This window comes from Diceros bicornis, chromosome 5, assembly GCF_020826845.1.
Source record: "Diceros bicornis minor isolate mBicDic1 chromosome 5, mDicBic1.mat.cur, whole genome shotgun sequence".
Lineage (NCBI taxonomy): Eukaryota > Metazoa > Chordata > Mammalia > Perissodactyla > Rhinocerotidae > Diceros > Diceros bicornis.
This window is the reverse complement of record NC_080744.1, coordinates 51,114,534-51,402,891: the sequence shown is the minus strand read 5'-3', so window position 1 is coordinate 51,402,891 and position 288,358 is coordinate 51,114,534. Positions and strand designations below refer to the sequence as shown.

Below are 288,358 nucleotides of genomic sequence, written 5' to 3'. Positions count from 1 at the left end.
ATACCATGTTCATGGATTAGAAGATTCAGTATTGTTAGAGTGGTATTTCTCTCTAACTTGATTCTATTTGGCACAGTCCTTATCAAAATCCCAGCATGCTTTTTTGGAGAAATTGATAAGCTGAGTCCAACATTTTTATGAAAAATCAAAGGACTTAGAATAGCCAAAACAATTTAGAAAAAGAACAAAATTGGAGAACTTATGCTACCTAATTTCAAGACTTACTACATAGCTACAGTAATCCAGACAGAGTTGCATTGGCATAAGGATAGATACATTGTTCAATGAAATAGAATAAAGAGTGTAGAAATACACACACACACACACACACACACACACTCACACACATATACACATATATGTGATCAGTTGCTTTTTGACAAAAAGTGTTAAGGTAATGTAACAAGCAAGGGCTCATTCTGCTTGCTGCAACCTGATGCCAAGCAATTGCAAGACGAGTTGGTGGTTGAGAAAGGGATTTATTCAGATAGCTAGCAAAACCAGAACATGGTGGACTCATGTCCCAAAGACCATGTTAAGCAAACACAAAATCTTGAGGCAGTTATATGAGGAGGAGGGAAGAATAGGGAGGGGGTCAGGCTATTTCTGGCATTCATTCTCCAGACTTCTCGTCTGCTGTTGTGCCCACAGGGTCTGACGTTATTTCCTTCCTTAACAATGGGTTTCAGTCTTGGGTGGCCTCCTCATCCTTTTTTGTTCCTGAAAAATAACTCATTCCAACATCAGTGAAGTTTCATGTCAGATTTGAGAACCTGCTCAAACCTGTTAAAACATGTCCCTGTGGCCTTTGTACAAATAGCCCGGTTACGTTATAGGTTAAGGATCAACAATATGTGATTAGCTGCTACAGTAATTCAAGAGAAAGGATGGTCTTTTCAGTACATTTGTAGAGAACAAAATGAATCTCATTCCTTATCACACATCATATAAAAAATTAATAAGAGCTAAAATTATAAAAATTTCTAGAAGAACACATAGGAGAAAGTCCTTGCTCTACTGGGTTACACAAAGATTTCTTGACTGAGACTCAAAAGTAGAACCATGAAAGAAAGAGAAATGTTGAAGTGAACATCAGAATTAAAAACATTTGTTGTTTGAAAAACACAGTTAAGAAAAGGAAAAGGCAAATCATGGATTGGGAGAAAATATTTTCAAAACATATCTGACCAAGGCCTTTAATCCACAATATATAAAGACCTCTTACAACTCAATAATAATATAATAAAAAGACCAATTAAAAATGGACAAAACTCTTGAACAGATGTTGTCTGTGGACTATCCAGGTGGAAATGTCTAGCTGGGTGGTAAGACCAGGGATATATATTTACATTTACATTTACATTTTATATTTCTATTCTAGAGTATATAGTTGTTGATAAGCCGTAGATGAGATTGTGAAAGGAAAAGGTAGAGAGAACAAAAGACCAGGGGCAATATTTTAGGAAATATCAGTATTTAACTGGCAGATAGAAGAAGAGGAGCCTAAGAGAGAGACTGAGAGGGAACAGTTAGAATAGTATGAGGAGAACCAAAAGGGAGTTGTGTCATAAAAGCTAAATGAGATGTGTTTCAAAGAGAAAATGGTCAGTAGTATCAAATACAGAGAGAACCAAAAAAATAAGTGCCTGGAAAGTGTTGAGCCTGGTGACTTTTCGAGAGCATTTTCAGAAGAACAGGTCTGAAGGGAGGAGGTGGAAACCAGATGTAAGGTTTTGAAGAGCAGTGGGAGTTGAGGAAATGAAGCAGGAGGTGGTGTGCTGTGGTGGTGAAGAGCATGGCCTCTGGAGCCAGGTGCTAGAGTTTCAGTCCTGGCTATGCCACTTACTAGCTGTGTGAGTTGACATCTCGCTGTACAAAATAGAGATAACAGTACCTACCTCTTTTTTATACCTCGGGATTCAGAGAGTTAATGTATGTAAACTGCTTAGAACAGTGCCTGGCACAGAATCATTGGTATATGAGCATTAATCGTTGTTGTTGTTGTTATCATTGTCATTATGGATTATTCTCCTGAAAACTTTGAGACAGGAAGAAAAAGTCTAGTTTGCTTTGATGGAGGCAGGAGGGAGAATCAAGGAGGGAGGAGTTCAAAAAAATATATCTATATGACTAGAAAAACCTAGGTCAAACGCGAAGCTGAAGGTATAAAAGAGAGAAGTGAAAACAGATGATCGTAAGGTTCCAGAGGAGACGCGAGGAAACTGGGGAGGAGCATTGGCCTCAAACAAGGGGTGCAACACCTGACTCACTGAGGTTAGGGGGAAGGATGGGTTCTGATAAATACCAGTATGTTGGGAATGGTCTGATGGCTTTGATTTTTGTCACAGTAAGCAGTAAGGTTGTATGAGGAAATGGGAGGGAGGGAGTTGGTGGTGGAGAATGGTGAGAACTTGGGATACCCACGGGAAATGGGAGAAATGTGACCATGGACTAGGAAATTGTCAGAAGTCTTTTGCTTTGCAAACCTAAATATCACAAGATTTTCCTTCTCCATGTCTCTTTGTAGAAGAGGTTACATGATACATAATAATTTTGAACTGGAAGCACTTTGCCTTTATTTTGTAAAAAGAGTTTACACCCATGAGATAGCTTGGAACAACCTGAGGTCTTGCGAAGCTAGTGTGGAGAGTCATTGAATTAACCATCTTAACTCAGAAAAAGAAAGACTGTAATGAAAATCAAACAAAATTTCAAAAATCTAAAAAGATTGGAAATCATTAAATTGTGAAAAAAGGTTTTTTTCCTAATTCTTTGCCTATTTCACTAACATGGTACTTTAGCTTTTTAATAAAATGCAAAAATTACTATAATTAGTTTCCCTACCTAAGGAACCCTTACTTTTCTTCTATTTTTTTGTGAGGAAGATCGGCCCTGAGCTAATATCCATGTTAATCCTCCTCTTTTTGCTGAGGAAGACTGGCTCTGGGCTGACATCTGTGCCTATCTTCCTCCACTTTATATGGCACGCCACCACAGCATGGCCTGACAAGCGGTGCCCAGGTGCGTGCCCGAGATCTGAACCCAGGCTGCCAACAGTGGAGCACACGCACTTAACCACAACGGCCTCGGGCCGGCCCCAAGGAACCCTTACTTTTAAGTGTAGGAAATAATTGTAGAAATTGTTAACAAGGAAAATTCTGTGATTTTTATAGTTTGAGTAAGCGAAGTTTGGTTTTAATAAGCAACAATTAAAAAATTTTTTTTTAATTTTAACAGTGATCCTTATGTGAGAGTGACGTTATATGACCCAATGAATGGAATTTTTACAAGTGTGCAGACGAAAACCATGAAAAAGGTTAGACTTAGCATTATTAAAAAATTTTTTAAATACACTTTGTTTTATTTTTATATGACAAAATGTTACAAAATTAGTTATACTATGTTTATTGTCTTTTAGAGTTTGAATCCAAAATGGAATGAAGAAATATTATTCAGAGTAAGTATGCATTTTGTTTCATTAAACAGCAAAAATAAATTTTTTCTCAATAGGTTAGAATTAAAAGTTCTCACTTATAATATTCTAAAATGTATCTTATAAGAATTTGCCTAGATTTTTAAAACTTTCGAAAGAGTTAAGTCTAGGTATCCCGATGGTGACGTGGTCCTGGGACCATTTATCTTGTTATGAAAAACATAAATGTAGAGTAATGAAGAGGTAAAAGATGATTGTAAACCTGGAATTATCCTATTCTAATAAGCAAAACTGGTTTAGAGACTATATGATAGTCTTATTCTAATTTATCAGATTTTGGTGTTTTCCCTGAAAGATAATGCAATATTTGTGTCTCCCCAATCATTTATTAAATAGACGGATCCAGGCAAGAGATGATGAGGTCCTATGATAAGTGGATATATTTCTTCTCGTACACCCTTCATTCACATTCCTGCCTTTCCCCTCAGCCCACCTCACTCTGCCATAAGAGCACTCCAATCAGCAGTTATTTCAGGCTTCTCGGGAGGGCCATCAGACTGACAACATGTCCTTGTACCTGTCTGTCAGAGTCCTAACTGATGTCAGAATCAACACCTTACCAACAGTGGTAGAGATACATATCAATAATCTCCCCTTCTCTGCTGGATTGTTCCCATTTGTACGTTCCGTCTTGAAAACATTCTTCCTTGACATCATATTCCACTTTAGCTGTTGACTCATTTCTCTGTTTACCTGAATAACCAGCATCCTGCCCCTGTCATTTCTCCTCCTCTAATACCTTCCTTAACCCACTCTAATCAAAGTCACAATAGCATCACTCAAATGAAACTGCTCTTATTAAGGTCACCAGTGACCTGCATGTTGCTACGTTCATCTAATCTCATCTTATTCTTGCTCTTAGCAGCATTTGACGTAGCTGACCATTCCTGAAACACCAGCCTCTCTGGAGGCTTCTGTGGTGCCACACTTGATTTCAGTCAGGAAAACAGAAGCCACTCCTCTGTATTTCACATTTGAAGGTTTTTTGTTTGTTTTGTTTTATTTTAATAAGGTAAATTGGAAGGAAAGAAATTGTTGAAGCAAATGTCTAAGAATCTGTTACTGAAGATCCAGCCCACAGCCCAACTAGAGTGCTTCTGGTTTTTCTTGTTTAGAGAAGGATCTCCACCACTGTATTTAATATGGCATAGAAACAGCATTTTAAATCAGTTTGGAAATTTTGGATTCTTGAGGAAATGGTATTGAGTCGACTGGCTAGTCATATGGAGAAAAGTGAAGCTAAATTTCTGGTTTAATTTCTCTAGAATAAATTCCAGATTTGGTAACCTCTGGTTTTGATTGCTTCTTTGGCACAAGTATTGCTTAGAGTTTTAAAATTCCCAAGTGGTTGATTTTTTTATTTATTTATACTTTTATTATTATTTTACTAATTTTATTGCATTTTTCTTAGAAATATGTGTCCAATATATTGAAGTTTTCTTTGTACCTCTTTTTTCTCTTTTCTAATATCATTGGCTTGCACATGTCAAATAATGTTTAGTCATAAGAAGAATGAATGTTTATTTGTCATGTTCCCAATTGTAATGTGAATGCATCTAGTCTTTCTCCATTAAACGTAACTTTTTATTATTTATCATATTAAAGAGGTATTTAGCTGTTTATATTATTGTTATTTTTTTCAAGAGTTAAGAAAAAAAATCAACGCTTCTAACTTTAGACACGATGCAGTAATATGGCATTGAAGTTAACCTGATGCTATAAACAACTGTAAAGCTGAAACAAATATATTCAGGATTTTAGCAGGACCCAGACCCAGATCCAGATTTTGGCAGACCACCACATAATATTCAAAATGTATGCAAAATTATTTTACATACAACAAACCATGAAAAGATGACCAATTCTCAGAAGAAAAGACAGTCAACAGATGCCAATCCCAGGATGATCGAGACATTGAAATTATTACTAAAACCTTTTAAAGCAGCTATTATAACCATGCTGTGTGACATAAAGGTAAACACTCTTGAAACAAATGGGAAGGTAAACATTCTCAGCAGAGAAACAGAACATATAAAAAGGAATGAAATAGAAATAGAACTTAAGAATACAATATCTGAAATTTTAAAAATCACTGGATGAGCTCAATAACAGGATAGAGATAATAGTGAAAAGAATCAGTGAACTTAAAGATAAGTCAGTAGAAACTGTCTAATCTGAAGAACAGAAAATAAAGATTGAAAAATAATTAGTAGAGCCTGAGGGACCTGGACAATGTTAAAAGAGTCTAATATTTGGGTCATTGAAGTCTCAGAGAGGAAAAAGACATTAGTGGAGAAAAATATTTGAAGAAATAATGGCCAAAAATTTTGCAAATTTGGTGAAAAATATTTGTTTACAGATTAAAGAAATTCAGTGAAACCCAAACAGAGTGCATGCAAAGAAAACTGTGCCCAGACACATCATAATCAAATTGCTGAAACCAAAGATAAAAAAGAAACCTTCAAAGCAGCCAGGGAAAACAACACATTATGTATAGGGGAACAATGTTTCAAATAACTATGGATTTCTCATCAGAAACTCTAATGAAACAGCATAATTAAGGTACCAAAAAGAAAGAACTTTCAACTTAGAATTCTATATCTAACAAAAATATCTTTCAGGAATGACAGTGTGATAAAGGTGTTCTAAGCTGAGAAAAAATAAGAAAATTTTTTGCATGCCAACCTGTATGGGGACCCACTTCACAGAGAAGGAGGTGGAGGAATGAGCCCATGACTGTGGGATCCATTGGTCACATCACCTGCCACACCTTCCCGAAGGAGGCAACTTCATAGAAGACTGGGATGGCCTACTGAAGGCACGACTGAAGCACCAATATGGAGGCATTACTCTGCAAAGATGGGGTGCCAGTTTATTCATTAAGTCAGAGACCTCAGTTATGAGGCTGTGTTCGCAACAGGTCCAAGAACAAAGGAGTAGATGTAGGAGTGGCCCCACTTCCCATCATTGTCAAAGACCCACTGGAGGACTGTGTGCTGCCCATTCCAGCACCTCTGGGCTCTGCTGAGTTAGAGGTCCAAGTCCCCAAAGGGAGCACACTCTTTCCAGGGGACATAGCAAGGGTCCTATCGAACCACAGTCTACTGAGAGAGAGCCAGGGCACTCTGGACTCCTTGTATCCAGGAGCCAACAGGCGACTGTGGCTATTACTTGGGCGAGCTTGCATGTATAGTCGTTCTCCGGGGTCTGTCTGGTTTCTGCAGGGACAGACTGGAGAATTAAATGAACATATTATAGGAACCACCCTTGTATCCTTTAGGTCTTTAGTGGTGGTACTAATCTCAGACATTCCTGTGGGTTGCAATATTTTTGTTTGTTTTTTAAACAGCTTTATTGGGATAATTCACCTAACATAGAATTCGCCCACTCAAAGTGTACAATTCAGTGGTTTTTAGTATGTTTACAGAGTTGTGCAACCATCACCAAAATCAATTTTAGAACATTTTCATCACTCCAAAAAGAAACGTTATACCCACTAGCTGTCACTCCCCATTTTCCCCCACAACACCTGCCCCCCTCCCCAGGCAACCACCAATCTACTTTCTGTCTCTTAGATTTGCCTGTTTTGGACATTTTGTATAAATGGTATCATACAATATGTGGTCCTTTGTGTCTGGCTTCTTTCACTTAGCATAATGTTTCCAAAGTTCAATCGTGTTGTAGTAGGTATCAGTACTTCGTTTCTTTTTATTGCCAAATAATATTCCATTGTATGGATGACCACATTTTATTTATCCATGCATCAGTTGATGGACATCTGGGTTGTTTCCACTTTTTAACTATTATGAATAATTGTGCTATGAACATTTGTGTACAAGTTTTTGTGTGAACATATATTTTCATTTTTCTTGGTTATATGCCTAGGAGTGGAATTGCTGGATCATATGAAGAACTGCCAGACTGTTTTCCAAAGTGGCTGTACTGTTTTACATTCCCTCCAACAGTGTATGAGGGTCCTGATTTCTCTACATCCTCGCCAGTGCTAGTTATTTTCTCTCTTTTTTATTATAGCCCTACTAGTGGATGTGAAGTGGTATCTCATTGGGGTTTTTATTTGCATTTCCCTGATGGCTAACAATGTTGAGCATCTTTTCGTGTGCTCATTGGCCCGTTGTATATTTTTTTTGGAGAATGTCTATTCAGATCCTTAGCCCATTTTATAACTGTCTTTTTATTATTGAGTTGTCATAGTTCTTTATATTTGTAGATACAAGTCCCTTGTCAGATATGTCATTTGCAAAATTTTTCTTCCATTCTGTGGGTTGACTTTTGGCTTTATTGATGGTGTCCTTTGAAGCACAAAAATTTTTAATTTGGATGGTATTCAGTTTATTTTTTCTTTTGTTCCTTGCGCTTTTGTTGTCATATCTAATCAATATTGTTTTTGATGTACTATCTTGACCAGAGGGAGGATAGTGTCAGAAGCTTCCACTTGGCTTTCTCACTGTGATAGCTCTTGTCCCGAAGGTCATGGATTCAGTGTGGTGGGGGGAGACTCAACTTCTGGTATGTCAATCCCAATTTTACCCTTGAGAACCAGGGAAATGACTACTGGGTGGATCTGCAGAACCAGTGGACTCAGTACAAGCTGAACTTCAGCCAGGACATCTTTTATTATCTGGTCTGTGTAAGTCCTTGCCCTAATAGGGAAGCTCGATGATGCTTTGGGTTTCTGGGGACCAACACAGATCCTGTTTCCAACAGTCCTCAATATGTCTGAGTATTCATTTTCTCTAATATACAATCACCCAAATAATTGGCCATAGTCCCTTTGGAGGATGAAGGGGAGGATTCATTACGATATACACTTCCTGCAGTGATGCAGAGTCCTTCCTCCTGGGGCCTAAGTCACTTCTTTAGTCAATGGGCTTTGGATCCAAAAATTGGCACATGTTGGGGAGCTGGACAAGGGATTGTGATTTTTTTTTAATTGTGGCAACTGTCCTTAGTCTCCTGCTTCTCCATTCTTGCCTTCTTATGATTGTAGATGTTAAGCAGCACCTTCATTGGCCAGCTACCTGTTTTTCCCTAGGGACGGCATGCTCTGTTCCCTGCAGGTAAAGTCTGCTTCATGGCCCCTCCAACCTGGCCAGTCATTACAATAATTGTAGGCCCCTTTATTCTGGCAATTAAATACTACCAGCTGGCCTCTATTACTGGAGAAGGAAAGGATCATCCCCTTGCATGGCTATTAAGGAGCCCTGCTCTGTGACCACTTCTCCTGCCGTCAGTTCTGCCATGCAGAAGAGAGCCACCGCTGCACTTCTTGGTGATGCTTCTGCCCCTCTCACCAACACACACCTGATGACTGTGGTTAATGATGGGTCCTCTAGGCCCTCCCATGGAACATTAGCATCTGGTAGGTCTTTGGGCTTAATATAATATATACACACTAGGACATTTCCCCAGACACCACTGGAGAAATCTTTAGGAATTGGGCCACCACCTTGTGCCAGGAACTATATGTGCCCCACATCTGCTCAGGAAGGGCAGCTCCTTGCCAGCCAGATGAGTGTGGGCTGGTCCCCAAACCCCACTACCCCACTATTCAGGCCATCTAAGAAACAGACACCAAGATGGGATTAGATATGCAAGAGGTTTATTGGGGAGCACCTGTGAAGGTCAAATGGGGAGGGTGCACAGATGGGGAGAACCTCCTCATCATGATGCATGCCTAACTCCTGTGCAAGGATTGGGGAGAAAGGTTCGGGTAGGAAGAGCCTCACACTGCAGCACAGTTCCAAGAAAGTCCCATCCAGGCTGATGGGGAGTCTCCCAGCAAAGGTCGTCTGGGAGGTTGTTAGGAAAGTCCAGTGTTGAGCTTCCAGGTTGGTGAATGCATCCACTTGCCGCTTCCATGGGGACAGAAGCTCCTGCACTCAGGACCCTTCTGGGCTCTGCCCTATATAACTCTCCATCTGGCTCTTCATTTGTATCCTTTATAATATTCTTATTAATAAATTGGTAAGCATAAAGAAAAGAAGGAAAGTCCAGTGTTGGACAAGAATGGCCGAGCTCTGGAATCCTTGTTGTGCCCAGTCTTTACTGGGAGCAAGCAAGGAGAACACAATGGGTAGGTTCATAGGTGCATGGTCAGCTGGGGTCTATCAGTCAGCTATGCTCCTACAGCAGGTTCTCTTGAAAGAGATCCAAGTACCTCATGTTGTAATCCTTGGAGCAGCCACTAAGAATTAAAACAGAAAATTACAGGTAAACATCCGATAAAGGAAATAAAATAGAATACCAAGAAATTAATAACTTCTGGAAGACAAAAGGGAAGAAAAGAGGAATAAAAACAAATCAAAAAGAAATAGAAAGATGTTAAGTTATAAAGCCAACCATCTCGATAATTACCAAGAAAAAAGCAAAATTCAACTACTATGTGCTATTTACAAGAGACACTCTTTGAGTGTAATGACATAGACAGGTTAGAAGTAAAAGTGCAGAAAAAGATATACCATGAAAGCAACGAACCAAGCCAAGCCACACAAAACAAAACCCAGACAGGCTGTATTAACATTAGGTGAAGTAGACTTCAGGACAAAGAGTATTACTAGAAATAAGGAGGGACATTTCATGATCATAGAAGGGCTTATTCATCAAGAAGACATACAATCTTGAATGTGTATACACTTAATAATAGAGCTTCAAAATTACAAAGCAAAAATTGACAGAACTAAATAGAGAAATAAATCCAGAATAGTTGAAGATTTTATCACTATCTCAAAATTGATAAAACAACTAGATGAAAAAAGTCAGTTAAGTACATAAAAGATTTAAACAACACTCTTGATCAACTTAACCTATTTGGCATGTGTAGAACACTATGTCTAATACCTGAAGAATATACATTCTTTTTGTATGCCCATGGAACATTCACCAAGGTAGACCATATACTGGGCCATAAAACAAGTCTGAATACGTTTAAAAGGCTTGAGATTCAACAGAATATGTTCTCTGACTACAACAAACTTAAAAGAGAATTCAGTAATAACAAATAAGTTTGGAAAAATCCACAAATATTTGGAAATTAAGCAGCATACTTGAAAATAAGCCATGGATCAAAAAAGAAATCATGAGGAAAATTAGAAGACATTTTAACTGATCATAACATATTAAAATATAGGGTGAGCTAATTCAGTGCTTAGAGAGAAATTTACACCTTTAAATTCTTGTATATAAAAGAAAAAAGATTTAAAAATCAGTGATCTAAGTTTCTAAAGCAAAAGAAAAAAGTAGAGGGAAGGAAGTAAGAGTAGAAATCAATGAAATAGAATATAGATAAAAAGTAGAGAAAATAAATGAAACCAAAGGTGGTTCTTTGAAAAGATTAATAAAATTGATATACCATAGCTAGCCCAAATAAGAGAGAGAGGAAGATAACTCAAATGCCCAATATCAGGAATGAAAGGAACATCATACAGACATTAAAAAATAATAAGATATTATTATGGACAAATCCCTTAAAAGCCTAAAATATATCAAAAGCAGTCTGAGTAGGAATAGAAAATGTGGACATCTGTTAGAGGAATTAAAATTGTAATTAAAATTTAAAATTGTAATTAAAAATCTTCCCATTATTTTTTATAATCTTGATTTCCTATTAGAAAGTATGCTTGAAATTTGGGACTAATTTTGGATTAAAGATGTTACCACAAAAATAAGAAAGACAGCCATTTGTAAACGATAAACCAGGTTCAGGACTTTACTGCCTTTCCCTCATTATCTCTTTTACCATAATTTCACGATTACCAAATATTCTAGCCAGCATTACTTTATTCTGGGATCATAGGCTACACATTTATTTCAGTCAGAAATTTTGCAAATATATTGCAAGGATAACTAGATAAATTTGTGTGGATCAATGCTAATTCATCACAGCTAGAAAAAGAATGGAAAACGTGGTGATTTAGTACTTTCTGTACAAAGGACATGATTATGTGTGGTCCCCTGTTTTCCTCTTTGTCGCGTTGTGTTATTAAACATAGCATAAAATGTTTTCAACTGAGTATATTCACATAAAAATGTCTATTGAACAATATACTACAGTAAAAATGGGGTTATTGGGCATACAGTCAAATGGAAATTGTGGTCAGAAGTTGAAGGGAGCCTTTATATCTTTGAGAAAACATGAAGTTCAAAGAAAGTTTTTGCAGAGAACTGTTATTGGTAGATTAACAAACAGAGGAAACTCCAAATTGAAGTTAGGGCTCAATAGCAAATTATAGTAAAATCTACACTTATAGTTGCTCAGATGAGACCAAGGAAGGCAAGTTACAGGAGGGAAGAAAGTCTGACACATTAGGTGCAATGTACACATTATGTATTCTGTACATAAGCATAGTGCATGAGCATCTGAAGAAAACAGCCCCCTCTCTATATTCCTGTCATGCTCAGTTTGTATCTTTAATATTCATATTCATCATATTATATTTACATAGCATGTATATGTTCATGTATATATTTGTATTGTGTTACAGAAGTAATGTAACTTGTACATGATATATTTATAAAGAGAAATAATCAGCCAGAATTTAATTTCCGTAAAACTGTTACTGATTGCATGATCTTCTAGTATTTTTTCCTATGTATTTTTATCCATATGTTTATGCTTCTCCACCTCCACATGCACACAAAAGATTGTTGTGGTATTTTTCTATACTTGTTTCCCAGACACTTTGCTAATGCTTGTTAATGAGATGGCCACAGTCCCTACCCTCATCGAAGCTTATGACTACTGTGGACCCCTCTGAACAAATTTCTCAAAATAATTACCGCTCTGCTGAGCGTTATGAAAGGGAAAACACCGGGTGCTGGGGAGTGAATATCGGGGGGGTATTAGGGAATTTAGGGGATTCCCTGAATCTGGGGGATTTAGGGAAGGCCCCTCCTAGGAAGTGTATCATTTAGGATGCTTTCAGCTTCAAGTAACAGACTTGAAGTAACAACTAATCTTGGCTTAAACAGTGAGCACACTTGTTCTCTCTAACCACAAGCAGCATACGTAGAGGAAGGGTGGTGACTGCAGCAGCTGAACAGGGTCATGTCTGACCCAGCCTCTCTGGGATTCTCTTGGCTTTCTGTCCATGGTCACAAGATGCTTGCAGCAGTTCCAAACATCACAGCCTCACAGGGTGATGTCCAGAGCGGAAAAGGGAGAGTGTTCCCGCACCTGTCTCTTTTAAAAAGTGAAGGACTCTTTTCCAAAAGTTCCCCCGGGAGACTTTGATTCATATCTCTTGGGCCAGAATTGTGTCGTGTGCATATTTATCATCTAGTCATTGGTAAAGCAAATGGAATTACCGTGAGGCTTAGAGGAATCAGGTTGCAGCCCCTGGGGGTGCGGAGTGGCCATCTATCCCTGACACACATTGTCATCCAATATTTGAATAGATCTGGATTTCTGTTAGCTAGGAAGAAAGGGGGGCACCCCGTTAATAAAGCACTAAGTGAATTATGTACATCCATACGATGAAATCCTCATCAGCTGTTTAGAAAGAGACAGATGTATATGTATTGATAGAGCACTAGCTTCAAAATATATTAAATGAAGGAACAAAGGTGCAGAACACTGTGTATATGATGCACCTATTTGAGTAAAAACAGAAACAAAAATATGCTCTCTCATATGCTGATAGTTGCAGAAAATACTTCTGGAAGGACTTAAGAAACTGTTTACAGTACTTTCTCGGAGGGTGGGATAAAGATGAGAGAGATTTATAGTTCACTATATATCTTTTTTACTGTTTGGGGTTTTCCCCCATGGCAGTGTATCTGTAATTTATTTTTATATTTGTTGATTAGAAATTACTAACTGTATAGAGAAACAAAGTAGAAAGACATAAAACATGTAAATAAAAATGCCAAGGTACTTTATATAATGCTTAATGCTTGTAAAAATACTTATCTAATTCATTTAACTTTTTATAGTTTTCATTTTAAAATGTACTTACAACATATGTCCACACAAAAACTTGCACATGAATGTTCACGGCATCATTATTCATTATAGTCAGAAAGTAGAAACAACCTAAATGTCCATCCATCAACAGAAGAATGGATAAACAAAATTAGGTATATACATACAATGGGATATTATTGATCTATAAAAGAAATGAAGTACTAGTACACACTACAACATGGGTGAACCTCAAAAACATTATGCTAAGTTAAAGAAGCCAATTACAAAAGACCCACATATTGCGTGATTCCACTTACATTAAATGTGTAGAATAGGCAAAATGTATAGAGACAGAAAGTATAGTAGAGGTTGCCTGAGACTGGGAAAGTTGAGGGGAAATTAGGAGTGACTGCTAAAGGCCGTGGGGTTTCTTTTTGAGGTGATGAAAATGTTCTAAAATTGTGATGGTGGTTGCAGCCTCTATGAATATACTAAAAACCATCGAATTGTACACTTTCAGTGAGTCTATTGTATGGTATGTATTATATCTCAATAAAGCTATTTTTTTTTAATGTGCCTACATTCTTTTTTCCTGCATCCACCAGCAAAATTTTCGGGAACGTTACTTCAGGTTCTTTATGAACGCTGTAGAATAAATTGACACTTATCAATACCTTTGTTCTTTGAAAATTTGGTTACTCCTCTGGCAAGTTTTTTTTCCTCTACTCTTTTATGCATTTATAAACTTACATACTTATCCTTTTTTCGAAAAACCTGTCACCAGTATTTTTATTTTTGTTTCTTCTGCTTTCACCTTTCCTATAAATATGACCCTGTAAGCTTTATTTTTTTGTGACCATAGCTTTACCCCTATTTTTAATAAATTAAAAAAAAAAATCATCTCATCAAAATATTCACACATAGCTTAAAAATGAGATAGTATATGGGGCCGGCCTGGTGGCATAGTGGTTAAGTTTGCATGCTCCGCTTCAGCGGCCCTGGGTTTGGAGGTTCGGATCCCGGCGTGGACCGCTCATCAAGCCATGCTGTGGGGGCATCCCACATACAAAATAGAGGAAGATGGGCACAGACGTTAGCTCATGGACGGTCTTCCTCAAGCAAAAAGAGGAAGATTGGCAAGAGATGTTAGCTCAGGGCCAATCTTCCTCACCAAAAATTAAAAAGATAAAACAATAAATGAGAGAGTGTAAAGGGGCTTATAATGAAAAGCAACAGACGCTGGTGCTGCACCCTCTCTCCTATTCCTGCTTCTCAGAAGGAACCACTTTTTAACTTTTTCTCTTTGTTATTCTGGTCATTATTCCCATATTGCTGAATAGCTCATATATCTATGTCCCAAACTGACTTCCAGCTATGATAGATCAGTAAATAGCCAACTTATGTTTGGCCTCTCATAATTCTAGGTTGAAGATAATTTTTCCTCAGAAGCTTAAAGGCATTGCTTTATCATTGTTGAGCATTGCATTGCTGTTGAAAAGTCTGAGTCTTGTTTCTTTAGGGATAATCTTTCTCTCTGTGTCTGAAAAATTTGATAATTATCTTTATTCCAGTGTTTTAAAACTTCACAGTGATATGCTTTGTGTGTACAGTTTTAAAAATTCATTGTATTGGGCCTTTGGTAAGCATTTCAATTTAAAGACTACTGTTTCCCTTCAGCTCTGAAAATTTTTGTGTGAATAATTTCTTTAATAAGTTTCTTCCCTCTGTTTGTGTTGTCATTTGGGATTCCAACTAGTTGGATGTAGGGTCGCCTAGACAGATTCTTCTCAACCGAATTCCTCATGTGAACCACAGAACACAGAAAATGGTTTGAGTGACTGTTTTCTCACATCTTCCAAGGATAGTCTTATCCAGTACCATTCTAGATACATAGGAGAGAGATTAATAGATATCATACAGTGAATGTCTTAGGATGGAGGACAGCAAATTTTTTCTTAAAGGGCCAGATAGAAAATATTTTAGGTGGCACAGGCCAGGAGGCAAAAAATCGAAGCTATTATGTAGGTACTTATATATCCATTTAAACATGTAACCATTTAAAAATATAAAAATATTTTTATCTCATGGACTGTTAAAAAAAAAAAAAAAAAAAGCAGTGGCTGGCTGGATTTGGCCCACGAGCCATAGTTTGCTTAACTTCTGTTTTAGGGCATTAGGGCTTAATTCTTTCACTAAATCTATTCAGAAAATCATCTCTTTTTATAGCTTTTTGTTCAGACATTTTGGGAGATTTCTGCCAATTTACTTTAAATTGTTTATATTTGAATTCAACAGTCATTTTTAGTTCCAGCATTCCTCCTTTGTTCTCCAATTGTTCCCTTTTTATAGTATCCTATTTTTGCTTTATGGATGCAAGACTTTCCCACATATTTCCAAGGATACTACTTACAGTTTTTTAAAGTATTTTCTTTTGTTTCCTAAATTGTTTCTTTTTCCTTTGGGGACAGTTTTTCTGTTTATACGTCTGTGATCTCTGGTAATCTAGCCATACTTAACAGTAGTACAATACAAAAATCGTCTGTTGCTTCTATACATAAAAAGGCATAAACATTCAACAATTACATGTTTATATTTTATATGTTAAAACTGGTAGTTGCAGGCCAGCCCGGTGCCGTAGCGGTTAAGTGCTAGTGCTCCGCCTCTGTGGCCCGGGGTTCCCAGGTTCGGATCCCAGGTGCGCACCGATGCACCGCTTGTAGAGCCATGCTGTGGCGGCGTCCCGTATAAAATAGAGGAAGATGGGCACGGATGTCAGCCCAGGGCCAATCTTCCTCAGCAAAAAGAGGAAGATTGGCATCGGATGTTAGCTCAGGGCTGATCTTCCTCACACACACACACACACACACACACACACAAAACACAAAACGGGTAGTTGCATTTTTGTTAAATCTCTACCTGAACTCAAATGCAAAGAGAAACTCTCTAATAATGTGTATGTGTCTGTGTGTGTGTACCATCCAGAGGTTTGGGTGCTGTATGAACATTCTCTCATTGAGGACAGTTGCCCCCTTTGCTTTGCACTCTATGTTTTTTTAGTAGTTTTCAGCGTCCTCTGCCCTGCTTCATTGCTTTTTTCCTTCCTTTAGCTATCTACTAGAGAGTTGTTGAAATTGCTCACCTGCTGGTGGCCCTCACATATGATCTTTGCTGGGATGGTTTTATACCTTTTACAAACTCCTTTACTATTACTTAAATAAGATCTCAGGAGGGAGAGAGTAAATGTTTGTGTTCAGGCTGCCCTTTTGAATAGCATTCTTATCACACAATTTTATTGTATTTTTGCATTTATTGTGTGCCTCTGATGTAAAAAAACAAAAAGTAAACAAATCTTTTATGGTGTTTATAATTGAGTAGGGAGATATCACATATAGACAATTAAGTTTAATAAAAGGAAGAATGTAGTCAGTGTTGTAATAAACTGAAAACAGAGGAGGAGGAGTGACTGGGGAGATAAGGCTTTAGGGAGGAGTTGACATTTGAGCTGAGGCTTGAAGAGTGGGTGGTTTTTAGAAAGGTAAAGAGGAGAAGGTATTTCAAGTGGAGAGACCTTAGCATGTACAGAAGTCAGGTCAGAAAGCGCAGTAAGCAATGTGTGGTCTGTTTCTAGTATGATTGGAGTATAGGGGATATGTGTATTTGGGTGGGCAGGGGGACAACTGTAGAAGACAAGGCTGGAAAGGCAAACTGGACTCAGATCGTGAAGTGTCATTCCATGCTCAGGCATTTGAATTCTATTCTTTAGGTCATTGGGAACAACTTTTGAGTGGGACCATAAAGATGGCCTAAACTGTCTTTAGGAGAAGTCACTCCAGTTATGGTAAGAAAGATAGATTAAAAAGATAAGATAGCTGAGGTAGAGACTCTTGTTAGGAAGCTATTAATAGTAGCCTGAAACAGGACAGCAGAGGCCTGATTAGATCAGATATCTTATACCTATTTTCTTTGCAGTATTCATTGAATGTCTACAGTGTCTGCCAGGTACTTTGATAGACTCTGAGACTTTTGATTTTTTCTCTCAAATATTTTTCATGGCCTTGTCTGCCTCCCTATTCTCCCAGGCAGAGCTCTCAGCACTGCATGCCTGAGTTGCTAGGGCCACAGTCCCTATGGACTCCAGGGTCTCTCTCTAGTCCAATCCATTCCAATTCATGAAAGCTTCATTTTCTTCCCTACCAATCAAGTCTTAATTGCTTTTCTGGATTTCCATGCCCTCCACCTGGCTCTACCCTAACTAACCAGATTTTTCTTGCCTCTTTCCAATGCAAAAATGTTCTTATCAGCTTGATCTCCATAGAGCATGCTCATTCTGCCCCATTCCTCATGTGGTCTCCTTGCTGTAAATGTTCTCTATACTTTCTTATTCAAATCTTCCCATCTTTTGAGTCTCAGCTCAACTTTATCTCCTCCCCAAAACTTCCTCTACATCTTAGAAAAGACTATTGTCTTGCACTATTTTTCTATCCCCATGGTGTCTATCCCTTGGCTGGGGCTGCCATTCTCCTAGTTGCTCCATGGCTACAATATGACTGTAGGAGTGCCAGCTGTCCTAACCAAGTTTCAGGCAGGAAAGAGAAATGCAAAGGGCAAAAAGGACATCTCTTCCAGCTGAGTCAGCCCCATCTAAAGAGCTCTCCCAGAAGTCCCACCCAATGACTGCAGCTAGGTTGGCCTCATTGGTCACCTCTAGTTGCAAGGGAACCATTTTGAGATAGATATATTCAGTCTCAAAGTCCAGGGGGCACTATTCACACATGAAACAATATATAAAAGAGAATGGAGTGTTCGGTATTTTGATTTGGATAGTGATGACACAGTGTACATATATAAGAAAGTCATCAAGCTGTATATTTAAGATGAGTAAAATTTGTACTTTACTGAATGTATGTTATACTTCAATTTAAAAAAATTAATGCCCCCTCCCCCAGAATTATGCAGTGTGGTGACCATGGACGCATTGCTGGAGGTAAAATTAGGATTATGTTCTCAGAAGGACATAAAGGAGAGTGAACATTGGGTTAAGTATCTAAATATCTTTGTCCCACTCATAGGACTTTTTTCTGAAGGCTCTCAATATTTTTAACATATACACCAACATTTTAAAATATTGCTGTTTAATGTAATATATTTATCATAGGGGAAAAATCAATCTAAATGTGAGAATGTTTTATACATCGTCTTCTTTTTTATTTTATTTATTTATTTATTTATTTATTTATTTGTGAGGAAGATCAGCCCTGAGCTAACATCCATGCCAATCCTCCTCTTTTTGCTGAGGAAGACCAGCTCTGAGCTAACGTCTGTTGCCAATCCTCCTCCTTTTTTTCCCCAAAGCCCCAGTAGATAGTTGTGTGTCATAGTTGCACATCCTTCTAGTTGCTGTATGTGGGACGCGGCCTCAGCATGGCCAGAGAAGCAGTGAGTCAGTGCACGCCCAGGATCCGAACCCGGGCCGCCAGTAGCGGAGCGCGCCCACTTAACTGCTAAGCCACGGGGCCGGCCCCCATCTTAACTTCTGATATAAAAAATTATTAAAGATTTTCTGTGGTATTTAGTAGATATTAACTTGATGTTGAAACATTAAAGCAAAAATAAGAGCATCAGCTTGAAAAATAAAATACTGCATATTAGTTTTTACTCATGCTGTAAAATATAAACAGTAAGTGAAAACTTAGTGTGTACTTTTTGACTGCTTGTGTACTTTATGTAGTAGAAGCAGCAAATGGTTTTATCAAGTCAGTATTAAAAGGATTCAGAACACTGGTTTCCATAAAATCAACTTTTACTTTGGGTAGTTCTAACCAGATAAATAAAAACTAAGTAAATAAAATTGATAATAAGCTAAAATCTAGTCTATATTTTTAAGTGCTTGCAAACGTTTACATAATTTTTTGAAATTTTATTTTACTTCCTTTCATTTGATTTTACAAAAATTGGAAAAATAAGCAACCAAATCCATTTTGTTGTTATGATAAAACTCTTAGAAAGTGGATGACATGTGACTGATGTGCTTTTGTATCATCTCATGTAATTTAAAATATATTGTAAACAACAAGAATTAGGAAATGGCAACATTTTCAAGCATTTATTTCTCAGTATCTGTGGGTTGATGTACAGTTGTTTTTAAAGAAATGTTGTGTTTTTCTCACTTAGGTCCATCCTCAGCAGCACAGGCTTCTTTTTGAAGTATTTGATGAAAATCGATTGGTAAGTTGTATTGTACCAGTGTGAAATATGAAGCAAGGGTGTATTGCAGTACAGCAGCAAGGAAAAGTGGGTTGGGAATCTGTGATGTAAGAGATGATCTGGGGTGGTTATGGAGACTCTAGGCAAAATGGTGAGGAAGATGAGATTTTTTTTTTCTCCTTCCTAGTGCTGCTCTCTACCCTTCCACTCTCCTCCCGCACACCTCTCCTGGTTGTCAGTTCTCAACAGATTCTGAGGTCTTACTCAAGCTGGTTGTGACAGGAGATGGCAGGAAAGCCAGCCTCTTGGTCTTGCCTCACCTCACACTCTCCAGGTACTCTGGTCAGTGTCCCAGGCTCAGGGAGCCTTCTCCATGGTGTCTTCAGTTGTGCCTCCTCACTCCAGTGGATTTCTTGGGGTTACCTGTATCCACTTACGACATCCCATCCCCTATTGTCCTTACTCTTCTATCAAGGAAAACTGTCCTCCTTACACCAATAAAATCAAGTCCTCTAAAGGATTGCCAGCTCTTACAGACGCAAAAAGCAAAGTTAAACCTGATTTTATTTTTATAAAATGATAGTTCTAATTCCTGGTTTTCTAAAGACTATCTTGAAGTCCTGTCTTTTTCCTAATTTTGTCTCCTTGGAATCCTATTTCAAACCTTCTTTTTAGCATCTTATATTTATATTTTAAACCTGTAAGATTTGAACATGAAGCTATAAGAACAGTGTGATGTATTCAGAGCTTATGGGTGATTAAACAGAAGCACCAAAAAAGAAATTAAAGTCTTATTCATTTTTTAGCTAATAAATTGGATTTTTTTAAGAATCTGTTTTTAGTGTGGGACTACATTAACATGTTTTTTTCTCTCAAGAAATGATAACTGTGGGGCCAGCCCTGTGGCATGGCGGTTAGGTGCTCACACTCTGCTGCTGGCGGCCTGGGTTCAGATCCCGGACGTGCACCGACACACCGCTTGTCAGGCCATGCTGTGGCAGCATCCCGTATAAAGAGGAGGAAGTTGGGCACAGATGTTAGCTCAGGGCTGGTCTTCCTCAGCAAAAAGAAGAGGATTGGCATGGATGTTAGCTCAGGGCTGATCTTCCTCAGACACACACAAACACAATAAATAAATAAATAAATAAATAAATAAATAAATAAATAAATAAATAAATAAATAAATAAATTTTCAAAAAAAAAAAGAAATGATAACTGTACTAGTAACTGAAAATAATGCAAACGAAGTCTATTAATTAGCATCATAATAAGCAAAGGTGCTTTCTTGCTGCCAAAGGAGACTTCATTGCTACATGGCAATCTGATTTTTTAAGGCTGAGTAGCAGGTGTTGCTGATTTGGTTATCAGATATGGTCATTTGCAGAGCTTTTTGTTTTCAGTTTGTATTTTTGCTTTTTATATAAAATAGGGAATATTTTCTTTTTTTTCCCCTCTGTCTCTACAGATCTGTTTTCCTTCTAGATGGGAGCAGATGAAATTTAGTTTTTTAATATCATGAAATATACATACAAAAAAAAGTGTATATAATGTAAATCTTTATTTTAAATAATAAGACAAATATCTGTACACTTATTACTCAACTGCAGAACATTACTAGAATCTTCAAAACCTCCCGTACCCCTCCTCAATAGCATCTCCCTTCCTTCCCCCACAAGTAGTAGCCACTGTCTTGAATATTGTGTTGATCATTTCTTTGCTTTTTAAAATATTTTTATCATGTGTATATGTATCTCTAAAAAAACGTAGTTTCCTTTTGCATGTTTTTGAATTTATTAAAATAGTATCACCCTGAATACATTCTTCTGTGACATGCTTTTCACTGTTATATTTGTGAGATTGATCCATGATAACACATTTTCACTGATGCACAATTTTCCTTCATGTTCAAATGCCATAATATCATAATTTATGTGTTTATCATCCTCAATAGATAATAGTGTTGTTTCCCGCTTTTTGCTATTACCAGTTGATAAACATTCTTGCTGTGTTTCCTGACGTACGTGTTATGAGTGTATCTCTAAGATTCATATTTTAAGGTTGAATTGCTGGGTCATGGTATTACCAGTATTACTGGCATTACATGGTATTTTTCCTATTGTTACTGACACTGATGTGAATTTCTCCCTGATTCTTGGGTGCATCGTTGGTAAACTATTTTGTTTGAGTTATTCGCATGTTGTTCAAAAAGAAAGATAGCTCTTGTTTGTGCTTTCTACCCTGCTTAGTTGTCTAGTCTTTTTTGCCAGTAACTTTAGTATGGTGTGACTATTTCTTCAGTGCCAAAATTGATATTTGTCGTACACTGATTGGTCCGTTAACACTCCTTGAGGATTTACTATGTATAGCATACCAAACAGGGTGTCATATGTCAAAAGAAAAAAACATTGCCTGTGATATTGACAATGGGCTATTTCTAGAGTTATAACCGTGGTATAGAAAAATTTTTAAAACTTTTAAAGCTAAAAGCAAAAAGAAAATAATGCGTTGATCAGGATATTATAGATCCCTACCCCAAGGAGTCAGAAGTCTTATTGTAGTCCTGCCTATGATTTGATACATTGGCTTATAACCCTGGACAAATTATTCAATCCTTCTGAAAATATTTTCTTATGTTTAAAAAATAGGAGGCCCAGCCCAGTGGCATAGTGGTTAAGTTTGCATGCTCTGCTTCAGCAGCCTAGGGTTCACAGGTTCGGATCCCAGGCACGGACCTATGCACTGCTCGCCAAGCCATGCTGTGGCAGGCGTCCCACCTGTAAAATAGAGGAAGATGGGCACAGATGTTAGCTCAGGGCCAATCTTCCTCAGCAAAAAGAGGAGGATTGGCAACAGATGTTAGCTCTGGGTTAATCTTCCTCACCAAAAAAAAAAAAGGGATAATAATATTTGCTGATAAATGTATTGTGAGGATATAGCAAGATAACGGCTATCAAAGCACTCCAAAAATATTTCATCGTGATACAAATATAAAGCGTTATTTAACATTCATGGACTCATGCGTTTATGGCTTTCTGATACTGTATTTTTTGTGTTAACTGAGGTATGCTATTTAGGGTATCTGCTATGTTAGATACTTTCCTGTGCATTAGCACTATAGCTTTTCTCAAGAAGCTCACTTTACTAGCAAAAGGGAGCAAGAAATGATTAGAACAGGGCAGTGTGTGTCACTCTAATCCTCTGATTTGTTGCTAGTTCTAGCAGGTGATTGAAGTGTACAGATCACCTGAGATGTGATAGAAACTATAGCCATTGGTGGAGTAACAGGCTTGATTGTATAGCAATAAATGGCCTATGCCACTGTAAATGTCATTTTATCTTTATTCTCCTGTAGCATTCACAACTGAATTAAGAATGTCTCCTTTTCCTAGAAAATTCTCTTTGGAAATGTACAGTGAAGAGCACAGATATAATTTTAAGCAGAAGCAATTTCTAGTCATCTGGAAAACATTTGCAATGTAAGTGGTATTTGTTTCGAGAAAGAGTAGGCTTAAATTCCTTTTTTTCAGCCAATTTTAAGAACCTGAGAGTTAGAAACTATAGTAGTTTGGTTATGGTGATAGTGGTGGTAGTGGTGTTGATAGTGATGCTGTGCCTTTAAATGAGTTCTGCTCATTAATGCAAAAGTTAGTGCTTCTGTGTCACTACCTAAGAGCTGCACCTGCACACATCTAGCCTCTGAAGTTTGGGAGATGCCTGTATTCTTTATCCCGAGTGGAGATGCTATGCTTCTCAGGTTTAGTGGTTGTATTTGGGTTCTGGAGAGAAACAGAACCAATGGGATATACATATACACAGAGAGAGAGAGAGAGAGATTTATTTTAAGGCATTGCTTCACATGATTCTGGAAGCTAGTGAGTCTGAAATCTGTGAGGCAGAGCTGGCAGGTTGAAGATTCAGGTGAGAGTTGATGTTACAGTCTTGCGTCTGAAATCTGCAGGGCAGGCCAGCAAGCTGGAAACTCAGGCGGGGTTTCATTATTGTACTCTTGAGGCAGAGTTGCTTCTTTGGAAAACCTGTCTTTGCTCTTAAGGCCTTTATGTGAGTGGATGAGGCCTACCACATTATGGAGAGCAGTCTGCTTTACTCATAATTTACTGAATTAAGTGTTAATCACATCTAAAAAATAGCTTCATAGCAACATTTAGACTGGTGTTTGACCAAATAACTGGCAAAATAGCCTAGGCAAGTTGACACATAGAATTAATCATCACAGTGGACTTTGGCCTTCAAAGATCTAGTCAATGATTAGGGTTATCCAGAGCCTATCCATAGCATGTAGATAATCACATTATTTTCTGTGTAGATAATCAGTAACCAAACGTCTCAGAATGTGGGGTCCTGAGCTTCAATCTAATCCTAAGACATTATGCATTCATTCCTCCCACATAAGGGCTGCCAGCAGTCTCCAGCTCTTCTCCTCTTGAAGTTAGGGTTGATGTTCCTCTTTTGGCATCTTTTTGGCCAAGGGGCTACATTTTACCCCAGGTTCTACACATAACTGCTGTAATGGTGGTACAGATCCTGTGCAATCCCAGACCAGAGCCAGCAAAGCAAACTGCTCAGCCTCTAGAATTTAAACTCAGCCTGGAGTGCTAGGAAGTGCATATGATTCTTACCTCACTTTTCCTTGGCTGAAGCCCTCTTTGCAAATTTTTCAAGCATCATTCCTTCTGGTCCAGCTGCAATGTTTTTTGATTTTTCTTTAGAAGTGGTAGCTGGATCAACTTTAAAAAAATTCTGAAAGCGTTAGGAGGTCAGAGTAACTGCAGTGACCATCCATCCGTTTATCCAACTTCTGCTCTGCTGTTACCTAGTGCTCACTGTGTTGCCAGCATGAGCTCAGCAGGATCAGAAGAAATGTTTAGTTATGGTCCTCCTACTCTGGAAGCTTAAAATCTAGTTAGGGGACATGAAACTGACGCTTATAGAGGAGCTTCCCAAAGAGAAAACTTTTATCTGGCCAAATACCTGGGGTTCATTATTTTATGTTAACAACCTGAGGAGCTTTGCTTATTAACTGAAAGTTTTAGGCCACAGGCGTGAGCAGTTAGACTAGCTCATTGATTAGCCTCTTAGAAATGATCCATTCTTTGAGTTATCAGACCCCTAACTTAATTCAAGAAGGAAAGTTGAAGTCATTTGAAGGTAAAATGAAAAGATTAGGACTCTTCCTTCTATAAGGAAAAAGGATGATAAGGGAATATTTACTGAAGTGTGTAAAATCATAAAAGAGAGAAATTATACAAAACCAAAATAACTAATAATTTTATTACTCAGTTTACAATTATACATTCAAAAACATACTACTATCATTCTAGTCGGAAATATAATTTAATAAATCCCATGTTTCTATTTGGCCATGTCTTAACTGATTAAAAATACTGTTTAGAAAATTGTGATTGAAAACAGATTTATCTTAAGGAGTTTTTTTTTTTTTAAACAAAGTGCAAGTATATGTTTTACATATTTGCTTTTACTTAGGAAAAAAAAACTTACCTAGAAAAATACAACTTGGGTGTAGTACCATGTGGTGTAAACAACTGAACTATTTTACTTTACTTTCCTATGAATGAGCCAGTATATATTTATTACTGGAGTTCCAGCTATAAAATTCAGGTAAGGGGTTTAAATATACCCTAGAGTATTATTTAAAAATAAATTTGTTTCTTTCAAATAGAATGCCAACCTTGGTCCATGACATGTGGGGGAGAAATTAAAATATTAAACTTTTATTACCTAGTAAACTGAAAATAAAGTAAAGGTTAAATAAATACAAAGCAGAAAATATATATATACAAAATCACAACCTCTAAAAAGACAAACAGTCTACTGTTCTCTGCTGTGGGAGCTTTATCAACAGTAGTAGTAAGGAATTCCACCTCTAGGGCAGTGCTAGTACTCAAAAATGTAAACAAGTGTGTACTTTGTTTATATAAAGAAATACGCAGCATGGTTTTTATTTCTTTGTAGATATCAAACAGCTAAATGGATTGTTTCAAAGCACCAGTAGGGGCCAGCAAAGAGCTCCTAGAGTTTTTCAGAACAGAATTGGCATTGAGATATGTTTATTTGATGTGTTAAATCCTTTTTAGACTTCTTTACTTACCACAACACTCTTAAGTGAATGAATTGCAGAGACAGTGGAATAAAATATCTTGTGTGCTCAAACTACATTGGGGTATAGTTTTTCTGTCTAATCTGCATATATTTTTAATGGAATGTTTGCTTAGGCTGTTTTTTGGCAGAGTTGTGATAGTCAAAATATAAATGGCATCATTTAAAGACTGTACTACTTGGCTGGAAAAGGCCTTAAAATTACAGGAGAAAATGCCTGGTGACAGCTTCTCTTTAACTTTTTTTTCTCAGACGTGTGCTCGATTTTTGCAATTGTATTACTAGGCTAATTTTGTATTTCTATCCTTAAGCGTTCACTTTTTATAAGTAGTGTTTTGGAAGCTAAAATATTTATCTTTATCTATTTGATTTAATGCTAAAGTTTTAATTCACTCCAAAGTTTTGGTATTTCCAAATTTATACAACTATTTGAACTTACTCATTTAAAAAAAATTTAAGTCTATATTCCTTTCTACATTAACTAACTTGACTAGATTCCTAGTGTGGCTACTATTTGGAAATTCAATCCTTTATTTGATACTCAATTACATGGGGTTTCGTTCCTACCAACTTCCTGTAATTCTATCCCTATGGGTAAAAATATTAGTGGTCAAACTCAGCTGGAGAAAGTATAGGCACCGTGATTCACATGGTTAAATGTTCATTTAGTAGAGCTGGAGTGAAAAAATACTGTTTCAACTTGAAATGCTAGAAGATTGTTGTTCTTGTGTTACTCATTCATGCAAATTGGAGAAGGTATAATTGAAACAAGGTTGGCAGTGTTTGAGGCAGTGTGCTGCAGCTGAGCTCAGCTTAAAGGTCGCTGGAAATCAAGTGCTTTGTAAGTGAAGGCATTTTGACTACAAGCGATTCAAGACATTTTGGAAACGTCAGTCTCAGGAATGGGTCGTCTTTTTCTTTCTGTGATATCTGGTATCTAATGTTTTACTTAGGATAAAGACTACTACTTAAGAGCTCTTTTAGGCACCACAAATGATTTTTTCTTTCAGTGCAGTGCAGCTGCTTCTAGCCTGTCTACAGACAGAGATCTTTGTTATGACTTTTAGCCCTTAACATGTTTGGAAATGAGAACAAATGGCACAAAGCTTACGATTGCACTTTGCAGCCAGAAGAAGCAATACTTATCCTTTGTCAGAAACCTCCGGAGATGATTTGGATAGCAGTGTTCACATGTGCTTCAAAAGACCAACACGGATTTCAACGTCTAACGTTGTTCAAATGAAGCTGACTCCCAGACAGACTGCGCTAGCTCCGTTCTTAAAGGAGAACGTTAAGTCTCGGGAAAGATCATCTGTTCCTTCACCTGAAAATGTTAATAAAAAGAGCAGCTGTCTACAGATTTCACTACAGCCAACAAGGTACAGTGGATGTCTTCAGTCTAGCAATGTCTTAGCTGATGGCGATGATGCTTCATTTGCTTGTGTCTTGAAGGAAGGCATTTACAGCATTGCTGAGGTTGATAATGAACTGAATGCTGTGAATGATGGTAACCTTTTAGGCAGTTCTGCCATTTGCAGTGGTAGCCTTAGTAACTTTTCAGCCAGTGAGAATGGGTCTTACAGCAGCAACGGTAGTGATTATGGGTCATGCACGAGTATCACAAGTGGAGGTTCATACACCAACAGTATCCTCAGTGACAGCAGTGGTTATACTTTTACACCAACTGATGATACTTTTTTTGGTGGAAATTTATCTGCGGACAGCACCTCCAATAGAAGTGTGCCAAACAGGAATATTACTCCATGTGAAATTTTTTCAAGAAGTACAAGTACAGTTCCGTTTGTCCAAGATGACTTGGAGCATGGACTAGAGATTATGAAATTGCCAGTGAGCAGGAACTCGAAAATTCCACTAAAACGTTGTTCATCCTTAGTCATTTTTCCTAGGAGTCCTTCAAATACTCCACCAACTTCTCCAACAAATACAGGTACTCTTCCAAGCAAAGGATCCTATCAAACCTCACACCAGTTTATTATTTCTCCTAGTGAAGTTGCCCACAATGAAGATGGTACTAGTGCAAAGGGATTTCTTTCAACAGCTGTCAACGGACTTCGGTTATCTAAAACAATCTGTGCTCCTGGAGAAGGAAGAGACATACGACCACTTCACGGGAAGGGCTCATTACAAAAGAAAATGGTTGTTGCAAATAATAGTCCAAATCAGACTGTCTGTGAAAAGTCATCTGAAGGATATTCTTGTGTTTCAGTGCATTTCACCCAACAAAAAGAAACTACATTAGATTGTGAAACAGCAAATGGTGATTATAAACCAGAGATGTCAGAAATTAAGCTTAATTCTGGTTCAGAGTATATTAAGCTTATGCATAGAACATCTGCATGTTTACCATCCTCCCAAAATGTAGATTATCAAATAAATATCAATGGACAGTTGGAAAGACCAAATTCACAGATAAACAAAAACCATGCTATCTTACAAAGAAGTATTTCATTGGGAGGAACTTATCCAAATGTTTCCTGTTTATCCAGCCTTAAGCACAATTGTTGTAAGGGGGGACCATCTCAATTACTTATAAAGTTTGCATCTGGAAGTGAAGGTAAAGTTAATAATTTATCGAGAGACAGCAACAGAGATTTCGCAAATGAACTGTCTAATTCTTTGAAGCATTCTTGTGAGGTAAGTTTCCTCTGGTCTCAGTAAATATTAATTTATACTAGAATAGCTTTATGAAATATTTGTTTAAAATTTATTATAACTTAGTAGTTTTATATACTTTTCTGGTCCTTAGCTAGCAAATATTCTGTAGTCATGAATTTTATATTTGTAAATCTGAAGAATCCCCAATAGTTTTTCACTCTGTTATTTTACCAATATAGAAAATATGCATTAAAAAAAATAACTTTCCAAAGTGATTTAAGCCATAAAACATTTCTGTAGCATAAAAATAAGCTTTAAATAATAATTTATTTTGTAACATTTTACCTTGGTATATTTTTTAAGTGGCATAGTATTTTAATGTCTAACTCCATATTTATTCCTACTTTCAAAAATGCTCATTTGGTGTTCTCCCCTCCTTAATCATTGTGAAATAAAGTGAAATATAGGATGCTAATTTAAAATATTAAACAATAAAAAGCCCATATAAAAATGGGAAAAACTTGTTATAAATGAACATAGAGAAAGTGTTTCTCTAAAATACACGTATTTATTAGATTATTGATAAAAGCTATTATGCTGTATGTTTAAAGCAGAGGAAAAATAAATGGTATTTGCATTTGTATATACCTTAACCACAGGAATTTTGTTTCCACCCTATTTTTCTTTAGCTACCCGTTAGGACTGCTATCTAAAATGTAACTCACTCTTTGAAGGATATTGAATTCTAAATTTTATATTTTTCAATTTGGTTTCAATTGCTACGCATTTCCCCTAATTTTCTAGCTACCTTATAAATTTATTTTGATAATTTTGCTTTATTATATTAGTAACTTGACTCTAATGACTCTTAACTAGAACAGCTCTTTATGTAATTTGGCCTTTCCAGAGTATTTTAAGCGTTTTGAATTTAAATAGATTTTTTAAATTTCTGTATTTGGAAAGTCTTGCCAGATTTCAGGAAATTAAGAAATTTTTCTGACTAAACCAGTACTAAATGACAGTACCTAATAGTTTGGGGGAAAAAAACTTATCTGTGTTTATGTAACACTTAATATCTATATTAAAGATTTTTTTAAAACTTCTGGACAAGTAGCTTTAAGTAAATAAAATATTAAGTAATTGCCAGTTTGTTTTCTCTCTTTTGAAATCTGATAAATATAATCATTGTTACCCAAGGCCCAGATGTTCATATAAACAGTTACTTTACTGAGGATGAACAAAGATCAGATTTCAAATTCTGCTCTGTGTTTTGGAATTATTAATTTCCATTTACAAAACTTTTTAAAAAGCAGCTTTTAAGAGATTATAATCCCTTCAGATGTTTTGCCCCCTAAAAGAAAGCAAGGTGATGCTATGAAGAAATGTATTAATAGTTTGCTAGTTGAATTACATTTACCTTGTAAATTTATTTTACATTTAGTGAGATAATCAATCTGAAAGGAATACTTAACCTAGAAATTTTTATATAAATATCCTTAAAATAGTTGATTTTGTTGTAATGTTATAGTTTCTTGTTGGTGCTTTTGAAAAATGGTATTTTTAATAAAGTGTGACTAAATGCCTTTTGCATGGCTAAAAATATACACTTTTGTTGATTTTATTGAAACTTAGGTAAGCTAACTTAAATATTTTTCTGTGGCAGCCAAATGCCTAGCTTTGTGCAGATTCTATTTTTTTGATAGATTATTGAATTATGAAATAGTTCAGAAGTGTGTAGTTTGCTGAAGAACTTTAAATTGTTTCTCCTTTTAATGTTTATTAAACAACTCTTTATTAAAATATTGTAAACAATATACTGACCATTAAATTCAACATATACTAGATCTAAATTGATCTAATTGATTAGTTGTAAATCAAGGGCTTGTTCTAAAAGGAAAATACTAATGTTGTTTTTTCTAAACATAGCAGTGGCAACAATAATGGGGTTTTAGAAATAATCCTGTGTTTATCAATAATTATATATTAATCTAATTATAGTGGTATATTGTAACTCATTTATAAATAAACAGCTCCCAAAATATTTCCCATGACTCCAGTTAGTCTGGGGTAGTATTCTGATATGCTGAGTCTGGATTCACATTTAACAAGTTGATATTAGAGTAGCATTTAGTAATGTCAGCTATCTGTACCGAGCAGCCGTGAAATGAAATCACTACCTTGGTCAGGGACCCTGGTTTCTAAAGCACGCAGAGGCCTACAGATTCTTTTCTTATGGGTTTAGCTACCAGTCTCTGGCAGCATAGTATCCAGTTTCTAGCTCTCTGTAATCAACAGCTCATTAATGGCTAATTTTTTAAATCTAGTGAGAACTTTTACCTGTATCTGCAACAGGCCTCTGTCCTGTGTTTACAACTTAGAATGAAGATGGGACTTTGTAGTCTGCATGATAGTGTTTCTTTTATTTGCTATCAAAGAACATAATAATAACTGGCATGTGTTTTTTATATATACTTTTTGAAATACAATATTACTTTTGTAAAGGCTGTATAAAGTCTTTTTATCAGAAAGTAAATATTTGATGTTTTAACATTGTGTGTACTATTTTATCAGCTCGAGCAAGAAATAGGTTTAGGGAAATAAGGTAGTTTTTATCCAGTTACAAAAATTACTATTTAGATTTCTAAAATCTGTATAATAGTTAGTTTTTTCTATTATTTTCCCTTATTTGTTGTCTTCTAAACCTCCTATCTTATGTTGTTAGGATGCTCAGAGATTTCATTACCCTATTATTTAAAATACCTTAGTATTTTGCCCAAGCGTGTACATGTCTTCCATTCTTTACATATATGCATGTTTTTATCAGAAAGTTTGGCTTTACATTTTTTCTTTTTATTATAAAAGTTTTTGTTTATTTCCTGTTACCTAATGCTGGGTGGGTAAATTACTTAAGCTTAGTATAGTAGAACTTGAGAAAACTGTGTCTCAATTATTTCAAAAGCCTTTAACACTAATCTGAAGATTATGCATTTCAATAATTTTGTTATTTAGTTGTTCTTCCTAAAATAAATGTTTTAAATATATACTTATTTTAGTGTTCCGTTATTTTCTCAGTCCTTATTTCATTAACTTTAGCAGCATATTTAGAGACATTTGGTTAAATTTATTTTGAACAACACTTAATATTTCCTATAAAAACCAATATAGTGGGGCTGGCCCAGTGGAGTAGTGGTTAAGTTCACGCACTCCGCTTTGGCAGCCCAGGATTGGCAGGTTCGGATCCTGGCCACGGATCTACGCACTGCTTATCAAGCCATGCTGTAGCAGGCGTCCCACGTATAAGTTAGAGGAAGATGGGCATGGATATTAGCCCAGGGCCAATCTTCCTCAGCAAAAAGATGAGGATTGGCAACAGATGTTAGCTCAGGGCTAATCTTCCTTACACACACACGAAAAACCAATATAGTTTATAAATATTGACTCTCAAACTGTGATATAACAATGTTAATGACCAGTTTTACAAATTTAGTGTGACATGTATGTTTGTGTATATATATTTCTTAGACCTAAGGAACTATAATGTTAATTTGAGAGTGGTTTGGGGAGCTGAATTGTTTGCTTCAGAAATACTTAGTATTTCTCTGTAGGTGTGTCTTCTTTAATTCATTCATCTAGCTCACATTTGAGTGCCTGCTATTTGCAAGCAGGCACTGACCCAAACACTGGAAACAAAAGATAATAAAGTACAGTCTCTAGTTGGGGAAGATCCCATTCTAGTAATAGAGACACACTGGTAAGCAAAAATCATTTCAGTCTAATATGTGATGTGCTAAAATAGAAGTGTGTATAAAAAATGGAAAAAGATGCAATAATTGTCTGAAGGAGAGGACCTTGTCAGTAGAGGAGGGCTTCACAGAGGAGGTGACATTTGAGCTAAGTCTTGGTAGTGAGTTGGAGTTCACCAGGCAGATAAATCAAGGAGGATATTCTAGGGTGGTGATTCTCAGTCTCGGCACTATTGACGTCTTGGGCTGGATACTTTTTGTTATGTGAGGCTGTCCTCTGTCTTGTAGGATGTTTAGCAGCATCTCTGGCCTCTACCCACTGGACACTAGTAGCACTCTTCTCCCCCAATTGTGACAATCAAAAACTGTCTCTAGACATTGCCAAATGTCCCCTAGGGGCAAAATTGACCCCTGTTGAGAATCATTTCTCTAGGCAGAAGCACATGCAAGGCTAGAGGTGTGAAAGAATCACACTGTAAATAGTTCAGAGTGACTCAAGCATAGGGACTTCGGGGACGTGGGAGGAGATGAGGCACTAGAAGTGGCTTGGAGTCCCTTTAGGCGTAGTACCTCATGCTGAAGAGAAAGCATTGTGTCTCTTGCTAACAGACGATAATTAGGCAATGGAAGTCTTTAATTTGCAAGTGTAATGTGCTCATTTTTATGTTTTTAGATGATAAATTTTTATGACACCATCGATTATAAATGAATCAAAGTTTTCTTGACTTGAATGACTGGGTGAATGATGATGTCATGAACTAAGATAGGGAATTCAGGAGAAGGGCCAGATTGGAGGGTGAAGAAGAAATCATGAGTTATTAAGTTTATGTACTGAGAAGCTGCCCTGGTGGTACTGCTGTCAAGTAGGGCAGTTGGAGATACAGGACCAGGGCTCAGGAGAGAAGTGAGAGCTGGAAACAGAGCTTGGGAGTTATGAGTGTAGTCGTAGGCTTATGTAAGGGTGAACTGAAATGCATGGAAGTGAGATGAGAGGTGAGGATAAATCAGAATTCTGGGACCGCCAGCTTTGGGGAGACGATGGAAGAAGAGATAAAGAAGAGAGCCACCGGGGAGGCCAGGAAAGCATGGAGGCACAGAAGTCAGGGGAAGGGAGAATTCAGGGGGGCAGCAAATAACGCCACAGAGTGTATGTATCCATTGAACATGGCAGTTAGGAGGTCCTTGGTGACTTTAGCAAGAGAAGTTTCAGGAGAGTAGTGTAAAAGTCTGGTTGAATTAAAAATGAAACAGGTAAGGAAGCAGAAACAGCAAGCAAAGGTTGCTTGCTAAATGTTATAAAATAGGCATGAGATAGTGTAAGCAAGGTCTGTATTTAATGGTTGCTATGTAGATGACAGTATTAGGGGGATATAAGATGCATAAGAAAAATTCTGTATGTATAAGAATATTGCAGTCTATTTTCTAGGGGAAATAAAAAGGCTGTACCTCTCTCTGTTCTTTCACCTTAGAACTATAGAATAAGTGAGTATAGGCAGTGAAAACTGAAATGGAGATTCAGCAGTATGAAATGAAGGAAACAGAAAATTACAAGTGAAAACTTGATATTGCCTATGAATAGTCACAACTCATTTTGAACAGCATTACTCTAACTCTCTCAGCCCCCTCCCTACCACCAAAAATAAAACAAAACAAAAACAGAGCTTCCATGTAGAAAACAAGTCAGGGTTTAAGGCCTATTCCTAGAAACCACTAGGAGAACAGGCATCTCTCTCTTTCTGTCACTAGCTTCTTCCAGGATATGGAGCCCACCATGTGCTAGCTGTTGTGAGGCCTCACCCTTCTAAATCCACTCTCCCTATACATTAGGGGTGAAAGTAGAACAAGATAGACCAGGAGAAGCCAGGACTAGGAGCCTATTTAGGCAGAAGAGGCTTGGCAGAGTCCCTGGGTGTGGCCAGCCAATGTGTTGAGGTCAGGCTGGTGGCTAGCAGAAGGGGCAAATGAGTATTAAGAAAGGGAACCAATGATGTTGTGTCAGCATATCCAGGAAATACCTGAAGTATTGGTCAAGTGTGTGGCTCAGTATTCTTTGTTTGCCCATGTGTGAGATTGGAAGACTATTATGGTTAGGTGAAGACAGACACTTAGAGATATAAGGAAGCATTTCAAAACAAGAAGTGAACAGATCTGTCCCAATTCAATGAGATATTTTGGGGGAAGCTCTTAACATAGGATAACTGTTGAAAAGCAATTTTACCTTCGCTGAGATTTAACTAAACTGCTTAGATATAACTAGAGCAGATCTGACAACTTGGAAGGGCAAGCAGCTAACGTGACTAGGTACCTTGTAGCTCAATTCGTGGGCTAGTCAAAACAAACAACACCTTGACCAAGCAAATCCATGACGTTTCTCTTTAGGCTCTAGGATATCTGGGGGGGGGGGGGGGGGAAGATCAGGTCTTCTCTTGATTTAGATGTATTATAAAGCCATAACATATGAAACATTTTGTGGTTTACCTTAATAGAAAAAAATACCAAGTAAAAAGAAATTTACATCAAGGATATTGGTAGTACAATGGACAATGTCTTTAAATTCAGTTTTTCAATAAGTATAAGAAACATTCTTAACAGAATTTTTGTCTTTTGTCTCCCTTACAAAAGCTGAGAGCATAACATTTTATGATAGCTAAAATAGTGTTATCTAGGACTACTTCCATTTTTATTTTTGCTTTTCTCTGAAATTTTTGTTGGTAGGTAGTGCCTTCTCATGCTTTAAGGATTACAATTGCAGAACAATTTAAGTTGTCAGTTGGGCCAGTGATTTGCAAATTTTCATGTGCATGTACATCACCTGGAGATCTTGTTAAAGGCAGAATCTGATTCAGTAGGTCTGGGGTGGGGCCCGAGAGTTCTGTATTTCTAGCAAGCTCCTGGGTCACACCAATGCTGTTAATTCCCCAAACACACTTTGAGAAGCAAGGCTGAAGACCATTCTTTTATGAGAATGGTAATACAGTTCATAGTTGAAGTATCCAATGAATCCATCTCCCTCTTTTACATAAGAAAGAGCATGGGTATACTGTGGCCAGAGCCAAGCTAATTTGCTAAGAGTTTTAAATCCACTTAGGCATTTAGACTAGTTATTGATTGAGACCATGTAATTCATTGTCTGGACCAATTGTTTGGACCAAGAAACACTCAGCAGCAAGGTTGCCTACGTGCCTCAAAAAAGAACTTTAGTGTGACTCTTGCAGAATTCTAACTGGTATTAAATTTTCTAGGATTACATTTTAGTTTCATTTAAGAACTTAAAAATATTGGTCTATAAGGCATGTAGTTCTACTTAAAGAAATCTCTTGAATTCATTATGGCTGTAATTCTGATTTAGAGGGTGAGATTTGAAAACTACACAATTGAAATGTTATATTTTTCATAATTATTTTGGCTTATTCTGGCTTATTCTTCCTCTTTGTGAACAATTTTCAGTCTTTTCCATATACTTTCCAGAAGCAGTGCCAATTAGGGTACTACTAAGAATGTGTAAATCTTTCATTGGCTCATGTAATGAATTGAAATACCATATGTAATCAATGCTTAGTTATGAGCTGTCCTTTTGATGGCCCTACAAGGAGAAAGTTTAAAAATCCTTTATATATAACTTTGTAAGGCTACTTAAAATTTTATATTACTTCTAAAGTATAAATCAGTATTTGAAAATCTTAGCAACTGTTCTTCCATTGGACCAGTTTAAGAAATCGTATTGGTGCCTTGGTTTTTTTAGCCTTTGTGGCTGCTCATGGCTTAGCCTAATTTCCTGGAACCTCATAAGATACTAAACATTTCAGGTAAGAAATGAGAAAAAGGAAGGATAGCAAGAAAATCAGTTCAGGATGGGGAGACAGAAATAGATGGGCAGGTAAGCAGGTAGGCAAATGTAAATCTTTTAGAATTTATCAAAGAAGAATTCTAGAGAAAGGATTAAGGAAATGGATAATCTTTTCTGGGTTCTAATTTACTAGAATGTAATTCCCTACATTCAGGAACTTTTGGGACTTTTTGACTTATTCACTGCTGTATCCCCAGTACCTAGAACAGTGCCTAGCTCAAAACAGACACTCAATAAATATTTATTAAATTAATGAATGGAGCCAAGGGAACTTTTGGAATGGGGTAGAGATGACTGTAGCATCCTGAGAGATGAGGGTGACCAGACTGCCTTGCACAAACAGATAACCAAACTAGGATATTTAACTGATGACTGTAATGATGAGAGGGAGCTACTTGATGCTTCATCCTTTGCATGAAAGAGTGGCACTCTTAAATGAATACCTTGTCCCTGGGGTGGATGCCAATGGAATATTGTGATCGTGACTCAAGGGTTAGTTTCCACAGTGGAGTCTGATTCATAGCCTACATATTCCACTAACTGGTACCGTAGAATGATGTGTCTGGATAGAGGCTCAGATCAAATTTTCTAAAAAGATTGAATGGGCAAAAGCTTTTAAGGGTATTTAAACAAAGGCCATTTGATTAGCTTTAAATTTATCATTGTTTAGTAAAATGCCTTCACTCCAGCTTTATGTAAGAACTGCATTCTCAGAGTTGTTCCTGGAGTTGCAAGTAACTGTTTTAGCTAAGAATGACCTTTTGTACCTGAGGCTGAAAGACTGAACCCTCTTAAAGAGTCGCCGAGCTTAATGGAAACTCAAGTCATCTTCAAAGCAAATGAGTTGAACAAGTATTTATCAGAAATAGAATATGTGCCTGCTGTAAGTGGCAAACATTATTCCTGGCATTTGAAGAATTTATAATTTAGATGTGAAAGCAGCATAATCCATTAAAACAATTAACTAGAGTACAATACAGTATAATACATAATAATATCCATATACCTACTTCAGGTAGGTAAACACCTAAACTCTGAGAAATCGAATTGCCTATATAATTTTTAACTAATCTTAATTTTTATCAAGATAACACATGTGCCTGTTTTAAGAGTCAGATGTTATTTCTTTGGAGATTTCCTTTTTGCCTTTTTCTCAGAGTTCTCTCTTCCTAGAATTCCTGTTAGCCAAAGTTTGCACCTTTTGGATTGATCTCATAATTTGCTTTTCTCTCGTCTTTTCTGTTTCTCTGCCTCCTTTTTCTACTTTCTGGAAGATCTCCTCCAAGTTTCCCCTTCTCTTTAACTTTAAAATTTTGGTTATTTTAATTTCTAAAGTTCCGTCTTGTTTTCTGATGATTCCTTACTTTTATTCTTGTTTTATCAATACAGTCTCTTATCTCAGAATATTTTACGTCAGATTTTCTTTTTTTTTAAGTTGTGTTGTGTGTCCTACATTGTCTCTGGTTCCTGTGGGTCACATTGTTGTTATTGTTGTTTGTTTCTCTTTGTTATTGGACATTTTCCTCCAGATGTCTGGTGAACCTTGGCTGTCTGTTCATATTTGAGGGTGAGTCACCGTGAAGTTATCTGGAGGCTCTGAAATTGTGTGGGGCTTTTCATCTGGGCAGCTTCATTGTTGGGAGACCTTTAACTGTCAGTATCTGGACGTCTTTTCTCAGAGGTCGGTTTGTTTCTCCAGAGAAGAAACTTCCAATGATTGCCATTATGTTTTATAGCGTGGTTAGTGATAAACTAGGAATGAAGGTGATTTCTTTTTATAGGTTCTGAAACTGAGTTAATTCAGGGTAAACCACACCTTAAAAGTGATACTTACTTACCAAATTCTTAAGGTGCTGATGATAATTTAATTAATTTACAGTAAGTGAAGTGCCCGATTTTCATACCTGTTGTCTAAAATACATTGTGTATATTCTAGAAGTGACGATACTCCTACAAAGACTAAATTAGCATTCTTTATAATAGAATATGTGGTTTCCTTAACATATTTCCCAACTTTTTACATTCTTGGCAATACATTTTAATGTAAATGTGCATGCCTGTCTCTCTGAGAAAGAGAATAGGCCTATTAAAAATGTGTTTGGGTATAGGACAAGAAGGAAGAGGAGACCATAGTGGCCTCCTAATGGAGTGTAAGGTTGGATGCTCCCTGTCACTAGATCTTGAAACCTCAACTGTGATTTTTTTAACTTGGGGAAAATCCTGGTAAATTCTTTTTTGAACTCTTAACCCTATATCTGTAAAAGTTAGAATCAGTTAACATATCGTATTAGATACTACATTTTAGAAAACTCGCTGTGGTAGTGGTTATCTCCATATTAGAAATAAGGGAACAAGCTTAGAAAAGTTAAAATGACTTACTCAAGATCATAAACCTAATAAATGTCAGATTTGGAACAGAACTCAGCTCTATTATGTATTCTAAGCACTTTTCTTCTGTATCAGTAGGTGAGAGGACTTTCATCCTACCCTGCAGTAGGAGGAATCCAAAGGATAAAGCTGCTTGGGGAAAGTTATTCTAGTAAAAATAGCATCCAAAAGAAAAAAAAAAGAATTGTCCAAAGGAAAATTTCCACTTGGGCTGACTACAATCTGATGAATAACTTTTACACTCTGCAGAACACATAGACCAGATAAGTCCTTTCTTATTGCCATTGTTGAGTGAAAGCTGAGTTCAGGGATTATTATTTAAACACAGTAGTAGAGAACCAGTTTATCTTTCAGATATTTTTTTTCCTATTCCTCTGACTTGTGACCTGACATTTATAATTACTTTGTTCTTTCTAATTTATTTTATTGATCAAGTAACACAAACTATGTGTTTCTACCTCTTATAACACTATGAATTTGATTCTTACATTCTTTTCCTTCAAGCACTATGATACAAAAGTAGAAAGAATAATATAATAAGCCCCCATGTGTGCCTGCAGTGAACACTCAGTTTCAACAATTATCAACATTTTGTCAATCAGGTCATCCATCTCCTCCTCTCCTTTTTGTTCTGGAATTTTTTTTTTTTAAGTAAATCCCATACATCATATAATTTTACCCATAAATACTTCAGAGTACATCTGTAATGGATAAGGACTTTTTAAATATATAAAACTACCATGCAATTAACACACTTAACAAAATTAACAATAGTTCTAAGTGGTTTTAACTGGATCTCTGTCAAGTCATCTAGGTCGTTTTAGCGTTGACAAAGCTCAGGATGGATACCTCTCCTTTGACTTGTGTCTGTCTAATTCTTCCTCTATTTTATAATGTTCATCTTACTTTGGGGCTGAGCATGTTAATTTTTACCATAGGATTTTCTGTTTCTTTAATCAGATAATTTTTGGTAGTATATTTGTTACCAATTAATTGAGGTTTTCCTTTTGAACCTAAAACTAAGAGATTAGAAGTAGGACTTGGAATTTATCACCTAACTACACCTTACCTAAGCCTTAATCACCACAAATCTGCGTTTAGGGTTCAAACATCTGGGATACCTACCTTCCTCATTTCGGGGTAGAGTGAAAATGTACTCTGTGGTGAATTAACTATATTAATTCCTCTTATAGCTTCTCTGAATCTTAATTTCATGTTTATGAAATATGACATTTGTGAAACTTGGCAGAGTTGTTTTGAGGATTTGAAATTTTATATCTGTTTGGCAGGTAGTTGGTGCTCAATAAAAGGTAGCTATTATTATCTTCCTTATAATATTGTGTGAGAGTATATGAAAGCACATTGTAGACTGTAAAGTGCCATAATATGTAAAATAAGGATAATAATAATAACAGTTACTGTTTTATATGTGTACAAACTGAATCATATATAACTTTAAGAATCCACATTAATAGTTAAATATTAGGAAATACATGAAAAGAACACATTATTAAAAAGTAGTAAAAAAAATACACAGACTAGAAATCTGGGGAAGCACTTCTTCATAAGACTCTAAATCAAAGATCAAGATATATTTTCAAGGGAGGACAGTTTTCCCAAAGCCCTATTAAAAATTAAAGCACAGTTATTTTTATTTATGCTCAATTTTTATTATGTATATTCTTGGGGACAAAATTATGTCAAGATTATTATGTCCTACAAAAGAAGGACAAAAATAAATAAGAATTATACATCAAATTAACAGGAGGAGGAGAAAATTAGCAGCTAGAAAGTCCTGTATGCAGGCCACAAGCCATTCCTTATGCAATAATTGGTAGTCCTAAAGAAGGTGACCCTATCATTTTTTTTTTTTATCCCTCATTGAAAATATTGACTCATAGAGACACGGTATCTTATTGATCTTATGCCATTGATAGAGTCAGCTTCTAGCCATAAGATGGTAGGTTCTTTCTCTTCAGTTTGTAAACTAAAGAATTCCAGATCTCTCAATTGATGTGTTTTTTTTTTTTAATATACTATTTTTTAGAGCAGTTGTAGGTCCCCAGCAGTATTGAGCAGAAGGCAGAGATTTCCTTCGTACTTCCTACCCTAACACGTGCAGCCTTCTCCATTATCAACATCCCCCACCAGAGTGGTACATTTGTTACAATTAATGAACTTACGTTGATATATCATTATTACCCAGAGTCCAAATAGGGTTCACTCTTGGTGGTGTATATTCTGTGGGTTTGGACAAATTTATAATGACATATCTACCACTATACTACCATGCAGAGTAGTTTCACTGCCCTAAACATCCTTTGTGCTCCACCTATTCATCCTTCCCCTCCACTTACTCCTGGCAACTACCGATTTTTCTACTGTCTCCATAGTTTTGCATTTTCCAGAATGTCATATAATTGAAATCATATAGTATGTAGCCTTTTCAGATTGGCTTCTTTCACGTAGTAATATGCAGTTAAATTTCCTCCATATCTTTTCATGGCTTGATAACTCTTTTTTTTAAAGTGCTGAATAATATTTCATTATCTGGATGTACTACAGTTTATTTATCCATTCACCCACTGAAGGACATCTTGGTTGCTTCCAAGTTTTGACAGTTGTGAATAGAGCTGCCATAAATGTATGTTTGCCAGGTTTTGTGCAGACAGAAGTTTTCAACTCCTTTGCATAGATACCAAGGAATGCATTGCTGGATCATATGGTAAAAGTTTTGTAAGAAACCACCCAACTGTCTTCCAAAGCAGCTATACTATGTTGCAATTCCACGAGCAATGAAGGAGAGTTCCTGTTGCTCCACATCCTTGCCAGCATTTGGTGTTGTCAGTGTTCTGGATTTTGGTCATTCAAATGTGTGTAGTGGTATCTCATTTTAATTTGCATTTCTCTGATGACGTAAGATGTGGAACATCTTTTCATATGCTTATATGTCATCTGTATATCTTCTTAGGTTAAGTGTCCGAGGTCTTTGGCCCATTTTTTAGTTGGGTTATTTGTTTTCTTACTGTTGAGTTTAAAGAGTTCTTTGTATATTTTGGATAACTGTTCTTTCTCAGATATATCTTTTGTAAATATTTTCTCCCAATCTGTGGCCTGTGTTTGCATTCTCTTGACAGTGTCTTTTGCATTTATGTTCATTACAAAATGATCACGACAATAAGTGTAGTTACTAGCTGTTAGGAATTTTTTTAATCTTCTAAATTAAATTTTGATATTACCCTTGAGTATCATTTGTAAATTTTATCAGACAGGTGCTAAAACTGCTGAAATATATTATACTGATAGAAGCCAGTCAAATCTGTTTATTTAATACATGTAACCTAAGTTTTCCCAAGCATCACCAGACTGCAGGTACCACTGGAGACAAAATAAGTAAAAATTGTTAGAGAAAACATTTCATTCTACCCCTACATAAGTAGTCTTGTACCAAAGTTTACTAAAAAAAAAGAAAGAAAAAAAGAAGAAGAAAAACCACTTTGGGAATCTTTTGGTAGTTAATTATTTTGTTTGTTGTTTAGAGGTATTCTTTGGCTGGTCCCTTCAGGTCTTCTCCCAGTGTGTTCGTTGTACTGACAATAATGCTTTGAATGCATTCGTGAGTCGCCGTGCTCCACTTGTGCTTAATACTGTTTGTTGATGATTAGGGAAAATAGTACCAAAACTCCAACAGGCAGATTTTGCTTTTTAAATGTCATTTGTTGTGAAATACAAAAGAGTGGAAGACATCATCCCAACTTTTGATGGGGCAGACTAAGCAAGGAAGACAACGAACATATATAAAATGGTTTGAAATTGGTTAAAGAAGGATCAGCGAGTTGAAATGATTGGGCTTCAAGGCTGCTTGCCCATGAATGAAGGGAGTCTGCAGGAGGAACACCTCGTTAAAGTAGTCTGCACACTGAAAACTGAAAACTCCTGAATTCTCAACAGCGTTCTCCTGGCCCACTAACGCTAGCTGCTATTTCATACTCTGAAGAAACGTATTCAGTTTGAAGTCCAGTGGTTGATAAATTTCAGATTCAGTTACCTTTAAAGATGGTTAAACTGGAATCTGGAGCCATTAATCCACCAATTAACCTAAGAATGAGCTAAATAATGACTTCCTACTACGTGCAAGGCATTGCTAGGCCCTGCACAATGTGGTAAAACTTAGGAATTATTTTTAACCTTACCTTTAAACGTTGTGTAAACATTCTTAGATTATATTTAAACTAATAAATGGGGTGGTTTTATCTGAATCTAAGTTTACATGAGCTGTGGATTTCACCTCTCACAGATGTATTTTTTTAATTTGGGGGTAGTATCAGTAGCAAATCAGGGTTGTAATCTCATGTGATTTGAATAATAGAGATTCATGCAAAATATTCTGTCAGACTTTACCAAGTATGTGCAGATTCCAAGTGGTGGATTCCCTCTGCCAAGGATGGGAGGGTGGTTCGTGGTCACCAGAGGGCAGAAAAGGTCAGGAACAGATGGGGAAGGCTGGGGAGAAGTGTAGGGAAAGTGTTGTGCCCCCTTTTCATAAGGAAGACAACCTCTCACAGCTCAGGAAAATACAGTACAGTCTCCGGAGCAGGAAAGCCAGTAAATGATCTGGGAACATAGCCATAGTCAAAGCAGTGAGAAACATGGGAGGGAATCAATAAACCAGTCAGGAGCCCAAACATTACCAGGTTGTTACACTCGTGGCAGAAAACTCAATTCAAGTCCAGGTTGAAGAAGGCAGTCAGATTGCAGGGAGTCATTTAACCCTTTTGATTATTTAGCCGTTTTGATTATTGCTCCAGCTCTGTTCAACATACTGACCACCTTGAAATGGGCAAGCAGGACTTGTGTCTCCTGCCTGAATAGGCGAGGGAAGTCTGATACCCTCTTCTTTTGATTTTGTAGCATTTCCTGTCACATTGCTGATTTGGTTTCATAATGCTAGAACTGTTACTATTTTCTTCCTGGTCGATTCTCTCCACATCATAGATTACTTCTTCAGGTCTAAATAGCTAGTTTTTACAAAGGAGGAATTAATTGATAAAAAGATGATATAGTACAATTTTCTAGTGAGTCAGGCCATTTCAGTTTTAACACTACTTAATAAAGTAGAATTTATCTCTAGGTATTAAATACCTAAAAAGGCAAGGTACATTAGGATATAACAAAGAGTAAAAGTTTTCCTTAACCACTATCCTATATACATCCATAGAATTCTGTACTTTACAGTTTTTGCACACACTTTAATTATATGTACATGTTTGTCAACTGCGCAAGACTGTATGCTCCATGATATCAGGAACATTCTCCCACACTTAGCATGGAGCTCGGCTATAGAAGCCAATCGCTAACATTTGTTACCCTCATGGAATTTATAGTCTAGTTGGAGTAGAAGACAACTATAATACAGATGTTAAAACAGACACAAGGTGAAGTAGAATTACAGAGGAGGAAATTAGCAATTTAGTCTAATCAAGAAAATTTTCATTAAAATGGCGTTGAGTTGGACCTCGTAAGTAGACAGGCAGAGATGAAAAAGAAGCTTTCTAGGAAGCAGAAGTGAGTTTGAGAGGGCAAAATACAGGATTTGTTCAGTAGAAGCATAGTACTCTATTGGGGAGGCTTATATTAATAGATAAGGCTGCAAACTAGACTGGAAAAACAAATGTAGAGGGCTTAGAATCCCATGCTAAGGAATGTATAGTTGTTCCTCTGGATCAATATTTTTTTAAATTTGTTCCTCGATAGTCTGTAAGATGCATCATATAAAACCCATCCCACTGACAAGTTTGTATAATGCCACATGCTGTATTTTTTGGAACGTCACAATGCACACTAGTAAAGTTAAGTTCCTAAACTTTTCCTACTAGAAATAAACTTTTGAACTTCATTTAACCAAATGTTTCCCAATTATGGTGGCCACCTTTGAACTCTTAGTATCCAGTGGATCTATTATTCCTCAGAACACACTTGGGAAATGATGTTTATGCAATAGCAAGTCTTCAGAGGTTTTGAAAAGAAGATTGCCATAATTAGAAAATGTTTTTATTTTTACAATTTAAGCTAGAAAGAAATGCAAATACATAGATACCTGACTCCTTTTGCATCTTTTAGAGGGATTCTTTGTGGTGTTATGTTTAACTGTCTTAATTTACATTAAAAACTACCAAGTCCATTTGGAAGTAGGATAAAAATAGATAAATATAGATGTTATGCTCATTCATCTTCAGCTGGTTATCAATCATTGTCTACTATTCCTGGTTTTCTCCAAGAATTGAATAGAGATGTGGTTCTCCAGGTGTGACTACTGAATCAGCTGTGTATCAGTTGAGAACTGGTAAGAACTGCAGATTCTCAGGCCCCACCCTAGACCTAACTGAATCAGAAATTCTGGGAGTGGGGCCCAGTGATGTGTCTTAAAGAAGCCCTCCAGGCAATTCTGACGCGCACTGAAGTTTGAAAACCACTTGAATGGACTAATGACGTGAATCTTTCGAAACTCTAGATTAGATCAGGAGCAGAAGCCTATAGACTACTTCCTCAGCTGCCACAGCTTCCATTTGCCCATTTTAAAGTGATGATTTTAGTTCATCTTCTCACAGTTGTTTTTAAATTAAATATCTGAGATTTTACCCAGTTCTTTGGTTTCTTAGAATTAAGGTCACTATATCTTTCTCAACAGTGGCAGCCATTCCTAAATTAGTTTCTCATTTAGACTACAGATATAATTCTCCCAGAGAATATTAGCTTCATCTCTTCAAAAGTTTACCTTTTTCTTTCCCTGGTAGCTTGGCAGACATTCTTAGACAAAAAAAGTAGTATCATAATTTAGTGGTGCTCAGAAGAGTGAGTCTCTGTGTTGATTTATTTTTAATCAAGAATGAATACTTTCTCTCTGAAAGGAAGAGCCTTATATCCCTTTTATCAGTTATCTAGCTGTGGGTATTTCATGGGTAAGTTAGAACTTTATACATTTAGTCCTCTTGTTATTTCCCTTTGTTTAGAAATATAAATTTGAAACAGTCGGAAAAATTGATGAGGGTGGAGGAAAGTTGTAATAAATGCAAAACTTTCTTCTCACCTTTTCTAGTGCTCTGGTTTAGGGGCATACAATATAAATGGCTTCTAAAAGTGTATTGGATATATTAAATTTTAATTTTGGAAACAGTTATAAAATCCTATTCATGTTTGATACAACACAACCTATTCCTATTACGATTCCTATTATTCCTTGTTTACTTCAGATTCCTTCTCTTCTGTGGCATATTTAAAAAATGGTTTATATTTGAAAATCTTCACAGTACATTATAAAGTAAACTTTAAAGCATAGAAGAACTTGTCAAAGTAAATCTTCAGTTTTCACAAGTCTGTGATGATTATAAAGTGGAGACCTCCAAAGAAACTGAAATTCAGAGGAGGATAGCTCAAACTGAAACTGGCTTCAACAGGGATTTTTCCTGACTCCCTCCCCATCCTCGTCTATTAGGTAAAAATCCCTTTAAAAATGTGAGGCTGGCTAAGGGCTGTAGAACACATGTACCCGCATTTTCAAGCAGTACGAAAGAACAAGTACAGTTTGTGTCTCACAGTTAAATCTCCCAGACAGGCTGGCTGGCCGAGCAAGTCACAAGCTCAGGGCGTTGAATGTCTGCTTTAAGAGAGGACATCCAGTTTCCATAGCACTGTGATTTTACAGCATAGATCAGATTATACTGTTTGTTTAGCTAACACCATTTTTGCCTTTACATAGGAAAAAGATTGAATCAATAAATCTTGAACTTCTAGAAAAATGTTTAAAATCAGCAGGTCATGGTATAAAGTGAGTCAGTATGTAAGTAGGAAGGTAGAAGCTATGCAAATACAATTTTACTTAAGATTTGCATACGTTAGAAAATAGTTAAGCTAAATTTAGAGTAATTTTCATAATCCTTTTTTCTTATAATATCTAGGATGTAATATGGATTTTTGAGAGGAAGATGTTGATTAAAAATAAAAGTTTCTATGAAATTTTGGAAACAGAAAATATATGGTTCCTTAGTTTAAAAAATACTATAAATGGATCCATTCATGTAAGTTCTGCTTATTTTTCTCAGAGATCCACATGTGCTAATATCCTCTGTGTCAAAATATTGACTTTTCATGTGTTCCATTCAAGAAAACATTTAACTTCTTAACGTATAAATAGTAGAATGAGTTTAAATTCTACTTGATACAAACAGGTTTTTAGATAATTTCACTTTTAGTGCTCCAGCTTTGGAGCTTTTAACTCATTTTTTATGATCTCTGAAATATCTCTTAATCCCTTGACTTCATTTAAATAATACGATTAACAATGCCTTGAACATTTTTTATAGCTATGAATTTATTGTTTCTTTTTTTTACTGCTTGCCTCAATTCATTTTTTCAGAATTAGTGATCTATACAGAAGAATCATGACGTTTGCACATATGGTGCTGAGTAAGATATTAATTCAGCTGTAGACTTCTTGATCTTGAATTTTCGATCCTGATCTTATCTTTGAAAACTTTTTTGTGCTTTTTGGCACTATTTGTGCTTTTTAGGACACTATTTCCTTCTGTAACATTCAATCAGTCATTAAGACCTGTTTCCATTTCAGATTAGTTTAAATTATTTACAGTGGCCTTTATTATTACACAAAATAAAAATTATCTTGGATATATATGCAAAATGATAAATACAAGATTATTTATTGAGGCATTGTTTGTAATATCAGAAGACTGGGAACAATCTAAATGTCTGTCAATAGGGAACTAGTTGAATAAATTTCGGTATTCCATACACTGGCATACTATTCAGCTGTTAAAGAGGGAAGTCACCTCTTTGTGGACTGATACTAGACAACGTCCCAGAGATATTGTTGAAGGGGAAAAAGTGAGATGCATAACAGTATGTCAAAGAAAACTCTGAAGGAATACCCAAACGAAAAAATGACAGCTGTTGCCTCTGGGAAGGACAGGTGTGGAGTTACAGAGCTGGAGGCTAGGGACCTTTTTTTCCTTTTAATTTTGTGCCCTATGTATGAGTTACCTTTTTTTAAAATTACTTTAAAAAATCACCTTAATTAGAAAAGTGGTAATAGCTAAGTCTGAAAACTGAAACTATACTATAATCAATGTTCATGTATAAAATTCATTTTTACTAATTAAAAAGCTTGATTAAAATTAAAAATTGGATGTTACAGCAGAAAACTTTGCTATGTTGTTTGGCTCTGGTTATGAGGAAGTGATTCTTTCTTTAATAGTTTGCTTTATACAGTAGATTTACCCTGGGAAATTATTTGTAATTCAGATTTAATGGAAAATCTTTTTAAACCCAAGTATTCTTCAAAGCTATGACACTTGAACTTATCTGTTTTTGAAATTCTTATTTTTTGTAACATCGGATTCTCTTAAAGAAGAACATTCAGCCCCTGTTCACCCTAATCAAAGTTACTATTTGTCCTCCTAAACTTAGAGCCATCTATAGTTCTAATTGAAGTATTACAAACACAGCAATTTGGATTTTTCTCTTTTCATATTCTAAAAATTGTTTTAAGAAACTGAAATTCATATCTGTAAAATATTAGAGAAATTATTATTTACTGACTAAACTGTACCTGCTACTGATGATCCTGCTTAAAATCTCCTGCTGTTCTAAATTCTTTCTCAGATTTTCAGGCATTCTTAAATTACTTATATTCTACCAAATGCAAATTTGCTCTATGAACTAAGCTGCATGCAGTTCAAATATAGGAAATAACTCTTGCAAAGAAATGCTTGATATTCAGAATTTGGAACAATTGGTTGGCTAGGGAAACATTAATGAACATCACAGACTGACTTGCCTTCATAGGAATGAATTTAGACTATTACTTTTTCTTTGTAAGTGGAAAAAGAACCTCTAATTGTCCTATATTTATAGCAACCATATGTCCCAGACTTTCCAGGGTAGTTCCCAGTTTCATATTCTCCATCTCCTCAGACCATACATATTGATTTTTAGTTTGGAAAATTTGTTCGTTCTTATAATGTTAGAAGTATAGTTCTTTGAGATTGTTTCATTTTAAGTAGAAAATTTCAGATCACTTGTTTTAAAGAAGGAAGATGTAAGGAAGACGTATTACAAGAAAATTTTTAAATGCATTTTCCCTGGAGACAGGAAATTTTTATTATGTAGGAATTTTTGCTCTATGCTTTTGTTGACAAATTGCAATCAATGAAGAAGGAATATGGAGCAGTATATGAGATGCGATGTTTTCTTTCTGTGCCATAGTGACCAAGCACTGCCTCTGCGGTGGAGACTGAATCCCTAGGGAAGATTTATAAGTTAAGAGGTTTCAAAAAATAAGGAGCACAATCAGCAATTGAAAAGATGTTCAACATCATTGGCCATCAGGGAAAAGCAAACAAAATCACAATGAGATACCACTTCACACCCCCTAAGAGGGCTATATCAAAAAGATAGGTAATAATAAGTGTTGGCAAGGATATGGAGAAATTGAAACCCTCATACAGTGCTGGTGGGAATGTAAAATGGTACAGCCACTTTGCAAAGTCTGACAGTTCCTCTGAAGGTTAAACAGAGTTACCATGACCCAGCAATTCTACTCCTAAGTATATACCCTAGAGAAATGAAAACATATGTCAGCAGAAAAACTTGTACTTGAATGCTCATAGCAGCGTTATATATAACAGCCCAAAAATGAAAACAACCCCAATGTCAATCAGCTGATAAATGGACAAATAAAATGTGGTATATCCATACAATGTAATATTCAGTAATAAAAAAGGACTGAAGGGGCCAGCCCTGTGGCATAGTGGTTAAGTTCGGCGTGCTCCGCTTCAGCGGCCCGGGTTCTCGGGTTCAGATCCTGGGCAGGGACCTATACCACTTGTCAGCCATGCTGTGGTGGTGACCCACATACAAAATAGAGTAAGACTGGCACAGATGTTAGCTCAGGGCTAATCTTCTTCAAGCAAAAAAAGAGGAAGATTGGCAACAGGTGTTAGCTCAGGGCTAATCTTCCTCAGCAAAACAAAAAAAGGACTAAAGTACTGGTATTTACTACAACCTTGAATGAACCTTGAAAACATTATGGTAAGTGAAAGAAGCCACTCATAAAGAACCACATATTATATGATTGCATTTATATGAAATGTCCAGAATAGTTAAATCCATACAGATAGAAAATAGATTAGTGGTTGCCTAGGGCTGAGGAGAGGGGGAAAATGGGAAGTGACTGCTAATGAGTATGGGTTTTCTTTTTGGGGTGATGAAATGTTCTAAAATGGATTGTATACTTTAAGTGGGTGAATTGTATACTTTGTGAATTATATCTCAGTAAAGCTGTTATTTAAAAAAAGAGGATAGTCTTGCTCACTGTTTGAGACATTCTGTTGTATACCTTCTTTAGCAGTGGTTCTCAGCGAGGGTCAGTTTTGCCACCCAAGAGACATTTGGCAGTGCCAGGAGACATTTTGGGTTGTCACAACTGGAAGAGAAGTGCTACTGGCATCTAGTGGGTAGAGGCCAGGGATGTTGCCAAACATCCTTCAATGCTCTAGACAGCTCCCATAATAACAAAAAATTATCTGGCTCAGATTGTCAGTAGTGCCCAAGTTGAGAAACCCTGTTGTATACCTGTATTACTCTAGAGATAATTGACCACAGCCATGTTTTTGAAGCACTGCAAGGTCATGAATCATCAAACAGATATTCAGTGTATTCACTTGCCCTTTACTAAGGGCAAGGCTATTCAATAAGACTGAGCCAAAAGAAAATATTTTATTTCTCTATCTGGTTAAGCCCAAACCTAAATTAGATAATCCAGTTAACCAAAATATTTTATTCCTCTGTTGTTCTGGTTGAGATTTTACTATACTTTCTTGTATTTTACTTCCTTATAGCTTCTTAAAGATCATATTTATGGAGTATAAAATATACTTGTGATAAAAACCAGAATAAGGAAACATACCAAAGCACAGGCCTTGAAGGTATAATTAAAAACTAACTTGTCCATTTCAAAAATTATCACCAACTTATGTTCTAGAATAGGAGTATGGCCCTAAACTAAGGTGACTTGCTAGGTTTCAGTCTCCAGCCATACTCCCTTTATTGTATGTAACTGTTTGAAATGTCCACAGACTGGTCCAGAGGAAAGGGAGCAAGGGTTCTGTTATAGAATCTGGCATTTCAAATGTAGCAGTAGCTAACGTTTATTGAATGCTCACTGTATGCTGGGTATTATGCAAAGCACTTTATGTATATTATCTCATTTAATTCTCACAAAACCTTGTTATTCTTATTCTTCTGGACATATCCTCTTCTAGCTATCCATCTTCCTGCTCCAGTATGCACTATTTGTTCTGTAGGTCTTACATTACTGTTATTCTGAGTGTTCCCTTCCCCATCATTCTGGGAATCCTCTTGGCTTCTCTCCTGTCTTGAATCCTCTGCATCTTTTCTTACCATGGTGTTCTCCCTCATTTGGTGAAGTATGTCCTCCATTACCTTCCTAAGAACACCAATGTCTGAAAATGTCTTTATTCTACCTTCATTATTGAAAAAGATAGTTTGGCTGGGTATAGAATTCTATGTAGGAAGTATTTTTTGTCTCACGATTTTGGAGGCCATATTCTCTTGTCTTTCAGTTTTGTGTATGATCTGTTTTGTGTTTCTCACAGCTTTCAGAATTTATCTCTGCTGCTCTGAAATGCCACAGTGATGTACCTTGCTGTGACTCTTTTCTTCATGCCTGCTACTCAGTGGGGCCTTTCACTTTCAAAATTCATTTCTTTAAATTCAAGGAAAGTTTCTTAAAATGCTTCTTTGATAATTTCCTTTCTTTTCGTTTTTCTTTCTGGAATGCCTATTATTTAGATGTTGATTTTTAAAATTTATCCTGTAATTTCCTTATTTTGGGAATCCTATAGTCTTTTCTTTTGTCTTTTAGTTCTGCTTCCTGAGAAATTTCTTTAACTCTGTCTTCCAACTCTATCTTAAACTTTTTATTTCAGTTATATTTTTAATTTCCAAAAGCTCTTTCTTATTCTCTAATTGCTTCTTTTTTTATAGCCTCCTATTTTGTTTGACAGATGTTTCATCTCTTATCTCTAAGAATATTAATTATAGTTTTTCTGAAATATTTTTTCTGCAGTCTGACTTGATTCTTATTTATCCAACTCCCTTCTTGCTGTTTCTTGGGCTAGGTCTCTGTTTTTCATGTTATAGACTTTCCTCAAATATTTAGTGGTCCTTAACTGTCCATAATGTATAAGATTCTGGTGTTTATTGCCTCCTGATATCATGCACTGAGAAGAGCACCAACATTGCTTCTATAGTATTCTTGCAAAAAAAAGTGCATAACCTAAATTCAACCATGAAGAAACATTAGACAAACTCAAATTGAGGGATATTCCATACCTAGCCAGTATTCTTCAAAAATGTCAAGATTATGAAAGACAAAGACTGAGATACTTTCCAGATTAAAAGAAACGAGGGAGACATGACAACTAAATGCAACATGTGATGCTGAATTGGACCCTGAACCAAAATTAGTGGGACAGTTAGCAAAAGTTGAGTAAGGTCTGTTACTATTAGGTTAGCTAATAGTATTCCTGATTTTGATCATTGTGCTGTGTTTATGTAAGACGTTAATGTTTGGGGAAGATGGCTGCTTTTTCTGCAAATGTTTTTCTTCCCTATATTCATTCATTCCCTTTCTCTCTCTCTGTCCCTCCCTTCTCTCTTTCTGGGACTCCAGGTACACATGTATTAGACTGCTTGCTATTTTTCCACAAGTTCTCTTTATTTTTCATATTAGATAAATTCTATTGATATATCTTCAGGTTCACAGAGTATTTCTCCAGTCATCTTCAATCATATGTTAAGCCCCCCCACTGATCTTTAACTCAGATATTATATTTTTCAGTTCTAAAATACACATTTGATTCATTTTCAAAGTTTCCATTTCACTGCTGAGATTTGCCGTACATCATTCATTATGACCTTATTTTCCTTTTAAGACCTTAAACATCTTTATAATAGCTGCTTTAATTTCCCTGTTTGCTAATTCCAAGATCTAGCTCATCTTGGGGTCGGTTGCTATTAATTACATATATTTTGATACTGGGTCATATTTCTTCGCATGTTTAATAATTGTTTAGTGTATACTGGACAAATATGTGTTGTACATGATGGAGACAATGAATTTTATCTTTCACTCAAGAATATTGGTTTTTCTTTTTTGTTTTGGTGAAGGAGATTGGCCCTGAGCTAACATCATTGCCAGTCCTTCTCTTTTTGTTTGAGGAAGATTGGCCCTGAGCTAACATCTGTGCCAGTCTTCCTCTACTTTGTATGTGGGTCGCCATCACAGCATGGCTTGGTGAGTGGTATAGGTCTGTGCCCGGGATCTGAACCCGTGAACCCGGGCCACCGAAGCGGAGTGTGCCGAACTTAACCACTACGCCACTGGGCCAGCCCCTGAAGAGTACTGATTTTTGTTCTAGCAAGTTGTTAATTTAGCTGAACTCCAAATGCTATTTTCCCTTAGGTGGACATCAACTGAAATCTATGCTCAGTCTTTTCAGTCTTCCAACTGTTGCCTTTCACATATGCAGTTCAGGGATAAGCTAGGAATTTGGTTAGAGTTTATTTATAGATTTGGAGGGACTCTTGTGGCTTCTTCCTTTCAGGCATTGTCCCTCTCACTTTCTATTTATGCTGCTAACCTCAGACTAGGTCTTTTGACTCCTCAAACGAGTAAGATTTCAGATTTCTGCTTAAGTTCTATTCCTTCCACCATATAAATTGTGGAGTACTACCAGGTGAGAAGCCATATAAATATGAATCCTACCCAGTACACTTCCTTCTTTCAAGGATTGACTCCCCTCCAGTTTCTGCTTGCTTTTGGTCACTTTATGGTGCTTTCAAATAGTTGTTTTTACATATTTTTCAGAATTTATAATTATTTTCTGCAAAAGAATCAATCTAATATACTCTATTCTGCCATTACTAGAAGTTGTACCATGTTACCTTTTATTTTCCATTGATATCGCATAGGGTTAAACAAAAAAAAAACTTCTGCATTTTTTGTGAATGATGGCAATAGCTCATCAAAAACTTCTAAAAGGATGGAGCATATTACTAATCTTAATTTTTCTTCTTTCCCTTGTAGACAAGAGATGATTTCCTAGGTCAAGTGGATGTTCCTCTTTATCCGTTACCGGTTGGTATAGATGTCCATGATTTTACTTTTTGTGTTTATTCTTTTTAATTTAATAAATACCTTCAAATACACAGCATAGATAATGTAAATATCTGACTTATAAAATATATTCTGCTGTTATTTCTTGAGCATTTTTTTTTCTGACAACACATCTCAGTTTTCCATTTTAATTTTTTCTTCACAATTCCCTTCACGTGAACTCCAGTGAGAAACAGAGCCACTGAAGTTTATTGACATCATGAAAGCATTGTTTGAGGAAAATCAGTTGGGAAATATTCTACTGAATAACTAGAATGGGGAGAGCCTAGGTTTACCAAAGGAAACTAATATAGTTTATAACAATATAGGCATGAAACTGAAGCTGGACCAAGCATATAGCGGTGGAGGAAAACGGGCTCGGGAAGCATTTCATAATAAAACAGTATTGGACCACATTTCTGACATGGAGGTTGAAAAAAAAACTAAGCAGAAAGTAAGGATAATACAGGTTGAACTTGGGAGATAAGGGTGGACTCTCAAGTAGAAAAGTTGGAAGGAAAAGCGATTTTGTTTTGAAATATGATAAATTTATTTTTTGCCATGTTGAGTTTCAATAGAAAACAGGAAAAATGAAAGCCTCAGGTGGGCAGGTGACAGGGATATGAAAATATATTGTGGAGGAAAAGGGAATGAAAGGACTGAGAGTTATCTCTGTGAGGTAACAGCAGAATCTCTGAGAATGAAGGGCTGTCAAAATAAGGAAGATGAGAGCACTGAAGCCCAACATTGAGCTTAGTCAACATGGTCTGTCAGAGGAGAAAGAAGACAAACGAGGAGAGACAGGAAAAGAACCAAGTAAAATAACGTCATGAGAATTTAAGAAATGAGTTTTAAGACTGAATGGATAGTTAATGCAAAATGCAATACGGAGAAGTAAAAGATAATAAAAACAAAGGTCTGTTGAACTCGATAAGAAAGAGAAGTAATACGTCTTTACTATATCAGTCTTTTAAGATATTTATTGGTTCTCTACAGTCTTTAGAGATCTCAAGCTTTTAATAATTTATTTAATCTAGTCTTACTTTCTAGGCTGCTTACTTGATTGTTCTCCTAGAATTGTCTCTATGCTCTAACCAAGCCAACTTGCTGACATTGTACGTATTCCGTATACCTTTGGGGTGCCAACATACGACCGCTCTACTGTGTTCCCACTTCCTACCCTCCTTTTGGCTCCATGACGCACCTGCTCAGCTCGTTGTAGACTAAGTTGTGATGCCAGTTGCAATTCTCCTGGTGCAGGAAAGTGAAAGCACTGTCAAGTTACCAATTATAATCGTCTAATAAGCTAAAGCTACTTTTTTCTCACTTCTAACTTTAATTATGCCTTAGGTTGTAGTTCCTGAATATTCTTGAAAAGTACATATTTTTGGTGTTACAGATATTTCTTGAAAACCCCCTGTTTTATTCTAGACAGAAAATCCAAGAATGGAGAGACCATATACATTTAAGGATTTTGTTCTTCACCCAAGAAGGTCAGTACATACTAAGTTTTTTTTGTTTCTTCATTATACCTTATAGTAGCCTCTTTGGAAATTCAAGGTTTAAACCTTTGTAAATAAGCTACTTCTAAATATTATTTATATTATTTAGATAATATTATATATAAATATTATATACATATTATTACATTATTTTTTAAAAAGCTTTATTGTTACATCTGATTAAAAAAATAATATATACACAGTACAAAAAATTCTAGAAATACAGAATAGTGATCATACCCTTTTGGGAAAGATTTGTCCCTGTAATATTTATCAGACTAGAAGGCTGAAGTTTGTCATTATTTTATATTTATTTTATATCTTAAAGTATATGTAATATCGTCATACTATGCTTTAAAAAATCATGAACATCAATTCATCTAAAACCAGTAGCCAGCTTGACATGCACAAAGCTACTTTCAGAAAAACCTAACTACGTTTTGCATACTTTAATTTAAAAAGGTATTTCAGAAAACGCAAATACTTAGAGAAAATAATATGAGCAAAGACTGGAATTTAAACCCAAATAGCATGTTCATAATTCCATTTTCCTAAATTGAATTACTTGATTTTTGTCAAAATTTTTGTTTAAGCTGCAAATAAAGGTCTTTTTGATCTTCTGTACCACATAGTCAAGTAAAATCTAATCAAGACAGTAGATTTACTGTCAAAAAGGTCAGAATTAAGCAGAAGAAGGACATCTGTGAAAACAACAGTGTTTGTCTTGTTTTTAAAACTAGAAAATGTAGGGGCAGTCCCGGTGGTGTAGTGGTTGGGTTCGTGTGCTCCACTTCAGCGGCCCAGGGTTTGCAGGTTCGGATCCCGGGTGCGGACCTGCACACTGCTCATCAAGCCATGCTGTGGCAGCATCCCACATACAAAAAATACAGGAAGAAGGGAACAGATGTTAGTTCAGGGCTAATCTTCCTCAGCAAAAAGAGGACGATGGGCAACAGATGTTAGCTCAGGGAGCAATTTCCTCACCAAAAAAAAAAAAAAACTAGAAAATATATTTGAAAAATATACATGGGAACTTAGTAAAATTTTTCATCAAAAATTTTTTAATTACTCTGTAATATAAATATTAAAGCAAAATAAAAGGAACACTGCGTTCTGATTATGTTAATATTTACTTTCTGTAAGAGAAGTCACATATTTAATTTTGGTAGAAGTCTTGGGATATGAATCTCTTTTCTTCCTTTAGTTTTAGACTGATTGTAACGTCTACATACCAAGAATAACTAAATAAATACTTCTTCTCTTATTTGATGCCCTAATAGCCTGCCTTTCAATTTATCAAATGCTTTCTAATATCTTTATCTTTAGGAAATATAACAATTTACATATTCTCTCTGCACTGGATGTTACTACAAGTGCAGAAAGAACTTTATTCAAAGAGAAAAGGTACTACATTCCCAGATTTTTTTGAGCCCCTTAAGTCCAAACTCACAGATTTATTTTCTAGTTGGAAAGACATAAAACATATCATTGTAGAGAAACTCTTCTATATTTATCTGAGCAAGTTTTCTGTATCTATCTTTTATAGCAACAAGTCAGAGTGTTCACACCCCCTTAAACATGGAGACACAAGCCACATTAGTGACCTTAGAAATAAGCATCAGGGATTTTATTGACCACTCGGGAAGGGTACACTTTCCAAACCCATGAGCACGGTACAAAGAAGAACAACTAAAAAGATTAAGTGAGGCATGGGTGGGTAGAGTATCTCTTGAAGACAGAATGAAAGGATTAGGACTCTCTTGTCTAGAAAGACAAAGGGTAATTGGTTACATAACTGATATCTATAAAATCCTCAAAAAAATCTGCTAGAAAGCTAGGGCAAGCAAGGATTTCTTAAGTAAATAGGATACTAGAATTGGTGGCGGCAATAGACAGTATTAAGTCTTTAATTAAAAGCTTAAGAAAGACAGGTTTTAAAAACGTTTAAATATTAATACAGTGGGCAGCAACCGTTAGCTTCGATAACTCGTTATTCAAAGAGGTGATACAATATGAAAATAGATTAGGTAAATTAATATATGACAGATTCAAACAGCTAACAATGAAAGTAAGTTTCAGACAGTTATCAGGTCTTGCTCCCTTTTCTATTATCCTAGACAACATGGCTAGATTAGAATCCCTAAAGCATGTCTCTGAGGATGCCTTTCCCTATCCCCAAAACTCCCTGGCTTCACAGCATATGCAAAATAAAATCTAAAGTTCTCTTGTTTCACATGGACCCCATCATCTGGACCACCCCACATCCTTCATGTGTCCTGTCAACCAGCCAGACTACTGCCATTTCCTTAACTGCACCCAGGTTTCCCCTCTTTTTCCTTGTTCTTGCTCTTCTGTCCGCTTGTATGCCTTTCCCTCCGCTGCCACAGATCAAAATCCTCTCCGGTCTTCTAGCCCCAAATCAAATGCCAACTTCTCTTTCAAGTTCTCTCCAGTCATTCACTTAAACTTCCTTAGTATCTTATTTATCTCATAACAATTATTAACTGATATATGGTCCTTTTTCTCCACCGTCTATTCCTTTTCCTACATACTTCTACATTGGAACTTATCTTTGAGTCTCCTCTAGTAGCTAGTAGGTGTTCAATAAACTCTTATTAAATGAATGCTTTTCTTCCTAGTGTTAAAGTCGTGAATAATTATTTTCTTTTCTACAGTCACAAATCAAGAGTTAAAGGTTATCTGAGATTAAAAATGACTTATTTACCTAAAACCAATGGGTCAGAAGAAGATACCGCAGAACAGGCTGAGGAATTAGAGGTGAGATTTTATAAATATTTGGTTAAACTAAAAACACAATATCTAATTTCTTATTTTACTATACTCTGAAGAAAAAATAACTTTATTCAATGAAATTACTGTATATAATAAAGATTGTTTACCTGGACATTTGTTTATTTCACCCAAGCATTCATTAACCATTTCTTTCCTCTAAGGATATTTCTTTAGAATGAATGGCCATTATTGATGACTTGCTTAAAGGTTAGGGAATAGTGAATACAACGTTTAGAAATGAAAGCATTTGCTGTGATTAAGTCATTAACTGTTCCTAGTGTTTTAAAGTTTTCTAAGACCATGTCATGTTCCCCTCCATTAAATTTAGTATTTGTAAGCTAAATATGTGGAAATTTGAGGAGACTCTATTAATTAGGAACTCTTTTATGAAATGTAATTCCTGTTACTTTCCCTATCATGGCTGCGGGGACTGCTCATAAGAAAAGAGGGGAATGGGAGAGAGAGAGAATTCATGTGATCTAATAAAAAGCCACATTTATTTGGAGCCAATAGAATTTAACAATTTTCATGGATGACAGGCTAAGAGGAAGTCCAAGTCAAGTGTCTGGGTAGAGCTACACGCATCTGGGGTGAGTGAAGAAGAGGCAGAGAGGGGCCGGCCCAGTGGTATAGCGGTTAAGGTTGTGCGCTCCGCTTCGGCAGCCCGGGGTTCGCGGGTTCGGATCCCGGGTGTGGACCTACGCACTGCTTATCAAGCCATGCTGTGGCAGGTGTCCCACATATAAAGAAGAGGAAGATGGTCACGGATGTTAGCCCAGGGCCAATCTTCCTCAGCAAAAAGAGGAAGATTGGAAACAGATGTTAACTCAAGGCTAATCTTCCTCACCAAAAAAAAAAAAAAAAGAGCATGTATCTGGAGTAGAATTGGATGGAGATTTAGAGACTGGAATCCTAGTTGCAAGCTCTGCTACTAGCTAGCCAAGTGACTCTGACTCTGAACTTCTCTGGACCTCAGGTTCTTCATTTGCAAAGTAACAGGGTTGTACCAGATGGGCTCTAAGATTTCTGCCAGCAGAAAAATTCATGATTTGAAAAGGAGACAAAAACACCTGCTCCTTGAGGTACCCATTGAAGGAACATTATCATCAAAAGATAAAGTCTTGTTCTATAATATTTATTGAGAGCACACAGTGAATTGGCACCAAGGTGCTTTGGAGAGTTTTTGTGTGTATCCCTTCCTCAACAGTCATGCCTCTTTGACTGGTCTGCCTATGTCTCCAGAAGAACTGTAAAGCTGAGGCACCTCCCCAAGGGCTGGGCTCTACCTCACATACCCACATGGCCTTGACAAAGAAAGCTGGAGAACAAGCAGTGCATTTGCAACAAAGCTTGCTGGGAATTTTTTATATGCACTAATGAGATTTTACTTTGTGGGGGAATCTATAACAATAGAAAGAAAGAAGTTTTTTTCTTTAACTCAGAATATAGTTAGCCTGTAGTTTGGCAATCAAAAAACTTGGTATCCTCTCTTAAGTCTGTATTCCCTTATTTGACTACTTTTTTTTCTTTTTAGGTTTTCTCTGATTTATCATAAAATAATCATTTTTTTTTTAATTTTGAATATTTATTGGGTAGAAGTTTCTCTACCTGGCATTTTGGTGCACAGGGTATCCTGCATAATGGAATTCTGTTTGAAATGAAGGATGTCTGCTGTGAAGAAAGAAAATTCTTTATTTAGTAACTCAAAATTTAACAGCGTTTCATTATTTAGTAACCTCCAAGTTTTGCCCACATGCACGTATCACAGGTACCTTATTCACAGTTCAGTTTCTGTGGGTAGAGCTGCTTCGCTTCATTTTGTGGTCTCATGTCTCAGTGTTTGAATTCCCTCAGAATACACCTTATAATTTCAGTAGATGTAAGCATGTAGGAGTTTATTTATGAAAGGCCCTAAGAATTCAAACACATGAATCTGTGCTTATTTATCTTCTGTGTAGCTAATGACCAGAGAAGTCTTGCCTTTGACATCTAGTTTGTGACTGAATACATAAAATTCTGCTATTTAAAGAAAACAATTATAATTTTCAAAGGAGGCTCACTCTCAGGCAGTTTATATTCGTTAGTATGATAAAGTGTGGCTATGCTACATAATTACATAACATTTGATTTTTGTACCCTTTGCAACTTTAGATGTAGTTGTTTGTATTTTACAAGATGAACATATAACATTTGTTGTAGCTCTGAGTGCTTTTTTTCTGACCCACTTTGACTCTGTTAAATTTTGGGCAATTGCATATTAGCTTTGAGGTTAGTAATTAAGTAATATTCATTGACAGTGAAAAAATTATTTTGTTAAGAATATTAGCTGATACTTGTTTAATAGAGCAACATTCAATGCAAAAAATGAAAACTCATTCTTTCTAAACAATGTTCAAATGTACAAGTATACTTCCTTGAGCTTGAAACAGGTTTGTTTTTAAAGGCCCTTAATTAAATTAGTTTTTTCCCTCCCTTCTCGAATTTACTTGAATAACATAAATTCAGTAAGTAGACATTTAAGAGAGAAATCTTTAAGATTTTAAAGAAATATTCTTTTGGTACCATTTTCCTAGCTCCGAATATTTTTGCAATCCTTTACAGCAGTAATGAGGACCCTTTTATTAATAAATTCCATTAATCTGCAGAAAAATAATGACTATATTTTTTCAAAGCTTAATCATTTTTTTTCAACTCACATGCTTTTGAAATTGAGACCAGAGAAATGAAATCTGATTTAATATATACAAGACTAATTTTTAGGTATGTGATCCTATGTTAAAATCATTTAAAGGAATGGAAAAGAGAGAGAAGAAAGGTAAACATAGATGGAGAGAAAAAGTAAGAGGATAGGGGAAAGGAAGAGAATAGAGTTTGGGCAATAAAAAGAAAGAAACAAAATTAAAGAGATGTCCGTTCCCATAGAAGAGGTAAAAAGGAAAAAATAAGAGTAAGAAAGAAAGGGAGTCAGTTTTACTTCCCATCCACATCTCTTTTCCTGCAATAATTCTTTGTCTTCCTCTCTCCCTACCCTTCACCTTCTGTTATGCCTCAGTCCATAACCCTCCCACCAGAGCCAGCCAGAAGAGATCCGTCTGGCTGCAGAAACCCCTATCCTTTTCTCCCTGTTGCCAGAAGACATTCCTTTCCTTCCCAGCGCTTCTCCCTGACCCTTCATTTTCAGATCCAGCCTTCTAACATAGAAGAATTCCCTTTCATCTTCTAAGCCATCAACTAGCTGGCACACAACAGTCCTTCAGTGCCAGATCCCCAGTGCCCAGAAAAAAAAAGACTGTATATGTTAAAGAAATTATTGTTTGCCCATCATTATAGTACCAAATATGTTTCCCAGTTTGTCATTTGTCATTTGTTTTTTATTTTATTTTTTTTCACTTTGATTTAGTAGTTTTGGCCATGTACAGATTGGGGGGTTTGTAATCACATTTATCAATCTTCTCTTTTATGCCTTCTGGGTTGGCATCATATTAAACGGATTCCCAACTCTTAGAATATACTTTTAAAATCTCCCAAGGTTTGTTCTAATACATTTTGGTTTTACTTTTTAACATTTAAATATTCCTCAGTCTTCAACATCCTGGTATAAAGTATGAGGTAGCAATCCAGATTAAATTTTTTCCTTTTTTAAGTAATTTGCCTATTCTCCCAGAAATTTGAAATGTCTTTATCATATACTAAATTCCTGTAAAGGTGAGTCTCTTTCTGGGCTTTCTAATCCAGTTGATTGAGCTATCTGTCTATGCATGCACCAGTGTTATACAACTTTAATTATTGTGGTTTATAATATTTTATCTGGTAGAGTTAATCTTCACCCATTCTTTTTTAGAGTTGTGCTGGTTATTCTTGCTTGTTTGTGTTTCTGTTTGAACTTCAGAATTGCCTTGTCTCATTATTTTAAGAAATCCACAATGTAGTTTTATCGGAATCTTGGCAACTTTATAGATTAACTTGGGGAGAACTGACACCTTTGTGAGATGAGTCTTCCCAGCTGAGATCATATTGTGTCTTTCCATTCATTCAGGTCTTTTGTGTCCCTTTGGGAGAATTTTCAAGTTTTCTTCACTAGTTTGTTGATGCCTTTCTAACCATATCAGTATTTGGTAGAACCCTTTACCTATTGCCTTTTCTGTTATGAGGTTTCTTGTATAAAAGCATGTCATTAACTCTTGCTACCCTTTTCAATTAATTCCTTACTCTAACTACCCCAGCTAAGGCTTGATGGATATTTGCCCCTCACTAGTCTCAGAGGAAATTTCCAGTGCCTTCCTGGCATTTAAACAAAACAAAACAAAACTTTCTTTCTTTGGCTGTTTTATGACTTGACCAAAATGCCTTTCCATAATCCAGAGGAGAAAGAGACAAGTCAGACCAGGGGATCATAATGACTTTTCAATCACTAGAGAGTTCACTGTAGCAATTATTTCTAAATCTTTTGCCCTTCCCTATCATGCCTCTACATACTTGACCTTCATCTGATGACTTTTTTTCAGGGCTCAGATATTTATTGATTTCCCCCATAAACAAGGTGCTTTCTCTGTGGGAGAGATAATGCCCAGTAAGACACGATCCCTGCCCTTCTTTCATTTGCTTATAATTTAGAGAGTAGCCTAAGGTTACACTAATTTAAGCTATTTTCAGTTTCTCAGTGCTTTCCATCGTTTGTTTATTTAAAAGTTTTTTCTGTCCTTTTTTCTCTATTAGATATGTTTTAAAACTTGAAAAAATTTTAAAACTGTTTCAAGCAAAACATAAATATCATTTTGCAAAAAAAAGTCTTCATTATCATAAAATATTCATATTATGATCTTAAAAGTTCGTGATGTGCTAATTCTGTCTTTGCTTAATTTCTGGAACTGGATATGCTAAATCTCTTTTTAAAATTCTCTAGCATAATTTATAAGGTTAAAAACTCAAGCATAGGGGCCGGCCCGGTGGCGCAAGCGGTTAAGTGCGCGCGCTCCGCTGCGGCGGCCCGGGGTTCGCTGGTTTGGATCCCGGGCGCGCACCGACGCACTGCTTGGTAAGCCATGCTGTGGCGGCGTCCCATATAAAGTGGAGGAAGATAGGCACAGATGTTAGCCCAGGGCCGTCTTCCTCAGCAAAAAAAGAGGAGGATTGGCGGATGTTAGCTCAGGGCTGATCTCCTCACAAATAAAAAAAAAAAAAAAAAAAAAACTCAAGCATAAACTTAATTGTTAACGTTCTGTTTTTCAGCCTGGCTGGGTTGTTTTGGACCAACCAGATGCTGCTTGCCATTTGCAGCAGCAACAAGAACCTTCTCCTCTACCTCCAGGATGGGAAGAGAGGCAGGATATTCTTGGAAGGACCTACTATGTAAACCATGAATCTAGAAGAACACAGTGGAAAAGACCAACCCCTCAGTATGTGGTGATGGCTTTCACGTTTGTAATCTGAATGCATTTTGACCACTAATTTTCATTTTGAAGTCATGTCTCAGATGGATTCATAATAATATAGGGATCTATAAACTGTAAGAATACAAGAATTTTTATGGCCCAGGGCTTAAAATGTGCTATCTTCACTGTTTCTTTTTAAAAATGATTTGATAATATTCAAAATTATTTGTTACAAATATCACCCTTCTAGTTGCTTCATTTTAATACTTATATTAAATTAAATTATTTATTACTTATAAAAATAATTATATTTTTAATTATTATGTAGCCACAAAGGGTACATTTTTCTCTTTAGACTGATTTAGAACATCTTGGAGATTTTTTGTAGTTTGTTACTAAAGTATAATAAAATGTTAATTTCTACAGTACACTATTTTTTATTTTATTGTGTGTGTGAGGAAGATTAGCCCTGAGCTAGCATCCATTGCCAGTCCTCCTCTTTTTGCTGAGGAAGACTGGCCCTGGGCTAACATCCATGCCCATCTTCCTCTACTTTATGTGGGACGCTGCCACAGCATGGCTCGATAAACGGTGCATCCGTCTGTGCCCGGGATCTGAACCTGCAAACCCTGGGCCACCGAGGTGGAGCACACAAACTTAACTGCTGTGCCACTGGCCAGACCCCACTACAGCACACTATTTTTTAAATATAAATTATGTTTAAATATAAAGGACTCAATAACAAGAGTCTTTTTTTAGACACCCATTTGCCAATCTGGTCAATGTGTACATAATTTCCAATGTACACAGATCAAGGACAGAATGACCTTGGAGGTATTCTAATTTACGTCTCCTCGGTGACATTTTTCTTTTATTATTGTCTGTATATTTGTAAATATATACATTTACAAATTCTCCCATTATTCATATTTATTTTCAAATATTCTTCCACTTCTCCTTCCTTGTAGCCTCATGAAGTCTTTCTTTAGTCTTCTGCTTTTTGACACAGACTTAAAATTTTTCGTATTTGTCCATTAACCTTTTGATTTTTGGCTTTGGTATTTTGTGTCTGATATAGTTAAGTACTTTCATAGATATTTTCTGTTTTCAAATCCTTCCAAAGCAAATCAGTGATCCAAGTTCTTCATGGCACAGAAGCATTGATCTCTGTAGGATGACATACAGATTACAAAACTGAAGACACTATAAAATTCTGCAGAATTGTCCTGTTGCATACCTCAGTACTATGGCAAGCCAGACTTGAGCAGAATCATATTTCTTTCACTATCGTTGGTATTGTTTTCAGCTAGCCAAAATCAAGTTTTTAAGGGGAAAAAAAAATCTGAAGCATTCCTTTAGGACCATCTGTCAAGATTATGTTTTCTCCAGCAACAGTACAGTAAGAACTGGTCTTCTCACTATCCTGGGCTTATATGGCATTAAATAAGTTAACAATAATTTTGTTATTAAATATTTGCACAAAATTCTTGACCTGATGGTCTGGTTATATTAAATGCAAATAGCTAGAATAATATAACTAATAAATGACTGGGGTAGGGGTGTTCAGTCTGATTTACCATACCTTTCCTAAACTCAGATGTGCCTTTACTATTATCCTTTTTCAGATCAGGCTCATTACTGTATATGATCAAAAACAGACACCATTTAAGTTTTTAATTATAGTGTCCTTACCCTGTTTTTCATTCTGCTCTCTGCATTCATGCATGGAGAACTCTACTCTTGGCTTAAGATCAATTCTGGAAAATGTTACTGTCTGATTCATGAAGATGTATATATAACACTTAAAGCTTCCCTTTTATGAACTTTCTAGAGCTCCTTTAGATTTTGCTCTTGTAATAACGTGGCAATATAATGATATAACGAAATTATTTATGAAACTCAGATATTCATTCACTCAACAGATATTTTCGAGTGCTCATCCATGTCAGGCCTTTTCCTAGGCCCAGTGATGAACTAAAATATCAGAGTCAGACATGTCACACATTTTCACAAAAACTTTAACTTCATAAGGTACTCTGAAGGTGCCAACATGCCCGATTTACTATATGCATGTCGAACTGGCCTTTGGCCAAAAACAATAAATTCTAATCTATTATGGGTATTTTTTTAATATACAATCACAGAATCCTTGAGTATCATTTTAACTATCTATAGGTGTGGATGATGGCTTTTATGCTTCCAATACAGGGACAACCTAACAGATGCTGAGAACGGTAACATTCAACTGCAAGCACAACGTGCGTTTACCACCAGGCGTCAGATATCTGAGGAAACAGAAAGTGTTGACAACCGCGAGTCTTCCGAGGTAGAAATAATCTTCTAGTTATCATTGATAGGCACATGTTATAGCAATAGATTAAAGTGTGTGTGGCTGAAGCTTGTTCTGTTCATTTTAGAGCTGGGAAATTATAAGAGAAGAGGAAGCCACCATGTGTAGCAATCAGGCCTTCCCATCACTTCCACCATCAAATAACTTGGATGCTCAGACTCATCTTGCAGAAGATTTGAATGCCAGACTCACTCTTTGTGGAAATTCAGCCACCAGCCAGCCAGTGTCCAGCTCAGTAAGATGCTCTTAGATTTTGTTGTAGCTTCAGAATTTTATATTATGTATGTTATTCCATTCAATAACTAACTTTTTCATAAAATTTTGTCTTAAATGGCCTGTAATAAGGTGTTAGGGACTTTAGGACTTTACAGCATGTTCATTTATCAAATATTCCCACTGATAGTATGGAACAGGGTTATGGATAATCCAAATGGTCATTGGAATCTAATGTCCATTCTGTGAATGCTCTCCAGCCAAAGACTGCCAGGAACATACCTGTATTTGAACAAGTTGGGTTTATTATTTGTTTCAGCAAGGGAGAACGCACACCATGAGTGTCTTGGTAAGAGTATGTTAGGAAAGACTTAAAGGATTTGGGCTCATGTTAGATGATTTTGAGGAGAGTTTAAGGAAGCAGCACTTTGCTCTGCATTGGATGCTGTCAGGAAGCAGGAGTAATTCTGTGATTGGGTATCTCAAATCTTATCTGTAGTGAGGCTAAAGCTATAATTAGTAAAAAAGGAGCAGTCACTCACATTGGCCAGGATTGGGAGATATTTGGTATTTTGTGGCTTGGACAATGTTCACATTTTGTCTGTGTTCGGGCATGATTCCAGAGTGGTCTTGATTTGACTTGATCCCACCTATGGGTGCCAGGCCAGGTCCTGGATGACAGGGGTTGCCTTTCTCCTTCTCACTTATACCACACGTGTCACCAACACACATGTCTGAAAAAGAGCTGATGTACCTGGACGAAACAAGGAGATAGATGACATTCTCACCCCAGCAGCCACTATAAAATTGCTGTCCATGAGGTCCAGAAGCAAGTATTCCAACATACACTGCCATAATGAGATCTTTGTGGCTAGCTCTCTAATCTGTATCAAAGGAGATATTTTGATGGAAGGCAAAGATTATTCTCTGAGGTTGCTATGGTCATTTCCAGTTGGAGTTCCCCAGCTTTTCATTTAGTTAGTAAATATTTATGGAGGGCTGACTATAAGCCAGGCACTGTATCCTAGTTAAAGTATCGTTGGAATACAGCCACACCCATTTGTTGAAGTATTGTCTGTGGCCGTTTTCACACGACATTGACAGAGCTGAGTAGTTATAACAGAGGCTGTATAGCCCACAAAAAATATTTACTATCTAGACTTTAACAGAAAAACTTTGCTGACTTCTGTTCCAGCACCTTCTTCGAGAAGCTTCAATGTAGACAGTTCTATGTCAATACCTGTGTGGGTATCCAAGAGCAGATCTGCCTGCCGGCTCCCTTTCCCTCTTTCTTCCATCTGGCTATTCTGTCTTCCATTCATTTCATTTTATTTTTTGGTCGGAGGAGTAGGAAAGGTCAGTCAAAGACTTAAAGGATAAGCTATGTTGATTTGCTGGTGATAAATCACATAAGATCCTATTCCTTTTCCTCTTGTTATTTTTTTTTTAATTATAAAAGTAATACCTGACATCCATGCAATAAAATACTGTGCAGCCATTGAAAAGAATGAAGTGGCCTTGAATGTATATGTTGTATGGAACAATCCCTACAAGATATTGGTCAGTGAAAAACAGCACGGTACAGAACAGTGTGTTTGATATGCTACCATTTATGTAAATTATTTAAATGACAGAGAATAAATATGTGTATGATATTTTTTGAAGACTAAACAGGAAACTGGTAACATTGCTCAGCTCTGAAGAGAGAAACAGAGTGAGCATGACATATGTCTTTTGTACCTTTTGAATTTTATACCATGTGCGCGTTACCTATTCAAAAAAATTTATTATTTTTAAAGTATGGTGTGGTCCTGGTTAAAAACTGAAACAGTATTGAGGTGTATAAAATGAAAATTAAATCTTCCATCTTACCTCCAATATCTACCTCAAACATATGCTCCCTTAATCACTATTAATGGTTTGGCATATATTGTCCTAAACATTTTCTATATATTCATAAACGTGTATGCACACATATATATTTGTATATAATTTTGTGTGTGTGTGAGGAAGATCAGCCCTGAGCTCACATCCATGCCAATCCTCCTCTTTTTTTTTCCGCTGAGGAAGACTGGCCGTGGGCTAACATCCGTGCCCATCTTCCTCCACTTTATATGGGATGCCGCCACAACATGGCTTGACAAGCAGTGCATTGGTGTGCACCTGGGATCCGAACCCGGGCCGCCAGCAGCGGAGCGCGCGCACTTAACCGCTGCACCACAGGGCCAGCCTCCTGTATATAATTTTTTAACCTGAGATTATCTTATACACACTTTTTGGTAACTTAGTTTTTTCACTTGCTATGTCCTATAAATTGGACCATTTCAGTAAATATAGATGTACTCCTTTTAAAACCAACAAAAAAAATCATCAAACTCTGACATATTCCTTTGTGCAAGTAACCCTTAAGATATTTCAACAGTCTCCTATTGGACTTTAGATCGTTTACAGTTCTTTGTTATTATAACCAATACTACAATGATATTCTGACAATTTATATGTGCATTATAAATTTTGATGTCATTAAATAACAAAACTAAGATATTTCAGATATATGACAACAGCATGTATATAAAAGCACCAAGAAAAGAGAGAATGTGGGATTTCTGGAAAACAAGTAACCTGGAATGTCCGGAGGATGGGTTGTGAGGTGGGAAGTGGCTGGAGCCGTCAGGAAAAGCCAGGTCTTGAAGCTCCCTAAGTGTTGTGTTCTGTACTTTAGATTTTGTCTTAGTGACTGTAAGGAGTCACTGAAGGGCTCTGAGCTCGAGAATGACGTGACTAGATCTGCGCTGTAGAATGCTCTCTCGGCTGCTGCATGTAGTATGAAGAGTGCATTTAAGGAATAAGACTTGAAGCAGGGAAATCTATTAGGATGTTGCTGCAGGAATAATCAAGGTGACAAAAGATGAAAATTTGAAAAAAACAAACTTGAACTACAGTGCAGGGGGAATGTATTTGAGAGCTGGTAAAGAAATAGAATGAATAGGATCTGGTGACTGACCTGGCTGTAAGGGACAGGAGGGGGAGAAGTCGGGTGACTGACTGTTATCTGACTTGGGCAGCTGCTGGACTCAAGTCTTGCCCGCTGAAATGAGGAATACACAAGAAGGAACAGGTTTGAGCGGGTGTGGACAGGGGAAAACCAAATCCCTTTTTGGTCACATTGAAGGGGTATCTGTTAGATGTTCAAGGGAAGGTGTCGCGGACGCAGTCTAGGACTGGGGTAGGGGGAAGTGTGAGCTGGAAGTTGGAAGCACGTGGTGGTGTTGAGAGCAGCTGAGTGCCTTCCCATGCAGAGTCTTCACGGTCACTTCCTAGCGAGTGTTCTCTCTCCTGCTCCGTCATATCCACCCCCACTACGTTATCTCCCTTTCAAAGACCTAAAGTTTTATTGTTCTTTTTTTTTTTTCCCATAAGAGTCATTCCAGCAGAAGAGGCAGCTTACAAGCCTATACTTTTGAGGAACAGCCTACACTTCCTGTGGTGAGTTTTATCCTCTCCCCTCAATCATCAATAAAAATATAAATCTCAGCAATGTTGGGTTTTTTTGGAACACCAGGTATGAACGTTTGCCCAGCAGGGAACTGATCCAGCACAGAATCTAGGCTGGGGGATGAGGTTTGGGGGAGGGGAAATGGGGATGGTAGGCCCTTTAAAGACCAAAATGGGCTGTCCCAGTGGCGTAGTGGTTGAGTTTGTGCGCTCTGCTTCAGCGGCCCAGGGTTCACAGGTTCAGATCCCAGGTGCGGACCTACACACCGCTCATCAAGCCATGCTGTGGTGGCATCCCATATACAAAATAGAGGAAGATTGGCACAGATGTTAGCTCAGGGCCAATCTTCTTCACACACAAAAAAAAAGGACAAAAAACAGGAGAACTGTCTCTCCCATAGTAAGAAAGCCAAGTCTAGGAGTACTGGTGATCTCCTGGCTTGTCAGTTGATGCACTATGCTGGCTAGAGATGGTCTGCTGCCGGCAGCATAGAATTCGGGGTTGTGGTGTCCAGCTGCCTCTGCCCTGTACATGGCCCATGGCGTCTAGCAGCCGTTTCTGCCCCGTACATGAAGGGTCACGTCAGGGTTCAGTCACTCAGTCAGGTGTGCACTGGTGTTGGCAGGCTCAGTGGCCAAGTCAGAGTTTGTCAGTCCCCTTTCTCTCTCCAGTCTCGCGTCCACCAGTCTGCCGAGGCCTTCTGCTTCCTCCTCAGTAGTGTTCCCAGCCACAGCCTTGACTGGAGCTTAGACCCTAACCACTTCATGCCTGCACTGCTGACTCCTTTTTCGTCTCCCAGCCTCCATCTTCCCCTTGACTCAACTCTCATTACTCTGAGTTCGTCCCTCCCCCTGTGGCCCCCCCACTTGTTTTGTAACCAAATGAAAACTCCCAGGCTCCCAGCGCCTTCACCCTACCCTCTCCTATCCACCCATAGAAACCTCCTGCTGCCTTCATTCCTGTCTGTGCTCTTTCTTCCGAATAGGCTGTTCCCAAGTCCTAATTCTCTCCCTCTTCTGGGTCTGTGCACGTTCCATTTCCCCACTTAGGATGGCCTTCTCACTTTTTTTTCGCCAACCATTTGTAATTTGAATGGCAGTCTATATATTAGTTTTGAAAAGTGGGGGTTGTTTTTTCTTTTATGGAAGTTCCAGCATAGGAATGCAAAGGCTCAAAATTCCATGACCCAAAAGTGGCTCATCCATCTAAAAAGGTGGCCCTGCTCTAAAAGAAGGGCACAGATCCTGTGCAGAGGAAGGAAGAGGCACCCACCTGTGCACTTGGCCCAGCAGTATTGACCATCAACAAGAGGGTAGATGCCACCAAAAGACTGGCCTTACTCTGGCTTATTGTCGTTTGTCTGGCCTCCTCCATTCAAGTGGAGCCTGCTTCTCGTGATCCGTGGTACTTCTCCCACTGCACCTTATCGTGTCCTCCATAGAGTGAAACTTGAATTTCTGATTGACTGACAGGCATTTCTCCAAGAAACAAGCTTAAGTGCACCAGATGAGAAGCAGAATCTAGAGATGATTTATATTTTATGTCCTGGAAAAGCTATCTCCATGTCTTTTCTTCTTTTTTTTTTTTTTTTTTTATAATTTTATTTATTTATTTTTCCCCCAAAGCGCCAGTAGATAGTTGTATGTCATAGTTGCACATCCTTCCAGTTGCTGTATGTGGGACACGGCCTCAGCACGGCCAGAGAAGCGGTGCGTCAGTGTGCGCCCGGGATCCGAACCTGGGCCGCCAGCAGCGGAGTGTGCGCACTTAACCGCTAAGCCACGGGGCCAGCCCTTTTCTTCTCAATATATTGATTAGGGTTGGTTTTTTTTACAGCTTCTTAAGGTATAATTTACATACCATAAAATCCACCATTTTTAAGTGTACATAAAAATGAGTTTTAGTAAATTTATACAGTTATGTAAACTTCCCCACAATCAAGTTTAAGAACCCTTCCATCACCCCAAAAAGTTCTTTCAATCCCAACACCTATTCTCAGCCCCAGGTAACCACTCGCCTGCTTTCTGTTGCTACACTTTTGTCTTTTCTAGAAATTTCATTGTAAGTGGAATCATACAGTCTGTAGTCTTATGAGTCTGACCTCTTTCACTTAATATGGTGTTTTTGAGATTTATCCATGTTGTTGCGTGTCTCAGGAGTTCATGATATTCCATTCTGTAGATTAATCTACTACATTTCATTTATCTACTCACCAGCTCTTGGACATTTGTAAAGCTGAGCAACTTTGAATTCCATTATTTTGTAGACTAAACAGTTCATTATAACTATCGGCAATGAACATCTACCTCCTATGTATCGGGAACTGTGTGTCTAGTAAACAGACTAGTGGTGATAGTTTTTATGTGTAAGGCACGTTAGGGAACCAAACCAAGCCTTGAAGAGTCTAATCTAGTTCAAAAGACAAAAGGAAGGCCAGATCTGGACTATTTTAAGTAAACCTGGAAATAACCAGACCTCTTTGTTCGTTAGTAATAAACTATAATAAACAGCACCTCCCTGGCCCTTACAGAAAGAAAGCAGGGGTAACTTTTGACTCGGTACCTGTGGGTGATGATTTTTGTAGTTAGACTGCCTGGGTTCAAATCTTAGCTCCATACTAGCAATGTATCCGTTAGGAAATTACTTCAATTTTCTAAGCTTCAGTTTCCTCGTAAGTAAAATGGGCCAATAATCACAATGATCTCATTAAGATTTGTATGGGGTTAAATGACATGATCTATGTTAAAGCACTTAGGGTGGGGTTGTTATCACTCTCTTCATTATTGTCTGTTCTACTGGTTTTTTTTTTTTTTAAGTGAAATGCTGTACACTATTTTGTACACTTTAAAATATGATTTAAAATATGGTTCATTTTAAAGACAGCTAGCAGTAAAGAAGGGATGTAGTCCTTTTAAAAGGATTCTTTCTTATTAATATTTAATTCTCCTCTTATTCCTCTCTTTAGCTTTTGCCTACTTCATCTAGATTACCACCAGGTTGGGAAGAAAAACAGGATGAAAGAGGCAGATCGTATTATGTAGATCACAACTCCAGAACTACAACCTGGACAAAGCCCACTACACAGGTACCCTGCAGTCTATCCATCAACTTGCTGTCTTACAGAGTTTAAACCATCATATTCCTATGGAAGCTATTACATCACTTTGTAGTATATACTGGATGCTTCTAGCATCCTCTAATTATCTTCTGACATTGCTGCTAAGTGTCTACCATTTCCTGCAGATCTCTAATATGCATGAATTTACCACTTGTTATCGTGTAAAACAAATCCAGTTGGGAATAAGAGGACAAAGTAAATGATCTGATCCATTGGGTAATTTTGTAATTTGAATGGTTAAGATCATTATTTTGGGGCCAGCCCCATCGCTTAGCAGTTAAGTGCGCGCGCTCTGCTACTGGCGGCTCGGGTTCGGATACCAGGCGCGCACTGAGGCACCGCTTGTCCGGCCATGCTGAGAGGGCGTCCCACATACAGCAACTAGAAGGATGTGCAACTATGACATACAACTATCTACTGGGGCTTTGGGGAGAAAAAGGGAAAAAAAAAAAAAAGGAAGAGGATTGGCAATAGGTGTTAGCTCAGGGCCAGTCTTCCTCAGCAAAAAAAAAAAAAAAAAAAGCAGGATGTTAGCTCAGGGCTGATCTTCCTCACAAAAAAAAAGATCATTATTTTGCTAAAAGATAGTCTTAGTGATTACTATCAGTTAAAGAAATTTGTGACAATGACACTTTATTCTTAACAACAGTGAGTGCCTTTTGTAATATTTCCTCATAAGCGTTTAGGAAAATATTTATTTTATCTTGTCACCATTTCTCTTATTGAAAAAATTTTTAACACTGAAAGTACAGAGAATAATATAGCAAATACCCATTTTCTTAACACCCAGAATTTACTACTATTAACAAATTACCATATTCATTTCTAGACATTTTATTTAAAAAAAAAAATCTTTAGGATAAAACTAAATTCCTTTTAGCCAAGCGCTTGGTCCCACTACCCAGAGGAAACCACCATTTTGAGTTCGTTCGGTATTCTTCCAGCCTATTTTATATATTTACATAGATAGCTAAACAGTGAAAAATATTGTTTATGTCTGTGTGTTTCAAATTTTGCATAGATGTTTTGTTGTATAAGTCTAAATCTTTGCTTGCTCAACATTTTAAAACCCTATCTTTGTTGTTTTATGTATAGATCCACTGTATTTCTTTTAACTACCGTGTAATATTTCAGCATTATAGTGGATATTTGCCATTAATTTTGTCTACCCAGCATCTGAACCCACTTCTACATATGGGGAATTCCCCACTCTATGAGTCTTTTGGACGAGCAAAGACAACATCCTCCAGTAGGCCCTATGGCTTCCCTTGCAGCTAGGGCACAGGGCCACCAATCTAGCTTTTTCAATCATGTGCACCCACAACAACTTTGTTAACCAGCATCTCATCGCTCGAGAATTAGCTGAGAAATTATAAATTGTTGTAAAAACAAAGTTTGACAAAACGCTTTATTAGAAAAATGAGCCTCCGATGTTTAGGCATTTTTATAAGTATGTATTCTGTTTGCAGGTAAAGTTACCTTTTTAACGACAGCTATTTGTGTGTTCTCCATAAAACATTACAGCATGATTTATTTAATGTCCTAGGCCACAGTGGAGACCAGTCAGCTGTCATCAAGCCAGAGCTCCTCTGCAAGCACTCAGCCACAGGTCCCCACAGGTGATTCAGCACAGCAGGCGACCCAGCCATCTGAAATAGAGCAAGGATTCCTTCCTAAAGGCTGGGAAGTCCGGCATGCGCCAAATGGGAGGCCTTTCTTTATTGACCACAACACCAAAACCACCACCTGGGTAACTCTAATACTCTTCAGTTTAAATTTATAGCAGCAACAGTAATAATCTCTTATGTATAGTTCTCTATAATCTTTAAGTGTACATTAATATAACATACTTTTCCTAGTTTCATTTAAAGATATATTGAATTCTTAATAGCATTATTTCTATTTAAGATATGTTTGTGCCTATTTTTAATATTTTTGGAGATTGTTGTAGAGATACATTTACTTCCTGTTTAGAGTTTTTAGCTCACTAGCCATAAATGCTTAGGAAGATATTTAGTAATAATCCTTTACTTTTATCTGAGGCTTTATAGTTCTAAAGCACTTTTGAATCTATTTCTCATTTAATACCCAAAAAACCTTGTGAGGCTAGGAGAATAAGTATTTTTATTTTAAGATAAGGGTTTAAGTTGTTTAGCAGTTGGTTCCCCACTAATAGAAAAATTACTGCAAATCAGCAGCAGATGAATAGATTTTGATTAATTTATTTAAAAGACCAGTGTACCTAAGTAATACTAAAATAGTTTAATGTTATTTATTAAAATAATATATAAATAATCCAAATAAATTGAATTTTGTTCTCTTCAACAATTTGAATTGACTTTAATAACCTTTTTGAGCTTACCTTTCTATCTTTCAAAAATATTAATAAGTCAACACCTTGACAGATAGGTGGCAAAAAGCATGTTCAGGGGCTAAGATATAACACATGGTCCAGTTTAATGACCCACTCTTCTGCCAGTTTTTATTTAGAGAAGAGTCCTCTATGGTGACACAATCCTTAAAGAGTGGGGCAAAATACTCTGAATGGGTTCTGTGAAAGAGACCATGAGTTCATACTGATCCCACTCTGAGAACTGAATAGTGTAGCCTGAAAATAGGAGATTTTAGATGGAAAAACTATTGTTTCACAGATTAAGCAAATGAAATAAAAGTGTACTTTTTAAAGAGAATATTTTAAATATCCATTGATATTAGAAAACAGGAACAGATTGACTTTCGTGATTTTAAAATGTGTGTGTGTATTGTTTTCTTTATTTTCTCCACCAAAAAAGGAAGATCCAAGACTGAAAATTCCAGCTCATCTGAGAGGAAAGACATCACTTGATTCTTCCAGTGATCTGGGGCCTTTACCTGTAAGATTATAGAATTGCTACCAATCTAACTTGGCTATCTCAAACGTTTTGTATTTTGGAATACAGTAGCTTTTTGTTGTTGTTGTTTTTTTTTTTGGTGAGGAAGATCAGCCCTGAGCTAACATCCATGCCAATCCTTCCCTTTTTGCTGAGGAAGACTGGCCCTGGGCTAACATCCATGCCCATCTTCCTCTACTTTATATGGGACGCCGCCACAGCATGGCCTCACAAGCGGTGCGTCAGTGTGTGCCCGGGATCCAAACCCAGGCCGCCAGCAGCAGAGTGCGAGCACTTACCTGCTACACCACGGGGCTGGCCCTGGAATACAGTAGTTTTTTAACAAGTATAGTTAATGTTGTTATTAAAGTGTTGATCCTTCTACAAAGACTGGAATATGCAAATTAAATTAACCACATAACCAATGCCGTTTTTCTACCTGTACATCTAAAACCCTTTCCTAAAATAATTGAAATACATTATTCATTATAGCCAGGATGGGAAGAAAGAACTCACACAGATGGAAGAATCTTCTACATAAATCACAGTATGTACAATGTGATTTTTCATTACTTTATTTTTTATAATATTGAATTTTGAGAATGAGAATAAAGAACATCTTTTTTCTCTTTCTCTCTTCAGATATAAAAAGAACACAATGGGAAGATCCTCGGTTGCAGAATGTAGCAATAACTGGACCAGTAAGTCTCTTTGTATTAGTATGCTCTGATAGGAGTGTCCTCTCACCTCTCTCTTCAAGGGTGAAAGGTCAAGGGCATAATCCTACAGGCACTGAGAAGAAAGCACATTTGCAATTCTCTCCTCCCCCACCACCCCAACTCCAGGTCTCAGTTGTTTGCAAGGGGCATATAAGGTCGTTATCCTTTCTGCATACAATAGCCTTGGGAGACTAGAGAGCCAGACAGTCAAAATGCTAAGGCAGTGGACTGCTGTGCTCAGGGTGGTGCTTGCCATTGCCTGAAAAAGAATGTTGGCAGTCCTCCCCAGATCAGAGAGGAGCCAAGAGAGTATCAGGTGAGGAAGAGGACAGCACCCTATCAACTCCAGGGGTCGTGTCTTGAACTTTTTGGTAGAAATCATTGTATACATAAAATATGAGATATATGTATATATAGGACATGGTCATATTTATACTTAAATATGACCATGTAATATGTTTATACTACGCTTGAGTCAGGTTAATGATAGGAAATAGCTACTTTTTCCATTTTTAGTTTTTCAGATTTTAATTGTTTTATAATCCACAAAAATAATTAAATTGAAGATATAGTTCTTTTAGATTACTCTTTAGTCTCCATGGTTAGTCTTTTAAAATAATGGATAAAAAAGGCAACTCCTCAGAGTTCAAGGAAAAAGTACATTTTTCAAATTGTTCTCTTAATGGAGAAATCACTTTGAAAGTCTCTTTAGAAATGGAAATTTTCATTTCTAATATTTCTCTACTTGGAAGAAATTTCCTGTTTCTGGCATGTTACATTTCAAGAATATTGCATGATGAAAATTACAGCCATAGAAATTGCTGAGTACAATTTTATCTTACACAGAGAAATTAAAATTTTTAAAGTTTTGTATTTGCTTTTCTTTGAATTAAACTTTTCTTTTAACACCTTAAACTTATGTTCATAAAATACCCAGAGGAGAACTTGTAGAATTGTTTTGGAATAAAAACAACCTAAACTTTCTTTATTTTTCTAAAATTTTCCACTAAAGGCAGTGCCCTACTCCAGGGATTACAAAAGAAAGTATGAGTTCTTCCGAAGAAAGTTGAAGAAGCAGGTTAGTGATACTTACAGTGAGTTCTTAGGAATGATTGTTATATAAATTGAAAGTATGGGAAATGCATTTTAAAAAGTAATAGAGAATATATTCTATATTTGTAATTCTACATTTGTAATTTTTTAATGTTTTTTTATGGGAAAAGGATGCTTATTTTTTGAGTACCTGTTATATATCATCAGAGGCCACAATTATTTTATGTCTGTCTTTATTTTTGACCATTTTTAATGCCTTTCTATAGTTTGCTCATACTTTCCCCCTTTCCCTGCAGTTTAGGAATACTACCACTAGGTGGCTATATTGGGTTACAGTTCTTTGCCTTCGAAGCCAGAAGCCTGCTTTTCCAAAGATTCAAGATGGTGGGCCTGCTACCACTGATTTTTTTCCATCCAAAATTTAACAAAACTGAAATATAATAGTTTTTTAGCGCAAAAATTTTATGCCTTAATAAAATCCTAAAATATCAGCAACTTTTTAAACTCAAATAATAACTGTGTCAAAATCACTCTGGAAATTTGTTTTCTACTTCTAGGATTTGGGATTTTAAGTCTTCACTGATTTATTTTTCTAATAAATGTTTTCATTCTTAATGAAAATATGCTGGTGGAGTAGAAGCACCAGCTTCTCCAATTGCCACTCTGAACACTTATAAACTTGTTACAATACCCAGTTGTTGATGTCTCCCAGGCAGCAGGAGATATGGAACAAGGCCTTTATAAACAGGTCACAGAACACAAAAACCATAACTAAAGCAGTAATATTTATTGAGCTCTCACTACATACCAGGCATTCTTCTTAGCAAGTTACATGTATTATTTTTTTTTTTTAAACTTTTATTTTTTTTTTCCCCCAAAGCCCCAGTAGATAGTTGTATGTCATAGTTGCACATCCTTCTCCTTGCTGTATGTGGGACTCGGCCTCAGCATGGCCGGAGAAGCGGCACGTCAGTGTGCACCCGGGATCCGAACCCCGGGCCGCCAATAGTGGAGCGCGCGCACTTAACCGCTACGCCACGGGGCCGGCCCTACATGTATTATTAATGCAGTCCCTACAACAACTCTATAAGAAAGAGACTGTTATTATTACATTTTACAGGTGAGGAAACTAAGGCACAGAGAGATTAGGCAATGTGATCAGGTTCCATAATTGTTAGTGGCAAGGCCAGATACAAACCAAATGGTCTAGCTCCAGAGTCCATCCTCTTAACCAACATGACATATCATATTGGTGGTTAAGAGAGGAAATGCCCTAGAATGCAACAAAGGCACGTAAAGAGGTAAAAACACGACAGGAAGATTAATAGACATCGAGTCGTTCCAAAAGGAGAGACTCAAGAGCATGGGGAAGAGGCTGAGACTCTGAATTCACAGTTTAACAAAAAGTTCTAAGCAGGATTTAAAAAAATAAAATCTGTATCTGGACATATCACAGTAAAAGAGCAGAATACCAAGATAAAGACAAAAATATTAAAAAACAATGCTACAAAGTCTTGAACTGTCTTTAACCTTTTCTTTTGCCTTATCCTTAACATCTTATTAGTTAAGAATAAGGATGACTAATCATTATTGAGCTCATCCTGTGCCAGATACCATGTAAGCTCATGAAATGCATTATCCCATTAATTCTGAAACAGCTCTATTAGGGTAGATATTATTATTGTCCCTTTTTTATAGATGAGGAAATTAAGCCTTAGAAAAGACATGGAAAGGGGCCGGCCCCGTGGCTTAGTGGTTAAGTGCGCGCGCTCCGCTGCTGGCGGCCAGGTTCAGATCCCGGGCGTGCACCGACGCACCGCTTCTCCGGCCATGCTGACGCCGCGTCCCACATACAGCAACTGGAAGGATGTGCAACTGTGACATACAACTATCTACTGGGGCTTTGGGGGGAAAATAAATAAATAAATAAAATTATTAAAAAAAAAAAAAAGTGAAGTGAAGCCGGGATTTGAACTCAGGGTCACCTGACACCACTGCTCAGCTCAACCGTGGAAGTTTTTCCTCCATCCCTCTCTTCCTTCCATTGCTGTTGCTCACTCACACGGTCCATTTGTCTTCTCTCACACAGTCTATTTCAGGGTCTCTAACTGACCAGCATGCCTCTTGTCTCTCTTCCTTAAAACCACCCCCTACGCTCTACCCTGTCAGCTTCTGAGAACACAGCAGTCTGATCATGCACCCCTGCTCAGCAACTCTCTTCCTGGTCGGCATTCCCCCTTTCCACTGTCTGGCCCCAGACTCCAGACTTCTCCACTTTTTTCTTCCATTGTAATCCGTCCTTTCCCTTCCCCTCCTCCTCTATACCCTCTAAAGTATATTGAGGGTATACTACTACTACCTATGAAGCAGATTAGACCTCTCCTGCGAGCTCTTCTCTTAGCCTGCTGTTCCTCAGTCCCTCTCTCCCTTCCCCTCCTGTCAAGACTTCCTCTTAAAGTCTCCTTTGTTGCCTCACTTGCAATTAATAGCTCAATCTTTTAGGACCCCACAAAACGTTGCGTATATCTCTATAATTAGCAATTTTCCTACTCTGTTAAGTCTCAGAATTAGTAACATTTACATTGTTTCTCACATACACACCAGATCGTAAGCTCCTTGAGGAAGTAACCACATCTTATGCCATGTTTTTCTCCTTTTTCCTCCCATCCCTGGCCCCACTATGGTACCTACCTAGCATGGGGCCTGTCCATGAGCAGGCCTCAGTAAATGCTTGGTGAGTAACCTACCTGCACTGGTTGCCTAGTGTCTAGTCTAAAATTGCTTTTCTCCAATCTTACCATCTTTTTTAAATTGTATATGCAGCAGCAGAAACTGCTTATATTGCTTATATAAATTACTTGTATTGTTGTTTCTATAGGGCTTTCCATTTTTCCTAAATATATTGATAGTAAAAATATTTTTTGTCCTTACAGCTAACCCTCTTTTCTTTTTCGGAAGTGACAGAATATTGATAGCATGTTTTCTCTTCATGGTTTCCACTTGAACATTGCACATGAAGCACTCAAGAATAAAATATTCAGATATATTTCTTTAAAATTTACAATAAGGTCTGCCTAAAAGCATAGTTATCTACGTTTGTCGCATAAGCAAAGGATGTACCAAAGATTAGTGAGGCCTGTAATTCCTTCATTAAGAGCAAAGACTCAGGAGCTAAGACTTTCTTAACTTCTGTCTTCAGTTTCTTCATTGATAAAATGGAGATAATAATAGTAGCTTCTTCATAGTATTATTACAAAGAGTAAATGAAATTACTGGTTAAAATGAAATTAAAATGCTGGGAACAGTGCCTGGCACAGTCTGTAGATGTTAGCGCCTGTTAATGAGGGAAGCAGGGTAGGCTCCGAGGAGGAATGGTGGAGGTGGGGACAAACCCCGGGAGCAACAGGCAGGGAACAAGTAGCAGGCAACAGCTAGACTGTCGGTCACAGAATGGTCCTCGTTGAAACTTCTGTGGAAAGGACTGTTCATGACACGCCTTCATGTGAGCATTATTACCACTATCAATAGCTTCTTCTTCAGATATAAAAATCAGAAGTCTGTATTATTATGTGATTAGAGAAAAGGAATTCTTTTATACCATAGAGGAAATATAAGCAATATTCCTAGTCGTGTTTTCCCTGAAAAAGGGTCTTGAGCACAGGGTGGAGTACAGTGAATTTTATAACTTTTATGAGAGACAAATTTGCCATCATGTTGAATTGATTTAAACCATAAGTCTCTCTTCTCCGGGTTTTCAGAATGACATTCCAAACAAATTTGAAATGAAACTTCGCCGTGCCACTGTTCTTGAGGACTCCTACAGGAGGATTATGGGTGTCAAGAGAGCAGACTTCCTCAAGGCTCGACTGTGGATTGAGTTTGATGGTGAAAAGGGATTAGATTATGGAGGAGTCGCCAGAGAATGGTTCTTCCTGATCTCGAAGGAAATGTTTAACCCTTATTATGGGTTGTTTGAATATTCTGCTACGTAAGTAACTTTACAATGGCTGTATACAGGAAAAAAATTGCTGTTCTGAAAGTAACCAAGTTGTGTGATGCAAGGAAAATGTATGTTACAATGTGCCAGAAAAGGGAGACTGTAACTAATGTTGTTTCAGAAATAACTTTTTTTTTAATTGTGGTAAAATATACATAACATGAAATTTACCATTTTAACCATTTTAAATGTATAGTTCTGTGGCAATAAGTACATTCACATTGTTGTGCAATAATCACCACCATCCATCTCCAAGAACTTTTTCATCATCCCAAACTGAAACTCTGTACCCATTAAACACTAAGTCCCCCATTCCCTGGCAACCACCATTCTACTTTCTGTCTCTATGAATTTGACTACTCTAGGTACCTCATATAAGTGGAATCATACAGTATTTGTCCTTTTGTGACTGACATATTACATTAGCATAATGTCTTCAAGGTTCATCCATGTGGTAGCATGTGTCAGAATTTCCTTCCTTTTTAAGGCTGAATAATATCCCATTATGTGTATATACCACATTTTGTTTATCCATTCATCTGTTGATGCACATTTAGGTTGTTTCTACCTTTTGGCAGAAATGACTATTTTTAAAACCATTAAATCCAATGGTCTAATGTGGTTCTAATAGAGATAAACAATTCTAAAAAGAAGGAGATGATTTATAATTGTTTGTCATATGAAAATTTTTATATGAAATATAGAGAGGATCATTTAAATGTGGTTGTCTTGACAGGGATAATTATACACTACAGATAAATCCAAATTCTGGATTGTGTAATGAAGATCACCTCTCCTACTTCAAGTTTATTGGCCGGGTAGCTGGAATGGCAGTCTACCATGGAAAACTGTTGGATGGTTAGTATCAAGCATAAAATTTGTTTTTTAATTCTATTTTCTTATTTCTTTCACTTGGTAATCATTTTAAATGTATTTGATTTTTTGCAAGGTTTTTTCATCCGCCCATTTTACAAGATGATGCTACACAAACCAATAATACTTCATGATATGGAATCAGTGGTATGTCTTTTTCACTTATAAATTATAATTTAACAGGCAACTGAGTATTTTAAAGTTAGATTTTAATGGTGAAGAAATTAATAGATTATAATGTTCCAAAATACAAATGAACATTTTCCCCAACATTTTATTATGAAAATTTTCTAACATACAATAAAATTGAAAAATTTCTATGGTGGACATGTGTGTATCCACCACCAGGATTCCACAATTGGCTTTTTCTCTATGCTTACTTTATCACATACCTGTCCATCTGTCCACCCATCTTATTGTCCAATCCATGTTATTTTTTGATGCATTTCAAAGTTGGAGATATCAGTAAACTTCTCACTAAATACTGTAACATGCTATACAACATTTTTATGTATCTGTTGCATCAATATGTGAATTGTGATCTTTTATGATGAGTGGCGTATGTTTTCAAAATAGCAGTCCAAAGGCAACGCCTTGAGGTTAGGCCACTACAAAAACACAGAAACCTGAGCATTAAAGCCCTGACTGTAGCCTCGCTACCTATACTGAATAACCTCGCACACTGTGGGTACACATGATTTCCAAGACTTCTTCCTGGGTACTAAGTTCATTTTTTATTCCTTTCTTGTGACTCATTACCACTGTGAACAGTATAATTCTTTAGAAATCGTATGATTGCACAGCTATTTGGGTTGATAAATTGAGGTTCTGTATTAAATTTCATATTTTCCTTTAACTTGGGCCAGGTATAAATAACAACCTCCTCATAGCTGCTTAAACATTTCACACACAGTCTCATAGGCCATATGAGAAAGATGCTGGGTACTGCTGGGTGTCCACAGAAGTTAGGATTCATCTGAAAACTGCTTTCTTTGACATTTTCACTAGGTAGTAAAATCTGTATCTCTACTGCTTCCACACAGAGATAGATTTCTAAACTTTAAAGTAGGCACCGCTCTGTTGATATATGCATTTTTACTCTCACTCTTACTAGCCATCCATATGGCTAGTATATGTTACACATATAATACTTGTGTGTTTATGGAAAAAATGTCCAGCTGACCTGTTCATCTTGTCCAATTATTCAGACTCTCAGCATCCTTTTTTTGCAGGGTCAAGTGTCTTCTTTTTATATACAAATTTTAAATATATAATGTTTCCCATCTAGGATAGTGAATATTACAATTCACTAAGATGGATTCTTGAAAATGATCCAACAGAATTGGACCTCAGGTTTGTCATAGATGAAGAACTTTTTGGACAGGTTTGTAAATTTTGATTAAATAAAATAGTGCATAAATTATGAAACAAATGTTATAACTTAAGATTAGATGTTAAATAATGTGTATCCTGAACATATTTCTGTGTTCTATTTTAAATTTATTTTCCAGTAACAAAAGCTATCTCTCAGCAAGAATTTCTGCTCTGACTCATCCTGTATTTATTTTAGTAAAACTAATATTTTAAGTTTTCTTAGTTTTTGAATGGGTTTATTTAAAACACCAGGTTTCTGGTATAACTATAATGTGTATACTTTATTTTGTTTTTTTCACTAAAATAACATATCAAGGTATCATGCTTACTTTTAGACACATCAACATGAGTTGAAAAATGGTGGATCAGAAATAGTTGTCACCAATAAGAACAAAAAGGAATATATTTAGTAAGTATTTTGTTAGTAAGTATTTTACTAAATGTAGTAAGTACTTGACTGGAAATAAGTTTGTGCTTCTTGGGAGGACTCTTCTTACCTTCTTTCTCTTTCCGCAGAGCTGGGGTCTCAGTGTTCTTTTTCTCTTTCTGTAACAATGCCGTATCAGCCACTCATATTCAGTTTTTGCCTTGGGCTTAGCTAGTCTTTATCTTTTGTTTCTAACTGGAATAAATATACCTTAAATGTTTTTCTTGGTTCGTGTGAAAAAGATGAAATGTGTTGTTTCTTTTTAGTCTTGTAATACAGTGGCGATTTGTAAACCGAATCCAGAAGCAAATGGCTGCTTTCAAAGAGGTATTCATTTTCTTTTGTTTGTTCTTCTATAATTTCAAAGTACAATCCATAAGTTTTAAATGTTGGGCCTCATCACGTCTGAGAAAAATTAGTATACGACTTGCTTTCTAAAACCACTTTTAATTATATTCTCATATTAACAAAGTATTACATGAATAGCTGTTCCCCGCTAAAGCTCAGTCATTCAGGAAGCCCGTGCAGTAGCCATCAACAGGCCCCTGCACGTCTGTCACTGCCCCCACCTCTCCCAGTCCCCCTGCTCACCCTGAGTAACCTAGGTGAGCAGAGGACGAGAGTGCTATAGTGACGGTGGAAAATACCATTTGTTTCTTTTCCTAAATGGAATCACACTATACATGTTGGTTGGTGGCTTGCTTTCTTCTCTTATCAATAGTTATTGGAGATTTTACGTGTCAAAATATATTCATAATATAAACTCATAAGTTATTTAAACTTCCCAATTGATAGACCTTTAGGCTATTGCCAGGCCACTCATTTCTTAAGCTAACTTTAAATCTGTTAAATATTTATAACACGGTATTTCATTTATTCAATATTGAGCACTAACTATGTGTCATGGTATGCAAGGCAAAAAGACATAGACTCTGCTGTCAAAGGGCAGAGAATCTAGAGTGAAACGGACAGAGGCAAGCCTGAAGTGCTAGGTAAGCACAGAGGAGAGGTAGACACCAGAGCAGGGAGAGGTGGAGGACGGGGCAGAGAAGGACTAGAGGGATTGGCCAGCCACAGAGACGAGGAAAATACAGTTCTAAGCAGATGGAGCAGCATGTGTGAAGTCTGGCAATAAGACAGACGGTGGCACATTAAAGAAAATACAAGCAGTTCATCTACTGGATAAGAGGAGGCAAGAGGTAAAACAAGTGGAGAAGAGTTGAGCAGAACCAGATTATGAAGGTCTTGTTTGTTAAACTGGAAACAAAGGTAGAGTTTGGAGTTTTCTCTGAAGTCCGGTGAGGGGAAGGAAGGTGGCATTAAAGGCTATTAAACAATAAGACGCCAGGATTGAATTTACATTTTGGTCAGATCATTCTGGAAGTGGTATGTAGTGAGTTAGAGTAGGGCAAGACTAGCAGCAGAGGCTAGCTGGGAAAGTGCTACAGTAATCCGGGTGAGGAACGGTAAGGGCAGGAACTAAGATGGCCGTGAGAAGAGAGCTGCGTGTGCATTTGAATGGTGTTCAGGAAGGGAAAGCTATAGCATAGGGTGATTTAAAGGCTAGAGATCTGGGGTGGCAGTGTGGATTTGGGGGTCATCTGCATATGTCTAGTGGAGCTGTGGACTAGATAAGATGGAAAATTAGAAAGAAGGGTAAGAACGATGAAAGTGGATGGCCACACGTGGAGATGTGGGAACACCAGCATTTCAGGCATGGACAGTAGAAAGAGACTTCAAAGGAAATTAGGAAAGGCAGACAGAGACAAAGAGAAAAACCATCAACAGCCAAGTTTCAAGAACAGAGGTACTTTCAACAATATCATAGTGCAGAGAAGTCAAATAAGATATGGAACTAGAAAGTGTTTATCAGATTTAGCCACAAAGCTGTCTTGGACATTTTCCAGGACAGCTTCAGTGAACCAGTGGTGTAGAGGTCAGATTGCAGTGGGTTGAGGGGTAGATGGGAGATGAGCAAGTGGATTCAGTAAGATATGGCACTGTCAAGAACTTGGCTATAAAGAGAAGAAAGAGGCGTTTGCTTTTTTTTGTTTTGTTTTTAAGGTAGATATGGCTTGAACAAATTTAAATGTTTAAAGAGTGTGCTAATAAAGAGAAGGAGGTTTAGTAAGATGACCTCTTTGAGGGAGCAAACGAAGCACAGAGAGGAAGTGGTACTCTCTCCCCTGTAGTGGGAAGGAGGCCATGATGGATGGTGGTGCTGGTTGGTATGTGGGGATGCAGAAGGTTGAGGGAATTCCATCCTGCAAAATCACCTCTATTTTCTCTCTCAAATAGAAATTATCTGCTGTAAAGAAGGGATGCCATGGGAGAGGAGGAGCTTGAGAAGTGTGGGGAGGTTTTAAAATAGCCACTTTGAGGAATCAGTGGGGGAGCACAGACGATGGATACATTCATTTTCTTGCCGATAGTGAAAGCTCGGTTGAGTTGTGAGCCCATGAATGTGCAGTGGTAGGAATCTATATGGATGTGGGCTTTCTCCAGTAGCACCCAAAAGCTGAAGTATAGGGTTGTCCATTGACCCAGCTAAGCAAGTTTTTTAAATACATTCTTTCTACTAGGGATTTTTTGAACTAATACCACAGGATCTCATCAAAATTTTCGATGAAAATGAACTAGAGGTAAGAAATATTATTCTTATTTTAAAACAGGACTTTTGTACCCATTACTTTTCTTGTCTACAGTTTGACATTTCTTCTCATGTAGCTTCTTATGTGTGGATTGGGAGACGTCGATGTGAACGACTGGAGAGAACATACAAAGTATAAGAATGGCTACAATATCAATCATCAAGTCATACAGTGGTTTTGGAAGGTAATGAAAGCTCCTATTTTCATAAATTACTGTACGATAGATTCAATCATATTTAACAATACTAGTGGATTACATATCGATAAGACAAATATATATATATATGTATATATACCAGTAAAAATTATCTTTGATTTTGTACTGTACACATCTACCTTCTGGATGTGGTCCCGACCTTCATACATGTTTCCAGATAATTAAATAAAGTGCTCAGAGTGTATAAAGGGCAGTGATAACTGAGACAGGCACTTAGTTCCTTACTAAAGTAGGGACTCTTCAAGAAAGCATGTAAGAACCTGCAGTGTATTCTCTGGGACTCCTGCATGGCTCCTTTAAATGTGATTTTCCATCTTATAGAGAAATGTGTATGTCACTCAGTAATATCAATAAATATAATTTTTTAAAAGCCATGAGTCACACCTGAGAAGAAATTTTTGTCACTTTATTAGGCTATCCCTAATTCTAAAGAGTTACCATGTAGCCTTGGAAATAAAGTTTCAAGAACTTTGTAAACCACCCACAAACACAAATAAAACTAAAAGAAACATGCAAATTTAATAAGTGATCATTAATGCTTTAACTAAATTCTGATAACATATTTTTCAGGATAGTTTTGTTACCTTTTTTCCAATGATATTCCTTAGTGCTGTTTTTATCTTATTCAGGCTGTTTTAATGATGGATTCAGAAAAAAGAATAAGATTACTTCAGTTTGTCACTGGCACATCCCGTGTGCCCATGAATGGATTTGCTGAACTATATGGTAAGGATTTTCTGTAGATCATTAAAAAATGGAGTGATGCCAATTGTCTTTTTCATGGCTGATTAGTCTTCAAGCTTCTATCATTTATACAAACATTTAGCTTAATAAAAAAGAAGTAAGACTTTAAAATTATATAATTAGATACACTGAAGTAGGCTAAAATATATATACACCTTGCAATCAGAGAAGACTGGAAACATGGAAAACAAAGGAGAAAAGTGGAAACATGAAATGACTTGAGTTACTTTCCATTCTTGAATTTTAAATTTGATTCTCACTCTGCATCCCATTACAGAAAAAACATTGCCTGTACTGTGGTAGTTTAGGGCAGCATGGAAGGTTCCGTGGAATGTTAATAAGTATACACCAAAAAACAAAGAGTATCATAGTAGACTACATCTATGGGAATACTGGATTAAACAAAGTTAGATTTCTTTGGGACTTGTTCAGAACCTTTACTATGGAAAAAAGCAGAGTTTCCAAGACTTACTTGCTCGTGGAATCCGTGTGTGTGTGTGTGTGTGTGTGTGGTGGCGGCGGCGGTGGTGATTGGAGGGTGGAGAATCTCATTAGGCTACTATTCCTCAGCCTTGTGGGAAATGGCAGGGCTAGGGATAAGTCTGCATGTATTTCTTGATATTCAGAACTATTATTAATGCAGTTTTCTATAAAGTGAAATTCTCTATATCCTGTCAGACTATTTTCTGGTTGATTTACCTCATAACACTAGAGATGTGTTTTATTTAAAAAAGTACTATTTCTTATGTAGATCACGGTAACTTTTCTCACATCAGTTAATATTCTGTCTATTGGAATGACATTTACTTGCTTTTAAAGATACCAAGAAGAACAACTCTTTCAGAGAAGGCATAGCTAAGATTGGAGCCCTACTCAGAGCCAGAAAGAAGATGAGAATTGCTCTGGGAACTAGAAACCAGGGACTGCTGCCTAGGTAGTCGCTAAGCTGAATTTTTTGTGCAAATAGAAAGCTGTTGCTCTCTGATGGGATTGCTAACCCCCTCCGTCTCCTCCTTGGCAAACCTGGTCTCCTTGTTAAGCTTCATTTATATTTGTTTGCAGAACCTGTCAAGCAGCTGCCACTTCTCCACCTAGAGTCACACTCACAGTGAGAAGAGTGAGGCAGGAGCTTGGCCACTAACCATGTGCTCCTTCCTTGCCTAATTGGATTTCTTAGCATTTGTCTTTCTAGTGGTTTCACCTGCTCCCCTTCCTTTCCTTTCTCCTGCGCATTAGCCAGTTTGTAGAGAAAACCAGGGCAGGGCAACACCCCTTACCACCTCTAGCTCCACTTCCCTCTTGTATGCAGTCTGGGCCTACAGCCATCCACTGATTTCACCAACTGTTTGAAATTTGAGGAAGATATCCTACACACAGAGCCAGAGTTGTTAGTATTAGAATGTAAATTCGAATTCTTATATACTTACGAAAAGAAATAGAAGTTCCTTCAAAATGTTAATATTACAATGCAATATTATCTAACCAATAAAAAGTATATTAAGTTTATGTCAGTTGACTCAGAGGGAGTTTTCACGATGGATAGTTTCGGTGAGAGAATCAAGAGGCAGGGAAATGCGTTTGATTCCATGTTATGGAAAACAGTGACAGAAGTACTGAAGTTTTAACTGTGAACATAATTGTGATGGGTGATGTGTGAAAAGTAATGCTTTTTGAGAAAACTGTAATATTGAGAATATTAAATATTTTTAGTGCTGCTTCTGACAGTTATACTCACACTCATGTATTTGGATATGATTATGAGACATGGAGAAAAGTATGGAAGGTTACACACTGGGTTGTCAGCATTGATTACTGGGTGGGTGGAGGATGTTGAGAATTGGAGAAGGAAGAGCTACGTGAAAATTCTGAAGAAAAAGGAGTTTCTAAAAATGTCCCTAATGAAAGAGAAATGTAGCATGTATAACATGATCACATGCACATAAAATTCTCTCTCTGGATATGCACATGCACAGAAAGATTCGTGATAGGATGTTTACTCAAGAGTTAATGGTGGGATTTGAGGTGATTTTTACATCCTTCATTATATTTTTCTCTATTGCTTTAATTTTTTGCAGTGAGATTACACAATCAGAAAAAAAGTAAAGCTATTTTCAGTGGGACTCAAAAAAGAAAGAAAACACTCATTTTCTCTATGTACCCATGAAGGAGGTAGTATATGGAAATGCAATTGTGTACAGGGCTAGGAAACAGCAAAATCACCATAAGACATGCCACCCCAGGGGCAGAGGGATACGGTGGTCACAAATGAACTATTAGAAGAGAAATCCTCATTTCATGGCTGGGCAATAAAGCCGTCAAGTACAGGACAGCTTTCATTTCTTTTGAGTTTAAAGAAATTAGATTAGTTCCCTCTGTGTGTAAGTTCATTAGAAAAAGTGAGTTGTGAAATGCCTAAGGGTTCCTGTTAAGAGTAAATGAAGCCAAAGCAGCTCTTCTTCCTTACAGGCTCAAATGGACCACAGTCATTTACAGTTGAACAGTGGGGTACCCCTGAAAAGCTGCCAAGAGCTCATACGTGGTAAGCAGTTTCTTAGACCCTGAGAGATCCAGTCCTCGGAGAGTGAAGTTCCTCTTACGGTTAGTCTAGGTACAGAAGGTCTAGCCCACTCCGTGCTATTGTAAGTGGCAGCTATGGAAGAGGAGGCAACAACACCAACACCAACCCAAGAACAGGTGTTCCTTTACCAGGCAGGCCTGGACTTGATGTCCAGGTAGCTGAGCACTGGAGAGGCCCATCAACTGTTGACCATGTGTTGCCTCCATCACATGAGTGATGGGCCATCCCAAGAGGGGCTAGAACATCCTCTTTTGGAGGTTAAAGTGATAGGGGAACCCAGACATTTGGAGGTGGAGGTGGAGGTGGGGGTGAGAGGACTCCACCAAGGAGTCGTGGGGCAAGTCCATGCCTAGAGTCCAATTCTGTGTCTTCCTTCTCCCCAGGTGATCAAGTGTCTGTTAGTGCTGTTGGGACACATCATCATGGGTAGCAGCATTACTGGGTTTGCTGTGAGGGTACTTGCTTTGTCAGTGTTTGTCATCATCAGTTCCTCTCTGTTCTTTCAGCTTTAATCGTTTGGACTTGCCACCCTATGAATCATTCGAAGAATTATGGGATAAACTTCAGATGGCGATTGAGAACACTCAGGGTTTTGATGGAGTGGATTAGAAGACAAATAACAATCCACGGTGTTTTACTGCCACTTTTTTATAAGCAAAGTCTTGACTTAAAATTTTCCAGGGAACTACTAAAACATGGCCATTGATTCTTCCCAGATATGGAGAAAATCTTATAAAAGCGTTAGAAGAAATAGTATGACAACTTCATGATTTCACTCACTTTTAAGTAACGTGTTGCATCTACACAGTTGTCGCATCCTATCTTTAGAGTTCACACTCGAGGATAGAAGTCCTGTGTACCTGAAATAGTGAGTTTTGTCCTTAACATTTACCTCTTTTACAGTATTTGCCAGGCAGTTCTTAAACTACTGAAATTATAACTGTGAAATATTTGTGATAAGTGTCATATGTGAAAAGTTTGATGCTTTTTGAGAAGGGAAACTGAAATTTGGAAAAGAATACTTTAATATGGAGTAAACAACAATATATTTAGTGCTGCCTGCAGCTATTTATTGTTTTGTAGACCTGCCTAATGCACCTTACTGCCTAGATTTTTGGAAAAACCTTGGAAAGTGTGTTACCTATATTTTTAGTCAACTGACTCACTTGCAAAAAATTGTTTACTTCTTCATTTTAAAAGTATTTGGCTTTTGTGAATATATAGTTTTACTAAACAAAGTGGTTCATAAGACATGTGAAGCAAATTCAGATTTGCAAAGGGTGAAAAGTGTTAACGCCTTCCTCTTGCCTGTGTGTCTTGATGGTTCATTGGTATAGTCATCACTCATGTTTTAGTTTAAAGAATTCCGTCTTCAGACATTAAAGCTCCACAAAGCAGTATTTCTAAATATGCCTTGAAGAACTAAGTTAAACGTATAGTACTTTCCTTTACTAGTCATTCTGTACACTTGCCCAATTATGTAGTGAATATATGTTTACAGGGTTTATTATGTTTACAGATTAAGCTCTTTTCTGTAGTTTCATTTTTGTATTTTCAGTATTTCACTTTAATCAAAAAACCAAATAATTTGTTAAAAATAACCAAAGAATAGTTAAGATGCATAATTTGTATTAAATTTATTACGGTATTATGCTTTTTAAAAATACTGTTTACTATGAAAATGATGGTGTTTTACTATAAATCCAAAACTCTTTAGGCAGAATGCTACAGGTAGAATTCTACTTTAACCAAATTGAAGTGCATAAAAGTTCTGTGCATGCATTCAACAAACGTTTCCTGCATGCCTGCTGTGTGCAGAGCTCTGTGCTAGGCCCTGGGGGTGCGAGCTGTCAGCTTTGAAGAGAGCTAGCTCAGTCCCCAGCCTCAAGGAACTTATAGGTATGTAAACAATCAAAGTAGGGGTGAGCAGAATAAGAGGAAAGGGAAAGATAAAGTGTGCCAAGACTGTATTTATAGGTTTCATAGCTGTATTGGAATGATTATATAGAATATGCTCTTGCAAAAAGTTAAACCTATTTCTCAATATGGTATCTTGGGGATTTAGGAATAATTGTAGATATATGTTATGAATCTCCTTAAATACATATATACTCTGAGAGTTGTAAGAAGTGCTTCTGACTATTGGTTTAAATTGGTTAGGGTATATAAAATGATGGGCACCTGTCGGCACCTGGTAGAGATCTCTCCTGGTAGAGGAGCAGAATCACTTTCCAGACACCCCGTCAACAGCTCAGCTTAGGGAAAGTAATTCACACATCAGCGCACCTCGTGTTTTATCTTCGCCTGTGTTAACCTGCATTCAGGCAAGACCACCAGATGTAGTCCTAGTTTTATCACTTACCAACTGTTTAAGCTGAAGCAACTTTCTTAACATCTCTGCCCTCTTGTTTCTTCATCTGTCAAATGAGAACAATGCCCACCCTCATTGTCATGTAAGATTGTTGTAAGTTCCATTAAGATGCTCTGTGCCGTATCATACAACCAGAAGATGCTTTGTGCTTTGTGCTGACCATCAGATTTTGTCAAGTCAGGTGTGCACACTAACTACACTCCCAAAGAAGAATCTCTTTATTTAAAAATGAGTGTTAATATACAAGGAAGTAGGAACATCTCTGACGTTGAATACGTCCAGATATATATGTATACATAGATTTACCTATACATGGATCTTACTATTAGAATTCACTTTCTCCACATCAGCAAAGTAATATTAATATGGGCCCATGCACTTTGGAATGTCGTCATTATATAGAACTGAATGTGGAAACTATTTTTGTTAAAACAGGATTTTACCGTATGATTGTTTAAATATCACTTCTGTGAAATATCATAGCGGATATCAGAGCTTGAGAAAATATAAAGCTTGCTTTTCATCTGACTAATATTCACTTGGATGATCCTGTGATTCAGATAAAACAGTGTGTTAATGAGACCAGACACTCCCACCAGCCCCCAGCCCCTGACCATCGTCCCTTTCGTCTCCCAGGTGTGGGCAGACGGTCCAGAAGGAACCTGTATCAAGCAACACACCCCTCATCCCAGATAGAAAAGTATCTCAAATGCATTCTATGGCTGGAGAATAAATAGGGTGATTTTCATGAAGTGAGGACATCATATTTTTCTAGAAATTATAAGCACATAATTTTAGCCTATATTTTCTCTATAATCAAACAAATTTTAACATAGACGTAAAATTGTATTACAAGTGTATTTCATCCTAACTCAAATTTAAATGGTATTTGTTTTCATTTTTTATTTATAATGCTGAAATTATTCCTATAATTATCAAGTTCAACACAATTTGTTTTGATCATAAGCCATTCGACATTATTTTTTAAGATCTTCTCATATGATAAATATATATCAAGATTAATGTATCAAAATGTATTGCATACTTTAAAGTAAAAAAACATTTTTAAAAATCGATGCCTCAAATAAAGTTCTATTCTAATAAAAACAAAAACTGTGATTCATTTTTAAATAGAAAATTCCCAAACCAGTCTTTTGGGTGATATTCTCTGGTCTAGTCCTTTGCAGCAACATACGGAATTCTCAAGACCGTCTTGAATTTGTATCTGGTGAACTAGCATGATTATAAACTTAACACAGATAATCTCCACTTTACAAAAACAGGTCATGTTCCAAAAGTCTGGTTGTTAGTGAAATATCCAGAAGATGATATAATAACAAAGTTACAAATGGGCTGGATTTCAGGCGTGTTTTTGCTCCTTCAACAGGCTAACCTTGTAACCTAACCACTATTTATAACATTGTTGCTATGAGAAAAGGAGTTCCAAGTGTTAATTCAGAACTAAGTATCTTTGCCTCCTTAGAAGGTTCCCAGTTAGAAGGGAATCTACCCCCCAACCCCAAACCATCCCTGGGAAGGTGCTGTTCCAGCCCGGTTTCCACTAAAATTCAGACTGTAGCTTAATCCTTGGAACCCAGACCACTGCCCTCCCCGCTTCCCCCTCTCCACTGCTAACCAGTTGGGGCAGTAACTAGCCCATCCCATGGCTCCCGGCACAGGAAGTCTTTGCTTTGCTGTCCATCAGGGCAGACAGTCGTTTTATAAAGGATATTAAGGGAAGTGTTAGGATCTTAAGACCTCACTGTGAATAAAGGGCTTCAGTAGACTTGTGTGTATTTTTCTTGAAAATTAAAGATTATCACTAAATTAGCTACCTGTTTCAGTTCTGCTAGTCTCTTCGTATGCAGTCCCTTCATCCCACACCAGTGTTTCCTTTCTTGTATACAAATGTGATCAGGTTACCCTGCCAAAAGACCTCCAAAAGCTGCCTAGAGCCAGAAGCATGAAGCCCAAACCCATTGGTATGAAATGCAGTCTGTCTTCAGCTTAATGTACAAGTTCCACCATCCATCATACCCAACTCGCACCCTGTGCTCCACCCAAACAGGCCTCCCTGCAGCCCCTCATCACTGCAAACTCCTCTGCGCCTGCTCTGCCTGGCATGCTCTCACCCCTCATGTGCACTTGAGCAATCATGCCTCCTTTTGGACCAGTGGGAATGTGCTGTGGCCTCAGCATTTGGTGTATACTAGCATGAATGGCATTGTATTGCCAGACTTTGTTTACATAATTCTCTCCTACAAACTTCTGGGCAACTTGAGGACAGAGAATCCTTTCTGTACATTTTTGTAACATGTTCGTTTCCCAACACGTAATTATTTGACGAACCTGATGATCTGATGAATACTGTTTGTTATACAATCCAGTGCACGTGTCAAGCTCCTACAATGTCCCTGGCACTGTGCAATGATATGCGGAAGCTCTGTATTTCGGGGACGTTGGGAGCCATATAAGTACACATGCAGAGAGAGAGTGTGATTGAGATCTTGCTGAGTGCCGGGGTCTGCAGTAAACACTTCACGTGGATGCCATTTAATCTTCATAAAAGCTCGGTGAGGCAGGCTTTATAGGCTCAAGAAGGACAAGTAATTCACCTGGCCATGTAAACTTAGTGGATTAGGAACCACAACTAAAAAAAGAAAAGCTATGGAATCCAACAAATTACCAAGGTGTATTCATTTTCTATCACTGCATAACAGATGACCACAAACTTAGCCACTAAAATCAACCCCATACACGATCTCACAGTTCAGTAGGTCAGAAGTCCACATGGGCCCAACTGGCTTCTCTGCTTAGGGTCTCACAAGGCCAAAACCAAGCTGTCAACCAGCTTGGCTCTTACTTGCTTCCATGATCCTTCAGGTTGTTGACAGAATCCAATTCCTTGTGACAACAGGTATGAGGTCTCCGTTTTCTTGCTGGCTGTCAGCTAGGGGCCATTCCTCTAGATGCCACCTACATCCCTCTTCTCATGGTCCCCTCCATCTTCAAGCCAGCAATGGTGTGTGGAATTCTCATGCTTAGAATCTCCCTGATGTCCCCTTCTGCCGTCCTCTTATGCCACCAGGTGGAGAAAGTTCTTAGTTTTCAAGGTTCACTTCACTAGATTAGGCTGACCTGGATAATCTCCCCTTTTGCAGGTCAGCTGTGCCACAAGCATAACACAGTCCCGGGGCTGAGATCATCTCACAGTCACAGATTGCAGAGATTGGTGGGCTTGAGCTCTTGGGGGCCATTCCTAGAAATTCTGCCTCCCACACAAGGTAAAATTAAGGGATAGCAACAAATTCTGAAGAATCAGCTTGAAAACATTTAAATTTATCAAATTTTGTAGTGAGCAGTTCAGTTTTCCATTCTTTGTCAATGAAAGGCCAGACAGATACACTGATGCTGGCGCCAGCCCGCAGGATTCAAATGCAGCAGCTGTAAGTTCACGAGTCACTGCTCTCAGGTGAACCACTGGGTAGCGTTTTTCTCAGTGGCATCAAGGTTGGATTGGCCTGAAATTAGACTCGACTCATCCTTAGGAGCTTCCTTAGTATACGAAGAGAAATAAAAGGTCGTAGCTGCTCTTTTTATTCGTTTGAAAGGTAGGTATTCTTTCCAGTGAAATCATATTGAGGATAATGAGGTGAGTGCAAATCAAAATATAGTCGAGAAGGGAAGACAGCTGTTCAGAGCCCAGAGTTGCTGAGCATTTGCCGGCTTTGTCTCCAGAGAGAAGGGGCGGGGGGGCCTCCAGACGCCCTAGAACTGAAAGGCCTGCGCAGTCACACAACTCTGGAGCAGAATTTTTTCTCCTTAGGAAGCTAACCAGAGATTAAAGCCCTTACTGTAGGCTCATGCGTATGATCGATTCATCATTTAGGTTCTGATTTAAGTTCTCTTATGAAAAATAATCAATAATTATGAAGGCAAACCCCATGCCTTCCTGAGAGTTGTCTTTCTTTAACACACATATTTTATGAGAAACTAAAGCATGTTGTCTCAAATTAATAAGAGGTAATGAACACTGAGCTAAGAATAATCCCAGTTTAAACAAACAGGATTTTCACTGATGCTGGACTTGAAACCACGATCCAGATTAATGACTTTGTTAATGCTCAGTCACTGGGCATCAGCCCAACTGTAGCATAAATATTCCTCCAGACTTGATGACAGTGAAATCGCTTATGTTTAGCTCTCCACAGGGATGACCAAGTTCTCAGTGATGAATGGGTAGTAGCCAACTGGGTTTGCTTTTTTAGTGTTGCTGTTTGTTGTCATGGTGTAATGCTTATGAATAAGTGGCGATGCTGCGTGGTTTGAAGCTCTGAGAAATTCAGTAATGTTTTACCCTTGTGTACACCTTCCAAAGAAGGGTGAGAAGGGAAAAAAGAAAGCTTTATTAACTCGGTCACTGCTAGGGCTCTGACTATCTGTGGTTGCCCCGGGAACTCAATTTATTTACTTGCCCCCTTGCTATCTGGGGACAGTGTGACTAGGAATTCGGGATTTATCATCAAGACCTCTAATTAATAATTTAAACATTGCCAGAGGCAGGAAAGAGGGAACATGCAGCTCATGCTGCAAGACTTTGGCGGGTGTATTAAGACATATTTAAGATCTCACCCTGAGCCATGTTCTAATCCAGCACTGTCCAATAGCAATGTAATGCAGGTGACGTGTAATTTTAAATTTTCTAGTAGCATATTTTAGAAGGTAAAAATGGATAACTTAATTATAATAATTTATTTAACTCAATATATCTAAAATATTACCATTTCGGCATGCAATCAACGTAAAATTGTTAAAGAGATATTATTCACTTTTTTGGTACTAAGTCTTCAAAATGCAGTATGTATTTTATAATTTTATTTATTTATTTATTTTTCCCCCAAAGCCCCAGTGGATAGTTGTATGTCATAGCTGCACATCCTTCTAGTTGCTGTATGTGGGACGCAGCCTCAGGATGGTCAGAGTAGCAGTGCATCGGTGCGCGCCCAGGATCCGAACCCAGGCCGCCAGTAGCAGAGCGCCAGCACTTAACCGCTAAGCCACAGCGCCGGCCCTGCAGTATGTATTTTACGTGTACAGCACATCTTAGCTCAGACTGGCCACACTGCAAACAGCCACATGTGGCTAGTGCTACCATATTGGACAGCATGGAATCAATGGGCTTCGGTCATGCTTGGACACAAAATAAGGGAATGGGAAGCAGCTAGAAGTGGCTCATCTGGTGATGTGCTAAATTAGCTTGTTTCCTCCAGGCAACTCCAGAGACTTGGAAGAAGTTCCTCAGGAGAGCCAAATGTTGGAAACTAAGCAACATTCTAGACAGTTGCTCTGTGGCCATTCCAAATTTTACATTCAGGAGCTTAAGGATGGCAGTCTGGTTGACACTGTAAGCACACTGTTTCTACTTCAATTGGATTTGCACTAGGCATGGCTTGGGAGAGAGGTGATGCAGATTATGGGGAGGGAAGCTCAATCCCCGTCACCCCTGAGACTGCTCCCTAGTGCTGAAGTTGTCTCCAACTGTGATCCTATAGGTGTCCCATACTGAAGGTCATAGAAGCTGTGGGCAGAAGCAAACGTATGAGAATAGCCGGCAACCAGCAAACAGTGTAAAGTGCTAGATGTAGGACCTTGGAAGGTTATCACCAGAGGAGGGTGAGGGGGACAGGGAATGGGGTGGTTTATCAGAAAGAAATAGCCAGAAACAGGAGGGCGGCAATGAGACCAGACTACAGGGAGGGTAAGGCCACTGCAGAGGAAGGAACTCCATGGGGTCGCAGGGGGTCACCTGGGAGAGAACCTCTGACATCGAGGGGAGGCAGAGACTGTGGGAGAGACATCTGTTTGTTTTTCTGGTGCAAGGAGAATAACAAAATGCGATCAGGGGGCTAATAGACCGCAGATGGAGAACTTCTGGCTGAGAACTCAGTCCAGCTAAAGGCTTTGAACTGGAACCAGCCCTCTAATTTTCAGCAGCGCGTGTGGCCGGTGGACAAGAAAGTGAAATAAAACAAGAGACTCACCAGAGATAATTATGAGCTACTCCCAACGGGTGAACTAGCAGAGATTATATTGGGCTGGAAAATAGTAAGGGTTTGATCATGAAAGGCCTTGTATTCGAAGCTGGGGAATCTGATTAACAATTCAAAAGTGACAAGCCAAAAGGCGTGTATGATTTGGTATGAATTTAAGAAAGCTCGTTCCACCTATTTAGGGGCAGCAAGACCAGAGGCAGGTGCTAGTCTGGAGAGCATTCCAATGACGCAGGTAGGAGATGGTAGCGTCTGAACTCAGCGTTGAGACACCGATATGGAGAGAGGTGGGAGGTTGAATCGGCCCTGCTGTTGGGTAGGGAGGAGCAAGAAGGGAAAAGACGGCGCGCATCCAGACGGGGGCAACTGGATGGGTGCTGACTCTGCCATTGGAACAGAAATAGGGGGACTCTCGACTTTGCATGTGGTGACATCAAAGGGGAGGCTTCTGGTAGGCAGCAGTGGATCTAAAGGTGAGTAGAGATTTGGAGATTATCAGCAAATAATTGTGAGCTCATGAGGAGATCATGTGCAGCAAAACTAAGAAAGCTGATCGGAATTATCAAACATTAGTTCTGATAAGTTAATTTTATTATACTTTGTAATTAATAGAATAAGTAGTGATTGGGGGAAGATTATAAACAATATAATTGGTAGTGTTTTTCTAGCCAAAAAACCAAGATTTTGGGTTTTTATTGCCTTTTTGTTAGATATTCCAGGATCTGTAATTATTGCCAACAGTTTTCTCCCCTCAGTGTTGACCTCCCCCCTACATGCACATGCACACACACATGCACGCACCCATACACATGTGCAAACACACCTGTAGCCGACGCCTGTCGATGCCCTGGGCTCCCCCCCCCAATTTTCCCTGTGCCGGGCCAAATTTCACCTTGCTCACTCCCATCTGAGCCCCCGCCGGTGCCTCCTGCTGCGAATCTGGCCCAGTCTTCTTCACTAAGTGTCCAGATGCTGGCAGGCTGAGAGCTGTGGGCACCCCAGCCCCAGCACCTGTGATAACTTTATGCTGGGAAGCAGCTCTGTCACCTCCAGGAGGAAGCTGGGTGGGTGGAGACACTGAAAAAGGCCAGGTGGCCCGAGGGGGGAAAAGCATGTTGAGAATGGGCTCCGAGATCTTGGGGGAGTCTTGGGGAAGAGGAAATAGAGACTGGAGATGAGTTAGGGAGCCCAAAAGAGCCCAGAGGAGACGGGAGGAGGCTGCTTGACAGGGACAGGACCCAAGGCTGTGTTGTCACAAGCAGCTACCTGAAGCCTTGGCAACTCCAGGACAGAGAGCAGGTAAGGGGACAAGCCCTAGAGGGAGGCAAGAAAGCCCCTTCTCTCTACCCTTGAACCCCAAATGACTGACCCAAAAGTACCCCAAATGAGTAAAGTTAGTTCCCTCTAAATTTAGTTCCCTCTGGGGCCCTCCCTAGCAGGAGTGGTGAGATTCGGGGCGATTGGATACCCTCCACACACACGCCTATCAGTCGATGACTGAAATTACCTTAATAGCAAATAAGACCCTTCTCTTCCATACTCAAAAGACTGAAGTTATAACACAAAGGACAAAAGTTTCCTAACCCTAAATGTGTTCCAGGTAAAGTGTGAGTGACTAAGGTAAGACCTGTTCCAGCGCTGACGGAGCTTAGGAAAGGGACACCCTCCTAAGCTGGAGGAAAGCCCTGACACGGGAGGCTGAGGTCCTAAAAGACCGAGATTTCCAGCCTTGCCGTTTTCTCCTGGGCTCTGTTTGCCTGAAATCCATCTCAGACCTCGAGCCTGGCTGGGGCCGAGCTCCTGGTGTGGGCAGGGGTGGCGTCAGCTGCAGCAGGGGTCACCGCTGGAAGCGTTTCGTCTGCATGAGATTTCACTTGAGGCTCTGGTGTAGGAGAAGTATTTCACAAGTCTCTCCACACACCACAAAATGCTTCCAAGTACTGAGTTACTCAAAAGATGCCTACTATTCATGGGCATGAACTCAGAGAACAAATATGCTTACACGGAGAGGGGCAGGCATAAATGTGAGGTTTCCTTTAATTATATTGGTTCCCTAGTAAAATATAACAGACACTACTTCCGAGTCTCCAGAATCTTTTCCGAGTGACAATAACTTTTCCCTTTGAGTCAACCTCTTTCTCCATCTTCTCGGTCTCCCCTGCCAGCCATGTGGGGATGGCCTCATTCCGGAGTCAGTGTGCCAGGTTATGGGGGCTTGGAAGTCTTTTCAGCTGGTGGAACACAGATTTCTAGGCCTTCTGAAATGATCTAGCATACCTACAGCCATGGTTAGAATAGTGACTCAGCCACTGCGTGAGCGGGTACGTTTTTAGTCCATGACAAATATGTTTGAAAGCTATCTAATTGTTCCCTCTCTTCCTAACTAGGACACTGGAAAGTACTGGACCACTGAACCATTCTAGAGAGTCCCTTACATTGAGATAGCATTTCTGATTCTCTTTCACGTATTTTCACATTTATTGACTCATTTTATTCAATGTCAGTAAAAGCAGGTAGGGCACGTGTCATTATTCTCATCTGACAGGGCAGAAAGGTAAAACAAGACACAGCAAGGGTTTGTCTTTGGTCACAGACAAATTAGGAGCAGACCTGGACCTAGAGGTGAGGTCAGCCTCTTTGGGTGGTCTCCTGACCCAGGCTTTAGACAACTTCAGAACTTTGTATCCAGGCCTAATGAGCTCACCCGAATCTCTCTACACCAGACCTGCAAGGGAGGTTTGGAGGCAATCTCTCCATTGGGAGTATCAATCATAGAGCCAGGACCCTCGCTCTCTTCCAGATAGAATGAGTGTAGATAAACTAAATTCAGGCTGTCCATCCCTCAGCCAGGGACGAATGGGCAGTAGGACCTAATGAGATTTGCATTTTTCATATAACCTTATTTGTTCTTAAACTTGTAGTAAACAATAATCTCAAAATAACTTAAGGGTCAGCAATGGACAAAATTTTCTAATAAACATTGCAACTAATTAGAAATGTATCAAGGTGCTTTTGGCTTAGAACACCACACTTCACTTACTGGGGGGCTTGCTAAAGATTCTCTAGCTCCGGTGGCTGAGCCAGGGTCTTTGTTCTGTCCCTCTCAGACTTCTGTTCTCTGTGTCTTGATCAATTCTTTTCTGTCATTCTCTGTTCTCTGCGGGTGTGTGTGTGAGGGTAGAAAGGGTGGGTGTACACGTGTAGATTCTCTGCAGTGTATCCAGTGCCTGATATTCTGTTACAAGGGCTTTTCTGTCTTGGCTACAAACCCTTCTGCACTCACTTTCTCTTTCTCCTCCACTTTATTCTGAAAGTTTTTGTCTCAGATCATTGACTCCATTGGTTGTATCAGACTCCCGCTCCCCCTCTCAAGAAAGGAGAAGCTGTTTATCTTTCTCAAGAAATTTTATGGTTTAGGTGGAAAAGATCTGGCTCCCTGCAGAGCTTTGAGAGGAAGATCCAAGAAAGAAAATAATCCTGTATTTCTGGCATTTCCTGGCTGCCCAAAGCATCCCTCTACAGCTGACATTGATAAAATTTCATCAAAGGTGTTTGTCAATCAGACTACAGATTTTTAAAACATCACTTACTGTCTGAGTCATATTAGAATTTAAGACATTGGTCTTTTTTCTGTATAGAATGTGACATATGTTGTCTCCATTTTGCATGTTATCTCATTCTTAAAAACTCAAGACAGCCCCTAAAGTCATTGAAAAGCAATTTTTAAATATAATTTGACATTCTTAAGACACAAAAGCATTTTTGAACAAATGGAAAGACAACTCCTGTTCTTGCATAGGATGACTCAACATTATAAAGATGTCATCTTCCGTAAGTTAATTTAAAAATCTAATGCAATTCCAACAAGCTTTTTTAGACAAGTTGATATTCAAGTTCTCATGGAAAAGCAGAAATGCAAAAATAGCCAGAAAAACACTTGAAAAGAAATACTGATACATTTCTACAACATGGATGAACCTTGAAAACATTATATTAAGTGAAAGAAGCCAGTCACAAAAGACCACTATTGTGTGATTCCATTTATATGAAATGTCTAGAACAGGCAAATCCATAGAGACAGCGAGTTGTTAGTGGATGCCTGTGGCTGGGGAGAGAGGAAGTGTAGGAGTGGGTACAAGGACTCTTTTCGGGGTGATAAAAGTGTTCTAAACATAGATTGTGTTGCTGGTTACAGAATTCTGTGAAAATACTAAAACCATTGGACTGTACACCTGAAAGTGGTAAATTTTATGGTGTATGACTTATGTCTCAATAAGGATTCTAGATAATTAAGGGGCAAATGACTAAAAATCCGATAGAAAAATCAGCGAGATATTTTTCAAATGTATGACAAAATGTTCAAATTCCCTCATAATTAGAGAAATGCAAATTAAACAACAGTGAGATACCATTTCTCACCTGTCACACCAGCAAAAAATAAAAAGCATGTCAAAATAAATTCTGTGGGCTGTGGAGAAACAGGCATTCTCATAGATAGCAGATGGGAATGCAAACTGGAAAGGAAATTAGGCCATGCCTAATAGAACTATATATGCAATTCAACCCAGCAATACCACTTCTAGGAATCTGTCCTGCAGATGCACTTTCAACAATGTGGAAATATATGTGTACAAGGTTCTTCACTGTAGCATTGCTGGTAATTACAACTCTAAATGCTCGTTCATAGGAGACTGATTAAATAAACTATGGTTCATCTATAAAATGAAATCCTAAGCAGCTCTATAGAAGAATAGGAAGATCTTTATAAAATTGATATGGAGTGATTTCCAGGATATACTTTTTTTTTTTTTTGGTGAGGAAGATTAGCCCTGAGCTAACATCTGTTGCCAATCCTCCTCTTTTTGCTGAGGAAGATTGGCCCTGGGCTAACATCTGTGCCCATCTTCCTCTACTTTATTTGTGGGATGCCTGCCACAGCATGGCTTGATAAGCGGGTGCGTAGGTCCACGGCTGGCATCCGAACCTGAGAACCCTAGGCCGCCAAAGCAGAGCACACAAACTTAACCACTACGCCACTGGGCCAGCCCCTGGGATACACTTTTTTAAGTGAAAAAAAATAACATGCAAAAGAGCATCTATAGTATGCTATCTTACATGTAAGAAAGTAGGGATATAAGAAAAATATACATGTATTTGCTCCTTTGTACAAAAGAAATACAGGAAGGCTAAACCAGAAACTAAAGAGACAGGTTACTGTTGTGGGTTGAATTGTACCCTCCTCTCCCCGACCCCTGAAAAGATATGTTGAAGTCCTCACCTCCAGTATATCAGAATGTGACCTTATTTGGAAGCAGGTCATTGCAGATGTAATTAGTTAGGATGAGGGCATACTGGAGTAGGGTGGGCCCCTATTCCAATATGACTGGTGTCCTTCTAAGAAGGTGGCCATGTGAAGAGAGAGATACAAAGGGAGAAGGCCATGTGAAGATGAAGGCATCCTACAAGCCAAGGAACACCAACAATTGCGGACAAACCGTCAGAAGCTGGGAAGCGGCAGGGAAGGATTTAGAGTGAGCTTGGCCCTGCCAACACCTTAATTTTGACTTCTAGATTCCAGAACTGTGAGACAGTAACTTTCTGTCATTTTAAACCACCCAGTTTGTGGCACTTTGTATGGCAGCCCCAGGAAACACGGTTCCCTACAGAGGGTAGGTGGAAAAGGGGTTGAAAGAAGGGAGGAATCAGAAGGGGGTCATAGGGATGAGGAGGGAGCAACACTTCTCTGAATAAACCTTTTTTGTGAAGCTCTGACTCAGACCCATAGTAATGTTTCACATACCACCCAAAAAGAAACATTTAAAATCAACCAGGATGTGAGATAACCCAATGTGGTGCACAAACAGTGAAAATGACACTAACTGAAGTGAAAATGGTTAACATAACTGCACCAAAGGGAATGAGGAAGAAGAGAAAAAACTAAACAACTTTGCAAAACAGTATCTTGACTGGATACAATAAGGTTAAAGACAAACTGTATATAAATACTGTCCTCCATGTCCCAAGCTTGCTTCTCACAGTGGCACGGCTTAGCAATTCTGAAATTACTATAGGTATAGACCAGGAATGAACAAATACCTAAACATACTATAGATATTGAAATCCACATTTCTCAAGGTCCGAGAAGGAAGTTACGAAAAGGAAAAGGGAGAAAGCTAGAAGGAGCTCAATAGTGTTGTGTAAATTTGGAGGAATTGTGATGCACTATATTTTGTAATATATATAAAGATAGATAGACCCATCACTCTCCAATAAAAGGAATCAGGGCTCCTTGGAGAACAAGTTGAATCCAGGGCTGGGGCACGGAAAATTAAAGATGAGCCTGGAACATCTTGTAGTTACATAAAATAAAGAAGTTCTCAAAAACTGAAAAAGAGGCATCAAAAGGACACAGGAGCCAACCTGAAGGAGCTCCCAATAGGAAAGTTGGAACAAATTGAGTAAGAAAATAATGATAGTATTGAATTACAACCCATAGAATAAAAGAAATTTCCTTGAGTCTGTACTGATATAAACAATTGAATAAATAAATACATGGGGGGAAGCTTCTTCCTTACAGAGGAATTAACAAATGTGAAAGGAACAAGAGAAATTGAAAAGCATAGAGGCAAAAATCACAGTCATAATTGTTGTAGGCAAGACTCAGTTATGGATGCTAAAGTGGGCAAAAGTTTGAAGAGAAATGGGATATTTGCATATTCTCAAAGTATCTCCCCTGAGATATTAATTACCAAGGAGAAAATAGTAATTTGCAGTGGAGAAATCTTGCAGATACCACCTTAACCAAGGGATCAAGGTTAACATCACCAGTGATAAGTCATGTTGACAGCAGGTACCCCCTGACGTGAGGCAGTGAGAAGGGCACAGCATCGCTTGTGACCTTCTTGCCAAAAATGCATAACTTCATTCCAATAATGAGAACACATCAGACAAACCCAAAGTGAGATACAGTCTACAAAATGACTGGCCAGTGTTCTTTAAAAGTGTCAAAGTCATGCAAGACCAGAAAAGACTGTGGAACTCACAGATCAGTGGAGATGAAGGATGCATGACTACTGAATGAATTAGGGATCTTGGTCTGGATCCTAGGACAGAAAAAGGACAGTAGCGGAAAAACTGGTAAAATTCACATCAGGTCTATGTTTTAGTTAATAATATCAATGTTAATTTTCTGGTTTTGATCATTGTGCCATGGTTATAGAAAATGGTAACATTAAGGGAAGCTGGACAAAAGGTATACAGGGAATCTTTATACTGTTTTTTGCTACTTTTCTTTAAGCTTAAAATTATTTCAAAATATAAAGAAAATAATATAGTTGGAAATTTTTATCAATGCAACTATTGCACCCTCAGTTCTACCCCTGAAGTTTTAGTTATTTCCCATCTCCATATCTCTAAACAACGTTTCTGCATCTATTCCTTGATGTATCCATTTTATATTTTATCTATTTCCTGCTGTAATAAATGATATAGCTCATTTGTTTTACCTCCTACCATCATAAAATTCCAATATTGTTATAGTCCAATTTTCAATTTCTCTGTTGACCCATTATTATGGTCTGAATGTATGTGTCCCCCTGAAATTCATATGTTGAAGTCCTAGCCCCCAAAGGTGGTGGTATAAGTAAGCAGGGCCTTTGGGAAATGTGTTGATGGTGAGAGTAGAGCCCTCATGAATGGGAGTAGTGCTCTTTTAAAAGAGATCCCACAGAGCTCCCTAGCCCCTCCCACTGTGGGAGGATACAAGAAGTCTGAACCCAAAAGTGGTCCTCACCTGACCATGCTGGCACCCTGATCTTGGATTTCCAGCCCCTAGAACTGGTAGCAATAAATTTCTGCTGTTTATAAGCCACCCAGTCTGTGCTGTTTTGTTATAGCAGCAGAACAAAGACACCCATTTTTATAACTTTAAATTAAAAAAATACCTTTATCTCTTCTTCCATCTACTATAGACAATATTTCTTGGCTTCCTATCAGCATCTCTACTTTTTCTTCCAGCTAGGCTTCCTCTCCTTCCTTTCCCCTAACCCTGCTCTTCTGACTTTTAGTTTTGTGTTTTGAAGATTCAGAACAGTTACATTTTGTTCTGAAACCAAAGTTCAGTCTTCCTTGTACTGCCTATTGGTTAAATCCAACAGCTGAAAACCAATAAGCAACAGTCATATTATTATGACCAGGTAAATAGTGTTCATACAGATTCACATAACGAATGCACTATAATCAAAGTTCCCCTTTTTGTGCAGCTTTCTGTTTTTCCTGGAATTTCTCATTACCTTTCTTTTTTGTTTATTCCACCAACTGTATTTATCATATTTCCAATTATTTCCAAGCACTTCATAACTTAAGTATTCTATTAAGTCCCCATTTTCCCTGGAGACCTCTTTTCTTGGATTCCTGGCTTCCTGCTTGGTTTGGGACTGCTTGCTCAAGGAATCTCTGGCATCTCTTGACTCCCCTCCTAGACTGGCTCCAGTACGGCTTGGAGCAGTGGAAGTCTCTGGCCTGGGTTCAAGTCCTGGTCTCCTTCCTGGGAAACCTTGTGTGAGTGACTGTAGCATCACAGGGCCCAGGCTTTCTCCAAATGCAGGTCCCACTAGGACCTCAACCCCAATCCGAGCAAGATCAGCTGGGAAAGGCAGTTGCTAAGGGGTGTTCTCTGTGCGGCCATAAGCCTGTGGAGCAGGGCAAGCTCTATAAATAGCAGCGGTGATTACAGAGTAACACTCCTTTTAAACGCTTGGACTTTATAGCTTTCCATTCCAAACAGTCCTGGCCCGATGTTTAGTCTCTCTGGGGGGCGGCTGTAAAGGCCACCTTGTTTCACAGCTAAGGAGAGGTTACAAGCAATTAAAATATTTTTGTCTCTTCTCTCTTTTGATGATTATTCCATGCGGTGGCAGCCACTAGAGCAGTTCCTGCCTCTGTACCCAGGGGGGAACCCGAGAACACAGTGGCAAACACAAGCCCTGAAGCTGGGCTAGAATTAGAGTTGCAGGCTTAACCCTTCCCTTGGTTTTCAGAGATTTAGAAGTAAAAGGCAGAAAGAACAGTGTCTTGAATAGCCATAGCCAGGCAACTGGCGCTTACTTTGAAGGGGTGCTTTTCCCCTGTAGGAAGAGAGTGAATGCTTCTTGTGTCAGAGTAATTAGATACTCTAAACTCTGTGTATTCTCCGGGCTGATAAGTGTAGTAATTGCACAGGTAAATGTATGTTCTAACCACAATGAGATATTTGGGTAAAAACAATGTTCCACGTACACTGGCTCTGAATTGCAACAAATAATGATAATAATCCTGGTCATAAAAATTATCATCATGTGGAAAGAGTAGCTATCATAATCTTAAAATTGATCCTGACATCTACAGCCCCCTCACAGTGTTCAAAAATCCTCATTAGCCCCTCAGAGCAACCTCACAGGGCCAGCTGGGCAGCTATCATCACCACCCCCATTATACAGATGAACACAGGCTCTAGAGACGTCTTGGTGCTAGTTGGTAGCCAATGCTGGATCGAGCTCATCAGACAGCAACAGGCTGCATGTGGTCCCTTCCCTTGGGGCCTAAGTGTCAATGGGCAACAGCCCACACCACAGCCCTAGCCCTGCGACCCAATTCTCTCTCTCAGCGCCAAGTGATGGAGGCTGGTGTCTGGGGTGCTTGTTCCTGCACTGGCCTGAGGAATGGACAACAAGGGGAGGGAGGAGAGAGGTGACTTGGAATATCAAGGATTCTCCAACTCAGCAGGAACAGATTCTGCAAGACTCTTCTCTCTCTCTTCTCCACAGGAGCAATTATGAAAAATATTTCCAGGAAGGAAAATATTAAAATGCAAATTAAATAGAGTTGTGATCATAAATCACTGAAAAAAAATACCAGCGCTGTTTTTAGAGCCCAGTGTAGGCACTTAGGACTATGGGTGGCGATGCCAATAGAGCTGACGTCAGACACCGAAAGAGATAATTGGGTCCAGATCCCTCATTTTACAGATGGGAACACTGAGGTGGGATGGTTAGTGAATGTTCCCAGTGGTTGGAGATGGCATTAGTAAAGCAGCCAGCACAGAGACGGGTGCGAAGCAGGTACGGTTCGCATGATGTGCTGCATGATGAGGTTTCGGGCAATGACAGACTAGATATACGATGGTGGTCCCGTAAGATTAGTACCATATAGCTGAAGGTGTGTAGTAGGCTGTACCATCTAGGTTTGTGTAAGTACATTCTGTGATGTTCGCACAATGACAAAATGCCTAACGATGCATTTCTCAGAACATAGCCTCGTCATTACCCGACACATGACTGAACTTAGATTAGTTAGGAAAGTGTTCAGCTGCAAACAACAGAGCTGGTTTTACAGGTTTGTTTTTCTCACGTACCAAGTCCAGAGATAGGCAGTGCTGGGCTGGGTGTTCCCAAGCCTGAACAAGAGAAGTCAGTCCTCCACCTCCACAGCCAAACTGCCCAGAGGCTGGCTGGAATTCTGGGGACACAATGTGACCAGAGAAGAGAGGTCTTGTTAAGAAACTATAAAGGAAACCAAGGATATTTAACTTAAAGGGGAGGAGCCCAGTGGAAACTTGACCGTCGTTATGTGGAAGACAAACGAAATAGATCCTGTGTTGCCTGGGAGGTCAAGATTAGGACCAACGAGTGAAACTGTTGCATGATGAACTGACTCAACAACAGGAATAATTTTAATTATAAACACTTATTGAAAATTGCCACCTCTGAAAATAGTGAATTTCCTGGAGATATTCAAGTTGAATAAGGAATTGGAGAGGAATTTGGTGGGGGGAGTAAAAGGGAGAGAAGGAGGGTGACAGCACTGAGCAGGGAGAAGATCTCCAAATTCCCTTTGGAACAATTCATTTCATAAGTATCTGTAGAGTTTCTACTGTGTTCCACATAGGAACAATATTTTCCAAATAAGCTGGTCTGACATTTATGAAAAAGCTAATGGAGAGAACAGGGTGTCTCATGAGTTATTTGCTGATCGACTTCTCAGGAACCACTTGCCTTCTCAAGATTCCATTCCACCACTCCCAGGGCCCCCCTGTCACTCCACAGAACAGCCTGTTTCCATTTAGACTCTCGGGACCAGTGAATAGAACAATATGGGTTGTTCAGTGACAGCATTTTTTCCAGATACACTGGATCCCGGGCTTAATATTTGTCACATGTGATGTCCACATTTCTGAAATGCAGCTGGGAAGTACCAGTAAGCTAGCGGGGAGCTCATTTATTTGCCGTCACTTATGAGCCTCTCTGCCATTACTTTTCTTATCTGGAAAATGGGAGATATTAGTATCTTCCTCAAAGTCCTTGTGAGGATGTACTATGCTTTGCACAGTGCCCAGCCTTTAGTAACTATTCAACAGATGTGGTTCATTTAGTTCCTCGTCTCAGCTCTGCCACTGATTTTGTTATGTCACTTTTCCAGACCTCGGTTTCCGGGTTGGACTAGAACAAGCCGTGTGATTTGTTCCAGCTCTGAACCTTCTGGGGCCCAAAACAAAATGGCTGCCATGTTTTCCCATCCTTTGCCAGGAGGTCATCTCTGCCAGGAGGTGGCACCACTAATTCATGTTTCCAGCAGAGATGCGGGCTGACCATTTGTTAATTTCCCCTCAGCCTTGAAAAGGAGGCTGAAAACTCATCTGATTAACAGCTGTCCCTAAACTGACTTTTAAAATCATGGTGCTGATGTTTCTCCAGTGTGACTGGATTTTCCACTCTTTTGCTTGCTCCCAGGGTATCAAAAGTGTCTTCCTTTGGGCAGTCCTCAGTATTTAGAAAAGGGGGAAAGAGAAATCTGACAGGGCCAACTTCCCCACTGTGGTCTTTCCCTTTGCTCAAAAGCAAAACTGCAGATACCAAGGAGCATGTGCTGTTGAATTGCACCCACCATCAGCCATTTGCATGCTATTCAGAGGGCACAAATGGCCACTTATGCTGGCGATGGCCTAGTTGCCATACAAGAGATCACAGATACAATTTTGCAGCTTCAGATCTCTGGCAGCAGCTAGGCTGGAGTGGCCCAGAAAATGTGGTTTCCTAGTCTTCTTGGGTTACCGTGAGCAGGCCAGGAAAAGAACTTAAGGCCAGTAGGGCCAAATTCCTAATTTTACCTAAGGCCAGCCCTGGATATGTAAAGTGAATTTAAGATGAAAATTTCCTGACTCTCTTCCACGCTTTGATTTTTCTCAAGAGTTAAAGAAACAGAAAAGGGAGGAAGAAAGGAAGGAAGGGGAGGGGGAGAGAAAGGGAAAGGTAGATTACTTTTCTGAAATAATGTTCAAATAAATTATCCTGCCCTTTCCTTCTTAAGAAGTAAATAATTTTAAGAGTTAGAAAGCAGAAGATATAAATGTGTTATTTGGTCTTTGCTCGCCCTATTTCCTTTACACATGTAAGCACTAAACACTTATATGGTTGGCAGGCTGGAAAATTAATGAGCTAAATCAAATTATCCTGTGGACTGATTCTGACCTTTTGAATGTTAGATTGTCAAAACTTTCTTCTCGGGTACCAGCCCCAGCAGAACATTTAGGATGTATCTATTCTGAAGGGGAAAAAATTACTTTCAGACCTAGACGAGATTTTTTATTTTCCGAAAAAGACACAATGATCCCTTGTTTATGGAGAAGGAAGGAAGTGGTGCAGGCAGAACAGTTTCCTCTCCAGTCTCTTCTCTTAGAGCTAAAGTGATTATTTTAGATTGCTAGAGAAATCACATCACACACTGCTGAGTCTCGTTGATGCTGGTGTAGATCTTGTTAGGTAAAGTCATTTTTCTTCATTACTAACTAACCGAGTGCTTTGTACGTGGCTTTGAAATTTACATTAAAAAAGCCACATCTTTTCGGTCTTTCAAGGTTTAAGAGGTGAAATGGGACCAAGGGGTTGTCAGCATGATGGTTCTGCAGTGTCGTGTAGACATCACTGGAGGCTTGTTTTTTCACTGGCTTGGAAGGCAGAGGTTACTACATCCCAGAACGTTCCCCCCTGCTCTCGCCCCCGCGCCATCTGCAGAATGGGAGCAGGTGGCATGTGGATGAGAGCATTATCATGGTTTCATCTGTTGTTGCTTGAGGAAAGAGAACTTCTCTGTCAAGGTTTTGGCTTTCTCCTGGTCTAATGAATGAGTCCTAAGATCAGCCAGGCATCTCATGACGCTACCAACAAATGGACTCAGAGGATTCTGCAGTGGCTTTTTAGAAATACCACGTCCAGTCCTTGCAAAAGGCAGTTCCTTTCTCTTGCTTTAAGTCACACTTCTGGTGTGCAAATGGCTTTTGTGACAGCATATAAAAGGCAGTGATTTTTGTATTTTGAAAAGCAAACCCAGTCGGATTTCTGACAAACTGGAAGGTGCTTTAGGTCCTGTTTCCTTCTTTGAGACTTTCCTGCAGTGTCGAATAAGGATTAGGGGACCAATTCTCCAGGCTCGTGGGAGGGGTAGTATTTTATTAAAATGCATTTGAGGTGGGATGAAACCAACATTTATTGGAAACACACTATGAAGGAGACATTTAACACATGATATGAATTAATTCATTTAATCCTCACTACGGTGTATGAAGAGGGTTTTGTTATCCCATTTGTTTTTTTCCTTCCGTGAGGAAGATCAGCCCTGCTGATCATCCATGCCAATCCTCCTCTGTTTGCTGAGGAAGACTGGCCCTAAGCTAACATCTATTGCCAATCCTCCTCGTTTTTTTTCCCCCAAAGCCCCAGTAGATAGTTGTATGTCATAGTTGCACATCCTTGTAGTTGCTGTATGTGGGACACAGCCTCAGCATAGCCGGAGAAGCGGTGCCTCGGTGCGTGCCCAGGATCCGAACCAGCAAACCCCGAGCCGCCGCAGCGGAGCACGCGCACTTGACCACTAAGCCACGGGGCTGGCCCCATTATCCCATTTCTTAGACGAGGAAACAGTTTCAGAGAGAATGAGTAACTTGTTCTGAGTCACACCGCTTCCAGGTACCAGAAGAGGAGTTGAAATCTAGGTGTATCTGACCAACCCTGTGCTTTTTTGATATTCCATGTGGGATGATCGCTTTAGAAATGCACAATGTTACTTGTCAATCACTTCTACAGTGCTTCCCATGTGCTAAGCACTGTTTCAGGTTAGGAGAGCTTATACTGGGGTGGGTGGGGAGAGAGTGACTGCCTGAACCTAGAGGAATGGGCCGGGAAAATGGGTGCCTGGGATTTGCCAAAGGAAGCATCAATAGCACCCAAGGAAGATTCACTGTGGGGCCTGAGGTGGGGAAGGTGGTTGGCCTTGGTACCGGGGTTGGATGTGCCCCAGAATTTTATTGTGGATGGACTCAGAGCAGCCTGAAGTAGGGGAAGATGATCCCCCACTCCCATGCTGCACTGCTCAAAACTTTGCAAAAAGTTCAGGTAAACACTGGCCCAGAGGACTGTGAAACAGTGCAATGTGGACCAGCTGAAGTGAGTTTCAGACTCAGCTGAATGTCTTCTTGGCCACATTCCCTTGAAACACGGAAGTTCTCGAAAGCCTGGCTTTTGCAGTTGGACCTGGCTTCACATCTCTGTTTCTACCAACTTGCTATGTGACATTACACCTCAGTTTCTTCATCTCTGATAGTAACTGCCTTATACGGTTCTTGTAAGGATCCGATGAGATCATTTACAAGATGTGCTTAGCACAGTGCTGCCGTGATTGAAGCCTTCTACACATATCTCCTCTAGGATTTTGCTTTCTTAGGTGTCTCCCTCCCCCTGGCATTTCCAAACTCTCCTCTCTGTCTCCCCTCAGCCTGAGATCACACGTGGTCTCTCATCTTAATACCAAAACAACAACAAAACAAAACAAACCTTCCCTCAACTACTTTGTGCTGCTACCCTTCTGGTTTTCCTCATGGCAGCTCCAATCTTCTTTAATTATTGAGGTATAATTGACATATAATATTTCTCCAATCTTCATTTTTTTTTTTTTTTGGTGAGGAAGATCAGCCCTGAGCTAACATCCATGCCAATCCTCCTCCTTTTTTTTTTTTTTTTGCTGAGGAAGACTGGCCCTGGGCTAACATCCGTGCCTATCTTCCTCCACTTTATATGGGACGCTGCCACAGCATGGCCTGACAAGCAGTGCATCAGTGCGAGCCTGGGATCCAAACCCGGGCCACCAGCAGCAGAGCGTGCGCACTTAACCACTATGCCACGGGGCTGGCACCTCCAATCTTCTTGAAGGAGGACTCAGAGGCTGCTAGTTCCGAAGAGTAGGGACATGTCTGTTTTGTATATTTCCGTATCCCCAGTGTCTAGCCTAGTGCCTGCACATAATTGGCACTCAAATATTTGCCGAATAAGTGACTGAATGTCTCCATTTCCTCATTATGCTTTCCCAGATTATATCCTCGCAGTCTAGTTTCTGTTCTCACCACTCTTATAAAACTTCACTTTCCAAAATTACCTCTGACTTGATTACCAAAGTCTGGGGTTGTCTCTCCATCCTCTTCTCTGTGCTTTCTCTAGTCACTGTAAGTCTTTAAAACAGGGTTCCACTTTGCAGTATAAAGTAAATGCAGAAGTACTTCGAGGGACACAGACAAGTCTAGGCTCTCCAGTTGCTTAGTTATCTACTTAGTTAGCAGTATCCTTTTAATTCTTTCAAGGTCACCTCTCTTTGATGGGGGTGAGGGGCATAAGACAGTGAACATCCCTGAAACCATCTTCCCTGATCTCAACAGCTGGAAACAATCTCTCCCTCCTCTGACATGCTGTACTAAGCTTTATCTGTTTCTCTAATATTCTCTTTATATCTTGAGTTTTGGTTATTTATAATCATGTCTGTGTCACCTGCTACGTGTACACCCTCTGAGGGCAGGAACCAGGCTTTTTCTCATCCTCCCATCCTGCTCAGCCTCTAGCACAGGGTCATACAAATGGACCAGTTGTAAGAACTAATAATGGAAAAGAGAGGAGAAGGTCTTGGATAATTATGGAGACCCTGCCCATGGAGAGTTTTATAACAAGCTTTTTCACTCATATTAGACTTAGTAAAGCACTCAAGTACTCAGCCTCGGCCTGGGCAAGTAGGGAGGATAAGATAGAGAATAATCCTGAGAGCGGAGACTTAGCTTATGATCTAATCAGGACAACCAGATTTTTTGCATATGCAAAAAAGTTAAATAGCAATTTAAAAATGCAAGAAAAAAATGCAAATGCAATGAATAACACGTAAGGGACAAATACATATTCAAATAGCATTTATTAAGTAGCAGCTCTGTGCCAGCTGTGTGTCATAGCTGGAAGGGGCTGCGGGGAGAACACCTGAAGTTGCGGTGATGAGGGGTGGTTTCTAGAAGGGGGAGGAATTTAGCTGGACTCTCTTGATTACTCCATTTAACTCGCGACAGTCCAGGATAGGTATGTCCCAGCATGAATTCCAGTCTACAGGTTGTAGGTGTCGGGCACGGCCCTCTTTAGGCTGGATAACTGTGGCTTTGGCAGATCACTTTCTCTCTCTGAACCTAAATTCCTCCACTATGAAAGAGAAATAATAATGCCTACCTCTCAGGTATTATGCAAATATTTATTGAGCACCCACTACGTGCAAGAAACCATTCCGGGTGTCAGGGATACAGCAGTGAACAAACAGCTGCATTACTCGCCCTCATGGAACGTGAAGCATGAGATACATGCTAACTGCTAACCATAGCGCTGGGCACACAGCGATCACTCCACAGTCATGGTGATTCCAAGCATCTGATGGGGCTGAGTTCTCACTAACTAGGCCCCATTTGGTTTCCACCTACTTTCAGAAGCCCTCCCTGCACAGTCACTGAATCCTCCTCTGTAGTCAGGGAGCTTATCTATAATCTCAACTGCTGCCTAATCACAAGCTGCCTATGATTTTATTGCCTCTCAGCTTGATTGGGCCTTGTGGTGAGCCTGGGGAAGAGGAGCCTTTATGAAGAGAGGTGGGAAGGATGGTCTAGCTCAGCATCACCTAGGAAAGACAGACTAAGAGGACTGATATATCCTGGCTGGCTTCAGACTGAATGGGATGCAGCGACTCCTTTCCAAGTGAACCCAAGGCCTAGATCTGCACCCAACAGCCACAGTAGCAGGCTGACCCTCACCAGGCCTTGGGAGGGGGATGAGGGACAGCCAGCAGTGTCTGTCTGGCTGGTGGCCCATGGACACGTGGTCTCAGATCTGGCAGCTGCCATCCTGGAATAAGATGAGTTCAGTCCATTTTGTGTGTGTGTGCCTGTGTTTGAGGAAGCTTAGCCCTGAGCTAACATCTGTTGCCAATCCTCCTCTTTTTGCTGAGGAAGATTGGCCTTGGGCTAACATCCGTGCCCATCTTCCTCTACTTTATGTGGGACGCCTGCCACAGCATGGCTTGATAAGAGTGTGCGTAGGTCCACGCCCAGGATCCAAACCTGAGAACCCCGGACCACCAAAGTGGAGCGTGCGAACTTAACCACTACTCCACCAGGCCAGCCCTGAGTTCAGTCCATTTTTTAAATGTCTAAATGTTATGGGGCTGCTTTCCCACAGAAAACATTTCCAAGATGTAATCAGAACAAATGCTAATTGTAATTAATTTAGAGTGTCTCCTAGTGGTCCCTGGGCTGGGCTCAGGAGGAAGCAAGGGTGCCCTGCATGCCTGCCGCTTCCTGGGCGGCTCTTGGCTGATATGAAGCACTCATTGCCCCTTGAGGGTGGGGTTTATTCTGCTGGCTGTCTCCACTCCTCCCCACAGACTCTGCTCCCTCTGCTCCTGTAATGGTGCTGGTCATCGGAAAAGCAGAGGTGGCTATACTCATTTATAATCTGATTTGTTTTGGGTCTACTCCAGGCTCATTAGAGGCAAAGTTCTCACATGTTCCAATAACTAGGTGACCTGCCCTTTTATCCCAATGTTTTCAAGTGAGTGTACTTTATTCTACACTCCATCACTTGACCCATTCAGCTCAAATCTTGGTCTGATTTCTCACAATAGGCTATGTTCAGTCATTAAATGTCATTAAATATCAGTCATAGCCAAATAGGGCATCCTTGGTTACATGTATATAAAAAATTCACATTGATGAAAATTTGGCCCCTACCTGTGATTCAGTGTATCCCCAGATGTCAATGCCGACCTGTTGGGAAACGCCTTGTATCAAGAACGTCACATGCCATGAGATCTTGAATTTCTCAAGAGCTGAGTTTTCTTCTTTGCAAAATGAAGAGTTGATGTCCTTCCTATGATTTTAATTACTATTCATTTCTCCTCCAAAGTAGATCTTTTTTCAGCCCTGTCACTCTAGGCACACTGTCCCCTTCCAGTGTTACCATCACTACCTTATGCCTTCATCCTATCACAGGACTCTTCTCTGGCCTCCAGACCCCAAGCTTCCCTTCTCCCCCTCTGCCTGCCCTCTCACCTCAACCCACCCTGGAAATGACATTCAGACTCATCTATAAGAACGTAAGCTCCATGGGAGGCAGGGACCTCATCTATTTAGTTCACTGCTCTGTCTCCACTGTCCAGAGCAATGTTTAGTGGCTCATGCGTGCTTATGCTGGTTAATTTTATGTGTCAACTTGGCCAGTTTATAGTGCCCAGTTGCTTGCTCAAACACCAGTCTAGATGTTGCTGTGAAGGTATTTTTTTAGATGAGATTAACATTTAAATCAATAGACTTTGAGTAAAGCAGATTACCCTCCAGAATATGGGTGGGCCTCATCTGATCAGTTGAAGGCCTTAAGAGAAAAGACTGAAATCCCCAGAAGAGGAAGGAACTCTGCCTCTAAACTCAAGACTTCAACATCATCTCCTGCCAGAATTTCTAGCCTGCTATCCAGCTCTGCAAATTTCAGACTTGGCAGCCCCTACAATTGTGTAAGGCAATTCCTTAACTCTCAACCTCTCAATCTCCCGAGACAGAGAGAGAGAGAGAGAGAGAGAGAGAGAGAGAGTATGTATATATGTATACACACACACACACACCTCCTATTTGTTCTGTTTCTCTGGAGAGGTCTGAATAATATACTACTCAATAAAGATTTATCAAATCTTACAAAAACGCTTTTATCCTACAAAATAAAACACTGTTTCATGCTAAAAAAAAAAAAATTCTCAAAATATATTAGACTCTGAAAATTCAGGAAGTGAAAAAACCCCTAACTTTGTCTAACCCAAGGATTCCTTAAGCATATTAGACCACAGACCACAGGACCCCTTCAAACTGGAAGATGTACTACCATCCAAGGGGCATGGTGTTCCATTTCTCCCAGTAATGAGAGAAAGGCTGGGATTAGCTTCAAACCCTGGTGCAGACAGGCAACCTCACCAGCAGGCTCCCAATAGCCTTTCTAACCTTTCTTTTCTTTTTCTTTCTTTTTTTATATCACTGTCATCCCTCTTTCTCTACCCCTCTCTCCCCAAAACACCCCATATCCTAACCTCGACAGATTGGCATTCCTTAGTGTTACTTTACTATTTCCCACATCTGGGCCTTAGCTAACACTTTTCCTTCTTCCTGGAATGCCCTCTCCCAGCCCTCCACCTTCATCGACTCCCACACTTGTAATTCAGTCTCTACCTAGTGAGCACCTACCCATCTCTTAAGGCGTAGTTCAGAGGTCTCTTTCTCCAGGAAGCCTTCCTGGAGGGCACAGCCCCATCCCCTCCCCCAGAGTGAGCCCTCCATCCTGTGCTTGCACAGCTGATAGACATTCCTCTATTAGCACGCTTGTCCAGCTGGGTTGTAATTATTTGCTTACACACCTGTCTCGTCTACCAGAGTAAGAGATCAGCCAGGGCAGACTTGGCTTATTCATCCTGGTGGTACCTGTGGCTACAGTTTTGTTAAACTGAATGAATAAGTGGACATTCCTTAGTTCAAAAACTTCCAGTTTTCCTAAGACACAACAGAGCATTTAAACTTCCCTGACTGTTAAGACCCTCCGTAAAATAGCCCACCTCCATCCAGCCTTCCGCCTCGCTGCTGCCCGGCAGGCAACGTCCACACTCATCAGGACGGTGAATGATCCCTCCTAGAGCCATCCATTTGTAAGCACAATTTTCCAAAAGGAAAACATGCTCCTGTCTTTTTTTCCTATTTTTCCAGTCACAAGGTTGTTCTGGGGATCCCACAGAATGATAAAGGTGAACACTTGGCAGAAAGTACAAAATGTCAGACCCTGTTAGGGAATCCCATTGGGAAGGGGGGATCGCTGGACTGGGTCTCCTTGGTGACAAACTGCAAGATGGTCTGAGGTCTTGGGAGAAGAGCCCTCTGCCACCCACCCCCGCCCCCTGGTTTTCCTATAACTGCAACAGAGTCTGCAGGTGCCCGATGTGCAGCCCTGGGCAGCCGTCTCTCACCCCAAGGAGAGATCCTACAACCTGCTGAAGTTCTCCAGACGCTCTTTTGGGTCAACAAGCTCCTTTCTAGTAGTTCGAAGGGTAAATTAAGCCCTTTGCCTTTTACACCTTAGACTGAATCCTCATAAACTTTGCCTTTCTCTCAATATTAAAGTCTGACGGAAGGGGATTTCTGAAGGGGGCTACTCAAGCTATTTGCCATTCTGACTTATGACAGCCTCCTAAACAGAGGTGGGAACCAGCCTTTCCAAGCAAATGAGTATGTTTACTTTTACCTAAAATTTCCTTGCTAGTCTAGTAATGCATCCACCGGAGGCCCTTATAGCCTCTGGACACAACCTTTAGGGAGGAGCCCCAATGGCTGCTGTAGAATGATTCCACAGTATAACCAGGATGTGGACAGACTGTAGACAGACTCCCAGGGTCCTAATCCCATCCCTGCCGCTTACCAGCTGTGTGATCTCAGGCGAGCCACACAAAAATCAGTTTCCTTATCTGTAAAATGGGGATTACAAGAGCTATGCTTGCTTCATAGAGTTGTGAGGTCTAGAAGAGTAACTGACAAGGGTTTAGTAGAGTGCCTGGCACGTAGCGAGCGTTCTGTGTGTTAGCATTTATTCTCTTTGTCCTCCACTAGAGTGCCACTGCCCTGGAAGACCCACTATGAATTCTAGTTGAAGAGGAGGAAGACATTTTGGAACAATGGAAAGGCTGCTTTGGAGAGATGTCCTGGATGTGATCCATTAATTCAGCACTCGGGCTGGTTACATACCAACCAGGCCAGCCAGATAGACATCATCCCAACCTCAAGGGCCCTGAGGTCTAGAGGAGACAAGTACACAAACAGATCACAAATGGGGCCGAGCAAATGAAGGAATCAAGAGATCAAAGAAGAAAAGGGGAAAGGGAAGGGAGAGACTTAATAGATGCCTCGGAAAGGGGGTGAATTCAAGCTGAGACCTGGAGGGTGAGTACAAGCGGGGGTGCCAGTGGAAAGCTGCTCCTTTCTTAGCGGCCCAAGGAGAAGGGGTCTCAAAGCCCACTACCCTGCCTGCCCCAGGGAGCCAAGGTGGGGGTACTGTCTTTTCCATCTTCTTTGGGAACATCCATTTGCTCACTGCCCAGGGACCCAGGTCTCAAGGCTGGAAGCAGAAGATGGAATCAGATACACCTCCTTCCCCCTCCTCGTCCCTCCTCCCTGCAGACCGCTTTCCTGCAGTCCACCCACCACCCCCCACCCCCGAGGAGGAAAGCCCTTCTCTTGGTCTCCCTCCCTCCCCTCACCTGCCTGGTGAGCTGGCGCCAGAAGGGAACCCACAGAGCCTGGAGAGATTTTTCTAGGACAAAAGCACGAAGACACCAGGGAATGTACTTTCTGACCATTAGGGGCCTCTGGCGGGGAGCTCTGTCTGCAACTCATCAAGCAGCCTTTTGTTACCTGCTGCTGGGGGATTATTGACCCAATTGGCTATTCTGAGAAGGTTATCGGTTTAAAATTCCTACCTGGCCCGGGGGCTGTACTTTTCTGTGCTTCAGTCCCACCACCAGACGTGAGATTTGCATGTGTGAATCCATTAGGGGACAGTGTTTATTCCTTCGATTTATGTGGGGCCTTCACTTTGAAAAGCTAAATCCGGGCTTGCAAATCATGCCGGTAGGTAACTGTCATTGTCCTAACAACAAAGCCGATTGCTTTTGCCGTGAAAATGAAGAAGAATTTTGAGAGCGGGCCAGTGGCTTCTTGTAACCAAACTGCCCCCTGCCCACTCCCACACCCACAATTATTCACTGATGGAAATACTCACATTTCCATCCGCTTTTCACTAAACTGTTAGAAGTAGATAGCTGCATGACTACTCGAATCCCTTCCAGAAGTAATCGCTCTCCACTCCCTCCCCCACTTGCTACCGAATCACAGCAGATAAACAAAGAAGATGCACTGAGGCTTCAGAGAAGTTCCTCTTCCCATGGAGGATGAAGTAGATGGCCACTGTGAAGACCTGGCTCCCCAGCCAGCTGCAAGATAACAGGAACAGGAGTTCCCAGAGAGACTTTTGGCAAGATCCACGTAAGTCCCTAGGAAGAAATTTGAACAACTGTTCTCAGGTGGCAGTTATAACAGCAGAGAACCACTGTGTTAGACCCCTTCACCCCTGGTTTTCTATTTCTCACCTATTTTTGAACCAGTTTGTCTCGGCATTGCCTCCTCCTAAAAGCCCAAGTCATGCTAACCGCTGCTCCTCCCCAGGGATCCTGAGATGACAATAATATGTGCCTGTAGTTTCTACAGTCTGGGTGCAGAGCAGTCATATTTGGGGTTGTTTTTAAAGCAGGGGGATGGCCAGAAGGGTCCTTGCAGAGCAGGAGTGGGTAGGTGGTGCTGGGAACAGGCTTTGCAGACAGAGAAATCTGTTTATCTTCACACTCCGGAGGGGCAATCACTCTTCTCGTGACAGCAGAGAGTACTGTAGCAAGCACATTCCAGGAGCGGAGATGTATGGGTTCCTCGGCCAAGTGGCCTTCTCCTAATCAGCGGTGGGTCTCAATGAGATAAAATGGGGTGAGAGCAGCAGGAAGCCTGTTCCATCTTTCCCCCTAGGTCTTCAGAAGAAACTCTGATCAAAGGAGAAGTGGTATTTGTGAAGAGCCGAGAAAACTTGAAAGACAATCTCAGTGGGCATAGATATTTGTTTATGTTTGTCTGGGTTTCTGGGGCAGTCTGGCCTGCAGCTATCCAGCAGCTCTGCCCATTCCTCACCCCTCCACCCCTCGCCCCATCAATTCCCCAGAATAGATAGCTTTTCTAAAAGTTAGAAAATGTCTTCTAATTCTGTAATTTTTCCAAGCACCTAATCCATTAATGATTTTATAGGCTAAGAAGGAGCTGTGACGTTCTTTCGGATTTTACAACTTTTAATGTCTGTAAAAGTAGAAACTCTCAGCAATGTTCTTATCTTTGTCTCTGAGATCTCAGAAAGGAAGGCTTGTGGACACTGGACAGAGAAACCAAATGCGTGTGTGTGTATGTGTGTGTGTGTGTGTGTGTGTGTGTGTGTCTGTGTGTTGGGGAGGCATTTTCTTAGATCAAAGAGTTTCATTTGGTGTCCTTCCTTCTCTCCTCTTCCCCCCCACCTTTCATCCCAGATCTGTTTGAAAAGGACTCAGATCTCTTTTCCCACACACAGACTGACCTGATAGGAGAGGAATGAGTGGGGGAGGGGTCTGCTGTGGTGTGGAGTGCAGCCAGTTCGGCACCCTTAGTCTCTGAGCTAAAGAAGATCCTGGTAAAAGAAGACTGAGTGATCACTATACAGGAGGTGCAAAAAGTAAAAACAAACGCCCCACTTTGATTTTAAGGACAAGACAGCAGTATCATTGCTTTCACTGCTTCACCCAAGACTACTAAGTGTTGTCTGCATTGAGTGTTTATGTTCCAGGCATTGTGTTAAATATGTTCCAGGCATTGTGTTAAGCACTGTGGATGGATTAGCTCATTTACTCCTACTGTCACTACTCTGTGATAGGTACACTCCCTGATTTCCAGATGGGGAAACTGAGGTCAAAGGACATCATTAACTGACCTAAGGCTGCATAGCTAGTAGAGCCAATGTTCACACAGGTCTAACTCACTTCAAAAAATGAGCTCTTGGGCAGGCCCGCTGGCGTAGCAGTCAAGTGCGCGCGCTCCACTTTGGCGGCCTGAGGGTTCGCTGGTTTGGATCCCAGGTGCACACCGACGCACTGCTTGTCAAGCCATTCTGTGGCAGTGTCCCATATAAAGTAGAGGAAGATGGGCATGGATGTCAGCCCAGGGCCAATCTTCCTCACCAAAAAAAAAAAAAAGCTCTTGGTCACTATGCAATAAATGTTGCTGAATGGTAATGTAGATATAAATCCAGTGCAGGGACTCCTCTGACAAGTGTAAACAAAATTAATAATGTATGTTAGTAAACATGGAAGTCTTTGTGAGAGCAGAAGGACACGGCTCTGCTGACAGATGGAGACGTTATTGTATTCATCGATGACTGCTGCACATCTGGAAACAGAGGCTAGCCTTGAAATCAGATGTATTCCAGACATGCACAGGTCCCCCTGCCTCCCCCTTGGAAAAACCTTTGCTGGGTCCTGCTGTGCCCTCCAGCTATGATCCTGTTCTCTCTTCCCCTTCCCTGCCAAACTTTCTGAATGAAAAATGGAGCCACTCATCATCCCATTTCCTCAACCCCACCCCCTTCACTCCAGCTTCCTCTCCCTGTTCTCCTGAAACCTTTAAGAGGTCACTGATGAACTACTTATTTTCAAATCCAATGACATTTCCTCCGTCTTCATTCTTTTGACCTTCCCCCAGCATTTGATGCTGTTTATCACCATCTCTTTCCCCCTTGATTCTGGGATTCTGTGCTGTGTGAATCCACTTGTTCCTTTGATTGTCTCTGCTATGTCTTCAAAACATAGTGTTCAAGGACCAGGCTTTGTCCCTCCTCTTTATTTTCTTTACACTGTGCTCTCTCTCAGTGATGTCTCCTGGTTCTCACTGCTTCAGCTGTCATCTTTGTGAAGAAGACATCTACGGGGATTCAGTGGAAAGAGAACAGGATGGAACCCTGGCCATTCCTCCAAACACCAGCTAGGATGTGCTGGGTAAGCCATGTACTTTTCTGAGCCTCACTTTTCTCATCAATGAATTAAGGATGGCCATAGGTACTGCACAGGGTCAACATCCTATATACACTGTAAAGCACTGTGGAAGTATTGGTTATTGATCTTGTCATTCTCTTTATTTTCTGACCTTCTGCTCTAAAAATAATACTCATCAGCTTTTCCCCCAAATTTGGAGCAGGACTTCTCAAATCCCAATACTACCATTCCCACCCCAGGGTGCATAAATATTGTGAGATATTAAAATATATCAGTTGACATCCAATTGTACAGACCTGCCAGATGTCCTCCAGCTCAACTGAGCCCTGGCCACTTGCCAGTAGCTCTCCTGCTACTTCTCAATCTCAATGCCCACATTGACTTCTGTGAAACTTCTCTCTCTTAACCTTTCCATGTTCTCTTCACCAACCCTCAGCTCACAGAGAAGATGACAGCAACTTGGTCTTGGAATTAGAGAGACATAGGTTCCAATCCTGGCTCTGACTCTCACTAGCTGGATGACCATGGGCAATGCATTTAACCTCTCTGAGCCCCAGTCTGCTGATTTGTAAAACAAGAACTGTTATTAGTTGAATTGTGTTCCCCCAAAACAAATGTGTTGACTCAGAATGTAACCCACTAACTCAGAATGTGATCTTATTTGGAAATAGTGTAGTTGCAGATAACTACCCAACTACAAGGGTAGTTGCAGTCATTAAGATAACATCATTCTAGGGGCTGGCCCAGTGGGGTAGTGGTTAAGTTCATGCACTCTGCCTTGGCAGCCTGAGATTCACAGGTTTGGATCCTGGGCGCGAACCTACACCACTTATCAAGCTACGCTGGGCGGCAATGCACATACAAAAAATAGAGGAAGACTGGCACAGATGTTATCCAACATGACTATGTCCTTATAAGAAGGCAGCCATGTGAAGGTAAGGGAAAACGCCATGTCAAGACGAAGGCAGAGACTGGAGTGATGCATCCTGTAAGACAGGAATGCCAAAGGTTGTCAGCAAACTCCTAGAAGCTGGAGACACGCAGGGAACAGATTCTCCCTCACAGCTTTCAGAAGGAATCAACTCTGCCAACACCTTGGTTCAGATTTCTAGCCTCCAGAACTACGAGACAATAAATTTCTGTTGGTTAAGCCACCAAGTTTGTGATACTTTGTTACAGCAGCCTTAGGAATCTAACACAGGAACAATACCCATCTTGAAAGAAATAAGATGACAGATAAAGTGTAAGCTGCTCATATGTGATCAACCCCATCCCACTCTTTTGGGCTTCCTATTGTCTGCCTTTGCAGCTAAACGCTTTATCTTCCCTGTCGTCTTAAAGGGAGAGGTATCCCTCCTCTTCTTGAACACATAATAACCACCACCTAAGCTCTGGGCCAGATCTCTTCTTCACTTCTTGAAGGCCTACCAGCAGCAGACCTGCTTTCAGAAGCTGTCATGACTGCCAGAGCCATGCCCCAGCCCCCAAGGACATACCCCTCTAGCCCAGCCCCCACCCCTTCTTACTTGACCCCCTTCTCCTGCCCTCCCATCCTACTGACTCAACTTCGATCACACTCTCACGTTTCCACCAACATGGAAAGAGAACAATCCCTGGAATTTACAGCCTCCTTCCAACTGTCACCCCATTTTCTCTTTCCATTAACAGCTGATTCTTCGAATATATGATCCAAATCAGCACTGGATTTAAGATCAATTTCTTTGTTACATATACTTTTGCCCCCTCCAGCCTCCACCTCCCCAGTCTACAAAACAAGGTCCTAAGGATAATAGTAACTTTTTTTTTTAAACTAAGTCTTGTTTTCATTCTCCAACTTTTTGGGATTGGACAGTAATAGCTCTTCTTCTTACCGAAGGTTTGCCTCCTCTCTTCTTTCCCCTGCCTTGTTCTCTCTTCTGCCAGACTTTCAAACGGGGACCTCTGACTGTGAGGGAGATGATTCTTGTGATTCTGCGCAGCTCACAAAGACCCCTCCTTCTCTGAGGAGTGGCCCCAGGGGCTGCATCCGTATGTACTATATGACCCAGCGACCTTGGCCATAGCTGATTGATCCAGGGGCAGCTAATCCCCCCTGGGGTCCCTCCCTAAAATGTGAGGGATGGAAGGGAGCAACCGGAAGCCTGGGCATTGTCGATACTAAATCACACCAATGTCAGGACTCCTAAGAGAGCAGCTTCCACTGGACAAATACTCAGAGCTACCCTGGGTCCTTTCCTTCTCAAATCTGAGTCGTGTGATTCTTTTGTATTCCAAAATAGACTCTACGGAGACCTCTGGTTTCTGGCCCTGCGTGTAAGGGAGCTTGGAAGTCATCACTGCCATCCACACAGAAAGAAAAATGCTGAACGAACTGAAAATCAATAACTCTTCTTAGATCCGTCAGAGAACTGAGGTCATGGGGCAAACCTCTGCCCTCAAAATTGAAGAGATAGGAGGATGCAGAGAAACACAACTTACCGGAATAGAAGCCCAGCAGCAGAAAACTCCAGGGGAACCACTACTCAGTTCCTTTTACCCAGCACATCATGTCCGGCTTTCAGCAAAACAGACCCCATACGTTCCTTTCCTTAGTTTAATGTAGGCAGTGTTGGCTCATGTTGCTCAACCCCAATGAACACGGCTTATAGTCATTTTGATATTCTTACACATGTTCAATAGCTACCAAGTGCCCACTAAATGAAAGGTTGCTACTGGCCTCTGTGAGAAATATGAAAACATGAGTTTCCTACTTTCCTGGGGCTCTCAACCTATCAGAAACAGATTTACAAAAGTAACGCTAAATACAAGTTTAGTTGTAAACTTCTGCTAAAACAGAGACTCTAGGAAGTGCTGTGGGAAGTTAAGTTTGATTGTGGATATTTGGGAAAGCTTTTTAAGCCACGACATTTGAACTGGGTCTAAGAGAGGTTCAGTAGACACAGATGGGGGTGGGGTGGTTTCCTGTACATAGTGGGAAATGAGAATACAAAGAGTGTGGGACCAGAATATGAAAGAATGGGAAGTGACTGAAGGTGGGGGACCCTGGAGTTCTGGGACCAGACTTGTGATTAAAATAAATCTGATAGCTTGGTGTAAGATGAACCGGAAAGAGGAGACTGTTAGCGAGGTCACTGCAGCAAACCAAAGAGGTACTTAAAACTCAAACTAGATGGAGATAGTGAAAGAGAGGGGAGAGAGGCATAGTCCTGTGAGAGGGAGAATGGGTGGGATTCATTGACTGGATGTGTGGGCACGAAGGGGACAAAAGGAGACAGAAATGGAGTTGGTACCTCCCCTGATCCATTTCTTGATACCACAACATGCTGGGCCCTGGTGATCTGCCATGCTTTGCCATCTCAGAGGGGCCCCACCACTTCTCTGAGCCTCTGTGTCTGGCTGGCATGGGCTGTGTCCAGGAAGTTGTGGGGCTCGAGGCCATCTTAGGGATGCATCATTGGTAGATCCTCCCCATCATTGTTCCCCACAGAAAGGCAGTGCAAGTGAGCATCAAGTAATACAGCCTTAAAAAAGGAAAATAAACTATAAGGTGCCTTTCTGAAGGAATCCTGTAGAAGGTATGTGGTGGGGAGAAGTGGGGCAGTCCAGCCACTTCCTCTGTGAGAAGGGAACGCAAGGGCCAGTTCTGAGAAAGGACATGAGCCTTAGTTGGGCCTTTCTCTTCAGCAAGTGCTTTCAGGATACATCTCCCTCCACCCGCCAAGCCCTGCCCTGTCATGTCCACCATTTGCATACATTGCATTTTAGTCACATCCTTCACTACTAAGTCACAGATTTTCCAAACTGAAAGTGATCTTGTAGATCACAGGGTCCAATGCCCTCACTTCAAGTATGAAGAAACTGGAGTCTAGAGGAATTAGGAAGCCTGCCCAAGGCTAAGCAACTGTTCTTAGGGTTGGGCAAGTCACCCCAAGCAGGTGACTTGAACTCTCTAGTTCTCAGCATCTTCATCTGTAAATGCAAATAAAAATTTTGCTTATTTCATAGGATTTTGGATCAGACTAAATAAGACTATGAAGGTAAAGTGCTTTGGACAGTATCTGTAACATACAACAAATGTTTACTATTACTATTATTATTGTCGACTGCTCAGATATCACTATTGTTTTGTTACTTTTATAGCTTTGAATGTATATATAATTCCTTCATTCAGTCAACAAATATTTGCTGAGTATCTGCCATGTGCCAATCACTATGCTAGGTGCTGGGGGATAGATTCAGTCCCTGCCCTCAGATATTTCACAGGTCAGTGGTTGCAGGTATAGTGCTGGCCTGGAGAGACGGCTGTGGGAGAACACCACTGCAGGCGTCAGGAAAGCTTTCAAGAAAAGACATTTGATCTTCTAAAGGATGAGTTTACCTGCGGGGGAAGAGATGGGAGAAAGCCTCGCAGGCATTCCAGCCTGAGAGAACAGCCTGGCAAAGGCTAGAGCTGAGAAGCGGGTGGTCAAGGAAGGCAGTGGTGAGAAAAGAGGCAACAGAGGGAGCCTGGGGCCACATTGGAAAGGTTCTTATAAGTAAATTGCAAGCTTCCTGTCTGTCCCTTAGGGTAATTAGCACAGTGCTTAATTCAAAAAATGACTTGATTGATTTCTTTTTCCCCTTAGACACACATGGAGAAAATGCATTCATTATCAGATTCGGTTATCACCACTATATGTTTTTGATTCCCAAATCTATATTTCCAGTTCTCTTTTCTCTACCATGAGCCCCCACATGGCCAGATGCCTACTTAGTTGAAATAGTAAAGATTCCCCCACCCCAGTACTTCCTGTCACCCCTCCACTCTTCTCTTAATTGGGCAGCTAGACCAGAGGACATTCAATGCCTTAATAAGTGGAGGAAAAACTTTGACACTCAAAAGTCCAGATCTTGGAGAGACCCTCAGGACACAGGGAAAAAAAAACAAAAAAACAAAAAAACTCGATGCATGTATCAGAGCCAGTTTTCCCACTCTTGAGCCAAGATGAAGATTATCTGCTTTGGAAGGAGGAGGAAAGTCCAGGCTGGGGAAGAAGACAGTGATAAAAATCATTAGCTCCCTGAGAAAAGAGGAGCTTTTTCTCTGCTTTTAATTGCCTGCCTCTTCTAACTTGGCCTGGCAGGTGGCAGTGTGAAATGACAACAGAAACTGCAGATGGGTTTGGGGAAGCAGAGAGCAGATGACCCTTGTCTCCTGGTGCTCTGGTAGACCCCAGAGGCAGCACAGCCCAGAGTGGGTATGGCTGTGTGTGTCGGAGCAGCTGGCCCCACACAGCACTGGGGTGGTGGAATAAGTTCCCTTGAACCTGAGAGGCACAGAGAAGAATCAAGGAACAAGGGACAACCCAGCCCTGAGCGTGTAGGTGGAAGACTGGGTATAAGATGGCTCTCTAGGGGCCCTCCAGGATTAGAGCTAGTCCTGAGGGAAAGAGGAAGAGACTCCCTAAATTTCTGTCAACCTGAGAGAAATGAATAGGACTTGCAGAAAAGTAAATTTACTATTTTAACACAACTGGGGTTTGGGGCTACCCCCCAATACCTACACAAAAATTTATAGTCAACTTTAAACTCATTATGTGCCACATTGTATTTCAATAAATGCTTCCTGGGCACCCATTCATTACAAGGCACCCAAAAGAGTCCAGCAGGGGAGACAGACTTGTGAATATGTGCATATCCAAGGTCCAGCAACACATTGTAAATGCACAGAGGAAACTCTAGTGCATTCTGACTAGTGGGAGGGAAAATCCTTGAGGAAGGGGCTGGCATTGGCCTGAACTTAGAGAGATGGGTAGGAAATTGATAGGGAAACAGCAGTGGTTTCCAACTGTTGAAGCTGGCTGAGCTTAGAGCACAGGGCTGGAGGGAAGGGTCCACAGGGGACTAAAGGGCCCCAGATCCCAGCCTCATTCTTGATGCACAGCCACCTCCATCCTCCAAATCCTTAAGGTCATGTTTAGAGTCATGGTTTGATGCTTTCCTCCTCTCTCTTCTCAGGGCCAAGCACTTTCAAGTCTTGTTTTTTTGGACTTAAGTTTCATATAACCATAACAATAGCAATAAACATCATAGGAATTTAAAAAATAACAGCAACTACCATTTAGGGATTTGGTGTGGTATTAAGCTTTTTATCTAAATTATCTTTTTTATCCTTACAATAATCCTAAATATAATAATTATTATCCCATATGGGAGTATTACCTTCCCTGTTCCAACCTCTACCCTACTCCTAACAGTGTCTAAAAAACTACTAAGATTTTCCTAAGATGTTCTGTATCATCCAAAGGCTTTTGCTGTGTACATGTTATTGTTTTCTTTTTTTTTATTTTATTATTTTTGTGTGTGTGTGAGGAGATCAGCCCTGTACTAACATCTGCCAATCCTCCTTTTTTTTTTTTTTTTTGCTGAGGAAGATTGGCCCTTGGCTAACATCCGTGCCCATCTTCCTCCACTTTATATGGGACGCCGCCACAGCATGGCTTGCCAAGCAGTGCATCGGTGCGTGCCCAGGATCCGAACCAGCGAACCCCAGGCCGCCACAGCAGAGCGTGCACACTTAACAGCTTGTGTGACTGGGCCAGCACCAATGTGTTATTATTTTCTTAACAAAAATAATTTTAAATTAAGCCTCCAAAGTGATCTGTCTTTAAATTTTCTTCCCGCTCTCCATCCGGCTATTAATTATAATCTCACATTTCTCTTCCTCAATATGATTTCACACTAACACTTAACTGTTCAAGAGCCTAGTCACTAATTCCTACCTGTGTGCCTCTCGCTGTTTGCTGCTTCCTCTAGGATTTTATTCAAGCTGTTTCCTCTTCCCTCTCCCTGGAACATCGTCCCTGAGCTCTACCCCGCTAGAAAAATCTGTTCATTAAATTATATCATTCTTCAAGACCAGGCTAAAATGCTACCCCCTACACGAAGCCTTCTGGAAGTCTTCCCAACAGAGTAAGTCCCTTCTTCCTCTCTATTTCCAGGAGAATTGCTTCTATTTCTTTATGTAGTTGTATTTAACTTCTGTATGTATTTTTCTTCTTCTACTAGATTGTGACCCATATCTTATACTTCTTGTGTGTCTTATGCATCCTCATTGCTCATATTACAGAATTTTACTCATATCAATATTTGTTGAATTGAATCAGATGGAAAAAAATCCAAATTTCTCAATTGGGTTCTCAGAGCCTTCCCATCCCACATTCTGTTCCTCCAGGATATACACTAGATTTTTGTGAGGCCATGATCATTAACACAATCATTTCCTCTTCTTCCCCTGGTCATTTTCTCCTAAAATGGAGGCGGAAGGAACTAGATGAGCATCTGGCTGCCAGAACTGCCCGTATGCCTGCCCGGGGTCCTCAACAGGCAAACACCACGGGGTGTGTTTGTGGGGGAGGCTCTGGACTTCCAACCATTGGAGCAGCCTCATCTAGGGGCACCCTGATACTGTGGACAACTGTGGTTTCAGGGAGCTGAGATCACTGCAGCTGGAATCCTGAAAAATATCCAGAAGTCAGACCCAGATTCCAGCAGATTTTCCAAAGAAAGGAAAAGAGGAAGTACGGAGGTAGAGAGGATTCATGGTGAGGTCTTGCTGATTTCCTTTTCAAAATGATGGAGAGAGGTTAATGAGGAGGAAAAGTCCCTGAGTCAAGGCAAATCACTGGATTTCTCTGTTTCAAAGATGTCTGTCCAAATGTGCTTTAAAATGTTCAGAAGGAGAAAAGACAAAGTCCTTTGAAATCATTGTCCAAAGTACTACACGAGTAATATAAAAGTTATATGCCAGAGAAACCAAATACAACCTTATGCTGAGCATATACCATGTACAAAGTCTTAGAAGCTTGTATTCAAGTTTTTAAGTAGTTTGGGGCTGAAAGCAAAAGGTTAGTACTTGGGATAGGTGTCTTACTCCCAAATGTCTTACTCCACCTTCTAGAATACAAACCATTATACATAGAGAACAGTGTGCGAGAACGAGAGTAATCAAATCCAGTGTCTTCATTCCTAGAGAGAGATTATAGAAAACAGAAAGTGGCCTGTCCTAATTCTTTTCTAATCAGGAACAAAAAACCACAGGCATTGTAACTACCCAGACTAACAAAATAAGAAGCAAGAATATATCATACAGTCCAACTTTCTCATTTTGTTGATGAGGAGAAAATGAGTCCCCAAATCGTTGAGTGATTTGCTCAAGGTGGTCAAGGACGCTGAGTCAAACTCAGAGAACCTCAGAGAAGCCAAAGTGAAATAATACCAAGAACTGGAGGCCACATCGTCATTAGACGATTCTTACAGATGACAAGAGGGACAGGCGGTTCCCCATGTCCAGTCTTCACACCTTTGGCCACCCTGCCAAATGGGAAGAGGTTTGAACCCCAGCATCTGGTTGTCCACGTGCCCCCAGGCTGGGGAGGTCAGCCAGTGAGTCAGTCTTCAAATCATGCTGGCTTTTAGAAATCAGCCATGCAGGGAGGGACCAGAAAGAAGACAGGGAGGGACAGAAAGTTGAATCTTCTTAAACTTGCTCCACGAAAAGCGAAGGGTTCTCCTCCATCATTTCTGACCCCTACCGACCTCAGGACCTTGTTACCTAAGGTCAGCTTAACACTTTAGAAATGGTCCTGGCTGGCTCTGGAACCTCTGTCACTCACAGCTAACAAATATGTCTTTACAAGGGTCACCTTTTGGCCAGAAACTGGTAGATTCTTTCCTTTCAATTCACATACTACCCTAAAGTTTCTTTGGTTTCTATTAAGAAATTTAAGCTGTCTAATTTGAAACCATTTTCACTAACATGGATGCTGCAATAATTTTCACTTACACAAAATTCTCTAGAGAGTCTAGATTAATACACAGATTGGAAACTGAGTACATTTCATATGGACATTCACAAAACAAACATAGTACATGTCCCTGTAAACTTTTACGCTGCTATTCAAGAAGAAGAGAACACAGGATGGCTGGAAAGTTACATTTTAGGGGTCCAAATAAGTCCTGTCTTTGGAGGAATTGTCAACAGTCTCTCTGGTGTATAGAGATGTTTAGAGAGAAAGAATGGGGGCCTATATACGGCAAACAATCATCTCAGGTATTAGTTCTCATCACAGTGTCAAATATTGACAGATCAAGAGCAACTTGTTTAGAGTGAGCAGCCTCCATGTGCAAATAGACAATTAAAAAGACTGCAGGTATATTCAGCATGGTTATTAAGTTCCAACGTTATTCAAGGCAGCAGAGCAGTCAAAAGAAGTAATATACCTAGTCCCCAGGCTTCAAGTTCCTTACATTTACTGTAAAGATAGCTTATTACTCAAGGGATTTACCATCTCAAGATTCTCTCCAGCTAGTCTTCAAATTCAAATAAGGTACCATCCAAATTCAGCAAGGCTCCCTTACAAAAGTGGAGTTTGCTTCCAAGCTCTGGTCCCCAGACCCTCTTTCCTTCACTAAATTTAATTCAACCACACTCTGCTGGATGTTAGGAATTTGGAATTAAGTAAAGCATAACCCCTAACCTCAGTGACCACAGAATGAGGGAAAGGGAAACTGACCTGTAAACAAATGAGTAAAATGAAGGGTGGCGTGAGTCAGAAGAGGGCAGAGAAAGCACACAGGAGTGTGGTGGGGGCAGAGAAATGGTTAGAAAGGATTTTCTGTGAAGGGTATGGCAGTGGGGTAGCCTGCCTCCAGTGTGGCCCCAATTAGCCTCACCTTCTAGTAGTCACACCCTGGATGGTTCCTCCCATATTGTATCAGTGTTAGTCTCTGTGATCTACAGAATATGGTGGAAGTGTTGGTGTGTGACTTCTGAGGCTGCTCTGCTTTGCTCTCTTGGATCATTACTCTGAGGGAAGTCCATAGTCACGTCTTGAGGACTTGCAAGCAGCAGAAGAGAGCCCCTTATGGGGAGGAACTAAGGCCTTTCACCAAGAATCAGCATCAACCTCATGAAGACTCACCTAGGAGGTACATCCTCCAAGCCCAGCTGACATTTTTTTTTTTTTGAGGAAGATTGGCTCTGAGCTAACATCTGTTGCCAATCTTCCTCTTTTTCTTTTTACTTCCCGAAGCCCCAGTACATAGTTGTACATCCTAGTTGTAGGTCCTTCTGGTTCTTCTATATGGGACGCCACCTCAGCATGGCTTGATGAGTGGTGAGTAGGTCCGCCCAGGATCATAACAGGTGAACCCGGGCCACCCAAGCAGAATGCTCGAACTTAACCACTACGCCACCAGGCCAGCCCCCAGCTGACATCTTGACAGCAACCTCAAGAGTGACCCTGAGTTAAGATGCTCCTGAATTTCTAATCGTAGTAGGCAGAATAATGATCCTTCTCCAAGATGTTCATGTCATAATCCCCAGAACCTGTGACTATGTTATATTACATAGCAAAATGGGGAGGACAGCCTGGTGGCATAGTGGTTAAGTTCACATGCTCTGATTCAGTGGCCTGGGGTTCACAGGTTCGGATCCCAGGTGTGGACCTACACCCCGCTCATCAAGTCATGCTGTAGCAGCATCTCATATCCAAAAAATAGAGGAAGATTGGCACAGATGTTAGCTCAGGGCCAATCTTTCTCACCAAAAAAAAAAAAAAACCAACATAGCAAAGGAGAATCCAAGTAGCAGATAGAATTAAGGTTGTTAATCGTCTGGCCTTAAAATAGGGCAATTATCCTGGATTATCCATGTGGGCCGAATGTAATCACAAGTCTCTTTATATGTGGGAGAGGAAGGCAGAAGTGATTGGAGGGAAGCAATCTAAGAACTCAGTCACCATTGCTGGCATTGAAGATAGAGAAAGGGCACAAGAAAAGGAATGTGGTGGCCTCTAGAAGCTGGAAAGTGCAAGAAAACAGATTCTCCCTGGAGCCTTCAGAAAGGAAGGCAGCCCTGCCAATGCCCTGATGTTAGCCCAGGGAGACCTGTTTCTGACTTCTGAACTGTAAGATAATAGTGTGTTGTTTTAAGCCACTGTGTTTGTGGTGATTTGTTACAGTGGCCATGGGAAAGTAATACGCTGACAGAAACCACAAGGATAAAAAATGTTTGCTGTTATTTTAGGACACTAAACTGGGGGGGTAATTCGTTGTGCATCAATAGATAACCAATACAGATTTTGATGCCTAGAAGTGGGCTGTTGCCAAAATAAAAACTTAGAATATGAGAGAAATTTGGAACCAGGCAATGGGAAGAAACTGGAAGGACTTTAAGGAGAGTATTAGTAAAAGCCTACGAGGCTATGAAGAGACTGTTGAAGCCTGGTGGACTCTGAGGAAGCTGACAGTGAGGTCTTAAAAGAAAGTTAGCAAAATTTTGTTGGAAACTGGAGGAAAGGTGATCTTTGTTATGTAGCGGCAGAAATTTTAGCAACACTGTTGCTCATGGTAACGGAAAAGTAGTAAATGTATTTAATGAACTAAGTGATATGGCTAAAAAGATTTCCAGGCTGAATGTTGAAGGTGCCACCCAGTTTCCCCTTGCTACTTCTAGTAAAACGTGAGAGGAGAGAGATAAGGCAAAGAAAGGACTGTTAAACAAAAAGATCTCAGGAATTTTGGGGTTTGAAAATTCCTGGCCTCTCCAGATGACAGATGGTGCTAAAACTAAGAAATGGCTTCCAGACTAAGATAAATTCCAAGGCATTTGCAGAAAAACATGGCATATATAAAGACGAAGCTCCTGTAGAATTCTTTGTTAAGACCTCATGAAGATTCAAGGTAGCGCCTCAGAGAAACTTTCAGTTAAAAAATAGAGTTTCTAAGAACATTAAGGGTGCTGTCCCTCACCAATAGGATGAGACTTTGGGGAGCCTGGGGAGGAGGTGAATATATTTTGCATGTAAGAGAGACATGAAACACCGGGGGCCAGAGGGCAGACTGTGGACAGCCAGCTTCCAAGACGATCTCCCAGTGATTCTTGTTTCCTTGTAGTCACATCTTTGTGTAGCAGCCTCTCATAGCCTATCAGGATTGGTCTATATGACAAAGAGAATATGGCAGAAGTATTCTATAGCTAGGTCATTAGAGACATTGTCACTTTTTCCTTGTTCTCTTGGATCATTTTGTTGTTAAATCAAAAAGCGTGTAAAACTCATAGGCATGAGGCAAGTGTTACTTGGCTAAGCAAGAGAGAAAGAGGTTAGATGGCAGTAGGAACCGGCTACAAAAGGACCAAGTAAAAGAAAACAAAAATATATTTTAACTATGTGGCAATTTTTTCCTAGGACTTGAAAATATCTTAATAATAGTAATAATACATAACATTTATTGTGTTTACTATGTTCTAGGGATTTTATATACATTCTCTTATTTAATCCTTGCAACCCTAAGACATAAATAATATTACTATCCCTGTTTTACTGACCAAGACTGCTCAAGTTCAGAAAGGTTAAGGAATTTAGCCATGTCTTCCAGCTGGTAAGCAAACTGTCCCTGAAAACCATTCTTCCTGTGTTGCTTTGACAGTAGATACCAACACTTTCTCTGACCAGATCATGATGCCTGGTTGACTTCACACTCTTTGACCGATTTCCAGAGTATTTGTTGGCTTTGTTTCTAAACTGAGCTATGGCAGAGACTATATGATCACTAAAACCCATTTCTTTTACTCCTGGGAACCCATCTAGACTCAGCCCCCTGGGAGTAAGATTTGGCCATGTGGTTGAGTTCTGCACGATGGAAAAATAGGCTGAAATGATGTACCCCATTTCCAAAACTAGCCCATACACACCTCCTGCACAGTCCTCTACTCTCTCTCTCTTTCCCAGTCTGCTGGCAAGATGTAGACTCCTCAGCAGAGGACTCTGAGGCCGTATTGGATGGTGGAGCCACAAACTGAAAGGATCCTGCGTCCCTGAATGACCATTTAGACCACCAACCATGAATATTTACACTGGACATAGCATAAGCATGAAATAAACTTTCATTGTGTTAAACCATGGAACTTTACAGCAGCTATTGTTATTTATCATAAGTAATATATGGGCCTACTAAAACAGCATGCAGAAACAAAACTTGACAAATTCATTTCATAGGTTGCTCAGCACTTTCCTTACACAAAGCCCCTTCCTGTCTAGTCACAGTTGCTTCAAATATCTAACAAATTATTTTAGAGTCAAACTAGCCAAATTCTTGTAATCTAAGGTGACCATTGTATGCAACATAGATATCTAGAAAAGGTGTATATAAGGACACTCTACAAATGGGTGTGTACTCCTATTTGGTAGGGCAGGTGGATTTGAAGCTTCTTGGTCATTATAAACATGGATTGGAGACCTGTGCATTGAATCTGATAGTTCACATGGAGGAAAGGTTGCATCAGATGTTTTCCTGAACTTTTGTAAGCCAACAACCCTCATTATATTCACTGAACACAAAATCAGAGCTCTTTTGAAGTATTAAATACTTAACTGAACATGGAGCTCAGTTGCACGTTATAAATGCAAATATAATCTGCATTACACTTATTGAGCATTTATTTACTATGTGCTAGACACTCTACCAGGCTGTTTATATGTATTATCTCATTTAGTTCTTTTTCTTTTTTTTTAATTTTATTTATTTATTTTTCCCCCCAAAGCCCCAGTAGATAGTTGTACGTCATAGCTGCACATCCTTCTAGTTGCTGTACGTGGGACGCAGCTTCAGCATGGCCGGAGAAGCGGTGCGTCGGTGCGCGCCCGGGATCCGAACCTGGGGCGCCAGCAGCGGAGCGCATGCACTTAACCGCTAAGCCACGGGGCCGGCCCACATTTAGTTCTTATAACAACTCTGTGACATAGGTACTAACTATTATCCACATATTACAGGTGGGGAAACTGAAATTCAGGGGATTAAGTGACTTGCCCAATATCACGAAACTAAGTAAATGATGGAAAAATATTTGAAACCAAGTGGTCAGACTGGAGTTTAGAGAATTCACTCTTAATTACTGCAATGACCATAAAATAAAAATGGAAATGTGGGAAGAGAACTTCATGTAAACAGTTCCAAATCAATCAGTAATTAAAATGAGCATTTTTTTTCTTTTTTTTTTTTTTTGCCAATGTAGTCTAAGATTTGGATTTCTGTTGGACTAAAACTCATTAGGCAAAAACAATTTAGTGAAAGAGACATGGGTTTAATACAACTTTGAATTTTTGTTTTACTCTTGTTAGCATTCACATAATAACTTAGAACGCCATGGAAGCTAGCCTTCAGCCTAAGACTGAGGCAAGAAATATATTCCTATTCTTAGGCTGGATGGGAACTCAAGAGATATTTATTTGGTGGTGAAATCAGAGACTAAAGAAAAAATTTACCACAGAAACCCTCTCCACCTTTAGGCATCGAAAGTGAAGGATTCATTCCTTAATCCTCTTTCAGCAAGTTGGGCCTCTACAAACCTGTGAAGTTAGACCTGTTTGTCCCTTAGTATATAAAGTATAACATTTAGTTTTAATTTCTATGTCTTCTAAAACATTAGCCTGGTTCCTCCCACAGGTTACTAGTTCTTTGTTTTTTTGTCTTTTTTCTCTCTCTGAATTTTCCACTTCCAACTCCAAATTACCTATTTCACTTTTTACATTCTTCACCAGAAAGCCTTTTTTCATTAACCTGTTCTTTTAATTAATCTTGAGGAAAGAAAATGCTAAATTAATCCCTGACAGAAGAAAATCACATGTACACCCATCCTTTTTTTAAGAAACAGAAAAAGGAAAATGTCAAATGAGTTTTTATTCGCTGTTTTTCTGATGCATCTTTTTTTCTTTTTTTGGTGAGGACGATTAGCCCTGAGCTAACATCTGTTGCCAATCCTCCTCTTTTGGCTGAGGAAGATTGGCCCTGGGCTAACATCCGTGCCCATCTTCCTCCACTTTATATGTGGGACGCCTGCCACAGCACGGCTTGATAAGTGGTGCATAGGTCCGTGCCCAGGATCTGAAACAGTCAACCTCAGGCCACTGAAGTGGAGGGCACGAACTTAACCACTACGCCACCAGGCCGGCCCCTCTGATGTATCTTTTAAAAAATATTACAAAATAGCTGGTAAAATATTGTATGAGATCAGGTTTGTGAAAAAACTTGATAAACTATAAAAATTGTATAAATAGAAGGCATTATTGCATGGTATTTATTTTACTTTTTAGAAAAGAACAGCTTTGGAAATTTCACATTACAAAAATTTAAAGTTGGAATAAGGCAGGCAAATAACTGAAAATAACTATTCAAGAAACCATTTTCTCTCTAATTTTTCTGAAGTCACGATCAGACAACCTTGCAAGGAGGAGCTGATAAAAGCCAGTAAAATTGTTACTCTCAAGAAATTTGCAACTCAGAAAGAGCCGCTGGTTGTCAGAATGATGAATGAAAAATAACCCACACCAAGGCACGTGATGATGAAATTTCAGAACACTTTCGATAAAGAGATAATCCTGAAAACATCCAGAGAGAAAACAAGCCATATTCAAAGAATTAGGAATCAGAATGGTTTATAGGACTCCTCAATGCAAAATGATGCCAGAAGAGAGGGGATGCTTTTAAAATTTTGAAGGACGATTCTCAACTGAGAAGTCTGTATCTTGCCACACCATCAATCAAGCCTGAGAGTGGAACAAAAGCATTTTCAGATATTCAAGGACTCATATAACACCTCCCAAGCACCCTTTCTTGGAGAGCTACTACAAGATACGCTTTAGCAAAATAAAAGAATAAGCAAACAACCAGAAGATGTGGGATCCAGGAAATATGGCTCCAACTCTGGAGAGTCGGAAAGGAAAAGTCCCAGGGCGACCGCTATGCAGCAGGCTGTTAGAGGCACCAGCCCAGGCTGGAGGAGGGAGAGGGAGGCTCTGGTCACGAAGGGAGGGGTGCACAGAACTTCTCATTTTCATCATGAGTTTTTACTCTATGTACATACATTACTTTAATAACATTTAATATTTTAAATTAAATCCTGTCTTGAGTTCTCCTCTCCACCACTTAAACACATTCCTACCCAGCCAGGTCCCCCCAGCACTGTGTACATACTGCTCTTACAGCTCATATCACAGAGCCTTATCAGCATTTGTTTATATGTCTGTCTCCACAGTTACGATGGGGCTTTATGAGGATTGGGGCTGTGTCATTTCATCTTGATTTTCTCAGCATCCAGCAGAGTGCCTGGGTAGACAGTATGTGTTTGCCCAGTTAAAACAAATACTGATTAAGATAGCTGCCTGAAAGAAATTCCTCAAAAAGAACATTTTATATTGACATAATAGAATTTCAAATCAGAGAAAAACGTCTGTTTCAAACAACTAACATTTCAGGAATATTCTCTTGACATTAATATTAAACTATCAACAGATGAAATGATTGTGTCTACAAAATGCATGAACTCATTCATTGAATAGATATTGAGGGTCCACATTATGCCAGAAAATCTTCGGCTTGCTATAAATCAGATAAAGTCCTCTAGGGAGAGAGAGAGGAAATAAATAGATCACAAATACATATATGCAATAATGCTGTGCTTGGTAAAGGGACAGAAAATGACCGTGAGGGAGAATGGGGTGCTCTCCTAGATGGGGGGGCCAGGGCAGGCCTCACTCACATTCCTTTGTCCCTGTTCTTTCTCTGTTTCCCTCCACCCTATTAGGAAACAGGGCATCCTTGGAAAACACACAGTAAGATTTTAATTGGGACTCCCCTGAGTTAAGCAAGATTCTTCAAGTAGAGGTGGAAGAAAAGGAAGAAGAAAGGGTAGATCCTCCCTCCTTGCCTACGTTTAAGATAATAAAGTGGAACAATCTCTTTGGGACTCAGAAAAGAATTCCTTCCACTCTCAAAGGCTGTGAAGGGGCTGCTGTGAAGTCTTTGAAGAAATTAACACTCTTTCACTAGTGCAAGAGCTTTGAATGGAAAGCAAGTACCCCGGGTACCATTCCACATTAGCTGCTGCCATCCAGTGATAAACGAGATTTGACTGGTATAAATGGGAATATGTTTGCTTAGTGGACATCAAACCTAAGGGAAACTTTAAGAACTAAGCCTTAAAATTAAAATCTCTTCTAATTCTCAAAACAACACAATTAAGGAGGATTAATTTTTGTCAGCACCTGTAATAAGGCATATCTATGACTCCCAAAATATATAGTCACACATTTTCATATTGGAAAACGAAAACGTATCAAACTACTCAGTCTTCATTCACAGTTATGTTATCACTAAAAACGCTACATAGGAAAGTTGTTCTGCGTTATAAAATGAGTATTTATTGGTAGACAGTATTTTTTAAACAAACATAGGGCAACTACTAACCTAAGTCATCAGTCTTAGTTATTTTAATGAGAAATTTGAGCAGAATATAAATTTTCTGAAAAATGCCAACCAGAGCAAAGGAATTATAATCTATTTGTATGATTATATATGTCCCTACATTTACTTACCTTTTCTTCTTTAACTCTTATAGCCAAGAGATCTAGAAAACACCTTGCAGTGATCCTTCAAAAAATTCTAAACTTTAAAAAACTTTAAAGAATTAAAGTTCTTTTTAAAAGAACTTTAAAAAATTCTATGTCTATAATTATAATTGTTAAAACTATTCTCCCCTAACCACCTTCACATAATATCTATCCCTTGCCAATGATAGCCATACAATCTACAAACTAGAGAAATATACGTGCATGTTTGTGAGCTGGAAGGATGTGTACATAGTGTCCAGGATCTACAGGTTTATTAGCTCCTAGATAGAGGTGGTGAACCATGTGGATACAGCCAGTAAACAGCAACTACTAAATACCACTAGTGCTATCATTTACGGTAGATAGGAGCAAGAGTAATAATGAACCAATATATAGTGATAAACTTGAAATTTCTCATTGATATAAAATGCATTTTCAATGAGACATTATATACTTACCAATTTATAGAGGTCTTTGAGGAACTGATTGAGAAAGTTATTGATTCATAAAATCTAACTCAAATTACGGACTAGAAATTGCCACTATATCTCTAAGTGCATCATCAATATTTCCCATGGCAGGGAATGGAGAGAGCTTGGTGTTCCTTGAAGCTTGGGGCTTGAAACACTGTCCAGGTGGTTGCGGGTGGGGCAGGCACAATCCAGAGGCTTCTGTGACCCACTTTGCTTTCCTTACTTCGACAACAGCCCACCACACGCATACCAACCATGGACTATAGACTACCAGCACCACTCCACTCATCAGGAGACAAAGTGAGAAGCAGTTTATTCCTCCCTTCAAAAATTTGGGGACCCCCTGGTCCACTGTGTGCAAAGCACTTTGCTAGGTGCTATGTAAAGGTGTTGAGACATGGTGCACAATCTGAGGACAATCATAAAAGATTCATGAATGTACTAAATAAAAGCTTAGCGTGGGTGTATCTAGAAACGGAGTGCTGAAGTCCCTTTAGACCCCTGGAGTGCCTCTAATGAAGCATGAAGGTGTTGGGGCCAATATCTGAGTACACAGTGTTCCCTCCCCCCACGACCACATTGCTCTTTTTCTCATCCACCAAACAGAGCATGAGTACAAACATGCACTTCTTCAGTGGTCTGAAGGTCTGCAGCAGGACAGGTTGGAAGATGGGGAATTTCTGAATTCCATGGTTATGCTGTGAATTTATTTCACAACTTTTACTTCGTTGCTCTGAACATCATTTTCACCTCTTCCTGTTGGTCTCACTTTACAGATCTTCACTACACTTCTCTTCAGCATCCTGCCATTTTCCATTTCCTAATTTTTTTTCTCTCTTCCCCTTAAGTTATATCAAGCAGAGCTGGAAATAGAGCTCTTATACAAAGATAAGCCCGTTGCTAAAGAGGAGGGAATGATTAACAATCAGATGCCAGAGTTATATTCAGGCACTCCATCGCCATGTTTTCACGCCTGTGTGTATTTTGCTTGTTATTTCTTAGATGCATTGCAGTAGAATCCCTGACATAAAAGACCAGTTGATATTAAGTCCTGTTTACTATAGACTTTTGAACATGATCAAAGACAAATATGAATGCAATGATAAGGCCATTCTTGGTGTAGTTAAAGAAATAAATACACATGAAGCAATAAAGCATGGATCAGACCAGCCCAATTTGGAATTCTGCATTATCACTTACTGGTTGTATGACTCTGAGAAAGTTTCTTAATCTCTCCAAGCCTGTATCCTCCTCTGTAGAATAGATTAACTATTGCTGCTGCTGATATTATTATTTTGGCTTCCAAATATTTTACTGTCTTGGTTATTCTCTGCCTGCATGCTAGACCTTGCCTCTTAAAATGTGGAATTCAGAGATGAATATAATATTCTAGACCTAGTATGACCAAAGTGGCATATAGTGAGACTAAATCTTCCATGTCCTGGACAATACACATCTAAGAACACAGTGCAGGCTTTGCACTAGCACGATTGCAACCATACACATTCGTGGCTCAGTTGTGATCAATATCTGCAGGCTTTTTCGCACAAACTGCAGATAAGTCAGGTTTCCCCATGCCCAACCCTGATTCCTGTCCATCAAATCCAATTAAATTAACCAAAAAGTAGGAGTATACATTTATCTCAAATTCCATGCTATTTGAAAAACAAGGAAAATGTTTCGCACTCATCATACTGCCCAGCTGTACCAGTTGTCTGTGATTTATTGGTCCATACAAAGCAGAAAAAAAAGTGGCAGCCTCAGGTAGACTGTAACAGGAGAATGGAGAGTGTGACAGCAATAACCAGTGAGCAGTGTCATTTCAGAGCATAAGAAATACAGAAACAACTCTTGGCTAATTAAAATTATCTTGTTAGAATCTGTCAGTAGTTCTATATGTCTACCTCCAGCTATCACTCCTCTCCTTCCACTTTTCACAGGACACTCCGAGTTCCAAGAACAAGGTCTCTGAGTCAAGTACACTTGCAGGAGAATCATGCTTTTGTCATGTGTCTGCCATGTGAACCAGACTAAGCTACTTAGCCTCTCTGAGTCTCCGCTCATCTGTAAATTGAGGATAGTAATACCTAGCCTACCTGGTTGTGAGGATTGAGTGAGACAAAATTGCTAAAGTACCTGGCACGGGGCACATAGCAAAGAATGCACCACAGGCAACCCATCCAAAGGGCAGCCTTTGGGAAATCATGGCCCCAAGGACAAAGCTCAAGCTTCTTAGCACGGCGTGAGGCCTCTTTTGACATGGCCCTGACTCTTTTCCCTCTACTCTCCAACGTGGCCTGTACTCCAGCTGCACTGACCTACCTGTAGTTTCCTGAATACACCTTGATCTTTCGTACTTTAGTGCCATATTCATACTGTTCTCTCTGGAAGGCTAGCCCCCATCCGGTCCGACTAGAGAACTTCCACTCGCCCTCAAGATTCACCACAGATACCAGCTCCACAGTGAAGCATCTGTTGGGAGACAATTCTTCATGGTTATCTCACATTTCTGCATACCTTACTAGAAGAGGCACCAGCTACATTTTGTTCTGGACTATCTCTTCAAAGATGTTTGTGTAGCAAATAGTGATGGAAGACAGAGATAGCATCTCCTTCCAGAGCAAAGGGCAGACATACTTACTGCCCATTATAAAAGATTTGGCTTCCTTAAGTTTAGGGTTCCTCTTCTATAACACAACCTACTGTATGTGCAGCTGACATCTGGCCCTCTTTGTGCCGCGCTGTGGGATTTGAAGCTCAGGGAACTGATGCAAAACTGCTGGTACTCTGGCTACTGCTATTGCCATGAGTAATAAACTGTCCTTCATCTCTGACACAGGAGTTTCATGTCTTCTACCAGTATCCATGAAACTGTGGCAGGCTAACTTGTTAGCTTGCAAGCGAAGTAAAATCTGAAACCCTTCATACTTCTTGGTAGCATGCTCCCTCCCTTCCCATTTCATTCTACAGTAGGAGTGTAAATTGCTCCTTAAGCTCGGTTCTCAAATTATCCTGAACATTGCAGACTTTATCATAACATTCAGTTATCTACATCATTTTCTTATAGCTATCTGCAACATCTATCAGTGCCTGGAACACACCGGGTGCTCAGTACTCTGTTGAATGAGTGACTGTGGCCAGCCCTCAGCAGTTCCTCTAAGACTCTTCCCATTGCTGGCACATATCCAAAGGGATGCCCATTGCTCTTGGCCTCAGTTCTAAACATCCTGTGCTCTCTTCTGCTACAAACCCTTGATTACCTCCCCTTTCCTGTCCTGGAATGACCCCTTCAGTTCTGGTGCCTGATGAGTTTCTTCTAGCTCCTGTTTCCTGACTTTATTCCGTTCTCTTGGAAATTGTGTACTAGTAATAAATCCTCATTTGAAGAGTCCCCCAGGACCTCTCTTCTTAGTTTCCACCTTCCTAGACAACTACCAAGAGTGGAAAAAAATTCTCATTCTATCACAAAACATATTAGTTACGCATTGTGTTACATGCAAATTCAGATAAATATGTCCTCTATATTTTAATCCAAGCCAATGATAATAAATGTAGACTAGACAAGGTCACCTCCAACTACAGGACTTTGCACTACTCCCCCAGAGAACTTTCTCCCAATTGATTTCCATCTATTTAATCAGTATTTCAGTATAGTAATTCATTATTTCTTCAGTCAACAAGAATCTGTTCAGTTTCTCTTAATTGCAAGGCAGTTTCCTCCTCACTGCGAGGAACACAAAGACAAATCAGATATGATTTGTGCCCTTAAAATGCTAGTGATAAGATATGTATAAGTTATGCGCCACAAAAATACAGTAAGATTTAAGACAAAATAACATCTGTGCTGCCCCTGAACGTATAGATAATATTTGGAAGGGTCTCAATTACATTTGAGGGTGAAGGGTAAGGAAAGTATTGTAGGCTTAGGGAAGAGCTCCTGCAAAGGCCCAGAGTCAGGACAATTCAAGTGCTCTTGGGCAATCACCAGGTGGTTCACTTTGGCCTGAGTGTCAAACACATTTAGGAAAAGGTTGACTGTAAAGTTGTAATGGTAGATTGGGGTCAGACCCGGGGGCCACTAGGATTAAGGAGTCTGTTGTTTAATGAACACTTGGCATTTTACAGGAAATGAAGGTGCAGTGGAAGTTTTATGATCAGAAGAAAAACTTGATCACAGGCAAATTAATCTAGTAGTCACTATAAAAATGGATTGGAGCTTGGAAAGATTGGAAGATATTGGGTAAGTCTGTTGAGAGCCCATTCTAATGCAAAGGCTCAGGTGAGAGGTACTGAGAGCTGAAACATGGGCAGTGCAGGAGATACTGAGTAGAGAACAGAGTTTAAATGATTTCAGAGAGAAACTTGGCAACATGGAGCCTTTGAGTGGGAGTGAGTAGATGCTTCAATCAAATGTTATTTTGTATAATTCCTTTAACATCCAATCAACATTTCTTCATAAGAATATCATGAGATGTAGGTGGTCAAACGTCTTCTTGAAATCAAGATGTGTTTTGCTTTTCCATTTTTCTTGACCTACCCTGATCTTCGTATTCTTAGTAAACAAGAGTTTCCTCCTTGTCGTCATCATCACTGCCTTTCCTATGCATTTACAACAAGCTTTTTAAAAATTGTGGTAAAAAAATACATAATATAAATTTACTCTTAACAATTTTAAGTGTACAGTACAGTATTGTTAACCATACCACATTATTGTATAACAGATCTCTAGAAATTTTTCATCTTGCATAACTGAAACTCCATACCCACTGAACCACAGCTCCCTATTTCCTCCTCCTTCCAGCCCCTGGCAACCACTATTCTACTTTCTGTTTCTACGAGTTTGATTACTTTAGATACTTCATATTAGTGGAATCATGCATTATTTGTCTTTTTGTGATTGGCTTATTTCACTCAGCATAATGTCCTCAAGGTTCATCCATATTATATCATATGACAGGACTTCCTTTTTTTAGGGCTGAATAATATTTTATATAATAACATATATAATATGATATATAATAATGTAATACTTCATATAATAATATATAATGTAACAATAATATGTCAATAACATTTCATCATTTTCTTTATCCATTCATCCATTGATGGACATTTAGGTTGCTTCCACATCTTGGCTATTGTGAATAATCTTGCAATGAACATGAGTATGCAAGTACCTCTTCAAGATCCTATTTTCAATTCTTTTGCATATATACCCAGAAGTGGGATTGCTGGATCGTACTGTAGTTCTAGTGTTAATTTTTTAAGGAATCTCCATACTGTTTTCCATAGCAGCTGCACCATTTTACAATCCCACAAAGAGTCACCACCCACTTTTAAAATAGTCCATTTCAGAATGTTTCTGATGACAAATATTAAGCTCATCAGTGAGTGACTTCTGAAATCATGTGAAGATCATAGTATGTGATCCTCATCCAGAGCCCTGCCTTCTAACCAACATAGTAGGAGCTCAATAAATATTTGTTAAATGAAAAATTGAACAACTTCAGACTTCGGCTGTGTTTTCTCATTTTCTATGTTCCTATGATTCCACAGAACCAGATAATGTTTAGAGGTCAGAGGGCTTGAAGATCATTTGGTACAGCTCCATAATTTGATGGGTGAAATTATGTGATTTTTTCCCCCAAAGTTGGGCCAGGAGAATTGAATTTATTTAAAGAAAGCTGATTCTTTTCTTTTTAACCTACCCTCAGATTTCAGTTATCTTTTAACTATATAGGTTCTACTCTTCAGTCTGAAAATAGTTGTCCTTGTTTTAGAACATGAAAGCAAAATGGACTTAGGTAGTTGTTTATCTTAATGAGATTTATCCTTCAACAGGATAACTTTGGGAGGTTAAACACCTAGGTACTTCTTACCTCTTTCAGGACCAGCTTAGAAACTATCCAAAGAAGTCATTAGAGTCACCATCAGTGTAATCACTAAACAAATTAATCAGATTTGACCCTTAAAAACTTGAATATTTCAAAATTAAGCCCACTCTGAAAGGACAAAGATTTGTCACTATTGGGAATATTTACTTACTAAATAATAATGGCAATTACTTGTAGAGCTACGCACCAGGTACTTTCCATGCATTATACTATATCACAGCAGCCCACTGGTATTATAGTTATTCCCATTAAATAGATGAGATTTGAGAGCATAAATAACTTGTCTACATAACACCAAAATTTGAACCCTAGTCTGTCGGACATCAAAAACCATGCTCTTAACCACTGCAGTGTTACCCACTATATGCAAGGTACTGTGCTGGAATCTGTGGGGCATTCAAGATCTGAGTGACAAAACCTTACGTAGCTTATGCAGCCTAGTACTGAAGACAAGTATTATACATGAAAGAAAATGTAACTGTCCAAGAAGACATGTACTGTGTTATTTAAAGAAGTATGCTATAAACTCTGAAGCCAACAGGAATAGGTGTTTAAAAAAAAAAAAAGAAAAAAAAAGAGAAGTTTAAAGGTAGAAAGGATCATACAGCAGAGAGAGAAAAAACAAATCAGAAGATATGGATTCCAGCTCCCAGTTACCTTTATTAATGAGTGACCTTGGGTATACAGCAAATTTTATATAATTTGGTATAATTACATCATCAGAGTAAGTTTATTGCTGCCCAACATGGTAAATATATCAGAAAAGTTCCATAGGATTGTTTAATCTCAGTATATTATATATATCATATTATTTCATATTAGATGCAATGCTATGTTCTTCCCCAATGCAACTCAATGTCTAAAGCCATCTCATAAGAATCAAAGGCTCCTATGATTAATGGCAATGTTAAAGAAAAGGCCAAGCGGCAGTTTAAAAACAAGTTCTTCCCTTGCTTTTTAGCTTATCTCTCCCCTCTGCCAGCCTTTATTCTTCTGATTTATTCAAGAAAGATGCATAAAAGCATCTTATTAGCAATTCTTATCCAGGAAATATGAGCACTTAGGGTTGATTGAAAGGGAACTAACTGGGAGAAGAGGGGAGTCAAGAGGAAGAAGAATGTCATACAATTAAAAAAATTCCAGTTTAATGGCAGTCAAGAATATCATTTTGTGTAAATCTGATTTATCAGATATTTAAAACATCCTAGCAAATGCTTCATTTTATTACCTCTAAACAGTTTCCCTGGGAGGGAGGAGGACGAAAGGGATAATTCGGCACACGTGTGTGGTGATGGGTTGTAATTAGTATTTGGGTGGTGAACATGATGTAATCTATGCAGAAATAGAAGTATAATGATGTACACCTGAAATTTATACACTGTTATAAACCAATGTTACTGCAATAAATAAAAAATTAAAATAAAATAAAATAAAAAAATAAACAGTTTCCCTTTCCATGAACATTTATTCTGATGCTTAGAAAAAGTTCCAATTCATCTAAATTGTAAGTAGGGTTTTGGAGGCAATATAGTCAAGGGTATTACTGTTTTACATGCAGTTAAGTTGAAATTGTTAGGCTGATCCTTATTACAACCAGCTTCCGGAGAAGGTAGTGCTGTCCTCTCAGCAGATGTTCTAAAACGGTTTCCCCCCACCCACCTTTTTTTCATAAGGAGGATTTCTGGAACATGCTGAAAGCAGTGTGTTGATGCCTTAGTGACTAAAATTAGATTTCTGTCAGCAACTTTCATTAAGGTTAGCTTTTAGCCTGTGCCCTCCTCATATGCCCGTAGATTTAGTTCTGGATTAGCAAATGCTAATCCACATGTAAATGCTCTCTATGACCCACACATGTTTAGCAATCTGATTTTATATATATATATATATATTTTGAAAGCTGCCCTTGTGTTTTTTTTTCTTTTTTGCTGAGGAAGACCGGCCCTGAGCTAACATCCATTGTTTATCCTCCTCCTAATTTTTTTTTCCCTTTTTCTCCCCAAAGCCCCAGTAGATAGCTGTATGTGGTAGCTGCACATCCTGCTAGTTGCTGTATGTGGGACGTGGCCTCAGCATGGCCGGAGAAGCAGTGCGTGGGTGCATGCCCTGGACGGAACCCCGGGCCACCAGCAGCAGAGGACCAGCACTTAACAGCTAAGCCACCTGGCCAGCCCCGGTTATATTTTTTAACTGTACGTTTTAACTCCTCCTGCTATCCTTAATTTTAAGAGATGTGAACCAATTCACAACATTTGTGTCTTTCGTAGTCAGTTTAACTTCTAACCGGGTAGTCTGTCAAAGCCTTGTTCCCCAGAGCCAGCTTAGAGAATCTAGAAGTCTCCTGATCTCGCCTCAACTCTTACGATAGGGCCTTTTGTGTGCACAGTTCTCACGAATTAAAGAACTTAAGTAACTTGAGAAAGAGATAATAAAACGTCTTCTCAAAAGGTAATTGTTCATTTCAGGGCACACTTCGGAGATGTTTTTAAGCCAGCGCTGCATCTGATGGGAGCAGAGAGGATAAGAACAGTCCCCAAACGTGGGGGCTTAGCACCCAGAGATGCCTCTAGTTGAGCTGACAAATCTCTTAAGTGGGAAACAGTCAGTTTTCTCTCCACGGGGCCTCGGCCTGTGAGAGAAGGAGGGGGATGGGCAGGGGGCATCAGGGGAGAAGTCTCCGGCCTTTCCACGTCTCTCAACACCATCCCTCCCCCACCCCGCCTCCTCCTTTGCCCGAATATTAAACAAGCCGGCGGGAGAGGGGCCCCGAGGCAGGCTGAGCCGGGAGCCTCGGCCTTTGCGGCTCTGCCCTCGACGGTGGTGGCGAAGCAGAGGGGGCGGAGACGCGGGCCGGAGACCCTCGGCCGGGGCTTGACCCCCAGGCGCATTGTCCGGCAGGGTCCGCCCCCTCTCCCCCGGGGCCGCGACTGACCTCCACGGCACCCCCTCCCAGCGTCTCCCTCCGCCGGCCGCGCCGACCTCGCGGTCCCCAGACCAGGGGCCAGATGTAGAAAGTAGTCCCCAGGCCGGCAGCGGAGGCGCTGTCCACTCCGCCACCCCCGCCCCCTCCAGCAGCCGCCTCACTCCGCCCCCAGGCCGGACTCTCAGGCCGCCCCCGCCTCCTGCGAGCGGGTGTCCGTGCACCGGCCTCGCCGCGGCCGCAGAGATCGACCGCTGGCCGCGCCGCGCCACGCCGCTGCCCGAGCGGGAAGCCCAGGCTGCGCGCGTCCAGCTGAGGCGCGGGGAGGGCCCGGAGGCGGGGGCCGGCAGGCGGACAGCGGCTGCGGGGCGGCCGGGGAGCATGCCCGAGCAGCCCCGCTGAATGGCGCCTTCTCTGCGACCCCTCGCCCGGCTGCGTCCGCCAGGGATGCTGCTCCGCGCGCTCCTCCTCCTGCTGCTCCTCGGCTCCATTCCAGGTGGGCGCGCTTTCCTCTGTGCCTGTGGGGCGTGAGCAGGCCCGAATGGGCTGGGGGAAGAGGAAACTGGGTGTGCGTGGGTGTTTGCGGGGGCCGGCGGGGTCTTCCGCGCGGCCGCTGACCACGGGTCCCTGCCCGCTCCCTGCACCCAGTCGGGAGCCGCTGCGGGAGGCGCGAGCTGCCCGCGCGGGCTCTGCGTTGTCGCGGCCAGGGCTCTGGGCACCTCTCCCAGCGCGCGCCCCTCCCCGCTGCGCTCCCCCAGCAGCAAGCTGCAGGGCCGTGGCGCCCGCTGTCCACTCTCGCTCCTTTCTCCTGGGGCCATTGTCCCGGCTCCGGCCGCGTCCTCGCGTCCACTGCCAGACGGGGCTCCGCGCCGCCCGCCCGCCGGGGTCGTCGCGGCCGCACGTGGCTTTATTTATATTGTTTCTTAGTGGCAGCCTCGCCACGCAGGGGGCGCCGCGGTTCCGCGAGGCTTCCCTTGTTTGCAGTGGGGGTTCCCCCCATGTTTTAGGGCCGGGGAGAGAATAAGTGAACTCATCGCCCAGGTCAGCCGCCCTAGTGCCCCCACTTTCCCGGATCCGGATCGTGCGAGGAGGAGACGGGAGGGGTAGAATTGGAAAGAGGGTTGGAAGTTGCGAGACCCATTTGTGCCCGAGAGGGGAGGGAGAAAGGTACCCGAAGCTGAGAAGGAAGGTATCTAAATAGGATTTATTTCTCGCAGCCAGGTATTTGGGGGCAGGGCCTGAGGTGTGCACGAATCTGAAGATTCCTCCAAACTCCAGGTTAGCCTTGCGCAAATTTAGATGAACCAGGTTCTCTTTGCGTCGGTGTTTATCCTCAAAATAAAAAGTGTAAAGTGGATGTGTGGATGTGTATGGGGGGAGAGATGTTGAGGAGAATGGGTTATTTTATTTATTTACAAGGTACGAACCCCGGGCTTTCGTTTTCCTAGAGGAGTTAGTTTTCTGTTAGCATGAGAAAAGGATCAAAGTCAGATGTGACTCGGAAACACAATGGGCGCCTTCCGGAGTGGTCCTCGCTGCGAGGCTGTTAGGGTCGCTCGCGTCGCCCTGGGCATACATTAGAAGTCGGCAGCCCGGGCGTGGGAGCTTGACTAGTGTGTGAGGTTTCCGAGACCCTGCCTTGATGAGAAACAAGTCCATCGAGGGGATTTGTAATCATGGATTCAAAACAATCAGAAGGAAGATGAAACGTTCCCCCCAAACCCCTGACACTCTACTCGGCCCCAGTCAATACCCAGGACTTTAACTGGCCTTTGCACTAAAAGCAGGAGGTGACAGGGTATTAGGTGGTCATTGGATGCTTTATCCTGGCGGGGGACCCGGGATGATGTGTATGCTTAGGATAAAGCCTTTCCTCTGCTCTGATAAAAATGTGTATTGGTTGATTAAGCAATCTCCTATCCCTATTAGACAGTAAGGACCAATTAGTCACGCATTTTTTTTTCAACAGTGGGTAGTTGCAAAAAAATGAAATAAAAGTTTTCTAATCCGATCACCCACTGAGTGCAAGCAGCAAGAGTTACCTACTTTTCAGTCAATTGTTTGTCCTTTAAATACCTACCTTACTTTGCAGAAATTAAGTAAATGGGTCTCTTTCCAGAAGAGGAGAAAGAGTCCTTGTTGTAAAAGGGCAGATATAAAAATGCAAACTCGTAATTTGTCACAGAAGATAAACGCACTTCCCAAAGGAGTAGGTGCCAAGGGTTCCAAAAACACTTCAAGGGACGAGGAAATAAACTTGCTTGTTCACAGAGTTGGAGTTTTGCTAATGATTTCTTGTAAAATTAGACTTTTACGACTTACTCTGTTCAAGATCTTTTTGACAAGCTTGTAAAAGTAGACAGCTTGTGCTCATGAGTTTTCCTGATGATTTTGAAACTCTAGCAAGGAACTTAAGAACAGAATTCTTACAAGGCATAGAAGTTATTGAAGTCTTCCCTATGCTTTTAGTGTAGATGTTGTAAAAGATGATTTCTCTAATTTGTTGAAACGGTTTGCTGAAACTTAGATTGTTCTATTAAGGTGTCTTAAGTTAACTATAATATGGTTTGTTAAACTTTGTCTTATTACACCCTGAATATGTTTTACAATTGTGTGTTAAGAAATAATTTTATACATATAATTCTGGATATACCTTTCCCCGTTTTTCCTTATAGGAGTGTGGTGCTTCAGTGAACTGTTTTTTATAAAAGAGCCACAGGATGTAACTGTCACAAGAAAGGACCCAGTTGTTTTAGAATGCCAAGCTCATGGAGAAGTTCCTATTAAGGTCACATGGTTGAAAAATGGAGCAAAAGTGTCTGAAAATAAGCGGATCCAGGTTCTGTCTAATGGCTCTTTATACATCAGTGAGGTGGAAGGCAAGCGAGGAGAGCCATCTGATGAAGGATTTTATCAGTGCTTGGCAGTGAACAAATATGGAGCCATTCTTAGTCAAAAAGCTCATCTTACCTTATCAAGTAAGTGTTTAAGTTATTGATTGTTGACGTTTTTCATTGTCATGTTTTGATGAGTTCTTGATTCATTAATATGCTGACCTTAAAAATCACACATACGTTAAGAATTGTCCTGGAGAGAATAGTTGATGCTACCTAAGGCATGCAGAGAAATCTGAGGAAAAGAAAATTTCCAATGAGTGATTGAAAACAAAAGTCAAGTTAGGTTTAGAACACCAAAACCTGCAGAGGTGGCTTTATATAAATTTAAGTGTTTCACACTATGAAGAGTTGCATGTAGAGGTTTGGCCAACACAGCAAAAGTTGTTGTACAATCTCATCTTTTGGAAATTAGTAATGAAATTTAAGCAAATCTTTCTGCTTTGTAGTGGCCCTTCAGTGCTAAATCTTTCTTATAGCCCATCCTTCCATGTCTCTGACTGCTTTAAGATCACCCATGTTGCTTTTTAATTGTAAGAGAGGGCATTGGTCAGTAACTCTCAAGCCTTTGAAGTATTCCTAGTCTTTTCCTGCTGGGACAGCAAGAGATTAAGGCCATTTCCATATTATGACTAATGGATTTAAACCAGATCTGCCCACTTTTTTCTAGTTGTCATAAAGTTTGCTGTCTAATGATTTCCTTTGTATTAACAGCCCCATCAGATCAACCATTTGTCCAGGTGATCCATTGCTTAGTGGTTGACCTGATAACTGTTGAGTGTAAAAATGGGCCTAGGACAGAGAGGGAACTCCTCCTTGTTGCCACTGAGTCTTTCCACCTCTTCAGGCAATCAAACATGCAGCACTCAGGATTACAATAGACTTTTAAACCTAAAAAAAAAACCCAACACAACTGTATCTTAAAAATAGTTTTACAGGCCTCCTAGCTACATGCTTTTGCTTATCCACTAAAGATTGATTTTGCAGCATGCCTACAAATTGATCATTTATGAAATGAAAAATAGGAAGAGGGAGCTTTTGAGATGAAGTCATAATCTTTAGGAAACAGTTTCTTTAAGGTTTACACAGTTGGAATTTCGGAAGCTATTGGCAGGGGTTTCCTAGGTGACTTTAACTATTGTAACAGTTCATGGCCATATTCATGCCACCTTCATATTAGTAATTTATTTTATTTGTAAAATTATGACTAACTGTAGAAAATAAATTGCAGGCAAAGATATTTTTACATTGAAATTTGTCAGAAAAGTAGAGAAGTTTCCGATTCTAGCCCCCCGGACGAATAATAGCATAAACCTGAGAGAATTCCTGATAAACTTCTTTTTTTTGCTGTGGTCATTGTCTAATGATCTTTTTTTGTTGTTATTGTTGAGTAATGGTTTTCCTGTACAGTACTGTTTTCAGGATAGTATACTTTTTTCTGCTTATGTTCTGTTCATTTAATTTTTGTCTAATGTAAAATTATTCTATAGATTTTTTCATTTTTCCACCTTTTCGGGTTTATGGAATCTTGTGTTGTTATATCCAGGAATTATAACTTGTATGACTTTGTTGGAGAGGGGAGAGATAGGATGGAAAGGTGGAGAGGGATGGATAGGCTTTAAAAAGATAAAGCATTTGTCATAACCACACGTTATTTCCAGGACCTCCTTGGAAGCCTGTCGGAATTCTGGGGCACCCAGAAATACTTTGAAAACACACAGAGCTTTCAAACTTCATGAAGAAAGTCTGAACAGTGTAATGGATGTTAGTATTGGCTCTTTTAGTATCTTTAAAAATTATTAATAAAAATATTTAGATGCGAATCATTTTGAAGGCTATTGTGGTCAAGTAGTTTTTATGTAAGTATCAAAAACTATGTAGAACATTGTGTTGCTATTCTCAATATCAACTATAATCAGTTTTCATATGCACACATTTTATTTAATTCTGAGGAGGTATTTTGCTAGGAAATTGCTTTCAGTATTATGGATTTAAAATAAATACGTAGTGGGTTTAGATTTTTCTTTAGAAATATGAGCTTTCATAGAGATTCTGAATTCACAAAGTTAGTTATGATATCTAAGAAGCAATGTCCAATGATGTAGGGTCAAATGACTTTACGTGTGTTCAGGGTAAAGATGTTATACATATTAAACAGGAAGAGAATAGGCATTAAGTGGACATTCTGTTTTTTGTTTTTTTTTTTTTTTTAAAGCTGATTCTCTCCTGGTTGTTGATAGCAGCAGGGTGCAAGTATGTTCTTTTTATTTTCTGGTCAAAGATTTTTGTCAGCAAGCATAGCTTTTGCTTCAGAAGTGTAATACTATGGCCCCTAGAAATCTAAAACTTTAATCTGTGCAAGTTTTAGATTTTTAACACACAGGCAATCAAGTCTTGGTTTCTAAATTTAGGAACTAGAAGCTGAAAGTTGCACTCTAGGCAAGAATTCCATTATTCATGTGTAAATTAGGAATTCACAGGGTTAAAAGGTTAGAAACTGGCCAGGATGAGGTTTACCCTTGTGATAAAGAGCAGATGACCCTCATTCATTGGCCAAAGCTTTCATGTAGCTCTTCTGCAAAGTTAGTTATTGCCATGAATTGTTCTTGAGGAATGCAGAAATTCAAATGTGAACAGGCCTTTCCTTAAGTGTCACTATGGAGCCTTATCTCCCAAGCACATCAGAGCAGGGCTGTGGGGACAAGGTTCCTCCCCAAAGGCCTGGAGGCTTTGCTTTCCTGTTGTTCATCCAAGCACAAAAGAATTTGTCTGACTTAGTTTTTCTAAGGCATCCCATTTTTAAAGGAAAGTATAGGGTTAAAGTAATATTTAGTTTTTTTAAAAAGGTAATCCTTTTTATTGATAGGCATTTTAGCCATTTTACATTTTCATGTAATTAGAATAGAAAGGGGAGTGATGTGGGAGGCCCTTTTTCTGGTTGTATACAGTTGTAAGAACAGAAGATTAAACCGTTTCCTATAAATTTCAGTATTTTTAACTTTTGGCAAATTGAATTTTCACTTTCATGGGTGCTAAGTCTTCACTATATAAATAATTTAATTTAAATATTTTAGGAGTAAGAAATAATCCATGGACATCTTGACGTTTGTTGCATTCTTAATGTTGAAATAAGTAAGATAAATTTCATAGGAAAGCATTCGTGTGGTAAAACGGTCTCATATTTCAACACGTTTAAATTAAGATAAGAGATATTGAGAGAAGTAAAAGAGGAGGCGGGGTTGTGTTCTGTGATGTGTAAAAGACTGCCTGTAAGCTAGTGATTGAACAGGAAGCTAGTTGTTTATTTCCTTTCCATAAAAGGTGGAAATTGAAGTCTTAGGATAGAGGGAAAGAGAACATAAAGCTGGCTTATATTTCTTAGGTTTTTCAGGACTGTTCACTAGGGTGAAAAATAATTTTTTAAGTAAGCATTTGTAGCTGGAAGACCATAGGAACTATTGTAACTATCATGGATTTTTTTTCCAAAATTTTCGGGTTAGTTTTGACTTCCATAAAGTTGTTCAGGTGGTCCATTTCTATAACTTTATGCAGCAATAGTTTCCTTTAAAAGGGTGTAGGTTGTTTTCCATGAATAAAATGTTTATCACTTCAGTTTACGTTGAGATGAAACTTGAGGTTTCTTTGTGAGATTAATGAAAAACTGTTCTCTGAGTGTGGTTTCTATCTTAAAGAATAATACATAAATTATAGTCCAAAGTTGATCTTGAAATGTGAAGTTAAAATATATTGAAAACATTTAAAGAGTCATGTTAAAAAAAAAAAGAGAGTGGGTGGTATATTGAAAAGAGAAAGATAAGAACTATGAGACTATTATCTTTGATTTTGAATGTTATGATGATCCTGGGTCCAAGATGGGCAAGATTTTGCTACATTGTCACTTTTTATAGAGATTTTTAGATGCTGCAAAGGATAGTGTCTCTTACCTGTGTGCGTGTTCACTTCAAATCAAGCTGTTAACAGTTACCTGCCCTAATCCAAGAGTGCTAACACATAAGTAAAAGTCATTTGATTTTGGAAAAATAAGACAGAACTGAGAGATTTAGGGAGACCGGTCTGCCAACACTGTAGAATAAGGTTCAGCTGATGCTTTCTGGGATCCAAGAAAAATCATCTTTAAAAAGAGGGGGCATGGCGTGCTGTCCTGGTGGCGCAAGTGGTTAAGTGTGCGCACTCCGCTGTGGTGGCCGGGGGTTCGCCGGTTCGGATCCCGGGCGTGTACCGACGCACTGCTTGGCAAGCCATGCTGTGGCGGCCTCCCATATAAAGTGGAGGAAGATGGGCATGGATGTTAGCCCAGGGCCAGTCTTCCTCAGCAAAAAAAGAGGAGGATTGGCAGATGTTAGCACAGGGCTGATCTCACAAAAAAAAAAAAACCCAGGGGGTATGCTTCAAAAGTAGATGTTTAACTTAAAAATTGACCATCTTAAAATTGCATGAGTTAAGTCAGGGAAGTAAAAGCACATTTATAGTTCTACAGGCTTATTTACAATGACACTTGGTTCTTAAAGTCTGTCTACTTAAAAGGTTTATCAGGTGCCTGATAATCTCTGGGTAATGGAACCAGTTTTTCCCACTTGGCACTTTATTAGTGAGGATCATTTCTCATCTTCAGAAACCTGTAACACTATCTCACTGTTTTTCAAAGTTGTTGGATTTTTAATTTTTTAACGAAGCTGGATCCACTGAGGGGTAGAATTACAATTTTCTTTAAGATGTATATAAGTGTATTTGTTTATTTTATTTCTGTCTGGCTTCTTAATGGAATTTTGAGAGGGCCTTTGGTATGGCCCTCTTTGATCAACTATCTCTGATGATTCTAAAGAAAGGGCCTTGCTCAGCAGTTGTTTGCTCAGGGATTTGTTGTCATTGCTCCTGAATTTAACAGCTGGGCCTATTGATAAAGTCCAGAGCAATTTAAAAGAATAGCAAAAAACAAATCTTTTAAGCAGGGTGTTAGGTTGAAGGAGTATTTCAATTAAAAAATACGTGCATTTGAGGTTACTTTTTTTGAAAACCATAATGTTCTTGACTACAGTTTTGGAGATAATTTTTCTCTCTTATAGGCAGGGTTGCTCAATTAGGATTGATTACTTTCAGTTTTTAAACTGGCAATTACTATTTATATGAAAAATAATCAATAAAGTTGAGTCAGGCATTTTATTGAGGTTCATACTTGAATTTTAAAAATAGCCATTATTATTAATATGTTTTAAGAGAAATTCTAAAAATTGTACCCCAATTAACTTTTCATTGTCAGTCAAGACTATTTTAAAACTTTTCAGAGTTTATAGTGTCCAGACTCTTTGTTAAAGCATTTTTAAACTCATCCTTTAAATCTTGGTCAGTGAGAGAGGAAGAGGAAGATACAGTTGTAATCATTGAAGCAATATTGGCAGTTGCCCTAACATGGTAATCTGCAGGAGCAGGCTCACAGTCAACAGTTGACAGTGGTGATGTACAAAAAAGGTAAAAATGTACCAAATTACCTTCCGCAGCTGTAATTCTGAAGCCAAGTGAACCGCTGTAGGGATATGTAGTGCAGAGAATAAAGGCGTCATCCTCACAAAGGTCTCTGACACTAATCTGACAAATACTTTCCTGACTTTTACATTCCTTGCTTTTTTTTTTCCTTTTTTAACCTCTGATTCTCACAGACTGCTTTTGATGAGCTTTAAAAGCCAAATTCTTATAGACTGAGCAGAAGGCATGAATTAAAAATGTTTGTTTTTTCAGTTTCTGGAGGGTTTGCCCTTTCCTCATGTTTATATATATTTTTTACAGCTTTAGCATTTGTAGTGGCTAGATTAATCAAGTGACTGTTGGAGAATGCAGTCATTGTTCAGGGTTCTGGTTTCAAACTGGTATCTTCACTGGGCTTAGTTCTTAGGACTGATGGAAAGGAAATTTTCTTTTAAAAATTTAGTTCATAAAACTATAGCAAGTCCATATGTAGAACAGTGTGACAGTTTTTTTTATTTAAATGATGCTGCTGTATCCTGACTCCTTTCTCTAAACAAATCATATTCTTTTGGAATAATCCTCCAAAATGGCGTTTTTATTATTTCATAGTCTTTTTGGTACTACTCAGAATGTGATTCGCTCAGTGATTTATCTTCCATTCCACCAACTTTTACCGAAAACAAAAAAAAAAGGTATTTCTAGCTGTGGATTACATTTCTCAGCCTTGGAGCAATTGACATTTTGGGCTAGATACTTCTTCATTGTGGAGGCTGTCCTGTGCCATGTAGGAAGTGTAGCACTATCCCTAGCCTCCATACACCAGGTTCCAATAGCACCCCTTCCCAGTTGTGACAACTAAAAAATGTCTTGAGAGGCAAAATCACCCCCAGTTGAGAACCACTGATGTTTATGAAAGTGGTAGAAAACTTCTTTTCAAGTGGTACAGAGCCATTAGTTACTTCAACTGTTTCTGTCTAATGCTTGATATTCTACATTTTTTGGTGTTAGCAATGCTAATTTTATTTATCGGAGAACTGTTTATGATTTTTAAGTATTGTGGAGGAAGCTTGATTTAAAACAATGTATTTGAGTCATTGTTTATCTAAGTTGGAATGGTGTTGCCTCTCCATCTCTTGCACACACATGGTGCGTTGAAAACTGCGATTAAGAGTTCACCCTTCTGTCAGTCCATTCATTTTGATTTCAGTATTTTAGATCTTTTCTTGAGGATATCTAGTCACAGAGTAAATGCGAATTTCATTTAACCCTGTTTACTCAGCGCCTTTTATTTTCTTGATGTGCTAGGTACCATAGTTTAAAAGATATGAGAAATCTCCATGTGGGGTAAATGTTCAAGAACATCTTTTGTAATGCTCTGTACGGAGAGAAGTCAAACTGGATGAGATTAACAGCCCAGAGAATAACATTTGCTGTGTGGTAGGTGGTTCATTGGGTGAATGGTTAACAGAAATCTTTTCAGCTAATTCAATGGTCCTATAGACTTATTTTGGGCAAAAGCAATTTAACTTCTTGCAGATAATGATATAAAGATGGTAGCGTCTTGAGAGGGCATCAAGGGATGCGTAAAGGGAAAAGAATTAGACTCTATAGTATGTTAACTAGCACACAGAAAGTTGCAGGCAAATTTCAAATTATTGAGTGGTTATTATTGAAATAGTTGTTTTAGATTACTTATTAGTGGTGCGCAGGGATTTCATCGTTTTCATCTTTCTCAAGATATCACTTTTTGTGGGTGCTTCAGTTTTGGTTAGCTATTTACGCTAGTAAAAGTTATGACTGTTGCTACACGTAGTTGGTCACCTCTAGAGGCCAGTAGCTGCTGGTGGCCTAAGTGGCAAGTTGAGATGGATGAAGAAGGAAGCAGAATCTTTTTTTTTTTTTTCTAGTGAGGAAGATTAGCCCTGAGCTAACATCTGTTGCCAGTCCTCTTTTTGCTGAAGAAGATTGGCCCTGGGCTAACATCTGTGCCCATCTTCCTCTACTTTATATGTGGGGTGCCTGCCGCAGCATGGCTTTATAAGCGGTGCGTAGGTCCGTGCCCGGGGCCCGAACCTGCGAACCCCAGGCCACCGAAGTAGAGTGCTTTAACTTAACCACTACACCACCAGGCTGGCCGCAGAAGCAGAATCTTTTAATGAGTGGCTCTAGTGCTGAGCAAGACTGGCTGAACGTTTGGCACCATGTATTCTACTCCAAAAAAAGTGCTTGGAGTAGAACAAATCATCAGTTAGTTCAAAATAGAAGAGAAGAATGCACATTTTCCTTATATTTAAGGAAAACAGTATTTGTGTCAAAACAGAATTTTAGTGTTCTTGAGTTCTTGTTTTCTTGTTCTGGTAGTCATTTCATAAAGAAATTATGAAGTTGACAAGTTGCAATATCTGGTAAATATTCTTAGGACTGGTGTATTTTTTATTGAGTTGCTGGGAGCTACAGTGGAAAAGTAGAAACACTGACAAAAAGGCAGGAGAGCCAAGCATTAATGCCTTCTCCATTACTGTTGACTTACACGACTTGAGACAAATTACTTAATCATTCTGATCTTGACTTGTCTTATTTGTAAAAATGAGGAGCTGGCAAAAAAGGAGAGGAGATGGATATTGAGCGATATACTGCCCTTATTTTTGTAATTTTGTTATTGTAATTCTAAATAAATGGCCAGTAAATGATATTTATTATAAGATTGAGTCCAGTCATATTGCAAGAGAACCATGTAAATCACTTGAGAAAACCAATACTGATAATTCAAACTAGTACTGTTTTTAAGAGTCTAGAAAAATAAGTTATTTTGTCTGAGACTGAACAATTCAGAATAGTTGTGCTGCTTTGAAGGTGGACATAGTGTATGAGAGGTGTAACTTTACAAATATGTCTGGTTCTGCGAATAATTAATAGTGTATTCTGATGTTTATTGACTCAATGTTTTAAAAAATATAGTGCTGATTTCATTTTAAGAGAGTTGTGCTAATGTATTAGTGTTTTAATAGAAATAGATTATACTGGCTCGCCACTACCACCACCAATTCCTGTTGAGAATGATAAGGTTTCATTTTCCCCCAGCTTTCAAACTGAGTTAGCTTGAGTCCCTCTGATTGGATTTAAAGTAACTCCAATTAAAATATTGACCTCAAAGTGGACACATAATAGGAAAAAAATGCTTTGATGTTGGTATTGCCATTTTGGTATTTCTTTTTAAAAGAGAGGTCACAGCTTTTCTTAAATAATTTTACCAGTTAAATGTGTTGTTTTCTTAATAAAAGAAATCCACTTTTTGTATGTTCGAGAAAGCCACATTTTCATGCTCTTAGTAATACTTTTAACATAATTTTAATTGAGAGACCAACTTCAGTAAAGTAGTAAGATTACCAAAAGGACTACTAAAGTTATCTCAGTGATGGAATATGATTTCTTCAAAGCCTGAAAGTGTCTTTACCTGGAAATTTACCATATTTTTAGAAATCTGTGGTAATTAATTAATATATGAAAGAAAGTATACAGACAGAAAGAAGCTCACAGAAGTTTTGCCCTGTTGAACAACTTTCAGAGGGGATGACATTTTTAAAAAATGAAATGAGAGAGAGACAAAGAAAATACATTATTATTTTCTACTGTTAAAGACTTGTTAATGAACATTTTGAAGAGAGATTCCCTAAACTTATCCTGTAGTCAGGAGAGAGCCTTTGCTCCCTAATTTCACTTGCAGTATCTTTCTGCCTTCCTCTACCATAAGCAAAGATCACAACTTGTAGTCTTAGACATTTCTGAGCTGGAAGGAGCCGGAAGGAGTTAACTACATTGCCCAAGGGCACAACTACTAGATCTGGGACAGAGCTCAGGTTTGCTGATTCTAGTTATGAATTAGCAATGCTTAAATAAAGATTTTTCTCCTGTGTATTGTGTGTATCTTGCTATATTCAAATATATCTCATCAAATCTAGAATATAGAAAAGGGAATGATAATGGAACTGACTGACACTGAGATTAAAGATACTTCTTTAATTTCTTAATCTTTATTTTAAAAATGAGTTTATTTTATCATTGTGCAACTCTTCTTTTACAACTGTACTTAAGTTTTTTGTTGTTGATGTAGTAAATAGATGCTTTTAAAATAAAGTTGCTAATGTATTTCTATTTTTAGCTGTCCTGTAACACTTCATGGAATATCTTTCCTTGTGTATAACCTCAGTGCAGGGAGATTGAGCCTCAGTCCTTTTAGAGGCCCAGCATTTGTTGATATATGTGTCCAAATGGAAGTCTGATCTAAAGCAGTGATTTTCATTGTGTCTTTGAAGAACCTCCAATGGAGTGAGGTTCTTTTGTAATCAAAAGGTTGAGTTTTAAATAAATGGTTGAGTATGTCATTATTATTATTATGAAGCCACCAAACTGTTTTGCACAGTGGGTGCACCATTTTACATTCCCACCAGCAGTGCTCAAATGATTCAGTTTTTCCATATCCTCACCAACACTTGTTATTTTCCATTTTTTAAAAAAATTATACCAACTCAGTAGGTGTGAAATGGGATCATTGTGGTTTTGATTTGCATTTTCCTAACGACTAATGATGTTGACATCTTTTCATATGCTCTTTGGCCACTTGTGTATTTTCTTTGGAGAAATTTCTGTTCAATTCCTTTGCCCATTTTTTAAAAATTGGGTTGTTGATCTTTTTGTTGTTGAGTTGTAGGATTTCTTTATGTCTTCTGGATATTAAACCCTTATGAGACATATGATTTACAGATATTTTCTCCAATTCTCTATTTTCTCACTTCACTTTCTTGCTAATGTCCTTTGATACACAAAAGTTTTTAATTTTGATGTATTACAATTTATTTTTTATTCTTTTGCTTCTGCTTTTGGTGTCACATCTAAGAATCCATTATCAACTCCAATGTCACAGTTTTGCATGTGGAAATCCAGTTGTTCCAGCACCATTTGTCAAAGAGACTATTCTTTCCCTATTAAATGGACTTGGCACCCTTGTTGAAATCAATTGGCAATAGTTATCTAAGGTTTATTTCTAGACTCTTGATTGTACTCCATTGGTCTTTATGTCTACCTTTATGCCAGTACCATAGTGTTTTGATTATTGTAGCCTTCTAGTGAGTTTTTAAATCAGGAAATGTGAGCCCTCCAGCTTTGTTCTTCTTTCTTAAGACTGTTTTGGCTATACATGGCCTGTTGTGTTTCCATATGAATTTTAGGATTGGCTTTTTTATTTCTGCATAAAAGAGTGTTGGAAATTTGATATGAATTGCATTGAATCTGTAGATTGCTTTGGATAGTATTGATATCTTAACAATATTAAGTCTTCAAATCCATGAACAACATATATTTCTATTTATTTAGGTCTTTATTTTCTTTCAACAGTGTTTTATAATTTTCAATATACAAATCTTCCACATTTTTTGGTGAAATATATTCCTAGGTATTTTATTCTTTTAGATGCTATTGTATATGGAACAGTTTATTGCTGGGGGTATATAAGCCCACAGCTTTTTGTGTGTTGATCTTGTACCCTGAAACTTTTCTGAAATCATTTATTAGCTCTATCAGCTTTCTTGTAGATTCTTTGGAATTTTCTGTATATGGAATCATGTTATCTTTGAAGGATACAGTTTTACTTCTTTTTCTCTGATTTGGATGCATTATGATTTCTTTTTCTTATGTAATTGCTCTGGCTAGAACTTCTAGTACAATGTTGAATAGCCTGTGCTTCCAGTTCTTTCTTCTTTTCTTTTCTTTTGAGGAAGATTGGCTCTGCGCTAACATCTTTTGCCAATCTTCCTCTTTTTTTTCTTTTTTCTGCCCAAAGCCCCAGTACATAGTTGTACATCATAGTTGTAGAGTTGTTGCTCTTCTATATGGGATGCTGCCTCAGCTTGGCTTGATGTGCAGTGAGCAGGTCCCCGCCCAGGATCCGAACCAGCGAACCCCAGGCCGCCGAAGTGGAATGTGCGAACTTAACCACTACGCCACCAGGCAGGCCCCCTTGTGCTTCCAGTTCTTAAAGCAGAAATATGGCGATTATAATTGCAAGGACTGCAGCCTCTGATGGGAAAGTGCTTATGTGTGGTGCATTAAGGGTACTAACAAGGTTTACTTCACGCAGTTTTGCAGAGCTTGTCACAAATCTTACAACCCTTACTGAGTGGAGAATATCATCTGTCAAGTAAATCAAACGTTTGCATTTTGTGTCTGAATAGGGTGGTGGTAGAGAGTTTTAGTATAGTTTCTTGAATGTATTTCCTAGAAGAGGCTAGGTTCCCAGTGACCTTAAGTTTTGATTGCTTTTTGGTGGAAGTTGTAGAAATAATACTCAGCTAGGAAATGGGGCCTCAGTAAAAGTTACGTTCTGCCCTTGCAAATCTTGGTCTGTTAACCTCTTTTTAGACTAACTCACTTGCAACTGGAAAAATGTTTGCCTTACCTACTACTCAGAGTCTAATGTAAGAAAAAGCAAACTGAAAAATAGAATACTTTTCTACAAAAAAAATTATAAGGGAGAAACTGTCTATCTTTCACTGTTGAGTATGACGTTAGCTGTGAGTTTTTCATAGATGTCCTTTATCATATTGAAGAAGTTCCCTTCTATTCCTAGTTTTCTGAGTGTTTTATCATGAAAAGGTTTTGGATGTTTTCACATGCCTTTTCTCTGTTGAGATCAGGTAGTTTTTTCCCTTTGTTCTGTTACTGTTGTATATTGATTAATCTTCTGTTGAACCACCTTTGCATTCCTGGGAGAAATCCTACTTGGTCAGTAGAATTATTTTAATATGATGTTGGATTCAGTTTGCTAGTAGTTTGTTGAGATTTTGCCTCTATAGTCATTAGTATATTGGTCTGTAATTTTCTTTTTTTGTGATGTCTATCTGGCTTTGGTATTAGAATTGACCTCATAGAATGAGTTAGGAAGTGTTCTCTCCTTTTCTATTTTTTGGAAGAGTTTGAGAAGAGTTGGTGTTAATTCTAATTTAAACATTTGATAAAATTCACCAGTGAAGCCATCTGGTCCTGGAGTTTTCTTTGTTGAGAGGTGTTGGATTACTGATTCAACCTCTTTACTTATGAGTCTGTTGTGGTTTTCAGTTTCTTCTTGAATCATTTAGGTAATTTGTGTGTTTTTGGAATTTGTCCATTTCATCTAGGTTATCTAATTTGTTGGTGTACAATTGTTGATAATCTCTTATAATCTTTTTTCATTTCTCTAAGGTTGGTAGTGATGTCCTCACTTCATTTCTGATTTTAGTTATATCTTCTCTCTTTTTTTTTCTTTGTCTGTCTAGCTGGAAAAGAAGATCTGTCAATTTTGTTCATCTTTTCAAAGAACCAATTTTTGGTTTTGTTGAGTCTCTCCATTGTTTTTCGATCCTCTATTTTATCTCTACTCTAATCTTTATTATTTTCTTCCTTCTGTTAGCTCTCTTTAGTTTTTCACTTCTTTTTCTAATTCCTCAAGGTGGAATTTAGGTTATTGATTTGAGATCTTTCTTTGTTTTAATGTAGGCATTTACAGTTATAGATCTCCCTCTGAACACTGCTTCCACCAAAACTCTATGAGTTTTGGTATGTTGTATTTTCGTTTTCCTTTGTCTCAAATCATTTACAAATTTTTTTTTTGTGATTTTAACGTAACCCATTGGTTAAGAGTATGTTGTTTAATTTCCACATATATGTGAGTTTTCCTTCTGTGTTTCTAATTCTAGCTTCGTTCCATTGTGATTGGAGAATATTCTTTGCATGAATTTAATCTTTAAAAATGTATTGAGACTGGTTTTGTGGCCTAACATATGGTCTGTCCTAGAGAATGTTTCATGTGTATTTGAGGAGAATATGTATTCTGCTCTTATGTAGAGTGCCTTTATATATCTATTAGGTCTAGTTAGTTTATAGTGTTGTTCAAGTCCTCTGTTTTGTGTGTGTGTGTGTGTGTGTGTGTGTGTGTGTGTGTGTGAGGAAGATTAGTCCTGAGCTAAGATCTGTTGCCAATCCCCCTCTTTTTTGCTGGGGAAAGTTTGCCCTGGGCTAACATCCATGCCCATCTTCTTCTACTTTATATGGGACACCACCACAGCATGGCTTGATGAGCAGTGCATAGGTCCACACTCAGGATCCGAACCTGCAAACCCTGGGCCGCCAAAGCGGAGCACGTGAATTTAACCACTACACCACTGGGCTGGCCCCAGATTCCTCTGTTTGTTATCAATCTTCTGTCTAAATGTTCTATCCTTTATTGGATGTGGGGTATTGAATTCTCCAACTATTATTGTAGACCTATCTATTCTCCCTTCAGTTCTGTCGATCTTTGCTTCATATATTTTGGGGCTCTGTTGTTTGGTGCACACATGTTTATAATTGTTACATTTTCTTGATGAATTAACCCTTTTATTAGAATATAGTGTCCTCCTTTGTCTCCTTTAACAGTTTTTGACTGAAAGTCTATTTTGTCTGATATTAGTATAGCCACCCAGCTGTCTTTTGGTTACCATTTGAATGGAGTACCTTTTCCTATTCTTTCACTTTCAATCTATTTGTGTCTTTGGATATAAAGTGAGTCTCGTAGACAGTGTGTAGTTAGATCGTGTTTTTTGTTTGTTTTGTTTTGTTTTTTGCTGAGAAAGATTCATTGTGAGCTAACATCTGTTGCCAATCTCCTCTTTTTGCTCGAGGAAGATTACCCTGAGCTAATATCTGTGCCAGTCTTTCTCTATTTTGTATGTAGGGTGCCACCACAGCATGGCTGCCAACGAGTGGTGTCAGTCTGCGCATGGGAACCCAACCTAGGCTGCCAAAGCAGAGTGCGCCAAACTTAACCCCTAGGCCACAGGGCCAGCCCATGTTGTTTTTTTTTTAATCTATTCTGCCAACCTCTGCCTTTTGATGGAGAGTTTAGTCCATTTACATTTAATGTAATTACTGAAAAAGGATTTCTGCCATTTTTCTATTTATTTTCTATATGTTTTGAACCTTTTTTGTGTGTTTGATTTTTTGTAGTGAACTGTTTTGACTCCCTTCTCATTTCCTTTTGTGTATATTTTTTAGATATTTTCTTTGTGGTTACCACAGGGATTACGCTTAACATCCTAAATTTATAACAGTCTAGTTTGAATTGATGTCAAGTTTAACAGCATGCAAAACTCAGCTCCTGTGTAGTTCATTCTCTTCTTTTCATTATTGTGACATATACACCTTTGTACCTTGTGTGGCCAGTAGTATAGATTTGTAATTATTTTATGCATTCGTCTTTTAAATTATGTAGGAAATAAAAAGTAGAGGTACAAATCAAAAATACGGTAATAAGGGCTTTAATATTTGCCTATTTATTTACATTTACCAGACGTCTTTATTTCTTCATAAGGCTTTGAGTTACTGTCTATTGTCCTTTCATTTCAATATGAAGGACTCCCTTGAGCATTTCTTGTAGGGCAGGTCTAGTGGTAATGAGCTGCCTTAGCTTTTGTTTATTTGGGAATGTCTTAATTTCTGCCTCATTTTTAAAGGAGAGTTTTGCTGAATACAGAATTCTTGGTTTACAGTTTTTTATATCACTTTAAATACATCATCCCACTGTCTTCTGGCCTACATGGTCTCTGATGAGAAACCAGTTAATCTTATTGAGGAATAATAAGTACCTAATGAGTCTCTTCTCTCTTGCTGTTTTCAAGATTCTTTCTTTGCCTATATCTTTCACAGGCAAATAGTTTGATTATAACTGTATTTCTGTGTGGATCTCTTTTATTCATCCTACTTGAAGTTCATTGAACTTCTTAGGTGTGTAGATTAATTTATTTCATCACATTTGGAGAGTTTTTAGCCATTATTTCTTCAGATATTCTTTATGCCCCATTCCCTCTCTCTACTCATTCTGGGACTCCCATAATGCATAGGTTAATCTGCTCAGTGGTGTCCCACATGTCCCTTAGGCTCTGTTCACTCATCTTTTTTTTTTTTTGGCAAATCATTATATTCTTCTCTTTGGTGTTCATTTTTATCTTTTCTTTCATGTTTTTAAACATTTTATATCCTTATCTTACAGTTTCCTTCAACTGTACTATTATCTCTAGTTCTTAAAATGCGAGCCTCCTCCTTCTCTATATCTGGTGATTTTCACTTTTGGCAGATTGTTTCCTTATGTGATTTGTAATTTTTTATTATAAACTCATCTTTGATAAGGCATAATACATCCTATATTATGGAAGTGTTTGCTTCTGTTTGGTGCCCCAAGGTTTCACTGTCCAATGACCAATTTAGGGATTAATTCTTGGCTGCTCTACATTGGTTCTATAAATTTAGAATCTATACAAGTGTGTGGTATAGGCGAGGGGTTTATGTTTTTTATGGGAAACATATTTTCTGATCTTTAATCCCCCCCCGCCCCAAAGCCCCAGCAGATAGTTGTATGTCATAGTTGCACATCCTTTCAGTTGCTCTATGTGGGACACAGCCCCAGCATGGCCAGAGAAGCGGTGCGTCGATGCGCGCCCGGGACCCAAACCCGGGCCGCCAGCAGCGGAGCACGCGCACCTAACCACTAAGCCACAGGGCTGGCCCAGAAACATATTTTCTTATTGAGAATAAGGTCTCCTTGTTGCTAATCTTGCTAGTAGGTGAGTTTTTCTACTGACTTTTTCTCCAAGTGCTTCCAGGATCCCAGCTTCAGATCTCAGTTAACTTCATTGTGGTGGAACAAAACCACTTCCTCTTCCTAAAACCCTTCAATACCTGTAGCCACCTCTGGACCATCATGGTATCTAGCCAAAGTTTTCTGCTCTGACCTTGTCGTTAAAATTTTGTTAGTGGTGGTGGTGTTGTTTTGAATATATTCTGTGCAGCATTTCTGTGTGTTTTCAGTGGGAGAGAGCATCTGTGTTTACTCAGTCTACCATTTTGCAGGAACTAGAATAAGGATGGAGTCTTGAAGAATCTCTTCTTACTGCAGAAACTACCTCCCTGATTTTTGAGAACTTAGTTCCTAACTTTACTTCTCTGTGTAATCCCGGCTCTCTTCACTTTAGTTTTCAGTGACCTACCAACCACATTTCTGTATGTCCTCATTGTCTCAGCCCAGTGCCAATTAATGGAATTTTTTAGTGACTTTGACTGATATTCCCTTCTACAGCCGGAGCGCCAAAGAAAATGCTTAGCACATTGTAGACACTAAAATACTTACTGGCTGATTGAGAATTCTGTGTTTAGACTTATTTCTGACTTAGCACTGTCTTTCATTTCTCCAACAAATATTTATTGAAAGCCTACTCTGCTAGGTCCTGAGAATTCCACAATTAATAAAAACCAGTTCCTGATCTCAATGATAGGTTAGTTAATGATAGAAAGGAATTCATAAGTAAAGAATTAATAAGACACTATGGTTATGCAACAGTAGAGTGTACTCCTGGTAGAGTTGCGTATGTGATACTATTTTTTCCAACTTTTTGTATTGAAAATTTTCAGATCTACAGAAAAGTGGAAGGATCGTATAATGAACACTTGAATACCTTTTACCTAGATTCCCAGCTGTTAATCAATGTTTTGCCACATTTACTTAATCCTTCTCTCTTTCTCTCTCTAAAAAAGTAGATTTCAGACATCATGACACTTGGCCTCTATGTACTTTCCCATGTGTCTCCAAGTCTAGGGTGGAGGATGGGGGCCAGTTAGGGAGAGATTCTTGTGGAAGTGATGCCTAAGCTAAGCTAAGCTAAAAAGGAAAACTAGATTTCAGTTACATGAGGGAGACAGGTAGTCCAATAAGGTATAGTAGCAAGAAATAACATGATATTTGTGGGATAATAAGCTATTTGGTGTTGCTAGAGAGTAAATTTTGAGGGAGTGGTGGCCAAAAATGGAGTCGGAGATGTGAGCAGGATCCATTCATTATATACCATAGGCCATGTTAAGGAACCTGGATTTTGACCTGTGAGTGATGAGGAGCTGTAGGGGCTTGGATTGGCCAGTTTATGTTTTAGATTGATCCCACTGGAATCTGCGAGGAGAACAGAAGTCAGGTGAACAGGGCTGGAGACAGGATGGAGGCTGTGACAGCAGTGTGGTGAGAGCTCGTAAGGGCCTGGACTGGAGCACTGGTAAGGGGATGAAAGGGAAACAGACTTTAGGTTATAATTAGGATTAAAAATTGGCAGTACTTGTTAGATGTGGGGAATAAGGGAGAGGGAGAAGTTCAGATTGATGTTGATTTTTCTAGTTTGGGTGATTTGGTGAATGGTAATGCCACCAACTGAAATAGTGAACACAGGAGGAGGAGCTAATATAGGGAACAGGATTATGAGTCTGGCTTAGAAAATGTTCATTTTAAGTGTCTGTGAGATGTCTATGTGGAGCTGTCTAGCAGGTGGTCCAGGAGAGCAGTTGGGAGTCAGGAGAGGCGTGGCCTAAGGCTGTCGAGTTGAGCATCATCAGTACTTAGGTGGAGTTTAAGTCCTGGGTAAGTTTGAGCAAGATGAATGTGCAGTGCAAGAAGCCTGGGCAACCAACAGAGACAAAAACAATTGTCAGGAAAGTAGGTGGCAAACCAGGAAAGTACAAAATCACAGAAGCCAGGGAGAAGTTTCAAAGAGTTTATGAAACAACATCAGATGCAACAAAGAGTTCAATAAGACAAGACTTGAAAAATACCCTTTGTACCAGGCAATTAATGGAGCAGTTTCGGTAGAATGAAAACAAGCACAGTTTTTAGGAACACTGAATTTTGCCTAAAACTTAACAGTGGGATACTTGCTCATTGTTTTAATATTGCCCAATATTATTATTTTCAAACTAGAAATAATACTATTATGCTATGATTTAGCAAAATAATACCTTTTTACATTTTCTTGAAATTTTTATCCATGTCATGGTTATTATATCAGAAAGTTTAGTTATTTAGTGTAAATGGTTAATTTGCTGTTGTATTTTGTCTGAACTAACTTACACATGTACAGATCTGCCTGGGGGAATGTGGTCTTTAAAAATAACAATCATTGAGTATATGGAACCGTTAATAGTCATGCATCATTTGTTCATTAAAGTTCTCTGTGCCATCCATTAAATTGATGTTCCCTCAAAATATACACTTCTAAAATTTTAGCATATCAGGTCTTCAACTTGAGAATGAAAGCTTAATTTTTAAAAAAACAAACTTCCTTGTTCCTTATTTTATCTCCTAATATCAACTTTGCAGATACGTTGATCTGATATAATCAATACAACCATTTCTCATTAACCTGTAAATATTTGAAATAGTTTGGTAAAATCATTTAAGACAAGGAATACCATCAATTCCCCAACCCCTGTGTTTGGTACTGTGGTTTTTCTAAGCAATTCACTTATTCAATTTTTAATAAGCAACCCAACTAAGATAGTGGTTTAAAAGTGTTTATATTTATAAAACCAATTATGTATGTATATGTGTGAAATTATTTATGAAAAATAATTTGTGTCTTAAAAGGCCTATCGTTATAAATGTGGTATATCTATAATATTTGAGAAGGTCAAGTGAAAATATTGCACTAAAAAGTTCCATGAATTTTTACAAGATATTTTCTTTTAAGAAAAAAGAGGTTTGTGTTAACTTGAAAATGCTGGACACTTTTCGTATATGACAGTGAAAATTACTATGATTTTTAAAAATACAAAATGGAAACAAATCTTTCATCTTAACAAAACAGCAACATAGGTGTCATTAATAAGAGAAGGACATTTGGCTCTTCAAACATATTGTGTCCGCCTACATAGTAGTTCACTAGATTAAATGAAATTATTGATTTCTGCTTCATTACTGACATACATTTATGAGCAGTTTCTTTAGCACCATAGCACAATGTCAAAGGTCGTAACTTTCTTTCTTTGGAAGAATAAAAGCTTTCAGATGGCAAATCCCAGAAACCTTTACTGTGGCCTTTTGCTTTTTCTCTCTTGCATAGAATTACTGGAGAGATGGTTGAAAGAAATGTCTCATAAATCAGCAGGAGAGAGCCTTTACCCTCTAAGGCTTCTTAAAATTGGTGACTACTAGTAGAATTCCACTACAGGATAATATTGTGCTTTACCCAGATTTTGAAAGTTTTCAGTAGGAAATGGTTTGTTGTAACATGCTTTGTGTCTACTATTTTATGTGAAATATCATTTATATTTTTAGTTAAAGCATTCTGTTTGAAATAAGTTATAGTATTTCACTTATGTTAATAATATACATTTTGTACTTTCTTATAAAAGCCAGATCTCTATGACATTAGGATGGACCTTTTGTAAAGAGTTAGGGATTCGAATGTTTCCATCACTTAGTTGTGTCATGTAACTAAAGCCCTTGCATCAATGGCTGGATTTTCTGCTTTTCATCAAGGTGTTTTGGTATCATGTAGTTAAAGCCACAGCTTTTAGCATAGCTGGCACACCACTTTGCACATGAAGATGTTACTAGACATGAATCCCATTTGAAAATGAAAAAACTCCTAATTTCATAATGGCAGGTTGAGTTTTAGGCATTATATTATATATATATGTATCTTTATAAAATATATGTATACACACATATAATATATATTTTCATATATATATTTCTATAAAATTACTTTTTCTACACTGTGATTAACTCATCAGTTATAATCCTAAGAATTCTTCATGTCTTTGTATGTTTTAACTAAGTAGATACAAAAAGAAAAAAGGCAAAGAAGTGATTTTTTTTTTCTCATAGTGGTCTGGTCATTTAGGAAAAAAAATTATAAATTAGATTATACTGTATTTTTAAAGATAGATCCTCTCAGCACTTGACTTTAAAATAGTATCCATATTATGAAGATGTTGCAGCATCCTATTGAAATTCTGTTGATGTTCCAAAACCTCTCCAGTGACTCCTTGCCTGCCATGCAACTGAAGGCTAACTGCTAGTTTACTCCCATGGACCAGGGAGGTAGGGAAAAAGTTCTGTAGTTGGCAGAGGAACTGTCATTCTTCAGCCCAGAGATTGTTTATTCTGAATAAAAGCTTGCTCTTGGTTAACAACAAACTGGGATATTGTGATTGATATAAAATTTCATTTGAAGAATCAGCTGATCGTCATCCAAATTCATTTATAAATTGGTGGCAAATAATTTTTCTTTTCAAGGAGAGTGCTGTAGTCTGATTCTCTGTGATAGCTTTTGGATGGTATCTGAAAAAACGAGTTAATGTGAACAGGTGTGGAGCATTTTAATGGCCATGCACTTACTGAAAATTTACCTACGCTTTCTTCTCTAACTTGTGCCAGTTCAGAAAGAAATGAATTGTTCATTTAAATGTTTTATCGCAAAGTTTCCCTCTTAGGTTTTCTCTCACTTGGAGTTGGTGTTAATTGATAGACCAAGCCAACAGTTGTTAAACTCCTTTTTGAGTTTCTTTCACTGCCTTTTTGGCTTAAAGATTATCCCTTTTGATCTTAAAACCGATATTATTTTCTCTACCGACTTCTAGTTTGGATCCCCAATACTCAGAGTTTTTTGGATACTATAATTCCAGAGGACCCTGGGTGTTGTGATCCCAAATCAAAGACATTTATCTCTTCTTTTAAGGAAAAAGGGATTAGGAACTTCCTGCTGCTTTTGCAAACACTGAAAGCATCCTTTAGGGCTTGGAGTTGCCCTGAGGTCACTTTTACAAATACTTCGAATACTCTCAAGGCCCCAAGTCAGCTCCTGACTCCATGCTTTTGCTTTTAGGGATAAGGTGGAGAATTCCTAATAGTCTAATAGCTTTGTGTATAGCATCAATGAATCAATCAGATTAAAAACGTAGTTGGGATTATCTAAAGAAAGTGTTCTTATCCCTGAAGGCAAGTGGAAAATATCCTGATTAGCCTGAGAATTCAGATTTTTCTTCTTATGCTTTTGCCATGGACATGGTGGAAACTAATTTATTAGACAGGAAACAAATGTGAAAGCTTTGGCACTGAGGTCTTTGGGTGATAATATTTTGTTTCAGTGATTAGCTTGTCATTGTAGCCTCAATTTATAGTTCCTTTTAAAATAACATAAATATATCAAGGAAGCGGATATTGTATTAAATGTTTTTGGTGTTAGATAATATGAAAAATATTTTACTAATTGAATAAATAAATAGATTATTAGATTAAAGGAAAAATCACAATGATTGTATTCAGTATTATTATCAGAGTATCTTACCTGTGTATTGTAAAACTCTGCTCCTAAGAAGTTAAGGAACCTTTAAATGAATTTTCCTCAAAAGTTCCCCTTGTGGGTTGCCATTTGAATTCAATACACACAGAGATTCTTAAGGATTATTTCCAAATTTTAACTTGAGCAACATCAAGATGTTTATGTATTTCTTTAAAAAGCCACTGCTCCACTTCAATGTATAAAGAGCATGTTTTAGGTAGGAAAAAAATGTGCATCATCTCTTATAGCTATTTTGTGTATGTTTATTTTTTAAGTGTAAGTGGTTACATGATTTGAATAGTCACAGTCTGGACTAGATCATGACACCTGAAACAGTTAATATTTCAAAGATTATGTGATGCATAAGCAGGGGAAATAGTCTTTATTTAGAAACTTAACCTTACCTAATGCTTTTTCTCTATTTAAATAAAACAAAAGGATGACTTCTGTCAAGATGGGACAGTGAGTTCATGCTTTGACGTGTTCTCTCTGCTCCAAATACATAGCAATGATAGGTAAAATGTAAGAATAGAAAAGCAAAAAGACAAATCCATGCTCAAACTGAAGAGAAACATCTATGGACACCAAAACAGAAGGAAGTATAGAGGTTTAAGTGGCTGAAGCTTTAGGCCTGGCCCTACTTCTGGATCGAGAAGGATTTTAAAATAATTTACAAAAAGCCTAAACCATGAAGAAAAAACTTAGTAAATTTTATTAATTCCTAATTTAAAACTTCTGAATTTCAAAAAGACAATGTAAACTGGAGTTAAATAAGCCACAAGCTGAAATAAGGTGTGTGCAATGAATCTAAATGATAAAGGACTAGTAACCAGAATATTTAAGGACTTCTACAAATCAGTAAAAAAGAGGCAAACATCCTAGTAGAAAAGAATATGAACAGGAGGCAGTTCACAGAAGAGAATACCTAAGTAGCTGATAGACATATGAAACTATGCTTAGCTCGCTTGTAATCAGGGAAATGAAAAAAATTTTTTTAAAGATACTATTTTACATCCATTAGATTGACCTGATATTTCCAAATGATAGGAAAGAAAGCTGATGATAAACTAAATTGGTAGAGCTATTTTAGCCATTTGGCAATATCTGGAAAAATGGAAAATTCGTGTGCCCTTTGACTCACCAATTTCATTTCTAGTTATATGTCATAGAAAATCTCTTGCCCATGTACATGAAGAGACATATATAAGAATACTCCTTGAATTATCCTTTGTAATCATGGAAGGTTTGAAACAACTTACATGTCCCTCAATAATAAAATGGCTAATAAATCATGAGAGACTGTATATAGTGAAATGAATTAGTTAAAATGACTAGAGTTATATATACTAATGTGGATAAATAGTAAAAAAAAAAGTTGAGCATAAAAATAAATTACAGAATAAATAGAGTATGATGCCTTTGTATACAGATTGAAAGTATGCAGAACAGTACATATTTTTTTATGAATACATAGATATTTAGTAATAGTATAAATGGGACTTAATAAACACTAAATTTAGGTTAGTGGTTACTTCTGGGGACAGAAGGAGAAAGATAAGAGAGAGGTATACAAGGGCTTTCAGCCAAATCTGTAATGTTTTATATTATTAAAAAAATTTCTGAAACAAATATGGCAAAGTGTTAATATTTGATAAAGCTTGGTGGAATGTACATAAGTGTTATATTATTCACTCTTCTATATGTTTGAAATAGTTTAAATAAACAATTTTTAGATGAGTGGTTTAAAATACATTTCCCTGTTTTTTCAGAAATGAAGTGCCCTGTTAGTGACTTTCTGAAATTAAATTATATTGGTGTAAATGTTTTTTGTTTGCTTGAGTTATTTGACAGCTTATTTTTAAATTTTACCTTAACTGTCTTTTTACTATTTTTGTTACTTCCAAGTTTTCCAGATGACTTGAATTTGCATAAAAGTTTGTGATATAAAAGGGTACTAATAATCTGAAATAACATCTGCTCTGGTATATGTTGAAAAATTAGGGGCCGGCCTGGTGGCGCAAGCGGTTGGGTGCGCGCGCTCCGCTGCGGCGGCCCGGGGTTCGCTGGTTGGGATCCCGGGCGCGCACTGACGCACTGCTTTGGCAAGCCATGCTGTGGCGGCGTCCCATATAAAGTGGAGGAGGATGGGCACGGATGTTAGCCCAGGGCCGTCTTCCTCGGCAAAAAAAGAGGAGGATTGGCGGTTGTTAGCACAGGGCTGATCGACTCACAAAAAAAAAAAAAAAAAAAAAGAAAAATTAAAGCCGTATCTGTGCTTGGCACCAAATTTTCTTAAGTTGATTCAGCATGGCCTTTGAGTTATCAATCAGATTGCCACATGGTTAATTCAATTTGGGAGGTAGCACAATTATAATAACCAGATCATGCACTATTATTTTGGTTGTCTCAGTGATCAAATTGGATGAACAATTAGGGGTTGAATCACCTGATTTTTTGTTAGCTATTATAATTCCCAAAGAAGGCAAATCCACCTGAGATTTGTTGATTTGATTGAAACACATAGCAAAGCTGTATTCTGGAAAATCTTTGCTGGCACAGAAAACAAGCCTCTCTCTCTCTCTGAAGACTAAAGCTATTATTTGAGACAGGGGTCTTTGTCTTTGACCAGTGGTCAGTGAACTCTGACCAAGCATTTCATTTCACCATCTTAACCATAGTGTAGGTTGCTAGTGATTGATTCATTAACCCTCTAGAGTTCACATTCTTATGTCAAAAACTTATCAATGCAGGAAGAAAAGATTCTATATGAGCTTATTCATTTTATTTAGAAGACTAGGATGCGGTTGTGTGATTGAAGAGGTTACTTTGAGGCCTGAGAATGCCTTCATTGCTCCATTTTAATTTGACCCAATTCAAGTCCTATACCCAGAATCATTTACCCTTTTCTTAACCATTTCATCTCATTATGACCTCTGCCTTCTCTGAACCTCCCTTTGTGTGACATTCATCTGAGAGTTGTCATCTACTTGTTTAACTAACTTTTTACTTATCACTTACATCTGCATTCATTGAGCAAATGTTTTTTGTGTACACACACATATATACATAGATACACACACATATATACATAGATATACACACACAATTACTGAAATTATTTTATAATGTATCTACACATGTATATATGAATGATTACAGGATGAGAGACAAAACAAAGAGACCGATTCTGGGGTTTTTCCAATAGCCAGCTCACAGATGGATGCATGAGTTGGGGCAATAACCATGAGAGCAGAAAAGAAAGTGTATCAGGTAGTTATCACCACACAACAAACTACTCCTAAACATGCTGGCTTATGCATATGTTATTGCCTGCAAGTCTATGGGTCAGGTGGGTGGCTCTGCTGACATGAGCCAGAATTGGCTAATCTCAGCTGTACTCACTCATGCGTCTGCAGTCAGCTGGCAAGTCTGCTTGGAGGAGGGATGCTGGCTAGTCTAGGATGATCTCAGCCCATATGGCTGTCTGTTGGTTGGAGTGATGGAAGATATTGGACCACATGTTTTTCATCATCCAGCAGGGTATCCTGAGTTTGTTCAGCATGTCTGTGGCAAGTTCCAAGAGAGTGAGGGGAATCACACAAGGCTTCTCAAGGCCCTGGCATGGAATTAGCACGCTGTTACTTCCGTTCCATTCTACTGGCCAAAGCAAGTCTCAAGGGCAGCGCAGATTCTAGAGGTGAAGAGGAGATGCAAAGTTACATTGGAAAGAGTATAGCTATGGAAGAGTGAATTTTAGCTACTTTTGCAGTCAGTACACTACAGATGGAAAGGATATGAGAGAGGTATGGGTGATCTCCACCCTTGAAGATAATTATGGCTTGTGCTTTTGGATGGTGATATCATTAAATCAGATTGGAAAGAAAGATGAGAGTAAGTAGGCAGAAAGAAATTTTAGGGGGATGGGGAGAGGAAGAAAGGAGAAAGAATAGGAAAGAAAATGAATGAGTGAGAAGGAAAATGTTTAGACCTATCATACCAAGCTTTAGGTGTCTTTGGGACCTCTAGCTGGAGACAGCTGTATTGTTAGTAGAATTGAAGATTTTCCAAGATAAAAGTTGAAGTCTAGAAATATACAGATTTAGCAGTTATTAACATATTGGGTGCCAGAAGTTGATAGGGTTGTTAAGGAAAGAGTGTAATGTACAAAGATAAGAGGGCTGAAGACAATCAGCCTTACGTTTAAGCAGTAGGTGAAAGAAGAAGGGTCATCTCAGTGGGTTGAGGAAGTAGTGAAAGAAAATAGTGACGCGGGAGTCAGAAAAAGACGAAATCTCAAGGTGAGAGAATTCCACTGTTGTAGATACCACGGAGTCCAAATCAGCTGAGGATCAAGGAGAAGCCATTTGCTTCATCACTGATGGTCATGATGGGGTTGAGAAGTGAGTAGAAGATGTAGTGATGGAGGAGTGAAGTGGGAAAAAGGCAAAGGGTATAGAAACTTGAGGCAGAAGCAAGCTCGAGAGACCATCTGTGTAGGATAGGGAAGACGTGAGTACATTTGTAAGTTAATGGCACCTGGTGATGAGGAAGAGTTGGAAGAGAGAGGTTATAAATGAATCTAGATTACAGAAGAATGGGAAGGGATGAACAGAATTAAATCCTTTATATAGAATATTTCATTTAATCCTCACAACAACTCTGTGAAGTAAGAAATTTCTCACCCTTTTATAGATTAAGACACAAAGACATAGAGACATTAAGTAACTTACAAAGTCACACAGCTGTTAATTGGTGGATCTAAATTCACTGTTTCTTTCTGAGCTCCCACCATAAGTTTTGTTTTGGTTTGTATGTTTTTTCAAAAACACTTCTGCTATATAGCTTTTTAGAGGGGAAGAGGCATGTCCTCTGAGGGAGGTATAGGGTTCCATGGAATTTTCCTTCTATGTTCCACTGTGTCTTACACAAAATTTGGGGGTTTAATATATTTTTGATTGATAATTTTGATTAGATTAGTTAATCTATATATTTAAATTGATCATGAATCAAGTGACTGCATTGAAAGAGGTGTAACATTTTAGCTTATAGAGAGAAAAGACCTTTAGATCTGTTAAAAGTAGAGGAGTGATTTAAGGACATATTAAGAGTATTTAAACATACCTGTAGTAAATTTTCTAGGCCAAGAAAACATTAAATTCTACAGGATATTAAACTGTAATCGTAACCTAAAATTTCAGAAGGTGAGGCTTTTAAAGACAGAACTCCAGATCCACATCCTTGGGGTTTAAGTATAAGAGAAAGACACAAATTGAGGGTGAGTAATTTAGTGGTTTGGACTTAGAGAACACTTTTCCAGGGGGGTAAAAAAGTGCTACAAATAACAATTAGTTTGCAAATATTATGTAGTAGGTAATAAATTGTACATGTGTAATGAAAAATATAAATAATAATGCTATGATCAGTGTAATTAAATTTAACATTAAAACTAACAAGATAGTGTTTAACAGTTGAGGATGAAGAAACTGGTGGAAATGTTTGTGATTTTGGATAGGGCTTTCTGGAACTTTTAAAGGCTTTTAAGGATACTGATTTCTGTTTTTATTTTTGAAGTTGCAGAAGTAATATATGCTTACCATAAATATTGAAATAATAGAGAAAAAATTAGGTGCTTACTTCTCCTGGAGGTCGTCATTGTTATTGGTTACGTAGATTCTTCTAGGACTTTTTTCTTCACATTTACACACACATATATGTCCACATACACAGGGCTTTTTTTTCCTTCAGTTTTTAAAAACTTTATTGAGGTATGGTTGATGCACAGTAAACTGTACATATTTAAAGTACACAATTTGGTGAATTTGACATATGTAAGTCCCAATGAAACCATCACCACAATGAAGATCATGAACATGCTCATCGCTCCCAAAAGTTTGCTGGTGGTTTTTGTAATCCATCCCTCCTCCCCATCCACAGGCAACCGCTGATATGCTTTCCGTTACTATCAATAGTTTGCCTTTTCTAGAATGTTATGTAAATAGAATCATATAATATGTACTCTTTTGTTTGTCTGGATTCTTTCATTCAGCATAAATATTTTGAGATTCATCCATATTGTGTGTATATCAGTAGTTCATTTTTTTGTTGTTAAGTAGTATTCCATTGTATGGATATACATTCACTTGTTAATAGACATTTGGGCTGTGTTCCAACAGTTTTGGGCTGTTACAAATAAAGCTGCTATGAACATTGATGTACAAATCTTTGTGTGAACTGTGAGTTGATTTCTCCTGGCTAGACACCTAGGAGTGAAATGGCTGGGTTGTATAGTACATACTTGTTTAACTTTTTAAGAAACTACCAAGTTGTTTTCCAGAGTGGTTGTAACTCCATTAAATGGATTGCAGTCTATATTGTTCTTTAACTTTTTTTTCACTTAGTATACAAAACACTTTCTTTTCATTATTGGCCTCTTTGATACTGTTGAATCATTATCATGTCCTTATATGCATAATTACAACCATAAAGAAATTTAACTATCTGTAAAGTCTCTTAGAGCTTAAAAAAATTTGTAGTTTTATTAGCTACTCATTTTCTCAGATAACCAAAAATTGTTTAAAAATTTATTTCACAGCCCCAGCAGGGATCATTTTGACATAATCCTGGCTAGGCATATTTACTAGTCAGCTAGTCGGCTCCAGTACTCTGTCACCAAATTAAAATGTACTAGAAGCTGTTGTCGTAATTGTTTAGCAGTGATTTGTTCCCTTGTTTTTTAATTGTTTCCCCTTTAGTTGCACCATTCATTCCTGATCTGTTCCTTCTCTGTTTTTCACTTGTCTTATTTCTTGCCATGTAATATTTTCCTCTTTATTTTTTCCATTTTGTTCTTTCTCTTTCTCCTCTTTCTCACTAATTCTTTTGCCTCGGTTTTCTTTGCCTGCTAACTCACCTTTCCATGGACATGCACACGGACTCCGTCCATCAGCGGATTTGTATTTGTAGGAAATGAGCCTTACCTGCCCCCTCAAGGGGTGTCCATCACAGAATAGAAGAGGTTGAAAAACACTGCCTTAGTGGCCTCAGAGCATTGGCATATTTCCAGAAGTCTTTCAAATTACCTGATACCACTGATGATCGTTTCCTTAAAAGAAACTCAGGATCTCTGTTAAGCCATGTGGAAAATTTGCATTGGGCTGTGAATAGCACTCTACACAAAGTTGCACAATCCAGCTTTGCAATTGGTTCTGAATGTAGTTTTATTCATATCAAAGTCATGATCCTTTGGGGATATCAATCTTGGGTCATTTGGCTGTGAGGAGTGAACATGGGTGGCAGTATCATAATTTCTGGGTCACTATAAAAGATGCATTACTTGTTCAAACTCATGTAACTACATTTTTGCTGTTATTAAGAAAATCAGTTTTATTGTCTTTCTCAGCAGAGTCATGTTTCTTTAAGTACAAAATCTTTTCTATGACATTCATTATAAGCCATCAAAGAAAAAGTCTGGCTGCTTGGCCCTCTCCACTGCCAATAACAGGCATTAGAAAGCAGATTTTATCAGTTAGCTTTCCTTTGCATGAATGAATGTGACACTCGACAGCAGATGAAATATGAGCTGCAAGTTTCTTTTACCCCATTCCTATAAACTGTGCATTGTTGTGATTTGGCTTCTTGAACACATTATAGGGGATTTCTATATGGCTGTGATCCAGAATTCTGTGCTTTTATTCCTCTGAGCTAAGGGTTGCATATAATTTAGCAAAAATTTCTAAAAGAATGTATGCTTTCCTCATTTTAAAAAATGGTTTGTGAGCAGCAAATATAGCCTCTATCTCCCCTACCCAAATAATTCAAAGGCATTTAACAGGCCAAGTAAAAGTAAACTGTTTATGTAACAACTTTGAGCTGATGAACTGGGAGCATAATTGCGTAAATTTGATTTAAATCACTAGTTGGGTATGGTTAGGCATTTTGTCCTGTAGAAGGTGCATTCTTCATGTCTGAGATAACTTTAAATGTTCCTCCTATCATTAGGAGCCTCTGTGTAGGTAAGGAAGCACTTTTTTAAAATTTCAGCTTTATTGAGGTATGATTGACATATAAAATTGTAAGATATTTAGGGCGTACATCATGGTGATTTGATATATGTATATATTGTAAAAGGATTTCCCTCATCTAGTTAATTAATACATTCATCACCTCACATATTTATCGTTTTTGTGTGTGTGTGAGAACATTTTCAGTTCTACTCTCTTAGTAAATTTCAGTTATACAATTCAATGTTATCAACTATGGCTACCATGTTTATATTAGATCCTCAGACCTTATTCATCTTATAGCTGAAAGTTTGTACCCTTTTACCAACCTGTTCCTATTCCCCCCTGCCACCCAGCCCCTGGCAACCATAGAAACAGTGAGTAGGAAAGTGGGAAGCACTTTTATGAAACAATCATTCTCAATCAGAAGAATCCAATAACAAGTAAACCATAAAAAGAACAGATTTGCATTTGTACCTACTTATAATTAGTCTTCCATATTGCTTTCAAATCTGATCATGTGTATCTTTTCCTTAAAATATTTCAATGGCTTCTTGTTGCCTTCAGAATGCAACTCAAACGCTTAAAGCTGTGCTTCTCAAATTTTAAAGTGCATATAAGTTACCTGGGCGTCTTTAAAAAATGCTGATTGGCGTTTGGTAGGTCTAGGGTGGAGCCTGATATTCTGCATTTCAAACAAGTTCTAAGGCTAGTCCAAGGACCACACTTAAAGTAGCAAAGCCTTAGAGCATAAATAGACAAGGCTCTTCATCTGGTCCCTGCCTGCCCAGTGGCTGCATCCTTTACCACCCTGTCTCTTCATGTCTCTACCTCACCTCTCCCCCTGTTCTCCTACACACCCCCAAGTTCCCATCACCTGGAATTTCAGTTCTCTGAATGTGTTGTGCTCTCTCATGGCTCTGTGCCATTGCCCTTGCTCTACCCTCTGCCTGGACCACTCTTGATACTCCCTTGCTGTTTACTAGTTCTTCAGCCCTCAACCACGCATGTCACCTCCTCTGCAAAGCCTTGCCTGACTCAGTCTTGGTTTGATGGCTGGAGGCTGTTGTAGCGTCCTGTGGATTTTACTTTTAGATAGGGCCTTAACAGTGTAATGTTCTTGGATTCTGAGTGTTTTTTAAAGAATGGCAAGTGGATTTAGTTGGGCTAGACAAGAAAGTCCATATTGGAGAATAATGTAGAACGTTTGATAAATAATTGTACTATTAAATTGATGTTGGTCAAAAATAAGTAGAAAGAGGGAGAAAGAATTATTGACAGAAGATCCTAAAGCCCTTACTGATGACTTTGGGAGTGGTGTGATATTCAGTCAAGTGGAGGTTGGGGAAATATGTTTTTGCTGCTGCTGCTGCTAGGAACATTTAAAGGAGAGAACATTTGAAAAAAGGAAACTACCTGTCCCTTGTGCATGAATGTATGTTTCCTACTGGGAGAATAGACGGGCAAGGCCAGATTAGTGTTACTGCTGTAATGTTCTATGGTGAGCTCATTACTCTCTAGGGCTGCAGCTTGGGTGTAATTAAAAAAAAAAACAAAAAAAACACTATTTTGACTCCTGGCTCCACTGTTTACTAATATTATGACCTTGAGCGAATGGCTTACCTTCTTAGAACGTATTTCCCTACCTATAAGTCTGAAGGTAGTATTACTTACCTGTTAATGTTTTCAGGAGTATTAAATGAGTTAATGTATATAAGATAGTAGATTAATTCTCTCTTATCCCTTATAGGGCTGTGTGGTCAAGCCTAATAAAGACGTGAACTATAATATTATTAAAAGACTTCATTATGTCGTGGACAGGTGGCTTAGAACTCAAGGTCCCCTTTATGAATTCACTTTAACGAGGTCATCTGATGTATGTGTGTATTTTTTTTGTTATCAATTAAATAGCTTGGTCTTTAACAGATATTAGAAGATAAAAGAGATACCCAGACATTTCGTAGTGATTGATTCCCGGTTCATGAATCGAATATCATATGTAGAACATTTAATTGATGTAATGAATTGTGATTGTATAAACTTAATGAATTATACTGCATAACAGGCATTTACTAAATATCCACTGAGTGTCAGGTTATTATGTGGAAGAGAAAGGAAAACCAGGCCTTTTATAAACTGAGAAAGCAATATATAAAAAACAGTGGAGAAGAATAATGTAAAGTTTATCAACAAATAACTTAATATACTCCGGCTCTTGAATTGTTTTAAATGTCCTTGAGATAATCATTTGAAAAAGCTAAAGCTAATCCTAGTAGAAGTATTTCTCCTGTAATTTTGATGGAATTTGTATTTTTCTCATTATAAATTTCTACACGGGTAAAGTTGCTAAGTGACATGAATTTTGTTACAAAACCTCACTCCTCTTAATGCTTTCTTGATCCTTCTGTTTCTCTGACTGATGCAAAGTGTAAAATTGCATGGAATGTTCTTCCTGCACAGTTGAGCTATTAAGCAGAACTAATTCTTTATGGAATGACAACAAGGCATAAGAAAGGCATTTCTTGGATTAGGCAATATAAGGCAATCACTTGGCAAACGGCTGAAAGGGAAGTGGTCTTGGTAAAGACAAAGCAACAGCGCTTTTTCTCTTCCTCTTGAATTCATAGGAGCCACACAAGTGGAGCAGCTTTGAAGCTGGTTAATGTGGCTTACGAGGCATGTTTTTTCTGTACCGTTTCCTGCTTGTTTTTGCCAGCAGAGGGGCCAAGAATAATCACTTGATAAACGCATTAGCATGTCTCATACACTTCTGTGACCACGCACTGTTGCTGGGAAGACAAATAATTTGAGAAAAGGAAAATCCCAGTTGGGGACATCTTTCAAAGTGAGATCAGATTTTACTCTCAACTAACAGGATTCTGACTAGATTATGAGAGTACCATATGGAGACTGATTATTTAAAAAAATTTTTTTTAACTTAAGATTAAATAACAGTTGGGAAAGACAAAAGGCAAAGTGAATAGTGGTTTATTTTCATTTTATCAGCTCCGGAAAGGAAGACAAGGAGTGTTGGTAGTAATTTTATGACAGTTTAACAATTATAGAAAACTGTTTTTATTTCCATGGATTTTTCCTATTGGCAGCCTGCTCCTATTTATTTTGCTTAGGTGTGTGATTTTCCTTGTTCCTAATCTCTTCCTTAAATTCCTTCCAAGACAGACCCTTTCTCCTATAGCATCGCATTTGCACATCTGCTTCTGGTGCTCTTTATGATCTGGTCCTGAGAACCCACCCAAGTTGCCTGTCACTCTCTAGTTACTGCTGGTCTTTTTAGGTGGACACCATCAATCCGGCACAACAGAGGCCACACTGTAGCTAAAGAGACCTGTGCTTCAGCTGCAGATGAGGATGTCAGCAGAAGTGGTGGTGACTTCAGCGTTGCAAATCTTCATTCAATGTAACTCTTTTCACCTCTGCTTTAGGAGAGTAGAACTATGAATGTGGCACAAATCCGTGTGCAAAACAACGCACCTTTATTTTAGCATTCAGTGGTACAGTTTAGTCCTGAAGGAACTCGCAAATGTTCAGCAGGCTTGGTTGAACATGAATTCTAAAACCCTGTAGCTACTGTAGAAAATCTATTTCTCATGTGAGGTTCCTTGGATCAAATCAGTTGGTTCCAGGACCAAATTCTAAATAATTTCAAGCCTGGTCTGATGGAATCTGTGTCCAGTTGAATATTATGAGACTTCTCAAGAGGGGCACAGAATGCCGGGAGGCCTGGGAACTGACAAGCATCTGCAGGATATGCTGGGTCAGCAGCCTGTAGAAGGTCTGTGCAGGAATGGTAATCCTGCAGTGTGCTGCTGGCATCCAGAGGCAGAGAGCTGGGCTGGGCTGCTCAGGAAGGGCTGATTTTTCAGGTGTATGCCCTGAAGCATATGTATGTATATGTATGTATGTGTGTTTGTCTGTTTTCACGTGTGTGCAGGTAATGCCTTACTGAGTCCCCACTCTTCTAGCCTCTCAGCAGAGGTGTGACAGCTCTCCTACCATCTCCATAGGTAGAAGAACAGGAGGGCTCTAGGTTTCTTACTCCTCGTGTTCCTCAGGAACATAAATCCATTTCTAGTTATTAGGATGAATATTTTTGTGTACTTTTCATGTATAGTATTCTAAAGATAATGTAAACCTAGTGTCAGTGTTTTATAATCCTTCAGATTATTATTATGCACACACTATACTATATAGTTCCAGATGAAGGAGGCGGTGACTGAACTGAATGTACATGCACCTTAGAGTGTATTTTGTTCATGTGTTTATTAGGTATCTGTTGAGTGTCTTTTGTATCTGTGGCGCTATGCCAGGAATACGAAGGTGAAAAGACACAGGCCCTGTCCTGTAGGTAGGAGCACAAAGTAGAGCTGACAAAACAATGAAGCAAATAGGATACTCCAAGATGCTGGGAGTATGAAAAGATTCTATAGTTCTACTTGGGAAAATCAGGTGCGACCTCACAGAAGAAGTGAAGATGGTCTGCAGAAGTCAGCTTTTGAAATTTATAGGTGCTCTCATCTTAATTTATAATTCTTTATTAAGAGTGATTAAAAAATTAAACAAGAGCCTTTGTGTGTTGTAAGGAACATAGCGTTTTTTGAAATCTGTTTTTTGATTTACATACAGTAAAACTTACTTTTTTGGGTCCAGAGTTCTATGAGTTTTGACATATGCATAGTAGTGTAACCATCACCACGGTCAGGATACAGAACAGTTTCATCACTCCAAAACATTCTCTCATGCTGCCCCGGGTAGTCATACCTCCCCTCCCCTAACTCCCAGCAGCTACCACTATATCTTGCACTTTTCAGAATGTCATATAAATGAAATTATACAGTATGTAACCTTTTGGGTCTTGCTTCTTTCATTTAGCATGATGCATATGAGATTTATCTATGTTGTTGAGTGTATCAGTAGCTTGTTCCTTTTTATTGCTGAGTAGTATTCCATTATATAGGTTTACTACAGTTTATCCATTCACCAGTTGAAGGACATTTGGGTTGTTTACAGTTTTGGGCTATTATGAATAAAGCTTCTGTAAACTTTCTTGTATAGGTTTTTGTGTGAACATAAGTTTTCATTTCTACCGAGTAAATATTTAAAGATGAGAATGCAGTAAGTATGTATGGTGTGTGTTTAACTTTATAAGAAACTGCCAAGTGATTTTCTAAAGTGACTGTACCAGTTTGCACTCCCACCACCAATGTATGAGAGTTCCAGGTACTCCACATCCTCACCGGCACTTGGGATTGTCAGTGTTTCTTATTTGAGCCATTCTAATAGGTGTGTAGTGGTAGCTCGTTGGGTTGTGTTATCTCATTGTGGTTTTAAATTGCATTTCCCTATGACTGTGACTGATAAGGTTGATTGTCTTTTCATGTGTTTAGTTGCCATCCATATATCTTCTTTGGTAAAGTATCTGTTCAAATCTTTTGCTCCTTTTTTAATTGGTTGTTTTCTGATTACTGAATTTTGAGAGTTCTTTATATATTCTGGATACAAATCCTTTATCAGATATGTGATTTGCAAATTTTCTCTCCCAGGTTATGGCTTGTCTTTTCATTCTTTTTTTTTTTTTTTTTTTTTTTTTTTTGTGAGGAGATCAGCCCTGAGCTAACATCCGCCAATCCTCCTCTTTTTTTTTTTTTTTTTTGCTGAGGAAGACGGCCCTGGGCTAACATCTGTGCCTATCTTCCTCCACTTTATATGGGACGCCGCCACAGCATGGCTTACCAAGCAGTGCGTCGGTGCGCGCCCGGGATCCGAACCAGCGAACCCCGGGCCGCCGCAGCGGAGCGCGCGCACTTAACCGCTTGCGCCACCGGGCCGGCCCCGTCTTTTCATTCTTTTAACGGTATTTTTTCCCAAGAGCAGAAGGTGTTTTTGTTTAGATGAAGTCCAGTTATCAATTCTTTTTCTCTTAAGGATTGTCTTTCTGGTGTCATATCTAAGAACTCTTTGCCTAACCCAAGGTCACAAAGGTTTTTTTATATTTCCTTCTAAAAGTTTTAAAGTTTTATGTTTCACATTTAGGTCTTTGACCCATTTTGAGTTAAGTTTTGCGTAAGATGTAAAGTATAGGTCAAGATTAATTTTTTGTTTATGGATGTTCAGTTGTTCAAGCACCATTTGTTAAAAAGACCATCTTTTCTCTATTGAATTGCTTTTGCAACTTTGTAAAAAATAAGTTAGCGTATTTGTATTGGTTTATTTCTGTACTCTTTCTTCTGTTCCACTGATCTATATGTCTGTCCTTTTGCCAATGCCTTACTTCCTTGATTACTGTAGCTTTATCATAATTCTTGAAATTATCATATGTCTTTAAATCAAGCAGGGTGAGTCCTCCAATTTGTTCTTCTTTTTCAAAATTGTTTTGGCTATTCTGGTTCCTTTGCCTTTCCATTAATATCTTATAATAGGATGTAGTTTTCATTCTACATAGAAGGACAGGCTCTGCCTGGGCAAAGTTGCCTTTCTTTTAGTCTTCTACCACTTCTGTTTTCCATATATTTTGTTCTCAACCTTCTTAACATCTACGTAATATATTCATGCTACTTCCTGGCTTAAGGATTCTCTGCTCCAAACTTGTCCAAGACCCTTTAGACCAAGGAAAATATAACTGTCCTCATCCTTTTTCACAGGCATGGTGTCTGCTGGCTAATCTAGTCACTAAGTCCCAGTACATTCTTGTGATTTATGATATGTATGTTTATGCACAGATATAAATATGTCATAACCTCCTTGTATACTAGAATGCAAACATACAAAATAATAATAATGCTAAAAATATGTAATATAAGAAAACTTGGACTGATTTTAAGCCATTTATAGCCTTATTCTAAGTCTTCTAGTTTTGCACTGAGCACATTACCATCATAACTAATTGTGAGTTGATTTCATTTCTCACAACATTTTATGATGGACGGTTATGCGTAAAGCACTATGACTTTTAGGCCCATTGAAATCACTGCTAATTCCTGGCTCTTGAGTTCCTTGCATAATTTAGGAGACAGATGCCAAATTAAGGACGCTTGTTCTTTTGTTGAGCATATGAATTGGAAGGGTGCCAGAAGGTGGAAAAGTAGGAGGAACCTACCAAAAAGAGCCCTCTGTTTTACTTAACAATTAAGCCTCAGCCTTAGTAAGTTTGCCTTTGAAAATTATGTGTAGTTTGGAACATATCACTGAGGATTAGGATAGTCCATGTTGGGTCATTTTATGCCTACAATGGCTGTAGCTAGACCGGCAGTCTGTTTCCTCCATAAGTCCTATGATATCAAGTTAGAAGATGAGTCAGGGCACACTGCACTGTGGCTCAGGGAAGGTTCTTTAGAACTGGAAGGAATGGCAGTGATAGCTGAGAAGAGCACTACAGTTTTGTGTATGAGGACACTGAGAGCCAGAGAGAGCTTACTCTCCGTAAGACAGATCTGTATGACTGATCTGTACTCTCTGTATGACAGATCATACAGCTCATTTGTTAGAGCTTGGAAAGAATACAGGTCCCTGACCTCAGTCCAGTCCTGTTTCTCAATTTGCTCTTCTTCCTGCACCGTAACTAAGGTCCATTTGTGCCCCAGCTCGGGAGCCCTGGTGTTGGGCTTACAAAACGCTCACACCTGTAATCTTATTCCCTCCTCAAAAGAACCTGTGAGATGGATGGCACTACCTCAAGGGAGATTACAGTTTAGCCAAGATTACATTTAAAGGCAATGAATGAGTGAGCCAAGACAAGAACTTAGACTTGCTGACTCCGGGATCTCTCTTTGTACCCCAGCTACCTCTGTGTCAGTGATGTAACTACTGAGAACACAGTGTATGCTGCTGAAATGATAGTCTCATGGAAGGGACCTTTGAGACCATGAAGGTCATTCAACCTTCCACCTAATTTGGAAATCTTTTACCGTATTCTTTAAGGTGAACAACAAGCGGCAATTTTACATTGATTTTTATTACTAACAAAGGTTTATTACACATTTATGGTGGCGACCTGTATGTTCATTTATTTATTCCAACCAACCAACAAAATTCCCTGCTTCAGTCTTGCTTCTCTTCTAAAGCAATTATCCTTTCCATAACTGAAAGCTTTCTTTTAATTATCATAGAACTGCTGTTAAGTTTTCCAAAGAAGGAAATTGTCCTTGCTTAAATTTTTGCTTTTTTCGTAGTCATATGGACTCGCATCAACATTGGCTAGCGCCAATCTATTAAGCCTGGCATTGTTGTCAAGTGCTAGCGCTTAGAGTACTGCAAAAAAGAGTTTTGGTTGGCCTGTTTCTCTTTTATTAAGAATAGAAGAAGTGATAAGAGTGGAACCCTCTAGTTGAGCTATCATGAGAAGAAGGTTGTCAGCACAATTTTCTATCTTTTTTTTTTCCGCTTAGCATATCACAAGTTTTTTCCTGTGTAATAACATAGTCATTTTAAGGGCTAAGTTCCATTAATTGAAGGTATAATAGCTTCCTTAGGCATTTTTTTTGGTTATACAGTAACCTTTTTTGATACTATACTGCCAACAACAATGTATAAGAATGTTTGTTATCCTGCACCCTTGGTACACTTGCCACTAAGTTCTGGTCATATTGATTCCACCTCCCAAATGTTGGTTCTGTCGCTGTATCTCCATCCCCAGTCACTCCTCCAGTTCAGGCCACCATTATTTCCCTGAAATGTCTGCCAGAGACAAAGGAATAAGGAAATATGGAAAGAGAGTGTGAGAGAGAGGAATGGAGGAAGGAGAGAGGAAAGAAGTTGACTGTGTTAGTCCTTGCACAACACGGAGTCAATGATTATGATTTGTCCCCTAAGATGAAAATCGATTGGCAAGTATCAAATAAATACAGATATACCAGGCGTCTCTACAGGGGCACACAGGCATTATAGTGTGAGTAAACACTGGTAAAAACAAGATTTTGAATGGTGAAAAGTGAAAAAGGGAGAGAGGAGATAGATTTCAGTCATTCCTATTTAAGTTCAGTTCCTGTATTCAGAATCCTGGGGGAGTCAGCAGCCTCTTCTTCCTTCGTTAGTTGAAAATCATCCTAAGGTGAGGATTATGGTTTCTTCTCCTGGGGTTTTCTGGTCAGGCCCAGTGGATGAACTATATTTTCTTTTTTTTTAAATTTTTTGTTTATTGCAGTAACATTGGTTTATAACATTGTAAAAGAACTATATTTTCTATGCCCCATTCCAGCTCGTGCTGTAGTAACCCAAATGGTGGACATACTTGTGTTCTCTGCCCTTGTTTCTCCCACTGGAAGTAGTCTTGTTAAAGCTTTCAAAAATTTTAGCCAGTAGCCCCAATGCATCTCCCTCTCCTCTCTCTCCTCCTCCTTTATATAAGCATGTTTAGGAGTCCTGATGGCTTGCCTAGTTTGAGAGTCAGGCAGCCATGAATTCTGACACCTCTTGCCACCTAAACTGGTCGATTGTTTTTGAACCAAACTCGTGAACACTACTGTTTCTTCTCTTCAGAGACAATTCGTTCCCAGCAGGCTCATGAATCTGCATATAAATACACCTGTGGCTCTTCGCTCTCCCTTCTCTCCCTCCCTGCCCGCCCTCTCCACCCCAGCAGAAGTGAAGAATTAGATGGACAGAGTCATTCCAGAAGAATCTCAGCGACAGAAAAGAGATGGACTGAATGTTAGCTTGGCCTGAGATCTACACTGCGTTTTAGGATCGGGAAGATCTGAGTATATTTATAGTCAGAGAGGAAGAGACTAGTGAAGAGGAGTGATGCAAGAGAAGGGAAGGTAGTCAGGGAGGGGAGTAAGAGTGCTGGGAGAGGGTTACCTGGGCACAAGTTGGAGTGGTTACTCCCTCCTCCGAACCAGGGGTGAAGGAGGAGAAGCTTAGTGAAGAGGGAGATTTTTAGGTGGTAAGGGAGAAAATTTATGTCCAGTAGAATAATAGAACTAGCTAAAATCATTGATTGCTTTTAATATTGTAACCACTATGTTAAGTGCTTTACATGCATTGCCTGATGTCATCCATAAAAACCCTTTTCAGAACCCTATTTTACGTAACAAAATATGTTTAGGAAAAGTAAGTAATTTGCTCAGGGTTCTACAGTAGGAAGTGATATAGCCAAAATTACCTTAATCTTCTCAGGGAGACAAGAGGCGGAGTTTTCTGTTGCGAATAAGGGGGAGATGGTGATGTTGGTTCATTGAGTTCACTCAAGAAACCTTTGTTGAGTGCCTCTTGTATGCAGGGCACTGTTCTGGCCCCTAGCAAGACACAGAAAAGTAAGATGTTCTCTGAACTCAAGGAATTTACAGTCTAGGGTAAAAGTGGTTAGGGACCTGAATAAATTGGAAGGTTAGAGGATTCTTGAAACCAGTTATTAATAAGAGAATGTTGAACAGCAGTGAATGGCCCAGCTGACAGGAGGTGACTTGCAGAGTTTTGTGTCCCTCTTTCCAGCCAAAGAAATTGAGTCTGGGGAGTGCCAAGTCTGGCATTTGGCAGTATAGGGTTGATAAAATATCAAAGAAGCAAAGCATTCTCTGGTGTTATTAAATGTGTCTTTTCAAACACCATATGATTTCACTCATATGTGGAAGATAAACAAACACGTGGATAGGGTGAACAGATTAGTAGTGACCAGAGGGGAAAGGGGTAGGGTGAAAGGGGTAAAGGGGCACATATGTATGATGACAGATAAAAACTAGACTATTGGTGGTGACCGCGATGTAGTCTATATGGAAACTGATGTATAATAATGTACACCTGAAATTTACATAATGTTATAAGCCAATATGACCTCAATGAAATAATTTTTTATAATGTGTCTTTTAATATGGATACAGTGGGAATATACTGGAGAGTAGTCTAGTTTGTGGAAACTTTACATGTAGGATCTATTTCTGAAAGTCCCCAGTTCCCAACTTGGTTACAAGGTTTCTAGCCTTCATTTTGTGTATATTTATTTGGACACATATTTTGATCTAAATATTTGCTTTGAAAAGCAAATGAATACTTTTAGCACCCGGTTGTCGGAATTATTGCAAATTCAAGGAGGATACGAAATTCACTAGAAGTCAGGTAATAAACCACTTATAGAATAGCTATTGTATAGTCAGTACAGTTGAAGATTAAGAGGTTGACACCCAAGACAATGATCGCATCTGTCTTACGTTACACTATTTTATTAAACAGGCGAATTTTTTTCTGTAAAATAACTTTTAAAAAAGTACAAGTAGCTTCTTGCCTAGTCTTAATGGTATAATAAGTTTTCAACTTCTGTTTGAAACTTGTACCTTGGTTGGTATTTACCCCAGTAGGTAAAGCATCAGGTACCCTGATGCTTTGATTAAATGATGGATCAGGTCTCTCGGTTTACCTCCTGTTCAGTTGCTGATCAGTCTTCAAGTTGGAAGACTCCAAGTGATTTGGACCTGATGAGGTAAGAAGTTACAACTATATTTTGATTACTAAAGCCTGGAGTAGACAAATGCGTGATTTGAAAGACCAGTGTCATAGAAATAAAGTTTAAGCTAACCCTATGACAGACTCTGAAATTGTGGACATTAGAGAGTCTGAGATAGAAATCTCCCTGTTTTCTTGATGAGCTACTTATAGATTTCTTCACAGCTACTGATTGGTGATTTAGAGCCATGGAAACAGCACAGAGGTGCTGGAACGTGACTACTGGCCGTGTTCTTTGCCATTTAGGACTCCCCGAGGAGTGGGTGTGGCGGTAGCAACTGGTGCAGCTGTGGCCGCCAGAACCCCTGGCTGACTGGCAGCATTAAGACCGCTGATGTAAACCCTGCCTCAAGATTCTGACTGACTGAAGTATTTTCTGTTCAGTGAAAGAATATTTTGAATGCAATTTACAAAAGACAGTGATATTTTCCTTACATTAGGGAATAGTCTATGAACTTATTTGAAATTATTGATGACTTGTCATTTCAGACTGTGTATCTGTAATTTTTAGTTGATTTTAAAATCAACATTGTTTTATTCATCACAACCTTTTAGGAGCGTGAATAGCACATTAACTTAATATTGTAGTCATACATTTCCAATGTAGAAACATATATATGCTGCTTTCTGATCAAATAAAAGTTTGGAGAACATTTTTCTCTTAGCATCTTTGATCTGTTTTTTTTTCTCCTGACTATAAATCATAGAAGCAAATGATTAAGTAGACAGGTGAAGAGGAGGAAGTTGCAAATAAAATAGGCACTTACATTTATTGTGTTTGCAAGGTTGTTTTTGAGGACGGCCCATGTTTCTTGAGACCTTATTTCTTGCCTATTTTATAGAGCTCTGGCCTCTTAACAGCACTGCTTTAATGACTTCTTGTGGGGCTCTTGGTTTATGTTAGCACTGACTGTGAAGGGAAGAAAGAGGTTCAGATTTCACAAGGAGGTGGTAGACTTGTAAAATCATACCTAACTGGCAGAAACAAAGTCCACATCAAGGAGAAAGCCGAGATTTGCATAAGGACATGAGCTGTTTTGCCATTTAAATAATTGCAAAATATTTCAGTAATGCTGGAAATAGTTTGTGAACTAAAGTGTTAGGGAGATCTAACGTTCATTGTAAAGGACGTATTCATTTGCACAGCTTAATGCCCCACTTAAAAACAATCAAAATGAGAAAACAAATACTTGCTGAGAAGCAAAGTTTAAGACTATCATGATATAGATGTTCATATTGGCATGTTTTTCTAAAATTTCTAAGTTTTGATATAAGATTATATTTAATTTCTTTTTTTATAGAAAAATGGTTTTTATTCATAGGTTCTTTTTCATGGAATTTTCAGATTGAGGGCACTGGTTGGGGAGAGAATCAGACATCCATAGATCATAGGTCATGTCTACCCAAAGAATGAGAAGTTCAAAGTACTAACAAGGAGGCAGATAAAAATTAAGGATAAGAGATTTTATCAGGTAGTGGAGCAACAGTAGAAAATTTATGCGGAAAAACTCTTCAATCCATGTCCCATATAGGCATATGCAATTTATTTTAAAATATCAATACTTTAGAATTATGTGTATTGTAGAAAAAATATAAGTATAAAAAAATCACCATACATAATCTTACTACTAGAGATCTGAACTTAATTACCTATCTTCTTGTAATCTGTCCCCTATTATTTCATATTGAAGGAGGGGATTTTATTCTCTTCAAATAATTTATCTGTGCGCATTAAAAATAGGAAAATTATTTGTTTGTTTCTCTGCATTTTATCTACCTTTATGTAAAAGCTACATAATCTGGCTTAGTAGAAGAGAAAATTTTTTTTTTTTTTTTTTTTTTTAAAGATTTTATTTATTTATTTTTTCCCCCCAAAGCCCCAGTAGATAGTTGTGTGTCATAGCTGCACATCCTTCTAGTTGCTGTATGTGGGATGCGGCCTCAGCATGGCCAGAGAAGCAGCGCGTTGGTGCGACCCGGGATCCGAACCCGGGTCACCAGCAGTGGAGCGCACTCACTTAACCACTAAGCCACGGGGCCGGCCCGAGAAAATTTTTAAATCTTAGAACACCTCTGCCTTTGTTAGGGCTTTAAAATTTACTTTTATTGCATAGTGGTCACTGTCATCCTTTGCTTGCCTTTCTTTCAGTCATCGTTCTGAAGGTAAAGGCAGTGTATTCATAGCAAGACATCCTATTACCATGACCACCTCCAGCACCACTGCTAGGAGTTTACTAGGTGCTGGGCAGGGCCTGAGTGCATGCTGATGTTATCATTCTGTGTGTGTGTGTGTGTGTGTCTGTGCGCACGTGCACATTTGTATATGTATATACAATGAGATACTCCTATTTGAAATGAGAGCTATAGCTTCAAAATCCTAGTATGCAGGAGTTTAAGGTATTATTCTGTTTTGGAAATTTAGGAATTTAACACATATTCTTACCCAGCTAGAAAGCCAGTGCGTATTAACTCATACTTGAACAGTAGAATTGCTTGGAAGTAGAACCAGTAATTTTTATCTTCCGGAAAAAGTTTGGGCATCTCAAACTTTTACTCATGAGAGAATTCACATAGGGGCTCTGGAGATTGCCTGGATTCAGATCTCAGCCTCACGCCTTACTAGCTGCAGAACCCTGAACAAGTTGCTTAATCTCCCTGTGCCTCGGTTTCCTCAACTGAAAATTGGGGTAATAATAGTTGTGAGGATTAAATAAAACTAGAATATGTAATTCATTTAAAGTGCTGCCTGGCAATAAGATATATGTTAAGCTACTATTATTTCTGTCATTATTATAACCTCTGTTATATACTCTCACGGTACTCAGTACTTTTCCCTCATAGTATTTATCACAGTGTGAAGTTATATACTGCATAGTAATTTAGTTAAATGCCTTTCTCTATCATTAAAAAGATATCCCTGAGGGTAGAGCCTCTGCTAGTTTTTGTTCGTCGTTGGATCCATGGCACCTAGCACTAAATAAATATTTGTTGAATGAATGAATTTAGAAGAGATTACTTTAGTCTAAAATTTTTCTAAAATGTGTGGTTAAAATGCTTCTCTGGATTGGGGATATAGTTAATCTGGCCCATTATTTTATGAATAATCACATGATTCAAAGCCTGCCAGCATGAGTTAAGTACAAACTAAATGAATGGTATGATTATACAGATAATGGGATTTATATTAATGTGTGATTCATGGAAATTAACTTCTTTTTTAATAGTTATAATGCATATCTTTAATAGCAGAGATATTCACTTTTTTTTAATATCAATACTTAAGATTGACTATTTAAATACTATTGCAAGCTTACTAAACAGTTTGGTTTTGGAGTAATTGATGCCAGACTACTTTTTTTGTTTTTTTTTGCAAAAACTAGCCAACAAATCTGTTTATTGAGAATGTACCCAGCCAAAAAAGTTACAATTATATAGTTGTCATAATGATATTTTTTTGCTTTTGAAGTAGCATGGATACATGCATTCAATTTTTCTAATAATTAGGCTAGACATTTTAAAGATTTAGAAGGAGAGGTTGCTAAGGCACAATGTTTTTTGACAGCATTTAAAATTGGAATCACATTTTTCATGAGATTATTCCTTTTCTGGTTTTAGCTGTAGAAGCCTTTGAATTAATAGATGGAAGCTCCTTGTGAGTCAAATGCAGCCATGTTAAACACTGGTGTATGTCTGGAGGATGTTTTTGAAGGGAGGAAGAGGGCAAATGCGAGCAGGGAGATCAGATAAGAGACTCTCATAGTGGTTCTGGTGAGAGATGTTGGGACAGGGACACAGGAGTGGATTCGACATATGTTTAGGAGTTCAAGTCAGTGGGAACAGGTGGTTGAACAAAGAAAGTACAGAAGAAGGAGTCAGTAGTGTCAAGCTCAGGTGAGTAGCTGGGTGGTGGTGTGACAAACTGAGGTGTAGATATAGGGTTGGAGGAAAGGAGATGATTTCATTTTGGGCAGAATGAGTTAGAAGGGCCTTTGTTATCAATTCCGGGTGAAGCTGTGTAGTAGGCAGTTGGAGCCTTGAGTATGAAGTTCTGGAGATGGTGGTCTCAGCTGGAGATGTAGTTGGGGAAATCAGCAGCAACAGGTGGATGTAGTTGAAAACTGAAAGTGAATGAGATCACCCAAGGAGAATGTGGAGAGAAAAAAGAACAGAATCTCTGGAAGGCAGGGTAGAGGCAGAGGGAGAGTCCCTGAAAAGAGAGACAGGAAGGAGGAGTCAGAGAAATAGGATAATGAGGAGTACATAGTGTCACAGACACTGTTTTAATAAGATAATAGAGGAGGAAGGCAGATTAGATGTTTGAGGAATAAAGTCGGGGAGGAAGAAGAGGAGGCAACTAGAATAAACTACTCTTTAGAAAAGTTTTGATGTCGTGGGGGAGAGAGAGAGTAGATAGCTGCTGGAGGGATACATGCCATAAAGAGAGGTCTGGAGTTCTTTTTGTGTTTTGAGGTTGGAAGAGACTTAACCACTTTTATAGACTGAGGAAAGGAGCCAGGAGAAGAGTTTGAATATACAGAAGAGAGGGAAGAGGCAGATATATTAGGCTCCCAGAAGTGAAGGAAGAGGATAGGGTTGTTGTCCAGATGGAGGAGTTACAAACAGAAAGAAAGCATCTTATTTTCATTGTTGAATCATGAATGCCTGTTTTCTTCAGTCTCCGAGGTACTGATGAGAGTCCCAAAGATTATGTGGCTTGGTCTTCTTTGGGAAAAATCATTTTGCCAGCTGATTGAATTTTCAAAAGGGACCAAAAAATTAGACATGTTAAATATAAAGGTGTTTTGGGGGATGAAAAAAAAAATCTTTATACCTCTTCAGACCTTGCTGAAAACTGGAGTGAGATCAAGAAATACGTTACTTGATGGATGTGTTAACTAACCTTATTGTGGTAATCATTTCCCAATATATATATCAAATCATCATGCTGTACACAATGTTATATGTCAGTTATATCTCAATAAAGCTGGGAGAAGGAAGGAAATTAGATTAGTGATTGCCTAGGGCTGTGGTGTGGGAGAGGATGGGAAGATTAGGAAGTGATAACTAAAAGATATGGGATTTCTTTTTGGAGAGATGAAAATATTCTAAAATAGATTATGGGGATGGTTGCAAATTCTGTGAATATGCTAAAAACCATTGAATTGTACACTTTAAATGAGTGAATTGTATGGTGTGTAAAATACATGCTGTGTGATTTATATCTCAATAAAGCTTCCCCCACACACAAAAAAGAAATACACTCACTGAGTTAGAGGATGCATCCGTTTAGCTTTTAGTTCTCAGAATTTTGTACTCAAAAATTCTAGCGCATTTGACCTAAAGTGCAAAGTTAGATCAATGTTTATAATAAAAAAAAAATCTTAAGGGTTTCGTAGACTTACGCATCTGGGGGGAGAAAAGAGGGAGCTGCTCAAAGGAAAAGTTCAGAGGGGTTATATTGGTTAGATGAGATTCAGAGTAAAACAAACACTTAAGTGCCTTAGTGGTTGGAGGGAAATTACTCAAGACAACAGAGTATTTTTATTCTCAATAATCACATATATAAAAAGTCTTATATAAAGAGCCCTCACTATATTGGCTTCTTTAATCTTTATAAAAATTCTTTGATAGAAGAGGGACAGATTTTTGTCTGTAAAGATAATGTCATTACAATATTGGGCATCATTTAGAATTATAGCAAACAAAAAATTAATAAGCGTTAATTTCTTCTCATCCCAAGCCTTGGTATTTGTACCTGGGAAACTCCCTACATTTCTGGTTACTGTGTTTAAAGACCTAATAGAATTGGAGAAAATCCAAAAAATTTCAGTTCAATTCAAGTATTGTTTTAGTGCCAAGTCTGTGCCATTCACTGTCTTAAGGGATCCTGCAAAGAATATGATCCACTAGTGGTCCTCAAGGAGCTCATAGTGTAAAGGGGAGAAAAATTGTGAATAAGGAGAATACTGTGGGATACAAGTAACAATAAAGGTCTGCAGTGTACAGAAGTTGCAGAGAAAAGGGTCAGGAAAAAAATTCTCAAAGGATAGGACAAGAGAATTAGGCTCTGAACGAGGATAGTATGTCATCAGGTGGACAAAGGGACCTAGGATATTTGAGAGAGAAGGAAATGCTCATATAATGCTCAAGAAGTGTGAAATATCATGGTGTATTCATTATAATAATATATACTAGTTAATAATATACTGTTTATAATTCACTGAATTATAAATAGTTCAGTGTTCATGAAACGTAGTTGTAAGTGGTTGAAAATGAGGTGACAGAGTTTTGCAGGGACTAGTTAATTCATCAGCAACACAAATCAAATTCGTATTTTTTGACTGTCACTCTGGAGGGAACTCTGCTGGCAGGAGAGACATTACCTAAGAGGTTCCTGAGGACTTCCAGGCAGGAGATGATAGGGGCCTGCATCGAAGAGAGGACTGTTAGGGATGGAGAGAAGTCAGATGTAAGAGAGATATAAGAGAGAAGACATATTGAATGGGGTGCTTGATTCATTGTGGGGTAAGGTAAGAAATTGTTCAAATATGTAGGGCTGGAAGAACTACTGCTTTATGAAGAAAAGTTAAACTATTAGGTATTTCAGTCTGTAGAGAGGTAAAGGCTGGGGAAGAGTAAGACAAAATTCTCACTTTGAAGTCTGTAAATTGAATAGAGACTGGATTATCAATGACAGCCAGAACTCGAAGTCACCCCTTTACGCACAGAGAAGGTAAATACGGGATCAATAAGAGAAATCAATACTTCATAAAGCAGGCATTAAACTTATGGAAACTTAGGTCCTATTTCCCCCAAGTATGAATGTATTCAACGTAAGTTTAGTTAATTATGGAAAGATAAGCTTACATTGTTATTAAGAAATCAGGCTGTTCTGAATGTGAACCTGATATTTTGAAGGTATTTTGAAGACTCTTCAGTAGTTGGGCCATAGGTTTGATTCAGAATTAAAATATTTGTAAATAGATTAACATCTCAGAAAGTGGTTACAGAAGCAATTAAAAAGAAAAACTGTATTGATTTTTAGAGTTTGATGTTCTTGAATAGTGGTTCTCAAACATTTTAGTCTCACTCTTTATACTCTTAAAACTTACTGAGGACCCCAAAGAGCTTTTATTTATGTAGGTTATATCTATTGATACTTCTTATTATAAACTAAAACAGAATTTTTTTTAATTGATGTTTTAATAGTTTTTAACATTGTGAAATTTTGGGTTGTACATTTTTGTTTGTCCATCACCATATATATGTCTCCCTTCACCCCTTGTGCCCACTCCCCACCCCCATTGCCCCTGGTAACCACAATACTGTTTTCTCTGTCCATGTGTTGGTTTATATTCCACATATGAGTGAGATCATACAGTGTTTGTCTTTCTCTTTCTGGCTTGCTTAACATAATACCCTGCAGGCCCATCCATGTTGTTGCAAATGGGACAATTTTGTCTTTTTTTATAGTATTCCATTGTATATATATACCACATTTTCTTGATCCAGTCGTCAGTCGAGGGACATTTAGGTTGCTTCCACTTCTTGGCTGTAGTGAATAATGCTGCAATGAACATAGGGGTGCATAAGCCTCTTTGGGTTGTTGATTTCAGGTTCGTTGGATAGATTCCCAGTAGTGGGATGGCTGGATCATAGGGCATCTCTATTTTTAATTCTTTGAGGAATCTCCATACCGTTTTCCATAGAGGCTGCACCAGTTTGCATTCCCACCAGCTGTGTATGAGAGTTCCTGTTTCTCCACATCCTCTTCAACATTTGTTGTTTTTTGTCTTGGTGATTATAGCCATTCTAATGGGCGTGAGGTGATATCTTAGTGTTGTTTTGATTTGCATTTCCCTGATGATTAATGATAAAACTGAGAAATTTTAAAAATATTCATTAATTAATTAAAAAATAAAAATCTTGATCCATTACGTATTAACATAACATTTAATGAAACGTAACTATTTTTCAAAGCAAAAAAAATTTAGTGAGAGGAGTAGCATTGTTTTACATTTGTGCAAATCTCATTAATTAGGTTAATAGAACACAGCTGGATCCCCACACACATCTGCTTCTGCCTTGAGTCTGTTGCAATATCACCCTTCATGTAGCTTCTGGGAAACACTGTACACGCAAGAGAAATGAGAGTGAAAAAGGCAAATGATGGTGATTATGAAAATGGTTTTGACCTTGTGGATCCACTGACAACAGAAGTTTGAGAACCACTTTTCTTGAGGAAGTAGAAATTTTTTGTTACATACACAAATAAAGTGTTACTTTACTCCCACTTCATCCTTTTTGGAAGTAGGTGCTCCTAAGAATATTTTCACCATTATTCACTGGCTTTGTCCTGTGCCACTAAAGGCCTGTGATCCATTTACAGATTAATGAAGTCAAGTCCAAGGCAGAATTTGTTCCTCTGTGGCCTTTTACCCTTCCCAGTCTAATGAAGCATAAGTCATCTCGACCTTATTCCCTCTATTGTTCTTCATAACTTCTCACTTCTCACTTGATAAACTATAAAGGCATATATATTTTTTGAACTGGAGTCTGAGGCAGGGGAGTAAGACCATCATTGGGGCCCTTTCTTTATATCTTGGAAGACAGCAGAGGGACGGAAAACCACACTATAAACCAGAGTCTGGACTCCATCAAAAGGTAAAACCATGGACACTGATGACCAATTCCTGGAGGCCTGCCTAGAACGGTAAAGAAGGATTATCTCTAGAAAATATCAACACTTCAAGATTTATCTCTGCTTTGGAAATATATCAGTCCAAAAATAGTCTCTTGAGTCTCTCTACCTTTTCTTCATCAGACACACCATTTGTCTTTTCTCTCTCCTTTTTTATTCTTCTCCGTCACTACCAACCTCATTTGATTCCAAACACGGAATGACATATCTGTGTCTGGTAAGAACCAAGTCTTTGTTTTCATTAAGATATCTGTAGAATGTCACCATTCTCACTGCCACTACCCAGTTCTGTCATTGCTGGATATTCCAGGCTTAAACAGCCTGTTGGTCTTGTGACTTGAGGCTCTTCTTTTTTCAATCCATCCTGTGTAATGGTGCCTGGTTAATTTTTCCTAGACAGTGCTGTTATCATGACACTCTTGCTCAAAAATTTTCAGTGATGTCTTAATTTGTACCACGGTACAAATCTGCTTTATCTCTACCTTCCTTCACTTTTCCATGAACCCTTCATCTGAAATGTTCTACAGTAGTTAGTCCCGGCTGTTTCCTTACAATCCTGTGAACACAGGCTGCACATTTCTTACTTCTGTGCTTGCCTTCATGTTATTCCTTTCACCTGGAGTGTCCTGTTTTTCCCCTTTCTTCTAACCCAGTGGATTTTTCAAAACCAATCCCTATAAATGGTTTTTACCTGTCTAATCTATCTTTACTGATTCCCCTCTCCTCTGAAATACAGTCGTGTTTGAAGTTTTTACCACACAGTTTGGTATATAATTACATACCATTATTAATTGTTTCTTTTTATTTTGGCTATGTTAAATTTTTTTCTCCAAATAGGTCATAAGTTTCTTGAGAACTTGTTTAGAATTTCATCCTGGGAAAGGCCAGACTCCTTGAGCTGGGCAACTGGCCGGTGGTTTTTCCAAAATTATTCCCTAAATTATCTTTGTGCTAGTTAAGTTATATTGGTCTTACGTCTGGGCAGGAGTTCAAGTCTGACAAATAATACCTAGCGTAATGTTATTTCCAAGGGTAGTTCAATATAATAGTGCATGTACTTATTCCGAATTTGTCAAACTTTATCTTATAGCTATTTCTGCATTTGAAGTTCAGCCAATTTCTACTGAGGTCCAAGAAGGTGGAGTTGCTAGATTTGCATGCAAGATTTCATCAAACCCTCCTGCAATCATAACATGGGAATTGAATCGGACAACTCTACCTGTAACTATGGACAGGTAAATGCAGCTTTTGTCTTTGTAGATGATGCAGGAGTAACTAAGACTTCATTATGAGACTCTATAGGGGGAAAGACTATTATGGAGCTCATTTTCGTTTATGGTAGCAATAGTCAACTTCTTAAAGACATTTCAAACTTAGGCAAAGATCATTAGTGTCTGGCATATGGGGCATAATTCCTGGTTTTTTAGTTCAGATCAGAATTCAAGTAGCCTATCTTACTGCTTTGTTTCTTTCCTCAAACATCTTTGCCAACCATGGGACCACCTGAGCACCTGGATTGCAGCCCAACGATTTAGGAAACCAAATTACACCTTCACTGCTGGCAATAGCAGTGATGGTATAAGGGTTTCCCATGAATGCCCTGGTAGCTGACCACTTCTCTGTCTACCTTCCATTTCCTGATCTGCTCTCCACTATACGCGCACACATGTACATACAGGTAGTATTCTGAAGGTGTTGAGATTTAAGGATCAAGAACTTGGTAGCAACTGCAAAAAGTTTGATTCCTGTCTTAACAAGTAGCAAAAATCATTTGCTAAAGGACGCCGAGATGGAAGAAGTTATTTAAGGAAGTGCTTTTTTAAAAAAAAAACCTACATTCTGGTGTATCTTGGAGAATACATTGATATTAATAGGCAAGAAATCAGGAATTTGAAAAAATTATACCAAGATCTAGACCACCAGTCAGCTAAATCTAATGTACAATATCAAATGAGACTCTGTAAAATTAGACTGATAGATTTCACAAAGCACATACTGTGTAATTATTTATGTTTTAGAGAGCTATAGTTACCCAAATGGAAACAGTTGAACCAATCTAGTATTTTAAAAGGTCGTTAAAGTATTGCATCTGGCACTTTTAAAAGGCTGAGTGTATTAAATCTTATAGAATATATGTTAAAATAAAATATAAAATCTACTACAAAGAGTTTAATTGTCTTTCTTCTTGTAACAGAGTAACTGCCCTACCAACAGGAGTCTTACAGATCTATGATGTCGGCCACAGGGATGCTGGAAATTACCGTTGTGTTGCTGCTACTGTGGCCCACAGGCGTAAAAGTGTGGAGGCCTCTCTAACAGTGACTCCAGGTGCCACACTGAAGTTGTTTTTTCTGTTTTTATTGGCCCAGCTATTAATTTTTCTTCTCTGTCTATAGTAGTGTGCCATAAAGTAGTACTTTAATTTCATTTAAATTATTGTAATCTATTTGGAAAATGGTCATTTTCATGTATTAACTCTTCTCTCTTGGGCTAACTTGTTTTATTTTATATCAACATCTTTAAGAAAGATTGAATATTTGTTTTGTAAATATGTCACTTTTGTTTTTAAAATATAGAAGAGAGAATAACAATCATCCATTTCCATCAGAATTGTCCCTTGTCAGTAAAGATATATTTGTTTCCAGTTTGGTGTTTTTTTGTTTGTTGTTTTAAGAAAAATCATAATTTGCATTTGTAAAAATGATGCATGCTTATTGTAAAGAGTAATGTCTATAAAAGTAAAGACTATAAAATTTTTTACATTAAACAATGTAAAAAAGAGCAAAGATATAAGTTTAAAAATATCCCCAATTTCAGTACCCAGAAATTATCATTGTTAACAATAAGTGAACATAATTTTATATATTTTGTCATGCCGTACATGAATATACTTAGAAGGGAAACTAGAGAGATGAATATGAAGAAAGAAATACATATTTTATTAAAATGGAATTATACATAGATGCTAGGTTTTATTTTAAAATAATTAATTTAAATTTACGTGAATATAGTGGGGGAAAACCTGCACTAAAGACATTGTTGAACTTCATGTGTGTACTCTTCACAAGAGATATTACTTCCTAAAAGATCCTTTAAGGTTAAAAAAGTTTTTTTTGGAAAACATTAAGAGGCTGAAATTATGTTTTTAATGCTATGTTTTAATTTTAGATAGTATGTTAACTACCTGGTAGGAAGATAAAGACAAAAGCACTCTCACACTTTGTCCCTTCTCCCCACTGTCATGTAAATTCCTAACAAGATTAGTGAAAGTATTAAATGCATGTTTGAACCTCAATTAAAAGTGATTGATAATGGAAATAGCCTAAATGTCTATCAACTAAATGGATAAATAAAATGTGTTCTGTCCATGTAATTAAATATTATTCTATTATTATTATTCAATAAAAACAAATGACGTACTGATACGTGCTACAACATGGATGATCCTTGAAAACATTATGCTAAATGAAAAGAAGCTGGTCCCAAAAACCCATATAATGGATGGTTCCTTTTTTATGAAATATCTAGAATAGGCAAATCCAGAGAGACAGAAAGTACATTAGTGGTTGCTAGGCTGTGGGAAGAGGAGACTGGGGAATGACTGCTAATGGATATGGAGTTTCTTTTTGGGATGATGAAAATGTTCTTGAATGATTGTGGTAATAGTTGCACAACTCTGAAAATACTAAAAATCGTATTATACACTTAATGTGGATGAGTTGTATGTTATGTGAGTTGTATCTCAATAAGGTTGTTTTTTAAAAAAGTGAATAACAATAGATATTTTAGCTCATTTTACTTATTATATCTTATTTATAATTTATTTTTATATTCTGCCTTTCCTTCCCCAAAGCTACAGAGTCTAAATCCTTTCACACACCAACCATTATAGCAGGTCCACAGAACATAACGACGTCTCTTCATCAGACTGTTGTCTTGGAATGTGTGGCCGCAGGAAATCCCAAACCAATCATTTCTTGGAGCCGTCTTGGTAAGTCTTCCCAGGAAAAAAAAAGTCTTTTCTTTAAATTTTGTTCATTCAAATGAAACTCCTAAAATGTTTATTTTATATACAAAACACATGTTTGGCATTTAAGTGGCTTTTAACTTTTTGGCATTTCAATGTGTAGAGAAAAGGTTTTGGTATAGAGAATTTTATGCTTTTATGATATAATTGGATAGTGAATTTTTGACATAATTTTAGATCATATGTTATGTTGTTTTAACTGAAGTATTCTCTTTGAAATAGATCACAAGTCCATTGATGTCTTTAATACTCGGGTACTTGGAAATGGTAATCTCATGATATCTGATGTCAGGCTGCAACATGCTGGAGTATATGTTTGTCGGGCCACTACGCCAGGCACACGCAACTTTACCATTGCTATGGCAACTTTAACTGTATTAGGTATGTTTTCTTGCATTCTGCAATCAGGAGAATCTTGCATTTTTAACATTTGCTCTTTTATCTCATTCATAGCTTACCTCCATCTTTCTTGAATTTTGTAGCTTTGATATGAAGCATCGCAACCCAAGGATGAATTTTAGGAGAAAATTAAAGCCCTATATTAAAATATAACTGTCATTCTGAAGTTATCGTCCTGTTTGCCTGCATACCATTATGTTCCTTTGTTTAAGCTTCTCTTTTATCTCCTTCTCACCCACCCACAAATCCATATATGCATGCACCAATCTAAAATTTTCATTTGTTGATTGTCTGTATGCATTCACAAGTGGCTGTGTATTGGGCTTAATTAAGTAGGATTATGGTACCCATATTTTTAGTGTGTGTATATACGTGGTCTCAATACTGAAAGCCTGGGGAAAGTAGACATCTGACTGAGAAAGGCAGAGAGAAGGCATCTAGATAGATATATGTAGAGTGTAGACAGGAGGCTCAGAATGTCAAATATTTTCAGGGATGGGACTTGTGTCCTTTACTGTACTTTTCCTTGACTCTTTGTATCATTCCTGTTGGGACTACAGAAATATTTATTTTCTTTTTTCTTTAAAAATAGCTCCTCCTTCATTTGTTGAATGGCCAGAAAGTTTAACAAGGCCTCGAGCTGGCACTGCTCGATTTGTATGTCAGGCAGAAGGAATCCCCTCACCCAAAATGTCATGGTTGAAAAATGGAAGGAAGATACATTCAAATGGTAGAATTAAAATGTACAACAGGTAGGCTATGTTACTTTGCTGCTATTTTAGATAAGATATAATGGCTTTAGTAATTTTTATGTGAAATGTTTATAATTATAACATCAAATACCTAAATTATCTTGGTATTTTAAACTAAAGTAAATAAGAAATTAAGATTATAACATCAGCATGCCTTAGATTGTTTTGTATTTTATACGTGGGTCATGGAAGTGGTAGATTATAATAAAATGAATGATAGACAGTTCCCCAGACCTGGGTTCTAGTGCTGGTAAGCCACTAGCTCAGTTACTAGCAAGCATGTTAACCTGTTGGGGTCTCAGTTTCTTCTTCCATAAAGTGAAGAAATTAGAAGGAAATAATTGAATCTCTAAGAATCCCTCCTCAGTTCAAACTTAATGATTTTAAGAATTCATTTTTGTTAGTATAAATATGAATCTTCTTATAACATTCTCATATGTTGAACAAAACTTTAAAAATTTTTGTTGACCTGAATTTTATGTAACGTTGCAATGTTATGTAAATTAGATGCTGTTACAGAGTAATATGCTTTCTGAATAAAAGTCAATTTTTTAAAAAGAGATTAAGCTATCACCTAAAGCAAACAAGATTTGGATATCAAAAGTACTCGCTTATGCAGACTCAGAAAATAAGAGTAATTTTAAGCAGGTCATACAGACTTTTCAGTAGAGCTAATTAGACAGTTTTTTGTTCTTAGTCATTTAAAATGACTTTTGTCATTTAAAATGAGAGTGCACTTAGCAATGGTTTAACTTTATTTTTACATCATTCTTAGAATTTTGCACAGAAATAATTTTGTTCTTTCCTCAGTAAATTGGTAATTAACCAGATTATTCCTGAAGATGATGCTATCTACCAGTGCATGGCTGAGAACAGCCAAGGATCTATTTTATCTAGAGCCAGACTGACTGTAGTAATGTCAGAAGACAGACCCAGTGCTCCCTATAATGTGCATGCTGAAACCATGTCAAGTTCAGCCATCCTTTTAGCCTGGGAGAGGCCACTTTATAATTCAGACAAAGTCATCGCTTATTCTGTGCACTACATGAAAGCAGAAGGTAAGCAATTTGAGGAGTGTTTATTTTTAAGTGCTAGTTACTATCAAGGATTTGTTTCCAGTATGAATGACGTCTTATATAATCCACAAAATATTTTTGAAGTTCTATGGCATTTATCTCTTTTAATAAAATGATTAATCTCCTGTGTATCAATTTTTGCTAAATTTTTTATTATTGTATACTTTGTGTATATAAGTATAGTTTAAAATTTTTCTGTTTAGAAGTAAGTATCATCTCTGCCTGCTAAAAGTTACAGAGTGGTGTACTTAGGAATTTTATCCCAGCCAAGATATAAATTCCTTAACTAAGACTTAATATACCAATTTAAGTATGCAGTTACATAGGAGCAATGGTGTAACTGATATGGTGAACTGTAGTCACTATAGCATATTGTTTTTAAGGGGGAAAGTAAACATTATCAAATTCCCCATAATTTATTCTATATATTTTGAATGTTTTCTGAAATCATATAGAACTCTCTTAAAATTGAACAGGACACTCTTTATTGATATCTCATTTATTATATAAAAGTAGAAATCAAATCTGTCTTAAAATTTTTATTCGGGACTATTAGTTCCATTTTTGGAATCTTTTTTATCCTCATATTTTCTTTTGGGAAAAAAAATAGAGGAAAAGGAAAACTACTTATAAATTCTAGCGATTTCTCTATTGATTTCTCATAGAAACCGTAGTAGAAGTTCACAGATTTTAGTTATATACTCAAACAGCCTAGCTTTTATGCAATAGACATTAAAAAAAGTTCAAACACCCAAAGAATGGTGATATAATAAAATTGTCTGTAGAAACAGGTGGTTTGTTGTTGTTTGTTTTTTGTACTTTGAAGTAGTATTTTGGAAAGGAATATTTTGAATTTAAATCAGGGGTCATGGTAGCAAGAAGAATCAAAGTCTGATAACTGAGCATGTTGGAGTATGTTAATTCCCTTTTTAGTGATTTAGGAAGGTAAAAGGAATGCTGGTTTTGGTGGAGACCACTCTTGTTCGCTATTATGGTTGTTTCATTAGAGCCTCCACATGCGGCTCAGTGGTCTATTCATGGACAGAACAAGGCTTTTTAATTTGAACTCAAGGACCTTGTTTGGTAGGTCAGAAATCGTACTATGCAGTTCCTAATTAACGAGCCATTAGCCAGTCTGTTGTGAAATGCCTGTAATCTTGTCTAATTAAAATGCTATCAAGTTAATTCAGAAATGTGGGAAAACTTAATAGTGGAATTTGCCTTCTGTTTTGTTGATAAATCCAGTGTGGGGAGAAGGGGCTCTCTCAGCGAGTTTTGATTAAGTCGACAAGCGTTTACTGTGAGTTGTTCGCAAAGCACAGTAGCTGCCCGTGCTGTTGTTCCCCTTTACAGGTTTGCTCTGTAGGAATCAACTCCCACAAAGACAAATCCTCTTCTATACCTTGCCATGCATATTTTATTAAGAATTCCTGAGAATTTTTTTTCCTCTTTGGGGAAAAAAAAAAAAAAGAAAGCTCATTGCGGAACAAAGCATTTCGAAGTGCATTCTGTGCCTCCCAGTTCTTTTGCTTTCAATATAAATAAAAGAACAACTTGTGTCAGTCAAATTTAATAGAATCTCTAGGGGCAAAATGAGATCTTTTGCAGGACAACTTTTGGTTTGGTTTGTTTTTATAAGGAGTAAAGCCATTGCATTCCCTACTGTCTCTCCATTTATATTTAAAAGAAAAAAGAAGCCATGAGTTGAAGCAAGTAAAATTTACACTGGTGTGAACTAGTGTTTTGTAGTAGTTAAGCTCTGTTGTGTTACTGTTGTATATTGTCTCTGCTGTGGGTTTTGACTAGATGTTAAATGAAGTTTAGAGAAGATTAATTATTTTCAGTTTGATTTATTCGGGAAAAGTACAAACTAGCAATTTGTAGCAAGACATGGTTACTTTTAGGAAATAAAGACCTTCCTATTCACATTTTTTAAAGGGTCACCAAAGATAGTGGATAGAGATTAGACTCGAGGACCAGTGTTTCACAGTGAAGAAAAATGGTCTTGTTAATTTTGTTTTGAATATTCATAATTTTTAAACACTGATTCTTTTATGTAGGTTTAAATAATGAAGAGTATCAGGTAGTCATCGGAAATGACACAACTCATTATATTATTGATGACTTAGAACCCGCCAGCAATTATACTTTCTACATTGTGGCATATATGCCAATGGGAGCCAGCCAGATGTCCGACCATGTGACACAGAACACTTTAGAGGATGGTAAGAAAACATGATTCTAGGTCATTTAAGTATGAACAGTCATATGTTTAATCAATTCACTGAATAAATGTGTTTTAAATTAGAGAAAATATCCCCTTTTTGGTTATAAAAGCATGTGTGTTAAACAGCAGGCTGATTTGCTGTTTCAAATCTAACTCACTTTTTGACAGTAACAAGGTAAGGATAAAAAGCACTTTTATTTATAATCTGTAGTATAAATTTTAATAATAAAATTCATGTGTTAATAATAAAATTCTTGTGTTTTCATTGTATTTATTCAGGTTTCCTAGTTTAAATTGTAAATACGTTGCAATTTTTTTTTTTTTACTGAATAGGACAAAATGTGAGATTCTTTAGGAATGAATAAATATGACAGTTATATGTTAAGTGTATATGGTGACTGTAGGTCAGAAAGATTGGACTTCTGAAACTGGGAGTTTATGAAATTTAGTACTTGTCAGTTAAAAAAAAATTTTTAGGTAATCAGATAGCACTTGGTTTATTTTTAGATACAATATGCTTATTCTACTTAAAGAGGAAAGTATTACTTGTTCAATTTGTTACCTGACCATGGGTTAGAAATTGAGGTGTAGTCTGTTTGAGGGCAGGCCTCCATATACTCTTATGATGGTGGGAAGTCCCATCCATTAAGATAGTCCTGGAGAACTGATCTCCTCCTCTGACTCTTCATCTCTCTCTCTCTCTCTGGGGCTCTAGAAGGCCTATTTGTCACCCTGCAGAGTGAAAAGGGAATTATTTAACGTGTGCTTAGTTATACTATTCTACCTTTATAGATATTTTCTCATCCTCAAGAAATGGTCCACCGTTAGTTTTAAAAATGTTTTTATATTGATGATTCCCAAATCTCTTTCTTTATTCATTTGGTCCCAGATCTCTTACTTGTATCTCTATAATGCCACTTATTTAGATGTTTATAAGAGTTTGACTAAATGAAAAAATTATCACTTGTCTGGATGCTGAATTCTAAATTTCAGTTTTCATTTAAGAGTGTGTTCCATTTCATTTTATTTTTATTTATTTATTTTTTTAATTAATAGGCTTTATTTATTTATTTATTTTGTGTGTGTGTGAGGAAGGTTAGCCCTGAGCTAACATCCATTGCCTATCCTCCTCTTTTTGCTGGGGAAGATTGGCCCTGGGCTAACATCCATGCCCATCTTCCTCTACTTTATATGGGACGCTGCCACAGCATGGCTTGATGAGCAGTGAGTAGGTCCGTGCCTGGGATCTGAACCTGCGAACCCCGGGCCACCGAAGTGGAGTGCTCGAATTTAACCGCTAGGCCACCAGGCCGCCCCGAGTGTGTTCCATTTTAGAGTAAGCCACAATACCTATGACCTCTCTAGTTATCTCATTACACTTGATAACCTCTGGCATGTATATCTAAGGTGAAACACAGGCTGGTTTTTTGGTTTGGGTTTTTTTTTGGTGTATAAGGTGTGATCCCCCCCATATCCTTGAAGAAAACAAACCTAATCATAGCAATCTACTTCTTAAAGCTTGCCAATTCCAGTTAAGTTATAATCTCAAAGTTTTGCTCCTTTAAACCTTTCCTTACTCTGCAACTTTTTTATTTAATGAAGTTTCATTTTGCTTTTTTGATAACATACAGACCTCTGACAATGCTTTTTAAATTTTTTTTTTAATTTTTATTTATTTATTTTTTTCCCCCAAAGCCCCAGTAGATAGTTGTATATCATAGTTGCACAGCCTTCTAGTTGCTGTATGTGGGACGCGGCCTCAGCATGGCCGGAGAAGCCGTGCATCGGTGCGAGCCCGGGGTCAGAACCCGGGCTGCCAGCAGCGGAGCGTGCGCACTTAACGGCTAAGCCACGGGGCCGGCCCAATGACAATGCATTTTAAATTTCTGCACCAGTCTCTCCCCATTTCCTAAGCCCGTACTTCTCTAACTGAGATGTATGGGTCTCCTAGGTGCACAGCAGTGCTCAGTAGATACAATGAGCACTTGTGGAGTGCTTACCCCTGCCTGTTCTAAACCTTCTCTCCCTTATCTCATTTAATCCCTGCATAACCCCACGATAGGGGAACTATTGTTATATAAGAGAGAGGAGAGATAGGGGGTAAGAATGTGGCCTCTGTATGGTCTGCTCCTTCACTTATAAGCTATGTGACCTTGGGCAAGTGATTTGACCTCTTTGTACCTCAGTTTCCTCAGCTATAAAGTAGCAATGATAATGGTACTTCCTTCATTGGGTTTTTGTGAGAATTAATGAGTTCATATATGTAAAGGACTCAGAAATGCTTCATAAATTGATTTTTCCTTTTCCATCTATTCTGTACTTCATTCAACAGACGTTTATCGCGTCCCTGCTGTGTGTTACTCAGCCTTTAGTGGTGAGCGCAAGAGGGGAATTGTGCCTGATCTTGTGGAGCTTACTTTCTAGTGGGAGAGGGGGCAGAGGAACAAGATGAACAGTCAGTTATATACTCTGTAGAAAGTGGTAAAGTGTTGAGGAGAAGGGGAAAAAAGCAGGGAAAGGGAGTATGCAATGTTGGGAGGGTTTGAGACTTGAGACAGAGTCAGCAAAGAAGGGCTCACTGAATAGGTGACGTCTGAATGAAGACCTGAAGTAATTGAAAGGGAGGGAGCTGGCCAGGCAGATGACTGGGCGAAGTGCATGCTAGGCAGAGGAAATGGAATTTGCTAAGGGCCTGAAGCGCAAGCCTGGCTGGAGAGGAGGGAGCAAGTGGAAAGCAGTAGGAGACGAGGAAGAGAATTAATGAGGAGCCGACCATGTAAGTAGATAAGGCTTTGTACAAAGCCACAATGAGGACTTGGGCTTTTCCTTTGAGTGAAGTGGGAGCTATTTTGAGTAGAAGAGTGACAAGATCTGACTTGCATTTTAACAGCTAACGTGTTGAAAATAGATGGTAGAGACAGGGGCAGAAGCAGGGAGATGTGTTAGGAGGCTATTGCAACAATACAGGCTAAAGGGCATGGTGGTAGGGACCAAGGGGTGGCAGTGGAAGTGCTAGAGCCACAGGATTGAATGTGGAGTGTGTGTGGAGGAGTCGGGGATGACACCAAGCCAAGGATGACACTTGAGCAGTTGGACATGTAATTGCCGTTAACTGAGATGGGAAAGACTGTAGAAGGAGCTATTATTATTGTCCTCATTTTGTATATGAAGGAGTTAATTTGGCCAAGATCACACAGTGGAGGAGGTGGTGGAACAAGCATGCAAGCACACAGAGGCTAACTCTAGAACCGGTCCTAACTCCTAATCCTAGGCTGCCTCCAAGGATGCTTGCCTCGTTTTCCTGGAGTACCAGTTGTATTCAGATTATTTAGAGGAAAAAAATTCTTTTCATATTAAACACCATGTGTCATAATTAGGAATACAAAATTCACACTAATTTTTAAGATACAACTCTTACACTTTAAAATATTATTTGCCAGGTTATAACCCTTATGTCCTAAACTTCCCCACTCTTGTATAATTCTCTCTTCCTTATTCCTAAGGCATTTTGGTGTGATTATCTGAGAAGTATTCTCATCTTTTGTATGAGTATTAAGTAATCTCATATTCATCCCAAATAACAACAAAACAATAATGATGAAAACCTTCTTTTCTATACTCAGTCCTCCATTATTATTTTTCCTTCTTTTTTCTGGTTTGTACTCGTTTGACTGAAAACCTCTGCTGGGGCCGAAAGTATCTCTTTTTTATTACGTTATGTGTTGCTATTAAGAGAATTCCATAAATACTCTGGTGTGCTGACTGACAATTTTGATTGTAAATATTTATAAGCAACCTGTTTTCTTATATGACCAGTTCCCCTGAGACCTCCTGAAATTAGTTTGACAAGTCGAAGTCCCACCGATATTCTCGTCTCCTGGCTGCCAATCCCAGCCAAATATCGGCGGGGCCAAGTGGTGCTGTATCGCCTGTCCTTCCGCCTAAGCACTGAGAATTCCATCCAAGTTCTGGAGCTCCCAGGGACCACGCATGAGTACCTTTTGGAGGGCCTGAAACCCGACAGTGTCTACCTGGTGCGGATTACTGCTGCCACCAGAGTGGGGCTGGGAGAGTCATCAGTGTGGACTTCACATAGGACACCCAAAGCTACAAGCATGAAAGGTGAATTTCTAAAGACTGTTGAGGAAGAATAACATTGTATTTTTACTTTCAAAGCAAATTTTTCATATCTATATTTTTAAATTTTGTTTTATGAATAAAAATCTCCCACAGATCATGGACTCAATGGAAAAAAATCTTAAACTTGTTATTGAGTTGTCCCTTTTTGCATAGGACTCATTATTGTGTAAAACTTTTGGTTACACTATTAGTTTGCTTAGCAAATCCTTCATGGACAGATCAGTCCAAATCAAACTGAATTACCAGAAGTTATGTACCAATAGAGACCTAATTAATATTATTGCCATATATGTTTTTAACTCATCAGTTTAAAAGAAAGACCATAAGACTAGGGAGTTCTACACCTTCATCTTTTACTAATGTGGAATGTAACATGACTGGTTTTGTTTTGTTGTTGTTAATTGATTAATAATAATACTTGTTCGTCTATCACAGAAGAATATTGGGTGGTCAAAATTAGAAAGTACTTATTGCCTCTGAAAAAAATTAAAATATACAAATATAGATATTATTTTGTTTTTATTCTAGGGTAAGGTATATCTTAGTCTTTTTTAGGTAGTATTTTATGTTTTTAATTCTGTGTCAAAGTTTAATATTACTGTGAAGTTTTGAAAATTAGGTTAAGGCATAATTGTTGGAATTGAACTTTTTTCAATCTGTTTGCTTAAGACTGAGAGATCTACCTATCCTGTGTTTTATGGATTTTTTATACATACATTTCTGGTGAATTTTTCTAGCCCCTAAGTCTCCAGGGTTACATCTGGAGCCTCTGAACTGTACCACCATTTCTGTGAAGTGGCAGCAGGATGCTGAGGACACAGCAACCATTCAAGGCTACAAGCTGTACTACAAAGAAGAAGGGCAGCCGGAGAACGGACCCATTTTCTTGGATACCAGTGACCTTCTCTATACTCTCAGTGGTTTAGGTGAGTGAGCCTGTGCTGTGCTTTTCCTTTTTTCTTTCCTCTCAGACCAACTGGGGAAAAAGTGATTGGATATAAGGCACAAGAACTGACTTGATAGTGAAAGGAAAAGAATTGACTTCACTGCGTCGCTGTGTATTTCCTATTGCTTCAGTCAGTGACTGGTCTTTGACTCACCATTGTGAGTAAACCGGCAAAATGTCAGGTAACCATGGTATCTTTCTATCTTTCCCCCACCTCTGAGCATCTGCTTTTCTTTCTAACGTTTACTTCTGGTAGAGTGAGATCCTGATCAATTATTGTGGATGTGTGGTGGATGTAGAATAGGAATGTAAAATAAGAAGATCACCAAATGGTCAGACAGTACGAAATAATAAAGTTTAACTTAGAAATTGTCTGAGAGGGCTATGTAGGTGTATTATTTTACATGTGTAAAATATATGTAAATTATGTACCAAATAATGCTCTTACATATGATCCATGTAACTGTAAATATAATCTGTAGCTTTAACCCAGAAACACTAGAGAAAAAGCACTTAACTTTGTGTTTGGGTTCATCGGAGTTCTGAAAGACACTGTTTTCTTCCCTATTCATGCTATTTTTGCAGAGTGAAAGAATTTCATGATGTAAACATGTTTAGTAGAAAGTAAATAAATTTATATCTACAATGAATACATGAGTATAAACAGATATATACTCAGTGTGTAAAATGCATACTTAACTATTTGTTGCTCATGAGTAGATTTTCACCCTTAAGTACAAAGCAGAAACTTCTTTGTTTGTTTGTTTGTTTGCAAGGAATTTTTTTTCCAAAGCAGAATCTTTAGTTGTGATTACCAAACAAATTCCTGAATTGTTATCTCACCTCCTGCACATATTGGACTTTTACAGAACACTCTGGCTTTCCCTGTCACAGACTGCCCTTTGGAATGCGAGAAGGGAAGGGGCACAGTGGTCCCACCATGGGCTGCTCCATTTACTTCCCTGGCCTCACGGTAGCGCAGGCTGTGAAGCGGCATTTGACTTGAGCCCCTGTGCAGTGAGAAGCAATGGTGGGAATCCGTTTGCAGACACAGACGCAGGGGACGCAGACACCCACCCTCTGGTTCTTTGCCATAGTTTTCCAGATGGCATTTTGTGTATAATCTTGTTGTGTCAGATTTTAATTTAATCTGCATCTGATTAAGTAAGTTTCACTATTGATCTCTGTCACACAGCTTTATAAATGACAAGGAGAAGTTACATATGTTTCAGGGTGACCTTCCTTAAACATTGATACTGAGATGACGTTAGCCCAGCCTACTACCACTAGTTCTAACCGTGGCTTCTCGGTGTGTTCTCCCTTTTCATATGCATATCATTTATTCAAGAAAATTTTACTCAGTATCAAGTAAGAAACAGGATTTGGGACAGTTGTTGATGAAAAACCGTACGTTAAACTCAGTAATTCCTATTTCTTCACTGTCAAGGAAATGTAAATATGTGTTGAAGATACCAAAAGATAGCTTCATAGAGCACTCTTCTTGAACATACAGGTAGCTTATTCTAAATAGACGAATAATTTATTAGAAAAAAACAAAATAACGCTCTGCTTGTGAAAGATTAAAGAAACATTTAATTAAAACTTTGGCAATTAAAAACAATTCTTTAAGATTTAAAAATTTTCTACAGATGCATGGATGTATAAAGAAGGTGATCCATTGATCTTTGTTGAAATTTTTTATAATCTCTGAATAATAGTTTTCAATAATATAAACCTTTCTTTCCTCCAGTGTTTTAAAAATAAATTGCCTGTGTTTTTATGTTGTAAAATCCTTTGTGTATGCTATTTGGGGTAATTCAGCTTAAAATCACTTTATAATGCATAAACTAGGCAATAATTTTGTTATAGTCAATATACCTTGTCTATTAAAATCGCTCCATGTTTCCTGACTGTGGAATTAGACTGAGTGGTCAGCCTAATTGCAGTGCAGGGTAACAGGGGACTCTGTCACAGCTGTAGGGCTTTCTTGTTAGACAGCAGGTTCTATACCCCTGGAGTTGCCGAGTCACAGCTAGACCAGCTGACTAGTGGGGATGCAGTTGTGTGGATTCAAGCATTGTACAGCTGTTGACTAGATCACCTTTGAGATGCCTTTTAATCTTGAGAGCCCTAGAGTCTAGTCTTCCTTTTCTAGAACTTCACTGTTGGAGCTTAGCCAAGCTTAAAGTAAGCGAATGGGTTTAACCTACTAAGCAGGGAAGTGTTAACAGCTTTCCTTTCCTTCTTACTTTTGGCTATTGAGAGGGCAGTATGTTCTGTTAACTGGACAACGGACCATCTGTGACCATTTTTAGGGAAAGCATCTGGTGGTAGCTGCCTGTTTAACAGAGAGTGATGTGTCTAGAGGGCAGTAGGTTAAGGGAACCCTATATGTGTCCTGGATGGTGAATACTTGCTTTCATTGAGCTTTTGTGCATTAAAGATACTCTAACTGGGACTAGATTTACCAAATGGGCTTGGAAATGAAATTTAAGTGCTTCTGTTTGCTGATTCAATGTCAATTTGAGTAGCAAACTGCTGTCTCAAAATTGCATTTTCATGCTAATCCTCTTTATGATGCCCCAATACATTTCCTTTTGTTTCCACTACTCGTAATTAAGTTTTCAGTTAACAGGTATGTTATGGGGACACATTCTCCTTGATAATACGTATAGTTCTTTGTTTTTGAAATAAATAAATGAATGAATTTATATATTTTAATTCAACAAGTATTTTTTATTATTTTTCTCAGTAAGGCATTGTAGTACTAGAGAAAAAGTTGTAACACATGTGACCTCTGCTTAAAACAAGAAGGATTAAACCTGAAGATACTAAATTGACTGCCTTGTCCAATTTTCTCCCAAATTTCTGATTAACTAAATTTAATTGTCCTTAGTAATGAAAGTTATTTTAGAAAATTTTACTCTAAACTCTCAAAGCTCAGTTCCCTGAAATGTAGAATGTTTGGTTTTTTGAAGTGGCTAAGAAGATTCTCATGTCTTTATTAGTATAATATAAATACTGGCAGAGCAGTGGAAGTATTTTGATGTTGCTAGTCCTAATAATTTTTAAATTATTTTAAATATACAGTTTAATAATTTTAAATATACAGTTTGATTTTAATTAGACATAGTTTACTTTGGGGGGTTGGCGAAAAAGCATTAGGCTTGTGATTGCATGTTATTTGTTCTAAATTGTATTTTGAGGTTTTCTTCAAGATTTTGCATCTTTGTAGTGATTATTTTCATTTAGATTTTTTTTTCTTGGCACTTCCAGTGTCTGGCTTAATTTAAATAGAATTTTAAGACATTTGTTACATTTAGCATACAAAAAACTGAAGCAAAATTAATAGCACACTTGTGTTCCCTGATAATAGACTGATTGAAATAACTTGTCCCTCCTTTTTTGTCTATTTCAGAAATTGGTTTCAAATTCTGAAGTTAGGGTTTCTAATTGCAAAAGAACTATTTTCATAAGCTGACTGCCAGAAACTGTCCTTAATTGTTCCATCTTTACATAATAGAGTGAAAGCTGGGGATTATTTAGATGGTGCTATTGTTAGTTTAGCATTTAGGACACTGATAGTAGATAATCTTTAGCTTCTGTTTTGCCAAAGAACTTGTGCTATTAAATTTCACAGCAAGCACGATTAGTGAGCATGAGATTTAGCACCAATTATAAAGGTCCAAAATATTTCAAATTGTTAGAAATGTTTGTGGATCACTTGCACACCTTCAAAACTCACAGATCTTTTTTTTTGAGAAATCCAAAGTTGGAACTCCCAGTTACTGCTAAGGAGTAGGAGTCGAAAGAAACAGTCCCGGGAAAATAATGGAATTTTAGAGTCTCTTAGCCAGTTTGTATGGAAGCATGGTAAAATTAACTCAGATTTCTGGGTACTATCTTTTACCGTAATAGAATAGGATTTGATTGTGTGGTTACATATCTCAAGAAAGAAAATCAAGAACTCCCACTGGTGAGCCAAATTGATGTAACTGGAGGGAGTTGTAATCTTTCCTTTAGTCAAGGCAGGACAAGATTTTGTGGCATAAAAGAGACTACTTTTGTTGGAGGAGGTTCATTGTGACCCTAACTATAATAGTGATTTTGTTTTGAAGAGAACTAGAATCACTCAATTTAGGAAATATGAAAGTCACGTTTTAAGGCAAGCCAAAATCTTTTCAGAGACTTTGTTCCCTCATCCCTCTCACACAAGGAAGCCTGAGATTACACTCAGAAAATCTTTGAAAATATCCTACAGGTGAAAATCATTATATTGTGGTTGTTTTGCAATATCCTGACTGCACCTTTAAGACAGAGTTAAAAGTAACTATATTTTATAATAAAATCTTCCAAAATGTGAATAGTTTTTCAAGTATACCTTTCCATACTGACTTTTAGCCTATACATTCGTCTCAGATAATCTGATGCCTTGATATCAATTACCAGCCCAAATATCATTATAGGTGCCAGGATTCTTCTATTCTAAAGTAACTTATGATCAACAACACAAACGTCATTAAGCATTCTGTCTAGATTAGCTTTGACTTTATAAAGCAGCACTGGTTTCTATGAAATCACTTTGCATTTATTTGTTAACAGACCATTGTTAGGATTGGTGTAAAAATTCCATTAACATTATTCCTGTCATTTACCACAGGCAAGATCTTTGGGGACATACCTCACGTTTTTTGCCCGTCTTCAGTTCTTCCTGTGCTTTACCACAGTTAATTTCCACTTTTAGTAGAAATAGTTCCTCTGAACAGTGTCTGATTGCACTCTTTTATTCTTTCCTTTCAAAGAATTACAAATTAAATTTACTTAACTGAAGTCAGTAGACTTCTTCAAAGAATGATTTTGGAAACCACTTACTATGTAGGCCATAAAACTGACTGACAGAGTGTGAGTACAAATTAAAACAAAGGGAACATTTAATAAGTATTGTATTTCACTTCGCTATTAAATGTCTTTTAACTTACCCTCTCTTATGTTGTTTTTAATCTATTATCAAGCCAAAACGTGTTGAAACTTCAACACAGACTTTAGGGAATACTCAACTATTTTTTCTTAATTTACCAAGAGAACAAAAATTTTTGAATTATTCATTCTCTGCAGTATCTGAAAATGCCAAATATGATTGATAGTCATCTCAAATTTAGAACCTTAATACTTGAAAAATTTAAAAACCAATGCCTCAAAAGAAATGGAGATGGAGCATCCACTTCTAAAAAAATTCTGTTACTAAAAAAATACTGTAACATTAAGACAATAAAAAAGAAAAGATTTTCATTTGCCAATTTGCAGCTATCTCTATTTAAAAACAAAATGTTTGCAGATGGATGAAACTGTAAGAACTATACAAAAGTTATAGTGCATCATCTGGTTATCTTTCCTTAAATTCTTTTTCTTGAATGAAAGGTTATCTACCATTCTAAAATATTTTTGGTATTCTCTGGATGAAATTAGAGATATATCTCCTTTCCATTTAGGAAGATCTTGCCTAGCTAAGTCTCAAACTCTTCTGGGAGTCCTCTTGCAACCCCAAATGGTGTCATTCATTCCCGTGGTACATCATTTACAATGCTCTATTATAGGAGGCACATGGCCCTGACAGGTAAAAGAAAAATATCAGTTAAATAAGTTTTACGTCTGCTGCCCGGGTTTAACTTCAGGCTGCACAACTTATTCACAAATTAAATCCTGGTTATTTGCCTAATCTTTTAGATAGGGATAGTAATAATAATAGCTATTTTAGAATGTTAGGAGGATTAAATGAAATAATGTACATAAAGGTTAGCACTGTAAAGGTTAGCACAGTGCCTGGAAAATTGCATTTAAGTCTTCAACAAAGGTTAGCTGTTGTAGTTGTTTTTAAAATTGTTCTTCTCCCAAGGTGGAGCCTGCAAATCTGTGTTTTAAAAAAATTTTTTCCATGTCATTTACCATGAACATTAGATTTGGAAATCAGTGCTTCCTGAGCTTTAATATGTGTATGAATTACCCAGGGATCTTGTTAGAATGCAGATTTTAATTCAATAGGTCAGATTGGGGCCTGAAATTTTTGCATTTCTGCTCACTTTGAGAGGTAAGGGTCTAGACCAAGGAAGGGTAGGCAGACTTTTTCTATAATGGGCAGATAGTAAATATTTTAGGCTTTGTGAGTGTTATGGACTGAATGTTTATGCCTTCACTAAATTTGTTTGTTGAAGCCACAACCGCTAATGTGACTTTATTTGGAGACAGGGTGTTTGAGGAGGTGATAAATGTTAAATGAGGTCATAAGGTTGGGGCCCTAACCTGATTGGGCTGGTGTCCTGACAAGAAGAGGAAGAGACACCAGAGCTCTCTTTCCACCATGTGAGGACACAGTGAGAAGGTGTCTGGCTGCAGGCCAGGAAGAGAGCTCTCGCCAGAAACTGGACTGTGTCAGGCCTTGATCTTGGACTTCCAGTCTCCAGAAGTGTGAGAAATTAATTTCTGTTGTTTAGGCCATCCAGTTTGTGGTATTTTGTTATGGCAGCCCAAGCAGACTAATACAGTGGGCCATTTGGTCTCTGCCACAAGTATTCAACTCTGCCACTGTAGCATAAAAGCAGCCATAGAAAATATATATGTGCATGGGTATTAGTTATGTTCCAATAAAACTTTATGGACACTGAAATTTGAGTTTCATGTAATTTTGATGTGTCACAAAATATTATTACTTTAAAATTTTTTTTTCTGACTACTTAAAAATATAAAAACCATTTTTAGCTGGCAGGGTGACCCAAAGGCAATGGGCCATATTACTAAAGTCTGCCAGTTCCAGGTGTAGACTCTGTAGTTTTTGCTCTTCTAAGTGCAGTCCCAGGATGAAGAGCATAATCTGGAAGCTTACTGAAATGCTGAATTTCAGCCTTCCGTTTTCCCTCTTCCCCAGAACTACTGAATCAAAGTCTTCATTTTAACAGGATTCCTAGGTAAATAGTATGCATTTTAAAGTTTGGGAAGCACTGGTCCAGATGACCTAGTAATATTTTCCCTAAATAGCCAATATTTATTCTTTATAATTTAATAACTTGTGGCTTTAGTTTGTTATTCTTGTTAGAAATCTTTCGGAAATTTGTTTTTGTGCCTTCTAGGTTCCTGTATTGCTGACTTTCCTGTCAGGCCAATTATAGTTTTTAATTATCGTTACCACTAAGCCTCTCGTTAGTCCATTTTTATTATACTTTTTATTGCCTCTCTTGTTTCTAGTCATATTTCCCCATACTTCTCAGTGTTCACAGGGGGAAAAAAATGGTCTTTCGTGGGCATCATCATTCAATCAGTGCATTTCTTCCCAAACATCCTGGGCATGGAGGAATCACAGGCTCTCAGGTATAATCTTCCAGTTTGGACCCTTTGTCCCTGTGTTTTGTTGGCCACTGAGTGCTCATTCACAACTTCATTCTTTCATTCTCAGATATTTACCAAGCTTATTCTGTGGTCATCCCTGTGTTAGGGTGCAGCCATGTTCAATGTAGACGTGATCACACCGTTTGGGGAACTTAGAGTCTAGGAGGAAGACCGATAATTAAATAAGCAATTAAAATAAAGTGTGATCAACTCTTTGATAGTGAACATCAGATTGTTGTTATGGTACTTGGCAGGAGCTTTAGATCTATTTCAGGACTGCAATGGGGATGGCTTCAAAGAAGAGGTAACATTTATGTTGAGATCTAAAGAAAAAGTAGGATTGGGGCTGGCCTGGTGGTGTAGTGGTTAAGTTCGCATGCTCCACTTCTGCGGCCAGGGGTTCCCAGGTTTGAGTCTCCGGCGCGGACCTACTTTCTGCTCATCAAGCCATGCTGTGGCAGTGTCCTACATACAAAATAGAGGAGAGTGGGCACAGACGTTAGCTCAGAACCAATTTTCCTCAGCAAAAAGAGGAAGATTGGCAACAGATGTTAGCTCAGGGCCAATCTTCCTCACCAAAAAAAAAAAAAAACAGAAAAGAAAAGAAAAAATAGGATTAGCCAGGCAAAGTGGCAGGGACCAGATACAGGTTATATGGGGCCTGATGAAATAAATAATATATAGTAAAATAAATAAAATAATAGAATAAAAATAATATAAAAACATACTGTAGGCACAGGGCCTTGAATAGACCCTATGTAAGTAAAGGGCTCTGAAACTCACGCGTCATACCTTTTGGGTACATCTACCTCTACAAAGAGGGAATGACAGAACTCAGGAAATACTTAGGGAATGGTGAAATTTGTGTGGGATGGCCGGGAGGTGAGGGGGGAGCATGTTCTGGAGGAACTGAAGTGTTTCTGTGACCGCAGAGTGAAGCTGGAGAGCCCACAAGAGGCCAGGTCCTGGTGAGCCGTGTGAGGGAATGTGGGCTTTATCCTAAGGGCAGTGTGGCAAGTCATTAAATGATTTTAAGCAAGGAGTGACTGGATTAGATTTATGTTTAGAAATATCTCTCTGTTGCGGTATATAGAATGTAATGCAGAGAATAAGATACGAAGCAGCTGAGCTCTGCTTCTTCCCTGAAAGAGGGGGTTTTGTGAACTTTCTTTTTCACCTACTTTCTGGTTCAGAGATGTTCCAAAAGTCTATACTCCAAGTTTGCTGCAGTCCTACTGTACATGGCAATTTCCGTGTATACAAATAATAAAGATTCCTTCAGAAAACAGCTTATGCTGTTGTTTTAAATCAGTTTATACTCAACTTTTTGGGACTATAATCATTGTATAAAATAATATCCACCAAATCAACAAATTTGGAAATTTCACTGTGTAGACCCTCTTCAAAAATCATTTATAAAGAGTTAGGTACATAGGAGTTAAAATGTACAAAAGCATATCTTAAAAAAAAAAAAAAAAGCCTGCTGTTTTATAAGGGGAAGGTATTTGGACCTTTGGTTTATGCCTGTCTTTAAGCCAATCCTGTAACCATGTTAAAGTGTTTTAATTTGCTTGAGTTAGCTCTCAGGAGGCATCCAGCCACAAATCTAATGATATATTCTGTCCTCTGAGAAACCCTAATTACTCTTGATTTGGTACATCTCGTTTTAGGCAACTGTGATACTGCCAAATTAGTTAAATTTTATGTTTTTATATGAACAAGGAAATAAAGGAAACATAGCCATGGATTCCATAAACCCGTAATATGAACTGTTCTTTGAATCCACAGTGTGAAGCCAGGAGCGTTTAGCAGTCACTCAAAAGGAGAATATTTTGGAGCCCACTCAGCTACTATCACTGAGGTTCAAGATGGGCGCTTAGAGCTACAATACTGTTTATAAATCCCGGGTAGCACTGCGTGAATATGGTTAGTACCGTGTTTTATGGAACTCACTAGGTTTCACATAGAGAGGCTCCCTTGCTTTCTTGGTTGTTCTCTTGGGTCTCTACTAGAAGGCTTATGACACAGATGCTCCTTGGCCCTACAAATCAGAAAATGAACTCTATTTAGAAATTACTGATAATGGGCTGCAGTTACCATTAGATTAATGTAAATTAATTACCAGTAAATTAATCACAAAATTGAAACCATCCTTACAACATGCATTTTGACTTCTGTGATTTCTTCTCTTAACTCCTTGTGAAGACATTGCCTAGAAAATACTGCCAGTGAGAAATGCAAAAACTCTAATTTTAGGATTGATACAATATGTATTTTTCTCAGAACTTTATATATGTAAAAGCTACTTTAAATATATATAAATATATATAAATATATATATGAATATATATAAATATATATGAATATATATGAATATATATAAATATATATATAAATAATATATAAATATATATAAAGTAGCTTTAATAACATAAGTAGGTTTAATAACATAATATGGCCATCTATACCAATTGAATCATCATATCTTGTTTCATAAAATTGTCATATTAAAGTTTACCCCCACCTTAATTCTGGATTTTAACTTATTTTCCATAATTTTTAAAATTTAAAAATTAGTGTATATTGATTGAATGCACATATTCTGGACCACGCCCTGTATTGGGCACCAGGAATATGAACATAAGATGGCATGCCTGCCTCTAGAGTATTTAAGCTCAGCATGGAGGATCTATCAGCTTTCATAGAAAAATATGCTGGTAGAGGAAATTGAGGTATGGTCTGAGTATTCGAGAAGCACAGAGGATAAATGACTGATTTTACTGCATGATGAAGAATAGTTTGCCCACTAGAGAAATGGATGAAAATCATTCTCTCGTAGGAGCTTAAAATGTATACAAGCAAAAAGATTAAAGAGGTAGCTTCATTGGTTTGCTGTGGCTAAAACATGGGTTGCATTGGTAGGAGTTGTGTAGAGACTAAAACTGTAGAGTTAGATAGGGCACATGTTTTAAGGACCCTGTGTACCCTGATAGACGATTTGGTCTTTGTCCCATAATATAAGCAATGTGGAGCCATCAAAAGTTTTCAAGTGAGAAAGTGACATGGCTTGTTTTAGAAATGTAACTGTTAATGATATCGTAGAGGATAGGTTTAGAGAATGCAGTGAGTAAGGGCCAGGAAGGGGGCTACTGAAGACAGGAAATCAATAAGATGTTGTTGAAATAATCTACGATGATGAGAATGTAAGCTAAGACAGTAGTTTTGGGCTTGGAATAAGTAGGACTTGACTGACTACATGTGGGCCAGATGGAAGGCCTTCAGATATAGGGATTATGCCCAAGTGGTCTATGAAAAGATGCTCAACATCATTCAGGAGATGCAAATTTAAAATTTTAAACTACAATCAGATACCACTACATACCTATTAGAATGACTAAAAATTTTTAAAATGCCAAAACTGCCAATAACAAGTGCTGACATGGATGTGGAACACCTGGAATTCTTATGTATTATTGTAGGAATTCAAAATGGTACAGCCACTTCTGGAAAACAGTTTAGTGCTTCTCATCAAGTTAAACATGCCTGCACCATATGACCCAGCAATCCCATCCTAGGTATTTACTCTAGAAAAAGGAAAACTTATGTTCACATAAAAACCTATATACAAATGTATAGCTCTATTCGCAATCCCCCAAAACTGGAAACAACAAATGTCCTTGAATACCTGGGTGAATGGATAAATAAACTTTGATGTATCCATAGAACTGAAATACTCCTCAGCAATAAAAAGCAATGAACTATATTGCTACTTGCAACCATTTGTTGATGAATATCAATGGCATTATGCTGAGTGAAAGAAGCCAGTCTCAAAGGGTTACATTCTGCATGATTCCATTTATATGACATTTTCGAAAAGTCAAAACTACAGGAGTGGAGAACAGATCGGTGATTGCCGTGGATTGTGGACAGGGACAAGATTTAACTACAAAAGGGCAGCATGGGCAGTTTCGTGATGTGATGAAATTGTTTTGTATCCTGATTATGGTGGTGGTTATACAAATCTGTACATGTGTTAAATAGAACTGTACACGACAAAAGTTCAATTTTAGTGTATATAAATTTAAAAATTAAAAAAGAAGACAGGGTTTTGAGATCCTAGGTGGCCAGGGTTTAAATCCTTGTTCTCACCCACTAGGAGTGCGCTCTTAGTCAAGTTACTTCACCTCCATGATCCTCAGTTTGCTGTAAATGTCTAGGATATTGAGGATTAAATGTGCTAGTGCATGTGGAACCCTCAGCACAGTGCATTGTACATAATAAGTGCTCAATAACTATTAGCTGTTCGTTTCTTTTATCAGTTTCTTTTACTCGCCACAAAAGATACAGGAATTTTAAATAAGAAAGAAGCAAAGGGGATCAGGCAAATCATAGCTGCTATATTATGGAAGAAATAAAGATGGCAAATTCCAAACTGAATCTTGTAGCAAATCACAGAAGATATTTTGCACTTTTCAATATTTAAAAGCCTTTTTGTAATTTTTTTGTAATCCAATTGAATGCAGCAGCAGTACTATCATAATTTGCATTTCTGCCTCATAAATTCAGAGGATTGCAAAAAGCACTCAAGTGACATTATCCCCTGAAAACATAAATGCCTTATACTCTTGTGCTGTATATATTGTACTGTATCAGAATTTTATTAATGGCACCATATGGGATGTTACACCTAACAATTTTATTTCTCGCTTTGAAAAGATCATATTGGAGAAAGAGAAGGAAGGCAGCAATAAATGCCTATATTTTCTGAAACATTTTTTCACCATCTTTAAAAAAATAATAAAGTTTAACTTTCCATATCAAACCCAAAAAATAATTGGGAAAAGAATTTTGATGGTTTTTCCTGGGCTTGTATATTTTAGTCTTGAATAGTCATCACCTTTCAAAATGCTCTAAAACATGGAAAGCTCTGTGAAAAACATCTGTCTTGCTATTAAATAAGGAGTAATTTGTGAACAAAAAATGATGCACAGCTTTCTTTTTTTTTTTTTAAATAAAGCAAAGTTGGTTTTTTTCCAAGAACAAAATTGATGCATTTCCCTACATGGTCATCACTTTTGTAGGTTTGAAGTTGTTTTACTGCTTTAGCAGCTGTGTGGCAAGTTTTCTAGCAGACAATGGTGGTGGGGAGGGGGCTCGGTTGCATCTGGTTTCTCTTTGTAGAATGCCTGAAAAGTTGATATTTAGTGGTTTCTTGAGAAAGCAATTCATCTGTAGAAGAGGAACATTTTTAGTACCTAAATTAGCTTGCTGTGATTCATATGCATACGTTTTGTTTTCTTGCTTAAAAAAAAAAAGAAGAAAGAAAAGAGTAAAGAAAATCATCTACCCTAAAACTACATAGCACAGATAACCCTTTGACCTTTGGCACTGGGTAAAGATTTACAGTACTGTGGAGCCTTGCTTCACATGCCTGACTGAAAAGAACCCTAAATAAAGTAAGGCCCCTGTGGAGATGGAGAAAATAAGCAGAAGGATAAGGAAGTTCCATTATTTCAAGTGGCTGTGTTTTTTTCCCAAGTCTTTATAGTGAAATACCAATTGTGATGTGATTCCAGTTTTGAGTCTGATGTCACTTATGGTTGGGGTCTGATGTTAGAGTAGTTAGAGCCAGGGGTGCCCTGGGCAAAGCGTCCTTCTCTGTCTCCTTCCTCTCAGCAAATATCCCTCCCTGCCGGCTCCCTCAAATTAAATTTCCATTTGAAATGTCTTTGCTTTAGGGAACGCAAAACTATGGAGAACTTCAAAAAAACCCCAAAAACCCAGGCACTATTGAAATATGGGTAAGAATGGGAATCACCAATTGCTTCTGTCTTTATATGTTAAGTCAAATTTTTCTTCTGATATAAAATATAAAATGTACGTGAGAACACAATTAGTCCCACTGTTTGTCTCCAGAAAAAGAATTTTTAACTTAGTTCCAAATGACACTTCAAATTAAGGCATTTGAAGAAACTTTAATAATTTACTATCTAATGATGTTCATGTTTATTTAATAATTATTTAACTAATAGCTTCATACTAAATCTTTAACTTTATGTTTCTATCTCCTAAAATATCCCAGTATTCTCGATAGCACTCTGTATTTGTATTTTGAAGTTTATTTATTAAATTGATTTTACTGTTTTATTTTCTGCTTCCTTTCTAGATGTGCTAATAAAACCTCAATAAAATGGTAACAAATAAAAGCAGTGTTTCCTTGGTATTAGGAAGATGCTCATAGTTATTGATCAGCTTTTGATTGTTTTATAGGTCAGAACTTTCAAATGGTATTTTTATGAATGAAGGAAAAACTTCAGTAAGCATTTCATTTTCCTATTTTTAAGAATCTGTAAGCATGGTAAAATACTTGACATGACTTGTGAACAACACTTTTCCTTACAGAAAGGAAAACTCTTGTTGTAGGAAATTAAATCAGTACTGTCCATTCATCATACTGCACGTAAACTCAGACCACTCTGGAGATTTCTGGTGAATGTAAAGAATCTTTAGATGTGTGAGGTCCTTAAAGATCTAAGTAAGGTAAAGGAGAGGAGGTTTTTTAAATGCCACATTAGCACATGAAAGACACTTGAAGGTGGATGGAAAAGAAACATTTGCTGTATAGCAGTAATTATACTTGGGAGTTTTGTTTTGTTTTTGTTTTAAGCTTGTTCTTAAAAAAACTTAGTTAATGCAAATGAAATTTTAAGCTTTGTACGAATTACACGCTCCATGGGGTGGATGGGAGCTGCAAGACAGGCCATTACTGGAGGAAAATATTTTTTATCTTGGCCTTTAAAAATATTTTTGTATGTTGGCTTCATAACATACATAAGAGGACTGTCACACATGTATGTGTTATAAATAAATAAAGGTATATGTGTTATGAGTATGCATGCCGGAAAAAGAATTTATTAATAGAAGGTGAAATAAAAATATTTAGAGACCACTATTCTAAAATAGAGAATCAGATATTTCTAAGTAACTACCCCAGTTATGAAGCTTTACAGTCTAGAAGAGGAAATAGATATTAATTGAATCACCACATAAATTATCATTACAAACTTAGTAAGTGCTGTGATGGAGAATCATAGGGAGTTATAAGGCCATGTTATAGGCGACACTGTATAGTGTGAAGGTGGGGTCAGGCTGGGTTTCCCTGAGAAACTGATACTGAATTGAGATCTGAATGATAATAGAAGTTAATTAGGTGAAGGACCCTGGTGAGATAATGAAAGAATTAAAGAAGGCATAGCATAAACTGTAGTCATCAGAACAGGCTAAATACTGGTATATCTTCCTCTCTAAACAACCTGATTTATCAGTTGATTTGGATAAGCTAGTTGATAACATAATCCTGACAGAGTTTCTTGAAATTATACATATTTTTCTGTTCCATGTCGAGATGTTTGAAATCTTGAAAGACTTGGCCTAACAACCCAGAAAATGTAGGCTGTCCTACATAAGTGGAGGCCTCTCGAATTAGCCTAGATAGCTGACTCCATTAATAGTTACCTTGGTTTATCATAGCAGCTAGAGCAGTTGCTTCAGCTGCAGGTTAAAATGGCATCGGCTGTCTCAGCGTGCCAGGATGTTAACAGTAACTTATGAAACCTGTGCAGACAGTAGGCAGCACATTTTGCCCGATTATCACAGTTTATACATCTTCCCCGGTAGATTGTGTAAATGTATCTAACTAGAGTCGTTACTTCAAATTTATGTATCTCCTGCTTCCTTCTAAAAAAGAATTGGAGTGACTCAATACAGAAACACAAAGTTCAACAAAATAGAAAACAAGTAGGTGATTTAAGGCCCAGTGTTGGTAAGGGTTTGGGATTAAAGAACACATACTAATAGTAGGAGTGTAAATTGATACACAACTTTTCTAGGAATAATTAGGCAACACCAAAAAGGCAGGGTGGGGGAGTTATAATATGCATACTCTTTCACCCAGCAATTCCGTTAATAGACACCTATCATAAGAAAATAATAATGAACATGCAAAAACATTTAACCACAAGGATGTTGTTCACTGTAGTGTATAGGGTAATTTATAATTGTGAAAAACTGAGGAAAACCTAAATATTCAGCTACAGAGGTTTAATAAAATTAACTATGGTACATCCATACAATTTGAACAAATGTGGACGTTGAAAGAAATGTTTTAGAAGAATGTGTAATAACACAAATAGTTGTTCCCAGTATATTAAGTGAAAAAAGCGTGTTATAAAATACAAAAAATATTGAGTATGTGTGTATGTGGATAAGAAAGGGAATGAAAAAACATACAAGCTAATGTTCACAGTGCTTTTCTCTGGGTGCCGGTATTAAGAATATTTTATTTTTATTTCTTCTTTTTGCCTGTCTGAGTTTTATAAATTTTCTGTAACAAACATATATTCGATCATAATGAGAAAAAAACAGTAAAGTTTTTTAAATTGAATATACCTAAATGAAGAACTTGAAACAAAGATAAATAATGGTTGGATGAAGCCAGGATTATGGCTTCTTTATTGCATGCCATAAGATCCTGTACGGTTGCTAGAAATGCCTATAAATTTAGCTACGAGCTTCCTTGTAGCCAAAGCAAACCGCAAACACTGTTAGCTATGGAGCACAGGATATTTTAATTATTAGAGGAAGATTGTAATATACTAATTAAATTCCCAAAATACAGTACTTCCAGAAAAACTGTGTGTGCTCAAATTGTTGGAGATTCTCTATGAATCTATGTATTGAAAACCGTATTAACTTGTGCTTGACAATGACATAAGATAATAAGGAAAGAAGATTCTTGTGGTTTCTAGGATCATTTTATAGGATTTGGGATGACCTAGAGATATTAGTGGAAGAAACAATTAAAATAATTTTTTTGAGCTTTCACCTTTCTCCATCTGGATGGCCAATTATGATGATTTTTAATGTTTCCCTTTCTTGAATACACTCCCACTCTTTTCATAAAATGACCTTTTGTCTCAGAAGAAAAATCATGGCAGATGGGCCTTAAGTTTGACCCTACAAAACTATAGCAACTACATTTAAAACCTCTGAAAACTTCAAGAAGTAATGAGACACTCTTTTAAGAGGCCCATTTTTCTATGCATATTTCCATTCTGGGAAATTACAGCAGTTGTTTTAATCATATTAATTCTCTGTCCTATGTTGACTCAATCCCATACTGTATGCCCCTGATTCTTGGTATAATCTATTCCCATGCTGTGTACATATTACAAATTGGCATTCCAGTGTGACTCATTGAGAATTAAAAAAAAAAGAAATTTGCATTTGCATTATTTATATAAAAAAAATCCCAAATATTTCTAGAAATCTTACAAGACGCCTAAAAACGTGTTGGTGCTTTTCTTTTCTTTTTATTGTCCTCAGTGTCAGACAAGAGTTCAATACAAACATTCATGGGCCGGCCCCATGGCTTAGCGGTTGGGTGCGCATGCTCTGCTACTGGCGGCCCCGGAGGTCCGGGTTCGGATCCCGGGCACGCACCGATGCACCGCTTCTCCGGCCATGCTGAGGCCGCGTCCCACATGCAGCAACTAGAAGGATGTGCAACTATGACATACAACTATCTACTGGGGCTTTGGGGAAAAAAAAAGGAGAAGGTTTGGCAATAGATGTTAGCTCAGAGCCGGACTTCCTCAGCAAAAAGAGGAGGATTAGCATGGATGTTAGCTCAGGGCTGATCTTCCTCACAAAAAAAAAAAAATTCATGTGGATAAATATAAATAAATAGACATGAGATTGGCTGCTAAGAAAATTAGGCTATTCTGGGGTTAGAAAAGCTTTTGAAACTATAATATTCCTCTTCAACAAGCAATCTAACAAATTCGCCCTTACAAAAAACATGGATTTTAAGTTTTATTTCCCTTAATAAACCCTCAAGTCATAATCTAACCTATGTAGTATCCTTCCAGAAATGCTTAGTCTGAATCTAATAATGAGGAAACAATCAGATAAATCCAGATTGTGAAACATCTAGACTAGATTCTTCAAATCTGAATCTAATAATGAGGAAACAATCAGATAAATCTAGATTGTGAAACATCTAGACTAGATTCTTCAAAGATGTCATTGTCATGAAAGATAGGAAAGGGACAGGGAACCATTCTAGATGAAGGAGACGTCATGTGCAGTGTGTGACCCTCAGTTGGATACAGAGGTGGTGTGGGGGAACAGCTATAAAGGACATCATTGGGACAATTTGGGAAATTTAAAAATGCACTGTAAGACAAAATTGTGTTATTGTTAAATTTAATGGATGATGTAATAATGGTATTGTGGTTATGTAGGAGAGAACATTCGTGTCCAAGTATTTAGGTGTGAAGTGAAGTGTTGTGATGATTCAACCAAAAGAAAAAGTGTCTGTATGTACACTTGCACATACACACATAAATAAAAGAACAAGAAATAAAGCAAATATATCAAAATGTGTAAAAAATAATTTAAGAAGTTTAAAATGCCCTATACTGTGTTTTTAATCTTTAATCAGTACCTCCAAATTAGGAATGGTTTTATGATGATTAAGTGTATGGTTAAAACAGTAGCACTTCCAAAATAACAGATGTTGACTGTAAGAAACCTTAGATCTTCTGTTGAATGTTTTTTCAGAAAATCCTTTTGGTTTAACTTTGTATGCTCAAATGGTTGAGATTCTCTATTATATGTATTGAAAACCATTTTCAGATATATTGAATACTTCCCAGTACCCCAAAGATCTTCAGTGTCTTTCAATACCTGAAAGATTTAAGGTTTATATAGAATTTGAGTAGACTGTTTATAGCCAATTAACATGGTAATGACCTGCCTACACCAGCTTGTATCAAAGAACTCCCAGAATTCTCTTATCTGCTAACATTAAAATCGATTTCAGAGTGATACATTCAGCAAAGTTTAAATAAATTGTTGTAACATAGTGCTGCTTGTGAGTTCTAAAGGAGGCATAAATAAATAACGTAATCATGTTTTATCACTGTGATTGATGAAGCTGATATTTCACCAGCTTGCATTTCCCACTTGAGAAGAAATTTAAGATTGGTTTCAAGCTGTCTACCTGCATCTTTCCCGTCTTGCAAGCATGCTTTCAACTGCCGAGGACTGAGATTTGGAGGAATGGTTATCAAACCACAGATGTTTTTGCAATGAAACTGCACCTCCGACCAAGTCGCCGTGGTTCAGGAGATGATAGATGGTATTTTCATGTTGCCTCACAAAAGGGTCAAAATGGCATGGCGAGCCCATGACAGGGAAACGGAGAAATGTTAGTTCTGGAAGGAAATTTATTTCATGGCTTCAGGGTAAGTTTGGTTGTCATGAATAGGCTCTCTCTGTCAGTCTATAAAAATATTGTTTGTAAGGCAATGATGTATGTCAGACAGTGTATGTGTGTTGGCAGACAGAGCAGCTACTTAAACAAATGCTAAGCCAAGTACAGTAGCCGAAGTCAAGCACTTTGGATGCTTTTAGGAAAAAGATTGCTCTTGATAGAAATATCGACATAATCAAAGAAATTTATTTCATTTTCTTAAGTAAACTTCATTTGTAAATTTTATAGCCTCTTAATTGTTCTAGGAGACTGCACCTCTCCCCCATTCTAATACACTTTTTTGTGTTAAATTATAGATTCTTACAATCAGCAATCACTCTATTTTATTCAGTTTTAAGTTTTCAGGAACATGTATGTGGACCAACCTTACTAGTACTGTTCACATAAAGCTATCATCAATTTTGGGACAGTTAAGTAGCTGCTCTTTTGGAGTCTTCCTTTCTTTTCCTTCTCCCCACTCCAAAGGAAGTATCAACCCTTGGCATAATTCCATTAACTGATGGTGTGAGGGGAAGACTCAGGGGCAATGCTCACTTATCTTACAAAATTGGACCACTGAGGTGCCTTTCTTCCACGGGGATTCACAAAGGGAAAGGAGTGCCATAAGAAAAGGACATAAAAGATCAAAAACTGTGTTTGTGGGAGCCTCCAATATCACCTTCAGATTCGTTTTTCAGTGTTTGAATGTAAATCACCTTCATTCGTGACAGTGTTCAAGTGGAAATATTCAGCCCCAGATATTTCTTATCCAGATAGCCTCAAGTAATGCATTTGTCAAAAATGAAAAATAATTTTTAAAAAGAGTCTTACAAGCCTGATAGATGTATAAAAATGAAATCACATGATCAAAAAAAGAAGTTGTTGAGGGGAGTGGTTAAATAGAGATTATCAATAGGATATACTTATTTTGGTAGGAAACTGATTCTCCAATGGCATATACAAAGAACTTTCTTCTAAATTATCCTAAACTCAGTAGGAGAGGGGATGTTTTTACTGGGAATGAGAGGTGTTATTTGTCTTAAGGCCCCTCAGGGGGGCAGAACAAAAGGGACTGAGTCATTTCAGGTTTAGACAAATATTCTACCATCAGCTTCCATAGAGAGCTGTTCTGCAGAACACACAGGGAAGGTTGGGAGTGTGGGGGATTGCCCACTCCATCTGCCATTCTGTCTACTTTACATTCAAATATTCTATGTTACCACAAAACAGATTGATCATTAAAAAAAAAAAACTTCCTTTAAATGTATAATGCAAAGTGAAAAATGTGTATGATTAACATTCTCTTATAGAAATTCAGTTTATAAACAGAAGGAGAATGAATTTTTAATATAGGCTTAAAGTAAAATTCACATTCTTTTAGCTAAAAACCTCTATTTTTAAGTCAGCATACTAGCAGATCTACGTAAGACATAATTTTAACCATCATGAATTAACTTTTTTCGTTCTAACGTAAGTCTGGTGATACAAGACAAAGAATGCCCTCTTAGAAGAGACTTACTCCCCTCATCGCAGTGCGGTTTAGAGGGAAGAAACACTACAGGTCTCATAACGTTGGGATAACTTGAAGGCAAACCACATTGTTTAAGTGTGATTTGTGTTTTCATTACTGTGCTTAAACATAGCATTTCAAAGCAGAGTATTTCCCTCTGCTTTCCTTTCCCACCCATCCCCCTTAGCATTTTTCCTGCTCCTCTGCTGCTGGGCCTGACTTGGGCTGGCCCCAGATTCTATGTCAGAGGCCATGACCCAGGTGTCACAGCGGTCCTACTGCCGGCCTCTTCTCTGAATAATTATATGGGGGGTATTGTGTTGGAGGAAGAGGCTTGGGGGCAGTGCAGTCACCCTGGCTGGCCAGGCCAACCAGCTCTCCAGTCAGACTGCAGGAGAACAATGGGCCTGAAAAGGCTCACACAAAACCTTGTAGCACAAAAGATTAAATTAAAAATGGACATTTGGCCAGACACTAGGTTTCATCCTTCAGAATTTCACCCTTCTCACTTATTCTGAGCATTTCCTGCATAACGTTTTCAGACTTCACATATACTGATCTTATATCAGCAAATTTTCAGATTGCCACTTACCTTCACATATATATACTAATTTATTTGACTATTTTTAATGCTTTGAAGCTATCTTAATTGTCACACTTTGTTGCTAATATAAACAAAACTTTTCTATACCAGTATTTTAAGTAAATAATTCAAAGTAGTGCATAGTGATTTCTAAAGTAATACTTTATAGCTTCTTAAGACATTTTATTCAGCCACTTGAGCATGTTCCGTGTCTGTAAACTGAACAAGTGGCAGGGGGAGTGTCCTAAAATAGATGCGATTTTTATCTTCCTTTGGTCCTAGGAGGATTATTTTTCCCACCACCTGAGAAGTTTCCATGGAAGTATGGGGAATAAAACTTATTAAGTCTTTACCAGATTTGAATTTTAGACATGATGTCAGAGGTGGACTCACTCTTGTGGGGTTAAGTTTTCTCATGGTCCTGACCTCAGGTTTTCTCTTAATTTTATCTGCCCCTGACCTGTCTACTCTGGCCTGGCTCTGTTCAAGGCTTCTGAAGCCTCACCAGCAAGCAGCAGCTGAAAGAGACAAAGGCCTGGTTTTCATGATCCCACTGTTATCTCTTATTGTTGGTCCACAGCTAAACACTTGGTAAACAATTGTTTTCTAATATGCATTTTCCAGGAAACCAAACTTCTAGATATGTTAGTGTTACAGCAAAGAATTCCTAAAGTTTGAATTGATGTCCATCAGTTTTATTGTCCAAGTTCATCTCCAATCAGAGAATACTTGGTCTTCATAGTGTTTGGGGGAGGTATGGTGTGGGAACTTCCTACTAAATGAGCCTATTAGTTTTTACCTTTTATATCTTGAAGAACTGTAAGGACAGAACAACGATCAAAATTCAATAGGATTGGAATTCTTAAATGTTTTCTCCTTAAAGTAAAATTAATTTATTCCTTAACATTTACATCTTTGAGTTCTGCTTTTGTTCTACTGTGTATTGATTACTTTGAATGTACATTAATATCACCCACTTTTTCAGGGCCTATAACCTGGCCTCTTTCAGAGAGAACCTAAAACCCAGAAATGGGGAAAAAAGGGATTTAAGTCACAAAGCCACTCAGTAGGAGAGGATGCCATTCTTATTTTATAGGGTTGTTGTAAGGATTATTTAAGATAATGCATATAAAAGTACATAGTAGCTTGCATATAAAAGATAATACATTTTCTTCAACTACTTTGATTACCAAAGCAATTCGTATCTGTTATAGAACACGTAGAAATACAGGAAGCAAAATAACCAAAACTTCTACCACATGGACATAGATACCACTGTTGACCTTTTGATACCTATCAGAAGACAATGCATTTTCATTCCTCTTTAGAGCTCTGCCTCCAATGTCCTGCCATTTCCTTGCTACTTAACTCCACTGCTGCTCCCACCCCCCACCGCTTCCTGATGAGTCTACTCTGTTGAAAGACCTAGATGCCAGATGCCATTCTTGCCCTTGGTGACATTTCTGCAGTATTGGACATTGTCAGCCAATCTTCTTCTCTTGGCACCTGTGACATTTTACCTTCCTGGTTCTCCTCACTTCCTTTTTCACCCCCATGTTTCTAGTCCCTGCTGTCTTTTCTCTCCCTTGGCACCCCATCCTCTGTGTTGATGACTGCTGAATGTGGTTCTGCATCCTAACTGCTGGCTCCAGCCCACACTTTGAGTCACCCACTGGTCAGCCCTCTGAATGTTCCTCTGGCATCTCTGATTCAGCATGTCCTTGGCTCTGCCAGCCATGTCCTCTTCCATTTCTGCCGGTCGACCCAGACTGGAAACTTGGGAGCTTTCTTACTCCTTGTTCTCATTCATCCTGTCTCTCAACAATTCCGTTTGGTGAGCTGCCTTCCATGTCTACATAATAAAATCCTCAATGCCTAGCCTGGCTCTCAAAGCTCTCTGAGATCTGCCCCCAGCCTGACTTTTCTCTGTGACCCTCATGCACCCTTTACTGAACTCTTCCCTGTTACCCACCCCTGGTCCAGGGGTGCTGTCCCTGAGCCGTTGCTTATACTCTTCCCTTGGTCTCCATCTCTTCTTCCCTATGCCTCCTGTGCACTTCTGCTCAAATGCACTTCTGTGAAGCCCTCCCCACCCCCTAAACTAGTAGTAACCGTTCCCTCTTTTGAATTCCCTTACAGTTTTAACAAATCTCTTTGCAGCAGTTATTCCTATCTTGTAGGTATTACTTATTTATACCTTTGTGTTAGCCCCCCTAATGCACTGTTACCTAAACAGATTTGAGAACAACTGATATATTTCAACTTCCTAATCCTAAAGATGAGGAAAATGAGGTCCAGGAGACTGCCTTCACAGCCACACAACTACTAAATCCAAGGTTAAAATCCAAATCCCCTAATTCTCAAACCAGCCCTCTCCTCTACATTTATTTGTTTAGCACTAAAGAGCACCTCATTTAATCCCCATTTTCTAGATCATAAAGTTCACTTCAACCCAAGTAGTCTGGTTCCAGAGTCTAACCTTTAATCACTACACCAGCCTGACCTTCTCCAGGAGAGGGAGCAGGGATTAGGAGTCACAGGATGCTAATAGTAATTATTTTATATTATTACTGTTGATATTTTTATCAGTTTGTTGTTATTATTGATGTTATTATTATACACAGGCACTCTTTTAGGGACTTTATGTGAGTTAATTTATTTCCTCCTCCCAATAGCCTCAAGAGGTAGATGCTATTACCATCATCATATTCATTTTATAGGTGATTTTGACCAAGGTACAGAGAGAGAAAATAACTTCCCCAACTTACACAGTAATGACCAAGCTAGAATTGGAATCCAGGCAGTCTGGGTCTGACATCTCAGCCCTTAACCAAGGTGCTAGACTGTCTGTTAGCTTCTTAGTAGCACTGAGTCGTTAGGAAAGTTGTCTTACTTCTGTTTGTCTCAGCATCATCCTCTGTAGAGGACAGGTGACAAAAACAGTACCTAGCTCACAGAGTTTTTAAAAGTTCATTTGAAATATTTATATGTATGACCAACACTGATCCAAGGCAGCCCTTCTCCCTTTTACTGCTTTGCGTTTCATGAAGTCTTGCATTTGGTAAAACTTAAGCAATTGCCGTATTTCGTGCATATCTGTTTTGAATTGCTTGTTCATCATTTTCAGCTGGTGTCACCTTGTTAGCTGGATGAGTGGGGTCATCACTGTCCTTGCAGGCACACAGATGCCATCTAGTGATGGAGAAGAGAAACACAAGTTAATCAAGTAAAACTCGGGAAGAAGGCATGGGTTTTTTGTTGTTTTGTAGTTAGGACACTATTATACCAAAGTTTTTAGTAGGTTACTTAAGATGTTGCATAAATGTGCAGTTAATATACTGTTGTTGTTGAATCGTATACTTTTAGAATGGAATTAGACTGATTCTTTATTAGAGCATCTTTAAAAGATTTTGGCATTACAGACAGTCTCATTTTATTAATCTTTGTTTTTCTTGTTCTGAGTTGTGGTCACTGAGGATAATAAACACCTAATTGTTAAAACTGGATATAATTAACAAGATGAATTAATTTGTTGTGTCCATGTGCTTGCTGTTTCTAATGCTAGTCCTCAAACTTCCATATTTCATTTTCGTGAAATGATCTACTGTTCTTCCGTTAGGGAAGAAATCTATTAAGTTATTTTCCAAAGCATTTATCATCATCAGGTTGTTTCTTTGTTAGCAGATGAAAGGTTATTAGATTAATATGGAAGACATGGGTGAAGGTGGATTTGACACTGAGAGGATTATAAACCATGTGACATGGTTGCCAAAACAGCAAGCATTCTCAGTGGCCATAAACACAAAACACAGTTCATTCAATCATACTTAGAAGTCAGACACACACTTGAGAACCTTTTCCTGCCCTACGTACTAGGGAATATTAATGAGGACATAGAGTATTTGCTAATTGCTAATTTGCTGTGGGATTCTGGATTCTAGACCTTGCTTGTATGAACAAACATCTTTGGGGCTGGCCCGGTGGCGCAAGCGGTTAAGCGAGCGAGCGCCGCTTCGGCGGCCCAGCGTTCGCAGGCCCAGATCCTGGCCACGCACCAACGCACTGCTTGTCAAGCCGTGCTGTGGCAGCGTCCCATATAAAGTAGAGGAAGATGGGCAGGGATGTTAGCTCAGGGCCAATCTTCCGCAGCAAAAAAAAAAAAAGAGGAGGATTGGCATCAGATGTTAACTCAGGGCTGATCTTCCTCACAAAAAAAAAAAAACCATCTTTGATATTCATTTGACTTCAAAAAGATGATTCCCAAATTTAAGGGCACCATATTTTTGGTAGTACCTTTTCTGTTCTCCCAGGGAGCTTTATTGACATAATAACAACGACAATTATGTTATATGTTTACTAATTATAGGAAGTGTACAAAGTACTTAATAGGCATGATTTCATCTAATACTCTTAAAATCCCTATAAGAGATTATATCTCTATTTTTCAAGTAAAAGTAAATGAGGCTTAGAAAGCTAAGAAACTTGCTCAAGACTATACAATTAGTGAATAATATATACAGACTTCATTTACCAATCAACCCCCTTGGTAGATTGAAATTAAAAGCAAGAGTTATGTCCTTCTAATCCTTGAGTCTTTCATACCGTGTCTGACTTTTAGTAAGCACTTGATATAAGTTTGTTTGATGCCTGTGAACTCTTTCTTGGCCAGCCAGACTCTGATTCTGACTCCTCCTCATGTAAAACAAACTCAAGTAGAAGAGCTGGTGGTGAGAATGGATCAGAAAGGAAAGAAGGTGAGGCAAGTCCTACAGCCAGTGGAGAAAAGATAAAGGATGTAGCCATAGCAGTGTTTTGGGAAGGAGATTTTCATTTTTTGACCAAAGGTTGACCCTCTAATAAAGGAAAGACAAGCTCATTTGGCTAGGATCACAATCACTTCATATTAAGCTGACAGTCCAGAGCTGAACTGTGCTGAATCAAAGCTTTTAGGGTCAGATTTGTGTTAAATTAATTTGAGCTTTCTTTCCTGACCCTTCATCTTTATATATTGCTGTATCTTTAAGCGAGTTTAATGGTTAATCCAAATACTACCAATTTGAGCCATCACCCCTGGGACCATTAAGAATTAGTCCTATTAGGAGTGATTTTTATTCTCCTTGTGTTGAATTTTGAAGGGACCAGAACCGACTCTCTCCCCTCTCTTTCTCCTCCTTCCTCGCTGGGTTTCAAGAAGGCCTGCACGATTTTTTGTGGCTGCTCTTCCTGACTTTGCTGTTTTCCCCCTAAACCACATAGTCTAAGTCTGCTGAGTCTCGTGTAACCGAGCACCAAATACGTGGCAATGCTTGACTCAAGAAGGGCAGTAAGAAGCCTTGGGAACGGGTTCCCTGTGGCACTTCACAGTGTTGATCCTGGGTCTCTGCTTTGTCCCTTAGGCATCGGAGGGTCTTTGCAGAACTGTGGAGTTTTAGGACTTGTGCTACTTAATGCTGAGGTGCATCCTTTATGCATTTACCTGTATTTATTATATTTGTCCTAAACTCTGTTTTTTTACTCTGTATCTTTAATTCTGTTAATTATGTAGCTGTTCTCTGTTTTCTTTCTTAGCTGATAACTTATTGACTGATAATGCTCATGTTAACGTTATTTGAGGGCTCTGGTCCCTGGTTCTCTTAAATTGACAAACAGTACATGAAATCCAGTTTCAAACAAACTGATAAACGAGAATGAGCCAGGTCGTTCCAGAGTCTCTGGATCCTAACAAACCAAAATAATATAGTGACCAGATTTTGAGATTGGAGTTATAGTTTTTAAAGCCATAGAGGGGCACATGGCAAATCCACATGACCCACTGCTTAGCTTGGCCCCAACCTGGCACTTTTTATTTTTTAAAATGAGATTCTTCATAGAGCATCAAGAGTAAATCACATGTGAAAAATGTGAATGGGCTTTCCCTCTCCTTTAAATTATTTTTTCCACATAATATGTCCTATAAATTTATTTTTTCTTCTAAAATAATTTCCAAAATGATCCTGGTTCTTGTTTTCCCTTTTGTGTGTGGATAGAAGGGAATCTCATGCACCTGATGTACTTGTTTTGCCCTCTCGATGGTTTGCCTTTTCCTGACCTCAGGTAAACTGGCAGGTGGAGGAGGCTGGCACTGGAGATGGATTCTCTGGCTACTTGGATGATTTCCAGATGGACGTCAGAGGAGCTGCAGCTCCTCACGCTGGGCTTGTTGGAGTCTGTGCTGGGTAATGGCCCGGGGCTGGGTGTGTTAAGGAGGCAACTCTGTTCTCTCATCTTCTCAGAACACACAAGCTGCTTCTGTCTGATCAACCAAAAAAAGGTTATTTCTGAGTTTAAAATTTAGAGTAAGCAGTTCATTTTTTAAAGAAGAAGAAGGGAAAACTTGAAGAATCAATTTTAAGACTGAAAAAAAATAACCATTCCAGAGAAGTATGCATGAAGTTTTGATTGATTGTTTTGCATAGTAGAAAAAAGATTAATCTCTCCACCTATATTCATAACACTCATTAAAATCAGCTTTCTGTGAGAGAGAGCTGTATCCATGACTGGCTTCCTGAGAATGTGAGCTGCTTTGGGCAAATTCTGTCTCATCCTTCCTTTTCTGTATCTGCTACATTCCTGACATAATACCTCACACTCAGGAGGCTTTCCTGAAGTTACTCTTCTAATTGAGTAGAGACAGAATAAAGCAACATTTTTGAAGGTTGCACTATGAATTTATGAAGAACTAGACTGTAGAGCGCCAACTGAATTCCATTTGTACCCATTCAGAGGGAGTATTTGTAATATTGAACTCAAGATTCACTTGACTAATGAGTTCAGCAATATGTTAGAAGGAAAGAAAGAAGAAAACAGATTCAAGTGAAGTAGCCGTTAATCTGAACCGAAACCTTTGAATCTTAGAATTTCAGTGTTGAATGTTGGAAATCATTTGAGTGATAAAATCCAAATGTGTTTCTATGTTTTCTGATAATTATTTTATAAAATGTTTGAAAAGATTTCTATTTTAAAATTCATTATGAGGAGACAAACTTACTTGCTATGACAGAGGCATGTGTATTTGTGTAAATTTGAAGGCCCTGTGCTTTGTCATAGAAATATCCCCAAGTTCTTGATTCAGCTTTGTGTGACATTGGACATCGTATGGCATTGGACATACACTTTTGAACCAGTTTATAAAATGGGAATAATGTATATCTTAGAGAGTTTTGTGATACTCAAGAAAACATACCTAAAAAACATTTTCTATAGGATAGACAAATGTTATTAGTCTTCCTACCTTCCTATCTAGAAAGTACAGAAATTTTCTAAGTTGTATAAATTTTTCTTCTTGTGTTTTTAATTTTGTCAAAACAAATAGAAATAAAAAGTTTATACTTTAGGACATCCTTTTAATGCATTTTAATATTAAATATTAGAATATATTTACCAGTTTCTAAAATATTTATACAAACTTTTAAATTACTTTGGAGAGTTTAATAAACTTCACATTTTATTTTTGGATTTTTAAATTTTGAATTCACTCTAGAATTATCTTTATTCTTTGATTCTAAGTCCTTTTCCATATTGGATATATCTCTCAAGAATGATTGTTTTCCCACTTCTGGCTATATATCAAAAGGAAACAAAATCAGTATCTTGAAGAGATATCTATACCCTCATGTTCAGTGCAGCATTATTCACAGTAGCCAAGATATGGAAACAACCTAAATGTGTGTCAGTGAGTGAATGGGTAAGAAACTGTGGTGCGTATGTATGTGTGTGTATATATATATATGTGTGTATACACACACACACACACACACACACACAATGGAATATTATTCAGCCTTACTAAAGAAGGAAATCTTGCCATTTGTACAACATGAATGAACCTAGAGAACATCATGCTAAGTAAAATAATCCAAACACAGAAAGACACTTACTGCATGATCTCACTTGAATGTGGAATCTGAAATAGTTGAACTCATAGAAACAGAGGATAGAGTGGTGGTTGACAGGGGTTGGAGGGTGGAAGAAATGCAGAGATGTTGATCTAAGGGTACAGAGTTTCAGTTATGCAAGAATAAGTTCTGGAGATCTAATATACAGCACGGGGGCTATAGTTATATCAATAACGTACTATATACATGAAATTTGCTAATGCTATTTTTTGCTACTAATTTTCTAATAATAATAGTGTAGATCTTAAGTGTTTTCACTGCACACACAGAGCAAAAAAATGGTAACTGTGTAAGATATGGATATTTTAATTAGCTTGTTTGTGGTGATCATTTCACAGTGTATACGCATGTCAAACATCAAGTTTTACACCTTAAATATATACTACTTTTATTTGTCAACTGTACCTCAATAAAGCTGGGGAAAAAAATACATTATTCTGAATAGTATTTATTTTTTGCCCTAAGTACTCTATGGTTAAATGTTGTCATAAACAGTTACATTTAAATGTATTTATATTGTTCAACTTCTTGAATATCTTCTAAAGTATATCATTTAAATTTTATAATCATTTATTTCCTCAAAGGCCTGAAAAAATTTTTTGTTTTAATATGGGATGGACTTTAGTTTTCATATTGTGATGGTTAGCGAGGACCAGTAGAGGGAGCTCCAACTCATCTTTCTTGGTGAATTTAGCTCTCAACTTGAAAATGTAGGTTTGTGGAGAAGGCACACTTAAAAATAAACTTAACACATGGTTATTAAAATTTTCAAAGGATGAAAATTGTAATTCTCCTTAACTTTGAGGGGGGAAACAGTCTCACTCACATTTCCATGCTTTTAAGTAGACTACCCTCAAATAACTAAGCAAAAACTTCTACACATGTAACCTCTTATAAGTGATCCATCACACAACCCAAGACTTTTAAAATCAAGACTCTATCTCTGGTCAGTTGAGGAGGAGGAGGAAGAGTGATGGTGATAATGTTATTGTTTGAAGTGAAGGTAAGTAAGGTAAAATTTGAAATAATTGGTAGATAGTCACAATAGCAATGTTATACTCAGGTGAATTGCTGAGTCATTCTGTAGGATAGGGAGAGAACGAAAATTTCCTTTTACTTGGAAATGTTATGCTTTGAGAAGGTTTTTAAATCAAAATCTAGAAAGGCTCTAGAACCTTTGCTCATACCTAGAGTGCTAGACCTAATTATTACCTGTTGCTTTCTTTATAGACCCCAGAAGAAAATATCATGTGAGGCTGCTGGCTTACAGCAACGTAGAAGATGGCTATCAGGCAGACCAGACAGTCAGCACGCCGGGATGCGTGTGTAAGTAGCTCCTTTCACTATGGCTCACACTCCTTTTTCTCCTCCTCCTTCTCCTTTAAATTTGTCTCATTGCTACTTGAAGGCCTTGGTGGTTTTATTACTTTATATCCTCCATAGTGCCTAACGTACTATCTTGAACAAGTATGTGCTCAGTAAATATTTCAGTGAGATGTATTTAATTATAAGAATCTATTTTAGTTTTGCATGCAAAAGAGAATTAGATATTTAACTGGGTAAAATAGCCATCGAATACCTACATACTGAGTTTTCTTTTATCTGCTTTAACCTTGAGGCTAATTATTTTCTTCCAATTGCCGTTCAGTTTTATTGCTCCTAAGAGCTGTTGGGTTTTATTGCTGCCAAAGAGGGTTTCTGGATATTTTTGGCTGGTAGCTTGACTTCTCTGTGCTTCTGTTTTCTAATCTGTTAAGTATTGATAATGTTTGATTCCTTAGCTCACTCATGGAAGAGTTGGCTCAGGTTTGAAGGATATATCTCTAGACCACTGTGAACTTCTGGTAGAAGAAAGACCTAAAGTCAACTTTAGGGTGGGGTATTTTGATTTTACCATTTCACCACTTTCTACATCAAATGTTATGCCGTGAGGTGAATTAACATTGTCTTTTTCAATAGCTGTTCGTGATCGCATGGTTCCTCCTCCACCACCACCCCACCATCTCTATGCGAAGGCTAACACCTCATCATCCATCTTCCTGCACTGGAGGAGGCCTGCGTTCACCGCTGCGCAAATAATTAACTACACCATCCGCTGTAACCCTGTTGGCCTGCAGAATGCTTCTCTGGTTCTGTACCTTCAAACGTATGTAGCTTCTGTTAATGGTTGTTTTCTTGGCTTTCCTCTCCACTCACACTTACTTCTTACCGTCTTGGGCCAGCTTGAGCTTCAGCTGTAACCATTGATCTCAGGATTTATCTTACTTGTAAAATAGCTGGGGGTTTTACATCTTCACCGTACTCAGTTCTGAAAACTGCGTCTTCTGACGTTTCGTTTCCCTAAATGATTTTTTTATTTCCCCAGCCTCATGCAACAAGATTAGGCAAGAAGCTATTATTGCTTTCAAGTGGCCAAACTTAGCATATTTAAAGAAAGAAACAAAAGACCATTTTCATGCTGGCATCAAAAAATAAAGCTAGTGATTCTGTTTTCTAGGTTGTAGTTAGAAAGATGCCCATCACTATGCTTTAAAAGAATGATTTGACTTTCAATATTTCAAAGGAAATCCTTTGTATTGGGACATTTCTATACTGTTTAATTTCCTAGTTTCCTCTCAAAGAGGCAATTTTTAGGCTTATTTCTGTAAGATAATACCAAATGTCATACTTCAGTAGTCAAATTAGGTTGCTCTTTTAGTCTAAAAAGAAATTTTGTTTAATTGTGGTAACCTTGGTTTATAACATTATATAAATTTCAAGTGCACATCATTATAGTTCGCTTTCTGTGTTGACTACATCATGTTCACCACCCAAAGACTAATTACCATCCATCGCCATACGCATGTGCCCTGTCACCCCTTTCGCCCTCCTCCTAAAAAAAATTTTTTAAAGAAAATGAAGAGCTAATAAGTAGTAACAATATGCCCTACCTGTATTGATAGGAAATACTGACAGTCTTTAGAAACGGTGTGCTATTGGCATTAATAACTTCATTACTCATTGTTATAGATCAGAAACTCACATGTTGGTTCAAGGTCTGGAACCAAACACCAAATATGAATTTGCTGTTCGATTGCGTGTGGATCAGCTTTCCAGTCCCTGGAGCCCCGTTGTCTACCATGCTACACTTCCGGAAGGTAAAGAAAGCAGCTCCCTATGGGTTTTACCTGAATGTTTAAAAAATATATATGTCGTTTTGAAGAGGATACTGCCCTGGTTGCCACCTACCCGTTGACATGTATGTATTTGTTTTGTTTCTTTTGAAATTTCTTTTGAAATTTTGAAGTGTCTTTTCCTTTATTATATTTAAATTTTTTTCCTCTCTGTGTGTATGTATTGTACAAGCAAGTGGGCTTAAATTTAGTGTCTCATTAGGGGAAACTAAGTTTTTTTAATCAGGCGTGCTTTTTAAGGCTGCACGCAAGTAACTTAAAATGAAAGTAAATGAATAATGTATTTTGTGATGTTAGGAGCCCACAGTAGAACCTGTTTCATCTATATGAGTGATGGCTTGATGCTGTGTGCAGTGGATATGATTCCTGACTGGGCACCATTTCTGTAGCTGATCTTTGGCTCTCGCCGAGATACGTTACGTCTCTAGACCTGCATTTCCTTCTCTCTAGAATGAGAGTGAAGGACTAGATGATCTATAAGGACCATTGCAGCTTTATGTAATTATGCTGAGAGAAAGCAAAGGACATTTATGATCCTAGGGCTTCCTTGCTATGGTGTTGCCAACATTCCATATGTGATGTGATGCCAAAAACCAGCTCTTCACACTTTTAGCTCATACTAAACATGGGGTCAACTAAAATCCCAAGATTTCACTACTTTTCGCAGATATAAATTATTAATCTAAAGTCTGCCCTATAAACTCACTGATTCACAGTTTTTTGGAGAATGACTAAATTTTGGTCTCAGAAGTACTTTCATCAATGGCTTCCTAGATCAGGTTAAGTATATGTTCTATACATTGTAGTAAGAAATGTAGCTTAGATTCAGTATCTCTTGGGCTGTGACTCGACTCGGTATCTAATGGGCATGTGCTGCTGGTGGAACTGTAAACCTTTCTAGTTACCAATTTGGCAAAACAATAACAAGAGCCCTAAAAGTGCTTACAACGTTTGACTTAGTATTTCCCCATCTGGGAATCTACCATCTCCTTTATATTTTTTTAATGTTTTAAACATTATAAAAATGAAATTAGCTTTCAAGGAAAGAAGAAAAAATAGTATTTTATCGTTATCACTAATGATCTGTAAAAGCTATGATTTTGAGATGTTTTTACAGTGGTTTCTAGTTTTTCAAACTCTTTTCTATGCCTGTCAGTCTGTTAACCAGGTATTTGAGTGTTTGTGACCGTTTTATCCTAGTGATACCATATTTTCTACCTGTGTGCACAGCACCAGCAGGCCCACCAGTTGGAGTAAAAGTGACATTGATAGAGGATGACACTGCTCTGGTTTCTTGGAAACCCCCTGATGGCCCAGAGACAGTTGTGACCCGCTATACCATCTTGTATGCGTCCCGGAAGGCCTGGATTGCAGGAGAGTGGCAGGTCCTACACCGAGAAGGTAAATATGATCATAAATTACCAGAGAGGATGAAAAGTAAGATTATTAACGATAAGGAAACAAAGGAAAAGAGCGATCTAGAGTTTGTTTTGAATTCATAATAACAAATTTTTAAGGATTTTGGTTTTATTCAAAGAACGTTAGGAAGCCATCAACATGTTTTAAGCATGAGCATATGATTCACCTTTCAGAGAGAGCACTCTGATTGTTGTGAATAGAAGAGGTTTGGTTGAGGAGTAGGGGTAAGAGTGATACGGAGAGACTAGTTAGTAATTGTAGTGGTCCAGGAAGAAGATAGTAAACCTGGATTAGGGGATGGGGATTGAGATGGAAAGGAGAGGATTGTTGAAAGATATTAAGAAGGTAAAATCAACAGGCTTAGTATCTTAAGGTGGGGGGCGATAAGGGAGGGAGAATTGTTATAGATAATTACTAGATTTCCCGTGGTGGTGTGTCTTAGACTCGAGTAGCAAACACTGGAAGAAGACCTGGTTTAAGAGAGAAGACCTTTGTATGGCTACTAAAATGGTCCACATGCAAATAAATTGACCCATATGATACAGGATCCACTTACAGACAGGGAAAAGCTGATCAGGGTGTTAAGAACACTGAATTTAATTTTTTAACACCAGATTTTTTTTTTTTTTAGCTGAGAAAAATTGTATTCTAAAACTCAACATTCTTACTGCATGCTTTTATCATTATATCCTTTTTAAATTTTTGAGTCTTCCATTTGGATAAGTCCAATATGCCACTTTTTAGTTGGGCCATCACATAAATAGTAAAACTTCATTATTTTGGCACTTTCTTAATTCAGACATGCATGCTGGGAAAAGAACTGTTTGCCAAGCAGTTAAAAACTTAAGAAGGATTTCAAGAAGGAAATTTGTTGGACATCTACATATTCTAAACACTTTACAGTACTAGGCGCTTCTACATACGTTTTACCTTTTTGGGGGATATTTACCAAATTAAGAGAGTAAACTTTAAAGACACTTTCATGGATGTAATATAAAACTCTTTATGCAATTGTAAAATAAACAAATGGTCACTTTAGCTGGAGTTGTGATAGTTGTATATTCATATTTGTCACTAAGCAGAAGCCCCACTGAGTAATAATTTTCTAGTCACTGAAGAGACTTGAAAGTAACAAGTACTTGCCAGCAATACAATTTTATATTTGTATCAATTATTTGTTGCTACCTAACAAACCACTCTAAAACTTGGCCATTTTATTTTCTCACAATTCTGTGAGCCAGCAGTTTGGACTGGGATCAGCTGGGCACTTCTTCTGTTGATCTCTCCTGAGGTCACTCATGAGGCTGTCATCATCTCACAGTTTCAACAGAGTGTGGGTAGCTTAAAAACAGCAAGAGAGAGTTCCAACTTCAGGAAGAGAGGGAGGAAGCCCCATGTACAAAACTTTTGCAAGCCTCTGCTTGCATCACATTCGGTAATGTCCCCCTGGGCAAAGCAAATGTAGGCAAGCCCAGAGTTAGTGTGGAGAGGACTGCCCACAGGTGTGGATAGATGGAGGCATAATTTGTTTGGGGCTATTAGTCTTACAATCTACCGCAATATGTACATTTTTTAATTGAGGTAAAATTGGTTTATATACATTGCACGTGTTCATCATTTTATTTTGATTTCTGTATGGACTATATCATGTTCACCACCAAAAGTTTAGTTGCCATCCATCTCTGTATGAATGTGCCACAATATTCTTTAAGTGTATAATTCAGTTTTAGTTAATTAATTCCAAAATGATTTATTAACACATTTGATCAAGTGACTAACTTGATTTCATGACATATTATTTATAAGTATTAATAAAGAATTTTGATCACATGAGCACATACTTCTTTTAGCTCTTCATTTGTACCTGCCTAAAAATAAACAGTATTTTGTTTTGGTTCCTTTTAATGCATTCATTTGTCAGTTTCAGACAAGGCTCAGAAAACAACATTTTGCCTCGCTGATGGCCCAGTAGTGAAATGGATTGTAATGGCAGGTTTTTATATTTATAAAAGCCTTTGTAACTGTATAATCGTGCATAGAGGAAAAAAAATATTTTTGCTATTATCCTGCTTTTGTGATTTTAAGAAACATTCTCAGTGTAAAGCTTTTGTCTTTTGTTAAATGTAGAGAACCTTTTTCATAGCTAATGCTAGTAATTCATACAAAACAAAATAAACAATTATAAGTAAAAAGCAATTGAGTTTACCTTTTTGAGAGAGGAAAATATAAAGGGTTTGAGTCACCCACTTTGAAATGAAAAGCAAAGCATACAACATGGCATTAAAAGAAAAAAATAAAATGTAAAATAGTCTTTAGTATCTGATTATGGCAACTTTTGGAAAAGGTAAAGATGTAGAAAAAGCTGGAGGAAAAAAGGAGGGAGAATATCAATATCTCTTTCCTGTATGTCTGTTAATCTTCTGCACATGTTATGTTTATGCATATTTACATGTATAATTAATTCACATATTTATTGCTAAGTGGAATAAGACTTTTTCATTAATCAAAACATTTTAAAAATGTTTCTGGGGACCATATGATATTTGTGGCTAAAATTATACATGGTAAAATGGTTGAGCAGAAATGTGATATGAAATTATGCTTGTTTATAATATAAAGTGGATCAGAAATCACAGCCTTTACCTTCCTGATATGCAGTAAATCAGCACAGACTACTCAATTATTTTAAAATCTGAAAGGCACTGTGGGAAATCATGCTCTACTACAGCAGTTCCTGAACTCTCTTCCTCAAAGCACGAGTTTCCCAAGATTGTAAAGATGCTCTTCCTTCAAAAACAAAAAAAAAGTTCCATGACTAAATAAATTTGGGAAACACCATATATCATTTCCTCCTGTTAGAGATTCACATTGAAAATTAAAGTCCTGGGGCCGGACCGGTGGCACAAGCAGTTAAGTGCGTGCACTCCTCTGCGGCGGCCCGGGGTTCGCCGGTTCGGATCCCAGGCGCGCACCGACGCACCGCTTGGCAAGCCACGCAGTGGTGGCGTCCCATATAAAGTGGAGGAGGATGGGCATGGGCGTTAGTCCCGGACCAGTCTTCCTCAGCAAAAAGAGGAGGATTGGCAGATGTTAGCACAGGGCTGATCTCCTCACCAAAAAAAAAAAAAAAAAGAAAATTAAAGTCCTTCAATAAAGGAATCCATTTAACTCAACATTCGCCAAATAAATTGGACCTCTAATAGTAGGAACATATTGATCTATTAAATGAATTCCTACTGAATGATTACTATGTGACAGGCTCTTTTCTAGGCATTGGCAGTACCACAGTGAACAAAACAATGTCCCTTCCCCATTGGAGCTTACATCTCAGATAACACACAAACAAATCTATAACTATTTAGGTAGTGTCATAAGTGCTATAAAGAAAGCTGCGATATGGGGAAGAGACAAAGTGGTGGAGGTAGTAAGGTAAGTTCTTTTGGAAAAAAATGACATCCGAGCAGAGCCATGTGGATATCTGGGGGAAGTGAAAAGGCCCTGAGACAGAAGTGTGCTTGGCATGTTAGAGGAACAACAAGAAGGCCAGGGAGGCTAGAGTGAGGGGAAGAGCAGGTGGTGGGAAATGGAGGGAGGTAACCAAGGGCAGATCTTGTAGGGCAGACTTTGTGGACCACAGATTTTATTGTAAGAGAGATAGAAGACATTGGAGACTTTTGATCAGATTTACATTTTAAAGGGATTACTCTGGCAGCTACCTGTAACAGCCACTTGAAAAATTGTTTCTAAGGAGGTAAGAGTAGAAGTTGGGAGAGCATTAATACACAGGTGTCCACATGAGAGTTAATGGGGGTTTGGACAGGGGTGATAACGGGGAAGGTAATAAGAAGCTATTAGAACATAATTTGAAAGAACAGCCCACTAGATTTGCCACAGATTGATGTGGAGCATAAGAAAAAAGAGAAGCCATATTGGTAGGGGAGGGGCTGGCCTGGTGGCGCAAGCGGTTAGGAGCATGCTCTCCGCTGTGGCGGCACGGGGTTCGCTGGTTCGGATCCCAGGCGCACACTGACGCACAGCTTGGTAGGCCATGCTGTGGCGGCGTCCCATATAGTGTGGAGGAAGATGGGCACGAATGTTAGCCCGGTCCCAGTCTTCCTCAGCAAAAAAAAGAGGAGGACTGACGGATGTTAGCACAGGGCTGATCTCCTCACACACACAAAAAATTGGTGGGGGAAATCAAAGGTTTGGTTTTGAACATATTATATTTGAGTTGCCTCTTACATGTCCAAGTAGAGAGGCTGAATAAGCAGTGGAGGGTTAGGTTCATGGGAGAGGTATGGACTAGTGGTATAACTTAGAAGTCATCAGTGTGTAGATGATATTTAAGACTGTGGAACTGGAAAAAAAATCACTTAGGAAAAAATCACTTAGAAGCAAGGTCTGAGACTACGTTCTGGAGCACTTCTCCAACCTCGAAATCGTACCCTTTACTTTTACATTTTAAATAAATACTCCTTTGAGGCCGGCTCAGTGGTGTAGTGGTTAAGTTTGCATACTCCACTTTGACGGCCCGGGTTTGCAGGTTCAGATCTCAGGCATGGACCTACAACACAGCTTGCCAAGCCATGTGTGTGGTGGCATCCCACATACAAAACACAGAATATTGGCACAGATGTTAGCTCAGTGACCATCTTCCTCAGCAAAGAGAGGAGGATTGACAACAGATGTTAGCTCAGGGCCAATCTTCCTCACCAAAAACAAACAAAACAGGGTGATGTCAGCATCATGGCGGAGTGAGCTTTCCCGTGAACTCTTCCCCCGATAAGATACAACAAAAGGAACAGTCACAGACCAACAACGGAATCCCAGACAGTGAAAAGCTAGAGCGGAGGGATCCACACTGCTGCACATCTGAGAGCGGAACGTGCTGGGCCCCCAGAGGAAGTGGGGAGAGGTAAGGAGAACTCCTCTCCCGCCCCATCAGGTCAGCGATCCCGGTCCGCGCGGCTCCCAGAGAGGGGGGAGAGGCGGCCCTCAGCGGGGAAACCGTGGCTCTTCGGACTCTCTCAGCCAGTGGGAAACTCCGGCACAGAGGACTCAGAGGAGCCACAGGGCTACCATCAACATCTGAGCACCCCAGAGAGCAGATAAAGAGGGGCAAACGAGAAGCCTCCCCCGTCAGGGACCCAGAGGGGAAAAGAGAGAGCTCCCCCCTCCCCGCAAACCGGACTCTGCAGCTCAACCGACCAGACCAGACCTATCGATCCGCGGCAGACCAGACCAAGTGATCCGCGACACACCAGACCAAGTGATCCGCGGCAGACCTGATCAAACGACGGGACCCGTGGATCGCAGCAGGGAAAAAAAAACAAAACTGCGGATCACAGCAGAAAAACCGGGGCAGAGCGCAGGGGGCTTAGACTACACAGCCCTTTACCACCAGACAGTGGTGGCAGGTGGAAATTGCAACCAGAGATTTCCAGGATGAGGAAAAACAAAACCAACACAGGAACCATAATGCAAAAATATATGAAATCACCAGACCAGAAACAAAATGAAAAGCACCCAGAAATCAACCCCGAAGACACAGAAATCCATAAACTAAATGACAGAGATTTCAAAATAGCTATCATAAAAACACTCAACGAAATACGAGACAACACAGACAAACAATTCAATGAGATTAGGAGTTTCTTCACAAAAGAGATTGAAATCATAAAGAAAAACCAATCAGTGCTGATGGAGATGAAGAACACAATGGAGGAGATAAAGGAGAATCTGGAATCTCTAAAGAACAGAGCTGACAATATGGAGGAAAGAATTAGCACCTTAGAGGATAGGAATACAGATATACTCCAGATGGAAGAGGAGAGAGAACTAAGACTAAAAAGAAATGAAGAAAGACTCCGAGAAATATCTGACTCTATTAGAAAATGTAACATAAGAATTATAGGTATTCCTGAGGGAGAGGAGAGGGAAAGAGGAACAGAGAGCCTATTCAAGGAAATAATAGCTGAGAATTTCCCAAATCTGGGGAAGGAGCAGGAAATACCAGTAAGCGAAGCCAACAGGACACCTATATATATTAACAGACAAAGGCCTTCACCACGACACCTAGTGGTAAGGCTAGCCAGGGTCAACGACAAAGAAACCATATTAAGGGCAGCTAGACAAAAACAAAAAATAACGTACAAAGGAACTCCCATCAGGCTCTCAGGAGATTTCTCAACAGAAACTTTACAGGCTAGAAGAGACTGGAATGATATATTCAAAATACTGAAAGACAAAAACTTTCAGCCAAGAGTACTCTATCCAGCAAAAATATCCTTCAAATATGATGGAGAAATAGTAACTCTCCCAGATAAACAAAAGCTAAGGGAGTTCATGGCCACAAGACCCCCACTACAAGAAATACTCAAGAAGGCCCTCAGGCCTGAAAAAAAGAAGAGAAAGAGAACACAAAGCTTGGAGTAAGGAGAAAAGTAGGTAGACAAACTCAGAAAAATAGTAGATCTTTACCGGAATAGGTTAGTAACCACTTAAATACTAAATTCAAAGATCAAAGGAAGAAATTCACCAAAAATAAATTTAACCTCATCACTGTAAACACACAGCCACAACACAAGACAGAATAAAGTATAACAAGAAAAACTTAGAAGGGGAAGAGGAAAGCGACTGAATTGATTTAGTGTAAGGAAATAGGAGGCCATCAGATAATGGACTATCTCATACGCAAGATTTTTTGCCCAAACCTCAAGGTAACCACTAAACAAATAATCAAAACAAAACCACATATGATAAACAAAAAGAAAACTAGAAGAGTCATAAGACAGAACAACCAAACTGAATTGGCAGTCCAAAACAAATGGGACAAGAAACAAAGGAAATGCAAAAGAACCAGAAAATAAGTGACAAAACAGCAACATTAAGCCCTCATATATCAATACTTACCCTAAATGTAAATGGATTGAACTCTCCAATCAAAAGATACAGAGTGGCAGGATGGATTAAAAAGCAAGACCCAACAATATGCTGCCTTCAGGAAACACATCTTAGCGCTAAAGACAAGCACAGGCTCAGAGTGAAAGGATGGAAGACAATACTCCAAGCTAATGGCAAACAAAAGAAAGCAGGTGTTGCCATACTCATATCAGACAAAGTAGACTTCAAGATAAAACAGGTTAAGAAAGACAAAGAAGGGAAATATATAATGATAAAAGGGACACTCCATCAAGAAGACATATCACTTATAAATATATATGCACCCAACATAGGGGCACCAATGTACATAAAGCAACTATTAACAAACCTAAAAGGAGAAATCAACAACAACACAATAATAGTAGGGGATCTTAACACCCCACTTACAGCAATGGATAGATCATCCAGACAAAAAGTCAATAAAGAAATAGTAGACTTAAATGAAAAACTGGACGAGATGGACCTTGTAGACATATACAGAGCACTCCATCCAAAAACAGCTGACTAAACATTCTTCTCAAGCGCACATGGAACATTCTCTAGGATAGACCATATGTTGGGAAACAAAGCAAGCCTTAATAAATTTAAGAAGATTGAAATCATAACAAGCATCTTTTCAGACCATAAGGCTATGAAACTGGAAATGAACCATGAAAAAAAAAACTGGGAAAGTGACAAAAAATGTGGAGATTAAACAACATGCTACTGAACAACCAATGGATCATTGATGAAATTAAAGGAGAAATCAAAAACTATCTGGAAACAAACGAAAAGGATAATATGCCATATCAAACCATATGGGATGCAGCAAAAGCGGTCCTGAGAGGGAAACTCATAGCGATACAAGCCCACCTTAACAAACAAGAAAAAGCCCAAATAGGCAACCTTAAATTACACCTAACAGAACTAGAAAAAGAAGAACAAACAAAGCCCAAAGCCAGCAGAAGGAGAGAAATAATAAAAATCAGAGCAGAAATAAATGAAATTGAGACCAAAAAAACAGTAGAAAGAATTAATGAAACAAAGAGTTGGTTCTTTGAGAAGATAAACAAAATCGACAAACCCTTAGCCAGGCTTACTAAGAAAAAAAGAGAAAAGGCTCAAGTAAATAAAATTAGAAATGAAAGAGGAGAAATTACAACGGATACCATGGAAATACAGAGGATTATAAGAGAATACTATGAGAAATTATATGCCAACAAATTGGACAATCTAGAAGAAATGGATAAATTCTTAGACTTATACAACCTCCCAAAATTGAACCAAGGAGAAATGGAGAATCTGAATAGACCAATCACAAGTAAAGAGATTGAAATAGTAATCAAAAACCTCCCAAAAAATAAAAGTCCAGGACCAGATGGCTTCTCCAGTGAATTTTACCAAACATTCAAAGAAGATTTAATACCCATCCTTCTCAAACTATTCCAAAAAATAGAGGAAGATGGAACACTTCCTAAATCATTCTACGAGGCCAACATCACCCTGATACCAAAACCAGACAAAGACAATACAAAGAAAGAAAATTACAGGCCAATATCGCTGATGAACATTGATGCAAAAATCCTCAACAAAATATTGGCAAACCGAATACAACAATACATTAAGAAGATCATACACCATGATCAAGTGGGATTTATACCAGGGACGCAGGGATGGTTCAACATCCGCAAATCAATCAACGTGATACATCACATCAACAAAACAAAGAATAAAAACCACATGATCATCTCAATAGACGCAGAGAAGGCATTTGACAAGATACAACATCCATTTATGATAAAAACTCTCAATAAAATGGGAATAGAAGGAAAGTACCTCAACATAATAAAGGCCATATATGACAAACCCACAGCCAACATCATACTCAACGGGGAAAGACTGAAAGCCATTCCTCTGAGAACAGGAACGAGGCAGGGCTGCCCACTCTCACCACTCCTGTTCAACATAGTACTGGAGGTTTTGGCCAGAGCAATTAGGCAAGAAAAAGGAATAAAAGGAATCCAAATAGGTAACGAAGAAGTGAAACTCTCACTATTTGCAGATGACATGATTGTATATATAGAAAACCCTAAAGAATCTGTTGGAAAACTGTTAGAAACAATCAACAACTACAGCAAAGTTGCAGGGTACAAAATCAATCTACAAAAATCAGTTGCATTTCTATATGCTAATAATGAACTAACAGAAAGAGAGCTCAAAAAGATAATACCATTTACAATTGCATCAAAAAGAATAAAATACCTAGGAATAAATCTTACCAAGGAGGTGAAGGACCTATACAATGAGAACTACAAGACATTATTGAAAGAAATCCATGAGGACATAAAGAAATGGAAAGATATCCCATGCACGTGGATTGGAAGAATAAACATAGTTAAAATGTCTATATTACCTAAAGCAATCTACAGATTCAATGCAATCCCAATCAGAATCCCAATGACATTCTTCACAGAAATAGAAAAAAGAATACTAAAATTTATATGGGGCAACAAAAGCCCCCAAATAGCTAAAAAAATCCTAAAGAAAAAGAACAAAGCAGGAGGCATCACAATCCCTGACTTCAAAACATACTACAAAGCAATAGTAATCAAAACCGCATGGTACTGGTACAAAAACAGACACACAGATCAATGGAACAGAATTGAAAGCCCAGAAATAAAACCACACATATACGGACAGCTAATTTTCGACAAAGGTGCTAAGGACATGCAATGGAGAAAGGAAAGTCTCTTCAATAAATGGTGCTGGGAAAACTGGACAGCCACATGCAAAAGAATGAAAGTGGACCATGTGCTATCGCCATTCACAAAAATTAACTCAAAATGGATCAAAGACCTGAAGGTGAGACCTGAAACTATAAAACTCATAGAAGAAAATATAGGCAACACACTATTTGACATTGGTTTTAAAGGAATCTTTTCGGATGACATGCCTACCCAGACTAGGGAAACTAAAGAAAAAATAAACAAGTGGGACTTTATCAGATTAAAGAGCTTTTATAAGACAAATGAAACCAGAATCAAGATGAACAGACAACCAACCAGCTGGGAGAGAATATTTGCAAAACATACATCTGACAAGGGGTTGATCTCCATAATATATAAAGAACTCACACAACTGAACAACAAAAAAACAAACAACCCGATCAAAAAATGGGCAGAGGAAATGAACAGACACTTCTCCAAGGAAGATATACAGATGGCCAATAGGCACATGAAAAGATGCTCAACATCACTAATCATCAGGGAAATGCAAATCAAAACAACACTAAGATACCACCTCACGCCCGTTAGAATGGCTGTAATCACCAAGACAAAAAACAACAAATGTTGAAGAGGATGTGGAGAAACAGGAACCCTCATACACAGCTGGTGGGAATGCAAATTGGTGCAGCCTCTATGGAAAATGGTATGGAGATTCCTCAAAGAATTAAAAATAGAGATGCCCTATGATCCAGCCATCCCACTACTGGGAATCTATCCAATGCACCTGAAATCAACAATCCAAAGAGGCTTATGCACCCCTGTGTTCATTGCAGCATTATTCACCATAGCCAAGAAGTGAAAGCAACCTACGTGTCCCTCGACTGACGATTGGATTAAGAAAATGTGGTATATATATACAATGGAATACTACTCGGCCATAAAAAAAGACAAAATCGTCCCATTTGCAACAACATGGATGGGCCTGGAGCGTATTATGTTAAGTGAAATAAGCCAGAAAGAGAAAGACAAACACTGTATGATCTCACTCATATGTGGAATATAAACCAACACATGGACAGAGAAAACTGGACTGTGGTTACCAGGGGCAGTGGGGGTGGGGGGTGGGCACAAGGGGTGAAGGGAGTCATATATATGGTGGTGGACAAACAAAAATGTACAACCCAAAATTTCACAATGTTAGAAACCATTAAAACATCAATAAAAAAAAAAAACACACACAAAAAAACACTCCTTTGGTGACAGCTCATATTTTAATATAAGTTCAATTGGCATTTACTGAGAATTGTCTTGTACAAAGCATTATGCTAGCCACTGTAAGCTGTTCCAATATGAAAAAATAAATTTCTGTTCTCCAGAAAGGGAAGAGATCAGAGGTGAGGAAGAAGACAACTTTCATTGAGTATATACACTTGTGTTAGACACTTGCCAGTGGTAGTTTATTTAATCCTTATAATAGTTATATTATTTTATAATCCTTATAATATATATTATATTGTCAGTAATGTGCCCCAAGTCACAAGTTACTTGGTGGGTAGCATGCCAGCATTTGATCAATATTGATCCAACACTGAGCCTATCATGCTGTCTGGTTTGTGAAACTCCTAGTCTAGCTAAAGATGTAGACACATAAAAGGCAGTAGACTGAACTAATCACACTGATATTGAGACAGTCTACTGAGAGCATAGGGACTGTCAGATCACTTCAGTATTTGAGAACTGCTTTGAGTGTGCTCATAGGGGAACCAGAATGTTAAGTTTTCTTTCTTTGTCTGAAGGAAGACACTTTGTGGAAGGAAGGGGAGTGCGCATACACACACACAGCTCATCCGCTTATAAAATTTCAATTAAATGAAAAGAGGTTTAATTTCAGGTAGTAATTGGTTTTTGCCAAGCACTTTTTAAAATTAAGTGTAAAGTATTCTGTAATAAAGGAAAACTCTATTTGTCTATTTGTGAAGAAATTGAAATGTTCTTCCTTTCAGCTAATTTTAACATGTCACAATACATCTTTGTTTTTTAATTCACCTGCCTGAGAACATGGTAACAGTGGAAAGACTCTTGTCCATTCTAAATAAGGCTCAGTTTGTTTATTTAACAGTTGTGTACTCAAGTAGCTCACACTCCCTCCAGGCCAAGTTGAAACCAGAGAACATGAAAACAAACTGTATTCGGCTCCTCACATAGCTGTTCAGTTCGGCTGCCTCACACCATGTGACCTGCAGAGGTGGCCTCTGAATCATGACCTTAGCTCTAAGATCACCCTACATTTCACTTGCATTATGAAATACACTCTGGCAAGTTCATTAGAGTAGCCAGCTCTGGCCTGGAGGTGACTGCTACAAGCTATTGTAAGCTCTTTGAAGCTTTGTAAAGATGCCCTGAGTTAGGAAAAAATGAGATGAAATCACTGTAGGAAAGCTCGATTCCCCTGTGAATATCCAGCCACAGATGCAGTGCTGGAAGAACTTTCTGGTTGAATTTCTATTGCACCTGCTTTCTTAACATTAGGATTAATTCCTAGGGTGGGAGTCCCTTTTGTAAGAAAATACTTCAGTGCAGTGGCAGAACAAGAGCAGAAAGACCCCTCAAGAAATAGCAGTGTCCAAATGGGAATCCTTCTTAGCAGTCATGCCAACAGAGAAAATACCTTTCAGTACCAAATATCATATGTAAATTCAAATGATGCTTACTTTTGGAGAGAAGTAGATGCTAGGCAGATGACTGGTGATAATTTTGGTAGTTAATCTGAGGTCTTCAGACCTCTTCAAGACTCTGAGGTTCCTACCTAACTGGCATTTTCTTTCCTATTTATGTTCAAGAAATCTTAGATAATGATTACGAGGGTGAAAAATATATTCATACTTTCAAAAATGATTGTGTTATTTCTAATTTAAGAAGTAAGATCAAGATCGTCTATCACAGCAATTACCCTGAGTGGTTTAAACATTTCTAAAAGAAAAACAAAGGCTCTTGCATTGGATTTTAAAAATCTAATTATAATTGTTGAATCTGAATTCCTTATACCATTCTCTTTACCTGTGTTTGAAATATTCCATGATAAAATATTTTTAGTGGTGTTGGTATCTATACCTATGTAAAGAGTGAAACATTATATATATATTTTAAAAATAAAGGACCATGATTGTGTGATTGAAAAAATGAATGAAAGGTAAAGTTTACTTAATTTGTAATTGATATATTTATAGGGGCAATGACCATGGCTTTGCTCGAAAACCTGGTGGCAGGAAATGTATACATTGTCAAGATATCTGCATCCAATGAGGTGGGAGAAGGGCCCTTTTCAAATTCTGTAGAGCTGGCTGTACTTCCAAAGGAAACTTCTGAATCAAATCAGAGGCCCAAGCGTCTAGATTCCGCTGATGCCAAAGGTCTGTATACTGCTATAGTCACTGACTTGTCTTAAGAAAATACATATATGTTCTTCAGCTCCTCTGCACTTTATTTCTGCTCCTGCCGTGGCCATATCCTGAAACCTGCTCCTGGAGTTGTTGCTGGTGAAGTTCTGATGCTAGGGAGCTGCATAGCCCCTCTCTGCACTCCTAGAAGGAGACAAACTTACCTCAGAATTAACTGCATTTTTCAGACCACTGTGTCCCCGTTACTTCTCTTCCTAGCTGTGCAGCCATCAAGACAGACGGGCCCCACCAACCACGAACTGGTGGGAGTAGGCTTCCTGGGAGGTTCCATGGGAATAAAACAGCAGTGGTGGTTGTGGTGTCCAAGCTAAGAAGAGCATGGTTGGGGGCCGGCCCCCTGGGTTAGCAGTTAAGTGTGTGCACTCCGCTACTGGCGGCCCAGGTTCGGATCCTGGGTGCGCACCAACTCACTGCTTCTCCGGCCATGCTGAGGCCGCCTCCCACATACAGCAACTAGAAGGATGTGCAACTATGACATACAACTATCTACTGGGGCTTTGGGGAGAAAAAGGGAAAAAAAAGGGGAAGGATTGGCAATAGATGTTAGCTCAGAGCCGGTCTTCCTCAGCTGAAAGAGGAGGATTAGCATGGATGTTAGCTCAGGGCTGATCTTCCTCACAAAAAAAAAAAAAAAAAACAGCATGGTTTTCATTAAGAGTTTTTACCACAAAAAAACAGCCTTTCCAGAGAGAAAGTTGTTTCTCTCCAGAAAGCAATTGGAAAAAATATCTTTAAATAGCCACCCTCGCTCCACTCAGGGCCACATCCTTCTGTTCTGAAGGAAACCGGGGCCTGCTGTGGTACAGAGTCGACTAGACACTTCCTTTTCCTCCTCTCTGGGGGAGTGGACGTGTGTGTGTGTGTGTGTGTGTGTGTGTGTTGGGGGCGGGGAATAGCTTTAAATGGGGGGAATGCCAGCTGAACTCAGGACAGGATTAATTAAGGGTTCATAGTTCCTTGGAGGATTGTTATTCAGTGCTGTGTGTGTGAGTGTGTGTGTGTATGAAAGAGAGAGAGAGACTGGGAAGGAGAGAGAGAAAAAAAGAGAAGGGCAGGAGAGTCAGATTTAAGCACAAGAAGGAGGTAGCCACGGTAGCTACCATATCATCAGGGGAAATGGAGAGCAAGGCTCATATTCACTTCTTAAATACCTTGCTACTCAAAGTGTCTAGGGACCAGCAGCATGAGTGTCACCCGAGAGCTTGTTAGACATGCAGAATCACAGACCCCACCCCAGACCTAGTGAATCACAATCTGCATTTTAACCTATCCCCTCGTGACTCATATACACATTAAAATTTAAGAAGTAATGCTATGTAAGTACATAAACGTACGTGGAAAACTAATCTTCTGTATACATATCTGCTTTTAAGGTAACATGACATGAAAGCTATCCTTTGGTCCGTCAAGGAACATCTCTGCCTTGTACCTTTTAGCATTATAAATTATGAACTGATGTTCACGTTTGATATAATAATATAATATCTAAAACTCATATTTAGAATCTTTGGTACTGGAAGATAAACCCATCTTTGAGATCACTGAGGAAAGAGTAATATGTGTCTTTTCTGCTTAGACACAGATAATGTCAAAAGTTTTCCAATGAGATAAAGAAAAATTATAGAAAAGCAAATATGTGAGAATTATGTTAAATGGAATCATTCATTTTTCTGATTGTTTCTGAGTAAATGTGTTTCCCCTTCTAGTTTATTCAGGCTATTACCATCTGGACCAAAAATCAATGACTGGCATTGCTGTAGGCGTTGGCATCGCCTTGACCTGCATCCTCATCTGTGTTCTCATCTTGATATACCGAAGCAAAGCCAGGTGTGTTTCCATTGCTGGAGATGTGGAGGTGGTTAAGAAACATTTAAATTGCAGTAACCGTGAGAAGCAAATTGAAGTCAAGTGCCTTTTAGAGTAACTGGGATTTTTCACTTTAAAATTTTTATTACTTGAGTTCTTACAGCTATAGAGACGTGCTCATTTTGGAAGGAGATTATTTTCTTGCCATGTGAAAAATTACTGTGCCAATAAAATATTCTTAAATGAGAACCTAGTTTCCTCATTTCCTTAGTATTTTGAGAAAAACAAAGTATGTCCTTGGGGTTTTTTTTAATTTAAATGACACACTTAACCTGATGTATCTGCTGATAAAGAAGATTTTTCTACTGTCTGGAATATTTTCATATTTAAATAGCCTGAAATGCCTGCAAGCTCCACTCTCCCCACCACAGGACATATGTTTTGGATTCTCCAGACGTGGATTAAAACATGTAATAAGTAGAGATTGGTTCTTTATAAACTCTGTCAAAAAATCTGATTTGTAGCTTGACTTCGGCTGAACTCTCAGCATTCAGTGAACTTGTCTCTTTCCAACCTTTATGTTTTGGCTTTTGCTTTTGTTTATTTTCTTAAAGTTCTTTCTTAAATTAAAGTCAAATACACATCATTTTTAGATAATTCAAGTCAAATACACATCATTTTTAGATAATTCCCATCACTAGACTCCCTCTATTAGCATAGGTTATTCCGAGTTTACTCTCTACGCTTTTGGTACTTATGCATAGAAACATACTCAGAAAACATTTTATGTTAGTGAAAGATTTAGTTCTTACATCTTCTTATATATTGAACTGACTTAGTTTTACTGTCCAAGTTTCTGAGTTTCAGAATTTTTTATAAAATCTTTATGCACATTGTTTTAGTAGTGATGCCTAAATCTTGCAGAAGTGCTGCTGTAAATTTGCCATCATTAATTGGCAAGTGAATTGTTATGTTAGTGTGACAATCTGCAGACCTGAAGGAAAATGTGTAAATTAAAAATTATAACTTCTGCACAAATCGTAAATAATCAACAATAATAAATAATAGCACTTTGGAAACATTAAGGTTTTTATTAAGTGTTTGTAAAAAGTAATTTTATATAAGCAGATATTGGAGCAAAAAGAAATAAAGCTTCCTCGAATAATAAAAGTTCGCAGCAGTAAGTTGGAGTTAAAATCTAACACTCAGTTTCTAAAAATATTTGAGAAATGGCATTAAAGAACTCTGTTGTTTTCAAAGTTGTGATTATAGGCCAAACCTGATACATTTGCCTACATCTTCTGTGAAATTAGAAGTTTCCTCTTCTTGCAATATTCTAGGAAATCATCTGCTTCGAAGATGGCACAGAATGGCACTCAACATTTATCTCGGACCAGTGCCTCCCTAGCCAGTGGGAATGAAGTAGGAAAGAACCTGGAAGGAGCTGTAGAAAATGAAGAATCCTTAACGCCAATGATAATGCCAAACAACTTCGTTGATGCAAAGGTACTCTGATCTGAGAGACTGACTTGCTGTGTATCCTTTCCTCCATTCATCTTCTCTTTATGTGTAAAATTTACTTACCCAAAATTATGTGTTGAATGTATTATATCCATACTCCACTTAATGAAATGTAAAAGAGTTTCACCCAGATCCTTCCTTACATAAAATATTTGAGGAGAAGATAGGGATAGATAAAGGATGAAAGAGATATAGGAAAAAATGAGAAAGTAGCATAAATTCAATTAGATGGGATTATATGGAGCTAAGATGTCTTAAATAAGGACACCAGGATCCTTAGTCTGTATTTACTATAATGTGAACTTCCTTGTACGTACTGGGCGGACAATTTTTTTATTAATCCATTTTAAACTTTGATTTTTTAACTGAATTGAGCATCAGAACATTCTGGGTAAGAATAACATTTTGTAAAATATGGAACATCTCAACAGATGTCTCAAGATCCTTCCGTTTGTGGCCCGAGGAAGTTGGAAATAGTAATGTCATTAGAGGATGTTACTTCATGTCCTTTCCACTATATGTGATAATAGTACAGTGATAAGCATTATGAACACCAGCTGAAAATTATTTGTAGTCACACTGCAACATTAGATAGTGTGCATTATTATAATAGATCTTGTAACCAATGTGCTGTAACTCAGGTGTCAGTAAACTACAGCCCAGCCCAGGCCAGCCCACGGCCTGTTTTTGTATGGTCACCCCCTGAGCTAAGAATTTTATGTTTTTAAAGGGTAGTTTGAAAAAAAAGAAGGATAAAATGTAATAGAGGTTATAGTTATATGTGGCCTGCCAAGCCTAAAATATTTACTATTTGATCCTTTACAGAAGAAGTTTGCCAAATCCTGCTATAAATTCTTTTTCCCCAACACTTCCCTAAAATGTAGAATAACAAAAATATAACAACATTTCCGGCAGTTTTTATATTTTATACAATTATATTTAACAGATGCAATCTACCTGTATCTAGCATAGTGACATATAGTATATATATTACGGGTAAATAATCATCAATTGATTTTTGCTGCTCCTGTTGTCTTTTTTGTTTGCAACTTAATTTAGCTTTTTTTTTCTAACACAAGTGTAAGCCATTCAACTTATTGCTTGTGTAAAAGAAGAAATAGTGATGTCGATCATTTTTTTTCTTTTAACAATTAAAATTTTGTGTACTACTTGTGATAAACTGAGATCTGTAAAACCAAGATATTTACATTTTCCCCTTTTATTTCTCTAGGGAGGAACAGACCTGATAATTAATAGCTATGGTCCTATAATTAAAAACAACTCTAAGAAAAAATGGCTTTTTTTCCAAGATTCTAAGAAGATAAAAGTCGAGCAGGTAACCCACCTAGATGAGAAAAATCTCTTAGCAACCCACGGTGTATGAAATGATCATTTAAAAGAGAGGAAAACATAAATGAATGCTTTATTTTAATTTCTGTGTTCTTTCTGGCTGTGATTTTATTAATTTGGGGCATGGCTATGGAAAGCCATGGTGAGTGATTACTGAAATGACAGTTAGAACAGTGATCAGAGCTGTGGGTTTCAGTGGGGAGTGGGGGCAATGGGGAAAGGGGTGGGGTAGGAGCCCGCATCAGAATCCCAGAAGAAGCCTGTTGACACTTTCCTTGCCCCAGTGCTTCTGATGTGCTCGCACTCCTCGGTGGGGAGCCCTGACCTAGACAAACCCTTCATGATGGTGACCTTTCACCCATGTACTTGAACAGTTTGCTATCTCAGAATGTATAGAACATGTAAAACCAGATTTATTATTTTTCAAGAGCACTCTGTCGTCACTGATGGTGTTTTATGTATTTTTACCTAGCCTCAAAGAAGATTGACTCAAGCAGTCTGCTTTTACCAGCCAGGCACTACTGTATTAATCAGTGATGAAGACTCCCCCAGCTCCCCAGGTCAAACAGCCAGCTTCCCAAGACCCTTCGGTGTTGCAGCTGATACTGAGCATTCAGCGAATAGTGAAGGCAGCCACGAGACTGGGGATTCTGGAAGGTTCTCCCACGAGTCCAATGATGAGATACACCTGTCCTCAGTTATAAGTACCACACCCCTGACCTCCACTTCCTTTACTGGCAGTGATTCAGGTGGGGATCCCTCCATGAGGCAGTGTGAAGACCCTGCAGTGCCGTCGGATGCTGAGCAAACTTCCTCTTCAGTTCTGCAGCCCCCATCTGCCGTGCTCTGCTTTGATAAAAATGATTTTCCAATCTAGACAGCCATGTTCAGGTATTCTCACCTTTAAGTCTGTTCGAAGGACAATGAACAGGGAGCCAAAGCCTTTTGTGAAAATCTTAATGTCTTATTGGGTATTTCAGCTTTTTTTGAATGTGTTTTTTTTTTTAATTTTTAAACTCACGTATTTTGAATGTTTCATTGTCAGCAATGTGAAAAGACAGTCAAGATATTTGACTGGATTATAAAAGATATCACTGGAGCAAAGGGAAGACTTTTGAAAGCCCCTTTGCTGGCTATCTACCTCAGTTTGCCAGTTGGCAAACTCAGAAGACAACTTTGTTACCTCGTTTGTTGTGATAGTTTATCTCAGCTACATAACCAATGATACTTCCTAGTAGCATTTTGTTTTCATTGCTGTATGTGTAATGTGTGTTATCAAAGGAGTCATATAGGTAGATGAGTAAGAATGTTTATCTGAAGCTCTGATTTTTTTAAAAAACTATGATATCTACGTGGTTTAGATAATTTAACACTTCTGGCTGTGAGGACGTTAAACCACTGAGAAGAGAAAAAGTGGGACTGTTGATTTTAATGAATGACCAAAACAAAATGTTTATCTCTTTTGAGAACAGAACTACTCAATAGCATATAGGGAATACTATTGCTTCAAGAGCCTTTGTGTCGTGGGCATTGGGTCTGAGCGCTTTGTCTACTGTATCCCAAACCTCAGCCTGCCGAGAGCCGTGCCTTTTTTGCCTTCCCGTTTGCCTGGTAGTGGCCAAACGCTGGACTGCCTAGTTTGCAAAGCATCCTCAACATTTCCAGTATTAGCTGCAAAACCATGCAGAAAGCAGATTTTTCAAAAGAATGGGTTAGAGTATTTGGTTTCTTTTTTTAAATCCCAGCCTGCTTAAAGGGGTGAAGATATTTCACATAATAGTAAGAATGAAGATAAATGCAACAATAGGCAGTGAAATGAACTTGAGGTTATCATGGTAACAGTGCCTTCCATTATATATTATGAAATTCTTTGCCTTATGTCTTAATACTCATGAAGTTGTTCAGGACAGGAGTAGAAAAGTTGCCTTAAGAGTGTCTTGGATTATATCAGTAACTATTTTGATGTACAGTATCTTATCAAAGCATTTGGTTTGTTTTCATGCAGGTTTTGTTTAGGGATAAGTATTCAGAGCTCTACCACCCTACTTGTCTTTTCTTGAATTCTTAAGAGTTTGGTACTCCTTATTTAATCTTCCTTCACTGTCAGTGCTGTGAACGAGAAATGCTAACTCCAGGAGTGAGTTAATCCTCTTGCTGGTTTGAAATCAGCACGCGGTTTCCTCAGCTACATAGAATAGTCCTTCTCTCAGTCACGAGACAGTTTCCTACTAGGTGCCCAGCGGTGGGAGAGGATAAAGAATTAAACACATGGTCTAGAGAGGGGACCCCATATCCTTTTTAAAGTATTTTTTCAAATTATCTGGAAATGACTTTTGAATCTCATTTTAAAAGGAATCTTAATGGGTTTCCCCTTGAAACCTTTGGTTTATAGAGGGGGGTCATGTTAAAGGGTGTTCTAAAATCCAAAGAATATTACTGGATTGCAGTCCCCCCTCTTTCATCTCCTATCCCATTGTCTGATGATACAACGTTTTTTGATTATTTTTTAATCCGTAGTTTTGTGCCAAACTGGATGTGTTCAGAAGCAAACCAGCATTAAGTGCTAGCAACCACTTCTGAACTAAACTGAAAGTCCCCCATTTAGTTATCTAGGTATGGGCATCATGGCAAAACAAAAAAAGCAGAGCTTTAGGTGAACAATCTGAGGCAAGGAAAAATGCTGCTCCTGCCTTTATAGCTCCTGTTTTATACTACCTCCTTTTAAAGTTATTCTAGTGTTATTTTTTTTCCTGTACTCAGGGAATATTTTGTTAATTTTGAGCTGCCTCATGGAAGCATGGGCAAATTGACAGGGTATGGCGTTTTTTGGTTTGTAAGTAGAAGTATGTGGGGGCCAACTTTTATCAGTATCTAAAATTAAGGAGTTCAATGAGTTCATTTTATTTTTTAAACTTTCATTAAAAGGTAAACAAAATCTAAAGCGGAAACATCATCCATCCTGATTATGGAAGATGTGTCTAGGACTATATGAATTTGAATCGTTTCAAAAGCCTAAAATGATGATCTGAAGTCCTTGAGGAAATTCTTTTGTTTGTTTGGTTTTTGATGAATAGGCCCATGGTTATTGTAGATCTTTAGGCTATAACTATTTGCTAATTATTTACCAGTACATTTTTTGCTTTTTCATCTTTTCATTTTGTTCTTATACAGATTTTTTTCATAATAATCTGTTACCGAAGAATTTTCAGTAGAAAGTGAAAATTTGACTATAATTTCCCCCCCAAATTGAATTAACTAGAAACATCTATATGTATGAAGTTTATACAAGTAGTTACTAACCCAAAATAATAGAGTTTATATTGATTGTTATAGTTAAATAGACTAGTAATTTTAACTACCTTATTGTTACCGGAGCATTTAAAATAAGCTCTACCAGCAGATAGTTCCAAAGAATTTCAAGTGTATTTTTTTTTTCTTCAGCAAGTACATCTTCAACTGTACAGTATTAAAGTATTTTTAAATGGTTGAAACTACCTGTTGGAGAGAAAAAAAAATCTTTTCACCAAAGATAAATATTTTGGTCTCATTGAGTAAGATATTTAGTGTACAGCAAAGATTTCTTTTTTACTTGGCCAAAGCAAGCTTCTTTGAAGTCTTAAGTATGAAATTGTAACTAAAATGTGAAGGTTCTCACTCATCTCCTATAGTGGTGTTACTTCATGGTATTTCACTCCAAAGGGGCTAATAGGCAAATGCTAACTGTTTTCTTTTCCAAAGACTTATTTGCTGTAAGTACTGATACACACGTGTCATTTTTATGCCAAATATTACAAGATACTGCTCATCAGTATTTTCATACCAAAGATCATTAAAATATATAGATTAGCCTTTAAGTAAGTAAAGATGAGCAGATTTGAAATAAATTTATTTAGAGGCTGATAGGGACTCTAGCTTTAGTAGCAAAGATATCAAAGGGCTAAGTTTACATAATTAAAAGCAATACAATTATATTGGTATTTATCAGTGTTTTTATTCAAGTACTTTTTATCAGCAAATTAAAAAAAAAAAGCCAAAGATATTTAAGGTTACCTCCGCATATAGGCAAATTTAGTTGTACGTTAAACTGTTGTTTCTTGTTTTTATGTCAACCAAACGTGTCTCTCCAGAACCCAGTGTGTCTACAGATAGCATACATAGGGACTTGCTGTTAAATCTGCTGATTCAGCCACAGGGTGTTTTTGCCAAATAATGTGATACTTTCCTAAGTACCTTGAGCATGAGATGTCAACAAAAATATCAGCAGGCTTTTCCATTGCAGAGCATTATGGCAGCCCCTGAATCAGCCTGAGCAGTCTTCCTCCTGCTTAAAGCATTACCTAGTTAACTCAGAAGGCTGGGGGCAGTCCCTTAATAACGGAGATGTTCTCATTTCTGGGGAGCAATGGGATTTAACAGGCAGACAAATCCTATCACTGTTTAAGTGACTTGTACTTTGATAGATGTGCTCTTTAAAGTTGTCCATAAATTGAAATATTTTAATTGCATCAAGGGAGCCTGGTATTTCAAACTTTAGTGGAACCTTGGGTGAAACAAAAATCTTCTTTATGAAATCTGGAGTTTTATATTTTTATTAGCCTAAAAGTAAGGACACAGCTTTATTCACTAAGTGACTTTAAAAAGTCAGCTTTGGCACACCAGGGAAATTAGATTCTCAGTGAAATGCCTTTTATTTCCCTTTGCTTCAAGCAAGAGGAGTGCCAGCACGGGGAACAATGACAGTGATTCGCATTAGTTTGTCTTTGCATTAGTTTGGCATTGCTAAGGACTTCCTGCCAGAAACTTGCTCTCGTTGACAATTCAGGATCATTGTTCAAGTCCATATGAAGATACCTTTGGAAACAATTCACAGTGTCACAAAACGATGGAATCGAAAGTATCTTTTTTTTTTAATGCAAGAATATCCAGATGTGGTTCCAATTCAGCAGTGATTCACATGTATGTTTATTCTTCATTGAATGTAAATTTTGAATACTGAATGTTAAAAGAAAGTTCCAACTATATTGAAAGAGTCATGATCTTTCCCAGACTAAACATGTATTTTGCAGACTTTATTCCTGCCAGTTTGCCACTTAGGTCTCTGGTAAAATTGCTTTGGTTTATAGTCAAAATAATTTTTGTGGGCTGTGAGCACAGAATAGAGGGTTCTGGAGATCAACATACACAACCAGTTGTCTAATTGTAAGTTTTATTGATGTTTAGAAGAACATATACATAGATTTCTGTGTGAAGTTGATTTATGCTCAGGACATAAGATCACAGGCTAATGCAATGCGTGTGTTAGCAGGCTTTAATCTTCTCAGGCAGTCTCCCTTTTTAAGCCTTGGAAAGTGTTTAAGATTAACATGACAGTCTTGCATTTTTACAGAACAGATACTGTATTATTTTCTTATTGCTGCTATAACAAATGACCACAAACTTAGTGGCCTTAAAACAACACAAATATTATTGTCTTCCAGTTCTGTAGGTCAGAAGTCTTACAGGTCTCACTGGGATAAAATCAAGATTCGTTTCCTTGTCTTTTCTGGCTTTTAGAGGCTGTGGACCCCTCCCTCCATCTTCAAAGCCAGCAACGTAGCATCTCTCTGACCCTGCTTCCATTATCATATCTCTTTTTCTGACCCCATCTGGGAAAGGTTCTCCAGTTTTAAGGACTCATGTGATTAGATTGAGCCCACCTGGATAATCCAGGATACTGTCCCCATCTCAGAACTCTTAATTTAATCACATCTGCAAAGTCCCTTTTGCCATGTATGGTAACATATTCAGAGTCCGGGGATTGAGCATAGACTTCTGTAGCTGGCCATTATTTTGTCTACCACAGATACATTATTTCTATAGAATTCTGATCCCCACAAAATGTCTATACATTACAGAGATTGAAAGTCTGAAGCCATGTGTCCCCCGGGGATCTTTAAATTTCAAAGCTACGGAAACCTTGGCGTGTAGCCTATCACATGTATACATTAAACTTTCTCTCTAAGTCACTTGCAAAAACAATTCAGCTTTAAGCTTTTTGAATATGTGCTTCATAAAGTAACATCTTAGTTCTATGTGTTTAACAGAAAGTTTCCTAAATATTTGGCCCTAACTTTATGGAATTTCATCAGAAATTTTTGAAAACTCTGCTTATTATAGTTGAACTTTCTCTTGTTCTCTAAAGTGATTGTGTTAATGGAAGAAAGACCTCAAAACATAGGGACTCAGAGTAGATGAACAGGGCCTCGTTCAAGTTCATTCTTCGTGTTTTTTAAAAAGCATGTTTGCGGGCCGGCCCCGTGGCTTAGCGGTTGAGTGCGCACGCTCCGCTACTGGCGGCCCGGGTTTGGATCCTGGGCGCGCACCGACGCACCGCTTCTCTGGCGGTGCTGAGGCCGCGTCCCACATACAGCAACTGGAAGGATGTGCAACTATGGCATACAACTATCTACTGGGACTTTGGGGGAAAAAAAAGGAGGAGGATTAGTACGGATGTTAGCTCAGGGCTGATCTTCCTCACAAAAAAAAAAAAAAGCATATTTGCAACATGTAACCTTTCTGCCTTTTAAATCTCATTTATTTCTTCAGCTTCTCCAGCCACTGATTGGTTTTCTGTTCGGTGACCCCTTGATTTTCCATCAACCTCAGCAAGAGCCTCCACTTACCTTATCAGCATGTACAGCTCCTCGGAAATTTTATCTTTTTTGTCATTCTTCTTCTTTGATTTCAATTGTCTCTTTTCCTAGAAAGCTTTAGATTCTAGAGCTGTAGTTTATTCTAATTCCTGGATCATTTCAAGTCAAGCTTTCTTTCAGTTTTGAAGGATAGTTTCTAATTCTACCCTAATTTTCAGCACTTCTTCAACTAAAGAGATAAAGCTATCTCCATCATGGATAGAGACCAGATGATATTCTGAGTATGGATAAGAGTGCTGGTTGGTTTTCAGCTGCTTCTGACCCTAGTCTCCAGGAAGGGACAATGCCATTTCCTGAGCATATTCACATGCCAAGCACGTGCTTCATCCCTGCAGACTGCTACATTCTGCAAAGCAAGTATTATCCCCATTTTAGAGATCAGGAAACTGAGGTTTAAAATGTCTGACTTGCCAAAGATTATAGCTAGTAAGTGGCTTAGCCAAGAAACAAACCCAAGTTGATCCAACTTCAAAGTTTATAGAATTTCTACTATGATACTTTTCTCAGCTAAATGCTAGTTAATTACCCAGGCTCCTAGTGCCTTCCACTGTGTCAACATAACCTGTCCACATAGTAATAGGCAACCAGCAGAGAGAAGTCTGTCTTAGTTATGTTCATTTATTCACAGGAGGAATTTAGAAGGCTGAGCTGTAACTCATCCTTGTCTTCGCCTAATCTCCCTCTTTCCTCCTTCAAAACTTTCAATTTCTCTTAGCCAAAATGGTGTCTGAAAACTGGGGCTTGTGTTACAACTGATGCCTTAGAAATAAGGTAGGCATGGTTTCTGGAGTCCTTATCTATTCAAGCGTTTCCTTATTAGACTAGGTGTTTAGAGTTGGATTTTATCTGTTATAATTTTTCTGTAGTCCCTGTATCCAAACAGGAATTTGTTAACTGGAAAAAGCCAGGTATGTAACCAGTCATTCTTCCTTGCTAGGACTGAAGAGTCAATAGTTTTTATATGAATACAACCTAATTAATTATTCACACTAATTTAAGAGGGAGAAAAGTATGAGGGAGTCATATAGTAGAACAAGTATTTATAAGGTTAGTCATTGGTGCACCTAAATTCTAGTCCTTGACCATTTTGAGAATTGTTTGGTAAGAAAATTCTTCACCTATTTCTGTTCCTTCTCTACTCGTGAAATGAGGATAATTTGTTGTGCAGAATGAAGCAGCAGTACTTTGAAAACTTAAAAGAAAATTCAAGTTTAATAATTATAACCTGAATGTCATTTCTATGAGGCTGTGAGACATCATAGATTTTTTTCTTTACAGGTCAGCCTTTCCAATTATATTTTGCCTGTGCTAAAATGAAAAATGTTTAAATTTCTTGTATGTGCACCAGAAAACTAACAGAAGAAAAAGGTTGGTAAAAAATATAGACTGGGATTTAAACACTCATTTGTAATGTAGGTAAATCTTATAAGCGGACATGGGGGAATTTACAGTGCTCTTGAGCGTATTAAACGTGAAATCATCTTACCCCAATTTAAATCTTTCATTTTTTGATATCTTGACTTTTAAAGATTTAAGGAGAAAAGTCAAAGATCTCCAGAGGGGTAGATTGGTGAGGAGAAAAGTGCATTTTTAGGATTCTTCTCTAATAGATCTACTTTTTCAAGATTATGGAGCATTTTAACATTTCTTTAAACTATTTGGAATGAATTTTATATAGGACACCACCTTCTGGCATCTAATTTACTCAAGTCTACCTTTAAGCCTTCTTGGAAAGAATTATATGATTATCATCTGTTTTTAGAGAAAGGAAATATTTTCCCTAACTTTTTCTTGCACCATCCAATATCACTTTTACTGTGATCCATGAGATTCTGAACACCTCTGCAGATTTACTCAAGTTTATATCTTGCAAGTAGTTTGTGGTGTGTAGACACAGTCCTAACTTATAAAACTTATCTTTAAAAAGATATGTTACAGAAGTTTGTTTTTCTATGGAACTAGCTTTAAAAACAACAACAAAAATATTTAAGATTTTTACCTAAAACATTCTTCTTTCTGTTACCACATTGTATATGTCTATTTTGTTTACAAATGGAAGTGATTACTGATGATTAGCAACTTGAGCCTGTTATAGGAATTCGCAAAGCCTGAACACACACACATTGCCTTAGCCTATCAATAGAGTAGACAATATCTATTAAGAAAGTTTGTCTGTTTGTTGCTGTTGTTGGACAAAATTTTATGTCTGTGTATGTACGATTTTTTTTTTTCTATTCAAAGATGTGAATTAAATGAAAGTGTGGGAGCCAGTTATATTATTTCATATTATGGGTGTTCTGGATCCTTTCACTCTGTATACCATTTTCTTATGAAGGCAGCATTTGCAGACTTGCTAATGGACTCTAGAGCTGAGCTATTTTAATTTTATACTTGACTCAGGGGATCAGCTCTGTGAACTTCATTGCATGAAGAAAGCAAATGTTTGTCTTGATTTTGAATGTACCTTTTTAATGTCTTCTTAAAACATATTTTGCTTAATAATATGGGTTTGTTTTCTTTTTATAGCATCATAGTAAATATTGCCTAGTATTTTCCCCCTCCCCAGGGTAGTTTATATACTATCCTACAGGTCATGCCAAAAATGAATAAAAGTTTAAATGCCAAAATGTTTATGAAACTGCTGTCTAAATACTGATTGATTGCACAGTTTAAATAAAAGTTTTCCTTAGTTAAAAAAGAAAAAAACCCATGTTTTCTTTTACTCTTCAGTTTCCTTTTGGGGAATGGAGAATGAAAACTTTCAATTTACAGAATGATGGCCATCATGTCCTGGGATGGGATGATTATAGAGTCCACTCCAAGCAGTAGGAATAGAGTCTATTTAAGGTATCTAAGAATTGTTTTCATCTGGCATTTACTGAATAGCAGCAAGGAAATCACAGTTTTCCATTCCAGTAGACAGTTGCTCATATCAGGAACTAAATAGTAGGTAGCCTAAAAGCTGCTAGATGGGCTCATCCAGATAGACACAGTTCTAATTCAGGTTAAAATTTTTGTTTTTTAATATTATTATTGAAAAATGGTTGAGAATATTGAAAACCTTCCTACTAAAAAATCTAGAAATCACAGATAAAAATATGACCCAAACAAGCTTTTTAAGATAACTGAATTCTTATTTAAAAAAAACAAAACTCCCAATTTTGGGAATGGAAGGGAAACTGAAAAATAGAACAGTAACTTCTTGAACTGACATTGTGCTGACTGTGGAAAATACAAAAGAAAGAATGGAAACGTAAGAGAACAAGAAACTGTTTATTTAAAAAAAACAGCAAGTATATTAGAATAAGAAATAAAATTTCCAGAAATTAAAAAATACAGTCATTGAGTTTTGGAAAATCTGTGAAATGGCATATCAAATAGACTGAAAGAATATTCTTAAAACTGGAAGATAGATGTGAGGGAATTATCCAGGATGCAGCACAGAGAGAAAAACAGATGGAAAATATAAAACAAAAGTAAACAGAAGACTCAACATACATCTGATAGCCATTCTAAAATGAAAGACTAAAGAGAATGAAGGATAAACAATATTCAAAGAGAAAATGACTAAATAATTTATGAAATCCTCAGCTTCAGGAAGCACAAACCTCAATCTAGAAATATAAAAATAAATCCACACAAAGACTTTTCAGTGAAATTGCAGAACATCGAAGACAAAGAGAACTTAAAGGCAGTTAGAGGGAAAAAAAAGATTATATAGGTTGCACTAAGAAGATTTCTCAATGACAATAAAAGAAGCCAGAAGACAGTCGGATAATATCTTCAAAACATCTCAAAATAACTACAATATGGACTTCTATACCCAGACAAACTATTATTTAAGTGTTAGGGTTAAATAAACATAATTCTAGATAAGGACTGAGAGAACTTATCTTCATACACCCTTGCTAAATGAACAATAAAGCATGTACTTTAAGAAGAAGGAAACAGAATCCACAAGAAAAATATGAGAAGCAGGAAGCAATGATGAGCAGGAAATACAAATCAAAAAGATGATGAGATACCACTCCATATCCACTAGGATGGCTATAATCAAAAGGATAACAGCAAGTGTTGGCAAGGACGTGGAGAAATTAGAACGTTGCTGGTGGGAATTTTCCACAGCCACTGTGGAAAATAGTTTAGTGGGTCCCCAAAAAGTCGAACATAGAGTTTCCAATTAACCCAGCAATCTCACTCCTAGATATATACCCAAGAGAAATGAAAACAAATGTCCACACAAATACTTTTACAGACATATGCATAGCAGCATTATTCATAACAGCCAAAAAGTGGAAATAACGCAAATGTCCACCAAGTGATGAGTGGATAAATGAAATGTGGGGGGCTAGCCTGGTGGCATAGTGGTTAAGTTTGCACACTCCGCTTCAGTGGCCTGAGTTTCGTGGGTTCGGATCCTGGGCACAGACCTACACACTGCTCATCAAGCCATGCTGTGGTGGTGTCCCACATGCAAAGTAGAGGAAGACTGGCACAGATGTTAGCTCAGGGACAATCTTCCTCAAGCAAAAAGAGGAAGATTGGTGACAAATGTTAGCTCAGGGCCAATCTTCCTCACCAAAAAAATAAGGTGGTATATCAACTCAATGGAATATTATTCAGCAATAAAAAGGAATGAAGTACTGATACATGCCACAACAAGGATGAATTTTGAAAACATGCTAAGTGAAAGAAGCCAGTCAAAAAAACCCTGGCATATTATATGATTCCATTTATATGAAATGCTCAGAAGAGGGAAATTTAGAGACAGAAAGTGGATTAGTGATTGCATAGGACTAGAAGGTTGCAGGGAATGAGAAATGACCACTAATGGGTATGGGGTTTCTTTTGGGGGTGATGAAAATGTTCTAAAGTTGACTGTGATGATCGTTGCACAACTCCATGAGTATACTAAAAACCACTGAATTGTGCACTTTAAGTGGGTGTATTGCATGGTATATGAATTATATCTCAATGAAAATATTGTTTTAAAAAGCCATGATGAGCAAGGACATAGAGAAACGTGGATAAATCTAAATCAGCATTGACTATATAAAATAAAAATACTACTAATTTTATATAAAAACAAGGTAAAACAAAAATACGAAACAATGAGCTATAAGACTGGAAGAAAAATGAGCAGAGTCAAAATATTCTACCATTCTTTTATTAAATAACTTTATGTTAAAAATTAAAGAGTTAAAATAATAGAAATTGAATGTATAATTTCTATTTCTCCTAATTTAGGTGGAAAAGGAAATGAAGAACGCATGATCAATTTAATAGAAGGCAGGGAAGGAGATGGAAGAGAATAAAAGAAAAATAATCCTGAGAAAAAGAACAAAGTAATGTGGTAGGAAAAATACAATTGTATCTGTAGCTACAAAAAAAAAGTAAACTGCCACCTTAAAGACTGGATAAAAAAGGAAATCTTGCTATACATTGTTGCCACTTAAAACATAATGACCCCAGAATTCAGCAAAGTTACAGGGTACAAGATCAACCCACAAAACTCACTTGCATTTCTATACACTTGGAATGAACAATCTGAAGAGGAAATTGAGAAAGCAATCTCATTTACAATAGCATCTAAAATAAAATATGTAAGCATAAATTTAACCATGGAGGTAAAAGACTTGTACACTGAAGACTACAAAACATTGCTAAAAGAAATTAAACACCTACAGGGGCGGGCCTGGTGGCTTAGCGGTTAAGTGTACACGCTCCGCTACTGGTGGCCCGGGTTCGGATCCCGGGTCGCACCGACACACCACTTCTGGGGCCATGCTGAGGCCACGTCCCACATACAGCAACTAGAAGGATGTGCAACTATGACATACAACTATCTACTGGGGCTTTGGGAAAGGAAAAAAAAAAGGAAGAGGATTGGCAATGGATGTTAGCTCAGAGCCGATCTTCCTCAGCAAAAAAAAAGAGGAGGATTAGCACGGATGTTAGCTCAGGGCTGATCTCCCTCACAAAGTAATTAAACACCTACATAAATGGAAACATTTCCCATGTTCATGGATAGGAAAACTTAATAGTAAAGCTGTCAATACTACCCAAAGTGGTCTACAAATTGAATGCAATCCCTATCAAAATTCCAACAGCCTTTTTTAAAGAAATGGAAAAGCCAATCCTCAATTCACATGGAATTGTAAGGGGCCCCAAACGAGCAAAACAATCTTGAAAGTAAGAGGACTCAAAATTCCTGATTTCAAAACTTACTACAAAGCTACAGTAATCGAAACAGTGTGGTAATGGCATAAGGATAGACATATAGACCAATGGAATAGACTTGAGAGTGCAGAAATAAACCCATATATCTATGGCCAATTGATTTTTTGACAAGGGTGTAAGGTCCATTCCATGGGGAAAGAACAGCCTCTTCAATAAACAGTGCTGAGGCAACTGGATTTCCACATGCAAAAGAATGAAGTTAGGCCCCTATCTCACACCATACACAAAAATTAACTCAAAATGGATCAATGACCTAAATATAAAAGCTAAAACCATAACTCTTAGAAGAAAACAGGTGTAAATCTTCGTGAACTTAGATGTAGCAATGGGTTCTTAAATGTTACACCAAAAGCACAAGCAGCAAAAGAAAAAAAACATAAATTGGACTTGAACAAAATTAAAAACTTAAGTGCATCAAAGGATATTATCAAGAAATTGAGAAGACAACCTACAGAATGGGAAAAAATATTTGCAAATCATATATCTGATAATGGTTTAATATCCAGAACATATAAAGAACTTCTAAAACTCAACAAAGAGGCTAACAATCCAATTTAAAGATGGGCAAAGGAGGTGAATTGACATTTCTCCTAAGAAGTTTACAAATGGCCAACAAATACATGAAAAGATGCTCAACATCCTTAGTCATTGTGGAAATGCAGATCAGAACCACAATGAGTTACCTCTTCACACCTACTAGGATGGCTATAATAACAACAAAAATTTTTTAAAAGGAAAATAAGTGTTGGCAAGGATGTGGAGAAATAGAAACCCTCATATATTGCTAGTGAAACTTAAAATGGTGCAGCCACTGTGGAAAACAGTTTGGGTTCCTCAAAAAGCTAAAAGGAGAATCACCAAATGAGCCAACAATTCCACTGCTTGGTGTATACCCAAAAGAATGAAAACAAGGACTGAAACAAATACTTGTGTATCAGTGTTCATTTGTGGCATTATTCACAGTAACCAAAGGTTGGAAACAACCCTAGTATCCATCAACAGATGAATGGATAAAAAAAACATGGTATACCCATACAATGAAATATTATTCAGCCACTAAAAAAGGAACAAAGTTCTGACACATGCTACATTGATGAACCTTGAAAACATTACCACTCTTATTCAACAACATACTAGATGAGCTAGACAGCATCATATAGGTTGGTAGGTAGGATTGCAAAGGAAGAAACAAAACTGTCATTACATGCTTATGATGTGATTGTCTACACAGGAAATCCAAGAAAAATCTAAAGACAAAGTATGAGTCCAAATAGAGGAGTTAAGCAAGATTGCTGGATATAAGATCAAAACACAAAGTACAATCGAGTTCCCATATATCAGCAACAAACCCCTAGAACATGTAATTTTAAAGAAAGGTATAACTTACCATATCAACAACAATTAAGGATTAAGAATATATCATACCAAACATGTATAATACTTTTATGGAAAAAATTATATAACTCTATTGAAGGACATATTTGAAGAACTATTTAAAGAAGGATATAACCTGTATTTATGGATAGGAACATTCACTATCTTTAAAATATCAATACCCTCAAATCTATATGTTTAAGGCAATTCAGATGAAAGTCCTAATATGACTTCTCAGAAATTTTCATATGAAAAAGATAATATTAGATGACTACTTCATGCCATAAATAAATGAACAAAACATAAAGACCTGATTGTGAAAAGCACAGCAGAATTGTTAAATTTTAGAAGAAAACTTTTGTGATATCAACATAAGCAAAGATTTCTCAAAGCACACATAACTAAAAGCAAAAGCTGCAACTAAAAGATGAACAATTCGGGGCTGGCCCGGTGGCGCAAGCGGTTAAGTGCAGGCACTCCGCTGCAGCGGCCCGGGGTTCCCCAGTTCAGATCCCGGGTGCGCACCAACGCACCGCTTGTCAAGCCATGCGGTGGCGGCGTCCCATACAAAGTGGAGGAAGATGAGCACAGATGTTAGCCCAGGGCCAGTTTTCCTCAGCGAAAAAAGAGGATTGGCAGATGTTAGCTCAGGGCCCATCTTCCTCACACACACACAAAAAATGAACAATTCAACCACATTAAAATTTATAGCCTCTCTATGACTAAAGATAACCTAAACAAAATGAAAAGCAACCACATACTGGCTCTCTATGACTAAAGATAACCTAAACAAAATTAAAAGCAAACCACATACTGGAAAAAGCTATGTGCAAAAATAAACCTCAAAGGATTGGTATCCAGACATTATAAAGAATTCCAAAAAACCAGTAAGAAAATTTGAAGCCACACAATAGAAAAATGGGCATGGATATAAACAGGCAATTCACAGAAAAGGTAATCAGAGAAATGCATCTAAAACAATGAGATAATAGTTCATACCCATGATATTGACACACACACAAAAAAGTCTGACAATAACAACTATTGGCAAGTATGGAAAGCTCTGAGAACCTTACACATTTCTATTAGGGATATAAACTGATGCAATTTGAAAAGCAATTTGGCAACTTCTATCAATTGTACTTCTAGGTACCTATTCTAGAAAAAAAACTTTTGCACATGTGCACAAGGAAACACAAAATTGTGGCAGAACTATTTAAAATAGTGAAAATGTAGAAATAACCTCTCAGAAGGATAAGTTAGATAAACTATTGTTTCGTTAAATAGTGGAGTATTAAACAGGAAGTAAAAAACAAACAACTACTTATACTATCATATACCAAGATTTACTATAAAACTACAATCAAGCCAGTATTTTATTGGTGCAAGGATAGAACAAAACAAAGTACAGAAACAGCCTCGTATATATATAGACACCCAATTTATGCCAAAAGTGCCAAGTAAATTCAATAAAACTTAAAATTTAAGAATATTAATTTAGTAGCTTTCTTTTTATTCATTAAAAATTATTGATTGATCAAGGCAACAATTAGTTTAAATATACAATTTTTTAATGTTCCAGTTCACAAGAGTAGCAAACAAATATTAAAAACAGAACAGCAAGATATGTATCACCGATTTTTATCTAAGAGGCGTTTTTAGAACTACTAGCTACCTTCCGCTCACAACCGTCCACCCGGAGATTCTCATATTACTCTTTATTAGGGTTCAGTTTCACTACAAGAAACTGAAAATGGCAGTGACGTGAACAAAATAGAAGTTTATTTCCCTCTTGTCCAGAAGCCTGGAGGTGGTCAATGCCGGGCTGGTCAGGGACTCAGCAGTGTAAGGGTTGCAGGCTCTCTCGATCTTTTTCCTCCATCCATGCATGGATTCCATTTCAAGTTCCTTTATGGTCAAAAAATGGCTGCCGGGGCGGCGGTGGCGCAGAGGTTAAGTGCGCGCGCTCGCTTCAGCACCTCAGGGTTTGCAGGTTCGGATCCTGGGGGCGCACCGACGCACTGCTTGTCAGGCCATGCTGTGGCGGGGTCCCATATAAAGTGGAGGAAGACGGGCATAGATGTTAGCCCAGGGCCAGTCTTCCTTAGCAAAAATAGGAAGATTGGCATGGATGTTACTCAGGGCTGATCTTCCTAACAACAACAAAAAAAGAAATGGGTGCCGGAACACCATTATTACACTCACATTCTGTTCCAGTCAATGTAAAGGGAAGAAGAAAATGGTTCCTACTTTTAAGGACACTTACATCCCGTTGTGCGGAACTTAGTCACCCATTACGCCTTTCTGCAAGAAAGCCTGGAAAATATAATCTTCCTTTTGGGCAGCCATTTCCCAGCTAAACCCTGAGAATTCTGTTACTGAAGAAGGAAGGAAAGGAGGGAAGGATGGGGAGTGCGAGGCTATTGGGAATCAACTTAAGTCTCTGTCACACCGTTGCACCACTACAGATCAGTTAATGAGAGATATTGTTGCTGATAGCACATACACTTTGTGGATGCAGATGGGATTGAAGCAGAAAAAATGGTTGAGAACCACTAACCTAGAGGAAGAAAATTAAAACAACTTACTGAAGGATATATAAAGTAATTCATCTTTTTATAGTGCAATTTGGCGAGAATATAAAATAAAATGCACAAATAAGACTTATGTACAAGGATGTTTAGCACTGTTTATAATATGAAAAATGGAAACATCGTAAATGTCTCATCAATAGAGATTGAAAAATTAAATTATAGTACATCCATATAATGGAATATTATGGTGCCATGAAAAAGAATAAGGCAGGTCTTTTTTCACTGCTGGGGAAATAAATCTGTGGAATATGATTAAGTTTACATAACAGATATATAGAATTTTATTCTATTTTTGTAAGAAAATAGAGACTAAATATAATAATAGCAAGCATGTATATAATATTTACTATATATTAGGCACTATTCTAAGTACTTGATGTACATTAACTCATTTAATCCTCATAACAACTTTATGAAGTAGGTACTATTATTGTCCCTATTTTGCAGATGAGGACATTGAGGTACAGAGAAGTCAAGGAACTTTTCCAAGATAACACAACTAATAACTGTTGAAGCAGGATTTGAAGTCAGGCAGCCTGGATCCAGGAGTCTGAGTGCTTAACTGCTGCACATACTGACTCTTTCCTGCATACATTTGCACATGTATTCATGTTCAGACCCAGATACATATATAAAAGAAAATGGATAATTAGGCAAATTTAACCTTTTGTACTCTTCAAGCCTCCCTGACTTCCTGTAACCCTCACTTCTCTCTGTCTCAACCTTCTTCACCTTCGATTCTCTCCAGCTCAGCCTTACAAGAGCTATCTATTAATTTCTGTGTAAGGTATTAACTGATTATAAAGCTGTTAGAGCTAGGTGATTTACATTTTAATAGATAACTCTTCAAAACCAGAGCAATTTTACAATCCGAAAGAATGAAGCCGTAATAGTGGAATAACAAGTGGTAAGGTTGTCGTTTTTGGGTAAAAGGGCCTGACTAAAATTTATTCAAATGAATAACTGTATACACTCAGATTGTCAGTGCAGGTACACATGAGTGCATGTGCTTATAATTTGTATGTATTGTCAACATAATTTTGAAATTAGAAATGAAATCTGTGCTTTCACATTTTGTAACAAAAGCCATTATAAAAATGAGAACTCTGGGAGCCATGATTCTCACTGTAGGAGAAGAAAACTACAAGGAGGGAAAGGGTAAAGGCAAAGAAGAACCATGTAAATTGGTTTGGAATTAAAGGTATCCATATGTATTGATATGAATTCATGATTTAATATATATCGTTGAACCATATGAAATTGCATTTTTCCTAAAAAGAGCCTATAAGCTGTGACACTTTAGTAGCAAAGAGCACACTAAACTCTCAGGGTTTGTTTTCTAAATACCATTCCCCACTAAGAGGAACCAGGGCTCTTTGGGGGAAATTGCTAATTCCAGGGCTGGGGCAGAGACAGTTAGTATTGGATCCTGGAACATCTTCTTGTGTCAGAAAGTAAGAAAATGCTCAAGGAGTTATGGGATATGTTCAAAAGATCACAGGAGTCACCTGAAGGGGCTCCTACTAGCCAAATCTGGGACAAATTGGGTATCAAAATGAATAATATTATAATCCATTGAATAAAATAAGTTTATTCCGAAGGAAGGAAAAAAGGAGAAAGGCACGCTCTTTCTTATGTAGAATGCCAAATAAGAAATATAGAAGGAATGAGGGAGTTAGAAAGGGCCATTTTGCAACTATGATAGTAATAACTGATTCGGGGAGGAATCATCAATGGATGCAAAAACTAGTGGATGAAAATTTGATGAGGAAAGGGATATTTTCATAGTCTTAAAGTATTTTCCCAAAGTGTACTTATTAACTTTATAGTGATGATAATATTATAGTAGAGAAACCTAGTGGACACCATATTAACCAAGTGATCAAAGTTAACATCACCAACAATAAAACAAACTGATATCATGTGCCTCCTCATGTGATACACTAAGTGGGTCACAGCCTCACTCATCCATTATTCCTGCCAGGAATGCCATAATCTTTATCTAATCTTGAGAAAACATCAGACGAGTCCAAACTAAGCATCATTCTACAAAAACAACTGGCCTGTACTCTAAAAATGTCAACATCATGAAAAACAAGGGAAGACTGAGGAACTGTTCCAGATTTAGAAAGACCAAAGGGACATGATAGTTAAATGCAATAAGGATCTTTGATCAGAGGGAAAAAGTGGCATAAAGGACATTATTGGGAATATTGATGACATTTAAATATGCACAATATATTAGATAATAGTATTTTACCAGTGTTAAATTTCCTTAATTTGATCATTGTTCTGTGATTATGTAAAAGACTATCTCATCCTTATGAAATACACACTGAAGTATTGGGGGTAGAGGATCATGATGGTTCAGAAAATAATAATAGCAACAATAATAATAATGTGTGACTGTGTAGAGAAAGAAAGCAAATAAGGCAAAATGTTACTTTATTTGTCTAGGTGAAGGCTATATGAGAATTCTTTTTATTATTATTGTATTTCTTCTGTAATTTTGAAAATAATTCAAAATTTAAAAATTTAAGAAGTGAATACTCTGGTATATCCATACAATGGAATATTATTCAGCAATAAAAAGGAATGAAATACTGATACATATACAACATGGATGAACCTTGAAAACATTATGAAAAGTGAAAGAAGCCAGTCACCAAAGACCATATATTGTATGATTCCATTTATATGAAGTGAAATGTCCAGAGTAGGCAAATCCATAGAGACAGAAAGTAGATTGGGGGGAGGAGGTTGCGCAATAGGGAGTGACTGTTAACTAGTACAGGGTTTCTTTTTGGGGTGATGAAAGTGTTCTAGAATTAGACAGTGATGATGGTTGCACAACTCTGTGAATATACTAAATGTACTAAAAATTGAACATACTATACACTGAATTGTACACATTAAAATGATGAATTTTATGATATGTAAATTATATCTCCATAAAAAATGTGAATGGACAAAAAAATGGGGGGACTCAAAGGAAGGTTACTGCTCAAAGTTGTCACTATCTTGCCTCCCCTTTCCTGCTCTTTCCCTCCAAACACACATATAAACCAAAAAGGCTTAACATTGGCACATTTTCTGTCTTTTAAAAGAGATTTCATAAAATGCCAATTGTTCCATATTTACAGTTTGTTGTTTTAACACCAAGATTTGTCATGTTTCTTAGGTAGTCCTGCCTTGCTGTGTTTCATTCACAAATATGCACATATCTTGCTCATTCCCACATGCTCCTAAAACATTTCTCAAGCACTCGCAGTGTTGCAGTCTGCCTGTGTTGGCAGTATTTATATCCTGAAAAATATCTGCCTCTTTTCCCATTGCTGTAAGAAACAGAGAAAAACAAGGCAAAAATCCCACGTTAGTTTGCCATATTGGTTTTATCAACTGTAACATAAGAAGTATGCAACTCATTATTTCTTTAGAGTCAAAGATCGAAGACAGGTGCCTGACTGGAGGCACCTCACTTTACCATGAATGTTTTTAACCATATTGCCCCAGGAAAGATACTGTGGACGTCCTTATGGTTATGTTAAACTCAAGTGTTTGGTTATTGATTGCAAAGGGTATGTCAAGTTCATAGGACAAACAGTGATCAAGATGGAGAGCTACGTAGACATTTGTCAATTTCTTGACTTGCAACCCTCCTTAATATTTTTAAAAAATTACAAATGCCCTATTAGTCATTTTCTGTGTTATTTTTAGATAATAGTTATCCACTAGAAATATTTAGAAAATAAGTCTTAGTCTGAAATAATATATATTTCAGAATGTATTAATGGAAGCTTTGTATGAATCAGAAATTTGGCCATAAGAATCTATTGCTTAGCAGACTACCTTGAACATGAGTAGTTAATCTTTTCTCCCCTCCAGCTTTGGAGTAGTTAAATTATCTTAAATAATAGATAGACAGAATTATAGAATGTTCAGGCTTTGACACTGAATTCTTTGCCAGTATATATATATATATATATAATTCATTCATTCGTTCAAAAAAT

The 288,358-nt window shown here is 38.2% G+C and overlaps 2 protein-coding genes and 1 long non-coding RNA gene across 8 annotated transcripts in view; all 3 read left to right on the top strand.

The window, feature by feature from the left end:
- The window catches only part of NEDD4 (NEDD4 E3 ubiquitin protein ligase), a 114,319-nt gene extending 20,905 nt beyond the window's left edge, over positions 1-93,414 (top strand). For 3 of the 5 annotated variants that reach the window (XM_058541640.1, XM_058541641.1, XM_058541643.1), the window contains exons 3-29: positions 3,238-3,316; positions 3,419-3,457; positions 19,587-19,640; positions 53,533-53,583; positions 55,033-55,094; positions 57,779-57,881; positions 63,126-63,292; positions 65,477-65,594; positions 65,686-65,853; positions 69,252-69,317; positions 72,293-72,412; positions 73,992-74,195; positions 75,238-75,318; positions 75,808-75,862; positions 75,958-76,016; positions 77,047-77,112; positions 80,846-81,075; positions 81,821-81,942; positions 82,034-82,104; positions 83,246-83,341; positions 83,667-83,740; positions 84,025-84,085; positions 86,341-86,400; positions 86,486-86,593; positions 87,256-87,352; positions 89,837-89,909; positions 90,455-93,414. In XM_058541640.1, coding sequence (XP_058397623.1) covers positions 3,238-3,316; positions 3,419-3,457; positions 19,587-19,640; positions 53,533-53,583; positions 55,033-55,094; positions 57,779-57,881; positions 63,126-63,292; positions 65,477-65,594; positions 65,686-65,853; positions 69,252-69,317; positions 72,293-72,412; positions 73,992-74,195; positions 75,238-75,318; positions 75,808-75,862; positions 75,958-76,016; positions 77,047-77,112; positions 80,846-81,075; positions 81,821-81,942; positions 82,034-82,104; positions 83,246-83,341; positions 83,667-83,740; positions 84,025-84,085; positions 86,341-86,400; positions 86,486-86,593; positions 87,256-87,352; positions 89,837-89,909; positions 90,455-90,557 — 2,587 coding nt within the window. In that variant the 3' untranslated portion in view covers positions 90,558-93,414. Of the gene's footprint in view, positions 1-3,237; positions 3,317-3,418; positions 3,458-19,586; positions 19,641-26,473; positions 28,410-53,532; positions 53,584-55,032; positions 55,095-57,778; positions 57,882-63,125; positions 63,293-65,476; positions 65,595-65,685; positions 65,854-69,251; positions 69,318-72,292; positions 72,413-73,991; positions 74,196-75,237; positions 75,319-75,807; positions 75,863-75,957; positions 76,017-77,046; positions 77,113-80,845; positions 81,076-81,820; positions 81,943-82,033; positions 82,105-83,245; positions 83,342-83,666; positions 83,741-84,024; positions 84,086-86,340; positions 86,401-86,485; positions 86,594-87,255; positions 87,353-89,836; positions 89,910-90,454 lie in introns of those variants that run through there. The other 2 variants (XM_058541642.1, XM_058541645.1) reach the window with 2 other exon arrangements.
- Positions 93,415-120,616: 27,202 nt separating this feature from the next.
- On the top strand, positions 120,617-127,010 carry LOC131405413 (uncharacterized). Its single transcript, XR_009219965.1, has 3 exons — positions 120,617-120,810; positions 123,258-123,383; positions 125,660-127,010. It is a non-coding gene; the product is annotated as an uncharacterized LOC131405413 (long non-coding RNA).
- A 23,092-nt stretch (positions 127,011-150,102) lies between these two features.
- Positions 150,103-273,802, top strand: PRTG (protogenin). 2 transcript variants are annotated; one of them, XM_058541638.1, is made up of 20 exons: positions 150,103-150,589; positions 152,769-153,071; positions 203,877-204,021; positions 204,981-205,114; positions 206,646-206,777; positions 207,036-207,194; positions 207,805-207,964; positions 208,775-209,022; positions 211,101-211,265; positions 215,084-215,389; positions 216,145-216,333; positions 246,305-246,400; positions 247,034-247,220; positions 248,084-248,211; positions 249,478-249,648; positions 262,541-262,723; positions 264,478-264,598; positions 265,918-266,083; positions 267,330-267,434; positions 267,921-273,802. In XM_058541638.1, exons 1-20 carry the CDS (start codon positions 150,496-150,498, stop codon positions 268,323-268,325), a joined length of 3,597 nt encoding a protein of 1,198 aa, XP_058397621.1. In that variant the 5' UTR covers positions 150,103-150,495; the 3' UTR covers positions 268,326-273,802. The 2 variants fall into 2 exon arrangements, with proteins under 2 accessions (XP_058397621.1, XP_058397620.1); XM_058541637.1 differs by having other exon boundaries at positions 150,104-150,589; positions 206,640-206,777.
- Positions 273,803-288,358: the final 14,556 nt, after the last annotated feature.

Coding starts and splice junctions, on each gene's coding strand:
- PRTG (XM_058541637.1), top strand. CDS start 150,496: ATGGCGCCTTCTCTGCGACCCCTCGCCCGGCTGCGTCCGCCAGGGATG. Junction 262,724..264,477: donor AGATTCCGCTGATGCCAAAG/GTCTGTATACTG, acceptor TTCCCCTTCTAG/TTTATTCAGGCTATTACCAT. Junction 267,435..267,920: donor AGAAGATAAAAGTCGAGCAG/GTAACCCACCTA, acceptor ATTTTTACCTAG/CCTCAAAGAAGATTGACTCA.